At 39.3% G+C, this 288,358-nt stretch overlaps 4 protein-coding genes and 1 long non-coding RNA gene across 19 annotated transcripts in view; 3 read left to right on the top strand and 2 right to left on the bottom strand.

Moving 5' to 3' along the window:
* OTUD4 (OTU deubiquitinase 4) overlaps positions 1–23,111 on the bottom strand; it is a 34,569-nt gene extending 11,458 nt beyond the window's left edge. For 5 of the 7 annotated variants that reach the window (XM_062573904.1, XM_062573907.1, XM_062573908.1 and 2 more), the window contains exons 1-15: positions 22,924–23,111; positions 19,707–20,249; positions 18,036–18,119; positions 15,684–15,734; positions 13,763–13,809; positions 9,481–9,553; positions 8,861–8,942; positions 7,911–8,055; positions 5,971–6,028; positions 5,478–5,595; positions 5,174–5,238; positions 3,508–3,608; positions 1,894–2,018; positions 1,593–1,773; positions 1–14 (exon numbers count right to left, since the gene is read on the bottom strand). The exon at positions 1–14 is cut by the window's left edge and continues 152 nt beyond it. In XM_062573904.1, coding sequence (XP_062429888.1) covers positions 1–14; positions 1,593–1,773; positions 1,894–2,018; positions 3,508–3,608; positions 5,174–5,238; positions 5,478–5,595; positions 5,971–6,028; positions 7,911–8,055; positions 8,861–8,942; positions 9,481–9,553; positions 13,763–13,809; positions 15,684–15,734; positions 18,036–18,119; positions 19,707–19,871 — 1,309 coding nt within the window. In that variant the 5' untranslated portion in view covers positions 19,872–20,249; positions 22,924–23,111. Of the gene's footprint in view, positions 15–1,592; positions 1,774–1,893; positions 2,019–3,507; positions 3,609–5,173; positions 5,239–5,477; positions 5,596–5,970; positions 6,029–7,906; positions 8,056–8,860; positions 8,943–9,480; positions 9,554–13,762; positions 13,810–15,683; positions 15,735–18,035; positions 18,120–19,706; positions 20,365–22,923 lie in introns of those variants that run through there. The other 2 variants (XM_062573906.1, XM_062573913.1) reach the window with 2 other exon arrangements.
* Positions 23,112–88,323: 65,212 nt separating this feature from the next.
* On the top strand, positions 88,324–136,854 carry SMAD1 (SMAD family member 1). Of its 7 annotated transcripts, XM_062573898.1 has the most exons (10): positions 88,324–88,507; positions 89,298–89,377; positions 91,143–91,192; positions 106,302–106,363; positions 110,632–111,259; positions 123,744–124,001; positions 126,779–126,895; positions 130,714–130,935; positions 133,188–133,444; positions 135,416–136,854. In XM_062573898.1, the coding sequence occupies exons 5-10, from the start codon at positions 110,860–110,862 to the stop codon at positions 135,557–135,559; spliced, it is 1,398 nt and encodes a 465-aa protein (XP_062429882.1). In that variant the 5' UTR covers positions 88,324–88,507; positions 89,298–89,377; positions 91,143–91,192; positions 106,302–106,363; positions 110,632–110,859; the 3' UTR covers positions 135,560–136,854. The 7 variants fall into 7 exon arrangements, with proteins under 7 accessions (XP_062429882.1, XP_062429884.1, XP_062429885.1 ...); XM_062573900.1 differs by lacking the exon at positions 91,143–91,192; XM_062573901.1 differs by lacking the exon at positions 106,302–106,363.
* An 18,979-nt stretch (positions 136,855–155,833) lies between these two features.
* On the top strand, positions 155,834–162,925 carry MMAA (metabolism of cobalamin associated A). 2 transcript variants are annotated; one of them, XM_062573895.1, is made up of 7 exons: positions 155,834–155,898; positions 156,879–157,352; positions 158,429–158,551; positions 159,360–159,530; positions 159,851–159,936; positions 160,667–160,816; positions 162,561–162,925. In XM_062573895.1, the coding sequence occupies exons 2-7, from the start codon at positions 156,935–156,937 to the stop codon at positions 162,846–162,848; spliced, it is 1,236 nt and encodes a 411-aa protein (XP_062429879.1). In that variant the 5' UTR covers positions 155,834–155,898; positions 156,879–156,934; the 3' UTR covers positions 162,849–162,925. The 2 variants fall into 2 exon arrangements, with proteins under 2 accessions (XP_062429879.1, XP_062429880.1); XM_062573896.1 differs by lacking the exon at positions 155,834–155,898 and adding an exon at positions 156,176–156,257.
* A 4,886-nt stretch (positions 162,926–167,811) lies between these two features.
* LOC134139473 (uncharacterized) lies at positions 167,812–184,602 on the top strand. The gene is made up of 8 exons (XR_009958170.1): positions 167,812–167,886; positions 169,671–169,747; positions 170,872–170,894; positions 170,994–171,056; positions 178,273–178,382; positions 180,497–180,573; positions 183,036–183,202; positions 183,770–184,602. It is a non-coding gene; the product is annotated as an uncharacterized LOC134139473 (long non-coding RNA).
* On the bottom strand, positions 184,200–287,961 carry ZNF827 (zinc finger protein 827). 2 transcript variants are annotated; one of them, XM_062573893.1, is made up of 14 exons: positions 287,900–287,961; positions 262,039–263,049; positions 257,177–257,349; positions 246,938–247,421; positions 234,512–234,745; positions 220,734–220,982; positions 219,911–219,968; positions 215,046–215,149; positions 198,030–198,167; positions 196,325–196,496; positions 194,672–194,838; positions 191,494–191,685; positions 191,214–191,391; positions 184,200–188,421 (listed from the first exon to the last, which is right to left on the bottom strand). In XM_062573893.1, the coding sequence occupies exons 1-14, from the start codon at positions 287,940–287,942 to the stop codon at positions 187,614–187,616; spliced, it is 4,011 nt and encodes a 1,336-aa protein (XP_062429877.1). In that variant the 5' UTR covers positions 287,943–287,961; the 3' UTR covers positions 184,200–187,613. The 2 variants fall into 2 exon arrangements, with proteins under 2 accessions (XP_062429877.1, XP_062429878.1); XM_062573894.1 differs by having other exon boundaries at positions 188,373–188,421; positions 191,201–191,391.
* Positions 287,962–288,358: the final 397 nt, after the last annotated feature.

The raw sequence follows: 288,358 nt of genomic DNA, 5'->3' as shown, positions 1-288,358 counted from the left end.
CATGATCTGGTTTTCTGTAAAGAAAGAAATAAGACAGGATCACCTTGACAAATCCGATTACCATCTAGTATCAAATAAACTCAGGATCAAGAACAAGGAAGGAAAAGACAATTACATAGCATTGCTTATGTGATTCTCTATGCACCCAGATCAATTTCCCCCTACTGCAAGTTAAAAGGAAAGAAGGGAAGAGGGGGGAAGGGGAATTTAATCCTTGATTTATTCAATTTGATACTACTTGGAAACACTGTAAAGCAAACTGTAGGTATTAGATCACAGTTAAAAACCAAATTCCTACACTAAGTGATTTAATCATTTCTGTGCCAACTGTGAACTGACCATCCTCCTATCTGCTTTCCATGGTCACACAAGGGAAAGTTGGGAAAGAAGATTTCTGTAAATACAAGGAAATAAAGGACTTCTGCAAATACAGGGAAAATGCGTTAGAGTTTTCAAATGTCAGAAGCATTAAAAAACTTGCCAGAAACTAAAAAGTTTCTGAACTACTTAACTGAAGTTTTTAGGATACTTATGCATTCAGGGGGGTGGGGAGAACCTTACAGAAGTGACAGTCTCAAAAGATACTCCAGTATCCATTACTCCATCTGGAGTTACGGTGCAGAAAAGTGGTCAAATACATAAAGAGTTTGTATTCAAGTACAGAATAGCCTTTTAGATAGGACCGAAGGAGAGTGGCAATTTTACTTTACTGCAGGAACATAATGAAGAAAGAAGATCATTGCCACAAACTGAAGGCAAAACGATGTTCTCATATTCCTTCCAAAACAAAAAACCAAACCACTCTCCACAGTGCTTTATCTAACATACAACTAAAGTAGAATCCAAAGTGTTATTTATCAGTATATCATAGAAGTTACAATAGGAACTTTTTCCAGTATCCTGCAAAAATATTTCCCTCTGGTAAAGCCATGAAATCAACCTGTATTGAAGGGTTTACTTCAGAGTAATGTATCTTAAATTTATATACTCAATATTTTGATTTAGTTCAGTACTATAAGCTAACAAAGAACAGACATTCCGCATAGCGCAAATAAAACATAAAAGGGTTTCCTGTGAGAGTATTCCCCAGGTAATCCAGATGAAAATCCAAATGGCTCTTTCAAAAGCATCTCTTAATACAGCATCTGCAAAACTGACATGAGTATCATGTCTAACATTCTAGCTAGTTATCAGCTGTAACCTGTGTCAGTTCTCTGAAGCTGAGGGCAGATCCTAGCCATGCCCAAGAAGTGTTGAGTAGTGTCAGTCACTGCCCCAGCCCTAAGCTGGAAAACAACATCCACCTTCCAAGCAGCAGCATCAGCCTTGTGCACAGTGGAGGGACGCCAGGGGAGATGCTGCCAAACAAGAAAGTAAGTGGGAGCTCATGATAGCTGCAATTTTGAAGGAGATAAGAAAAAGTTTTTCTTCTTTTTCCTGTTCTTGTATGTATTCCTAAGGACTCATAACACTTAAGAATTCAGTAGCAACATATTTCAAAACAGCATGTGGGAAACATCTGAAACAGGCACCTGAGCTGCAAGAAGGCTGGCTAGAGTCCAAGATAAGGAAAATACTATTTGTTGTTTTACCTCACAGTTTGGGAAGGATTCCTGCCTGGAGCTTTTTGCTCAGTTGAGGTCTGATGAGATTGGGGTCCAGAACATAAGAACTGATGCTGCCTGGTTCCCACAGTATGCTGAAGTCGAGGAGGTAGTGATGACTGGGGTTTTATTGGCTTGCTATGATTCTTTGGCCCTCTGCAATCTGCATCTATGATACAGAGGTGAAAAAAGAATAGTTTTTTTTTGTTTGTTTTGTTTTTTTTAAACTCTACAGGACAAAACCTCTAACGATAAGGATTCCATCACTGAAAGACAGGTACAATCTTACCAGGCTGAGCATTCTGCCCCCATGTTGGGAAAAACTTCTTTATCTTCTTCCCTGGCACAGTGTTCCAGCCCTCCATAGGAGAGGTTTGTGGAAGAGGTTTAAGGCTCTTCAGTGAGACAGTATGCCTACAAAACAAGGAAAGGAGAAAGGGAAGGGAAGGGGAAGAAGGCAGAGGGGAGAAAAAAAAAAAAAGAAGAAAACTTTAATACAAGACTGAGGCTTGCATAAATTAATAGCACATGTTTATTAAAACAAATGGATCTTCTCTTATTTTTGAGAATTATATATTCAAACTCTTTTGTTCTTTATAATTATACTCAAGCAATGAGTAACATTTTTTTGATTAGTCTTTGATAAAATTATGCCAATTTAACCAGTATTCAACAGAGCATAGATGCTCTACAGTAATAAATACATATTAAAATGAAAGTTGGCCTTTTTTTTGATAGGCAGGAAGTAGAGTTCATCAATTATTATTTGTGAAGTGAATACTATGTCTTTAGGACAGACAGAAGAGAACAGCGACCATAAAAAAGCAATATACTCAACAGGCAAGTTGATCACAAATAGTGCAACAGATATCAGGATTGAAAACCACTGTATTTGTGTTTTATATCCTAGAACAATAATTGCATTTTTAATTGAGAATACTATTAGGAAGTCCAAGTAGATGGTTACATTATTTGAAAGGCTGGCATTTAGTTCTGTAACGGATGGTCCAGTCAAGTTCAACCCCAATTTAAAAAGGCAACAATGTGCAAGGTAACTCTATTCTTAAAAGTTTTCAGCTCTCTTACAGAATGCAATCGTGAGATTAACTGGCATCTCCCCCTTTCCTCATTTACCCTGCCTAGAACCATTTCTTCTTCCTGAACTACATGGTTAGATATTAAATTCAACTGCATTAACCACCTCCCCCCCCCCAAAAAAAAAGGCTTACAGCAGAGTTCAAGATCACTCAGACCCACATCTCTACACCCCCACACACTCCCCTTTAAACAGCTGGCTTGCCCTGAGGTAGCATAAAGCAATAGCAATGATATAAACAGCAACTTGGCAACTTCTGTATGAAATTAGACAGAGCTAGTCAACCAACAGAGAACACTAGGTGCTTTCACAGGCCTTTTAATATGAAAAGCTTGCCACAAATCTGGCATCTAATTATTAAACACAAAAAGGAACACTTAATTAGGATAGTGTCAATCTGTTTCAGTTTGGAGCTTGTGCAGAAAGTGCTAGCTTAAGGTTTTTGTTTGTTTAAAGAAAGGAAAAAAAGAAAAAAAAAACAATAATGTAGTTACCAGTCTACTCTGCAAGTAATATGCAAACTGTATGGCAGTAAAACAAATTAAAAAAAAAAAAGCAGACCTTCCTTATCCTTTTTTACTATATTATTTCTTAACAATTTTGTAGTAGTACTGCTTCAAGTAAGGAAGTCAATACACAGCAATGGCTGAAATTAACTATGAACTGAAGTAATGCTACAGTTACCAAGGTACTGGTACTTGGCAGTCATTTACCAAAAAAAAAAAAAAAAAAAAAAAAAACTCAAAACAACAATAAACAAAACAAAAAACACACACCAAAAAATACATTAATCAAAACTACACTTACTTTTCTCCAAGCTCTTCTACAAATACAACAACTGGACCATTTTCCGAGCAAACTTCTTGAATATGAGCATTATAAAATTTCCCATTATGGTCTAAGCGCACCTAAAAAAAAATAAAAGAAATAAAAGATGAGGTTCAAAGATGAAAATGAGAGAGCATAACTGTTTAAGCTATCAGCAACATTAAAAATAAATGTTTTCCTCTGGGCAACAGAGGAATCTGAAAAATAAACATCAAGGAATTCAGTGAATGTATCAAAAACAAACCTTCAATCCATATCACTTACTCAAGAGAGAGAGGTTTCCTGAACAGCATTACTTAATGAAACTGCAGCTTTCAAAACTATATGGAACAGTTTAAAAGATATGCTTTACCAAAAATACCTCTCTTGTTCTAAGTCCAAAAGTTTCTTTGTTAAAATCCAGGTAAAGTGGGGGGGGGGGGGGGGGGGGGGGGGAGAGAGAGAGAGAGAGTGTGTTTGTGTGTGTGTGTGTGTGTGTGTGTGTATACACACAAATATAAAAAATATATATTTATAAATTATAAATAAAAACATATAAAAACAATCTCCTCTATTGACTTTGTGTTCTTAACAAAACTCAAGCTCATCAGAGAACACCAATATTTCACAAGTTACTCTTCAGAAACCTTTCTTAAAAAAAGTTTTGTTCACACATGATCATGTTATTTGTCTATAAAAATTAAACATTCAGTGTTCTTACAAGTCTTCTGTTAAAGCCACAAACTGAAACAGTCCTCATTCTGCATGACACTGCATTTTCAATGCCCAAAATATAGATCATAGGCCTAATCTGACTATCTACCAACATTACTATTAATGTAAGAATATTCAGTGTCCTAAAAAGAACCATAATTAGCTAAGTGCAACAGTTTAGTTAACGCTAAGGAATTCGAAAGGAACATCTTAATGCTATTTAAGAAGAAATAAGCAATATGTACTACAATTTTTAATAAAGAGAAGTTGTGTCTGTACATATCAGATAAGACAGGCCATGGGTAAAAGTACACTTTTGCTGCTTCTTTTTGACACATTCTTTCAACATTTCAGAAGGAAGAAGCCCCCCAAAAAATCACAGGAGAAATTCAGAATCTGCAGCAGCTAAAACAAGCTGTAATTGCTTTAAAGAATTAATGACACCAGAACAAAGCCACTTTACAAATAATCATCTCCAGAGCTCAACATCAATACAATCAAACTATGATATTCATTTAGTTCAAAAGTATTTTTTTTTTTTTATCATAAAAACGTTTCTTCAGAGGGACTAAAATAAACTACCTCAAATGCACCTACTTCCCCATACAGTGGCTAGCACTCCACAGCGTTCACCAAGGACATACCACTCTGACAAGCCTGCACATACTTGCTTGCATACTTAAGTTTAATTCTACAGTCATCTTATTTAACCTAACTCTTGCAGTTAAGCACCTAACTTTCTAGACACCAAAATTGTAACGATCAAATTATGTTCTCCAACACCCCTTTTACATGTACGCTTCAAATCACGAACACTGACCATTATATAACGAGTGTACATTCAGTTGAAAACACAAGCAAAAACATTTAAGAAAAAATAAAATATCAGAACAGTTAACTAAAAGGGGTTTAAAGGGCATTTCTAACAAAACTAAAACACAGTATTACTTACTTTACATTTATCGCCAACTGAGTATTGCATGACAGCAGCAATAGAAAAATCTTGTTTTTGCTGATCTGTAAGTATATCGGCAGAAATATTACAGTTATTTTACATATAGTACAAGAATTACTTCAGTGATACAATAAAACTGAAAATCCCAGTTGTTTAGGCTCTAGATCTGCGCACTGACTCACCTGTGGAGTACCTGTGCCTAAATCCAAACTGCCATTTACATCAGCGTACTTTAAAAGGGTGCCACCTTAGTTATATATCAGCTTGCAAAAGATGTTATTTTAAGTATTCATTTACTTACCCCATTTGGATTGTAGCCAAACATCATATTCAACATTTCTGTAAACTGATGGGTTGAGTGATTTAAGGACTTTTTTAGGCAAGACCAAGAAGGTAGGATTCCCACTGCCCTTAAGGTGCTGTAGGGAATAGAACAACATACTAAAGCAGTTGACCACACAGGTATTTACAGTTTTCTACTTATGAATCACAGTACTGAAGCTTTAAATTGAAATACAAAGAAGCTGGAAGTATATATAAGCGTAAAAAGCTTTGAAAAAATATAATTCAATTTCTTTAAACATATCGGAACAAAATTAAGAACCAAACAGCAATAAAAAGGGCACTTCTGATATATCAAATACAAATGTTACTTTTCAAAGAACCAAGTAGTTTTTAAACATTGCATGTTAGGAAAATTAGAAACTCAAAATTATCTCAGAAAAACTGAACACTAAAGAAGTAGAGCAGAATACAAATTATTTGGGAGAAAATAAATCTTAACGTATGAATACCTTGTTGCCAGAAAGAGACTTTAATCCATTCATATCACTAACTGTTGTAGCTTTACTCCTGTAAAAGGACAGAAGAAGCTATAGTCGTATAGTATTACAAAGGATTCAAAATCAGGTAAGAAATATCTGGAAAGGGTAACTTTAATACTTTTATCCACTTCTCTTCATATTTTTCCACATTAAACACCTTATGAAACATTCATCTCCTTAGATCAAAAAGCTAAGCTTAAAACAACTACATTACTGTACTACGTATAACTAAAATTAAGTTATATATACCTAGCTAGCCATCAGTTAGAAGGAAAAAAAAAATCCTTCCTCTAAAAGTTTTGAAACTACATATAAAAGCACAGAAGCCAACAACAGAAGAAGCCGCCATCCTAAAAAGTAACAAAAACCAAACAAAAAAACCCCACTCATCACACCCACCACCCTCTCCTGATTAGTTGAGTCAGGCCATTCTCACTCTTATTTTCTACACCTGACATTCCACAAAGAAAAGTATTATCCCCTAAAACAGTACTTCCCTACAACAGCATTAACTTCTCCAAAACAAAACAGCTTAACTTTTCAATTATATTCTATCAAATGCAACTTTTTATGAAAGATTTTCTTTCAGAAAGTTAGCTGATAAAAAAGCTAAAGTCAACTTTAAGACTTAATAAAAGTAGCAAAATGTTTGTAATTTGGCTTAAATAGCTCAAGAGTCACACACACAAGCTCTTGCATCAGGAACACATACCGTTTAAATCAAAAATACTAAGTGTGATGCTCTCAAGTGACTAAATGACCTTCTTTACAAATGTGCCATGGAGCTTAGCAGCGCACTTTAAGAATCTCAATACTGACAGAAGGTAACGCTTCTGTATATGAACCCCAGGGAAGCTCCAAAAACAGAGAAGAAATGTTAGAGGGTGGAAACCATTGTTAACTACAATAATTGCTCCTGTAGGAGAAATATTTTATTTTAACTGGAAAGGTTCCCTGCTAATTCCCCCCTCCCCCCCCACCAAAAAAAAAAAAAAGAGAGAGAGAGAGAGAGAGAGAGAGAGAGAGAAAAGTTAATCCCTGTCCTGAAACTTGGGCTTTCTGACTTGTAACTTCCATCAGCTTTCCCTTCCATGTTTTTTCAGCATGAGGAAAAAATCAGTTCCTGAGGTCTCAATAAAATCTTTCTGCCACGTGCCACACTGCACTATAGCAAAGCCCTCAGAAGGGCTTTTAAAGCTTTTCAGCGGTAAAAGGAGGCATGCTGCCCTAGCATAGCATAGCTTCCATAGCTTCAATGGAATTTCACACAAAGTAGAGTTTTAAGAGTAGTATTAGACAACAGAAGAAAAATTGCTAATATGTAAATACAAAACTGACAAAAAGTTACCATGCAATAAATATAAAAGTAATTAGTAAGCCAAAAACTCAAGTAGCTGGAGTACCCAGGTCCAGCAAAAGAAATATAAACCCATGAACACACTCACTTCACAGAGATCAAAGAAGAAGAAAATGAAGCAAGTTACATAATCATTTCTCCACCAGCTACATCCAAGTGCTGTTCTCTATCCAACAGACATTTCAACCCCCAAGATGTGGAAATAACACAAACTGGATTAGATTCCTCTAACTCTGTTAAGTTTCACGAGCAAGTCAAGTAATTCTCATGCAGTTACCATGCCCAACTTGCATACTGGTAATTCTCCCAAGGGATTCTGGTGTTTTAAACAGAAAGAGGGACATGCTACAATGGCAGTATTCAGTTTACATAATTCCATTATGTAAAGAGGCTCAAAGCCAGACTGCAGAAAAAACAGAGGAACCAATCCTTCACTGTACCTATCCTTAGCTACAATGAAGATTAGGATTCTACCACCCACCATAAATTCAAAGATCATCTTTAATGCGCATTGTCCACAGGCAGCTTACTTTAAGATTTAAATTCCAGTTACCTGTAGTTGTCATCTTCTGAATCTGAAGCAGATACTTCACTGCTACCATTACTTTCCTCTGTCACATCAACAGCACTAAGCTCTGCTATGATTTGCTTTACATCTGTATCAAATACCTTTTCATACAGCAGTTCATACAGAAGAGCTGGGGAAGGGAAGGAGAAATACAGAGGGCAAAATCAATTACAAGGTAAATGGGATTTTACACCACTGTTACAGAGACATTTCAAACTATTTCAATTAGGAAAAGCAAGTTTTTGAAGTGTTAGCTGAAACAATGAAGGCATTAAGAGCCAAAACAGCTGCAGCTGCTACTGTTTAATGGTTTGCATGCAACTACTAGAAATCAGGTCTCAATTGGCTACAGCCCTGTAACTGAACTGGCATACGGGCAAAGTTTTCGGGAAGGTTCAGAACTCATGCTTGTAGAGGGTATCACAGTGGCTCAAACCTGCTTAGGGCTTTTGGGCATTGCTTTAATATAGTAAAGAAAATCTATGAAGATGGGTGGTTGGTGCAGTTTTTGCTTTTTTTTTTTTTTGCACATGCAACTCCTGTGACTTCTGTAAGAAGTTACATACAAGATGATTTGCTAACAGCCTAAAGTTTGCTAGTATGAAGTACAAAATTAAAACTAGAACACTGACCAGAGACAATGCGACAGATTAAATAAAAATTATGGTGAACTGATTTTATAAAGCACTCAAATCCAAAGAGACAAGTAAGACTTTTTCTTTTTGTGTAGATCTGCCTCAAAATCATGACATAGTAAAAATTCAAGACTTGAAAAAGTCAATGATTGCATGATCTTGCAATTGGAAAATAAAGCTACACTAAAATGGTAATAAACCTTCATATAGATCTTTTTCTCTCCAATTGAAAAACAACAGGGATCATTTTAACATTTTTGGTGAAAATATACACTTTTAACTAACCAACACAATACTCACACTGACAGAGAGCAGCTCTTTCTGAATACTCTATGGGATAAACAATATCATAGTGGTTTCCATTTGAGAAACACAGCAATACCTTTAAAAAAAAAGAAAAAAAGTTTTGTATCTCACTTGATTTTTAGTAGGAACATTACTTCCCAAATGGCATTTGATATGCCAACACACCCTTTTGAATTTCAGTATCTCAAAGTATCAATAAAACCCTATCAAAAGTTTTAGCAGGTGTCCTTAAAACCTAGTCAAAAATAAATTTAATATAAAGGTAACTATGTGAGTCGGTACCACTAGCAATTTTTTTTTAACATAATTTTACATTACTATGAAGGTATATTACACCCAATTATGGAACATTTATTTAAAAGAAACAGCATGCGCACTCCCTCTCATACATATATATACGTGTGTGTGTGTGTGCGCGCGCACACATTATATACATATATATACACACACATATATGTATATATCAACAGAACAGTTATCATAAATAGATACAAAAGAAATTAAATTGAATTTACAGAGCATTTCATTGTATTGATTAGTAAGTTTCACATTAAATTATTTGTTGTTAATTACAGCAAATTTGTCTTAACTCAAAATAGCCTCAAATTTTTTACCTTATCAGAAAAGCCATTTTCAGTTACATGTGAAGGAGAAACATTTGGTTCCCGGTAGATTATGAAGTCTTTCCTAAGAAAAAAAAGTACTAATTAAGAACTCACATAAAAATACATTTCAGTAAAAACTAGAATATTCCAGTCAAGTTTGAGGAACACACACCAACCACAGAATACACTTATTGGGAAAAAAATACTGAAGAATACACTTATTGGGAAAAAAAATACTGAAGAATATTAGTGCAGCTGTCTCTAGTCAGGAAAAGGTTTACTTTTGTGAAGTGTGGGTTCTCAACAGAACTTCAAACAGTCAAATATTTACATTTGACAATACCAGTGTTTAGTATTATGCTTCCACTTTTCTGCGTGTGAAGTTTCTGGGCAGCACCATGTCTTCTATGATGCACCTCACACAAAGGGGAGCCCATGGTGCACCACAGCAGTTCTCAGCCAACAACATCACAAAAGAGACTTAGCATAGACGCAGCTAATAATGATTAAAATACAGATTTTGTTTTTGTCCAAGCTACTTCTACCCCTCTCTCTCTGCCCAAGCATTAAAACTGCTTGCAAAGTTGCCGTTCCATATTTCTAGCCACATATTTAGTATCTTCTTTTTTCTTTATTATACAAATCTGATTTCTTGTCTCTTTCCGTTTCAGTGGAGAAACTTCCAAAAGCACTTGTGCAACAGTACAATCATTATTAGTCCCAACTCAGCAACATTTTCAGATACATACTTTTTGATATAATTATTTTTTTTGATAGTTATGTCAGCTTTTTAAGAACACTACAGAGGATCTGTTTTAAAACATTTGCATGTTATTCTATTTGCCTCAATTTGGAGCTGTCCCAAAAATGTTCCTGTAACCGTTCCCAGTACAAAAAAAGATTATGAAAGTTTGATTAGTACAAAGCAATAAAACACCTCAGAAAAGAGCAAGAAAGAAGTCAGTGAGGTTGAGCAGAGTTCAATATGGTTTTACTGTAACAGAACACATCAGCCTACCACACTAAAATATACCAGCACAACACACACTGAGCCAATGACAAGTAAAACACACTAATAAAATAAAAAAAAATAGAACAGCATTCACAACATTTTGCCATTTGGAATCCACTGGGACAAAGAGGAGGTTGATTTTATCAAGAGAACCAGGAAATGCTGGTATTCTTCTGACAGCTGAGCAAATCACCCAGGCAACATCTGTACTAGCAAATTCAGCGTGCCCAAGGACCCTTCTGGGCACTGAGGCCAAGTAACAGGGAACAGCCCATATCTATGCTAATAAACTCTTCTCACCTGCCAAAGCAAGTTCCCGCAATCAGAATGGTCCACGCAACTTTTGTGCTCCTGAACAGCACCCAGAATTGCCAGGGGAGCCCCGGTAACGTAGCTGCCAAAGCACGCGCAGGAGCGTGCGGACTGCCCAAATGGACAGTTCCTGGGTACAGCCCGAGGCTCTAACACTGTAACTGTGTCCCCAGCACCTCCAAAAATCATGCTTTCCCCGTGTCTCACTGTTTCCATCTATGTGGTGAAAAGAGCCTCTCCTGCATTTTAAAATTGATAATACACTACAAGAGACATGGAGATGGCTTAGTTTCTGTTCCTCTACAGATGAAACTCTACAGCAAGAGTGGGGTCCAATGTCACATAGTGTTTGCTGGACTTGAATTCCTGGACTTAAGCTGCCAAGAAAAAGATTGGTCTGTTGTCTTCAAATGAGAGAACCGAAGCATACTTTTTGATAAGTTGGACTGAATCCATACAGGGCATGAAGTTGGAGTGTTGGAAGAAAGCCATCATCAAGGGTATCAGTCCAGCATACTTCTTCAAAAAGAACTTAGAAAATTTTATTGCTGCAGACTAGGTTTTGGTCCCATGCAGTGACTGCTTTCCCAGGTAAACTAACTCCACCTTATTACATTTAAGATAATTAATACTACAGACAGTTGGACTGATAGAGTTTAGCAAGTTTAGAATGTACATTAAAACACTTTATTTCGTTGCATTAAAAGTCAAACGCCAGATGGGATTCAAAGGAACAAATACAGGAAAAGCCACAACTGATATTGACAGGACAGGTTATTTCTCTTTTATTTTCTAAAAAGGGAAAGACACTGCAAATCTTGGCTTTTCTTTTTTTTTTTTTTGGTGCCATAATCTGTCACAACCCTAACTCGATTTATTTTTTCCCTATTTATCTTTGCACATAATCCTTCCTTTGAATTCTTTGCGCAGCAATCCATCTATTCCTTCAACTTCTTCCTTGCTCACACTAGCAGAATTTTATAATTAGTCTTGCAAAATTATTAAATATACTCACAGGCACAGTTTTTGGAAGGGAAAAAACCTTCCTAATACAATTCAGAAAAGCAGTTGAGAGGAACAAAATTTCCTGACTTAGGAGGCCACATGCTTCAGAGAGGTACAAAAATTTACTAGATAAGAAAGATCACTAGATGTGTCACTAGACTTGCAACACATCTGAGCAGTAAACCTATTCACATTCCACTTCTGTCTTACACTTGAAGACTCTGAAATTCTCTCTCTCCTCTTCATTTGGAATAGGACAAGAAATTTATTTGTTCTGCTTTCCTTCAGTCTGTCAGCAAGCAGGAAGAGAGAAAAAAAAATCATCAAAAAAAAAAAAAAAAAAACCCAACACTTTCCTCTACTGCCATCACCATTCTTACTTTGCCAAGGCTACAATATTGCATTTTTAATAGAAACCAGTTCTCACATGTTTAACTCTGCAGTGAAGTACCTGCAGTTGTAGCTATGCTACAAGCCTCCCCACGCCTCTAATGGGAAACAGAAAATATTTTTTTTAATTAATACCAAGATAAATATAGGTTATTAGCTGTGGTCCTGGATGCCAACATGCCATGACTTCAAAGTAAACTTTGCTTCTATTTCATCAGAAGACTTCTCCCACGACCAAGAGATACAAGAAACAGATGGACAAAACCATCCAGTTTTGATGCAATGAAGCATGCAACTTTGTCGACTTAAATTGAGGCACATCTCTCTACACCCTGGCCTTGTCTAAATGTAAGACTCTATATACATTTGTCAAGTCAAATCTTACTCTCACTTTCAGTCCAGTTCTTTCACTCATCCAGCACATGCACAACTTCAGTCCCATTAGCCACATAAAATGCAATCAAGCATAGAACTTTGTGCAATTTCCTGCATTTTGCACTCACCTAAGTACCTGAAACTAGTATTTCATTTAACTAGTTTCTCTCCTTATGTCAGTTGTCTGATCAAGAGTTAAAGCACAACAGCAAAGTCATTAATTTACAGTAACCATACTGAAATACTAAATTTTCCAACTGATCTACAAACAGCAGAAAGAGAAGCTGTTATACATAGCTCTCTCTTGTACAGTAATTAGAAAGCTCAGTTATTATAAAAGCATATGTTACTTTGTAAAGTAAGATTAGCATATAGGATTGTATTTACTTAAAACATACCAGCAAAACTTTTCATCGCCAAGAGGAAAGTTTGTGCACGAATGCTGAAACATTTCTTAAGGTTATCTCAGGCTATGGACCTCAGCAAATTCATACTACTTATCTGCGCTGAATGAAACAGAATAAGCTACAGCAGTACACCAGGTAGCCTTATAGCAGTGCACGTACCTTCACACTAGGGGATGTACGAGAATGGCTTTCTAGCATACAGCCTACAGTAACTCATACCAGTAAACTACATCACAGAGTTGTATGGAGGAAATAAAGAAATAGGTAAACATCACATCTTAGTAGAAGGGCTATTATTAAAAACTTGGTGAGAACCAGGAAGAGGAGGAAAAAGAATCAACTGTAATACAAAAAATTATGATATGAAAATTAACAAGAAATACTAACAGTATGACTACCCACACGCAGCTGCAGGTGAGACATGTGACATTATTGCAAATTATTCAAATCTCAGATTAGATGTCACTTTCAAAGCTCACTTTCTATTTTTATTTAATACCTTGACAGCTGCAAGTATATTTTACATATATATATATATATGTACTTATAAATATATATTACATAAATTTGTATATATATATATTTATACATAAATATACACACTCTCTCAATATTTACAGATATAAAAATATGTATATATTAAGTGTATTACATTATTATTCTGCAGAAAGTTATATGTCATCATATCTTTTGTATTCCAACTGATTAATTAACAGAACAACTGAATTGATTGAAACAAGCTAGTTCATCGTAACAGAACTCAATAAAAAATAAATAAATTTTTCCTTACTTGTACATAAGAGAAAGGGCACTTATTTCTACTTGTCCAACCCATTCCTGTATTAAAAAAAAGGAAAAATTAAGTTCAATCAAATACACAATTATTATACTTCTTTATGTGCAGGTAAATAGAAACAAGGAATCATTATCAAAAAATTAATATGCTGACACTGAACCTGGATTTCTGCCAAATATTTTGACTATATTAAAAGGCATATTTTAAAATAACAATAATTATTCCTGTAAAGGTAACATGTAGAAGTTAGAGGTTTTTTCCCCATGTAGAAACTACTCTGTATAAAAACAGAGAGAACTAAGAGAGAGAACTAAGAACAGCTACTAAGTGCAGAGCTATGATTAAGAAGTATGACTTTGAAAGATGACATAGTATTTTTATCTTTCTTTTGTTAAACAGACAAGCGGAAGGCTAGTGTATCAGAAGTGATTTTCAAGAAAAAGTGTTGCATTTATCCAGTGCTTTTTAAAATGTTAATCTCTTCCTTCAAAAAATGTCTGGCTTTGTGGGCTTTAAACTAAAGAACAACTGGAACAAAAACCTTGTGGCTTAAGTCTTCTGCCTAAAACAGAGACAACTAGCGTACAAGTATCTTGACACAGACAGCTGAAGTGCTCCAAAACAAAGTGAACAGATCACTTTCAAACAGCTAAATTAATACTGTAGTAAAGTTGCACTTCTGATGCAAACAGCTATATATTAATACCTAAAGGACCAAAAGTCTGCCTTTTAAAGCTGTTAAACAGTGAAGTGAACACTGTAATTCAGACTCAAATCATTAGAAATTTCTTGCTTTCATTACCAGTCTAATTGCATGCTCCAACATGACATCACAGCTTTCTTACAATTTTTTTTTCCTAAATTAAAAGCAACTGAAATCAAACGTGGGCAAAAATTTGTAGCAGTCCAGTTTTTTTAAATATTTTTTTATATATAAATTGTGAATACAGCTTTAAAATATAAAATAACTTAATTTCTTTAATCATATAAGAAAGCTACCATATGTTTAATTTTTCAAAAAGATTTTTTTTTTTAACATTAGTAGGTATGTAGGGAAAAAGCATTTTCTATACACATGCTGCTCTGCTTTTACTTCAGTGCAGTTTAGCTGCAGAGTAAGTTCTACTGGAAAATAGCATGCCTTACTGTTTGGCATAGCATATGATCTCAGGATATGAACATCAAAACTTACAATGAAAAATTTTGGAATGAACAAAGCAAGACAGAACTCAAATAGGCTAATGGCCAAGTTTTCCCCCTTCCACCACTCATTTTGGAAACTGACTTCATCTGGTTGGCCATTCTAATTAGGGACTTTGCTGGCATAGCAGAAGAATCATGCTTCAATTTCTAGGATGGGAAAACGTAATAAAAATATATGTACAAACTCTCTCTTCAAAAAAAATAAAAATTTACTGTATTTTGCAATGCTGTACTAGTCTAACATAAATTGTTAACTCCCTAGTCTAACACAACTAAAAAAAAGTCAATCCTGTTTTTAATCAGTGTCTTTGCAACAGCCCATGATTATTGTTTCCAGTATTCTGTATATCAGTAACTTTTTATTTGTTACCTAATCTATCCTTCAAGGCTAGCTTAAAGAAAACACTAGTCAGGTTTTTTGTTCGTTCGTTCATTCGTTTTTTGCATTTGCAGAGGCCAAAAACATCTGGATGCACATTTCATGGAAAAAAAATTGTTTACATCAAGATAACAGAAAATTCCATAACCTTTTGCAAAAGGGAATGTGCACATATGTGTGTGTATATACATATATATACATATATATATGTATATACGTACACACACAATGCAAAAGCTCAGTCCACAACTTCTAGGGGAAAAAAAAAAAAAAAAGATTACCTATCAACATCAACAAAATACTGCTTTCTGTTGTTAGTCAGGTTTAACATACCTGTGGGTTTTCCAAACATTTTAAGTATTCTTCAAATGGCCCCTCTATGAACTGTATTAAAAAGTACAGATTGTTATTGTTATTAACATACAGGATTCATAGTCTACGACCCACTATATCAATGGTAAAGTACCTTTAGAAATTAAGACAACTCTATCCTCAAAGTGCTCACAATCTAAATATAAAGCAATGCAGAACAAGGCAATAAATAGTCAAGAAATATAGGTCTGAGTTTCAGACAGCAAGAATATCAACAGCTTTTGGAGTTGTCACAGCAAATATGAAGTTCAGTAGGCAACGGAAAATCCAAAAGAAAACAAACATACTGTGAAGCAGGTGTTATGGGGAATTTGTCCGAAGCACGCAAAGCATCCCAGAAGGGAGTGTATGCACGATTATTCAAGAATCTTGTTAATAAAAATTAGCAGCTATGGACAATCAGGAATGGGAGTCACTTTTTTTTAATAGAACTTCAGTGACACATATAACGTGAGCAGGTCATAAAGGACATTGGAAGTAAAGGTAGCTTATGTTTAAAGCAATGCAGAAAATGGAACCCAATGAAAGGATGCAAAGGGGCAACATTTTAAGAGTCAAGCTAAGAAAGCAATCTGTTCAGCTACCCTTAACATATATGAAAAGGGCAGACTGTTTCTAAATAACTTCTTTGATTTAGCTAAATACAAAGATCCACAGAAGTCCAAATAAAGAAGTAGTTCCAGTTATGAACTCACGTTATAGGCAGGATGGCCTCTTTATCCATAGTTATTCAAAAGAAAAAAAGGGGGGGTAAATAAGGAAAACTGAGTGGAGTAACGAGATTGAGAGTGCCACTTCAGCCATTCTGAACTTGGGTTGACACTGCTGTTCATGAGGAACATCAAAAACTCTGGTCAAAGTTTTTAATTTGGACAGAACAACTGGGTGCTAAATAAAAACAGGCAAAGGATATCAGCAGAGTAGAAGTGCAGTATCCGAAGTAGTAGGAACACTAGGAAGTGAGAACAGACATGAAAACGCTTCAGCCCTACACCTGAAACACCTATTCTGAAAAGCCTAAAAATTTTTATTTATTTATTTATTTATTTATAAGAGAAGTTTCTTCAGAAGGACAGGGAAGATGGGTAGAGGAGAGGTCACATCACACCTAGGTCAAGTTGGAGGAGGAGGTTAGATTTTATACATATGGAGACCAGAAATTTGAGCAAGACCATGTCAGCAAAAACAGCTAGGTTGGACATCACAGTTATTCAGCCAAGAAGATGGCAGAAAAGAAGGCAGGAGGGAAAAAAAAAAAAAAAAAAAAAAAAAAAAAAGGACCACATACACATGAAAACAAAACAAAACCCACACATTTAGTCAAAAAGCCAGGCAGGTCATTATATTTCAAAAAGCTACACAATGAAATAACAGGGCTAGACAAGCAGATATTGAAGTGAACGGGGTAATTCTTGAGTGAGAGAGAGGGATGAAAGAGTCAGCACTGGAGGGAGGAAAAAGGGGTGAGGGAAAAAGATCTTATTAGTTATCAAATGGACTGGAAGCAAAGGAATCAAACACTCATAATGGCAAATGAAAACACTAGAGTCAGGACTACATTATTTCAGAGAGGTTCACTATATTTCACCTTTTTCCTTCTTGAGAACTTCCATATTATTAGTCACCAGTCACATTTGAGCACAGGGCAGTTTGTCAGAAATTCTAAAAAACATACACATCTTTCTTTCTATTTACCTTCTCTATTTTATCCCAAAGTACATATAAGGCAGCCTTATTCTATTCTGGATCCAAATAAATTTAGAACAGAAAAAAGAACCTGAGCAATACTCCTTCAGTAACAAATACTTACATACACCTCTATTGTGGTTACCTTGGAAATTAATTAAACAGTACATATACTGGAACACATTTAAATACAAACAGGAGCACTATTATTTACTATCACTTCTTTAAAAGGAAAAGAAAAAAAAGATATATATTGTTAGCATTGATGACATCGGCCAAATACAGATGAAAATGATAGTGTGGCAAACTTTTCCTTCCACAGCCATGGACATAAACTTTTTTTTTTTGGGGGGGGGGGGGGAAGAGGGGGGAGGGTTGTTTTGTTTTTTTAAAATGAGCATTTGATTTCCTACTCTTCCCACACCCCTAGTCCAAGCAGTACAGGTCTTTCTCTAAGCTTATGAAAAAGTTACTACCAAACGAGTAAGTTAAGTTAAGGGCACAAGCTTCAAAAAGCATCAACCAGCACACAGGTACCACAAACTCTGTGGATTACACAAGTGGAAGAAATAAAATAAGATTTTTAAATACTCAGGAGAAAGGAGAAGAAAATACATATATACTTACTGCTTCAAATTTCTCCCTATTTTTCCGAAGATAATCAACACAAGCCATCCTAACATCAATATGCCGAGACTGACAGTTTAATACCTACAAAGGGAGAAATGGAAGAAAATGAAACAAGCCATCCTACATCAAGATGCTGAGACTGACAGTTTAATACCTACAAAGGGAGAAATGGAAGAAAATGACACTAGTTCTTATGATTTTTGATGTAAGCACATAAATAATCAATTTCTGTATGCCAAACACTGCTTGGAAATGGCCTATTTTTACTTCAAGAATATATAAAATATTTATTCGACAATGAAATATTTATGTACATAAAACTTCAATTACTTAGCCAAAATTAACAGCAGAATTCACAAATATACTAAATTTAAATATTCAATTCTAGGAAAATTTATTGAGAGAAATAAGTAGAACAGCATTTGTTGTTGTTCTCTGGCACCTTTGTAAATGACTGCAGTTAGTTGATGAAGTAAGTTTTTGTTACTGCAGGAAGGGATGAAGAGATCAGTTACTAGTATGTACTTGTCAAAATGAAATCCAACCAAATCTATAAGAGTACAGTGTTAATTTCCTTGATTTAAGAGGTGTAATTCTATTGTCCAAGCACTTACTTGGAAGCCACGAATTCAGAATCCAACGCCTGCATTCTACTCCTTGTTCAAATCTCCATCAGAAAATACTGCTTTAATCATGGGATCAGAGTTACCTCCAGCATGATTTTGTCTGCATCCCTACTACAATATAGGGAAGTTCCAGACAATTTAAATTACAGCATATCTTGCAAATCTTGCACGCTACCCTCATTTCAAAACACTTCCAAATTCAGATCAGAATGTTTTCCTGTATGAAGGGTACAGAGACAAGGCCAACCTCTGGATAAACACCTACTCCCTTTGAATTGAAGACCCTTTCTTTAACAAAATATGAATGAAATGCTCAAAATTTAAGGCGAATTAAAAAAAAAGTTCTCATTGGATTGAGAGGGAAGTCTCCTCTTAATATTTCAGGTAAAAACATCACAAGATCAATGCATTCGTTATTCCCTGAACATAAAAAAAGAGTTAATTTCAGAACAATAATGGACACTTGACTGAAACTATAAAATTTTGTAGAAAAAGTTATTAAAAAAAAGTGAACTGCGTACTAGCATAGGAATCTGGGCTCTCACAAACAGAAGCACCAGAGCTCCCACTGCTGTTTGTCTGTATTAAAGACAAGATGACACGGTCACTTTTTTCCTTTAAGTTACATTGAAATGGGGGAGGGGAGAATTCAACAGGAAGAATAACATAAATTGTTCACTTTCTCTGATTTTACAATAAACCACTTAAAAGCCTTGTTCTTAGTTAAGCTCCTCCTGCTAAGTCAGTTTAGGAAACAGTTTTATATGAAGCTATTGTTCCCAAATGCTGAAATCTTACATGAAAAATGTAGGGGGGATGAGGATGTCAAAATATAAAAGCTAAAATTTTCTTAACAGTACATGAATGTAGTACACATGGAATACCTCTCTCCTTGAGATACTGCTTTCTTTTCCTAATATATGATTAGGTCACCCTAACCTATACCTGTTTGCATTTTAACAATTAATTATCACCCACTAATGAGAACCCCCACTTCCCAATCTTTTGTGCAAAGCAGCTTTGCTTAAAAAAAAAAAGTTACCTGCTCAGCCACAGCTCTGAAGAGACAGGATCCATCCTTGGCAACTCTCTTTCTATATAAGCCCTGAGATCGCAAGTAGCGGTCCATAGAAGCGTCCCCAGGAGTGTCCGTGCTGCTGCCTTGATGACTCTGCTCCCCGCCATCTGGTTTACCCGCCGCCTCCATGTTTACTGCTAAGCGCTGCAGATGCTCACTGCACCTCCTAACCCCACATGGTGATGCAAACCCACAGCTCTAGGGCCAGGTGAAGGAAACCGCAGCAGGTGGGGGTGGAGACCACCAGCCTCTCTCAGCACTGGAGACAGCAGCAGCAACAGGAAAAGCCACCCGCTTCACGTTATCAAATTGCATGTGAGAATCACGGAGAGAAGGAGGAAACTTTCACTGCACAGCCTGGACTTCTAGCCCCGTAAAAACGTCGCTTGCAGGCTTCTCTAGAGGGCCTAGCAGCGGTTCCTGGAAGCTGCTACAGCAAGGTCCCGATCCGACCTCTTCCTCTGGGCAGAGATTCCCGGCGTTTCCGTAGATGTGCTCGCACTCGGGCTGCAAGGCGGAAAACAAAAGAGAAAGCACATGTGCTACCACCGAGGGGAGGGAAAAAAAAAAAAAGAAAGAAAGAAAGAAAGAAAGAAAGAAAGAAAAAGTGCAACCTGGAGTTTATTTTCGCTTTCAGCCGGAGCCCGGGCGCTTCTGGGAGCTGTAGTCCCGGGAGGGCAGGAAGCGGAGCTGCCCCGGCCCAGGCCCCGCCGGCCGCCCCGGCACCGCGCGCCAGCGAGCCGAGCCGGGCCCAGGGCAGGCTGCTGAGCCCCGTGCCGCGCCGCCCAGGGCTTCGTGTGCGTGTGACACTGCATTATGCTAGAGCTCGTTAGCTCTAGTGACACCGGGATGGCCACAGACTAAACCCCTCTCCTTATATTTATTTTTCTCCCCAACAGATTAAACTGTAAGATTATTTTTGCAGTTCAGTGACAGGAAAATGGAAGTAAAAGTGGGATGGTACAAACAGTTTAAAAAAAAGTAATCTCCAGTATTTCTTTTAGTAGCAAACAGCAACTAACATGCTTTTAATTATAATAAAATGAACTAAATTTTGCTTGGCATTTCAGGGACAGGCCTTAGAAGTTGGGGGAAGGAAAGATTTCAGTGAACAAAATCTGACAAGGCAGCCAGCTTTCCAGTAAGACTTTTCTACTGTAGATTTCTAACTTACCTAAGGGAAAAGCTAGAAAGCTCTCAGTGGTGAGATGGGATCACATGGGTGGTAAGTAAAATGTTACCAGTTACTCTCCAGTTTAACTTAACAGATTCTGAAGTCATAGAGTGGGGAAGTGGGAAGGAATGAATTTCTGGTCACTGATCTTAAGGCAGACACTGTAAGAAGCATCAAAAAAATGCCTTATCCTCTCTTTTGCTACCACCCTCAAAATTCTCCTTTCTGACAGTTATATGAAAATCCTAATTTTTACTTTCCGACAACAGAAACAAAGCCAGGGAAGGCTATGACTGAGGCTGTGATGTGACAGGCAAGAATTACAAGCCCGGCTGAGTACTGCAGAAGCTCTGTATAAGCAGTATCACACTTCCTTTTCCTAAAAGGCCCAGGTTTCACAGAATTTGCCAGTAAGGAGCTAGTCTAGTGGAAACAGATACAATTGCCCAGTGGTCTCTGTAAACAAGCACAGAAACTAAGAGAAGTAAAAGGAAAGTCCTGATGACACCTGAGGCTCTAATACACAGGGAGCTGATTAAGCAGTGAGGGGATATAAGGGCTTTAAGACAGGGAGTGTGAAGTATGAACGCTAGTGAGGGACTGAGAGAAGCCCAAACTTCTCCCCAAAAGGTGGAAAGAGCCCAATGCAATGCTGAACTGTAAACTATTGCTGGCACTGACTCAGCTACCACATTCACTTAAGAAATCAAAGATAACAGATACTCCATGTGACAGTTGCTTCTTCTGTAGATTTAGGTGGTAAGATTAGATGCTTTTGTGAATTATCCAACTAGTGTCCAGTTACAGAGCTTCTTAGGAACATTCCATTTTTCCTCATTCTATTAGTCACTTTCAGTGCCAGATGTATCCTCTAACATGTTCACAAATTTGTCTTCCCTCATATTTCAGCCTTTTGTCACTGTGATTCAGAAACTGGTTAGAGGAAAGGCAAATGCTTTTCATCATGTCTGTTAGACTCAAAAGTGCCTTTATGCATGAGATCACCCAAAATTAAGATTATATGTGACAGAATGCAAATATAGTTCTGGTAAGTGAATAAACTGATAATATTAGAGTCACATAGCTGTCAGTTCCCCCAAAGCCCTCTCTTTTTCTGTCCAGCTCCTGAAGTCAATCAGGCAATGATCATCCACACAGATTTTTGCTCATGTACTGCTATAGAAGAAGCCATTTATTTCTAAAAAGGTGAAGCTCCCCCTGAAAGAAATCTGATCAGTATATGCGCAATTTCAAAGCCATATGGAGAAACAAATCAATCAAAAGGCACCTGAAACCTTTCAACATTTAAATGAATACTCCTTCAAGGTAAAGATGACCAAATTGTACCCCAAGTGGCTTACCAGTACTGTCACAAAACCCAGGAGTTCCAGCCACTGGTAGCTCCTCTACACCAAGAGCTAGTGCCTACACAGTCAGCTCAGGAAACTGACTCAAGCTAATAACTTTTTTAAAAAAAATTATTGGTTTTATTTTTAAGTCAGGATCAGCTTTACGATTCAGTTCACTGCCTGGCTGTGCTAACACTTGGGCCAGCACCAGGCACGGGGGCACCCAAGGGTGGCGCATGACCACCTCCACCGCCTCACGCCTTCACGAAGCTGCAACCTTGAGGAGAGCAGCTCGCGGCCAGATTCACGTGCAGCCTTCCCCGCTCCAGAGAGCGCTGATTAAACGAATATAAAGCCATAAAATAAATCCTTCCAGCCGGCAAATCTCGTTGGGGAGACTCAGGGCGACCCGGGGTCCTGAGGAGGGTGGGGGAGCAGCCCGGGGCCTAGAGCCGCCAGCCCACTGCAAGGGCAGCGGCTTCCCCGGCCCGGCCCGGCCGCCTCTGCCCTGGGCACGGATCGGCGCGGGCCGGGCCCGCTCGGCGCCGCCGGAGGGGCCCAGCCCTCCGTGCGGGCACACGCACACGGGTTAACCGCCCCCCAACGGCCACCGCACGGGCCCTGGATCCCCCCCCCCCCCCCGCTGACTGGCACTTACCGGAGGGGCGGGCGCGCTCCCCCCTCCCTCCCCCGCACGGCGGCTCGCGGCAGCGGCGCCGCCTCCTTCTCGCCTCGCCAGGGCCCCGGCGGCGGCGCAGGCACTTCAATCTCCCGCGGCGGTCGCTCTGCGATGATGCAGCTGCGGCCAACCCCGTCCCGGTCTCGCCCTCCCGCCTCGCCACTTCTCATCGCTCTTCTACACGCACACGCACACACAAATGCGCGCGCGCGCCGGCGCGCACCCGCACCGCTCGCCTCCTCCCTACCCCCCCCCGGCCACAGTTGGTTTGTCCCACCGGCCACACCTGTGCGGGTGGCTGTGGCTCGTACCATTTGTCGCAGAGGGGAGGAAAGAGCCGGTGAGAAGCCTCAGGGGCTCTGGGAGGAAGCGGCACGTGGCGTGGGCTTCCTCTGAGCGTTTTTTTTCCTGCTGGGCGGCTTTAAGGAAGCGGGTGGTGCCGAGGCGAAAAGCAGTCGCCCGCGCGTCCCCCTCTCCCTCCCCCCGCAGTGGTACCGCCCAGGAATGTGTCCCTTCCCCCAGAGCGCTGGTGCCCGCGCTCGGCTGTGGCGGCGGGGGGAAGGGGGGCGCGTGTCCGCCCGCCGCGGCGCGCCGGGGGCTGGGCTCAGCGCGGCGGGCGCGCCGTGTCGGAGCTCGTGTGCGCCGGGCGGGCTCTGGTTGCCCAATTACAGCCTGAGGTTAACGCGCAGTTCAGTGTGCTGCTGTGCGATCCCTTCCCCGCCACTCGCAGACACCCGGCTCCGCGAGCGGGAGTGGGGCTGTTTTTTCCCCTCTGTGGCTTAAAGCGTCCCCGAAACAAGCGGCCTGAGGCACCGCGGCGGCTCCTCCACGCAGCCAGGCCGAGAAAGCGGCGTGCGCCGTCCCATCCCCCCGCCCCTAGGGTCCCTGTCACGGACGAAGGAGCGAGGCTGCAGCTGTAACTTAAGAGATGCCTTTCCGTGCTTTGAAGGGAGGGCGAGAAAGCCGCGGGCGCGGGATGGATCCCTTTTAACGGTGGTCGTGTCGCAAAAGCCGCGTGAATCCGGCCTAGCCGCACGCCCCCCGCGGAGGGCGCGCCCAGCGCCGCGCCGCGCCGGAGCTGCCGTTGGAGCCGCCCGCGGCGGGCGGCGCGCGCCGCGCCCTCCCTAACGGCTGCCCGCGGGGGGAGCGGGGCGCGGCTGCCGCCGGCCGCCCCTGTGGCCGGGGCTCCTCGCGGGGCGGGGCGGGGCGGAGCGTTAGTCACTGTCCGGCTTCAAAAAATTTTGGCTGTGATACTAGTTTAAGCAGTGCCTTTGCCTCCTTCAGGGCTCACTGGAACCCACAAATGATTGTGGGATGCAACAGGAAACATTTTAAAGAATTATGCGCGCGCTTTCTCGCTTTCTCGCTTTCTCGCTTTCTCGCTTTCTCGCTTTTTTGGACAAGTAATTTTTATCATGCGTTAAGACCCCTGAAAGAGAGTGTGTCACAGGAATCAGTACTGAGCGCGCAGGAGGAGGCGGGCAATCACATCAGCTGCCTTTTTGCCGAAGGAGAGAGTTGTTAAAACTATGCCCTGAGTATATGTATGTAACTACATGAATAGTAAGTGATAACTCTCATGTTGCATTACTCTTTCTCGGAAATACTATAACAGATGCGATGAAACGTGTAAAATTCCTGTAACTCAATAGTGGGAAAGCAGTGAGAAGTGTACACAAATTAACATTCGGTAGGTTTTTTAAACAAAAAACTTATTTGCTTATTTAGGCTAGGAACTCGTCACTAAAACATATTATCAAGCCAAAACCTTTAGTGGGAATTAATTAAAAAATAAATAAGCACTTAGATCTAGCTAGGGTAAATATTAATGATGATTATAAAATCTAGCGCTTAAGGACACAGTAAAAAAGATCACAGTGTGGTTAAAAAAATCTTAGATTGTCTATTTGCTTAATAGTTCATGATGAGATTTTTAACTTTGTCTGAAATGACCATTTTTGGTGGAAATGGGGTATCAAGTTATGCAAAACATTAGTTAATCAGCAGGTTATGTAAACCGATCTAGTGAGCTAGCCTAATTCAATATACTCTTTCTCTGTATGTTAAATAGGCTGTTAGCATGTGAACAGTACTTTTGAAGACAGGAGGCTTAAAAATAACCCAGTGAAATACCTGGTCTCATGTTTCCGATGCTGTAGTTCAGTATACATTTAAGCTGGTAGTGCCTTGGAAAGAAGCAGTGCTTTGCTGGGGCTAGCTGCTTGGTCCTGTCCCTGCACTGTGCCTGCCCCTGTGCGGGCACCCAGCCTCATACAGCCAGACACTGCAGTACACCAAGAAAACAGACCTGGCTGACAGCTAAGCTTCCTCTGCCCTGAGCCCCAGGATACTTTTCAGCAATATCAGCTCTCCAAGCCATTTTGTTGTGCTCTTGCTACACAACCACCAATGCAAGAGAGAGAGAAGTATGAGGGTGAGAATGAGCAGACAGGCAAAGATATGACAGGTTTTGGTTCTAGTGAGGTGCCAGGTTAAATCTGTGTCAGAGTTTAGACTAAGAGACTGACAGTGTTGTAGTTAAGCTAGAGTTATGCCAAACCCTTTCAACCAAATCTGAACAGCATATTCAAACTTCTAGTTTAACTCCTTTTTGGTAAGATTGTGCTCCATCAGACGAATAGATCCCAAGTATTTAAAATACTGTGTTTTATTCTGTCCACTCTTCTAAGCTGTATTCTGTTGTTTGTGAGAGTATTCACTGTAGTTCTGTGTGCTAGTTGATGTTTTTTAAAGTTCCTGCCCACTAAGTGAACTGACTCCTGGTAGTAACTTATTTTCATAAGCTTAGAGAGAGACTTGTACTTCTTGGATTAGAGGGGTAGGAAGAGTAGGAACTTGGTTTTAGACCCTTTGTGAATCTTTAAAATTTCTTACGCTTATCCTGATACCTGCAAAACAACAGTTGCTCTCCTCATGCAGAAGCTTTGTAAAAGATATACACAAAATACTGTAACAGTAAATAAAACAGTAAATAGTTACTAGGTAACCCTACACCAGGTAGTGTTACCTGGTGATTAGAAAATGATACTTTTCTAGTCATGAGTTCAGTCCAACATTTAATTGAGTCAATAGAAAGATTTCCATTGACTTTAGTAGGTGATGGATCAGGCTTAAAGAGGGATAACAAAATGACAAAAAACAACTTCAACAAAACCAGTTTTCTTTATGGATCTGTATGTGTTGACAAACCTATTTTTAATTCTGCTGATGAAGAGTAGGTCTGATTTCATGTTTGTCTTGCAGAATAGCACGATGTAATAACAGCAGAATATAGTAGTGGTTGCATTACTTCTAGATGCTATTTATAGCTGACTGAAAGTTTGTGCTGTATGCACAATTGAAAGATCACACACTCCCAGTATTACATACTTTCATTACATCTCAAGGGACTGCAGAAATGCAGTCTACTTAAGTTTGAAATTAGCATCCTTCAAAAAAAAAAAAAATCATGTAACATTTTGCTTTCTCCAGAGTTTTTGCCAGTGCTATAACTACTGGCCTATTACTTCAGCTGCTTTAGTTCCATGTATTAAATCCATGTATGTTTAATACAGTATCAGATTTAAGGTGCTTAACATTTGCAGCCAGCATTCCTTAAAAATACCATGAAACTTTCAACTAATGTTACAGTCAATAACTTAGTTTCTCAGCACAAGAGAGCAAGCAATAGAAGGGTTGGTTTGCATTTGTGGAATAGATTCCTGTGAGAGAAAGTAATTACAACCACTCTCCCATACAGTAAGAAAAACACAGAGTAAAAGAGCTGGACATGACCTTTTGGTCACCATTCACTACCAAAAGTATTTTTGACACTACAGAAATTTAGCATCACTGACACTTTCGTTCCTCTGTTGTATTTGTTAAAATTAACAAGTTAGTTCCAAAGTTGTATCAGCCAGAAGGGAAGAGACTGAAGACCGAGCTGCTTGTGTCCTTTTTTTTGGGGGGGGGGGGAGAGAGGGGAAGAGGAGGAGCCTAGTTAAGTGGTAGCCTTATGGTTAAGGTTGAATGAATGAAGCTTCATAAGTTGGTGATGCCTTTCACAGTCAGATATTCAGTCTGAGGTGGGAAGATATATCTGCAAGCCTTCAGAGGGGCTGTTCAGTAAATTCAAAGCAAAATTTATTACATGAGATACGAGGTGATCAGAAAAGAACAGAGAACGAAAGGGAGGAAATAGTGAGGTTGATAATACGTAGGTAGAGAAACATTAAATTCATTAATTCAGGACTCCAGTATAGCTATGGAGTTAGGTGAAAGATTTGGAGGGGTGCATGGTCTGAAAGTATGCTCTGAGGCCAAAAGAAATGAGATGAAGGATGGGAACAGATCTGTATCCATTAGAAAAGAATGCCCTTAGGCCTATAAAGATGAAATGTGAGTAATTGTGTTCAAGTCAGTCTAGGATATTGCTATAGGTAAAGAACATTTGCACTGTACTAAAAAAGTGTACTTTTTGTTTCCTTAGTCTCTTCATAATAATCTAAGTGCAGAGAGTTACAGAAAAAAGCAGTCCTGCCTTTTCTTGAGCTTGTTCCAGCTCCCTTCTCTCTGTCTACACTGTCCTTCATAAAAAAAATAATTTACTGATGTTTTTAACAAATTTGTGTTCATCTGGAGCAGGGAACTGATGCAGCTGATTACTTGGCTGCAAGTGCATTAATGTCAGCAAAAGATGGACATCAGGAATCCATGGTGTGGGTAAAGAAGTGCAGGGACATGACCCTGTTTATAGAAGTAAATGTTTGACTTCAGCTGTAAGTGAGGAGTTTGGTAGCAGTAGTTTGTTTCAAAAGCAGAAAAAAGTATTTTCTGTAACTCAAAGTGAATAAACCAGAATATATGTGATCAGAAAACTTTGATTTAAAGAATTGGTTTTAATATTGGATTAACGATTGTCTTTATTTCTTAAAGGTTGATTTTACTCATTGGTAACCATTAAAATGTGTTGATTACAGTCTTACGTATTATTTAGCTTTATTTTTGCTAACAAATAGGACACATTGTGTCTACATATCTGAGACATTTCAGAATTCAACAAACCATTTACATGGATTCCTAATTTTTACATAGGCTTTACATAGGTTTGAGATAATTGTTAAGCTTTTATTTGTGATTCCTATCAAGTTCCTAGTAGATGTATATGGGAATTGAAAGAAATTCATGAAAATGACTTTTTACAGTTGTTTTTATTTTTAAAAAAAAAGTTACTATAAATGTATTTGAACATTTTTCTTTAAAGGATTCTCTCTCTTGCATTGAAAACCATATTTTTAAATGAAAATATACTTTATTATAAGGGAATTTAATTGGTTTGATCACCCAATCTTCCGTACCTGTAGAACTGGTAGAGATCATTCTTTCCAACTTTTTTTTTTATTATTATTTATGGATAGAAAGAATATATTTAAAATAAATTCTTGATCTCCCTCTTAGTTTCTTAGCTGGGGCTAATTCATTTAAGTGAGTAAACATAAATGAAGAAAATATTGCCCATCTTACTAGCAGAAAAAGCTGTTTATCAAAAACTGGTTTAGCACTTTAGCAAACAGAGATTAATCTGTTCAGCAGCTTGACTTTCCTTACAGTTTAAACAAAAAGTTTGTACTGCTAAATAATACCACTTGTCTTCAACTTAAATTATTTGAGCAGAATAAAAATTTTATGCTTCAACATTAGTTAATTCAAAATTTAATTTTAAATAATTTTATTTTACAAATGCAAATATATTAAAATAAAAAGAAACTGACTGATTTTTTAAATTACTTTGTTTTAGAGACCTGAAGAAGTTCGCAGGAGAAGCACTGTTTTTTAGCCTCATAGTTAAATCAAGCACAAAGCCAGGATTTGCTAGAAACTAAGTACTTTTCTTCATGTTGAAGAAAGTTTTAGATGATTGGAGGACGCTGTCTTTTAGGTAAGCTGGAAAAAATATCTTTCAAATAAAATATCAAGTTCTAATGATGCTGCAGAATTCTTTGACTTATGTGTACTGGAATAACTGTTCATACTACTGACACAGCCTTGCTTAAATTAAGTGCAAATGCAGTAATATGAAATAATATTAATTATTAAAATCAAAATAAAGCATATTACTAGTAAATGTATGGTGCTAATTTAAAAAAAATTCACTGAGATGAACTGTCGATGAGACAATTTCACTAAGTAATAAGAACTTTTCTTCCTTTCTTTGCCATTGTAACTGAAGCTTTCTGTTGCCTGTTCTGTTTTCAGCAACAGAATTAAGTGAAAGTAGTAGTTAGATCACAGGTACAGTGGTCTTACTTATGGTTGTAAGAATAATGGCAGTAGATTGCAGTTCAGCATGTTAGCCTTTAGATGTCATTAGCACCTTGAACATTTTAGTATGGTATGTTCAAGTGTAAATTGAGGGAGAAAAAGAACACAGCAGTCACTTCTGAGTTGATACTTTAAGAGAACACAATCAGTACGCTCAGTGTATGATGACAGAAAGATAAAAAATAGAAGAGATTTTTTTGACTGAAAGCATGAAGGATGCAGCCCAGCTCCAGAGCAAAATGTTGAAAAATGTCCAATTCTGAGCCTGGTCTGTCTCCAAAGCATTGTACTACAACAACTCTGAGGTGTATAAAAGGCAGCAGGGTACTTGTTTTTTCTGCTTTCTGCCTCTGCTAGGCACAGAAATACGCTGCTTTGTTGGCTTGATCCCACGAGAGGACGACACTAAGTGATACATTAGTGCTTTGGTTAGATCAAGTTCTAGTTATACTCTTACTGTGTGAAGTAACATTATTGAAGCATGTAGTTGAGATTAAGATTATGAAAAGAAGTATAACAAATAGAGTGCACTTTGCTGAAAATACTGTTTTGTTTCTATCTTTTTGTGAACCACTGCAAGTAACATTAAGTTTGAAAGTATATATTTGCCACACACTGTGTGACATTTCAGTAGGATGCAGGGCTTATACATGTTTTTAAGTAAAGAATTAATATACATTCTTTTTAAAATGTAGTATGAATTCAGCTGAAGATGACACATAAGAGCATTTAAACTGTCTATCCCTCTACTCCAGAATGTTTTTAATGACATAACAAATTAATTGGATGTTGCATAAATTGAAATGGTAAAGAGTCAAGTAAGGCTGCCATAGTTAGCAATGTGCAGTTTCTCCAGAACTGCAGACCTTTTAAACCTGAAAGATATTTCTGAGAAATAATCTTTTACAATACTTTTCGTCTCACTCTCAAAGCACAATACCTTTTCAACAAGTGCTGCTAGATCCATTTTGTAGATGAGGAAGCTAGAACATCAAAATTTGATATGAACATGATCATCCAGGAAGTGTCTGACATCGGTAAAAGGAAGCTGGATGGGTTTCGGTTCTCTATTCTTGTATCTTTATTGCCAGATTAATTTTGTATTTACTGTGTATCTGCTATTTGCCATGAGATAGTCTAAGCTAATGCTCAAATTGGAATGAAGGCTATGACAACTGTTTTCTCTTTGATAGAGTACAGTAAAAATGCACAGTGCTTTAGAGTAAACACATATCAACCAAACACAGAAAGTATTGAATGCTGCTAGTGCTCATTTCCTTGACCTAGTGTCTCCTTTTGTGTGTATGAAACTTAGATTCCGCCTCATAGGATGCTACTCCATGGATTTCCACTGTTGCTTCCAAAATCAGAGAGGTATTCCAGGTTCAATGAGAGCCTTTAATAACCAAGTAGACATCAGAGTCTATCGCATGCTGGGTCTTAGCTCTATGATACGTAACACTGTAGTTGTGTAGGCTTTCAGTGCAGCTGGGTCTCAGTTTGATTTAGTAAGGTTGCTAAAGCAATGTCTTGTTCTCATGCCATATTTGTCTTGCTATTTTTTGTAATTTATTTGCTTTGGAGAACTGAACCAGACTTAAGCATCTGTTTCTCAGTGAGTTTTTTTGTTTGTGTTTTGACCCAGTATTGCAGCTGGTTTCGCTAAGGAACATAAGGATTAAGTGTTTAGCCCAAGGTCGTTTGGTCAATGGCTCAACCTTCCTGAAAATGTTGGACTCTTCTGGCTCCCTGTCTTTTGAGCTAGTCTAGCCACTAAATCATATTGGTTCCCAAATTAAATAAAATTTTAAGAACCGAAAGTCAATTTTCATACTATCTAATTGCCTATCTTATGTCGGAAAATGCCTGTGAAACTCCTGCCTGAGATTGCTACCAAAAAAACCAGAAATATTTGGTTAATAAAGTGAAACAAAGTTTTTGATATCAAATAGTTTATTTTCTGTTGAAATTAATTAATGGGGAGTATCCATATATAAAGTTGAGCATATGCTTTACTGAAACAAGGAAGTCAGCACCTGTAAAATGAAGTTCTGTAAGAGATCTCTCTGGCAGAAAACATATGCTATTTAAGAAACACAAGGCAGTTTCTCCTATAGCCAGTGTAAAAAGGAAGGAAAATATTAGTGCAGAAATACATCTTTTCTTTTCCACTGATTTTTTTTTTAAAGATAAGCATTTTCAGTTACTCGGATTTTCTTTCTAGTTATTCAAAATATATTCCATGGGTATCTTCTCTGTACCATTTTTATTTCCCCATTCTTTTTTTACAGCCTGGATAGTACTACTGTAACCATGACAGTTTAATGCAATAAGTGAGGAAATATTTTTAGAGAGAAGAAATATTAGACTAATATAGTTTAAAAAAATGAATATATGTTAAGACAGAGCTGTGATTTATGTGCCCAAAACCTTATCCATATTCTTAACTGTGGCATCTGGTTTAATTAAAAAATGTGTATGTCTTACCTTTAATACTCTATTTCCCCGTCTGTCCTTGTTTCTATTTTGCTCTTATGAAAAAAAAAGAGAATCAAAATGTGGAGAAAGGAAAGGATGAGAAAAAACATCTGTGTTTTATTCTAGCTGAATAAAAAAAGGCATGTGAAAAAGTTCTTTATAGTTACTTACAATTTTTTTGTTTGTTTGCCTTTGGGAAAGGAAGAAGACTTAATAGCAAAAAAATTACTTAAAAACAGATCAATAATAGCTACAGTTTAAATTAATTGTTCATATAAGTTTATGTCAGATGACATTTGTTAACTGAAGATATGAACCGTACATTAAAATTGAACTTGCGTCTTTGTAAATTTTTTTAAAAATACAATTTTTAGTTTGCATAACGACTTTTTCATATATTACCTTCTGATATAAAGGTATTTCACCCACATTTAATCCCAATTTCACATACCTGTTAGCATTCTTTTAACACAGAATACCTTATTGAAAGACATCTCTAAATATAAATCCTTCCTGATTTGTTAATAAGATAAACTTTATGATATATGTGCCTAGTTAAAGAGTAACTAAAAACAAATTCTGAAAATTAAAAGTACTCCTGAAACGGGGGATATCAGTATTTGAATATTAAGGTCTTACCCATCTACAGAAATGGATTAACGTAACTATTGCATGACAAACCATTCCATGATAACAGCTCTTGCTTGGGTCTTCTCTTCCAGAACAACAGCAAAAAAAGATTTTATTTCAGAATAATTAATCTTTTTATGAAGAGGAATTACTCTTTAGTGATTGAATTAACTGCATGCTGAAATACAATACTCAGCTATGCTGAGCTGATTCAACCAAATGACCGTTTCATAACAAATATTTGGGTTAATTTCTCGGAGGTAGCCAAGACCAGATGCCAACATCTTGAAATTTTCAGACAAGGGGAAATTAAGTAAGTTTGACTGTAACAAGGGCTTAGTTCCTTGTATCTTTCCTAATTCAAGAGATATAGTATAAACTTTAGGAAAGTAGTGTATTTAGGAGATCTTTCATTAAAATAAATCTTCATATTTCAGAGGGCAATTGTTTGATTTCCTGTTGTTTAAATGTCATTCACAATCAATTCTCTTTAACATTGTCATGCTTATTCTGCCAATAAACTCTACTGGTGGTTTGGCTGACATCATCCGCTTTTGCTCTGAGCTTAGGCCACTGGAGTTCTTAACATTTCCAAAGGAGTTTCCATCAGTTGTTGCTGAAGCAAAACTCTTCCTGCTGTGATAGCAGACCATCGTTTCATCCAAGTGATCAGGCAGTAGAGTGATGACTAAGACAGATAGCATCTTCTCCTACTACATTAATCATTTAATTGTCTGTCAAATTACTCAACTTTCCTCCATCAGCTCTGGAGCTGGGACTGCCTCTACTCTTGCCAGAGTATTGCTCTATCTTTGGCTCTATTTTAAGCTTTTCTAACTTGTGCAGGCTATCTCTGTCTATTATTTTTCTGACATCATACATTTTGCTGTCAGTAATTCAGCAACACACAAATAATTCGTTTTTTATGTCTGTAATTTATGCTTCAGAGTTGAGTAAATTGCTGCACTTCAAATCCAATCCAAAGTCTAATGAAATCACTGGAAACATTCCAGTTGACTTCACTGGGCTTTAGATCAGGCCCATAACTAGTACTTGCCTGCCACTGAATCAGAACATACAAAAGACAAACAAAGCGGAACGTTTGTTACCGTTCTTAGCAAGTCACAGTGATGAAAAATGCCAAGCAAAGTGTAGAATGCAGTTTGAATTATATCAACTGATAATCCTAAATAATGGTTCCTTCAAAGATATAGTTTGACAGTAAAAATAGAACACTTAAACATCATTGCATTTAAGGATTTGAAAGAGGCTTCTTTTATTTCTGATTTTTTAAAATATATTTTTATTGACTTCGATGTTAGCATGGGCACAGCTCTTGGAAGAACCACATGAATGCTAAATGTTACTTTTTGTTTTCAAGGATCCCATTCTCCATGTTACAGAAAGCAGACTGCTGCAGCTGACGCCAAATGTGTGAATCACATGGAGTTATAAGCATAGTATGCTAACTGAAAAAGGAAAAGTTAAAAAGAGAAAGAGAATTTAGTAGTTATTGTTTCTTTTATGGAATCTAGGTAGTACTGTGAGAAAAGGGGCCTTTTTCTTCTCCCAGGAATGCTAAAAATTGCATAAACTCTTAAACTTCTCTTGAAGGAGCTGGACTTGAAATGTTTAAAGCAAAAACCACCACAGTATGACTTTTCCCCAAGGGTATAGCAGCCTTTGGAAGGTAAACAAGCTGTAGCACTCTTTTGGTGCAGGTGGCTAATTAGTGTTCAGCACTGTCTTTAACCCCCAGGGAAGGGAGGAAACCTTTTAAATCTCTCTATCAAAAATGGAAGTAATCAAGCTGCAAAGGAAGACATGACAAGCTGACTGTCGAAGCTGTATGAACTGTTAATTCAATTAGATCTTTAGTGCAAATATACTCAGTGTACTGTTGCATTTATATATCTTTGATCTAGGACTTAAATAAAATTTTTTAGTACTTTTATTGATACTAAATTCTTGAAATATATACAAGTTTAGCATCTAGATGATGACAGATTGAACTATAGTTCATTAAATAAATGAAAAGAAGATTAACTGTATATTAGGGTGCCAGAGTAAAAAAGTGAAGACCCGGATGCTCACAGTTCGAAACAGGTCATGTAAGGTCAAATGCACAGAGGTAATTAGGTACCTAATTTCTTTTTGACTGTAATGTCATGGAGGATCTGACTTCCGGTTTTTCAGGTCGTGGTTCTATGTGTTTCTCTCAACAGCATATCCTCAAAGAGAGGAGGAAAAATAAAAGGAGGGGGAGTGTTTCTCGAGTTGGATTAGCTCTCTGATCTGGTTTATTATTCAGCTCCAGAGACAGCTGTATTGGAACAAGCAGGGCGTCAGTGCAGGCGTGGAAATGATCAGTCATGAGGAAAGGGGGCTGGAAGCACTTAGCTGGCATTGTCAGTACGAGATGTGTCCTTGGAACCAAAGAGATACGTTTCCTCTGGCCTCATCTGCAGTGCAGAGTTTTCTAAAAAAGTTGTCTTTTGTTTCCACACAAGTTTGTCAGCTGTCAAAAAAACATCCCTGCTTGAAAGAAACTGTCTTTCCATACCAGGTCAACCCTCAGCCACCAACCACACTGCCAGTGGCACAGCAGCACTGGCACCTAGAAGCTTCTGCCCTGACTTGCAGCTTTTTTTTTTTTTTTCCTACCAGTACAACTTGTTATAGGGATAGACACATAGCCTGAGGGGGCAAAGGCACGCCGGGCGGGTATGTGTTCCAGTGGCACAACCAGGTCAGCAGATAGGAGCCAGAATAAGCGCTAGCGGCAAGGCCTTCTGCTGCAGAAAAATGATGTCTTTGCTTCCCATGCCTGCAAGGGGATGAGAATAGTGCTTCCCTATTTCACAAGTGTCTTTTGAGAGGTGCAGATAGTAAAGCATTTGGCTGTGGGACTTCTTATGAGCACTTTGGTTATATGGAGGATATCTACTAAGAAAACTGCCCTTAATCAGTTTCTCAGAGTCTTGTTAATGATAGGTTTCATCTTGATATCTGTTGATTAAAGTAACATTATTACCACAAAGAAGAATTGAATTCAACGTTTATAAACCATGTGGTTTAGTCCAGATGTCACAGAAAATAACAGTTTGTTTTATAATTATTAGGGATAGTTACACTGTTGTATGGTCTTATAATACTTAGTGTTTTTCTTATTGGCCCACTTATAATCAAGTGATTATTTTAAAATACCACTTCTACAATGAAAAAGTCTTTGTGTCTTTTTTCTTTTTTTGAGAAGAAAAACTTGCAAATATGAACCCTCCAGAATTTAAACAACAGCACACAGGAAGTTAACTAAAAGAAAATCATGAAAATACTGATTAAAGGGAAAAAGAAATATTTTAGAAGATTATTTCAATTGTTTATTTGGAGCAGAGGAGAAAAGGAGGGAAATCATTTGATTAATATCAGTAACAGTAAAATCATTCATTACTCCCCACTCTAAGGAGATGAGGATTTTGAGACCCATTTCTGTTTCCAGCCCTTCAGCTTCTCCAGTATAGTTTTATTCCATTTTTTCTACGGAAGTGAGGTTTTTGCATTCAGACTGTTTACTTGTCCACTCTAATAATCTGTAAATCTTTTGGTCAGCCAAATCTACTAAAGAAGTGGAGATGTCAGAGACATTAAGAAACCGAAAACATTGCCTTCATGAAGGAAGAAAGTTTTTAAAACTCATCATCTCTTGCCTCCCAGGAGGCAGTAGCCAGTTGCCTAATCAGTGTACTTGTGAGGCAAACTGCTTACAAATAGCTCTACACCAGCCATACCCCATATTGCCACTTGCTAATCCAAAATAAACAGAACACCTACAAGGGGGCTGGAAAACTAGGACCAGGGAAGAAAGGAACAGAAAAGGAGAAGAGACAAGTGATACTAGTTTAACTAAGATGCCAACCTGTAGTAAACTATACTGTCTTTATTCTACCACTTAGAAAATTAGTTTGGTTCCTAACAACCATTTTCCAAGATCACCAGTCTACAAGTATATCTGCATTCATAAAATGTAGACTCTCTGAACATTAATACGCTTTAGATTAGGAAAATATTACAGTTAATGACAACTTATTAATCATAATTCTCACACATGATTGTACAGAAATGTCAGAATTTAAAAAAAGAAAAAACTCTTTATCCATTCATATCTGGAAATGATAGCAATAAAAGAAGAACAAAATTTTATATCTGCCAGCAGGTTTCCTGAATTTCTTTAATCTTGTATGGGAGACTATCTGTTGATATTGTAGCACAGAGACTGACACTACACTGCTTGGTAGCAGCTCAGTAAAAACAATGCAGTACTACAAGTAGAAACACATGGTAAAACAGCTTGGTGCGCAGGAAATCCTTATGAAGGTAATAGGTGCATCAAGTAGGTACTATAGCAAAGAAGACAAAAACAGGATAAATATTTTGTGATAATTTCCCTTTACAGAATATTTAGATCAGTTCACTTCCCAATGATTAAGCCAGTGATTAAAGACATTTTTTTTCCTGTTAATACTGGATGGTGACAAGTGATTATGCAAATACATATAAGACATATAAGACACATAATTGAATGAAAAGTCTGTTCCTGTTCCCCATTCCACCTCAATATTTAATCCATCAAATATACTGTATTGAGCTCCCTGGAGCTCAGGGAATGGGCTTATTGTAAAGGCTTTACTGTACTAATTGTATAAAGAATGCCTGCTGTACAAACAGGACTACTGTTTACACTTTGAAACTGGTATTTTTTTTCCTAAATTAATTTAGTTCTAAAAGAGATATACAGTATTTACATGTCTCAGCAAATGAACATTCCAGATCATCAAAATACTCTTATTTAGTGAAAACTTTAAAAACAAGGCCATGATAGACAAACATGTATGTCTGCATTAATGTATTCTAGGCTACAGGTTTTACAAACTCATAATTCTCATTTTTATGGCGGGTGCTGAGGACATTGGGGACCAGCAGTCTGATTTGGGAAAATAAGACTAAAAACTCCATAATAATATCAAAAAGATGAATGCTGTAGTCTCAAAATTAGGAAGGTATCTGCTGTTGGTTTACATTATCCTTCTTTCATGCAGTAGTATCAATAAACACAATGTTTATCATGATAAATTCCTTCTTATTCATCACATATGTGGTTTTCTCGTCATCTTTGCATATAGGGATGTAGTCTTCTTACCAAAAGCACAAGAGAAAGCCCAGAAGTCTTTCCATATGTTTTCATTGACTCCATCCTCATGGCCATATGTTATCTGAACTGTTGCTATAACCTGAACATAAATTTCCTTGAGTTTATAACTTATACCTGTTTTCTTTTGAGTTTAATATTAAGACCTCTTTTTTCTTACACTAATCAGATAACACTTGATACTGTCATTCAGCCACAAGCCTTCATTATGTAGATTCAAAATGCTATTTCTTCAGAACAGTTGCATAAAAATTAAGATAGCTAGTTGTGCTGAAAATGGTATTAATAGAAGTGGGATGTAATACTATGGAATATCTATTTTATCTGAAGAAAACAGATACACAACAAATGATCCAGCACTGCCAGGTTAGCTTTTCTTTTGTCTGTTATCAAATGAATTTTTAAAAATACATGTATTTTCAAACATCACTGTTATCTAGACTCTGCAAAATTTGAAAATAATGTAACTTAAAACTGAGAAATGTTTTCCCTGTCAGCTGTAGTGAGAATAATGTACAGGAAAAGGTGATGTAATGATCATATCACTTACATTATTCTCTCCCTAATGAATAATCTTCTACACTATGGATGAGCTCACTTACTATTATTGGAATCACATCTGTAGGCCACAGTACACTGCTGAGTATACTAGAGGTTTGGTGCTGTACAATCTGCTTGTTGCTAACACTTTAGAACTGCGAAAGTATTATATGTGCTGCATAAGGAGTAGATTTTCCTCGTGAAGAATACAACAGAAAAAAAGATACAAAGCTTTTATTTGCAGCAGTTGTACTCAGGATTCATACCCTCTCTAAGCACAGCTATATCTTTCTCTGAAAATCAGTCCCAGACTATTATTAGTTTGGAACATCTAAAACATGTGATGAATGTTTTCTGTTCTCCTTAGACAGAGCTCACATGATTGACAAGTAGGCTAAGTTTGATTTCAAACTAAGGGTGGAAAATCCTCTCTATTCCTATTTGTAGCTTCCAGGCAGACAGTTACTGTGCTCAATTGTGAAACTGTGTAACTTATGTAATGTGCTTTCTGTAAATGATGAATCATATTCTTATTTAAACCTGTTAAAATGAGTAAGGCTGGGAGTCAATGTGGAATTGAAGAAATAACATAATTAGAGCCACTAACTAATGTAATTCAGTATTATAGATGTCTTGAATACACAAGCTTTTATTAATATTAATGAAGCAAGGATGGACAGAGAAGAATGTATTGTGTGTTAAAAGTCTAAAAGAAGAAATCCCTTCTTTAGAATAGACAAATTTCCTGATGTTATTCACTTTCCATTCATCTAACCTAATAATTCTACTGGACCGGAAATAATACTAAGAACATTTTAGGCTATGATTCAGAAATGGGTTAAGCAAATGCCTAAAATTGCATGGGTTTTTATGTATTTTCCTGAGTGCAGTATTACAGGCTGTACACAGCATACAAGATTCCCTTTTCCTAGTGGTAGTGAGTATTTGTAGCAGTAGTGGTTCCACCGCTAATTGGACGCTTACCATTAAAGTAGGAATAAAGTTTTCTCACTTCAGTGATTTACTTAAAATACTTAAAAGTGATTACTTTTCAGAAGTCAATTTTTATGACAGTTTTTGTATTAAAAAGATAGGAAGTGTTGCAAAAAAAAACTATTAAAAATTATTTCTCCTCCAAATACAGTCCTAACGCTCTAACTTTCCTCCTTAGCTAAATAATCAGTCATCACAAATCCAAAACTGCATGTGTGTATATACTCCCACGTACACACACATACTCCTATATAAGCAGCAGTGAGACCATTTCAGACTCAAGAACTTTTCCAGATTTTACAGATCATTAGGAGAAAAATGATTTCCCTCTCATTTCTCAGCAGTTTCATGTAAGTTAAGAGAAGCTGTATGATCTCTGTTCTGTGACACTTTTTCCACCTTTTTTTTCCCTTTGATTCTTCTTCTTGTGAGCTCCACATACGCTAGCCTTGGATGAGACTGGCTAAGAAGGTGGGAATTCTGCTTCCCAAACTTTATGTATTCCAGCTACCTACTGCATCTCTGCTTCGTCTCAGCTGTATTTTAAGTTGCTTTCATTGATCAGTAAGTTAACCTGACTGCAGGCTTCTCCTGGATTCTCACAGAATTCTTGCTCTTGAATTTAGTTTTTTTATTAGTAGGTGGTTCATTGTCACTTCTTCCTATGAATGCTACTTTTTTCCTTGTTCAGAATACTGTTATTTGATTTGTAAAAGGACAAAATAAAATTTAAAAAAAGCAAGAGCAAATGAGTTATCATGTAAGTGATGTGCAAAATTAAACTATTGAAAACATAAGGTAAAATTTCCATACATCCTGCCTACTGTAACAAAAATATATATATATATATAAGAATGCTCAGTTGTAAATCTGAGTAATCGATAGCTTTACAGTGACCTATCCAGGCTCCCCCATGGTAATACTCTGCTGTCCCCTTTCTTGTAATAACTGGGCTCTAGCTCCTAGTCCCTCTGGTGATTTTATATCATCCTGGCAGCAGGCTGTAGCTCTCAGTGTCCTGCAGCAGGATTAGTCTGTTGTCTGTGTACATGAAAATGAAGTGGGTGATCTGTAGTCCAGGTGTGCTGGCTTGTGGGAAGTCCTTCTGAAGTGACTACTCTAAATTAGAGCAGCTGGTGAAAAATATGCTGAGATCTGCACTTACCTTGGGAGCTGCCCAGCAGGGTCATGATGACAGAAAAGTGTCCAGTTTAGATGGCAGTGCAGTGTAATTTTGTCTTCCTATCTTATTTTTGACCCAACGTCCTTTTTCCATCACTGTAAAAGTACACTTTAATTGTTGGAATATGTATGTTTCTTCTAGATTTACTAAGGAGGCCTGCAATACTTGTCTTGATGGATTTCATGAACATTTTTGATGTTCTGTTTCTGTGAATTCTCTTTGTTTTAGCCGTGTACTTTGAGAGACATCAACATAGTTCTACTGCCCCATTTCAGGAACTAATTAACTGCAGAAAATTAATGCATGATGTGATCTATGGGTAGGAATCACATCCCTCGTCACTATATTAGTCATTGAATTACTCAGCTATTTCCCAACCTTCATAAAAATATATATATTGTAAAATTCTGTCAGTTGATACTTTTTGTGGATAAACATCAACCAAATAAATCAACATTTCCCTTCCAGATTATGAGATAGAACCTAGGGAAGTATGTTTGATTCCTCATATTAGTTTCAGCGGTTCAAGTATTCTGAGTTTTGACCAGTCCTTGCCAGTGTAGCTATCTTTCTGTAAATCCTGGGTACAGAGTAGTTTTGTTTTGTGCCTTACAACACCAAGTGAAGTGTCAGCCCCTGAACTGACAAGCCAGTGAGTAACTTTTCTCTCTCTTGGATTGCAGAATATTCAGAAGTATAGTATATGTATATTTTCTGACTACAAAATACAAAGCATATTTCTTTAAGAAATATGAAATCTCTATTATCTCACCAATGGATAAAGGGTACATTAAAACAAGAATACAGATGATTACAGTTTACACAAAGCAAATGGAAGTTTGTTTTTCATAGTACAGCATGAAAAATGTTTTCCTGTAGTGGAGATTTGTCAAAATGAGACAATACTTGAATATAAACACATAGCTTTTATTTTTACAAAAAGCATTTCTTGTTTGGTGGATTTTCTCATTCTGCTTTGCTTAAAAAGATCAGGCACAAGAAGAGTAAATTGAATTGGAAATAGAAATGCATTTTCTGTGAAGAAAATAGTAAAAGATAAGAATCTGTTCAGAAATACTGATCAGAGCTATCTTATGCTGTTCACTCCTGTTTTAGCATTTACTGCCATGCTTCATTTCATATCTCAGAGCTGAACTCTGGTCTGCAGAAGTCCTTGGAGAGTTTTTTTTTTCTCCTTGACTTGAACATTTTTGAGTCAATGCCTCTTGAACTGGTGAATACCTTATAAGAGCCATGTGATGAGAATATACCTCCTTGACATTAGTGTATGAAAGTATCTAACATATAACCTAGATTCAATTGTCTATTTTGAAGATTGCTTACTGCTTTTTTTTTTTCCTCTTGCAGCATATAAGAAAGGACAGTTCAAACAAAAACTTAAATTGCTGGAAGTCTGGTATCACTGAAGAAGAGTAGCTGTTTTAAACATGAAGATTATGTGTTCAGTTTCTTACAATAAGGATCCGGAAGACAGAATTAGTTTCTGAAGTTAATCTGAATACTTTAGTGTGAAAATCAGACTGAGAACCTCAACCTCTTGTGAGTTTTAAGTGCTTTCTTGTTTCATCTGGGTTTGACCTACCACAAGAATCAGACACTTTTGTGTCCACATTTCAGTACAGATGATAGTCAAATCATACATCTATGTGAACTGTCTTTACAGTTAGTGTTAGAAGGCAGTTACTTCTGGGTTTAATAGTGGGGAGTGGTTAGCAGTGCAGAGCAAAACTATCTAATAATTATGATGGAAGTAGATCCAGCATATCAAATAGATTCAGCATATCAGCTGAATACAGTTACCAGATTGATACTTCTCTATTTGTATTTTGGGTAATCATATGTTCTGGACCCTAGTTTTGTATTTTGTTCAGGGAATGATACTTCTAGGAGCACAAAACTTCTGAGTTCATGTTTTATTCAGTGAAAAGAGTAGTGCCACTCACTATATAAGCAACCTTGTGGGAACTTCATTTTTAGAGCTTTTATTCTTGAAGTCTTGTAGTTACATCAAAATTAAAGGTTTCCTTTAACAAGTTAGTTTCTTTCCAACGATTGCTAATAAAGGCATGAAAACATGCCCCAGATATGCTTCCACGCATGATGTCTACTTTCAAGATAAATCCAAAGCTACTACAAGATAAATCCAGGGTGGCGGGTGCGGGGGTGGGGTAGTAACTCTGCAGTACCTTGTACATAAGGGAATGTGAATTTTACAACAGGCTCAGCCTAGAAAGTGTGCAGATACATACTGCAGCAATTTGCTAAGTAGTGAAAAAGTACGAAGTAGTAACCAGGGCTGCTCCCTCTGATGTCTAAGAAGGTCTGTGGTGTCGTGTCACTGCTACTCAATTCCATGCTGGTAGACAAATCCCTGAAAGCCTCATGTCCTGGTATGCCCAGGACTAGACAGATCCAGATCAGCTATGTGACTGTAATAACATTGTGCTGCAGGATGTCTCCTTTCCTAGTGTGCAACCAGTTGGATGCTGCTTACATATGTGAAATCCACTGGACAGAACACAAGGGATACAGTGTCCAGCTCAATATCGCAACATTATTCACCCCAAGAAAATCAAAGCCCATCAGTGAAGAAGACAACATTTTCTTAACTACCTTTCTAAGGCACTTAGGAATTAATACAAATCATACCATCTTCTTGTCTCTATGCAAGGTATATTTCTTGGCCTGATTTCACTAATGTAAATGTACCAGAAGGTACATATTAAGAAATAAAATAGCAAATAGCTGATGAAAAAATAACAGAAACAAACCAACTCAATACATACAGTGTTACAAGCTAAGAAATTATCACACTGTTTTAAAAATCAAAATGTTAAAACAATTTTTTGAGGTTAATAATAAACAAGTAGATTTTGTTCCTAAATGAAGTAGCTTATTAGAACAGTTGGCTTCACACCCAAAACCCTGTAAGAGAGCATTATTTTCAATTTTACTTTTCTTGAGTGTTTTGAGATACTTTGTCTCTAGTAAATGTCTAATATATGCAGTACAGAAAGTAAGCTTTATAGGTTTTATTTAACCGAATGTATACACTACCAATTAATTTAAATTTGTGTCTGATCTTTAAATATCACTATTTGTAAGTATTCACCTGCCAACTCTGAGATCACACTCTTCTAGTTTCATAAAATTAGCTGTAACATTGTCTGTATAAATAACCTGATATACCAAAAATAAAATATGCATTATAGTTACTGTAAAAAAAATTGAGATAACTGATCTGGTGTGCTTTTGCATTTGGATTATATATTCTGATTAGTGGAAGCTTAAATATTTAGGTTTTGGTCACCCTTTTCATTTTTGCTAACTTTCCTGAATTAGTCTCTTAAGTTTTTCTTTGTATTCGTATTCCCTTTGTCATAGCTTCTGATCTCTGTCTGGGACAAGATAGTTGTAGTCTTCCCAGCCTTGGCTGGTAGAACAGCACTAAAATCCATGCAGCTACTGAAAACATCCTTCTCTCTCCAGCTGCCGAACCTCACTGCCTAATCTCAAAGAATGAATAAATCATGTAAAGCAAACACTTAAGGAACTACTGAACAATTTAGGAAACATTGTCCACCTTCCCCTCTGCCCACAATTGATGTCTACTCCAGTAGCCTACCCCAAGATTTTCACCAGATGTCATCGGCTGGGTTTCACAGGCTGGGAGGTGATGGCACAGAGAGGCCATTCATGCAGCAGCAGTGGGCCTGGGGAACTGTAGCTCCCCAGGTGGACTCTCCAGGCTGTGTAAAGCCCCATCTGGTAGCCATTTGGATGATGTGAACCCAATGAGCATTTGAAATGACTTTCTTCTTCCTTCGCTATGCCCCATTGTTGTAATGATGTGAAGCTCAAAGCTTATTTGATGTCATAGCAGCAACAGCAAATAGTTTTATGAACTTTTTCCTGCTTTCTCAGAGGTTTGAAGGATGCTTGAATGTGAAAGCTGTCTGCTGGTTATAAACTACAACTATGATACAGGAAACTTGTAAAAAGAAACATATTTTTATGAACCAAAATTCATTCATCTTTTCAAACAAATTCTCTTTTAAAACAATTCAGATTTTAAAATTTCACAGTAAATTATAATCCACATTGGTTTCCACTGAAGGTTTAGGTAGATAGAAAAGTTTAAGCATCTGTAAGATAATTTATTTTAAAACATCTAGGACAGCAACTGGCAATTATTTACTGCTTTAGTTACCACCACTGAATGTAGCTAGTAGTAAAAGGCATCCAGATCATGCCTTGGATAGAAAGGCATCCAACTTCTGTCCAGGTATTTGATGTAACCAGTATATCAGAATATGAACAGAAGAAATGTTTTTATCAGCGGGCTGTAGCATCTTTTAAGAACATTATTTTTAGCTTTCATTTCTGAGTCAATACTGTGGTAGAGACTACAATAAATGGGAGGAATTCTGAAGATCTTCCAGATGCTTCTGTTATTGTCATTTCATCTAAGGTGTGTTACATTATATAGAATATATACATATGCAATATGCCAAGTTCCTCCAATTCTAATCAACTTGTAAGCCAGGCTGCTGTAGAAATAGATGTGAGTTGAGTAATAGGAAAAAATATGATATAATCAGAAGAGAAATAAATTAGGTTTGCTGCCAAAGATCAGGGCTGGCCTAGTGCATACCATTGTACACTCAAGGATTCTAGTTCCCTGAGCACTTATAAAATGCACCTCTTGGAACATCTGGAGACTTCCATCTGGGAGTAACAGTATTAGATGAGCCTAGGTTGGTAAACCAGAGAGTAAGATTTTTAACTAAAAATTTTGAAGGTTAATCAGAGTGACACTGGTAAAACTTGAGGCTTTCTAAATACAGAGAGTATTACAGTAGTCTTGTGTGAGGCTTGAAAAAACAAATGCCTTATTAAAAATGGCAGAGTAAGGACTAAAAATGAGGAATGTCAATTCAAATTATCTGCTTGAGATTTTGCGTCTAAATACAGGGAAATTTTCACAAATACAATTCTGTTATGAGTCCCATTGGTAATAATAGTCTCTCTATAGACAAAGAAAGCCTTAGTTTACCTGTATAAATGCCAAGAAAATGTTCTGAAATGCATAACTTTAAATCAGAGCTTTTGCCATCAGATTTCTTCAGGTAGGCATCTGACTTGAATTTCGTTCCTTGAATACAAGCCTCATAAGCATGCTTTTCACCCTGATGCAGATCAAGAACTAGAAGTAGCCTGTTATCAGATACATCTCCTGTATATTTCAATATGGTAGAAATCTACCTGAGGATAAACAGGGTTTGAGTCAAAATTCATGAAAAATTTCATAGGATGATGCTTCATTATAGTCAACCCTTACCCAAATTTTGATGTCGAATTCCATAATTCATCCTCATCCTCATCCTGTTCTTAAACTCTGTATACCTCCCCATGGTGCCTCATTATATTGTATAATCTTACATGAAACACTCTTGCAAATTTAAAGGGAGAAGAGTCAGGAATAGAACTGGTTGGCTCTGTAAAGAAAAGCAGTACTCTTCTAAACTGCAGTAAAACTTCAAGTACAGCTTCACCACTGCTTGTTCATTTGATATTAGACCACTAGACTCTTAGTGTGTGGTTCCAGGATCATTTACACTAACCTGAGCAGAGCTAAAAGGAAAGATCCTGCTCTGCTCCAAGCTGTGCAGTTCCACCATCTCCCTCATGCATGACACTGGCATTTTAGTAGCCGTGAGACATGTCAGCTAAGAAAACTGATCCGACTGAAAACACGTCTCCAGAGTAGAACAATCCATCTCAGAAAAATGGAGTGCAGTGGAACCCTTTCAAAATCTAGGTCATTGTAGCACAGTTCTACTCGCCTAGACTGGGCCTTTTATACTTAATGGATAATCACATCCTGCCTGCTTTCTAAAAAGAAGATCTACATGTTAAACAAATGTGCTGTCTAATTATCACAGGAACAAGACGGCAACTATAGTGCAGAACATACTATAGAATAAAATAGCTGTTTTCAAGCTGGTCATGTGCTGGAAATATGCAGGAGGAGGAAGATTCTCATGTGAGAGAGAATTTAAGATTTTAACTGGGATGGCCAAAGCTAATGATTTTTTTGCTCTGGCCTCTAGAGTCTCCTAACTGTTTGGAGCAAGAAACAATGCCACGTGAGTAGGTTTTTATTTAGAGAACGTTGTTGCTACATAAATTTGTTTTATATTAACGGTACTGCCTGGAGAGTTTTTTATTGTAAATAAAAGAGCGTTATGCAAGGAACTATGAAAGCATAATTCATGGGACAAATATTTCATTTGATCTAATGCAAAAAATAATCTGCTGTATTAGGTCATAAATGAAAATGAAAATATAGAGTCTCTTGTCTCCAGCTGTTCCCATCACCAGAACATGAGATACCTTGGCAGAAGCCTATGCAAAGAATGATCTCTCCTCAAAAAGCTCCAGATAGTGATAGTGGGACTCTTACAAGCCAACACTGGGATTAGATTCATCAGCATTTGTGTGGGCACGCACAGAGTCTGTCTGTGCTCATCTTGGCTGAAGCCACTGCTATGAGTCACTCACAGATTTAAACAAAAAGTGTTGTGGAAGATTAAACAGAGACTGAATAATGAGTTCACAGCCTTCGCTATTTGTATTTAAGATCTTTTCCATTTTACATCAGATTCACAAAGCAAACAAAACAACAGAGCATTTAACAAGTGTCTTCTGTGTTTCAGATGCTCCCTCCTAATCCCTGCAGCAATTTGAAGGCAGCTAAAATAATTTATTTAAAATGTACTTTAAATAAGTGTCTTCTCATCAGAAATGTTCTTCACAATTCCTTGCAGCTAGCTGGCCTACACTGATGTAATAGAGATCAGAATTCGAAAGGGGTTGTTTTTAGTGCTGACCAAATACCTTGAAAGTGCGTGCTTCTTGTCATATTCCTTTCTGATTGTGGAAAGCAAAATATTTTGAGGAGAAATCTTCAGATTTGTAGGCAGAAAGACAGGACGTGATATTATAATAATTGTGTTATTCTCTAACTGTTGATAGTTTCCAGTGAAGGTGTAGAAACAAAAAGGTTGATTCTTTCTCATACCTATGCTGGTTTTATCTGTCTCTGATGTTCAACACATGAATACTGATTTTTCAGAAACAGAAGCTTTCTAGATATCTTAAAAAATAAAAATAACAGATTAAAATTTCAGGAAAAGAATCCTATCTTCCTTGTCTTCTAGGTGACTGTCTTGTTAACTTTGTGTTATACACATGTAGACTTCGTGCAAGTACACTGTTAATATGTTTATCAGCTACCCTTCTGGAAATAATGAATGCAGGAGAATGTTCCATTATCTTGCAAATTATATTATATACTAGTTAGCTGAGATGTGACACTGCCAAGGTGCTGCAGCACATAATTCAACCCATTTTTGTTTTTTCTCATCTATGTGTGCCACTTGTAAAATCCAGATGTATTGCCAAACTCTTCAAACACATTTCCAGCAGCAGCTTGAGCTGAACAAGAACCTCTCATTGCTTGACAGACTCCTCAGGCAGCTGCGTGGGTGGCTTTGGAGTTTCTTCGTGGTCTTTCATGTGGTTGAGTTGCTGATGGGCTGTTTTGTCTGCTTTGCCCTCTTGGGTATTAGCTCCCTTTGATTTTGAGGAATATACACATCTTTATCCATCTGAGAATACAGCTCTGTGTAAAAATCTTCTGAATTATACAAAATGTAGTTCTTTATAAAAAAAAAATGTATCTTATAAATCCATGGCCTGGATTATAGTTAGATTGCAAAAAAACTCAAAATGTGACACTGAACATTTGATTTTGATTATTTTTTTATATAATTATGTATGTTCTTAAAAAGCACAACCTGATTATAGCTTATCGAATAGCAATAAAGAAACAAAAGCTGTTGAATGTTTTCCTGCAAAATTTCTCAATATTATCAAATAAATTTTGCAACTGTAACATCTGTGTAGAAGATGTGGTCATACAGAAACAATAGCTCTATACCTATTACCAGATATTTCAAAAAGTGACAACATTTTAAAAGTCATCTTGTTCTTCCTTCTCTTTGTTGCACCTTCTCTTTGTTGCATTCATCTGTTGCACCTTCCCTCTATGCTCATAACAGATTAGGAGCACTGTTTGTTTCTACCTGTTTGCAAAATAATACCGTATTTGTGATTACAATGTGATTACATTAGCATTTATGTTTGCTAGAAGGCAGCCTATACTATTTTCCACAACATAATGGGTAATACATGGTTAAACAGCATGAGTGAATATGCTAATGAAGATAAGAAAATATTTTAGTCTTAGGATCCTGAAAATCTTTGCTTTGGACTGCTGATATATGACAAACTGTTAAATGTAGAATCTTTGCAAGTTAGTTATCACCTAATAGCCTGTTGCTACCTGTAGCGAGCTGGGGCACTGTTCTTTCCCTTAGGGTAGATGTTATTTAAAGAGAAACTTCATTGTAGTAGGGTTCCTGACATAAGAATGTCAACCATATAGCAAGAACAAATAAATGTTCATGCCATCTGCAAATAAATATATAAAGAATATCAGCAGTGATGACACAAAGAAGAATATGATATTTAAGTTGCTTCAATTAATTAATATGATTAAATTAGAGACAGATGGGATAAATGTGCAGCGTACAGGTTAGTAATATTTTGACTCTGAGTTGTTTTTGTTCAAATAATCTTTTAAAGGAAATTGAAGCAGCCTTTAGAGTGAACGAGGTACACTGTTGTAATAAGTAGCATGACTTAATAAATCTTTATACTACTGTCTGATTCCTAGGCTATACTCATCTAGATCTTTATGGTCTAGAGATAAAGGTAACCACTGATAAGACCTATGGCTCTAGAAAAATGTATTTTTGAAAATAAAAATGGTAGTGGTGATATTGAGAGTATGTTCTTATCTTCCTGACAGACTTGCTCATGTCTACCTGCAAAGCTCTGTTATGGAGATCTGTTGACCTGATCCCGTGAAGTAGTCTATACTCCAGGTATAAATTTTTGACACACCATTAAAAAACAGACAAATTCACAAATAATTTAAAAAGTACTATAGAACCGAGTTTGTAAATGTTCAATTAACATAGCTCTCAATAATGACTCTCTCTCAAAGCTAGTGCATTGATTGTATCAGCTGGGGTTTCTTTGAAGAGTTGGAGCAAAGAGATAAGTTACAGGCATGCTTTGGTGTGTGAGAAAAAACCCAGGCTTATCCCTCTCCATCTCTCCTGATGCAACCCATACTGTTGAAAGATTTGTCTGCCTAAGATGAGTACAGGTGAGAGCTAGCTAGTAATAAGACTGAGGTAATGCTGGTAGGTTGGAAGGTGACTCGTAGTCAAGAATGTGTGAGTCATATCTTAACTATTATCAACTCATAGATAGGTTATTGGGATATACTGTATAGGAGTTTACTCCCTATATCAACCCAGCAGTGAAGACCTGCCTAACCAGTGCACTGCCACGGGTTAGGCTACCCAAGCCTTTAACTCAGGTCTGAATTAAAACTAATAGTCGCCGAGTGCTGTTTGTCCTCTGGCTCTCAGCAAGTAGACAAGCAGTGAGGGGAAATAAGATGAATTTTGACTCTACCTTCTGACCAAATGTGTCAGCCAGCTCTGCTGAGCTGAGCTGAGCTGAGTGTGGTTATTAAAATTTGCTGCTCGATAAACACAGAGTCTCTTCCCTTCATGCAGCAAGGGAAGAAAATTGTGCCCCAAAACTGATATCTCTGAGTGAAAGTATCTTCTCAGTGCTGCCTCTGAGGAACAAATCAGTTTGTGCTCTGCCCACCCACCTCGTGTAAGGGAGGTGCCTTCGGCCATATATTCAGCCTAAAATTGGCATGGTGTGGATGGTAATAACAGATGCGTTGGTTGCTCTGTCTGAAAATGAAAAGAGATTAGTAGAAATTTTATACTATAATAACTCTGTCTGTATTGATGATAGTTTTACCATTTAACAGACGTACTGCAAGGAAAATACTGTTTTTCAGTAGTGGTACATAAGCATTTGGGCTTGGATCTGTCAAATTAGTGGCTATATGAGATGTTCAGACACACGGTCTGTGTCTCCACTTTCCAGTTTGTTTTGGTTTTCCTAGGCAGATGTTTTAAATTAGCTATAAAAATATAAAAGGCAGGCAAAAATCCTTTCTGGTAGTTTCGGGTTTGATGTGGAATCCACACAGGCTTGCTCACGCAGACACTGAAACTGATATGACTCAGCAAAGATCCTGAAGTGACTTGAAATGATTTTCTGCTGCCATTTGCCCATTTCTTGGCATGCAGCATCAGCCACACATCTTATTAGCTTCCCAGAAATCTGTGAAATGTTGAGCTCTGATGCTTTCCCTCAGCCACAAAGAGACAAGAGTACTTTAACCATTAGTGGCCTTTGGCACAGCCAAATACAAGCAGCCTAGTGAATGTAACAGAAAATTTACCAGTATTAAGTTGAGCACCATGGCAGTTACAGTTTAGAAGTGAGATTTCTATGATTCTTGTAAAGTAACTTAAAGGTAGCCCGAATTTTGCTCCCTCTTCTAAATTTACTTGACTAATTCACATGATATGCCCTGTAAATGACCACAGTATTCAAGAACTGTATGACAATTCATGTGAGTTAGTGTGGCTTTCAGAATACATAAAAGATAAAAAGATTGTCTCCAGTTATGGTAAAACATGCACACTATTTTAAATCAATATTGAAAGTAATTACTGAGAGGATTTTAACTACATCTACTGACAGATAAATGTATATGAATAATGTACACAGATACACTTTTACTCCTCTGTCAACCTTCTGTTCTGTGAGCAGGTAAGCAGATATAGTAAGCAGTTTGTTGCTACCATCATCTTGAATTACATATTATATGCAGTCTAATAAGCACTGTCAAAACTATGATTTTCTGTTCATCAGCTATATCAGCGTGGCCATATTTAATAATAAAGCACACATTTTTTTTCCATCCTTACATTTGACTGCACATTAAGCATGTGATAGCAGATGGTAATCTACTATTAGCAATCAAATTTCCCCCTCTGTCCCCACAGAAAATTACTGACAGGTTTTCCTGATGGTCTCTTTCAGGTAGAAGAAATAGAAATATTTAAAAAATACTAAGTCTTAAGAGAAAATAGAGTCTGAAAAGAAGGGACTCCACCAGCCTAAAACTACTATATGTAAGTATTTTGACTCACTGTCTGTGACCATTTAGAATTGCCAGAGGACTGCTATGTGTAAACAGTTTCCTTCATCAAAAACAAAATGTTAGTGCCTATTTGCTTGGTGTCTCTTAAAGCTTACTTTAAGAAAGGGGAGACCTTTACTCATGAACACAAGGTAATTTAAGTTTTTTTTGAGAGTCTGAGAACAGACTAATTTATGATACAGATGCAAATAGAGTCTAGGAGAGTGCTAAGTGCTTTGTTCTGTAATTGAGAGGCACTGGTTGGGAAAAGGGAAAGTGGCAGTGCTACTTGCTAAATATGGCATTCTGAAGGACTCAGAATTTGCTATTTTATTTGTGATATTCCTTCCACATCTCCTTAACACAAAGGACAGTTTCCTCCTCTTTTCATGCTTGATGTATGATAATTGTAAAGATAGCTAGCAATGAAGTTTATTCATGTACATAGAGCAGGTTATCCTTTCAAAAAAAATGCAACATTTGAGCTAAATGGCAAGTGTATTATTTTTGTTTACAATTCATTTGGCTAACGGACCATTGTGGACTACTAAATTCCTTCTTGTATGATGCTGGTCTTAAAAATGACTGTAAAAATATGTCTTTAAGGAATTCCTTAGGAAAAATAACTATCTTGCAAGAAGTCAATCTCTTCTAACAGGAAGAAATTTAAAATTTCCTTGGCATTCTCTATACTTCACTTATGGGACGGGGATGACTTCCCAACCCCCTCCTTAACACTGTTGTTCCTGTGTCACATCCTAAAAAGACCACAAAAGCTCAAATTTTGGTTACCAATACTATCTTTTCCATATAGACTTTCACATTTAACTAAGTGGGATAGCTGTCATGGATATTACAGTCCATGATCATCTGATAAGCATCATACATTCTCCTGAAAAATTCTGGCTAAATCTGTAATAAAGGCTGAGTTTATTAAACACCTCATTTAACATCTTAAAAGGCTGCTACAGTCATGTATTCCTAGAATTCAAATGTGCTCTTTCAGTTGTCCACATTTTCTTTCTCTGTTTTTTTTTTTTTTTTGTAGTTAGTCCACATCTCTCGAACACTGATTTGCCACTGAGCTTCTTTATTTTGCAAACATTATGTTAGCACATTTTCGGTATATCATAGGTATGTTTTACACATCACATGTGTTTTACGTATGGTCGTGAAACTTGCTTTGCCAGCCTAGTTACTACCATTTTTTTTTCTTTTAAGTATTATAGTGCAAGTATATCTTTCTTCCTCTTGTCTGTTGTATCCTGCTGTATATGTAAATTCTCAGTTTTCTTCAAAGAAACACACTTTTCCAGTGATCTCCTAGTCAAGAGATAAAGGAAGAGGTTTAGGCTGATGACTTGTACAAGATGCAGCTTTTTCTTAAGCTCTCCTTTCAATGGCTTTTAACTCCCTCCAAATAATCTATGGTTAAAAAAACTTCTAAAATTACTGACACTGGTAGTATCACTTCAAATCAATGCTCTGCCTAGAATGTCTGCAGACAGTAGTATGCACCATTTTTTAGTTATTCTTCCCAGTTATCAGTCTCCTTTATTAATGATAATAATGATTTTTACATAATTGCTTAAAAACAGCAATATGCTTGCCATGAAATAAACATCTGAACTGTCAAGTCTGGAAATAATGGAAAATACAGGAGATTTTGTTTCATTTTATGAAGATTTTCTTTATAACAAAATATAGCTAGATGTTTTCTAGAAGCAGCATTTAAATTATGTAGTTAATGAAATACAACAAGCTGGTTGCAAATGAGATTTCAATATAATATATGATTAACAATTATTATTACATTTCTGTGGTTCCATGTGACTAGAAGCAAACCCTCGGGGCTTTTTAATTCTTTGGAAACAGATGTGCCAAGGTTCAAACAGAACTGTCTTTTCTTATCTCTGCCACAGACAAAGAATGTGTTTCAGTGTGATAATAGGTTATCTATGTAGGTATATATGAGTTCTGCATGACAGAGCTCAATGTCTTGACTGCTATTTCTATCTTTAAATGTGTGTCTCTGATACCACAGTACACTTAGAATAAATGTACAAATAAGGTTTGGGTTATTCTGCAGTTTATTCCACTCAGTCAAAGGCAAACTGCAGATAGAATTTGCATCTCTGAAGAGTGTATGAATTCTTTGTTTCTCTCTGTTTGTTTAAAAACGGTTATCAACCTTGCCAGCTCAGAAAACAGTATGAGTTGGAGTGTGAAGTTAAGCATACTGATCTCATTAACTATAGTAAATCTCTAACAGGCTTTGCTGAAACAGGGATGCAGTTCTCAGCTGCATTAGAATTTAACTGCCTAGAAGGGCTAAGAGTGAGAAGCAGCTTATCCTATGGAGAAAAAATCCACCTTTATGCCTCTGATTTCTCTTTTTTTCTTTTGCTTTTAGCATGGATTTTATTCAGATGCTTTTTAATACATTTGAGCATATAAAAATATTGGGATACCTGCTTGGCTATCAAAGGTTTAACCTGGCTGCCAAGGTCTGATTATGCACTGGGTAGTGGAGGAAACATAATATTCTGACATGTTGGAAGGATAAAGCTTGGTACTTTTGAATACGTACCCAGCTACAGAGGAGTTTGTACCTAGCTATTGCCTTTGTGCCTGCTGCTACTTTTTCTGTTTATCTCATTTTTCCAAAATAGGTAAGATAAACATATACCTGTTCATGAAAGTGATGAAATTCTTTAGTTAGTCCCAGAAATCCAGATATGAATACAGCTGTGGCCTCTAAGAAGAATATGAGTATAGAACAACATGAACATATCGATTGTGGTTATGACCGCTTTTTTCTATTAGTTTTATCTCTTTACCCTTGACTTAATCATGCGACTTTTAGAAATTGTTGCCTATATGATGTTGCAGTTTATAAATATGCAAGAACAAACAAACCCCCTAGGTTAAAGTCTAGGATGTTTATTTATCCTGGATAAGCAGTAACATAAAAAATTTCCATTACTTTGTTCCAGCAGTAAAGCTGGTAACTGCATTAATGACAAGCTCTTTAACAAAACTGCTATTTTAATTAATACTGCTAGAATTCAGGGCTAATACACAACAGTGACTTTGCAGACTTCTCTAGGTTTTTCTGTGCATGGACAGGCACTGACAACTCATCTTTAAAATACTGACAACAGTTTAGATCAGCCTTTTTCAATTTGCATATTCACAAAACATTTCTTATGGAAGTGCAGCTATCTGGCTAACAAGCTTTCAGTTGCTGGTCTTTCTTATCTTTCTCTGATCCACTGGAAGTAGTCCACAGACTCCTTGAATTCCACAAGTTCCTGCAGTTCTGTGGCTAACAGTTTGAAACCTGCTCTAGACTCTAGGCCTATTAACAAAAGAATTGTCAGAAAGATTAATTTAAGTATCTGGAAGCTCCCTACTGTTTCATACATACATAGGTATGCTCACTTTTATTTTCAATATAAAACTTTGACTGAGTTATATCAAAGTTCAGCTAATTAAAGCTAAATAAAGGTAAAGCTAAAAATTAAAGCAAAATTCAGCAAGTTAAAATGTGAAGAGGAAAATTTGTGAACATCTTCCAGTTTGTTTTCTCTTGTTTTTAATTAGTATTTAGAACTAATCAGTTTTAAGAATACTTTGGACACTTTTCCTTCAAGAATCACAGAGGCTGTGTGGTTACTCTGGCTTCTGCTCTGGATAATCTCTTAAGGCCTCACAGAGAGACAGAAAGAGAACATCATAGAGAACAAAATCAAGGTAATAGTTGAATTTGCATAGATCCCTGAAGATCTTTTTTCAGTCCTTCTCAGGCTCAAGGAGATTTCAGCCATTGGCTTACAGTTGTGCTACAGAGTTACAAATTACTGTGTGAATCTGGAGCAATTTAAATATGAAATCTAGACTGTTTCAATGACAGTTTATTAATATTGGGAAAATATGTAACAATTAGCATTTTATTTGAGCTTTGTTGAACAAACTATGCTACATTTTCAGTTTAAATGGTGTGTAATTTTAACATCTTCACTTCCATTACACAAAGCTAAACAATTAACATTTAGAGTAAGATCAAGTAAGTAATGAAAGGATTTTTTTCATGTTCTCAATAGTTCAATCATTAAAAATTACATTTTTACTTAAAATGAACCAAAAAGCTGCCAACATATAAATTAAAACATACTTTACATTGCTCTAGCTTCAGGCTTGAGATTTTGTGATGAGATTTGAGAAATTTAAGCACTGTCTTTCCACAGATTTTACTGTGAACCAGACAACTAAAAAACTACATATGGCTCTGAAAATCACACTCTAAGCTTGTCTGCCTAGCAGTGTTGGCCAGAATAGCTATTCAGAGTAATTGTGCATACGTGCACTGTCTTCCAAAATAAATCAATGATTTTCTGGAATAAAAATGTCACAGTGGGGAGTCATTCCAGACTTTTATACCATCAAAACTATTTCAGAATAGCTGTGCTATTCACTTTTCCCATGCAGTCATACAATGGTGTCCATGCATGTTTCATTGGCTTATCTGATTAAGACTCTTCCACCTGATCTTATAAACGAGATTTTAGAAAGAATATAAATATAAGTTAAAACCCTCAATCGCGTTACATTAACAACAAATATTAGCTCAAAGGCTAGATCATTTAAGAACAGCAATCATTCTGAAATGCTGCTTCTGTCTTAAGTGACCCTTCTTTCTTTTCGTAACATCTATCAGTTGTATATCTCAGACTGCATGTTCAGTAAGCAAAAAGTGACCTTGCACAAACTAGACTGACAATGTAGTTTGAACAGAAATATTTACTTAAAGCTATAAATATGATTTCACAACATAAAGATCTCCAGTACTTCCACACTGTATGATGTTAGCATATGAATTATGTTTTTTTTAAGTGTTAACAGAAAAGCAGGCAGTTATCCCAATATGGGAACTGTGGGAAGTGACAGGTATGACACAAACTCTGGCTGCTGATGCTAGAATTAGTGGCTGATGAAGATCTAGAAACTAAGCTGGAGCATAGTTAAAATACCTTAGCAGAAGAACCACTCACGTGAAGAGAAAAACTAATGTGTGTAGCCTAACATTTGTTTGGGAGCAACAGTGGCCAGTTGCGAGTACTTAGGTAAAGAATGTAAGAATAAGCAACCATACAGTGATATTCTTCTCTTAATACTCTCAGCTAGTCTGCAATCATATTCAAAACCAGCTGGAAATACAGGTGACCCTTGCAGCAGCGCACTAGTGCATTCTAAATAGTTCACGAATGTTACCCCATTGAAATGATAAGTCAGCATATGATGTGTCAGTACAAACAGAATCATCACATACTGACTTTTGAAATTAATTCAGAAAACTAATGTGCCAAGGCCAAAGAGAACCCAGTAAGATAAACCTGACATTCAAGGTCAAAACTGAGGAAAATAATGGCTATGTTATTCAGGCCAAATGCTGGAATGAGATGGGCTGATCTGTGACTGTATTTCAGTGAAGACTGAGATTAATTTTCCTGTCAGTTTGCATCTTACTGTTGTTTGACATAATGTCCAAGAATGTGCAAGATGTGACTGAGTTTCTTCTGACAGCTGAGGCTAAGTCTCTCCTTCCTCTGGTTTCTAAGATGTTTAATAAATTTGTGCTTTAGCCTTTCCCTGAGATGGGATACATACAGAAATATTTTCAGGGTCTCTGTCCTTAGTGCAGTCCCTTTCTACATGAAACTTACAGGAATGTAATTATCTTGAGACCGTTATCCTTTCTCAAATTTGTGGGCAATTGCCTTGTGAATGCAAAAGTTACTCAGATTGGAAAAAAAGACACACACAGAGACAGTTTGATCATTATGATTTTTTTCTATCAGGACAAAAAGAGAAATTTTTTAGTAATACTTAATAAGTTCACGAACTCCTCAGCCTTCTGAAACTCTTAATGGGAAAGAAAGTGTCTTAAGTATTACTGCAACATCCCCATCCTTTACTTTTGCCTATTGTGCCTTCAGCTTAGTAAATACAAGGAAGGGAGAAATATATTATTGTTGAAATGAGAGGTGCCAAAAGTCTAGCAAGTGGCTACTTATCTGGAGTATGCTCGCCCTGCATGTATTTAATTGGTTCCTCTACAGTTGTACTCAAATCCTAAGTCTCCTAGACTGGGGATCTACAGTTAACAAAGGGGACAAGTATACACTTTGAGTGGTATTTAAGAGTGCTGGCAGTACCTTTCAAAAAGGCAAGATGTCACCATCTGTGGCATCTTTAATGTATTTAAGGGAAATAGCTGCTTAGCATGCTCTTAAACTCTAATTTGGGAAAGAAAATTCATGTCTGGAACTTGTCTATACAAAGTTGCCAACCCTTGTCCTCTCTAAGCCATATAGGTATCTTTTTAAAATGTTATTGATTTTATTAGTCTGCATCTCTGGATGAGCTGCTTTGGAAGCTTTTTGGTCTGACAGCAAAATCATTAAAATTATCATCACAGTCATTACCTTTATTAGTGGTCAGAGTAGGAAGTTAAAATTATCATCTGGAAATAGAGGTTAGCATTTTGTAGCTTCCCGAAGCCCATGGTTGCCCATCCTTCTCTAATTTGTAAGGCCTGCAATACAGAAGAGGTTTTAGAATGCTGCTAGTCTTTTTCCTTATGAAGAGAACCTTGAAAATATGGTCACAGTTTATTTATTTATTTACTTATTTATTTATTTTGAGATCTCAGAGGGTATTTACAGTTTTCTACCAGAAACTTCAGCCTGGAAAGAAGAAGATAGCTACATATCGTGGGATTGTAAGGAAGACAGTCCATGAAGTTATCAATGAGAGATAGCATCAGGCTACTGCAAACTCCCTAACAAGTTGAGAGAAAGAGCATCTCAGTAACACAAGAGGCAGTGTAGCCAGGTACAGCAGATAGCTCTGATAGTAACTGCCTAGATGACCTATTCTAAGTAATACAGGCCAAAACATTAAAAGGACATAAAATTGCATGGAGTACAGTATTACTGAGAATATATAAAGACACCAGAAAAAAGCTCACAAGTTCCCTTCCATTTCAACAGCAATTTTGGAGTAAGTCTGGGACAAGTCTGCAAATTTTGACTAGCCTAGACAGGTCAGAATATGCTGAGCAGGGATTTGTAGAAAACATAGCCATACTGGAGAAAAAATCCATTGCTGATGCAGTTATACTAATGAAATTATTGATTTTGATATTATTTTGATTTTGGAAAACCAGAGTAGATGATATGGCTACAGGTGCAGTTCTGCAGGCATAAGCTATGACTTCACCAGGACCATTTTGCTAGTATTGTCTCCATTATAACAATAAAGTCTTCTACAGATAGGTCTGACGAACAGGCTGTTTTAAATACATGTGCTGTCAGTGAGTGTCCAGAAAATGGCAGAAACCAGTAGCCAAGAATGCCTAATTTCATATTTTCCTTTAAGAAATAAGCTAGAAACTAGTTTTCTTTCAGCAGCATGGTTTTTAAATCAATATTAACCATGTCCTCACTTTCACAGATTATCTTGTTCCAAATAACATTACAGGATAGAAGAGCTAGCTTTTCTCCTAAGCAGAAGGAGAATTAAGGTTGTAGAACCCATTTTGTACAGCCATGCTGGCAAGCTTTGAAGGCATCAGACCGCAGGAAGATTTAGGGGAAAAAAAAAAAAAGTGCTCATTTCTGGCAATAGGGAAAATATTTTCTATACTGAGCTTGTATTTTGAAACAAGGTATAAACAAATGCATTAAGGACTGCACATACTTCCCTGCTGTGTAGATTCCTTTTCCCAGATAGATACCTTTCTTCTGCGGCTATACAACTCTTCCTTGGAGGTACTCCAGCCAACTCCTCATTGGTGGTCATGCTGCTATAGGGTCAGCACAGCTGATAGTCAGCTGTAATTTTTCATCTAGCACAACTGCAGCTGCTAAATGTATATAGACTGGCTATTGTATCATTTGAGGTCCCGCTTGTCACCTGAGTCTTTTTGCTGTCACTGTATCTTGGCTTATCTGACTGCTTCTTCAGAACATGCTCTTTTTTGTGGTAACACCTAATCATTGGGAACTGGATAGCCAAACACTGAGATACTCAAACTAAATAGGCAAATTTGAAAATTTAGGCTCTTCAGCTTAATCCAGAGACATCAGTGAAGTACCTGGCATCAGTGGCTTACTAAAGGTTCGTGAAAGCACTAGAACTTTGTTACTGATCATACTTCATTGTCTCTTTGATTTTTCTAAAGTGATGTTCATCATTTTCTGCCAGTCATTTTTGATGAAGTCATTTTCCCATTAGCAGGGCAACTCCGTGTGTACTCTTATCTGCCTTAGAAGCCAAGATGTACAGCAGCATGGAGCTACAGCTACTGCTCTGATAACTGGGTGACATGATTCAGAGCAGCAACATTGTGAGCTGCATTATACTACCAATGTTAAATCAAACTATATGGGGAGGTAGCGTTAATGAAGTTTGGGGCCCAATTCAAAACAATTGTGGCCAGCTGGAGATGAAAGGGTATAGGGTTGGCTTCTCCCATCTAAAGCAACAACTGAAGGTAGGTATTACACGCTGCAGAACTGGAAGTATTAAAGGTAGAGGAAGATAATTGTGTGTTGTAGACAATATCAAACACTACAGACAGTTAAAATTTATAGTTGAATAACATAGAATTCAGCTGAATATGTAGGCAACCTCTCTTCACCTTTCATTGCTGTTAGTTCAGGCCCCAGCTTGTTTGGAGAATTGTCGTTTGAAAATATTATGTATGCCCAAAATTATGCCACATGTCAGCAGTGTGGATCAACTAGTGAAAATGAGGCATCATTTACAAAATGCTTAATTTCTCATTTGCTTATTACAGTATATGAATAAACATCAAACCATGGTCTACACTGAAGAAAAACCTTCCCAGAAATTCTGAACACTTCTAACCTGTATTTGTAAAAGAAATTTAAAAATCAGTGTTGGTTTGTAGTTTCAGCTCTGAAGACACATTACATTTGCAAAGTATTTATCAGTTTATGAGACATTTCTTCAGTTTGTTTCCATTGCAGGATGCTAATGTCTCTCAGGCTTTGTTAACACAAAGGTTTCCTTTCAATAGCACTGTGGAAAAAACACAGCTATGTTTGAATATTGTCTGTATGACAGCTTCCTCAGGCTCAACAGCTGAGAGTTATACTGATTAAGAGTTGCAGGTTCAAAAAGTCTTGCAGTAGGCAAGGCCTTGCTGACTTTAATAGAAGTTACTCACATGACGACTACAAACTTGGATTGTTTTCCCATATAAAGACTTGTTTAAGAAAACAAGTCGTCAGAAAGACTTGTTTAAATACAAAGTATTAGATTTTTTAAGAATAAGTTATCCAGTTCACACTCGTGCAAAGTCAGAATCAATTATTCAAGAATTTTTGTCACTAAAACATTAAGTAGATTAGCAAAACAAAACCATTCATAGCTCAAAGTCCTTTCTGCCTGTGGTAGCTTTTAAACAAACCCATTTCTGAGTTGCCTTTGCACCTTTTTCTCTAGACTGATTAACCAATGTTTGTTGTCTGTAGTTTTGCAATTTCCACTTCTTAGAAGAGATGTAAATTGAGGCAACATTATTATCTTGAGCTCTGTGTTTCCCTGAAAAAAGCACAAGGCTTACTGTTAAGGTTATGTGTGAAAAGTCACCTTCTTATATGTAAAGAGCTCAGCCTTCTGTCTTTGTTTTGATGTCGGGTGTAGATTAAGCATTTAACAAAAAGTGTTAGTAAAGGTCACACTACTTAATGCTTTTGTGAAGACTTGCTTAAATACAAACTTTCTAAAAAAAGATGTAATTCAAGTCTTGTCAATAATCAAACATATTTTAATTTCCTATGTAGTTCATTAACACTCATCTGGGAGCCTTTGCTTAGTTTTAATACTGCCTACATCAAAAAGGAGCCTCATCTTTTGTAATTGAAAGCTTGGATTTTTTTCCCATGTCTGTCAGTTGTTCTAATAAAATACATCGTCTCTCCCTACAAACCTTGCTTTATTATATGAAAGGGCATAGCATAAATAGAAGGAATTAAAATGATGATTATGGAGATATTTCTGAATGAGAGACCATAAATATCAGGACTGGTTTAGAGAGGGAGTCAAACACCCAACAGAGGCATAACAAGTCATAAATAAATAAATAAATTGAACACACTTGATTACCTCTGGCACTCTTAGAATGTCAGAAAAAAAAGGTTTTGCAACTGAACAGGAGAGCAAAAATGCAAATACTTGCTTTTTCTTTGGAAAAGAGATTTTTTTTTCTCCTCTTTACTTAAAATTCCTCTGTTCTTACTGCACATTAGCTTCTGGTCTCTTTGCAAGAACAGATGAATTGTAGTAGTTGTCTTTCACAAAAAACTTTGCAAAGTTCTACTTTGCAAAGATGTCAAATTTAATTTCATCACTGAATATAATCTTTCAATTGAGTGCTGGTTTTCTTCCAGCTACTCCCTAAGATTTGCAGAAAGCCTGAAAGAAGCAGCGGTTTACATTATTTGACCATGATCACATCAGAAGCTGATTAAGAAGGAGCATGGAGAGGGCCTTATCCAAACCCATCTGTTGAGACGAGATTTACAGTCTGGTGGAATTTAATATGACTATTTGGTTCTAACCATTAGCTGCCTCCTGAGATACAGTATATCAGGCTGCATGTGACAATGTGAAAAGAGAAAGTATTCATTGCCCTTCCTGGATGGTGTCAGTCTTACCCATATTTTCAGATATCTGCCTCTTGCCTCGTGCTCTGTTTTTTATTGTGTAGTCTGTAGGATTTGTACTTGATAATATACGGAAGGATAAAAGGATAGAAAAGCTAACGACAATTGGTTTCACCTTTTGGAAAGCACTTAAAGTAGCCAAAACCAAGTAGCCAAGATGCCCTATGCATCTAATTGCCCTGGAGATGCATGAAGAAGGGGCACTGCATGGGCAAGACTACATAGATCCTTAAGGATGAGCCTTTATCAGCTGCTGATGACCGAACCTGACAGTACAGTTACACTGCTCTGATCTGTTTCCTTGCAGCAGCTTAAAGCCTGGTGACCAGATTAAAGTTTGTCACTCTGTATTTGCGTTGCATTGGGAAGACTGTTTAAATTAATTTCATCTTGGACATGGTAGGAGAGCATAAAATATTTTCTTTGAAATGAGAGGGATTAAGTTTTACCAGGAAGCTTTTGTGATACGAAAACTATTTGCAAGCTTTTGTAATGTTTCTCCTTTCACAGTTAGATTACGCATCACTTTCTACATCTACATGGTTATATCATTCATATAGCAAAGATAAATAGGCAGGTCATCATGATTTGTAGCTAGGACATGGTTTTGGGACCCAGGAGCTCTGATTTTCCAAGACCAGCTCCACCACTGATTTCATGAATAAACTTGGGCGAATCATTTGGTCTTTCAAATTCAGTTGCTGCATTTATAAAAAGGATGTAACATCTGCAGAGGTTATGCATGAGTCTCGGTTTAGGAAGGCAGGCACAGAATTTTCCTTATGCTAAAGGGTGGTTGATGTTTATATCAGATAGGTGTTACAGGCAAAATTGTAACATACTGTGAACTCTTTCTAGTATCAGTGGACTTAGACTTGGGAGTACCTGCTGACCGGTAAAAGTAAGCAGTTCACAATTTTCAGCTTTTGTTTTCTTTTTTTTTCCTTTTCTTTCTCTCTCTCTCTCTCTTTTTTTTTTTTTTTTTTTTTCTGTAATAGGCTTGGCTTGGCTTATTCACCCATTTGATGTCAATGAGACTGGTGACTCAGAGCAGGAGTAGCAAAATGTTGCCTATAAGGATAACTTTAAGCAAGACTGAAAGGAATTTCACCATTTCTAACAGCGCTAATGGCCATCATGGTGAAAAAGACTGCACATAGGGCTGGAAAAATAAAGGCATCTATTATTAATTTTGATTTACAAAGATTTACTAAGTTGATTTTCATTATATCTAACAAGGATGATACCCATAATTCCCTGCATTAACATTAAACTGTTCCCATTTCCTCCTACAGATCTGTTCAGGTTTTTCATATTCACCAAGCTAAACCTATCTGGTTAATTACACATCACTGTATCCAAATTACAGAAATGATTGTTCCAAAAAAAAATCTCCTTTCAAGTAGGGTATTCTCTGTATTTAAAATGTGTCTTTGCAGAGCCTGGCAAAGCAAACACTTTAACCATTTAGTTGATACCATGAGTAATTACCTGTTAACAGTGTTCTCAGGAAAAGTGTGACATTCCGTTAATGTTCTACAGGAAGGTATAAATGTAACCAAAGGAAAAGTTTGTCTCGGGAATCACAGAGACAGCTAACACAGAAGAATAGAAGTAGATTGTAATGTGAGAGAGAAGGAAGTAAGATTAATTACTAATAAATTCCCTAACATTCACCTTTGTACTCTAAAATCTTGTGGTAGCATCTCCTCCAGCCTGTGAAGAAATACAGGGCTCTGACTTCCTTGACTTTGTGTTTGTACAAAATCGGTGTTCAATGGATAATGTTTGATGTTAAAATGAAGGAGTATTCCTCTTAGGAGTTTTCAGAAGTAATTTCCTTTTCTAGCTGGATGATTTCCGTTTGACCTATCCAACACAGAATTATTATTATTTGGTAACTTCTAAGTGAGAACTCAGTAGTAACTGAAAGTAGTAGCTCTGTTTTGGTATTCTTATCCCAAGCATGGGCCCTCTTAGAAGATATTCATCTGAGAGCAAAAAGAAAAGGATTATGACAAAGGGATACAAATCTCATACAGATAGCTTTTAAGTGCCAGGACAGTGTCTCACAAAGAAGAATTCTGCCTATTCCAAACAGGCTGCTGATCTTATGTGTATTTGAGTCTTGCACTTCTGTTGGGCCTGGGTGTCACCTCCCCAGGAAGGCCAGCCTAGTATTTGAAGAAGCTTTGAGGAGGAAGAGAAAATAATACACATATCCTGGGAGGAAAAAAAAGGGGGGAGTAGAGCAGAGGGAAAGACAACTAATTGGAGAGAGTCTGAGAAGACAGTAGACCAATAGCAAGCTGTGCGCGATGCTCCAGGCCTAGCAGTGCCCCCTCTTCTTCAGAGAGCCCAGGCTCACCAGTCCAGGCAAGGCAGCTGTGGGACTGAGCTATGAGGAGCAAGGTTGTAGGGCAAAAGGCAGTTGTCTCAGGAGGTGTCTTTGCAGGTAAAAGATGTGGATATTAGGGAAATGAGAGAAAGGCCCCTGGAGGGAGTGCTTTGATGAGGCTCTGAGGAATGCAGAAAACCTGCTAGAGGTGCAAGGGGCCCCTACTGGAACACAGCAAGTAGGATTTGAAGAGCTTTGCCTGGATGGAGCCTGCATATACTTTGCTGATACTTTTTTATGCAAAGACTTGGGGTAGGGAGAACAGAAAATGTATATTGTTTCACTCAAAGAACTGGGAGACTTAGGTTAAGGCAGGCATGAAGATGGAGGTACAAATACGTGTTTGGGGGTAAGTGAATAAGATAAATGAAAAGGGGAAAGAATTATAGGAACGGAGAAGAAGAGAGTACAGTCAAAAAAATTTGAAAACAGCTGTGTAACTGTGTGCAGCACCAGTCCTGTGTGTGTTGCTGGTATGCTGAAAGCAAAAACAGAACCAAGAATGATGACAAAAGCACAGAAAATGTGGACAATATCTTTAAAGAGCAGACAGCAGGAGGAGAACTTCACAACGCTGAGCTGATTGTCATCAGCAAGTTGTATCACTTGAACTTCTTGTCTCTCACTTTCAATAACTGGCAGAGACTCCATTTTGGGAAGCAAGGTTAGAGGTAAAGAAACCACCTAAATGGTAGCTAGCATCTTAACTGAAAGAGTGGAGCCCATTCCTTCTAGTTAAGAACGGAAGAAGGAATTCTCCCTGTCTTTGTTTGCCCAGAAATGATGTTTGGCCATCTTAAAATACTTGGAGATAAAACCTTTTATGTAAGCAATGCACCACTGTGACATGCTGTCCAACCACAGTGAGGACGCTGACTTGATTGCAAAGTTGTGTCTTTTTGTGATGCAAAGTATTTAGGAAGTACAATTCCCTTCCTTGTGAGACAGACCAGTGAACAAATGCAGCTTTTTAGAATACTCTGCAAGACCTGCACTTGCGTTATCAGACAGATCACATGGTTCACCCACCTTTGTGGGTGCTATGGTGTGGGAGCAGTGACCAGTGGCAGGAGTAGAGAAAAGCTTTATGCCACCATTTCTGCCAAATCCACGTAGTTCTGTGAAACTGAAATCTGCATGATTTAGGCTCAAGAATGGTTAGATTAGAACGTTTGAAAGTTCCTCAAAATCTTGCCTCCTTACTGACTCAGTTTCTTTTGAGTTTGAATTGCTTTTCCCACCATCACTGATCTGGCTGCTATTGGCTTTCCCATTGATTGTATCAGGTAGAAAAAGCAAAAGCAAGGATCAGTGAATGGTTTCCTGTCTATCGATAAAATTGGGATATCAGCTTGTGCCCCTCATGCTTTTTTTGGAGTGCTTGTCTAGACTCAGATAAAAGATGATTTTAAGATTCTGTTAGATAACTTCAACCTAATTATCTAATCCCATGAACTATGTGCATGCTAATATAGTATATGTTAAGTAAGTGTAGTTTGTCTCATCAATAACAGAAATTTAGACTGTGTTAAAATTCATTGGCTAATAGGTAATAAAGCAACCACTGTATTATCACAAAAAAAGGCAAAATTTGACTCATTTTGGGCAGATAATATAAAGGAGAGAATTTTGAATCTTCATGAGCCCCATGTAGTGGAGACCCAATTGTTGAAAATTTACCATTTGGTATCTTTATGACAAAAAGTGTGATTCATGGTATTGCTGTCCACTGAGCTCTGTCACTTTTTGTGTGAGCTCAGGATGGAAAGAGAGGATCAGCTGAGCTGCCCTAACAGTTCATTGCTTGTGAAATGTAGCAGTCTCATTCTCCTTCCTCTGCCCTTTCCATCGCTCTTAGCCATGACACTGTTTGTCCTTAGCATTGAAGCATTTCTAACATGTATTGCATGCTCTCTGTTCAGATCCATTGCCAGCAAAAAAATAGACACTTTTTTCATGGATCGGTTTTATCTTAGGTTAGTGATTTGAAGTGGCTCAGGGAACAGATCTGACAAACTCTGAAGACAGAAACATGTAAACAGTGTAATCACACTTCAGAGAGAAGGGCCAGCAGTGGTGAGCTGTTAGATCCTCTCACCGTTTTGTGTAACTTCATTTCCACAAAGATGATAAACATTTTTTGAAAGTCTAACATAGCAAAAGTGTACTGACAGTAGTGCACTTATCTAAATCAAAAAGATAATTTACTGAACAAGTCCCGCTCACAAAATGAGCCCCATTCACACAGGGCACGAGAAGGCAGAAGGTTGTGTTGCTACTTTTCTTACTAGGCTGTCTTGATTTGGTTTGAATGTGTTGAGTTCCACTGGGCTTCTTTCTTAGGAGGTGCAGAAAGCAGTGTATCTCCCAAGTATCATTTGACTCTGCCACCAAAATGAGACCTTGTTCAGAGTTAATTGAGCAGATCTGTGACTTTATTTCTTTCCTACTACTGAAATAGTGTTGATGTGTAAATTATCTTCACTATGTGCTTAGTAAAGAGCAGAAATCATCTCTCCTGAACAAATGAGTACAGTCCACCCAAGGAACCATTACACAAATACCCCAGCTCCCAGCTACTTGGTTGGCAAATTATATGTCCCACCTCTTTCTTATCAGACTAGGAGCAGTATTTCATCATCAGGAAAACTATCACAGACACAGCAAAGCCAGTAACATTTGTAAGATAGCTGCAGTCCTTTCACCTTAAATTCACTGTCAAAACACTGTTGGCTAACTCATTGTTACAGTACACCTGTTTTCATACTTGCTGTGTACAGAATCTGCCACTGTGCGGATGTCACGCTGAGTGTGCTGTTTGGATGTTGCAGATTTACAGTCCACAGCTTGGCAATCTTTCCAGGGTGCTTGTTAGCTCAGTGACCCTGGCAGTCGGAGGAGACAACAGCAATGGGAATCTCTGACACTATTTGCAACTTCTGTATCCTTCCCAATTGGATGAATAAGTACCTGCCTTTGGGCTCCTGCATTATGTCTGAAGCCAGTTTAACTGGTTCAGATATGGCATGGCCTGCTCTGCCAAAGCCAGTAATGCCTGAGGCACCCAGGACAGCCTGTTACGCCTGCTGGTAGGGTAGAAAGTACTTCGTTCTCTGAATGGCTTTTTATTTTTTTTTTCATGTGCTGGATGGTTCTTGTAAGATGGTCCCTTACTGATTCAGATGCCATAGATTTTTTAATGACCATTTAGCTGAGTTTGGGGCTGTTTTAAAACTTGTGTTGGTTAAAAATACAAAATGTATTTGCATAAATAATCGGATGGATGGAGAGTTTCTGTTTCTTAGAGCTATCTGCTATTACTGACTTCAACATAGAAGTCAAGTGCCCATTTTCTGGTGTGATGAAGGAGGAGGCTCAGGGAGGGGAGTACGCCATGGGGGAAGACAAAGGTATAGTAAGCAAAATGCCTCCAAATGTCTTTTTAATCATGGCCTCACTCAAACCAGCATAACACACTGTTTGTGTAGCCTTGTTATGAACCAGAAAAGGGAACTAATTGGCTTTAATTCTTTTCTTTCTCAGATGATCTTTTATCTAGATAAATCCTCTACTCCCATTCACAACACAGCCACACACTCTGGCACAGGGGAAGAGGTGCTATCAGTGAAATGTTGGCAGGTGTAAGTATGTTGGGGAGAGGGGGGTGATGGGGTATACAATAAGCTGGTGTTGCTGTTGAAACTATTGCCTGAGGCACTTCTTTGGAAAGAAGAAAAAGAGGGCAGATGGAATATTTTCAGTGCGTCTGTTTAGTTATCCACTTTGCAGTGTAGGCCCACAAACAAAACTTAGGGGACAGGATACTGCAGCATGAGGTCAGGGACAGCCTCAGACCTGACTCTGGCTAGCTGATGAAGTAATTTATATGAAAATTTGGACAGCAATTTAACACAAATGCAGTTGTAGCTGTTTTGAACCAAGTTACAGATGTTTTGAATCAAAACAATCTCAAAATTTAAATAAATAAGAAGTGTTTAAAGCTATCATTCAGGAGTGAATTATTACTGGTGTAATTGTCCACATTTTTTAAATGCAGATCTGTGAACCTCTCTGAAAGCTATTTGTTGGGTTTCCTGTGGAATTATGTGTGGCTCATGAGGTAGGGCTTTGATGCAGAATGTACAGCAGCATGTTCTTAACTTGTAGGTACATGAATTACTCATGGAAGTCTGTTGCTTATCTGCATGGCTGAAATAAGACTCAGGATGTTGTTTCGCAAGATTTTTAGCTGACATAAACCAGCACTCCTGCCAAAACAGCGTAAGAATGAAGCAATTCCAGCTAAGCCAAACTAAGAGGTCACTGCTGCTGAAAGGGGACAGTTCCTCTGTCACCCCCTGGCCTGCATCTGGCTATGCGCTCCTTACATGTCCCTTGCACTGCCTGTGCTATGTGTTTGGCCCTTCAGCAGGCCATTTAAGCTTCCATGCAGTCAAAACACAGGAACAGTTGCCTAGCGGTTTAATGCACTTACTTGGCTTGCTGAAAGGTCACTTGAGCTTTAGAATTGGCTGCACATCGAAGAAAGGGCATGGCTCCACAGCTACAGACAGGTGGAGAGAAGAGAGGGGAAGAAGGGTGTGCGACTGATGTTTTTGGCAGTAGCAGGCCATTAGATTTGCTCAGCTGCAGCTGTATCTTCTAGCTGCACCCAGAGCTAACCCTGCTGCAGTTCCACCTGGCTCCTGTCTTCTGCTTCCCCACCATCTCCCTCCTTGTGCCAGCACCAGCAGTTGCAGAGCCAGCTCATGGACTGTTCTGGAGGTCAAAATCGAACCAACAAAAACACTGTTCCATTTTAACCAGGACCAGCACTACAAATGAGTGCAATGGGGACAGGAGTGAGCAGGGAATGGAAGTGGAGGGAAAGGCATGAGGATTTTTCAGTGGTAGTGAATGCATAAGGTGTTAGTGAAACCTCCTTGGAGGCCTGGTACTGTGATTGAGCCCTAGACAATGAGCCGGAGTGAGTTTCCAGAGAATATTTGCATGAAGCTCCAAGGAGAAAGGCAGTGGATTTCTCTGCTTCACATTTTGTTTGCTCACTTCTTCCAAAGGGTAACTTGACCCACTTATAACCCAGTTATCCATTCAGGCAATCCCACATTTCTCTTCCTATTAAAAATCACCCTGTGATTTAGTAAGGAGTGTGTAAATGAATGACACTGTCGAACAAGTGAAAAAAATGCACTGGCTTTGGCTTTTTGAAATATATCTGAGCTATCTGGTTGCTAGCTATTTTTCTGAAACATAGTAACTATTATTACAACTGAGACAAACACAGTATGATGCCAAAAAATAAACTGGATTCACTGTAGATACTGCATTTTTAAGTTCCAGCTAGCCAGGCTGTCTGTTTTCAGTTCCAAATCATCACAAAACAAACAGATTTAACTTCTCAAGAAATGTTGGATTTACTTGAAAGAACTATGTAGATACTAAGAGGTTGTTGGATGTGTTTCAGTGTTGGTGTTAATGGCTGAAGTTTAAAAGCTTGAAGTTTAGATTACATGAGGCTAAGGAGAGTAGAGAAAAAATGGAGACGCTGCACTGATCTGTGAATGTAATCCATGCATTGACCACGGAGCTGCGTACACACGCTTGTTCTTAAAAGTGGTCCAGATAAGGTGCCTCACAGAGTTGTAATGACTGACTGAGGAGACAGCAAATGGTAGGAATAAGGTGGCCAGGTTGGGAAGAGGAACGCAGTAATAGTCATGACCTTGAAAGAAATGTTTGTATAAGCACAACCCAAGGGATTGGTGGGCTGCAGTCAGAAAGGAAGAATGAGTGGTGGTGTGGAGGGCAGGAGTAGAAGAGGCAATACATTAAGCCTGCCACTGACCACTGTGTTCGGTGAAACCACACCCCAGCTGCAGCCTTGTTTATAAGTATTTAGAATAACAGGTCTTCTACTTACTCATGGAAAATATCTTACTGTGCCTCTTAACTACAATTCAGAGAATAATTCACAATAAAAAATGGAACCCGCTAATGTAGCCTTTTCTGGTTCTGTATGTTGGTTTGTTTCCTTTGACACTTAAGATTATTCTTCAACATTTTATGGATATTTGTAATGTTCTTTGATAATTGTTTATACCTTTGTTGAGCTGGCTGTTATTGGCCAGGTAATATTGTTTTAAGGTGCTGATATTTCTTCTGTCACATCTATGCTTGGATGTGAAGATAAACTCAGCTTCTTCCAGTGTTCCTGTAGGACATTGAGATTTGCTTTCTATATGTATTTGTATGCAAGAGGAGCTTCAGTGTTCATGGGAAGTAAAAAGAAGGGTCAAGAAGAAGGATGAAGAAAATTCATTTTAAAATTTGATTTTACTTTAGATTTGTATAGGGTTTTCCTGAAATATTCATCTTTCTGCCTTCCTTTGCTCTGTATTTGCTCTACTATGTCAACTGAATTTCTATGTTTCAAAGCTAACACTTGAAATCACTGCCTGCATGAACTCAGGGTAATTCAAAGATGTATTTTATGAGGGTCAGAACTATAGATTGCACTGAGTGAGATGCAAGAAATTATTCTAAGTCAGTAAAAATATGGTTCAAGTGAGCCCAAATCCAGACTATTCGTTCTACCCCAAGACTTCAGCCTTCACACCAGCTTAAGCCAAGTTGGCCATATACATAGATTTCAGTGTGCTATAAAAAGCTTTTAGAAATGGTCCATCTTTGAGCAAGGTCCACTCTGTTATGAGAAGCAAGAGAAGAAGAACTTTTTCACAAAGGAAAGAAATACCAAATGGTAGGCTTATACCATCACATTACTAATAATAAGGATGAAAATAATACTACATGGTATTAGAACTATTTAGAAAATATATCCTCTGTCAAAACAGAAGTGAACATACTGATTTCCTTCAATAAGGCTGTTGCATTACCTCAGACCCTGTGTGCTCTAGAGAGTTTATCTCTGCCAGCGTTTGACACCAAGTACTTCCTCTCCCCATGCCCTGTGGAACTGAGGTCTGCAGCTCTATAGAGAAGCCCCCGGGTTCATTTCTGTGCAACGTCCAGCACTGCTTGCCAAGGAAGGGGCCAGTGTGCTGTGGCCTGGTGCTGCAGGCCAGTGTGTACCGGTTTGGCCTCCGATTGGGCCAGTGCCGTGCTGAGTGGCCCGATCCTGACCGAAGATTTCTGTGCTCTGAGCAGCAGGGTGCTTGCCTCTCTGTATTTTCCAGTGTCCTTACGCTGTCCATTTAGACACTACAGTGGAGGCCCAGCTGCTTCCTCCTCCCTTTTCTGGCATCGTTCTGGAGCTGAAAGTTCCTGAGACATTACACACTACCGTTGTTCCTGAGCAATGGCCTTCTACCTTATTCAAGGCAGTGGCTCCATGGCAGGCTAAGCATATCTTTCTTACACTGCAGTCCTACCTTTCTCTTTTGCACTAGTCCTTGCATTTGTCTGAGCGGTTTCATTATGCTAATCCAGCAGAAAACAAATTAAATTAAAAAAACAGGTAGTTTTCTACTATGTAAGGAGTATATTTATCACCTCTCATGTCTGTCACCACTGCTTTCATTTACTTTGTTTCTACAATTCCCTTCCCTGTTCTTCTTACTGTATGAAAACATTATTTGCTTGCTGTAAGCTACAAGTCATATTGGTGGCTATACCAAGGGAATCACATGGAATTTCATCACCTTCCCTGATGACTATAAATTGAGGTTGATTTTTTTGTTTGTTTTATGTCTGCACATGCATGCAATTTTTAAAAATTTGCTTATATATTTATAGTTTAGTGTCCTTATATCTTTTAATACATTAAAATTACATCATTTTGCATGACCCATTTGGAACATAACCTCTTTACCTAAAATATAGTTTGATATTATAAGGTATAAAAGAATATAAAATTTTTATGAATTGAAAGGGCAATTATTGTTCTAAATGAGAGCAAAAGATACTGAATTCTGGTTTGGCTGATTTTTTTATGCCACTTTAGAATATAGTTTAAGAGCAGCTCCCATCGTAGTATTTTTCAAGCATGAGGCAAAAACAAAAAATATCTCACTGGCACCTGAAGGTTTAGAACAGAATTGTTCAAGACAATGTTATACTTTAGGTATTTTAGTATTTGTGTCGTATGTGTTGCTGAAATAAAGGCATGTTATACCCCTGCATTTTCATCACCTTGTTATTTAGGCTGAACCATAACATAACTTGAAATGTTGCAGGCAGGGGAAATACAACATACCGCTGATTTCACTAACTTGCCGGCTACATGCTGAGAAATGTTGGCACTTCCTATTTCTATTAAGGCTTCCCAGTTTAGTCTTTACAAATCACTAGTGAAGTTGAAAATGAAGAATCACTAAATTGCTGTATGAGCTACATCTGTGAAAATCTCTCTGTCCTCTTACAGTCTGTTCCCACTGTTGCTTTTGCTCACACATGGTGTTGTAAGGCAATTAAAACAAGAGTTTATTCATTTTGCTCATCCCAGAAGTATGAAGTTTCATAGATATGTGCCAAACTTATTGTCTCATATACTGTAGTTCTGTTTACCCATGTTTGGAAGTTTCGGAGAGCTCATCAGAGAAAAATAGGTATAGATTTTCCATTACATAATGGGACAGGCACAGTATTGGACCAATACTGTATCTGTCACAAAGCGGGAGAAGTATACCTGTGTCCTAATGTAATATGTTTGCTATTTTAAAGACCTAGGTCCTTCAAGGAGGGTCACAAATCCATATAATGTCCCCTTATGCTGGATTTTAGTATTTTTATCTCTGATTTAGTTGACAGATGTGAAAAAGTATGCAAAGCCAGATAACTCCCTCATAACTACACAGCTGCCGATGTTGAAGAGAGCAAGTTATTCTGGCTTAGGTCAGTATTAATTTATGCTCATAACTTTCCTTCCAGACATGTCATTTTTTGATGGTATAATATATCTTACTGTTATTCTTTGCTAATCCCTCCCACATTGATCAAACTGCTTCCCCATCTGTGGCCTCTCCTAGCATAAAGATGTAAAGCATTCAGATCACAGTATTTGCTTTCTCTGAGACAGAGGAATAGATCTTAATTTGCAGACAAAAGCAACAGTAGGTTAAAAATGTCTTAAGACAACACAGTTTCAAGGCTTTACAATATCTTTCACATATGAGAGTTTGCAACAACAGTTTCTTCTCTACCTTCATCTTGTTCTTTCTGCTCAGAAAAGCAACTGTCTTTGGTGGTGGAGAACAGAAAATAATCTATTTTGCTTTTGTCACTGGCCAAATTCTGAATTACTTCTTTTTTTCTTCTCTTTGATCTATTTGAAACTCCTACCAAATTCCCACTCTATTGTGAACCTGGGTTTGGCAGAACCACAAGCTCAACTTGGTATAATATAAACAGATAGTGCAAAATGTCGTGCTGTTTTATAGTCAAATTGGAATTACCTACTGGTCATTCACTGTGGGGTATATGCGGTTACCTAATGCTGTAAGATTTGAGGTGGGTTTGCTAACTGGGAATTTCAAAAAGCTGTTTTTAAACTACAGACTGACCTCATTTAGCCTGGACAGCTGCCTTTCCCATAAAGGAGAATCTCTAGTTTTAATTTTTTAAGTATGTTTTAAAAGATTTTAGATTAGCAAAGGTCATTCGGAAGACTTAAAGCCTCTTCTACTATTCCTCAGAGCTTAATAGGAATATTTCCACTTTTTTCAAACATCAGTGGATGTTAAAAAAGAGCAAGTTAGAAAAGAACAAGGCCATCAATGGGAAGGCTTCAAATGCAACTCTTTGCTCTGAAAGGGAGTGTTTATTCAGGACTAAGCCCCTATTTGTAAATTTGAATGTGATACTGCAGGTTGAAAAAAAGCCAGTGTAGCTCTAAAATTGGGATATCTAACAATTCTAAAGGAGCTGATATCTGTAAAAGTCGCTGGAATCGCTCCCGCTGATTCCCAATGAATGAGAATCAGGTCTTAAGGAACACCAGCTTTAGTTGACTTTACTTTCAAATATTCCCATGATACTAAGCTTTCATATGGGAAAGAATATATACTTTGTATGCTTTCGTATTTGAGCAAATAACAAGTGGAAGCTGCTTAAGTAAAAGTGGTGTGAGTGGCAAGCACGCTCTCGCTCTGCCAGTCCTCTGGAGCACGGACCTGCCCAACAGGTGTCACAGTTCCCTGGCAGCTCCCAGGGTGTGTGTGTTTTTCGCCTGGTCATGAAAGACAAGGTGGGAGCCTCATGACTGCCCACATCTCACTCTGATGTGAGGCTGAAATGTAGTTGGGAGGCACACCCAGGAATTTGAGAGTATTATGGGAACTCCAGTTTAGTTATTATTGTTGTGATCTTAAGATACAGTAAACTAGCAAGCTAGCTGAGTGGTTTTAGTATGGCCTGTTGCATTCTTTGGATTTTGTTGTTTAAACTTATGTTATTACTAAAAAATACTTGTAATTTACTCCCTAGGTTGCCCTCAATTTTTATTAACGTGTTGCCACTCCTTATGCCAGCGATTGCTTTCTCTACCTACAGGTGCTACTCTGTCAATATACATGGCCCCTAAGGTCACGCTTGTTGCCTGCAGCGCACACTTCAAACTCATTTCTAGTGATTCATAGATGATTTCTTGGAAAAGCTGCCAAAATTCCAGGTGGGCCTCCCCACTCAAAACCCCCCTTACTTGCTGTACACAGTGTTTAATAGTGAATCCATTTGATAAATACTTGCCACATTTTTTCAGTTGTGCATCATCCACCTGCTTTGGAAAGAAACACGAAGTGGAGCCTGCTGTTTCCTTTGCGAAAAGAGTGTACTAGCCCCCTTGTTATCTCACAAGGCCAGCGAAGAGTCAGGAGCAATCATTCCAGTTACCATGTTTTGTAGGTGCCAAATCTTGAGCTTCAGTTGTCTAGCACTGAATGGCGGCATGCTGTGCAGCTCATACCAGAATTAGGGTTGCCTGTTCATAGTAGAGACATGTCTTCTGTGATTGAAATTTTGTCTAAGAAAGAACCAGAGATAAGACAGATATTGGCAAATGAGAGAAGGGAATTTATACATATATTAGTCATGTTATTGAAGAAAGAGGGAAGATTTTATCATGTCTGTCTTGCTGAAAGTGAGGCTTAGGCTTCACAAGATCTGCTGGTAGTAGTGCACAACTGACATTACTTTCCTATGTAATAACACTAGAAGGCAAGTGTCACCTCACTATGAGGAGGAAGAAAGGTCTGTCATCAAGGAGTTGGCTCTATGTATGACTGCTAGAGGAGAATTAAATTATCTTTTGTTCATAAAACTTGACTGGGGCAAACACAACATTAGTCTACATAGGGATGTGAGAAAAATAATGTAATGCACCCTCTGCTGGGCCAGCCCAATGAGAGGACTGAAGTCCTCTTAGACACCCTCTGCCCGCTAAATGTGTACCTGATAATTAAAATATTCATTGTGGTGGAAAGAGAACTACAGCATTCCTGCTTATGGCAAATCTTTAATGGAAAACAGTGGAATTATTAAATTACAGGTTATCTGTTTTTCTGGTAAGAGGTGCACAGTCTCTTTAAAAGTGCTGGACTCCTTTTCTAAATGTGGCTGCTGAGCTGTGCCCCACCCCAGCGCAAGCAGCACCTGCATACCTGCAGGGGACTTCCTTCTTGACAGCTTGTATACCTAGCCAGTATGTCAGTGCAGTGCTCTAGATTGTGAAGTCTAGTCATCCATTTTATTAGTGTAAGAATTCTGACCTATCATTTGCCAGTGATATAATAGCTTACTTTGTTTCTAATATTCTTTTTGCTGCATTTATATTCTTAGTAGCCACTGAGCTGATGAGTTTTTAAAAGGGTGGAAAAAAAAAAAGAAGAAGAAGACGAACACTCACACCGTGCAGCACATGCACAAACGGACTATCCTAGCAGGAGGAACACTGGACCATCAGGGATTATTCAGCAGTAGGAAAGCTGGATGCAACAGTCCTCTTAGTAAACTGGTAGTGTTTCAGAGTGGATTCTCAGTGTTGATAGACTGCTTATGACATATGCTAAGCTGAACTGGAGATCTGTTTAAGTGCCTGGATGTATAGAAATGTATAACACTTCCGAGAATCCTCAAAGGACAGATCCTTTGGGGGGTCTAAGGAAGTTTGGTGGATTTTAAGGAGGAATGAGGCATTTGGGAACGATACAGTATTTGAGACTTCTGGATCTCTTTCTTCACCAGGTTGCGTATGCTGGTATCCCTCTAAGGAGAAATAGTTAACTTACAGAAAAAAATGCAGAGAATAATGTTCTGTACCTCTTGACATGCATGTTACTGAAGTACCAAAAGAAGGGACCAGACCCATGACCTCAGGAGCAGTTGGTTTACTAACAGGCTTCAGGTTATTTTCAGCCCTTTCTGCTAGTAGTGTGGAAGGGGTGTCACACATCACTGCTCCACTCTGATGGTTTTCTACTTGTCAAGATCCACCAGAGTAGAACATACATCCTCTAATAGACATTTTGGGTCCTTTGGCACACTCAAAATACAGATAGCGTAGGTTAAGGTCACTTTTTTCTTGTTCATTGAATTGGAGGAATAGAGAACTCAAGGCTATTGAGTTTCGGTTTTGTTTTTACACATTTAAAAGTGTTATTGAATATATAAGGTACTCCCTTCTTATGATGAAGAAGATAATGTGGTCTCCATTAGGTGGGAAGGAGAGAAAGAGAATGAAACTTTAGGAGCTGTACAAGGGAGGTTAATATTCAAAGAAAAGTAATCACGAAGGGCAACAGGCACAATGTAGGCTGCAGAAGCAGGTGGGGGAGGAACCACCCTGTGGGCCTAACTGGTTGAGGATAGGAGGAGACAGAGAAGGTTGACTGAGAAAAAATGAAGGCATGTGCATGCCCAGCAGGAACTGCACAAATATCAGCCAGGGAAATGAATGTGAAGAGCTGCTCTTAAAAGATCAAAGAGCACGTGCAGAGTCTTGGTGCATGTTTGCATAGTGTGTAACAGCAGTTCCAGTCCTGATTACAATTAAAAGATAGTGGAGACACAACTAAAAAGCATCAAGTACAGGCCACAGTAGGAAAGACGAGACTTGGTAAACCACTGGCTGCCCTAATCTGTCACTCCTTATTTTGTTCCCATTTATACATCATAGAGCTAATTAGTGGCATATTATGGTACTGAGGTCATTAAAGCTTAGACTTCTTTGTGTCTTCTCCAGCTAATTTTAAAACCAACTAGAATGTTTTGGTGCATTTCCCTTTTGTAGACAATTCCACTGTATTCAAAACCCCTTTGTCCTTTATTTTGGCGTTTGCAGAATTGTTGCTGCCATTGGTAGGGCTTCCTGTTAGAATAGTGTGATGGCTGGAGAGTTCCCTGTGTCATATGCTGTTGTTCTTGGGTTTTGTACTGCAGACCTTGCCAGTAGTAGGTGGGAACAGTACACAGATTGTGCCTCACGCAGATCACTTCGAAAGGACCTCACACTCAGCATCTGCAGATTGAAAACTGAGCTGTGTGCTGGAGAAAACTCCAAGGATGACAGATAGCACTGGAAAATCAAATCAGCTTTAAGGAGAAGCACATAGTATGTAGCTGGCTCTGCACTGATAACAAGCATTTATAATCACTAGATCATGAGAACTGCACCATGCAAAGATAATTGTTGGTTATAAATGGCACTGTAGTACCTAAGAGAGCAGTGATCTGTCTTTAACGTGATTATACACCACAAATCAACGATAAGGCAGGCATTGCTCCTCCGGCTCACTTTTGTCAAAGACGAAGGAACATAAGGCAAAGTAAAATAAAAATCAAAACAAAGCAAGCACATAAAATTTGAAAGTTTTTTGACCTAAAAAATCTTGAAACTATTTTTGTTTCCAGATACACATCCAAACAGCATGGTCATACACAGAGTGCAAGGTTTGTAAATTCATTTTTGGCCTTGGCAATCACTCTACAGAAGGTGTGTTACGCTGTGAGTGAGATAGGAAAGCAGTGTCCTGACCTCCTGCAGTTACCGGAATTGTCATGAGCACTTTCCTCTTGGGCCACTGTGGGCGGTTTGGTGTCCTTACTAAGTTTCAACTTGTTAATCACACTATAACTCTAATTACTTAATTCCCCAAGAAGCATAGTTGTCACTGTCTTTAATGATTTGAGGATAAAACTTTATGGTTTTTTTGGAACGTGACAGTTAGACATACATATTGTGTCGTATATAATACATATATATTACATGCATATAATGTTTTATGGGCAAATAAAAGATACAGTATTTGAACTAAGGAGATTAAAATCAGTATAAGAATGAAACCACATTAAAATGACAACTGATGCTAGTCAACAGTATCTGGGGAAATGAATTGAGTGGAGGGTTGATAAATGGGAGTGTGAATAGATGGATGGTGTGAATGTAAGGGAAAAGGAGTATATCTGTAAAGGAACAGATTGTATAATTTATTTTGCGTATGTTTTGCTAGAAAGCATTTATGATGTTTGTAGTCTTAAAACAATTTTAAGTTTATCTCTTTTAGTGTTGAAAAGGTTTAACGAAGGATTTTTAAAAGACAAGGCAAGAAATTTGTATCATTAGGATTATAGGAGCCAAACAAGCTTCTTTTCTCCATTTATGTTGCTCTGAATGCCATGTCTGTAGCAAAAGGACGAATGATTTATTTATTTACTCACAAGGCATAACTGTAATTTTATTTCTTGTCTGAAAAGTGAGAAATATGGTCCCAGCAGTGCAGTGGCCCTCAGTTGTGACAGACTAGGGACCTGCCTGGGGTACTTGGGCAACAGAGAATGTGGCCTGGATTTGGAACAGTGCATCGGCAGTTCTGTCAGCTGGACCCTAACCCAGCGTTTCTTACAGTATCTGTGTTTTCCTTAGAGTGTATCTCATCTGAACACTGACCAAGCTTGACCTATTTTGTTCAAGATTTGATGAGATCACAGTGCAAGATTGCCTTACTGCAAGCCATAAATTGTTATACTGCTCCATCTGATTGCTCTCTGACAAGTGTATGTTTGCCTAATGAGGGTGATATATATGTCAGTGCCATCTTCTAGGCACACAAGCAACTCTGTGCAATAGGATTCATGTACAGAGAGGCTGGATGCTGCAGAAGCTTAACCAGTTGCACATTGGCTGTAAGGCCACTACGGGTTTTCTGCTAGAGTAAGGCAGTATTGCTGTCTCTTACTATCTGCAGTTGTCTGTGAGCTTTCTGTGGTGATCTCCATACGGAGAATTAGGATGTTTGTCTGTAAAGCTGGTACTTTTAGAAACCCAGATAAAATGCTTTACATTGAAAACTACTTCATACGTAACTGACTGAAGAGACGCACATAAGTACCTTCTTTCTGCATTGTACTTTTTTGCCATTTTAAGGAGTTATTGACTGAGGAATTTAGAAAATTATTTTTCCTAAGTGTTGATAAGTCATGAAATCTTTTTCTTTCTTCTCTCTGACACCTCTACTACAGCAGAATCTCTGGATATGCATAGCATGCTTTGGTTCTTTAAATTAGTAGACAGATCGCCACCTATAATTAAGGTTGCCCTGTACTTCCCATATTGAGAGCATATTGATTTTACATGTTTAGAACTTGGTCAAACATTAAGTGTCCTAGATGTGTGCCTCAGGTCTGAATAAGTATGGAAAATGTCAAACAGCTCAAGTATTCCTGAAAAAAAGATAGCAACATTTTTTTTAAGTATGGAAAATAGTAAAGAACTGGGTTTTGTTTGTTTGTTTGTTTTGTTTTGTTTTGTTTTGTTTTGTTTTGTTTGAGAAAGAGAGAGAGGCTCTGGTGCTTCTGTCCACTCAGGAAGAGAAATAAAATCTGGCAGGAAAGGAAAAGATGAATTTTGTATCAAGAGATGAGCTGCAAGCCATAAGCCACCCTCAGTTAAGTCTTAGTTTTGCAAATAAATATTGCAAAGACACTTTTCATATTGGCTAGAACCCGGCTTTGAGCGTGACTGAGACCACTTGAGTAATGAGGCGTGGGGAGATGGAACTAATTGCTTGGTGAAAGGATAAAGAAAAAACTCAGGGGAAAATTGAGACTACAAGGTAGTGAGTTTAGGATAAGAATTTAGAAAGTAAGCATTTGTGGGAATGAGAAGCTTTTAGGTAGGAAAAAAGAGATAACATGGGAGGCCAGAGAGCAAGATTGTGATCAGCTGATAGAATGAAGGAAAACTAGGGAGAAAGCAAAATAGATTTGATTATAAACTCAGGCTCCCAGGGATAACCAGGCCTAGCTGGGCCCTACAATGATGAGAACCATAAAGTTTATTATTAAATTAATTATTGGATCTTCAGAGTAGATTTGAACAGCATGCAATAAATAAGGCTGTGGTACATGCAATAAACAAAGGAGAAAACAAAATCACTATCCATTATCTGATCACTATTTGTTCTGTTCTTTGAATGAGACGGAAATCTTTTGGAAAAAACATAGGTGAGCACACAGTTAAAAACAAGTATTGAGATGCACCTGAACCGAATAGTTAATTAAGATTATATCAGCAACATTCATGTTGATCTTTCATAACTTTTAAGTGCTTGACTTTGCAATTTTTACTTATAATGAGGATTTACAGATGTGATTAGTGATTTGTGCAATAGTACATAAAGTTTAGTCAGAGTTGTTTTTAAAGATGCTCAACCTGTGTATCAAAAATTTGGCTATTTTTGTTCAAGAAAGAAAATAGCGGAGTTTGAAATAGGTCTTAATACTCTTGTCATACGGAAAACCTTTTTCAATACTGTGTGACTGCCAGGATGTTTGAAACCTACACAGTAATTTCATCCTGAAAGTGCAAACAGAAGCTAATACATGTACAGATATTCCCAGGACCATCTGTTATTGAGAACTCACTAAGAATCCACCCACTGCATTGAGAAGACTAATTAAATACTAATTTACCTACTGTTCAGTTCAGTTTCTTCAGCACGCTAAGCGAAGAGCAAAGGAAGACTCTGGAACTGGAAAGAACAGGACATAGTAATGCAGGCATACTCTGTGCCCCAGCATATGGGCTTCTTTATGCAATTCTGCCCTTTGAAGAGTCAAATACTAATTTTTTGATAATCATCCTTGCGATTCTTTGGCCTCTGTAAGCTCGTAAACAGTAGAACAACAACAGTGGGTTTTTTTTCACTACATAATGCAGTGTCCAGCAGCTGCCTTTTTTCATATGCAATAGCTCTACCAGCTCACTGAATCCCTTTCAGCACTCTTTCTCCTTGCCTTGTGTATTCATCAGTGAGCCCTATCCCTATACTCAATGTAGATCTCCTAAAACCACATTTGCAGTTGTGCTCAAAATGAAAAGATTCTTCCTTCCTTAAAAAGCTGGCTAAGTTTCCTTACACCACAGTTCCACAACCACTTTAAATTGGCAGAAGCCAACAACACTGTCAAAAAAGGTAAGTTTGGCCCTTTCTCCACCTCAGTCACTCATTCCTGCCCTGCACAGGATGAGCACAAGGATTTGGACAACCACACAGTGAACCAGATCAGGGAACTGATCCAAGTTAATTTTAACTTGGCCCCCAAAACATTTGTTTTTCCCAGCCAGATCAGTTCCCTGGGCCTGTTCATTTTGCAGCTGCGCAAACAGTTTTGCCAGCATGAAGGAGGTAAGTGACATGGGATGAGGATGAGCAGCCACAGTGGAGGAGGAGAGATGGGACTGTTTCACTGCTGACTTATGCAGCCAAAAGTGACACTGAACTCTGGCAATGTGATTTAGACTTGCACAGGTTTAGAAAAAATTAATAGAGGTTCTAAACTACGTAAAATTTGTTATAGGTGCCATTTATATGGGGAATAAAAATGAGATATGATGCTTCACTCTTTTATGATGCTTCTAATCATTATATAAAATGGGTTCTTTTTTTTCACAAAATATCAACAGAACATAGAAGTAAAGAGGTGTATTTGGATGGAATATGTGTATTTCTTTTGCTCTTCCAAAGGCGTAATATGCAACATTGTAGCCTCTTCTTTGGTATAGAGAAATAGAGAGAGCTCTGCATGCAGGCAGTTCACACAGCCTTCATTCATCACCACAACCTAGTCCATCCTGAAGGCCTATTTAACCCCCAGGCCCTAGCGCAGCTCCATGAGTGCGGACTCCCTAGCCCTGCCTGGAAAGCCCTGACAGACAAGACAGCCGCTCCACAGCACTGGCCAGTAGTGCACTGCTCATACTCACCATCAGCCACTGGGTGCAGCTCTGTGACCAAGTAGTAAGATTTCTGGATTGCCAGACCACTTTTGATTTCTTTTCTCATAGAGCTATTAGCTTTGATTTTTGTATCTGCCGCCTGCCTGAATAAATTTTAATATATCATTCACTGTTGGTTTTTGCAACAAGATTTAACCAGGACAAGAACTCTAAGAACTTGAAAATAGAAAATAAAATGGGAGATAAGATTAATCTTAGCAGTGTCTTCCAAGAAACCAGTAATAGAGTTAGGTTATTCCAGTTACATAAATCTTTTTAACCTGAGTGACTGAAGATAATTTTAATTTTAAAAGGACCAATAATTTTTGGTCACATAGAGTCCATTATGTGTGACAGATGTCATAGTGGGGAGAGAGTGGAACTCTTCAAAAGCTTCTAAATGGACCCAGGCAAGATCCAAGGTGAGAATTTAATTCTCCACAAAGTACAATATTTTTACAGTATAGTGGGCAGCAATACTACATTTAGTGGCAGTATGTGATTTGCTGTCAGAAGAGAGTGCAACCTAGTATCCTCCCTTCTTTAGGAGTAATATAACACTGCTGGAGCAAAGTCCTTGCATCAGAGTTCATAGAGAAAACAAGCAATAAAGGAGATAAGGGAGTGCCCTGCTTAGTACCTTGTTTCTGCCCAAAGCTTTTCAATTCGTAACTCTTAATAAGTATCTTGGCAGCTTTAGCTGAGTACATTAATCTTAGGCAAGTAATGAATTTTGGTCTGAATCCCATCATCTCAAGGGTGGAAAAGATGAATGACTACTCAAGCTGATCAAAGACTTTTTTGGCATCTACAGATGGATTTATTGTAGAAACCGTTTTTATTGTAACAGAGGGAAATACGTGCAATAATCTTACAATATTATCAGTTCCACATCTGTTCTGTCTAAAACCTAGTTAATGATGGTGGGCCAGTTTAGGAAGAGCTTCCAAGTTAAGGAGTGAAATGAGAGTTCTTTGTTCTTTTGCATACAATAGTGTATCAGGTGACAAAGGCAGGTCCAAAATGGACATTGGGTTCTGCAGAGACAAACTCATGAAGGGCTTGTTTTAGTAAATGGCTGGATATGCCAGAGCAGGAGCATAGAGAGTCCTCACGTTACAGCTGGCTTCAAGGCCTTTCACCACCGAGCTGCTGTGCATTTATGTGTAATCTACAGTGTCAGCTCAAAGCCTCTCTTCAGCATATGCAAAATTGAATCTTGATTTTGCTGCCCCCATCAGCCTGCCCCTACCTACCTTACCACCTCTGCTGTTATGCAGGACCGGGATATTGAGGCTAGCTCAAAGGCATACGCGTTTCTCAGCATGCAGTGGGAAATCTGCGCTGTTGTGGCGAGGCGGTTCCCTGTCTGCAGACAGGTCTGGGAAACCATAGGAAGTGGGGCAGTTATGATGACCTCTTAAAAATACTCCTTACCTTCTCTCACATGCTCTTTTCTGCCTGAGGCATCTTTCCCAAGGAGACCTGTGCAGTTGCTAAACAGTGCATATCCTATTTTAGTAAGGCTGAAGTGGCAGGCTTGTTTAATACCTCACTTATTCAAAGAAGAAGACAAGCCATGAAGGACGGGGTTTGATCGATACTGTTTTACTGGGCAGCCTGGGAAAGAAAGAAATTACGAAATCAGGTATCCTTAGAAAGCTCATCTTCTTCTTGACAGAACCACCTTTCCTCTCAGGAAATACCGTTTGCCTTCTCCTATGCTCGGGCAATGCTGGAGTGGCCAAAACTAAAACAGCTTCAGTGATTTAAATGTAAATAACAAGTTGTGTATTTGATACAATTTTATTGTCCCTGAAGCTCCATGAATTGTTTACTGTCCTTCCTTGCTACCAGAAATCAGGTGAATATAAAGGTGAAGCAGAGTCGGTGAGGCTGGCACTTCGCTGTCTCCAGGAGGCACTCTCTATACCTGCAACCTCCCAAATAAGCCAGATAAAACATACACTGCCTGGCTGATCTTAACGAGAAATACTAAATCCTAATCTACATATAAACTTGGATTTTAGAGGAAGATTAAAAGCTATTATTATTATTGTAAGTATTATTATTTCTTAGATATTTGACCTATACTATAATAGTATGAAAATATGCAGTATAGTGAGTATAATCTATCTCTTAGCACTGTGCCTTCTGATGAGCTGTCTCTGACAGATTTTAAAGGTGATTAGGCAAGTGCTTAGTGAGATTTTTAAAAGTGTCTAAGAAATTAAAGTCTCCTTTGAAAATCTTATTAGAAGTTTATCTGCTTAACTGCCCCAATTCCATTAAAAATCAAGCTTGCAGGCATTATGACTGGTGCCATTTGATTTTACATCTGATTTGATGAAATGTTAGGCTGTTTTCAAACTGGATGGTTCCGCTCTTTCTTCATTGCCCGCCAGCCCCATGTCCCGTTTTCCTTGTACCAGGTCTAACAGTCGTGCAGTTGTGGAGTAGGATATGACGGGCAAAAACCTGTTTTCTGGCACATCTCGAGCCTGCACAATTACTCAGTCCAACGCAGAGCTGAAGGAAGACCTCTGGTGTCAGTGGCAGCCTGCACCGCTGGAGAAGTAGCACGAAGAGCATCAGGCTGTATCCCCTGGGTGTTCCTGGCCCTATGCTCTCCTCTTTTTGGTCTCCTCATGGCATTCACAAAAGATAGAATTCTAGTGATGTTTAAATAGGTTATGATAAGAATAGCTGATGGACTTGGAGGTGGTGAACATGCAGAATCCAAGCAAGACACTGTTAATACTATTAGTGCATGGAGGAGTGGTTTTAGACAGTTTGCTACAAGTTGGACATCTTAAAGTGGGTGGCAGACATGAGGTTTTGACTTGGCTGTGTACCAAGGTAGTCCAGACAGGGAAATCTCTTGGCAGCCTCTAATCATGGCACATTTCTTCTGTGTTGCCATTTTTTGCTTGCCCTCTAGTTTTCTCATTCAGCTGAATTGGCTTAAGGCAGTCCTCTGCCCAGCACAACCATTCTGGTTGTTAAACATCAGGGAAAGGCAATACTAAGTAATTCTTGAGTCAGTGAGTCGCACATTTTTATAACCTTTTTAGGTAAGGGAACACATTAATGTGATCCTCCCCAAGCCTCAGCGTAAGTAGAAAATAATTGAATTCTCTTATGCCAAAGTGAACTAGCCAGTCAGCCCTAACAACAACAAAAGCAGTAGAAACGTGGTCCTAACAAGACACCTGACAAACTGCAGTGCTTCCCTAATTATCTTCTTGTCGTGTCTGCTTAGTGAGAATTACGTACTGAATAGATGCGCAAGCAAAGCGAAGCATACGGAGGGAGCCCGCTGCCCATCGCAGTCCTGCAAAGCCAGCCTGCACAGCAGACTTGGGATGCAGGTAAGGCCCTTTCCATGTACTTTTCTGTGGGAGACTGCTCTTAGGGCACAGTCTACTGCGGTACCTACCTCACTTGGCTCTGTTTTAGGCACTGCCACAGTACAAAAATAGCAACAATCTCATGTTTCTGCTGTGCTTTGTTTGGAAAAATTGTCATTACATTGACAAATTTAAAAAACATTTTAGTTTGTCTTGAGATAAACCTTTGCCAGTCATTCTTCAGGTAATTGCAAGACTCTCTCAGTGCATGAAAAGAAAGGTTTACTTGCTAACCGTAATTGCCCACAGTACAAATATAAAATACAAGTCAAAGCGAATTGCTAAAGTTCACTCATCGTGAGTCATTTAAAGTGAAACATGTAACTAGTAAAATACAAACTTTATCCCAAGCTGATCCTTTTAGTAGCTCTTGGCTTCCCCCATCAATACTGTGGTGATATTCTGTGTAGGAATTCCTCGTGCTTCTGTTGTAGTATGCTCTGTATGTCTACCTGGATACGTTTTAGTTTATGAAGTTAGAAGTGCAAATAACCTCATAGCCATAAAACTGATTTTTTTAATTTTTTTTAAACTATTGCCATTGTGCTGTCTGTGACCATCTCAGTCCTGTTTCTTCAGACTCTTACCCACCTGACTATACAGGTGAGTAATCAAGGATTACTGTTCAGCCATGTAAAAATATTATTGTAATTTGCAGGGCCTTAACTCTGAACCTCACTTCCCTGTATTTTAAAATGAGGTTAGTACAATACCTAGAGCTTCATATACACAGGAAAATTTACTGGCATAAGTAGAGTGGCATAATTATGCCAGTATAGATGTATCATAGTATTTTCTCATATAGACAAGTCCTTCATTTGTTACCTCTATCTCCTTTCTGGAATGATGATGGGGTGAAAGCCAGGGTATTTGCTGGATAATCAACACATTAATTTAATTCAATCACATTTGTGCTGCACACATCTAAGTACAGTAAAAATGCCTTTTACAGTATCTAGAAAAATTTGTCTTTCCTCAAGCGGACTCCAAACTTTGAAACCAGATCTGCTTTTCAGCAGACAACTGAAGATATAAATAGAGTTCAAATTTATTTCAGAGGGCCATAGATGGAGTTAGAATTTATTACTGTATACCTGATTGCACCAGAAGCCTCACGGTTTACTTGCATAAATTAGGAGTAACTGCAACAGTAAGTATGGCCAGAATGAGGCCCACAGGCAAAGTACCTTGGCATAAAGACCAACCTGCGATTGGAAGATATTATTACATTAATAACGACCTCTATACTAAGTACTAAGGTACTAAGAGTAGACACCGGTTGGGGGTAAGGGAGTGAATTGCCTACATGCAAGAGGCAGGATGAAATCCATTCCAATCCGAGTGTTACCAACTATTAATTTTAATTGCAAGACTCATGGTACCTGGAGCTTTTCTTAAAGCTCCGGTTTCTGGAGCCAAGGGCCGGCAGCAGAAGCTCGGTGGTGCTGTAGCGAGTGGAAAAGCCCGTGTTCAAACCCCACCAGCCCTCTGGATTGCGCGGCAGACTTGGCGGGCGCGGAGCGGGCGCGACCTGGCGGCCAAGAACCCGGCGGGGAAACACAGAAATGCCCAAGTGCGGCACCGCTATTGCAACGGCGAGTCCCGCTGGCCTTGCCGCCGCGGCCCCTTCCCTGGCTGCCGGGCGGCCCTCAGCACCGCGCCGGGGCCGGGGCCGGGGCCGGGGCGCAGCACGCTGGAGGGGATCCTTTGCCGTGGGGCTCGGGCGCGGGTGCGCGGCGCAGCGGCGGCGCAGCAAGTGGCGGCTGGGCGGCTCCGCCGCCCTGACGCCAGCGGGACCAGACCAGTGCGGGCGCGGAGGCAGCGCGGGGGCGGCGGCGCGGGGCGTCCCCGGCTCCTCGCTCGGCCCCTCTCCCCGCCCGGCAACCACTCCGCGGCCCCTCGCTCCCGCCCCCGCCGCCGGGCTGGCAGCAGCGCCGGCCGCCGGGCGGTGCGGCCCCCGCCGCCCTCCTCCTGCTGGTGCCCGTGCTGGTGCCGGTGGTGCCCGCGCGGGCGGGAGCGGCTGCGCGGCCGCGTGGGAGGCGGCTCCGCGTCTCGCAGGAGCGGGGCTTTGCTCGCCGGCATGATGGCGCCCCTCTGGAAGCCCGCGGAGAAGCCGGCGGCTCCTTCCCCTCCGGCCTGCCCGCCGTGAAGGGCCCGGGTAGGTCCCTTGTCGGCGCCGCAGGAAGGGCAGGTGGCACCGGCCCGGCACGGCCCGGCGCTGTGCGCCCGCTGCGCGCCCGCCCGCGCCGCGGCGCAGCCTCGGCGGGACCGGGCAAAGCCCCTCTTTGTTTTTACGGGGAAAAGCCTTCCCGGCCCGTGCCTGCCTCCCCGTGCTTGGCGGCTCCTTCCCTTTCTTTTCCTAACCTTCCCTTTCTTTTCCTAACCTTCCCTTTCTTTTCCTAACCTTCCCTTTCCTTCCTTTTCCTTCCCTTTTTCTTTCCTTCCTTTTCCTTCCCCTTTCCTTCCTTTCTTTTCCTTCCCTTTTCCTTTCCTTTCTTTTCCTTCTGCAGCCCCCCTCCTTTTCTTTCTTTCTTTCTTTTTCTTTTTAATGACAAATCTCTGCTTAGAGGTCAAGGAAAGTTCACTTCCCCCCCCCTTGCTATTAGGAGGTTGGTATGCATGTGATTTTTCTCTTCTTAGTGTAGTTTCTTCATATATTTGGGCTCTGCAGCCAAATAATCTTTTCCCCAATATAGATCTTTAAAGCTTTTTAAAATTTGCTCGTGTGGAAATACTCAGTGATGCATTCAAAAGGATCTGGGCCAAATCGTGACTTTTTTATAAACCGAAGCCGGTGGGAGCTGTGACTGAGGAAGGACTGCTGTGCTTGCTCTTTTGTTAGTGGATCAATCTGAAGAAGCTATGTGGTCTGACTTAACAGTTTGCTTTTACAGTATGTGAATAATTATAGCTTATTCTGACATGATCATGGTTTTGATGTATTTTAGGAAAGAAAAAAAAGGATGCTCAATGAATGTAAGAAAGCTAACATTTTCATCTGAGGAAGGAGAGGTACTGTTAGATCAAGGTGAGGAAAAATAAAAGTAGATGTGTATTTCAGATACAAGCAAATGGAAAATGTTATCGCCATGAAACATGTCATTGTTTAGCAGAGGTCAGTGTTTAAGGATATAGTGTCTTCAAACTAACATGTTTAGGAGAAAGCTGTATTTCAAACCTGTCATACCCGATAGCGCAGGTCTTGTTTGCAAACAGAGTAGTCAACAACAGAAAACTTGGAATGCTTGTTTGATTTTTTTTTTCAGTAGTTGTATGTGTTTTTAAATAGCTCACAAGAATAAGATTTAAAAACTAAAGCTAACCTTGCTCAGAGAGACCACTTTTCTTTACAGACCTGTGTCTGTAGTTCTGCTAGTCTTCCTGTGGCTAAGTGTCTGCACCTTGCTGTGTCAAACAATAGGAGCAAGTCATGCGAAGGAACTTGAGGTGTTAACGTTGACTTAATTTTTTTACTCGTTTATAATTACTGCACCAAATTGTGGGAGATTAGTTTGTAGTTCCAACTGATTAATATTAATTTTATTTTTCCAGTGAATCAAGGAGCTGTGAAGCTTATAAGAGGTTCTCATTGAATTTTTAGTTTGAGTGTTCACTCCTTTACTGTGACTGAAAGATTATCTGTGTCAAAAAAAATGAAAAATACCTAGTCCCTTTATTTGAAATTCCTGCTCTGGTCTTAGGGATCAAATCTGCAGTTCACCTCAGTCTGTAAGTGGGAGCTTGGGAGAGATTTCCTTTGAGTTGGGTGATCCAGAAGCCTTCCACAGCTATCAGAGAGGATCAGTTCAAGGCACGATCAGGTTACCCTAAGGGTAGGGATTTGTCCTTGCTTTAGTTTTGACCTCTTCAACCATGAGGTGTGTAATCAAATACATTTTTTCTCTACTTCTACTCTGTACTTTTCAACTTGCCTTTTTTATGTACCCTTGCATATGTGGTGATCCAATATATTTGAGAAAAGTTACTGAACAAGCAGACTGAGATCCTTCAGTTTGTGTATAAATATTAACTGTCAGATCAAGTGTTTAAAAGCTGGTGAATTTAGTGTTCACTCTCCCTCTGTACTCTGAAGGCAAAGTGAAGAGTTGAATGTAAAGAAAAGCAATATGAAGGTTGTTAAAGGTGCTTCTCATGTTTCCAAATACTGGGAAATTATTCAGATTAAATTATACATTGCTTTGATTGGTATAAAGAGTTAAATTTCAAAAATGAAGGGATGGTGACCTTTTTCTCAGTTGAGGCATGAATGCACTGTATATCACATATGGCCAGTGGTCTGCTCTATGAAGTCCAAGCTGTGTGTGTAAAATAAAAGCTCATTTGAGTAGTCTTACAAGCCTAATGGAGGCATCATCTCAGCTTTATAAATAATGTAAGTTGTGTATAATGTGGAGTCTCTAGAGACTGCAGAGAAAGCATCATTACCAGCCTTTTCAACCTGCTGGAGATCTTAAATTGATTTACAGCACTGAACTGGTGCAAAATGATACATCAGGATGACACGGGGTCAACCTGTAAAAGTCTATGATGTGAGCCCGTTAGTTCAGTCATCATAATTAAACTGTATTATGAGGGCAGCAAAGCAAGTGTCTGTGACATGTCCCATTGTGCTTCAGATATGGGTGGTTTAAGAATCAAATAAAGAGAACACAGTGCTTATTACTCAAGTTATGCAAAGAGTTGCCAAAATTAAGGCTTGTGGTCCTGTGAAGAATAAATGCTGAACTAATTTAGGTTGACTGTTAACCTCTTGCTTCTTGCTGTCTTTTCAGACCAAAATAGATGAAGACATGTGCAGCTTTTGAGGTGGGGGGAAGTGGCTGTAAGTGAACATCTCTTAACTGAATTGTTTATATCTTTTCTCAAGGCTCAAAATCAGCTAGGCTGTAATTGCTGACTGTGCTATCACATCAAGATAAACAGGCAAACAAGCTTTTTTTTTAGCTTTTCTTTTAGTTTTTTTTTTTTTTTTTTTTTTTTTTTTTTTTTTTTAGTATTTTTGTCCTACTAAGGGTTATAACTGTCTGTTGAAATGTTTCTGTAAATCTGATTTCTTGTATAGGACAGAGCATCTTAGTGATATCTTGAACTATACGACCAAACTTTTTTTTTTTTTTTTTTTTTTTTTTTTTTTTTTTTTTTAGAACAGAGACTGTAATTCTGAATATGAGTATATGAGTTGCATAGGTCACTCTACTTTTCTTAGTGAAGGCAACTGTGGTTTAAGATTCATGTTTCTGCTCTAAAGAGCTTAGAAGGTAGCTTGCCATAGCTAGTAAAATGTTCACTGTATTATATAGCAAGACCTAAGATATTTAATATTTGTGCTGACAAAATCACTGTGAAGTGTTTCAGAAAAATCCTGCTAAAACTCCTTCTTCTTTTTAGAGGACAGTGTGTTACTTAATGATTTGAGAGTTTTGCTGGAATTAGTGGTTTAACCAACCACTTCATACCTGGTTTGGTGTGAACTCAGCACTGCATCCTGCATCTCTTGAGTTTCTCCCTGCCAAAGAAGAAACATCACTTACATTTACATACTAATTTTTAGTCACAAGTGTAGCTTAAAAAAAAACAAAAAACAAAAAACAAAAAAAAAACCCACTAATTTCAAGGGATATGAGAGAAGAAAGTAAGTAGTCAGTATGTGTGAAAGATTCATTAGCCTTCAAGCTCAGTTACATCTCAACAGAAAGTGCTTTAGCTAAAGTGCTTTCTAAGTGGTGTAAAAGAACTAAGCTTGCTTTTGGGTACAGTACGCTATAAAACGTGGACATGGAGCTCTCTTGTACTTTGTTAACACAGATGAATGAAATGACCTTATTGAAGGGAGGGCCATAAAACCTGTGAAAATTAAAATTGGGTCTCACCGCCTGCTTGATGGTTAATGAAGTGATTCTTCTAATGCTGTTTGTTTGTTTGTTTGTGGTTTAGGTTTCTATGACAGACTCAACCCAGTGCCCTTTTGGAGTAGGGCATGGTCTGCTTTACCCACAAAAACTTAGTTTCCCTCTAGTATCTACAGAGTATCATTGTTCCAAAGGCCTCCTTCTAAATGTAGCAAAAAATTGAAAGCATACAAGTCTTAATAAAGATGTTTCAGTTTCTACAAGCTTACATTTGAAGCTTACTTAACAGAGAACTCTCGTTTAAAAAAACATGAACACCAAATTGGCAAGCATGGCTTGAAATGCTGGTGACTTAAAAGGCTTATTTACATAGGCATCTTGCACTTCTCTAGCTATTTTACTCCAGCTAAAATCATGTAACTTTAGAACAACATAGGGGAGTTTTATATTAGAATAGCTATTTTCATTTGAGATGGGAATTAAGTTATTTTAAATTGATATTTTTAAATTGATAGAACTGTATCTGTACAGACTGTTGTATAACTGTCTCCTTTAGAATGTGGTGATTCTTAAAGATTAAAAATAACAAGAGAAAATGTTGGATTAGGCCTTTTGTGAAGTGCCTTGCAAGGGTGGAATCCAGGAGTGAGGAGTGTCCTGGAGTGTCCCCTTGTAGCTGTTAATGGACACTCGGTAGCTGTTAATGGGTGCCACAAAGATCCCTATCCTCCTTGGAGAACAAATGTTAATTTGCATCAGAGAAGTTCTTTGGTTTTGTGTGTATTTGAGGGAGGTTTTTTTGTTTAGTTTTGTTTTTTGTTTTTTTTTTAAAACAGGATAGAGAAGCCAAATGTTTCATAAAATAAACAGAGTAATTTAAAGGAACATAAAAGCATTTTTAGGAAAGTACCCAGATCTTACAGAATCTCTTCCCATTTCTTTTTTCTTTCTTTTTTTTCTTTCTTTTTTTTTTTTTTTTTTTTTTTTTTTTTTTTTTTTTTTGCCTTTACGTGTTGGCAGTGAAAATGCCTCTTAGTTGAATAGGAGCAAAGATTGAGCATATACTTTTAATCAGATTTAGTGAGATCAAGTATTCAGTTCATGTAACACCAAAGTTTACTGAATTGTGTAGATGGGTCATTTTTGTTTTTATTTCAGGAAAGGGGGAATATGTGATACCAGGTACTGTGGCATCTGGATTGCTACCATAGAAGCGTTGCATAGCAAAGTGACCACAGTGCTGTCCCCTGAGAGCAGTGCTGTGTGTGCCATCATTAGTGCGTTAAGTTATAAAGAGTTCTGTGCAAGTTCAGATTCCTTTACTCAGTTGTGCTCTTCTTGGGAGTGCTGTCTCTTGGGAAACTGCATAAAAGCTGGGTTTAGATCAAGTGTTGAGGCTATTTTCTTTGACTTGCCAATACAGGGGATGTGATCAGTACAGCTACTCTGGATACTTGCACAATTTCATCATTCTAGCACAACTCTGTACAAATATAACTCTGTTCTGGACTAATGTCACTTTTATTTCAGTATCCACATGGGAGACTGATACTAGAATAGATGCAGCAGTCACCCATCTTTCTTATTTTGTTCTCTGTTACCCTTTCCATAGCATGCATGGGCAAAATCTGGAGTACAAAGAGGAAGACAAATAATTTTTAAACATGCCTTTTTGTAAGTCATTATATTTAGGCACTGTTCAAAGCAGTATCATCCAAAGACAACTATTATGTTGACTTGGCATGCAAGCAAATGATTAATGTGGTTCACCAGTGATTTCTGAAGTATTATTTCATATTTCCTTGCTTATAAAGGGAATGCTCTTTCCAACATGGCAGCAGATGAGACTGTCTGAATAAGTCAGTATAGACAGTCTAAATTATAGCACTTAATGGTCTTCAGAAGTATTTAACTTGCAAGTTTTTATCATTAAAATCATTAAAAAGCCAATCCACATCAAAGTGATCTGTGGACTGTAAATCTAGCATTGGATAACTTGGTAATCCAATATCCATTTACATTTTTTTTTATAATGTTAAAGTAATTATAGACAGTCTTGTGTGTTTTCACTGTTTTCACTGTTTTTCCCTTCCATGCTCGCTATGGATATAAGAATCATGTCAGCCTAACAGTTTTAACTGATGGAGCTTATTTCAGCACTCAGAACTGTTGTTAGAGAGGAAACTGCAAATGTATCGTTTTCGTATATATTTTGTGCAGGAGTAGAAGAGTAGAAAATGGATTTCAGGATTTACAGTGTGACAAAGTATGTCTGTTGCAGAAGTTTCAAGACTCTAATGTGTTAGAAACCTGTCTAGTAGACAAAAACAAAAAAAAATGCATGCACACAGATCTAACACTTGACATGCGGGTGTAGGAGGTCAGAAAGGTTTTTATGAATTCAAAGAAACATATTCAGATTGCTTGGTGATGCAGTGACCATAGTTTACAATGCTTTTACTTGCCTGAGCTTTTCTTCCTCAGTTTGTTCGACATTGGGGAATTAGTATCTCATTAGTATTGGGGAATTAGTATCTCATTATTCTGTGTTTATATAAAAAGACACTGAGGATGTTTCTCTGATATATCATTTCAGACTCGTGATTTCAAACCTTTTTAGGGCATTGCCAATAATAACAGTATTCTGTCTATGTAGTGTGATGAAAACAGAGCATGAGATGCTTAAAGATACCTTATTCTTACTGTGATGTGTATATATATATATATATATGGGATTATTCACACTTGACATGTATGCACAATATGGAATATGGATGTCTAAAATAGCATGCACTGTTGTTGCGGGTAGAATACCTGGATCAGATAAAGGTAGACTTACCCAGTATAAAGTTGAGAAGAACATGCAGATTCATCAAAGCATGTGTATATTACCTCTTTATATATAAATACTTAAATGCTACTTATATATATAGATTAATAATTAACAACAGGAAACTGCTGTAGATCAAAATCTTTTAGTAGTTCACAAGCAGTGAAAAAAGTGATTAGAAAGTGGCTTCTTAAATGGGCTGTATGAAACAAGGTGATAGAGAGAGGTACACATTTTAATGGAACAAAGCTATGTATGAAGCAAAGCTCAAGAATACAAACAAGGAAGAAGGAGCAAGGCAGCTCTCTGAGACTTCTGAATGGTTTAAATTATTCTAAAATTTATGTAAAATTTGGGGAGGGCTTATTTCTCCTTCTCTTTTTTCTTCTACTTTGCATTTTGCTCTCTCTGATTTGTATTTGAATTTAAAAGAATTTTAACTCTTATTTTTACTCTGCTTGAAAGAAGCAGAGTAAGGTCACAAGACATTTTTAATAAAATTCTTTCAAGTGGTCAAAATTAGGGAAACAAAGTGACCTGGCTGGGATTTTCATCATAATTTGTGAGAATCTATTCTTTGGAGAATTCAGAAAGACCTTCAGTGTTGTGTTGAAACTTGTACGTTTTTAGATTAACACCACTGAATCCATGAGTTTGACTTCCTGGTGAAAATGATATATTACTTTAAAGATCAGTTCTGTTGTTACTCTGATTATGCAAGGCAAATGAGGCTCTTGTTTGTAACTAGTATTTCCTGAGATCTTTATCCCTAACCAGTAGGTGTTTGATGTGATTTTGCATCTGTGCTGAAGCAAGTGGAGTTCTATCCAGTTTTCCTGAATAGGAAAACTCATCTCGAGTACTGTATCCAGTTCTGGGCTCCCCAGTCCAAGAGAGACATGTGGCTACTGGAGAGAGTCCAGGGGAGGGCTGCAAAGATGATCAGAGGGCTGGAGCACCTGCCCTAGGAGGAACGGCTGCGAGAGCTGGGCCTCTTCAGTCTGGGGAAGAGAAGGCTGAGGGGGGATCTTATCAATGTGTGCAAGTACCTGAAGGGAGGGTGTCAAGGGAACGGGGCCAAACTCTTTTCTGTTGTCCCGTGGGACAGGACAAGAGGCAACAGGCAGAAGTTGAACCACAGGAAGTTCCGCCTGAACGTGAGGGGAATTTCTTCCCTGTGAGAGTGACGGAGCACTGGCACAGGTTGCCCAGAGAGGTTGTGGAGTCTCCTTCTCTGGAGATCTTCAAGGCTCTCCTGGACGCAACCCTGTCTAACATGCTCTGGGTGACCCTGCTGAGCAGGGAGGTTGGACTAGATGCTCCCCAGAGGTCCCTTCCAACCTTACAGATTCTGTAATTCTATGATTCCTGGAATAGTTGTTATTTTAGTATAGAAAAAGTCCTTGTTGTTTTCAACTGTAGAGCAAGTATTTGTTTGGAGAACTTCTTTCTATTTGTATTAACAGAGCATTATTGTTCTGTCAGAACAGTGATAGAAAGTAGTTTTGAAATTTTCTACCCAGGACTTTCTTAGAGAGCTGCTAACATGTGCATGATGGTTTCTGGAATTGTCAACTGAACCGTTTTAATTTCAAACATGTAGTCTTTCAGGAATCTCAAACCCATCTAAAATGTGTGCTTCCTTGAGTTGGGGAGACAGAGACACTGATCATGTGGCTTTATTGGGGTATCACTGTGAATCCTCAGTGTTCAGGACCAGAGTTTGGTCTCATTCACTTATAATCTTTTGGTCTTTCCTCTTAATGCTGGACGTTTCCACCTTTATATTGTTGAGAATAGGAGCTGTGTAGCTATATAAAACAGAAATTGGTTATGTCTTTGTCTCTGTTGCATTCTTCTAATTGCCTGGTGAATGCGGTGAAGAACTGTACTATTTCAGAAGGTGAGAATTTTGACCTTGTTGAATGCCTCAGGAAACCTGGCTATGTATAGGTTGCCATCTTGGCTATTACAGTTTCCTGTTTTGCATTTCTGGCTGTTGCTGGCTTTGCAGTCTGGCCTACTTAATAATAGGCCCTTTATTATCCATGCTCCTATCAGTGTTAAGTGCTTCCACTTGGATGTAGTAGCCAAAGGAAAACTCTTTGTCTGTATTAACTTAAAAAGTTAAGGTAACTTAATCATAATTTTGGTAATGTGGAGTATTAGATTTCATCTGGGAAACACTGTAAATACATACAGCTTAAAAATCTGTAGTGTGGAATATTTTTGGACGGATGGGTATGAAATCACATTTTTTCCCCCTCAAGGTTTCCATCTAGTTACCTAGAGCAGAAAACAGTGGTATCAGAGCAGGGCTGAAGCGCTTGCTAGACTGTTTGGTTATTCAGAGCCAGCTAGGGCAGATATTTTTCCTCAGAGGAAGAGACAAGGATTGACAAGGATTGGAATGCCACAGAGACTGAAGTACTGATATCTGTGTGGACGAATGCTAAATCTTTGTCCTGGCTATCCTTTAAAATTAGAAGGGAGGCAGTTCTACAAGGTGGAGAGGGCTCTATCTGACAGCTCTGCTCTTCTGAACCCCAGCCACACATTTCTTCACCTTTTTTGGCTGGGTGAGTCTGGTACTCATCCTGCTCTGAACTGATTCAACCGCTCTGGAGAATGTTTTTTATAGTTTTTGCCAGGTTAGGAAGAGGAATGGGCTGGCAGACCTGAGCAGAGGGGAAATGATGCCGGAGTACCACAGCTGGCACAAGGGAACAGAGGAAGACCTTTTCTGTTTGGGTGGCCACAAGTGTTAGAGCTGCTCATCTGCTAGTGGACCCATGACCTTACTGGCTGAAGGCAGCTATTGGAGGTAGCTGGTTATAAATAAGTGCTACAGTATTCCCAACTGAAGATTTTCTTGAAATGCTTTCTTGAAAAGGTCTAATTTACAGGGTTTTTTTCCCCAGATACTTATGTTGATGATTAGCCTGATGAGGTGATATTGCCAACAGCTACGTCAGTCACAAAGCCCCAGTGTAGTTATGTTGGCAGCAAAACTACAAAGATTAATGATATAGCTTATTTTATGGGGGGTAAGAGAGGAAGGAGCAGGAGGATTACTTAAGCTTTTCTGGTGCTATCTTGCTGGTATGAACTGCAGCTGTATTAGAAGAGGTTTTTATAGCTTAATATAACTATGAGCAAAAGGCATCTAGTACAGATTCTGTATAAGATGGGGCAAATGTTTTTTTCTCATAGGTGGAAAGACTGTCCTTTAAATTTAGCTTTTTGGTAATAGAAACGTTCTTTTCCACTTTAAAGTATGAAATAATTTGAAATACCACCAGACCAGCTGTTGTTAGCTACATTATCAAGAAACTAGAGAACAGCTAATTCTTAAATCCATTAAAAATATTCTGTAAAAATAGGCTGGCATTACCAGAAACCATTGCCAATGAAGAGAATTAGCAAAGGTGAAGATGATGCATGCTATAAACCAATGAACTATTTATTAGTTTCCGGGATTCTGCAGTGCTTCACAAGTCACTTTGAAATTTTTAGCTTTGAGTCCCCTTTTCTCAGAAGAAGGTTAGAAAATATTTGTCTTAACTGTGTACAGTAAATGTATTTTAAAATCTTCTTGTTACTGCTAGCTTTTTAATCTCCTTAAATAAGTTTCTTGATTTCAATGAATAAATATCTACAAATCTAAACTCCTGTGGTATTTTCCCTAGTTGCAGTGCCTAAGGGAGGTTCTTGCTGAATTCCTTCATAACTTTTTAGTGTTATGCCAAGGAACTATCCAGATGCTTGGGAATCAGATTATAACTTTTTTTCCTCAGCCTTGGCTACAGCAAACTTCGAAATTTTGTACTGTGCAGAAAACACTACGTGAGTATAACTGGCATAAAGACTGAAAGGCTGTTTACTATGGTTTACTGGCTAAGTGTTCCCTTTGCCCTCGTGCCTACTAGTCTGTCAGACATGATTCTTGTTTATGGTCAGATCTGATGGATCTCTTGTAGTTTGGAAAGTGCAATCAGGCAAGTAGGTGAAGATGTATGTCAGAGCCCTCTTGCCTGATACCTCCACTTTATTCTCTTGTGTTGCTCTTTTCAGTCACCTAACCAATTGTTTGCTGAAGGAATTACTGACAAGAGTGGGGTAGTAAATGTATGTCTTTGTCTTCCTGATGTGATGACACCTACCTCTTTACCATCATGTGTCCTTCAGAGCTGGCTGAGGAGCTTCCTGCTTTAGCAGATTTTCTCTGCCTGTTGTCCCCTAAGGGTTGCCCTAAAATCTGCTGTCAGAACTGTTCCTGTGAAGGTCCTGAAATGGTTTCAGCTAATGTAACCTGAGTTTCCAAGAACCTACAATTTAAAATTAATTTGCTTTATGTCGGCTGGAGAGAATTGAGGTGTGCTTCTGTGTGTGCCTGTGCTCATAGATTGGAGAGTGGTCATTTGGGGGAAAGAAAGAAACAGGCAGATTGGAGGAAAGTGGGCAGCTTGATAACTTAGAATTTGTGTTCATTGCCTCAGATTGGAGAAGATACAGAAGGAGACTTCCAGGAAATTTGAGAGGGTGAGTGTCCTGTTAGAAGAAACAGCAATCCAGTATGCTCTGTGAAGAAAATGAGTAAAATTGATGTTGATCAGTATAATGTGATTAGTGCTTGGCTCCCGGTCTCAGTCCTGGCACTCAGATACTGGTGATAGATGTGGTATTGGTTTTTCAGCACAAACAACATCATCACTGAAGCCGATGTCCATGTTGCTTTGGGAAAGATGCTTAGTGTCCATGCAGCGCTCGTGCTGCCTTACCAGGAGGGAAGAGGGCACAGGGCTGCGTCCACCATATATAATATGTCTTCCTGAGTGTCTGTGTCCTTCTGGAGATTCAACAAGGTACCAGCAGGCACCTGCTTCTCCTCTACCCTGCACTCTCATGTGTACATCTGTGAGGGGAGCAGTTTGAGACCTACACTGCAGGAGCTGAGCTCTGCCAGCACTGGTGGCAGACTCCTGTGACTAATGTTGCATATTTCTGAATATAGGCAGGTTTCCCCCACACTTTGGCATAGTTTCTGGCCTTCCCCTGCTTAGGACACTAGGGCTGTCAGGCTTCCAGGCCAGCCAGCAGTCTGCATCGCTTGAGCCGAAAGGCTCGTTATCTTGAGAACCTGGCAGCCTGGGAGCCCTAGCTTCAGCCCCAGAATTAAAGTCATCTAAATTCTCAGCTTAAAGACAAGGAGTCTGAAGTCTTTGTGCGCTTTCTTTGTGTGCTGGCTTTTAGCCTAGAAGTAAGTAGTCTTGGAGAACTGCAAGTCCTGGAAATTCATCCTGGCAGGCTTGCTTTGCAACTTACGCAGGGTTCGGAGTCCTTCTGTCCACTGATCTGGGACAGCTATCACTGCTGTTCAGTAGAGATAGTGGAAAATTTGGGAAGCATTATGCCTGTTTTAGCCAGTCTGCTGCTGACCCTAGGGAATGTGTGTTGTTCAGGAAATACTGTGTTTTGGTGTCTCGGTGTAAGGTTACAGGATTTTGGGATGTTAGACTGGGCTTGGAAAACGATGGTGGAATGAATAGTGAGTTTCCTGAATTCCATATGTAGAATCATGTAAGGCTCTGTTAGTAAAAAAGCTCACAGATAAAGAAAGGATGCTTAGTGATTATGTGACTTGATTGCTCTTCCAAAAGCATAGACAAAGCTTACAGATAACCGGGGATCAGATAAACAGTCATTTTCTCTATCTATCAGTTCTTATCTGTTGATTGACACCTTTGTACAAAATCTTGCAAAGCCTTGATCTCAGAAATACGTGAAAGCAGTTCGACATGATATTCTGCAGATACTCTGACTGTGGGGTGATGACTGGTGTTTTTGCTTCATTCTGCAGTTTTCTGGATCTCTTCAAATCCTCAAATACAGGGACGCCCTCATTTTGTGCTTTTAAAAAGCGGGATGTGGGCTGGGGCCTCTGGATCTGTGCTCTATCATTCCTGGTTGGCAATAGTTAGGTGGCACTTTTATTTGCCTGAGATCAGTGCAATAGCACTGGCACATGCCCAGGTCTCAGCCCGAATGCCTCACCCTCAGGCTCCTTGCTGAGATAGCGATAGGGCTCTTGCTCAGGACAAGCTGCTTCTAGCTGAGTAGTTTGTCCTCTGTCTCTGTGTATTACTTGGGGTAATGGCACATGCTCTCATGTAGCTGTATTGAAGTGGTCCTACTAGCAAGCATTTTTGTGCTTGTGGTTGCTGCTGTGGCTTTCTTCATCTAATAATACTTGCCAATATTACAGAAAGCCAGTAGTTTTCAGAGTGGTGTTCTCTGCTTGAGCACAGGAGAAACTAAGGCTTCAAGTGTGAAAGCATCTTGCCCAAAGTTATGCAGAAGGAAATAGGAGTTGTGTTTGCTGAGCTGCACCTCAGCAGTCTCTGTGACCTCTTCCGCTGGCGAGCTTTTATGGGCTTAGTTATGTCAGGAAAAAATTTCAGTGATAACAAATTTAGTGACAGTCACTAGACTCATTTGGAGTGAATTGCTCCTAAGGTTGGAGCTGTTTGATTTCATCCGTGAACTGAGATTCCCGTGGAAGCTTATTGGCCTGCTGCTGATGGAGGTGATGCCTGATATTTTTCATCTCAGGCGTGCTTACCAGTTTAGGAGGAAAGCTAGTGCTGCTAAAGCTTGGTCTTCAGTTTAAGCACAATTGCTACTTTGGTTTAATTAATTAGTAATTATCTTGATCAAAACATTTGTAAAAAATAGAGACTTAATGTAAATGCCTTCATATTTCTGTGTCAGTAACTTTATTCACGTGTATAATGTTTTTCTTATATTAATGGAGCTGCAGCCGTACTAGGATTATATTGGTGTGTGGTTGAAGACAGTTCAAGTTTTTCAGGGAGACAGGCTCAGACTTGTAATTCATGTGTCACTAAAGGCTTCTAGTAATCTGGATCTGTATTTGTTGGTGTATTTTAAAGACAAACTGAAAGCTTCCTGGCTTGATTTCAGGTGGATCCCTGTAAAAACATATTTGCTTGTAAATCTCTATTCTTAAAGTTTCTCATCTTCTGTATAAGCTAAAGAGGCGTTTCTAACCTTGGTGATCTTGGTCTCTTCTGCTTATAAAGGGTCTGGCAAATTCAGGTGCCTTGAGAAGTACCAAGGAGCATTTGGTGCAATGTGATAGTGCAGCTGCTGCTCACTGACTGTCTGGGGGACCAGGAACAACCTGGGTTTTGTGTCATGTGGGACTCCAGTCCTGGTTTTCAGAAGACCACTAATGGCATCCAGTGATTAAACAGTGTTTCCTTGGAGGGTGGAAATCTGGCAGATCTTTATGTTTGTTTCTGGGTTGTATAAACTTGGCTTGTGAAGCGATATCATCTTTAAACACTTTCTCTGTTCGGAATGATAGGTTGTGATTTAGTTGTGAATTGCAGGACATTTCACAAAAGTTAGTGCAGATCTTCCTGCTGCATTTTGTCTTTTTAAAGATGTGATGACTATATGGTGTTTTGAAAGTCATTTAAAGACAAACCCTTCCCCCCATGATTTCACAAATTAGGCAAAAGGGAGGAAAAGTAGAGTAATCATTTTCAAAAAATAAAGTGTGCCTCTATCAGTATGCACCTAGTTATGTTTTTATAGTGGCAAGTTGAAGAAGCTATTTTTATTTCAAGTGTATAAATGGTAGATGGGGGACTAATCTGTGAAAAAAGAAATTAACAACCTTCCTTTTTGTTTTGCTTTTCATCAGTTTGTTCTGATTTACCAAGGTTTAACATAATGACACTTTTATTCATGAAAAAATAAATTTTTTCCCCCTCAATTTTTTTGTCTCTTGCTTTGGTGAAACATTCAGCTTTTAAGCTGAGGAGCTTGAGCTGTAATTTAACATCTTCACTTAGTCTCTGATAAATGAGGTCTGGGTCATAGTCCTTAGAAGTGGTTTAATGCAGCTGATGTAACTGTATCAGTGTAAGCTCTTAGTGAAATGAATCATTAGTAGGAACAGTGGCTTGTATCAACTGAGCTTCACTGTTTTGCATGTGGTGTGGTTCCCGCCTTAAAATACTGTGTTGTAAGAGTACCCTAGAACGGGCCAGCAAATGCGTTCCTAATTCCATGCAGTCTGTGCTAATATGTGTCGTTCTGTAATGAAAGATAAAGCACATCTTGCATTTTATGAGCTTAACTCAAAAATCTTGATACCTAAGTGATCATGGGCATTTTTCTTCCTTAAAACCTTAAAAGTTTTCTTTATGTTACAAATGCATGTTTTAATTTAATTACTTCAAAAAAAAATTATGAAAGTGACATGTTAACAAATTCCTCTTGCCTCACCTGTGAAGGAAGCTCCTCCCGTCCTACCCGGATGAATTAGAGGGAAATGATTTTTTCAGCTGATAAAAAGAAATAAAATTCCATGCCCTTCCCAAAGGAGGAATTCAACAATTGGACAAGTGGCGTGGGACCATGTGTTGGTTTGTAAAAGGATATAGTTTGTAAAGATGTTTCCTTTGATGCCTGTGATGAATATGGATGTATTTCCGTTGGAGAGGGTTTTGATTAAATTATGCAATTAGAGCTGACCAGACAGATCTAAATATAGGAAGAGGTTTCGGTTATCCTGCCTTTGTGCGTATTAACACACCCACACAGATGTGTGTTTGTCACTGTTGTAAACAACACCTGTTTTCTAAAGACAGTTCAAAAAGTCAGGAAAGGGAATGATCTTTGTGGAAAAAAAATTACACAGGACTGTTGTGATGAAAGGGGGAAAAACTGTTCTCTCAGCTTTTTGATGCTTTAGGAAAGGACTTGAACTTACCACAGCTGACCGAGCTATTGAAGTATCTTTGTGGCTATCCTAACTTTCCAAAGCTGATGGGCAATGTGACAGACTGGCCAGCCAGCTCTTCTGCTTTGCCTGGACTTGGCCTGCGTCAGCTGAGGATGCCGACTTCTTGCCTGCTGCTGTGCTCCTTCGGGAGTTAGGTACCCCTCAATATGAGTGGATGAATCTGCCCCAAAGATGCACAAAGATTACCCTCTGTGAGGGCTAGTAATTCATTCTGCCTGCTACCATCCATTTGCAATTTTTTTTTCTTTTGGATGTTTGGCTTTATTTCTCAGCTTTTTTTAAGTCATTCATCTTGGAGAGAGTGTGAAAAATGAAGAATCTCCTCTTCTATGGCATTTCAGACAAAACTTATGAACGTTGTCTTGGGATGAGAGAATATTGTAGTTCACAGCATTGTTTTCATCCTTAGATTATGTAAATGAATTTCATAATTTTGTAATCCCATTTATATAAAAAATTTTACACTTCCTTCATTACATAAGTTAAAATATTAAATTGTGGTTTTGGAGAATTTTTTTTTATCAAACATCGGGTTCAATCCAACTGCTTGCTGACATGAGAAGGGGATCTTAAGGGATTTGCTCACACTGAGGGTATTGTTTGGTGCATCTACTTGTACTAGCCTTGGCATGTGTCAGATTTAGTCAGCTTGCTCTCCAAAGAATAAACTTTAGTTAGTTTAGAGTTAGTTCTTTTTTTGTTGTCTTGGCAAGTTGAATCAGCTCAGGAGACCAATAGGCATTAAAGGAAGAAGATGAGGGTGTGTGACTTCATAGTCTTGTGTGCCTCTGAAAACAGCAATGAGTAAAACTGAGCGGTGCAAACTAGAAATTTACCATTGTTTTTAACCATGGTTAAAACTGCGTAGTTCAAGGATTTGATGACCATTTAGAGACCATATGTGTTAGTGTTGCTTGTAAGCAGGGAGGAATAGTGCTTTAAGTAGGTGCAGAAAAGCTTCTGGCAAGAGGTGCTATTCAAATTTGTGAATCAGATGTACAGTTTTTAGTATGTCAGAAGAACAGTTACACAGGGCAGTATCTGGCTTTGGGAGGTGAAGAAATGTTCTTAACTATGCAAAAAAGATTAGTTTAGTTGTTGAAAAACCTCTATTAAAATGGGAAGAGAGGCCTTTACTGAGTTCTTTAACATTTCACGCAATTGTGTTATTACTTACAAAGACTTTCATGCCAATTTAGCTGGATGATAACACAGCTAGCAGTTACTAATGTATATAGAAAGCAGGTATTATACAGTAACTTCATTTCCATTTCATGGAAAGCTGTGGTTCATCACAGAAACCAGACAGATGTTTTGTACTTGGTTTGAAGCATGGTGAGCTTTGGCAGAGAGCTGGCAGCTATTGGTAGTATAAGGTTATTTCTCTCTGTTTCTTAGTAACTGAGCAGTGGGGGATTTATTTTATTTTTTTATTTTTATTTTTTTTCCCTCCCATCAATCAAGCATACATTGGCCCTACCATTTCATTTTGAGTGAGCAGTGATTTTGCTTTTTGGGGCTCAGGTCACATTCAGAACTTAAAAAATTGACTTAGTTCATTTAACAAGTTCAAAGCTGTGCAAGTCCTCCTTCTGAAAGCAAATGTTTTTGTTAAGAACTACCATACTCTTCTGGGAACTGCTGGATAATACTTGCCAGAAATGTTAGGAACTTTTGCTGTAGTTAGTAGGGCTCCAATCAACAGCTGCTTTTACATGAGCCTTCCTTTTATGTTCTCTTAACTTCTGCTGAATTAAAGGGTATGTGTTGGTATCTAAAAGAGTTATCTCTATGGTTGAGCAATGATATAAGGGAGACTTTCTTTTTAGGACAATCCCTCATTCAAATACAGCAACCACTTGTCCTAGAGGAGGTTTCTCAGATGTGATGCTTTGGTTGGTGTCTGGCTCTCAGGAACCAAGCCAGAAGCTACTTCGTAGAACAGACTGGGAATAATGATTGTCATTTTCAGAAATAAAGAGGAAAGTCAAGTCAGAGTCTGTATAAAGAGCCTCTCTGATGAGTTTTACAGCAGTTTCAATTGAAAGTTGCTTCCTTCTTGTGTGTATATTGTAATGCTACTGAGGTATATACAAGGTTTCCATGCATTCTTCCAAGATGACCCAGATCTGATCTTCTAAAAAGGTGCAAAGAATGAACTCTGATAAAAACAGAGTAGCGCAGCAGTAGACTTCACACATCTGTCTTTACATGTCATGTTTTGAGAAGAAGAAAAAACAAAACTTCCTGCTACTTATGCCAAAAATAGGGAGATAGATACTAAGTTACTGCAAAATCTATTATAGCACATTCTAGCATTGCAAATGCTTGGACTACATGCTTTTTAGTAATAATGCATGGAAATAGCTCTTGCTATTGTTTTTAAGCCAAAAATATGATTTTTTTTTTTTAGGTCTAACTATTGTACTGAGGGAAAAGATTATTTGGTGAACAGATGAATGTCTTTCAGAGAAGGTAAATTTATAAAGTGTTTTTGAAGAAGCAAGGTAAAATCTCTCTGCTTGCTATCTCTTTATATGTCAATAACAAATGGGCACTGAGAAGGAGGTATATTGACTAGATTTTTTAAATCCATTCATTCTTATTTTATTCAAAGACCAAATTTCTCTGTTAAGAATTGTATAGATTCCCTTCGCTACCATTCTTGGCCATTTTTATGCCTGACTGTGCTGAGCATATATTAAGAATATTTAATGAAATGCTTTTTGCCTGCATCCTTTAGCCTGTAATACAAATAATAAAGTTGGTAGAATTGTCAGAGCTGCTTCTTGTTTGCCTGCATCTTGGGCTAGGAGATGTTTCACCTCCCCCAAGGGAGGCTGTCGTTTGCTTGTCCTAACCCTTTCTCCACCCACTAAAAACCATCACTTATGCAAAGTGGGAGAGTTTCCTATGGCATGTCTGGCGGGAATTAGAATACAGGCTCGTTGAATATTTTACTATCTGCTTAGACAGGACAACTCTCTCTTCTTTGAGGGCTGGAAACTTCACTTGTAGACATTTTGCCTAAGTAAGTTTCCTCAAATACAAGGCAAGCTAAGCGACTATTTATATAGTACTCCTTAAAAAAAAAAAAAAAAAAAAAAAAAAGGCAAGCTTGCAAACTACATGTATGTTTGTCTATCCATCCAAAGATTGCCCAACAGATAGCAGCCATGAAGGAGGACAAATAAAGGAGCAGTGGTATTTAAAAGAAGTTTGTTGATTCCAACTCATCCATCAGCAGACAGAATGCGTAATGAAAGGTGCATGGTTTTCTTGATGTGTAAAGAGTGGTTGATAAGTGGGTAGCAATTCAATTTCCTTTAACCTGATTCCAGGCTGCCTTTGGAGAGTGTCCCCTCGTTTGGCAGGGGTTTCTGTTTCACCCATAGCTCGTGAATAAAGATACCCTTGCAGGGCTAGTGGCCACTCAGCTGTTGGAAATGCTAACCCCTGTTTTCCCAGAAGGGCACGTGGATTTGAGGAAGAGAGACTGAGACGGTGTCATCTGCTGACTTGTGGCTTTATCTTTATTTTGCCCTTCCAACTGATAAGACCACTTTGTGCAAAAGTAATACAGGAAATGAAGCAGTGCAAAAACCAAAAGTGACAGAAAGGGAAAACCAAATGTCCTGGCAAAAGCTCAGGACTGTTGGACATACTTTCTCATTCTTGGAAACAAAAATGCCACCTATACTTTTTTCTATTATTATTTTCAGTTTAATACTGACATTAAAATTTGGTGTAAGAGTAGTATACAGCAGCCTGTGTTTGTTTTTGTTTTTTTTTTTGTTGTTGGTTTTTTTTTTTTTTTTTTTTTACTTTTTTTTCTTTTTTTCTTTTTGCTTTACCTCGTTTTACTTTGCCTTGTGGCTTGTTCAGGGCTTGGAGTATGATAAAATTTATTCAAACAGGCTATACTTCAGCGCAGTCCCTGAATTGTAGCTTAGTGGCAGGCTGGACAGTGCTGGTATTTGCAGCTGCTGAACTGCATTAAATTCAAGTGTATCTACAAGTACCTGATATACCCCCCCCACCATATATTTCTTGCTACAGTTGTTGCCAGAGAGATGCCAGCTGTTAAGATACTACTTTGGCTGGTGACCATAAAGCATACTTTGGAACACATGTTTATGGGTATGGAAAATGTATGTGTGCTACAGGGTTTGATCAATACTAAGAACTTCTGAAAAATCTGTTCCTATGGTTGGAGTATTGGTAGCTACATCTGAATATCATCTCAATCTTTGCCTAGCATGTGAGGATTATATCTCCAGGCACAGCTGTAAATGTACAGATTGAATACACAGGATTTTTTCTTTCCATGGCAAGTAGAATTTGACCTTTTTTTTTTTTTTTTTTTTAAAGCAGCTTGGTGGATTTGGTTCAAGCCTAGATAGAATCCTGTCTGTGTGTGTTACCAATGTTAAAATAAGTTCCTTGGATCTAGATTCAAACTTCTAACCTCTTTTATTAGAACTTCATCAAATATTCTAAATGTTTTGGTTTTAATTTTAATGGGTGTGAACTTGAAAGCAGATTTGATTACTTGTAAGTGTACCACGTGGGTGGAAACTTTCATCTTTTATCTGAAAGATAAATATGTATTCAGAATATTGAGTATATATTGATTATACATGAGTTGCAAATGTTACTTACAAGCACTTCTGAAGCACATGTACAGGGCATCTGATAATAGGGTTCTTAAATTAGGGCAGCATTTTAATAGAGCACTTTACAATGCATGTAAGGATAAAATATATCTATCTCGAGTGCAGTCAGTGACAGTAATGGAGTTTCAGTTCATTTAGTAGTACAGCACATGCCCAGGTAACAAAATAAATTCTTAAATTTGCCCCAGGGTCATGCAAATCTTCTATTGCATTGGCATTATTATTTCAAATAGAATTCTTAGCATAAAAAGAATGGAGAGTACCAGTACTAAGTGCAGATAGACATGATCTCTTTTTCAGTTTGTAATCATTATTCACGTAAATGTAGTTTATGCATCCAGCCTAATAAAACTGAGCCTTTGTAATTAGTTTTTAGTGATAGATTAATTTGAATCAAGTGGATTGTTTTCAGCTGAAAATACTCTGAGGATATTGGTACACTTTGTAAACGTTAAAATTGATGACAGTTTGTTGAAGTTCTCAAGAGGGTAAATATTCCATAGCATCTGCAATCTTGAGATTTGCAATTAGTGCATTTTTTGTGTAAATAATATAATTGAATTGAATTTTTTAGTACAAATATAAAATTCTATCTAGCACATTGGACATACTGACACTCTATTTTGTATGTGTATGGTGGTTTTGTTTTGTTTTGGTTTTGTCTCTCTGATGGTAACAAAAACGGTCTTATCCTTTTCCCCTTTTCCCTTCCTCTGCAACCTGTTGCTGTCTCCTCCAGGATATATTTCCTGTCTGTCTTCGCACTCTGTTTGAAAAGTGGTGGTTTAGTGCTCTTCATTTCTTTTTTTTTCCAGCCCTTCCAGTCCTGGATCCCACTTCCCCAGGCAGATGCAAGCTTTTTGCCTGGTCCCAGCATGGACAAATGTGAAGCTTGCTGCTCATGGGTCCTCTGCTCCACATTCCCAGTTTGAGGACCACTTACCAGAACTTCCTCCTCCTTCCTACTCCTTTCTGTGTTCTTGCATACCTCTGGCAGGCATTGCAAGCTGAAGGGTCAGGATGCAATGGCTGAAATGAATTCAAGACATCTTTTCTTCAGTCTGCTTATGAGTGGCAGTGGTGGCATCTGACAGAGTTTTGCTTTCTTTTGTGACCTGAGTGAGAGAAAAGATCTTTCTAGTTTACTTTTTTTCTTTTGCTTGGTGTTTGAAGCTCAGAGTAACTCAGAGGTGTAGCTGAACTGTTTTTGTTTCAGGTTGTGATGTGCACACTCCAGTGCAGTAATTTACTAGCTGTATCACTTGCAGTTTGCAAAGAGGAGGATAGCAGGATGCTGTTGGGGTGTATTGCTTCAAGCTGCTATATAAAACCAACAAAAGCCGCCAGTTTTGTGGTGGTTCCTTGGAACACTTTTCTGTGTAAGGTTCCTACATTTGATTGAGAATGAGGAGCACCCTTCACACTTACTAATGAGAGATGAATTCTGACTGGCTGGCTTGGGCCATTATTAATGTTATCTAAATTTCTAATAGAGAACTTTAACCCTTTTGTTGAGTATGTGCAGGAATACTGCCATGTCTTTTGTGTATTTGGGGTTTCCTTTTTATATTGAGCACCTCGTGGCTCTAACTGAGGCCATGCTGGGCACTGAGCAGAAGCCTCTGTTGAAGTTGACAGTTCTCCAGTTGCTGTCTCCCTTGCTGTGTGGCACAAAAATCACTGAGGGCACGCAGCAAACTGGAAGAAGGGAACTGAGCTGATGGGAAATTGTGCTTTTTAACTCAGTTCTCAACCCCTCCTACTTTTTTCTTTGTGTTTATGCTGGTCATTTTTTCTCCAAGGTGATCGTATCATTTATTCTGGACTGTTTTAGCGGTGGGAATATGCAAGCTTCATCAGGCCAGGTTAAATTAAAGTCTTTGTTAGGCTGTTCCTTGAGTCCAGTTCTGGAGGTTGTCAACACTGATGTTGTTGTTGTTTTCTCTGTCACTCCACCATTGCTGGAGGTTATGTTTAACTGTTGCCAGTTAATTTAAAAAGTAAAATCTCTTCAGTTAATTTAAAAAGTAAAATCTTTTTTCTTCTCATTCTGGTATTCTCCTGTAGGTTGTGACCAGGGACGGTAAAGAATGAGAAGGTCGCTTCTATCGAGGGGGAATGTCAGCATCGTCGTCTTGGGACATGAGGATTGAAAAGTTAAAAGAAACAGAATTATTTGAGACAAACTGCTTTTAACTACTGTTACAATCTACTGTATCCTGTTTGTGGTGTGGAACAACAGGACAGTCTATTCTGCCTGGTCTGTGGTCTCCAGTGTGACCAAGAGGGGTCACCATGAACGTGACAAGTTTATTTTCCTTTACCAGCCCAGCAGTGAAGAGGCTATTGGGATGGAAGCAGGGGGATGAAGAAGAAAAATGGGCAGAGAAAGCTGTTGATGCATTAGTGAAAAAACTAAAGAAGAAAAAGGGTGCTATGGAAGAGCTGGAAAAAGCATTAAGCTGTCCTGGTCAGCCCAGCAACTGTGTCACAATTCCTCGTTCTTTGGATGGCAGGCTACAGGTTTCACACCGGAAAGGGCTACCGCATGTAATTTACTGCAGAGTGTGGCGCTGGCCAGACCTGCAGAGCCATCATGAACTGAAACCACTGGAGTGCTGTGAGTTTCCCTTTGGTTCAAAACAGAAGGAGGTTTGCATCAATCCCTACCACTACAAGCGAGTAGAGAGTCCTGGTAGGTGCTTCCTTGTTTGTACCTTTATACCTTATCTAAACACTGCCAAGTATGGCAATTAATCATGTGACTCATCAGCTTAAATAAGCAAAAGTGGCTGTTTGCACATACCAGATACTTCCTCTTTGATTTATCTGGATGTAAGCATTAATTAGCAGTTGTACCTTTCACATGATGAATGTTTCACTTGTGTAGATACGTTTTATCGCAATTCAGAGGAATAATCTTAGCATGATCCTCACATTGCTGGGCATGGTATCACCTGGTTCTGTTGGTGATAGCTGTTTCTCAAATTTATTTATTTATTTACTGAAGTGTGTGGGTCAGCGAATCTGTATGGAATATTGCAAACTAATGTGAAAGACTACTGTAGTACATACATTAAAATAATTCTGACATAGTGTGTTTTTTTAATTATTATTATTATTTCCAAAGAGATTACTCTCACTTCTATCACTTTGGTTTCTTCATTCTCCAGAAGATAAATATTGTCTTTAAGATCTCGCACAGATTATGCTCTCAGAAGCAAATGTGATTTTAGACAGCAGAAGGTACCCCTCAACGTAAAACTTTGATAGTAATGTTTTGTTGTTTGTGAAGTTTTACTTTCAGATGTTCTGTAATTGTAGTTTGCTTATATACTTCCTCATTTTTAAGTTAAAATGATTATCTGTCTCCTCTTCAAAGGCTTGTTAATGACAAGCCCCTTTTTAACAGAGTATTTCCATGGACTAAGACAAAGTATACTTGAATATAGCTACATAAGTCTGCAGCTACTTGTGAGGCTGCTACCTGTGAGTCTGCATATTACAGGAGTGGGTGGACTTCCCTGATTTAATTTTGGGAGGTCCATCTGTGTTAGACATTTACAAACAGTGTGGTGGTAGATAGTTTGAGAACTGCTGTGGAAATAATGGATTAAATGATAAGATTGTTGTCCTGTAAAAGGGAATTGCATTTGTCTTAAATCTGTAACATGTAAGGCATATCCAGATGCCAAACATTTCCCTTTGGTATGTTAGTGTTAATTTGGAAGTCATTTGAATGGCAAAGTTGAGACTATAAAGTGTGTATTTGTGCAACAGAAGGTTAAAAAATTGAACCCTCTGCACTGGAAAAACAGCTTTAAAAAATTTTACTGATTTCATGATGAGCAGAAAGGAGATAGTAAAATAAATAGTCGTGTCTTTGTACTGCAAGCTTTCTGCATGTGCCTGTGCTGATTGCTTGCATTCAGTATTCCAATATACCGAAGATTAAGATTCCTGAAAAGCATCTAGTTCAGTGAGCTTGAGCAACAGACCTACTTTGCTGTTATTGTTAAGGCAAAATGACATGTTCTAACTCATTTTGCCTTTGTCTTGGAAACAAGTATTGAGTTTGAGAACATTCTCATTTAGACTTTATATCGTATTTAAAAATACATATTTAGAAATGTTATGTCACTTCAGTGAGATAAGCAAGATAAAAAATAGAATCAAACTTTCTAAGGTGTATAACTAAAATGTATGGTTTGGCTGAGTACTGTGAAGTAGTTGAAGTGGTTGCAAAGATGTTCGTTGGATGTTATGTCATCTCATAGGCTGTGTATTCAGGAAGCAAAGCTAAACATTATTAACTGTGAGCCTGAATTCTGGATTGCTCTTTAAAGTGCTTCTGGAGAAGATAAAAATCTCTAGAGCGGTGTAGCTACAGAATTTTTGCTGGGGGTGGGGAGAAAGGAACTTAACTGATTTGAAGATGGTAGAAATAAAAGACCTCCCTTTCACCTAAAGAGTACCCTTTCCTGGGGAACAAGCAGATATTTGTCATCTGTTTAATACACAACTTGGACAGTTTTCCTGCAAGTGTTAGGACAGTTCAATAGAGCTGAGAAAAGTGTTTAGTCATTCACAAGGTCAATGTGCTGCTCTAACCAGTTAAAACATCCTGGAGGGAACTGTGGAGCAGGAGGTAGCTTTTGCTGCTCTTCAGATGCTCTGTTAAATCGTGGTATGGAGGTATAAAGTTATGTGCATGTTGAAGTTATGTCTTAAGGATTTTAAAATCTCGAAGTGCGAGAACAGGGTTGAATCCCACTGTGTTTTTACTGAGGTCTCTGGCTAGGTACGTAAAGGACAGATTTGTACTTAATCAACCGTAGGTTTGCCGTTGTTTTGAGGGATATTGTGTGGAGATGAGTGGGAAAAGGTGACTTTTGGAAACGGGTGGTGACTGAACTTTTCTTTGGCTTGGAGGACAGTGCATTATGACTTTTTTTTCCTGTCCCTTCCCTATTCTCCCTATCCTCCAAGCATCATCTTTTCTTCATTTCCTGACTGTCACTCCCAAATTCTACTCACTGCATTTTCCTATTTTTGCCTAGACATTAAAACACCATCACTGCTGCGTAAGTGTTTATGCTTTGAGATTAATTGGTAGTGGGAATTCATGCATGAGTCACTGTTTCCAACTGTCCACAAACTCTAGCAGATATCAAGGTTTGTGTTTCCAAGGCTATCGTTGCAGCCCTGAGGGTTACAAATGTACTTTCTCTTGACAAAACAAAATTGAAAGCTTAGATAGTGTATGATGTGCAGTTTGTGCGGACTATGCAAGTACACTGTGAAATCCTGGCTCTGTTGCCAGCATGGTCAGTATTTACGTCCTTTGTATAGAGCCAGTTACTCCAAAGCTGAAGTAAATGGTGTGTGCATGGGCTGGAATCTGTATGTTTTATTCTGTTTTGTTGGAGGTGGTTATTGTGTGACATGTTTCGGTGTTGTGGAAGTTTTGAAGACCTGCTTAACAGCAAATCCTCAAATGCATAAAATCACATAGTGCTCTAAGTTGGGAAATTAGTCTTCTCAGTTTTAATTGTGTAAGAGTGATGCAAGATCTTCTACTGTGATACTTTATTCCATCCTAGCTATTTAGCTCAAGATAATTCTAGAATTGTCACACTATGGTGAGTCTACAAGCTGCATATTTACACCTTAATTCGAACAGAGATTTCTCTTTGTTAGCAAGGCCAGACAGGACCCCGTTGCAAACAGTAAGAGGAGGCTGAAAGAGGAGAATTGGCAATGGTTTCGGAAACGCAGAAGCGCTGGTGTTGCTGGACACGGACTGTGCTGCTCCGCCAGTGTAATGAGGGGAACGTGTCCTCCGGGAAACACTGAGGTGTGAGCTGGTGATGCTGCATTAAGACTCAGCCTGATTTGGCAGCTGGGAGCTCTGCACAGCATCTCGGTGGCAAGGTTAGCTCTGCACGCTTGGTGTCCTCAGCTCCCTCAGCATGGAGATGTGGGCACACGAGCGGGGAGAGCAGAGGCCGTTTGGCTGCTGGGGCAGGAGCAGAAGCTGCGTGAGCTGCCGGGGAGGAAGACCACCTCGAGATGCAGTACGTGCCCTGCTGCAGCTGTTGCGTAGGAGGTCCATAGTGTGCAGAGTTACTTCTGGTGCAGGGTAGTTGGTCAAACTTCTCTCTTGGCAAGGCAAAGACAAGCTTTTGATTAAGGAGGGGAAGCTCTGAACTTGATGCCTTTTGAAAACTGGCATAGTCAGCTAAACTGGTGCCCTCACTTAACTGAATCTGCTTGGTCTCCTCAGTTTCATTTTTTGGATTAGAGATACCTCAAAATCAAGTTTGTACCTGGTTTTGGGCTCTCCTCAAGTACACTCAAGACCTAAGAAATAATCAGGCATAGGTGTACATAGGGACTGGGAAGGAAAAGCAAATGAGTTGTTCCTCATTTCTCTCTGAAAATACCAGAAACGGCCTCTCTGGTTTTGCAGGAGAACTAAGTCTCTCCTGAGCTACTATTTACCTTTCTTTTTTTTTTACTCTTTTCTTTCTTTTTTTTTTCTTTTTTTTTTAATGTTTTATGTTGTTTACCTCTGTCCTTTGTATCAATGGACTCAGGTGAAAGATGTGATCTAGAATTTAAAAATATCCCCCCCCTTTTTTTTAAATCTGGATCCAGTTAACTCTATGCAGTTGTAGCATTAAAACAAGGCGGATGGGATAAGGAAGCAGGAGGATAAAGAGATGCTTAAATTGACACTGCTATTAAAAAAGAAAAGAAAAGAAAAGGTCACACCTCTAACAGCTTTAGGGAAAGAGATTCAGTTCCTGAAGTAAACCTCTTTCCCATGGATCTAAGCGAGCTGAGGCCTGGCTTGGGTAATATTTCTTGATATCCATTTCTGGAGGTGCTAGCTACTGCTCCGCTGTGCTCGAGCCGCGTAATGCCAGGGAGCACTAAAACTGAGCTCCGAAGCGGCTCACCCGCCCCTGGAAAAGCGTGGGCTGCGTTGACGGACCGATCAGCACGTCCACCGGAAGGCAGCAGGTAACCAGGCCCGGTCAGTGTTTTGTGCTTAGCAATAAAGTGTGGATGATTTTTTCCTCTCTGAAGCTTTTTTTCTTGTTTGGAGAGCCTGTGGCAGTCGGCTCTACCTCAAGGAGTTTTTTAGGAGGCTGACAGTGCCCCAGTCCCACTGGAACGGCGGTGCGAGCGACAGCTGCTCTCTGGCGATGTGGGTGAATAAACTGTCAGAACTGTTGGATTTTCGGTTCTGCCTAAAGGTCACGATGTTCCTTTCCATTCTGGGTACGAATTTGTGCAGTTCTCTGCTTCGGCAGCCTTGCCTTTGCTGACGAGAAACGTTTTCCCTAGACGGTTAGCTGCTTTTTGCCACAGCACCTGAGCAAGTCCCCAGGCTCCAAGAGCAACGGTAGGCGTCTTGCTGGTTTTGCTCCTGGCACGGACTCTTTGCCCCTGGCTTTCACCTGGTGGTTTTCATCTTTGTCTTTGATCCTTTCAGCTGTTTGCTGTGAGTCTCCATAAGGCCGCGCACCTATGGCAGTTACCGGAGGAGCAGAAGGAAACTCAAAAGGGTGGAAATCCTGGGCAAGGCAGGTTTAGATTGAGGTGGTCCTGCAAGTAAAGCACCTTGAATACTCTCTGTGGAGTGCTGCAGCTCTGCTCTTTAATAGAAGGGAAAAAAAAAGTTTAAAGGAAGTTTTAAATGCGTTTGAAATCTTATATGTGTTTGGTTGTGTGTATTTGTGTGGGTGTGCCTGTGCAGGCTCTCTCTCTCTGTATATATATGTACATATAGATACTTAACCAGAAATATAAATGGGTCTGTTAATCATCCCCATCTCCTTCCCTGTTCCCAACCAGCTAAGATTAATCCATGTAATACTAATATTCCCAAACTGCTTCTAGACAGGGTAAATTGAGAAGTGGGTTTTTAAAAATCTTTCGCTATGTTAATTGCCTTGCACTTCAAATCTGATACAGCTGGTTGCAATAAGTTACCTATCCAATCACTAAAATTAGTGCTTTATTTTTTGCTAAGCAGCAGGGTTCAAATGTAGTATGCAGCTTGTGCATTAGGCTGCTTTCAGAGAGATCATCAAACTGACAGGTGTCAAGATCAAATCTGGAAGCAGGAGAGAAAAATTAGAGTAATTGGAAATTTTCTTCAGCTTGTGCCTTGCCTAGCTGAGCTTTCAGGGAAGCCTGCCTCCCTCTGTTTGCAGCAGCACCTGGGAGAGCTGCAGCTGGCCCTGGCGCCTGTGGCGTGTTTCCGGCCAGCCGGGGAAGCTCTGCGGAGCAGGGCTCGAAGGAGCCCCGCGCGCCAGCTGCACCTGCTCCTCCCACACCTGCAACGGGCAAGAGCCTGGAAAAGTGAAGGCAAAAGAGAAGTTGTTGTTTCTCTGATCTGGGGAATGTAAGGGAGGGGAAAACTGGAGTGTCCTTTCAAAGAGGAAGAATATAAATGAAGTGGAAGGAAGACAGAAAGAGAAAAGGAAATTGGAGTGCTTTTCCTTTAATTGCTTTAGGGAAAAAAATAGAGAAATGGAGCTCACCAGTTGATTCAAAACTGGGAAAAAGGGCGGAGGAGTTAATGCATAGGAGTAGGTTAGTAAAATCCTTGTTCCCACTTTTGTATTCCTAGCAGAGGTTCTGCACCACTGCAGGCGCAGGATGAGGGAGCAGAGCATGTCATAGCTGAGAAGTTTTGCCTTATTGCTGTGTAATGTTAGTGTTGGGCATAACTTTAAAAATAGTGTGCTACAACAGGTGGGCACAATTATAGGATGGTTCCCCAAAATAGCAAACAACTGTCAGTTTGCTTGGCAAGTAGTATAAAGCTTTCTTCCTGTCAGTTTTGCAGAATTCAGTCCTAAAATTCATCATCAAAATCTGCTTGGGGGAAATGAGTTGTAATAGAGAGGGAGAAAGGAAGGAATAGTCTAAACTTCAGGGATTTCTTTGTCTAACCTCACCAGATGTCAGAAGAGAGGACTTTAGTAAATGGATATCAGTTGTCAAGAAGGATATGTTTGTATCTCTCTATATATTTTTAATTTAATTAACCAGAAAATTAACCAGATTAAAATACCAGACATCCAAGTTTTAACTTAAGTAAGACACAGTAAGATGCTGTGTTTTTATATAGGTGATTTGAACTCTGCTCTGTGTAAGCGTCTGAGGAGTATACACTGCCACACTCTAACTGTCTCCTGTATTAAAACTAATTCTTCTCCCACATTAGCTTACAAGAACTCCTTGCTCCTGGCCATACAGTTAGTACCAAACTCTGAAATTGGTCTTGACAAGTATCACTTTAATAGAAATGGTAGTTTATCAGAGGATCTGCAAATAAAATCTAATGTTAGCTGAATATTGTAATGAGGAAAATGTACCAATGTTATTTACAAATGCATCTAGACCAGATGTATGATATCAAAGTAAAGTAGGTGAAGCAATAACCATTTTTTTAAATACTGTGTTGAGTTGCAACTGTGTAAAATGAGAAATCAAGCTGTGAGGTCTAATGAAACTGCAAAACAAATTAAGAGTTAAGAAAATAAGACAGGTTTTGGCTTTCTCCTGGAATAGAAAGTCTGGAATGTTTGTGTGTCAGTCACTCAAAACAGACTGTTGAAGAGTGGTGACTGAGCCTTGCAGTTACTGGAACATAGATTTGGAGCAAAAGTCTAAAATGTTGTCATTTCTGCTTCTTAGAAAACAGTAGAGCAAAGTTGTGTTACCACAGCTTGTAGCAGAGTCTTGTTTAAGCCAGGAGGTGTTGGAACAACATAAAATAGCTAGCTAGCTAGCTCGTTGGAGAACTGCTTTGGCCACAACAATATTTATTATTTTTAACCAAGAGTAAACCTGATCCCAAGTATAGGCATGTAAGTGTCTTTGTACGTGAGAACTTGTCCTCTGGTCAAAGAATAATATTCAATTTTGCCATGTCTTGTTTTAGGCAACACAAACCTAATAACATGAGGTTTCTCTGCTTGGTGTTTTCTTGTTTACAAGCAAGATCTTAGCAAGACGTTTCAGGTAGCGTGCTTCAGTGCCTCTTTAATGCTGCAGACAGCAAGCAAAGCTACGCACGTTCATCTCTGCGCTCCAGTACCTGCTCCATTCCTACTGAGGGATTGGACTGCTCACCTGGATGCCACTGCGAGTTCAGCTGCTGTGGTGTCAAAGGAAGGAGATTAAGCTAGAAATTTTGAGAAGGATTGAACTTTGTTAGTTTAATACTATTACAGTTTTTTTTTTCCTAACTCTTCTTTTGCCATTTCATCTTTGCAGGATTTTTTATCTAGAAACTTGAGTACAAGTTTCAAGTTCCTCTCCTGCACTTCTTCCCCCCACCCTCATTTTTTTCATACCTATATCCGGGAGCCGTGAACTAGGATGTAAGGATTTCCCTCCTTCTTCCCAACTCGCAGTTCTATTTTTCCAGTAAAATGTAAGTGTCTTTGCATAAATTCATATGAAAATATGGCTATATGGTGCTTGGAAATTAAAATGCACTGTCTAATGATAGTACTCCAAGGCCTTCTTTAGGGTTGAGGCCCCTGTTGTGGTATAAGCCTGCACAAACAAGTGTTTGTGCATGTTTGGACATACATAACATATGTCCAGTGCATCATCATCATCATTTTTAAAAGCAGCATGGTTGAAAGTGCAGCAGCAATTGCTCTTTTCTTTTTCAAAGCTCATAGAAAAAGGAATGATCAAGGTCATCTTTCATGTGGCCCCTTGCTGCATTCCGTTATTTGGTCTGTTTATTTTTAGATGTGGAAAGAGAGATACCTACCAAAATCCTCATGAAAACCTTGAGGGAAACTACCTGTCACCTGGGCTGATGTGAGGTGAATAGAAATATACTGCCTTGAAAACACAGCAGGTCCTTTGGCTTGAACTAGTGGTTTCTTTGTTTGTTTGTTTGTTTTTAGTATATAGACTTTAAAAAGTTATAATCACAAAGTGGAAACTTTGTTTGCTAAGATCATTATCTCTGGAACATGATGAGAAAGAAACAAAAAAGAAAACTAAGTAAATCTTTATACTAACACAGCACACTTGTTTACAGGAGAATAGGCTGTTACACTGGAGAGAGGCAAAGCATAGAGATCGGTAGCTTTCTTCAAAGGCTACTATTACATTTTCATAAAAGTTCCTACTAGAAAGACTTTTTCTTATATACATAATATGAATAGCCAGACTGTCTTTGGTCTCTCTTGCATGTTTTTGGCATTCTTGGCTCTTAGATGAAATAGCCCTGTGGTAAAATTGCCCTGTAGCTGTAATTCTTTTACTACAGCTCCACTTGTTTGGTGCAGGCATAATCCCCATATGATTTGTATGTTAAAAATAAGCTGCCCAATTCCCAGACAGTTTTAGTCCATTGACTAATACAGGATATGCTTTTAACTACAGTTCTGCAAACATATGCAGCCTGACTTTCAGATGATTTATCTTCCTCCTCAGGCGTTATCAGTAATATAACTACTGCTAGTTATGCATTAACTGTCAACTACAGGTCTATATCTACACAAAATCTCAGAGCAAAATTTAGACACAGTTAAGGCCATAAAACTTTTTAATCTGTTGTTTGAGAAAGTAAAGAAATAAAACTGGCTCATGACTTGTGGTTCTACTCCATTAACTGGTTTTAACCATTTTAACGAGATTCCATTTACAAATCTGTTGAGATGTTGTTTGATATGATTGTCACAGTAGTTTTTCAGGACAACAGCACAATTATTAGTGCTTTTCCTTTGAACAGATACATCTCTATTAAATGGAAACATTTTTTTTTAAATAAATGTGAAACTTGGGCTTAATGTATCTTTGTTCTCTTCCACGAAGGAAGGTTAGAAAGTGCAAAATTGTGTCTGCAATCTGTTAGAGCAGTATCCTGCAGAGATCCCTACAACAAAAATGTGTACTGCTTCATTATTTTATAGCAACAGGTGTGCTGGCTTAGCACAGAATAACTCTCTCATACTTTCTCCCCTTCAATTAGACCTCTTCCTGGAGCTGGCAGCTGCAACAGAGATCAGCCTCTTCCCCTGCTGCACTGAGCCGTAGTAATTTGTTATCCCATATGGTTGGGGTCTGTAAGCTGACCAGAAGCCCACGGCCTTAGAGCGGGGGTGTGTGTCCCCCTTTGCATTTTGAACTCGCGGCATTTCTGTGTACTTCGGAGCAGCCCAGTCCCGGCCTGAGTCTTTGCTGCCAAGTGAACAATGTTCAGATTAGCTCCTCTGTGAGTCTGGTGGGAGCAGCTAGACTGCAAAAGCCCTTTAGTTGCAAAGAGGTCCAGTTATGGCCTTGGGTGACTGTCTCAGAGGTGGACTCATTGGGGGGCTGCGGCCTCCCTCCCACCAGACAGCCTTTGGGTGCCTTTTCTCTGCGTTTAAGGTTGTTTGTGTGCAGGGAGGGCTTGAAGTAGGAGAGTGCTCAAGTAAGTTCTGAAGTGATATTTTTGCGACCATTTGTGCTATATCAGTATTGGTTCTTTTCTTCCTCCTCCTTCCCTCTCTGTCCACATGTATTTTGAAGAAGATGGCATTTTAATTTTTTGTGGTCAAAGTTAGTTTCGTATGAGGGAGAGTGTGGAAGATGAGGTGTAGCTGGAGTCCTTCCAGACTTCAGTAGTGGTTCTGCCCAATTGGAGATAACGTGTGTGCACGCGCCTTGGGAAAATCTGATGCTGCTTTATTTTAATTACTGAAAATATACAGAAAATATCCTGTTCTGCAGCTATTTTAAAAACCTATAAATTGTATGGCTTCCTGTGATGTCATGTATGTTATTGTTTAACATGAGATAGGGGATGAGAAAGGTAGATGATGTACTTTCTGCAGAAATTAATTTTTCTGAAGTTAATGGTTTGACCTTCCTCTACAGGAAATGAAGAGATAGGAAAGCTATGTTTTAAAGCTCAGAAAAGTGAGGAAGACTCATAAAGACAGGAAAGGGAAAATACTTTTTAATGCATGATCTCATTGTTTTTTCACTTGTAATTTATTAGGCCAGCAAACGTTTGCTATGACAATTAACATATTGTTTGAATTAACTGTGAAAGAACTGTTAGGTTTCACAGAACACGTTTAATTCTGAGAGATCCTAATATTTAGAGTTTGGGTTTGACATTTGCTGTGTTGCAGATGATGGGATATGTGATGTCAACTTGAATGCTGACTATCTCTTTTGTATTGCTTTTTCCATAGTTGCATTAGAGGCAAGATGCAGTCAGTACAGCTGAGAGAGATGCAGCTTCTCCGACGGTGCTTTGCAATTGAGAATGAACTTCCATAGTATGGTAGATGGATGTAATTTTTTTCAGAAAATGCCATAGTTTGTATATTCCTTGTGAAGTAGATAGTTAACTGTTCCATACTTAAACAAATTACTTAGAAATGACATCTGCCTCAAATATTTAAGATCCATTGGAAACTTGGTGGAGCTGCTCTGAGAATCTGAGAAACCAGATTAAATCTTTAAAAACCTGATTCTGAATCCAACAGGCAGCTCTACTTTCAGTAGTGTGTGTTTTTTTTTTTTCTTCTTTTTTCAGTGTGTGTGTCCAGGGAAGATTTGTGGGATGAAACTTTCTGTACGTTAATACTACTGGTGAGCAAAAATCTGTTGGATTAATTTCTCTCTGTTATACATATGTATAAAAGAAAAAGATCTACTTTTTTAGCTAATGTGTGGCTTGCTTTCAGAACAGAGAGAGCATTTTGTGTGTGGCATCTTTTTGTATCCATTTAAAATTTGGACCTAGACTTGAGGCCTGGTCTATGCGCACAGCAATACATGGGTACCCTTAGACTCCCGGCTGCTCGGGTGTCTGAATGCTTCTGTATGAGCAGAGACGAGGGAGGGCGCCCCAGTGGACTGGAGCGGCGTGTAACGCCTTGGTTAGCGTAGGTGATGCAGTGATGTCTGCAGAGGCTCGTCAGGTGTCCGCGGTCCTGTTCCCCTTCCGTGTAGCCGCCCGGCTTGTACGACAGTGCAGGAGCCTCTGCAGGGAGAAGGGATAGATAGCCTGGGTACTTTATTTTCATTGCTTTTTGCTTTTCTGCACCTCCCCCTGAGGAGGGGCCGGCAGGATATTGCAGGATAGTTTGACTGGTTCTGCTCAAGGTGGAGGTGGGAAGAAGAGGCGGTGAAGGGGGCGCAGAAATGGAGGAGAGTAACTTTCTGTTTCACTCCCACTTCTCTGTGCATGGATCTTGCTCTCCCTGCCCTTCCCTCCCCACTGTCGCCCCATCACCCAAAAAATCTCAATCTATAACAAGACCAGTTTTTAATCTCTCGAGGAGCTCAGCTTTTGCTGTGAGGCGTTCAAAGATAGAAGCTGAAGCGCTGGAAAAAGCTGATTCTTTTATCTTAGTGTATCTGGTATCACGTTCATATTCTTGGTTAAAAAGAGACCTTTGTTGACCTGTGGTGAGGAGGCCTTGGCAGTGTGGTGAAACCAGTAGTTTCTAACATGTGTTTCTCTGATCCCGTAGTTGTGTATAGTTGGAACTTGTTTGCTGCACAGTTGCTATTTTTTTTAACTATGTAATTTTGTTTAAATTGCAGTTTTGTAAACTGACTTGAAGGGTTAATAACAGTCTCAACTTGTAAGAACATAACCTAGGTTAAAAATAAAATTACAGCTGTTGGGTCCAGGCTTAGTTCAAGGCCTAAATAGTATTAGTATTGTCTTCAGAAAAAAAACCTGTTGTTATTAGCAAGGTTTTGGGTTACAGGCCATTACATGATTAGTGAGATCACAAGTGCTGTAAAATGAACTGCGTGTCAGCATTGTAATATAACAGTACTTCACAGCATTTCTTCATGAGAATAAAACTAACATGTAGAATTGCAGTTTGTTTTTGACTCTTCTTCTCTGGCCCTCTGTGAAAATCAGCACCTATCTGGCAAAGCAGGCAGCTAGCACCATCACTGTGAATTCAAGCTCTGCAGTAGCTGGAGATAAGGAAACACTTCTTGCTTGGACATGTGTTCCTAGGTTCAGCTAACTCGTTTTTTTTTATGGTGCGTGTGAACATGCCTTAGGGGACAGGGAACGTTTTTTTTCCCCTGTGTAGGCTAGTTCTTAAGGACCGACTCTCTAATGCTGTGGCTTGTTCTTTTTTCTCCCTCCACCCCCTTTTCAGTGCTTCCCCCAGTGCTGGTGCCAAGACACAGCGAATACAACCCTCAGCACAGCCTCTTGGCTCAATTCCGCAACTTGGGACAAAATGAGCCCCACATGCCGCACAATGCTACTTTCCCGGACTCTTTTCAGCAACCCAACAGTATCCCATTTCCCCACTCGCCAAACAGCAGCTATCCAAACTCGCCGGGAAGCGGCAGCAGCACCTATCCGCATTCTCCCGCCAGCTCGGACCCGGGAAGTCCTTTCCAGATGCCAGGTATGTTCATCTTCTGTTATTTATTTGTGAAGTGAGAACGTGACTGGACATCACAGGTATCATAATTCTTTTGCTTGATTATACTGGATTATCAGCTAATGCTTGTGTTCAGCAGTGAGTTGAAAGTTGTTACGTAATTAGACTACGTAATTGGTTTGTCTGCTAGTAATACTAAGTGTTCTTAATATTCTTCCTCTTACAAACACAGGTAATTAGAGTAAAACTCTTTGGGTGGTGGGGGCAGGGATACAGAATCAGGTATGTTTTGGGGGAACTAGTATAACTGTTTAGCCCACAAAGCCTGGCGCTTAATGCACATCAGATGTTTTGACAGAAGGATAATGCCACAGATCATTCTTGCTTAGGAAAGAGATCATAAATTCAGCACAAGGTTATAGCTCTGCGGAAAAAGGATGTTTCTCAAGGGGATCTTGCTACTGTACTTGATAACACTTACTCAAATAATGATGTAATCTCAAGAAACAAATATCCTTCAACTGTAAAAGTCACTTAAGACCCTGCAAAGAAATTTTTAGACTATTTTTGCTTCCAAAAGTCAAAGAAATAACATTTTCTTTTTTGTTGACTGCTGTCTGTCTGCCTGTAGCAATTCCATGAACCAGTCTTTTCTTTATTTCTTTTTTCTTTTTGTTTTGGTCTTTACATGGAGATAGATTAAAAATACTGCAGATTTCTTTTGTGAGAGATCCCTGGATGTATATGCTAGGAGGAGGACTCTATACAAATATTTACTCATGTTCTATTGAGTGCTTTCTTCAGAGCTGAAAAAGGGTGAGCAGAAACAGAGTGGCAGACCTGTGAAAATGTGTTTTCTATTATCTAAAATTAACATTCAAAAATTCCTGCTGTTGTAGTTGTTTCTCTTATTTTTTTTCTCTTATGAGTGAAGGCTACTGAACTTGCAGAGGCAGGAGGGAAAGAAGAGTCTATGTATTGTTTTTTTCTTTTAAAAATAAATAAACAAACAAGGGGGAGGCTGAAAAGTTGCAACAAAGCCAGCTGTCTTTGCTATTATGTTTTAAGAAAGCATGGTGAGTATGGTTAAGGCTCTTTCAGGAGACAGATATACAGGCTTCTCTAATGAGAAGGTCTTCCTGAACACTCGTTTGTGAAAGTTTACTTGAATTTTGAGCAATCTGTTCTATGTTCATCGCTGTAAAGAAGGAGTCAGCAGCTGCAGGAAAGAAAATGAATTAAAGATACTAGTTTCCTTGATGCTTAGCTCTGGACAGCTTTCCATCTTTTACTCGTAGGGAAAGAGGAGGACAAATTTGGAAAATACAGAAAAAGGAGAAAGGCAGTTATCCAGAGATCTTGAAAATTTTCCAGATTCTGGCTAATTTGTTGCCTCTGGCCTTACAGTTTCATTTCCCTATCTGTGCATCACTAACATCGTGTTTGCACATACACAGTTGCCTAGGGCTTAGTAAAGCATGAGACTTTTAAACTCCAGTGCCGACTGTGAAGCCTATAATGCAGTCCTGCTGTCACCCATGTCTTTCCCTGCTTCCCTCCTATCCGAGGGAGGGTATCACCTGTATGATCAAGCAGGAAAAAGGGAAAAAGAACTGGTAATGTGCTCACCAGCATTAGACATAAAGCTCTTAACAGAGTATGTCCTAAATAATAAGCAGCTAACACATTTCATTAGCTTGTGTTTTCTTAAAAAAAAAAAAAAAATCAAAGCAGTGATACAGTTCTAGTTTTTTGTTGCTGTTCTGGTTTTCATGGTTTTGGAGGTCCCTTATTATTTACTGTGATGGTTTATATTTCATCCTCTCAGCAATGAAAATAAATATGGGATGAGCAGCAGCTGTGTTCACCAGAGACAGAACAGTGACAATCAAATCCCAGCTTTTAGCAGCAAAAGCTTGTAGGCATTAGGCAAGGGTTTTCTCTCTTCTGCATGTATCTTTGTGCAATTGATTTGGAGGAAAGTGTCTTCTGAAGTGTTGGGAAACAGTCACGTTGGCATTTTCCTCCAGCTTCTAGGAAGTTGTTTGGGAAGCTTTCCCAGAAGTGAACTGAACAACTGGAAGGCAACACAAGCACCCATGTAGTATGGTTCAAACAAAGCTCAAAGGCAATGGCAGTGCATTAGTGAGTATGATGATGGTGCACACAATAGTTTTATACTAGTGATTCAATTCTTAACTGCTCGGTGCAGCTATTAAGAGACATAAAGAGACGCTGGCAAATAAAATCCTGATCCAAAAGGTTACTTCTGTAGGATTTGGGTGCTTAAATACTTTCCACTGCTACTTACATACAGAAATAGAGCTAATACCTTGCAGTGGTATTATTAAAGTCATGGATATATCTGGGATGTTTGCATACTTTGCTGATGGAATCACATTGGAAACAATAAGCTGGAGCTGAAGACTTTGTTTCAAATTCTATTCACGTTTACCCTATTCAATATTTACTTCTCACCTGATCTGGAGAGATCTGTGTGCCTTAATATCTATGTGGCATTTTCAACTGGCAAAACCCATGGGCTGCAAATGTAGCTAAGCTTTTCTTTCTGGCTTGGTGGCGGGGGAAGTGACTTGTTTTTATTGCAGTTACACTTAATATGCACAGTAATTCTTTGCTTTCCTGAATCAAGGTCCATGATTGCTTTCGCAGATTTCTGGTGGGTGGAAGTTTATAGCTGAGTCAGGCTGGAAGCATTTCTAGGCTAAAACTGTTTATGTATGTATATGTACTTTAAAGTGAGGAAAGGACTTGTGTAGCTCTCCCTTTTCTATATTTAGCTGATACGCCGCCTCCTGCTTACCTGCCTCCGGAAGATCCGATGATACACGATACCTCCCAGCCAATGGATACCCACATGATGGTACCTGCAATGCCCCCTGACATACACAGAGGAGGTAAAAACATTCCCTTCTCATTTTCTGCTTTGCTTCTTTACAGGTAAAGAACTTTTGAAACTTCTGGGATGTTTTTAATAGTTGAGTATTAATATTGGGTACACATTTGTGGAAATTTTTAGCTGTAGCAAATAAAAAACAGCTATATAGTTATTTTGTGTCATTGTAAGTGATGAAATAAATCTGAAGATAAAAAGTATATAAAAGTAAATTTATATTTAGGACAAGAAGTTATCACATGACTCTTAAAATGTAAAATATGTGTATTTTGTCACTGTCTTATTCCCAACCAAGTCATGACCAAGGTCATTTTTGTGTGTTTTGTATCTGGAATGTCTGATAATTACTGAAATGAAAGAATTCCTATGATGCTGTGCATTTCTGCATGTGATGCAGAAGTTGAATATGTGCAGGGAAAAGAATCTCTTATGACTACATCGATTTATTGAGAAAGTGCAGTTAATGCTATATAGTGCATACTGAATTATGGATGACAGTATATGGTCAAGTATAGCTCTCCAAACGAAGACGTGATCATGAGATGGGTGCTAATACCTTCACTTATCTAAAGACCAGAGACGTTTCATATGAGCAGTTGGAGTACCTGTACTTTTTTTTCTTCTGAGACAATACATCTCATAAAATTGTCTTTTCTCACTGTGTTGCCATGCTTTAGACTTGAATTCTAAATTTCAATCCCTAAAGAGTATGCTCTGCTTTGAGTAGTTACCTGTTCGGCTATTTTTTTTTCTTTTTTTGTGGTGTTTTGTTGTTCCACCCTCTCTTCCCTTTCTCCTTCGTCTTTGGGTCATGCAATTATGGCACATGGTCCAGAACTGAGAGTTGTCTGTCTGAGGTGGCATTGCTACAGACTTTAAAGTCTGTATTAAGAAAAAATCTTTTTGTTTTATGTACACAGACATCTTTTTACATGCTGCTTTTGAAAGCCTTTGCTGCCAGCCATGACTGCTGAATAAAAGATTTAGTGCATTCATCACACTGTGAGAAATAGCCCCTTCAGAGAATACATAAGCTTACACAGCTATGGACCGTGCCAAGAAAGAGCAGCAAGCTGAATGCTGTGCCAGAATGATTATAAAGATTACAAGCATATGAACAATTTAACTATTGTTTGATTTTTCTTTTTTTTTCTTTGTACTCATTTTGTTGCTAAGCTTAATGTTTGTTTTCAGGAAGTATATTTGCCCTCTTAAAACAATTTGGATAGCTTCTGTGGTAACCTATTTACTCTCTGTATGGAGTGAGTTTTGCGTGTGATAAACTCCATCTGTAGCATTTCCACTTTTTGCTGATCCAGTACACTCTGTGTGTGTGTGTATATAGTCTTTGCTGCTGCTGGAGGCCCAAAGTACAATTATCAGTGTTTATGCTCGACTGCAGACTTATGTATGTTTTTGGTTTTCCCTTCTTATAAAATCTACTACTGCAGGATTTTTCTGTTACATGTGAGTTAATAACAAAAAAAAATGGTTTACATTTTTTTCTTGCTTTTTAACATGCAACCATTCCAAAATTGAAAATCATGTCTATTAGTATTTTTTCCTCCTAATAGTTCAGTACAATGGATTTTCACCTCTGTGTCTCTTCAGTAAAAAAAGATAAATTGCTTCTTTCTCTATACCATACCTCTACGTGTTCCTTATTCATACGTGTATGTGGTAACTGCACTCCTTAAAAAATCTGCTGCAGGTTGTTCGAGAACAGTTTTTACTGTAAGCTGACTGCAGCATTTGTGTTGCAAGCTTTTCAAAGCGTGTTCTTCATGGTGATTTGTTGGTCTTAAGAGATTTGACTTAACAAGCTGCATCCTGTCAATGAAGCTGGGTAATTTCCATTGTTGGCCCATGCTGGGAATGGAGAGACTAAACGCACCTGCTCTGCATGACTTAAAGCAAATGTAAGGAAGTTAGTATGAAATCTGTGTGAGAGAGATATGATTCATTCTGGAAGAATGGCCAGCTGGCAAGATTTCTGCCTGACTTTGAGAACTGGGGCAAAGTTGCAGCTTTGATAATTGCTGGTGTCTTCACGTAAATTGGAAGTATAATAACCTCCTACTAATAATTTATGGCTGATTTTTACAATGATCTGAAAGGATAGAAAATGTTATGGTATCAGCTCCTTTCTGCTGGTGTTTTAAGCAAGTTGTTAATCAGCTGTGGACATAATGCTTGCAAGTTTTGCACAGTGATCTAGGCTGTGTTATTCTGCTTTCTGTTTACCACCTTTTGTATCTGCTATGCAATTCTGGTGTGTGTGGGGGGGAGGGAATGTTTTTCGTTCTGCTCCTGTCAGAAAAATCATGACAATATGTCCTGTGAGCAAAGGAAAATATAAGCATTGGTCTTAGGTGACTGAGTCTTAGGGTTGGGAGAAGGAATCCTCTGGCCAGAGAAGCAAGTTTTCCCGTAATACTAATCTTGCTTGCATTTTAGCACTTTGGCCTATAGTTATAGCTTTAATCTGCAAAGCTGGTGTCTCAGCAGCAAGTCCAGCTGTGCTAGGCTGAGCAAGGAAATATGAAGTATTCTTCATTTTAAAGAAACCATGTAAAGCAACCACATCCCCTCACTAGCCTCCTTTTGTTTGGAGGCAGTTCAGTAATAAGCTTGGCACTTGAAAGAAGTGTGTACACTGGCTGAAGACATCTAAAGAGGCTTATGCTGCCGTTGGACACCCACTGTGAAACCCTTTGGTAAAGACCTTCTGAATCATCAGAAGAATTATTTCTCAGTGCAGAGTCACAAGTGTTACCTCAAGACTTCCATGTGTTTCCAGAGCTTGATAGACAGAAGTTATGAACGGTGAATTTCCTGCTGGCATTCTGTAGTATTCGGAGCTTCAGTAAGGACTTGTTGAGGAGGAGCTTGTTGTTAGCAGAATGTGGAAAACAAAGCTGTGAGAAATCCTTACTATTACTCAACAAGTAATTGTTTTGGTAATGAACAATTTAAGATTTTGTATTTGCTAGCACTTGACGAACAAAAGGTTCTCATAAAATAATACCGTTTTTGGCTTCATCCGCCCTTTATTCCAGTGTAATTGTTAGGATTCTGTATGCTATACCCTTGTTCAGCTTCAGCTCCCAAGTAGGATGTTCACATTTTAGCTCTGCCTCATGCATGTTCTGCAGACAAATGTCGATCTGTTTTTGTTTTGGAAGTCTTCTTGCCCTTCCCTCCCAAAAGCCTGGGAGAAAGATTTGTGTACGCCCTGAATGCTGAAAGATTGGTTACATATTTAAACCCTCTTGGTACCCGAAGTTACAGTGAGCTCTTGTGCAATTGTTTCCTGCTGGTTCTCCCTGGCAATGTAGAACTCTGCAGTAAGTGCAGTAATTGCTTTTAATTTGGTGGCTGAATAAAATGAACTGAAGTAATTTAACCTCAGTTAATTTACTAGATTGGAAAGAAAGTTGAGCTGTATGATTGCAGCAATTCTCTGCTGTCTATTTTACACCATGGTATGCTGTGGATAAAGGAGCAGGGATAGTGGGGCACTTCTTGCTATGTGTTTGGGAGCTTCATGTGCATTTTTGTGTGTACCTAGTGTCTGCTTTTTTTCCTCTTGAGAATCTTGTGCAAGTAGCATTGATGTAAAATTGCTCTCTTGTATATCCGTGGTTCTGAAAAAGTCAAAAATAACTGAAGACAGAAGAGCCTTCATTTAACTGCAATTGCTTATTCAGGTCATCTTTCAGTAATCGTAAGCAAAAATCTGTAAGTTTATGACTCTTTAAATGTGAGGCCTGTATTCCAGTGCTATTTGACCCTAACATTTCCTTGTTTGCTTTGCAGATGTTCAGGCGGTTGCTTATGAAGAACCAAAGCACTGGTGCTCCATCGTTTATTACGAGCTTAATAACCGTGTCGGGGAGGCTTTCCATGCTTCTTCCACAAGTGTGTTGGTTGATGGCTTCACTGATCCGTCCAACAACAAAAACAGATTTTGCCTTGGGCTGCTCTCTAACGTTAATCGGAATTCCACCATTGAGAATACAAGGCGGCATATTGGCAAAGGTGAGTTGTAGATCTGTATGTTTAAGTTTCACAGAATCAGTAAGGTTGGAAGGGACCTCTGGAGATCATCTAGTCCAACCTCTCAAAGATTTCCTGGTGCTGGTTCCACTGGGGCTTGAACCCCAGGACCTTCAGCATGCAAAGCAGATGCGATAACCACTACAAATTCTAGGGCTTTGGGATAGGGACAGGTAAGGTTGGCTGGCTTTGCTTTGTAAGTTGGCTGATTTTTATTTTGTTTATTTACTCACTTCCTCCCCTCAACATGACAGTCTTGGATGCCAGCCTCCAGGGCAGGCTGATCTTCCTAATGCATGTGATAAGTGCTTATTAGAACATTGCTAGATATATAATTTTCTGGCCAAGTGTTATAAGCAAACTATTGTTCTTACCTCTTGTATAATTATAGGAAGCTTTTATCTCTAATCAATTTTTATTTGCCTGAAGATTATTGTAATTTTAATTAGGGCTTAAGGCAGTTTGTTTAATAACATGTCTTGATTTATCTTGATTATTGGTACATATAATAGTTCTTGGCACAAAAAATTTTTAGCTATCCTTAAAACCAACATAAGTTAACTATTCTAACATCTATGTAGAGAGACAACCTGCTGAGACAGTTTTTGCAAATGCATCTTAGACTTCTTTTGCAGGCTGGTGATTCTTCCTGTTGGAATCTTGTGTTTATCTTCTCTCTGGCTATGACAAATGTCCTGCAAAAGAAAAAAGCTTCAGTTTCATATCTGACTTAATATTTTTTTTGAGGCCTCGCCTATCATGAAGATGACACGCAAATCTTATATTGCCCCTACACTGGGGCATTCCTGCCAGACTGTTTTTTTAAAAAGTGTTTACATTACTAATAAGCTCTGGATTTCCTGAAACAGTTAAAGGTCCAAGCAGTTGTAAGTACCAGTTAATGAAGTATCCTCCTCTTCTTTAAAGGAGGAGAGAATTGAAACTGAAGGGAAAAGTTAGATCTTCAAGTTTTAGTCTTTAGCCTGGAAAACTTTACTCTACATGAGCACTTGTGCAGCTCTCAGCAGTGTATCACAGCTGTGCTGAGCTACTCAATATTTGTTCCTTCTTCTCCTCTCCATCCATCATACCAAGTACTGAGAAATTTATTTAACACATCATTTATTTTCCCTTCAAAAACGCAAAAGTAATTGAGCTGCAAGCAAGGTTCTACTGAAGCACTTAACTGTATATGTACCAAGGTAGAGTAGAAAGGGCAAGGAGGCTGTTAAATAAGTAGATGTATACAGTTAATGATGACATAAAACTGTTAGTCTTTAGGAAAAAAGGTGTAAATCCTAAGCTTGCAGGCATAGCTAGAAATTTTTTTGCATAGGGTTATATGTATGTACCCACGCATGCACACACATGGTCAGCAGCAAAATTTTAAAAGACAGAGTGCAGTCAAAGCTATCTGACTTAATTCAGTTTAGTTTTCAAATTCTGTGTTCACTTTTGACTTCTGACATTGTGGGAGGTGAACGACTTAAATAACCCATTTTTAAACAAAACAGGCAAATTTTCATGCTTTTTCAAAGTCTTTAGAATTAGTCCCACTAACAGTGAATATCTACAGAGGTTTCCTGTATCTTTTGCCATTCTCTTGAGGCTTGCTGCCATCAATGGTACCTGAGAGAGCAGAAAGTAGAATGGGAGAGGGTTTTAAATTTGGGGTTTACCCTCATTTCAGGGATACATTTGAGGAATGTGAACACTTTTCTTTTGCCAGCTTCCTGATGTTAAAGTGTTACAATGAGTTTAAAAAATTTATGCTAGCCAGACTGATATCTAGGATTTTTCCAGGGAAGCCTTCTCAGAATCACAGAATTGTTCTAGCATTTGCAAAGCATGCAGTAGTTTTTTTGTGCTCTCCTCCTGCATTCTCATTCATTGTTTCATATAAATATAATGGGACCAAACTTCAGGTGGTCAAGTCATCCAAATACAGCATCAGAACTACTGCAGTACTTGCTGGTTTGTTGTTGCTGAATATGCAGCATGTTTATTTGCAGCAGTTACTGATTTTTCTTATGCACATACATACACACACACTCCTTTAAAATCACCTACTGATGAAACAGAAAAGTAAAAATCAAGACAGACCGATGATGGTCTGATATGTAATTAATATTTATCTCTTTAAGCAAAAAGGTATCTCTATGAAGTCAGAACATGAAAAATAGATATGCACTCTGAATTCATCTGGCCTCCTAGCATCAACTTTTTCCTTCCAGGTGTTCATCTCTATTATGTTGGTGGAGAAGTGTATGCTGAATGCCTTAGTGACAGCAGTATTTTTGTGCAAAGTCGAAACTGCAACTACCATCATGGTTTTCATCCAACCACTGTGTGCAAAATTCCCAGTGGCTGCAGTTTGAAGATTTTCAATAATCAAGAGTTTGCTCAGCTTTTGGCTCAGTCAGTGAACCATGGTTTTGAGACAGTGTATGAGCTTACTAAGATGTGCACTCTCCGTATGAGTTTTGTAAAGGTATGTGAAAATTTGCTTGAGCATATTTTGTAAGCAAAATAAATTATTCTTTCTTAATATGGTGATTTTGAATGGTCTGTTGCCTCTCTGCATCAACCTGTTAATGACTGCTAAATTTTAATATTTACAGAATAATGTTTTCTATGTGGAAGACAAATCCTACAGACATGTTGTCTTTGGGGGGAGAAAATATCTTCTGTTAACACACAGACATTTAAAACTGAGGTGACTTCCATAAGGTGTTTCTTCAGATACCTCACTAGTCCTTTTGTGAAGGGACTGGACTGTGATATCTGTTAACGATTTTAACTTCATTGTATTGCCTCTAGTTTTACCATATTGATTCAGTTGAATACTTGTATTTAAGCATGTGCATGTAAATATATATACATATAAAACTCTCTCTCTCTCTCTCTCTATATATATATATATAAATGTTTATTATATATAGTTATTTGCATAATTACTCTGGAATTGTGGGCTTGTCTTTTTAATTTTGGGGGCATATGGCTTAATATAGTACAACTATGTTTAGAAAAGAGTTGAGTGGTTAATAACTTGGCCTACAAGCAGAAAAGTCACCAACCAATTATGTAGCATCAGCTTTTGCCCTTTTTAAATGACATTGTTAGTCTGTGCCCATCTCCTGTTCTGTAAGAAGTTCTGCTGAATTTCACGCTTCTGTTCCTGGCTGGCATTTTTTGATAGGTGAGCTGGGACTGCACTATAGGTGATCACAGCATTTGCTGGAGCACAGATAGCATAATCCTCTAAACCTGTCGTGACCAGCAGCTCCCAAATTAGGAGTTGCAGCAATTACTGGGAATAATACACATACCTTTCTATTCTACAGGGCATGTGAGCATAATAGTCATGATTTGTTAGGGTAGCCATGAGCTTCAAAGTATGCACTGATATAAAAGGGCTGGTCATTTATCTGAAACCAGCCAAACAACACAGGGAACATGCTGAAGTGCTCATCTTGAGAGAAGAAGATAGAGAGATGGAAACTTTCAGTGTGTGTGGTAGGGCAAGGCTCCTACACTGGAGGAGGTTGTTTATAGGCTGTACGACCCGTAAAGTGGTATGGGTATGTTGTCTCAGAGTTGCACAGAGGACCTCCTCTTTGCTGGATATTGCATTGCACAATGGTTAGAGCTGCTGCCAGCTGTGCTAGGAGCTGAGTAACCCCTTCATTAGAGGTTAATGTGGAGCAAACTTTAACTGCAGTTATCTTCTTACTGTTGTCTCCTCCAGTTTCCCTGTCCCCATCATGGTTCACTTAAAGAACGATTTTGAATGTTTTATAAATGTCTACTTATATCCTTGATAATTATTGTAGTCGATTTGGTATGAGCTGAAAGAAAACCTATCAGTACTTGTCTCAACTTGGGAAATAGCCTACTGGGGAATGACCATGCCTTGTTTCTCCAAGAAGAAATGCCAACGTTTCTGGTTTATCCTGTCCATCATGCAAACCATGCTTTGCTCTTGTCAGACAGAAGCCTCTCCCTCCACTTCCGTGTCAGTCTGTGACTGTTGGTTTTTAATTTATTGATCTCTTTGGTAGCACTTTTTCCCAGTCTGCTCTGGTTTGGGTTTTGACAGAGACTACTTCTTCATTATCTCCCTCTTCAGAGTCTTTCTGGGACATCATGCACCTTGGCAGTGAGGCACAGGGAAGTTTTGCACTGCTACCAGTTATTTCTTTGAGAATTTAAAAACTTTAGTTCCAAGAGATCTCAATGTCACTTCCTCCAAGTTTTAAATTATGTTTTTTTACTTAAGACTGGTTGTTGAAATGTGATAATAGTTGGTACATCAAGGGTCTTTTGTGGCCCCAGTGGTAATCGCTGTTGGAAACTAAGTAATTTCAGTAAGAAAGAAGATGACTGAAATAAGCTTCATGTATTTGATATTATAAAATAAGGTGTTTTTTTTTTCTTTCCTTGCTTATGATTCTGTTTCCAGGGTTGGGGAGCTGAATATCATCGCCAAGATGTAACGAGCACTCCATGCTGGATAGAGATACACCTTCACGGTCCCCTTCAGTGGCTGGATAAAGTACTTACTCAGATGGGCTCTCCTCATAATCCTATTTCTTCAGTGTCTTAAAAGGTCCCAAGCTCCTGCATTTTGGAAACAATTGAGCCTTGCATGTACTTGAAGGACATATGAGTCAGACACGCTTCTCTCCTCCTCCCCCCAACTCCCCTCCAAAAAAAAAAAAAAAAAAAAAGGCAACAGCTGAATAAGAGCCATGAAAATACTTGACTTCTGTGACCAACTGTTGGATTCAGGATAAATAAATAAATAAATCCATTTGACATACTGTTGGTATCAAGAATTTTAGTTTACATTGTAATGTTCTATTGCAAAGTTGATTTTTTCAGGGCTTAGTGTAACAGGGACAACCAAGCCAAAACCACAATCTGTCAGACTGAGTTCCCAAAGGATTTTCCTGTAGTTGGCACTCTGAGATTCTCTTTCTTCCTTATGTTCAGCGTTCACTGGGTTTTTTTTTTTCCCCTGTGTCCTCTGGGGCTACAAGCCCATGTTGGTGAAGTCTGTTTTCTCCAGGCTTTCTACAGTACATTTTAAAACCATTTGTCTAGCTGATGGTTGCTGTTCTCTATAAAAGAAAAAAAATACAGTTTAATCTCAATAACTGTGTAATAATCTTTTGAAATTGTGTCCTGACCATACTGCTGTAAGAATGTTAGGTATGTTTCTTGCTAAATGTGTGTATGGTGTATCTGAAAGTTTAGAAATTAATTAGACCGTAAAGGAGTTAGAAATATTTGAGTGGGGGGAGGTGGGAATGGGAAGGGAAAATGACAACTGAAATGTGGAATATATTGTAAACATGGCTTGTTGGTTTAAATTGAGGTCTGAGTTTTGCTGTGCATTTCATCTTTTATAGTGGCTTCAACTTGTTAATTTTGATTATTTTTGCCTCTTCCTTTTCCTTCAAAACAATTGCGCAGCTGGCTAATTCTTTTACCTGTGAAGAGGACAAAATGATTAATTCCTGCAGTTCAAAGGCTGCTGCTCTATGTATTTCAAGACAAAATTGTACAGTATGCTCTTTAGCTATTGAGCAGTTTTATACAGTTTATGTAACAGAAGTAGGCTTTTAATTTTGTAAGAGAATCTTGTTTTGCCAAACCTAGTAACTGTTGTTTGGAGGGCTTCAAAATCCCTGTATGGGTCTATTTTAGACTTTTTATAAAAATATATATATTTTTAACTTTTTTTTTTTTTTTTTTTTTTTAATACTGCTTGGTTTATTTTCTTCTCTCTGCTCTTTTATATTTACATAAGCTGTAATACCTTTAAGTACCTTTTTTCCAAAACTAGTAGGTCCTCTTTACTGGAAGTTTTGAATAAAACCTGTTGTTACTGCTTACATTTGATTAAAACATTGTCTTGTCCACTTCTTAGTAGCTTTTAACAAAGGTGGAGGGGCAAGTAGAAATGAGGAGATGCTGAACTTAGACACGTAGAGTTGGCACAGCTCTCTAGAGAGCGCGAGTTCTCTAGGCGAGAGCAGAATGGGTGCAGTAACACTGAACTCAAATGAGATCTGGCCTTCCTATATAGGCATTTCATCTCTTTGCTTCTGTCTTCTCTAAAAATTTTTCTCTGTAAAATAGAACTAGTGAGTCTGATCTTGCTTCATGGAAGATTTAGAGGTCTCCCTCAAAAAACCACCTCCCTCCCATATAGTATTTTTCACTGGGGGAATTGTTCCTTGACTGCCGGTGCTCCATTAGGAAAGTATTTGGACACCATTTTGTGCATCAGCTTTTTCGTAGTTTCTGGGCCGTTTGCCTGAGGCCGGTTTGCCTTCTGGGCAGCGTTGCCTCCTTCCGGGCCCTGCAGCGGTTTTGCTGGAGCAAGGGCTTTCCTTCAGCATCATCTCCCTGCCGTAGCCATGGGAGCCTCGCGCTCCCTTCCCCACACCTCTGCCTGGGCCCTGGGCCCTGTCCGCTGGCGGCTGCGGAGCCCAGCAAGCAGGGGAAGGGGTCTGAGATTTGGGGCAGCCCGGGAAGCCAGCCCCGGGGCCCAGCCACGAGCCCGGGCAGAAGCACGAGGGGAAGCTGAGCAGTGGGGATGAGCGTCTCAGCCAGATGTGTGTGTGGCACTGTGATGAGCGATAGCCATTTTTGGGGGGAGTGTTTTGTTTTTTAATCAATGCTGTAACCAGCAATCAGGCATGTCTTAAGGAATAAGAGTAAGACTCTTTCTGCCCTTCCCTACCTGGACGAACCTGTGAAAGCTTTGGTTAAACACTGAAATAGCTTTGGAGTAAAAAAGGATGATTTTGTGAATGATTTTGAGTATCAGTGTCTTATGTGTTTTGAGGCAGCCAAGTGGGAGAACAGAACAACAAAAATTCATTCAGATGGCATAGTTTGACCTTTTCAATCATCAAAGAGAAACTAGTCGACTTAGGTAGGTTTTTACAATTTTGTATTTTCTTATATTGTTTGAAGGCGCCTTTGGAATAGAGGAAGGAGTTGTAAGGTTGTGGGGTTTTTTGATTGGTTGGTTTTTGTTTTTTACTTTTTAAACAAAGCTTTTTTTTCAGTATCCCAGAGGTCATTTTCCACTTAAAAAATCTTACTGAGATTCAGAGTTTGATGTAATCAAAAAATATGCACTTAAATTTTAAGAGCTTGCCTCTAAATATATTACTGTAATTCCTCTCTGTTTTTCTTGAACTGGGATTAAAATAAGAGAATACTAGCTCTTCAATGCATCAAAAACTTTTACTGGTAGTAATTCTGTGGGATCCCAGTCTTTGTAAGTTCTCTTTTATTGTGTTTTTTTCTATGTTGTTGATCCTGTTGCAATGCAGTGTACATAATATTCTCTTCATCTGTTATCCAGCTTTTTGTTAGTGGCCAAGGAACATTAAAGGTACGTAAAAAGTGTACCTTCCTGTGATGGCACAGAGTATCCCAGCTGGACTTTATTAGATGAGCAGAGTGGACTGGAGTAGCACCTGGGACTAATAGCCAGAAAAAGAGGAGGTAGGACAGAAGTTACCCTGGAAGAGGAAGTTCCTAGCTGGGGCTCTTCTGAAGATTTCTGGAGTGGCTTGGAGAAATTTGCTTGCTGATTTGTCCTGTTCTGGATAGTTGGAGTCAGAAAACTGGAAAAGGCATAAGACAAGACAGAAACAGAAGAGTTTCTTTCTGGCCTCTCATAAAATGCAGGAAGATGAGAGCTTAAAACCTGGAGGGGGCATGAACTGTCAGCTCTGTACCAGGTGAGTCCCTGTGGGTCCTTTGGTTTTATTTTCCCATGGTTTCCTGGGTCTAATCTAAACAGCACAGTCAAATACAGAAGAGACTACTGCAGGGTGAAAAGCTGAGAGGGGTCCCCACTGAGAAAAAAAAAATAAGGCGTGGATAACTTTTGAAACAGAACTGAGGAAGAGCAGTGAACAGCATGGGATGCTGACATAAATATTTCTTTGGAGTTGAATTTTGTAATTTGTACTTCAGCTTTTAAGTGCTGGAAAGAAAATAATTCTCCCAAGGTGGAGATGACTTTTTAACCATGTAAAAGCCTCTGATGAAGCCTTTAAAAGACTTGAAAGCCAAGAGTGGTAGCCATGGTTGCTTGTGTGGTTTTAGGAAGGGATGGAGAGAAATAACTCATGTTTAAACATATCCTGTATTAGAGAATCATGGTTCTGACCTTCTAGCACTCACAGCCTAGTATTGGTAGCTACTTGGACAAAGCCATTCTCTTACTAAATCACTTTTCTTGCTCCTGTTTTCACAACTGCATTTGTCTTTGTAGTCTCAAAGATTACAGCTCTATGGTTATTGTTTTTAAAACCATAAATAAGTGCAGAGATGTCCGAAACTTATGTGGCCCCTTCTTGGTGCACCTCTCTCCTTGTTTTTTTTTTTTTTTTTGCCTTTGTCTTGCCACACTTCAAACTGTTGATCAGCACTTTAGAAGTTAGCTGTGCTTTGACGAGACTAAACTGCATTTAGTGACAGCTTTGGGTTCCTTCATTCAGTACACTGTAGCTTCTTACTCTGCTCATGAGATTCATGATTCATAACTGTGTGTGAACTGGCAGTCACCTTTTTCTGGATTTGTGCCTAAACATACAACATAACCATCGCCAGTCATGGTAGGGCATATATTATTCATATGCATCATTTCACAGTTCATTTTCTCCAAATATATTTATAATTTTATGAGGGAGAGGAGTGAAAATGGCCCTTATTTTCTCTCTCCCTTTCTGCCCTTAAACAGCTCAACCAAGAGAAACACTCTTGGCATGTTGTCCTTTTAGCGGCCGTTATGTTTTCTTTATTTCTCTAAGACCCACCTACCTCTGAATCTTTTTTGTGATGACTTTCCTTATTTTTCCTAGCTCTTTCCAAAAAGCTTTTTGACAGACTCTTTTCTCATACCTGCTGTAGGGTGTTTGTTTCAGTCAGATAACAAAACTCTAAAGTAGGCTTGCCAAAGACAGGTGAAGAACTATAGATTGCTGTAGGCACTGGAAGCCACCCATAAAGACATGCACGTTTCACAGGCACCAGTTTCCCCCACTCTGCTTTCTGAAATGCAGTGGCTTTTGGAGGAGGAAGATGAAGTGAGACAGATCCATACTACTGGATTTCACTTTTGCTTAGGATTGCTATTTTAAAGACTTTCTAAGATTCCCCCTTCCCCCTCTTTATGGTGGTGCATCACTTGGGATGCAAGGTTTGTCAGCCAGGGTGCTCGGGCTGTGTTTGTATTTAGTGGTTGTGTTCCCTGACTACTGCCTTCAGCTGTGCAAAGCAGCTTTGCTCTTGTTCTTTACTGTCTTTCTGTCTAAATGGATTCTGGAATAAATGAGTTGTTCAGTCTTTTTTGAATGAAACTACTGTACTCTCCACTGATACTCTGAGAGGAAACTTGTGCAGGGCAGATGAAGGTGTGTAGCTGGACCTGGCTGTCAAGAGCACAGCCTGGGCCAGCGTGGCTGGTGGGCTCTAGCTCATGGGGCTGCTGATACGTGCTGCCCGGCTGAAGCAGCTGCTGTTCCCAGGGACCGCTGTCCTTGCCAGGCACCGTGCCTGTTTCTGAGGCGTTGCAGCTCGCGTGTTGGCGCGTCACTGCAAAGTGCCACTGGTTTGTTCGTGTACATTAACGTGCTGTGAGCTGCTGAGGCAGAGGCCTCCAGTTTCCTACCTCTGCTGAATTTAATGGAGGGGGCTGACAAGGTGGCTCCCATTTCATTCATCCCAGCTGTGGGAGATGATGCTCTCTGCAGCTGCAGCAGCTAAGTCTAACGGGGTATATGGTGAACTGGTTTTCAAGAAGCAACTGTAACAAGGAGACAGCTTCTTGATCCATGCAAATTCACTATAACAACTCTTACTGGAGTTGTTACTGTGTTTACAATATAAGCATACCCTGAGCTTAATGTGGCTGTAGCGGTTCTGTTGCAGTGAATGGAAAAGATGGGCATAGTTTTTACTTGGGTCTGATAACTGCTTTAGGGAAAAGAACAGCATAGCAGTCTCAGCACAGGCAACTTGTCCCGTGCAGCCGGTGCCATCAAAAGTAATGTCAGACACAACCCAGAACTTCAGAACCAGTCCAAAAGTCTAGAAGATGATTCAATCGTGTTTCTGAAAAGTAAGAAATTCCTAATTTTCTCTTAAGAACTGGTTCTTATGCCTCCTTTTCATACTGCTGCTGAGGTTGGAGTTTAAAAAGCTGGTATTTTCTCTTCATAATCATGTCAGCTCATCTGAGGCTTTAAATCCAGAAAGCTCAGAGGAGGCAGCTATGTAGCCAGCAAGGTAAAGTATGGAAGGAGAAACAAGCTCCTTCATGTGCTGCAGACAGGCCTTAGGATCTCACATAGCACTGCTAAAAACCTAACACTGTTTTCTGTTTTTCCTCTTGTAGTAAATGTTAAGGTGTGTAATTGTATTACAACAGGCAGCTGCCAGACTGTCTTTCCTTGCTCAAAGAGTTTGATTTAGTGGACGTATTACCTGCTTAAAATTGGTGGGAACAGCTTGGTCTGCTTTTGTGAAGGATATTCTAGTTTTCCTAGTACAGCATCTTTCTTTACCAGTATTCTGTAAAATGTAGTGGCATTCTTTTATGCAAAGAAAAATGGTACCTTTAATTTCTACTTTTATTGCTTTTGTACGATTACTTTGGAATTCTTTGTTGTTGTTTAGGGTTTTTTTCCACCTCTATTTTCTTTAGTCTGATTTAGTACAAGCAGAAGAATGAGACTTGATCTGTGTGATGCTGCAATAAGACTTCCTATTTTCCTGGAGCACTTGGTTCTTGGCAAGAAAGCAGTTTCTGTCTCATCTCTGAGAGCCCCTTGCTTCTGCCTACTGTTGATATTTTTGAGATCTGAAAGTGTTGTGCACTGGCTTATTGTATTGGTGTTGGACTTTCAGGAATCAGGTGTTACTGCAATCAATGCTCCAGCGATTTCCACAAGAACCAACTTGAGCAGACACAGCAATAAGGCTTAGCTTGAATTTGATGAGCTCACATTTTTAAAAAAGCATGTATGTACAATTTTATTCAAAATATTAAAATATGCTATTGGTGTAATGACCAGTAAAATTCTTAGAAATCGGTCATCATCAGAATGTTTTCTAGAAGAACACCTAAGTGCTGACCCAAATGTTGATGGAGGCACATGTGGGAATTTAAACAATTATGAGGCTCCAACCTCAGAGTACGTGAAGCCTTATCCCGTAGAGAGCTCTAGTACCCAAGGGCCACATGCGCTCCCTCACAGGATTTATTAGCACTTTACAAGCCTCAGATTGACTTGTATCATGAGTAATCAACAGAAGCAAAAAAAAATGGTGTGTGCATAATGACAAGGGAGGAGTCTTCCAACTTGGTGATTTTTTTTTATAGCCCAAGCTATAAAAAATATGTCAATGTGTGTGTGTCTTTCTGCAGAGATACATATACAAACAAAGACATCTTTTTCCCTTCTCCCCCTTTCTTCTCCAATATTCAACGTATATTTTCTTCACTGTCAGAAATTGTAAAAGTCTGCCAGGTTAGAGCTACACTTGGTTTCCTGGCCTTTTGTTGGAAGTGGATTTAGTCCAGTGGCCTCTGACTACCACCCTCTCAAACTGGACACAGGTGTGATGTTGCTCTTACAATGTGTAAAGCTTGTCAGGGAGACTAAGAGAACTGAAGGTTGTTCTTACTCCTGTCTCTCTCCCTTTTCTTCCTCTCCTTTGTAGGAGAGGAGCAAGATGAGCTGCAGCTGTGCAACTGGGCTATTCTGGGGGCTTGGCTGGTGACATGCAAGTCCTGGAAGAGCATCTGGCTGCAGAAGTGCTAGGGAATGCGTTTGCAGCCGCCTTTACCTCCAGCCACTCGAGAAAGCACGGGGAGTGCTCCTTTTTGCACCAGCGGCCGCGGGAGGGTGACTGGGATGTGACTATGTGGCTGTATGAAGCAGTCCTAATCTAGGGACCTGAGCTGGTTCCCAGCCCAAAGCAGCCTAGTTTAGCACTGGGCTGTGTTAGACTGGGGAGAGGAGAAGGGGTTGCCTGAAGGTGGTAGGAGTGACCTTGTTGCATCCTCTGTTATTTATTCAGTGTGGTTTCAGAGTTGTTGGGTGCTTTTGCTCTGATCTTTTTCAATAGTTAAGTGGATGAAAGCATATGCAGTTCGTGGCCTTTCCCTTGTTTTTCTCTGTGCTTTTGTGAACTTTTGTGTTTTGTGTAATATTACTGCAAGTTCTTGCACTGGAAGTCCCTATGGCCTTACCCAGTGGCATATACAAGAAGCCCAGACAAAATTATTTCTATAATTGTGTCTAGCATGCCTGAAAAATGTGGCACGCCTGTCACATAAACAGGAAATGATCCTTGCAGGCGATCAAGTGTAGCTGAAAACCTAATCTAAATAACCCGTTAGTCATCTCCATATGGTAACCTTTTAATGCCATGCAAGTTCAGAAAACATGGTTGTAACTGGCTTCCACATGCTGGATGAAAGCGTAGATACCAGACGTTGCCTTATACACTTAAGTCTTTTTTTTAAATTGATCTGAGACACAAATACTTTACATGCAAACAATTGTGGGTGAAAGCCTGCACAGTTGAAGGTTAGTATTTACCCATGAACCAGGCTGCACCTGCAGCACTAGAAGCACAGCTGAGGTTTCTCTGATCATTTGAAATTTTTGCTGACAAGGCTTAAGTAGTAAAAAAAAAAATGAAGAGATAGCATACTTGGGCTATATTTGACCATATGTTCTCATTATAAAGACACAGCTGTCATAGAGTACAATATATTTTTAAGTACTAGTTAGTATGTCTGTAAAAGCTAGCTGCTTTTCCACAAGAAGGCCTTAAAATAGATGGACAATAACCTCTTTAGGTGTATACAATAATTATGCACTCTTAATTACCATATTTTCACGCATATAATCTATGAGTTATGTTCTGTGCTTTTATTCAAATGCAGAACCAGAACACACTCTGTGATGTTCCTACCTCATTCTTCGTAGACTGTTCTCTCTTTCCAAAAGACTTTCCAAAGACTTTTTACCTCTGACTTCTGAGGGAGTTTTTGAGAGCATAGAAGAAGTCTGGTTAATAAAAGCAGCGTACAAGTTACATGAGGTGCTGTAAGAAGGCATTCAGAATATATCTGAATACAGGAAAAACAGTTACCAAGCAAACAGACAAAAGTATTCTGTTTATTGGTTTTAGAGGGATTTTTTTTTTCTCACAGAGTATAGCTTCCAGGCTGCAAGTCTAACATGCTTAACCTGGAATTGCCAGTTCATTATTAAAACCAAAATTCTGCAATTGGAGTTTAATTTTAAATTACTTCACTTATGGAAGGCAAAATCTTTTAAGACTCTATTTTAAAGGGGGTTTAATTAGTTTAAATCTTTTTTCTTATTTTTCTCTAACATCCTCTGTCGTGAGATGTGTGTATGTTTTCCCTGAATATCAAAATGGTAGCATACCTGGTATCTGAAAATGGAACTCAGTCCTATCATTGTAATATCAGTAAATTAACTGTGTATTGGCCTAGTCATAGCACAGAGGCCAGCTCTTCATGCAGTGCTGGAGTTCCTTTGTAGTAGAGCTCCTTGTGCTCCTTAGATATGCTGCAGTGCCTCTCAAAGTGACAGACTGAGCATTAAGAAACTAAAGTTGAGAGACTGCTGTCTGACAATATGAAACATGCATGGTGTGCGCTATCAAGCTAAGGCTAGGTTGGAAGTAATATTTTTATGTGGTGTAATGATTTGGAAATATGCAGTGTTGATGACAGAAATGAGCTTGGGATACTTCCCCCCTCCTCTAGTCAGAAAAGAGGGGAGAGATTTTAGTCCTGATAAAAATGTACAGGTATCTGCCTCCTTTCCCTTCCACCCACAATTCCCCACCTGCTACACAAATTCAGCATCAGTGGGGTTTACAGGAGGAAAGGAGAAACTCTTGTACGGACCTGCCTCATGTGGTTTCTTCCTGATTTAAAGCTGACCCAGCAACAAGGGGAGATCTCACAGCAGAACAGGTGCTGTGCTCTCCAGAGAAAGTATGAGCTTCAGCCTCTGTAAAGGTGGGTCTAAAAGTGTGAGGGTTATGAGAGAAGGGAGACTGAAATGAACTTTGGAAGTGCAATGCAGGAAAGGAGCTCACAAACTCTCTAGGTCATTTGCTTCACCTCCAAGCAAAAGGCTGCTCAGACTTTGGCTTTGCAGCACGCCTCGGTGGGCTGCCTCTGCTTGCTTCCCGGAGAGGCTCTTCGAGAGCTGCGGGAGGTAGGTGGTTTTGTGGGGACTGCCTATCTGTCTCTGTTGCATTGGAGGTGGCGTGCTGCAGGCTGTGTACAGCCCTTTGCCGTTCAGCTTTCCCATCCAGGTCTGAGGAATGCTAAAGCAGGAGGAGGAAGAGCAGCGAGGGGGAAGCTGGCGAATTGTAAGGAGCAGCGGCAGCCCTCCCCAGTTGCTCTGTTCTTGCAAGCGTACTTTTCAGATTCGGTAAAGGAAGAGCTTGCAGATGGAAAACGGGACTATTTGGTGCCTAAGAGCAATTCTTCCAGGAATGCTACACATGAAGTGTATTTGAGCCTCATTCATGTAATGTATATGCAGAACTGTAGTAAATCCCAGTCAGGTGATGGGCTGGCCACATCAGGCAGTCTCTTCCATGTCGTGTATGGTCAAGACAGAAGAACAGAGTATAGCAGGACCAGGACAGATAAAATGTAAGATATTTTGCAGTCACCCTGCGTACCCTGTTCCAGTTCTTAATCGTCTTTACAGTGAGAAAGTTACTTCTATTACTACTACTTTACCTTTCTCCAAAAGAAATTGATTCCTCGTTAGCTTATTTCTGACTGGTGGTACAGCAGATTAACTGTCCCCTTTATAATCTTAAGCTTATGAAGAAAGATATGTTCCCACCCCTTCCCCTACACTTTTTGTTCTCTTGCCCAAAGCCTCATTACTTTAATTCTTTGTTTTTCTTTACTTCCAAACATACTTAATTAAGTTTTTCTCTGGGCTTCAGTTTGTTCACATCCCTCTTGGTAAGCTGCTCAAAACTGAACACTGTAGTCTGATAGAGGCCTCACCAGTACTGCAAAGCTGCTGAGTGGAAGGCTGAGTAAAGGAGAATAATTGCTTCATTTCTTATAACGCTTTTCTTAATATGTCTCAGAATCACATTTTGCAACAGGATTTCCAATCTGTGGTTTCCAAACTATTTTAGTAGGATGACTGACTAGCCAAATGGTTTTGTTGTATAGTCGTGAGTTATTATTATTGTATAGGGTTTTTTTAATTCAATGTTATACCTTGCACTTGCCTTTTGTGAATGTCACTTTACTAGAAATAGAGCTGGGTTCCACCTTAGTTTTGCTGGGACTCTTGATGAATCTTGAGTGATGTTGAGAGATTGGGTTCTTTCCTGCTCTAGTCTGCGGTTGAATGCTTAGGGCCTGCTGTGAACATTCAAGAATTGAATGCTGTCAGAGGTGGTGATGTTGAGGAAGTGATTCGTTGTCCCTGATGTATATTTTAGCACTTGTTGGGACATACTGATTTGATATAAAACAGGCAAGGATTTTTTTTCTCCCTCTCCTCCTTGTTCCTTGTGTAACTGAAGTGAAACTCTGTTAAAAGTTTTTGTGATTTGCACCGCTATCCTAGTGAAAAAAATCCACTTTCTACAGGGGTATGTGTTCTGCTAACAGCATTTAACCTTCCTTTGGAAGGAGTAGAGTAGGAATGCCTCATACGAGGCCATGAGAAGAGCTCTTCCTGGGGTTTATCAATATTCCAAACAGGAATCTGCTGAGATTCTTCACTTTCCCAGCAGCAAGAAGGGAGGAGGGATGACAGCTCTAATGGCAGGGCACTAATGATTTTGGAGAAATATTACTTTTCTAATTGAAAATGATAAAAACGGTGTCATTAAAGCAGCTTGTTGATGTAATTTTTATTCTTGTCATAGGCTTAGTTATAAGAATGGATCCACTCTAAGGAGATGACATCAGAATTTTTATGCTTTGCACAATTGGATGGATAGATCATAAGCATTTAACTCATGAAATGCTGTTTTCCAGAACACAAGCTAAAATAAAGTGAAGGTTTGACAAAAAGTTAACATTTTAATTTGAATAACTGCTTACTTTTCCTCCACTTGGGTAGTAGCATAGAAGAAGTGGAATGTCATTACGAAAGATGTGGGTTAAGACTTGAAAGCTCTGATTTGAAGGGCTTTAAAGATGTTTTAGCAAAATCATCTTTATAGTCCAGTGTTTGGTGGAAAATATAAAAGCTTATTTAAAGACAAAACCAAGATCCCTTCCCTTACCCTTCAGGAAACTTCTTCTCATTCCCTAAGTACACCTGCTGTTCTAATCCTTTTAGTCTCCACTTTTTAGAAAAAGTAGGTGCAAAAGGTCAGCAGAAAGGGTAGGGAAGAAACACTCCAAAAAAGGAGACCTGGAATATTTTTGCTACAATACTATCAGTTCTTGCTTCTTTTGTCATTTTGACCTTCAAATGCCCTTCTCTTAGGTCATTTATAATCATAGAATGGTAAGGTTGGAAGGGACCTCTGGAGATCATCTAGTCCAACCTTTAGCATAGTCCCCTGTACGGGGACTGAACCCACAACTGTGACATTAGCAGCACCATGCTTTAACCGACTGAGCTAAACCTGCCCCCAAAGATCTATTTTGCACGGAAGGCCTCTTTTGGACCTCTGCTATTGCTGACTGTAATCCTGATTGAAGTACTCAACATCTATTTATCATATTCTAGTATCAGTCTTATTGCATGATAAGAAAACAGCACTAGGAATCTGTTCTGGAACAAGCAGAGAACAGGGAATGGTATGTATATATGCAACATGGCCTCCTCTGTGGGTATTCTTGCATTCATCCTTGAATGTGAGATGCCCATTTACAGATTTGAATGTGAGAGTCTGCCTCCGGCTGGGCAGAGGATTGAAGGATGGAGCACTCCTGGAAGTCTGAATAGCTGCTGGCCTCTTTCAAAGTGGGCAAAAAGCCTGAGGGACTAGGCCAAACTAGGGGCATGCAGATACAGAACTAGAAAATTTGGAAAGAAATGGATACAGCTTTTGATGTTGGACTGCTGATGTTTCTTTTCACAGCCCAGAGAGAAATTCTATCTAACATGGCTAATAGATTAGCTATAATCAAATAAACAGCTGTTTCTGTTTAATGCTAAGCTGAATTAGGCGATTTAATCAAAAAAGAATCTCAGTGGGTCACTCTGTCTCCTCCTTTACTAAAATTGCAAAACATTAAATAAATGCAGTTGAATTTGGTTGAAAAAGGATGAAGAATATTATCACGAGTGATCTGTACTGCATGCTGCAGTTTTCTTTTTCAGTCTCGAGAATAAAACATAATGCTTTTGAATTTCGATTTATACTGTAAGGCAACTCTTCCTATTTTTCATATGAGGTTTTCAATTTCTGCCCTACAATGATGTTCTGAATAAGTGTCCTGACACAGAAACAGAATTACTGGTTAAAATTGTTTAGTGTTTTGTTTCTGCTTTTATGGGAAATAGATGATATTCTCAGAGAATACTGCGTATTGTACGGAGATCTCTGACTTACTGCAGACTTAGAGAGGGCCAACAGCAAAATCCTGCTACAAAGCCAGAAACTCACTGTAAAGGATCCCTGAATAGGGATACAGCCCCTTGCTGCTGGCCTTATGTGAGTAGCTCTCTAAAATAAAACTGAGATGGAAATGCTGGCAGAGGTGCGATTTTAATGTTCTATATTTTAAATCCTACTGAATGCACTCTGCATAAACCTTGAATGTGTTTAAGTTCCTTAAGCTGTTAAAACTCTGCTGTGCCTCAACAGGTTGGATTTATGATTGTGATGATGATGTAATCAGAAATTCCACTAAATTCAGAATACTTCTAAGCTGCATGACAAAAATACATAGCTCTAGCTTCCCCTCCTGGCCAAAGGGAGTAGTAGTTTTGAAGGCAAGATGCACACAAATTATTCCTCAATTTTATTTCTATATGCTAAAGATGTACATTAGAATCACTGCTTTTCAGAGAACAAACTAATCCTTGCTGCCGCTGAGGAAAAAAGGTGCTAGTGAAACATCACTTCTGGTAACAAAATATAATGAAATATCAGAATGGGATTACTAATGGAAAATACAGTTTTCTAAACATGGACCTAACTTGGCAAGTGATTAGGTAAAAATGCCATCTTCCAGCAGAAAGATTTCTGATGTCCTTTTAGAGTGTATTAGCTAGTGCTACAAACAAGTATTTTGCTGCTTTTTTATATTCTATATGCTGATTTTCCCCATGCAGTATCATCATTTATAGTTATAACTTTTTTTTTTTGCTTTGTAGGTTCTTTTTTTTCCCTTGGATGTCTTATTTTAAATGTTTTCTGTCACTTTAATTCTCTGGCATAATATTTTCATAGTATTAGTATGTGCTTTTTAAATGCAGATGTTCTAGCATAAAAACATCTATTTTGTAGTATAGAGAGACAATGCACAATATGATCGTAAATGCTTTTTTAAAACTCTTCTCAGCTCTTTCTCAGTTAGTTTAGCCTTACTAAGTTAGTTGGCCTTAGCTGTATAACAACTCTTTTAGATGAGTTGATCTTAAAGATTAAATCTTTCCTTTGTCATTTTCCCTTTTCTCTGCTACAACTGCTTGGAAACTGGGACATTTAAGTCACTAAATATTTGGCCATATAGGTAGACCAAAGACTTGCTTCTGTGAGTGTGTGCAAGAGTAAGCCTGTAAATACAACACATATACAGAGAGATGCGTATGAGAGAGACAGAAAATTCCTGCATGATTAAATGATAGTCACATGTTTAAGATGCTTAGATGGGCTGCGGGAAACACTCATGTCTCAGTTCTTACCAGAGGTTTGGTCTGAATTGAAAATATTTAGGTTTTCCTATATTTCAGCCTTGAATCCTGATTATCAGATTTATCATGGGCTTGGTCTTCCTCTCCAGCTTGGCCTTTAATGACATCCTGCACCTGAAAATGTTTCTTGATATGTTTTGTTGCAATTGTTATGTTCCTATGGATGCTTCTAGCCACTATCTCATTTCCACCAATTGTCTTTTTCACCTGCTTGTGAACTCTTCTGCATTGGGGTGTTGAAACAAAGACCTCTGGGCATCGATGCTGTTGCAGACACAGGGGAAGTCACTTGAATAGATTAAACAGTGCATCTTTATTCCTAATGTTCAAATTGTCTGCAACTGTAAACTGAGCTACACATTTGAAGTAATTCATCACTAATCCTTTGCCCAATCTGCTCTGCAGTTTGTGACTTAAGGTATTAACTTCTTGATGTGTAAGACTGTGCTGGTTTCCTAACAGTCTAATAGATTTTTAGTACACCTGGCAGGGAGGGGGGATTGTATTTAGTCATTTGGAAGAGTCATTCCTTTGCTCCCATCTTTGTCAGCTCCTAAGAAACTTAGAAATCGTACCCAATCCCTTCCGTAGGCAAAATGTAGCTGGGAATGAGGCTAAGCTGTCAAAGTTTAAATTGTCAGATTGTATTATACTTCTTATGATTACCAATACACTTGTTATAGTTTCATTGCTGTTTTGAAAATAATTGAGGAGGCAATTGATGGTTTCCTTTTCAGCTCTGCAAAAATGAATAATGTAAGAAATATTTCGATAGTCTGAGTCAGCAGTGGTCATGGAGAAAAACATATCCATTAAGCCAGGTTTTTTAAGCACTTTCTTAATTGAAAGATAAGTTAATATTTTACTGGAAATGAAGATTTTGCCCTCCTAGGCTTACAATTTTAACAACAGTTTAGTCTTGGAGAACATTTAATTTGCTTTCACAAGTAATCTCTATGAATGCTTTTTTTTTTCTTTTGCCTTGTATAGTCATGTTTTTATTTTACTAAAATGTGAACTTTTTGTGGAAAATACAGCTGCTTTTAGAAGATCACTTTTTTTTTTTTTTTCCCCAATTGGTTTCATTTGTATGCCACTTTATATCAGGCAGTTCATTACAAACAATTGAAAGACTTCTACACAAACAGTGGAAAATTTCCTAGGAGTTGTCAGTACTGTTGCCTACTACTGTGCAATGATATCTCAGCTGATACCAAAAAGTACATGTTGAAGTTGTTTCCATAAAGTTTTGTAAAGAAACATCAGCACTTTTTTTTATGTTATACAAATATAAACCATAGTTGTTTAAGATAAGGATGTTTTTTCTTATCTTTCCTCAGATGCTTTCTCGTAGGTATCGGCCAATATTCAGAAAGCAAATTTTCTTCCAGGTTCACCAGGTAGCTCTAGCAGCTTGGACAACCTTACAGCTCCTCACTAGCATGGATGCAGTGAATCTGCTGAAGTGTTGAAGTCATCTTCTGTTTGTAGGTTGCTGAATCTGGAAAACCTTGGTAAGACTTTTATCTCCAGACCTAGCTGGAAGAGCTGATTTCCCACTATGTCTAGGTCTTTGCAGTAAAAGAACCAAATGCCTCTACATAGAAAATATGTTTATATTTGCTGTTACTGAATTGTGGAGAGATTTTTTTTTCGCTATGCTGTTTCCTTGCCTGAGTCATGAATGTAAAACCTGAAGCCTGGGTTCATGTAGGTTTAAACAGGCAAGCTTCCTTATGTGAATATACTTCCTGTTTTTTTTTTATTTCAGTTGTCCAATTAATCTTTAAGATGATGCAGAAGGAATTTTTTGTTCAAAGTCCTAAAACTGTTCTTAGTAAAAGGCTGGTATGCTTTACTGGAAATAAGGCTTTCATCATCAGTTACATTGCTCAGTGTTGCTCTGCAAAGGTTATCACTTCAGTCTTCTCCATGCTTGTGTGACAAGTGAATTGAAATAAAGAAGTGGTGGTTGTTCAGTTGCCACTGCAGTGTCAGTTTGTACTGTAGCAAGGACTGTAGTACTCTGTAACTTGACTAAACCTCACATTCAGGTAGGATTTAACCTGCACCACATACTGACACTTATTTATTGCTCTGGTCAGTTGTTGTAGGTAGCAACTGAAGACACTCATTTCCCCTGTGTTTTGGGAGGGAATGGATAGACACAGAAAAGGAAGTGCTGTGATGCTGATTCCTAGGAGCTGGGGCATAGGCACGTGGTGTTCACAAGATGTAGCTAGATAGTCCGGATATTGAGTGTGGATCTATGTTGTGTCAGCCAAAACCTCTAACGTTGTTTAAGGATTTTTTTCCCCCTTGAACTGTTTACAATAGCAATAGAACCACAAGTCCCACTACTACTGCCACTAGGTTTTGGCAGTTACACTAGACAAAAACATGCATTTGCCATTAAACAGGGTGGACTTCTAGGGGCAGAATGGAGAAATATCAGAAATGGAGAGAATGAAAATGAGAGTGAAGAAGGCCAGATGCTGTGGTGCAAGTGCAATGTGACTAGTTAGCATAGGAATTGTCACTAAATTGGTATTCCTGAATGAGAAGTTTGTTTAGAAGTAAGGCACAGGGGAGGAATGAATTTGGGAGCCTAGCACAGAGCCTACTCTTCCCATCCTCACAGGTGAAGAGGGCAGCGGGGGGAGAATAAAGTGATGAAATAAAACCTCTAATCCATTCATGTAAGTGAAAGTGTAAAATTCACTTCATCTAAGTGATGTGAATTTTATAATTCTGTTTCTATAAGCAATAGTTACTGCAGCCATGCCAGACCTTTTAACATACAGAGGGAGGGACCAACAGGTAGTTCTAAGCTATGATAAAACTACATCTATGTATTTTCAGGAAAAAAGGGTGAGAGCTTCAAGCTGAAGCTGTTTGTTTAATTTTACCATTTACTTGTGCTCTGTTGTAACTTCCTTTTAATACTTTCATTGAGGTCACAGACATTTTGTGCTCAAGATTTTTAGTTTCATACTTGCCTTTACAATACATTGCTTATTGCTATGTCTATGAACATAATAAATATTATAATGATAATAATACGCACACAGATCACTTCAGGACTTCTTAAAGAGGAGGTGAAAATCCTCAGTGGAAATCAAAATGCTGCCAGAGAAAGTAAGAGCTCATATATCCAACTAAAACTGCAAGGGGAAGCTAGTTAGACGGAATGTAAATTTGCACGGTAGAATCTGGCAAAGGTGCTGATGGTAATACTGCTTCTGTTGTATGAAGTTACAGCAGTCTCTTTTTCTATTATTTTATAATAATCAGGATTCAGTTGCACAATTTGTCCAGAGATTTGTGCCTCCCCATAACCTTATCCTATGGCACACTGCTTTATACCACTTTGTAAGATGTCTGATTTAGTTTTGTTTCTGAAGGGAGTTTGAAACTTATGAGTAGCAGTGGTACACTTTTCTGTAAAATTTGGGGTGCATTTGCAACAAGTAGGTTGAGTTTAAATGAGTTTTCCTTAAATCCTGGACAAGTTCAGACACTAATGGATTAGATATAGCATATTCAATGAGCATTTTTATTTTTCTGACACTACTGGAGAAAATAAGTAGAGAGAACAGAAAAAGATGACGACTTAAATGTGAATTCCAAATAAAAGAGGAGAGAGAAACAAGCATGAGGCTGAAGTGGTATGGACGGCTACTGAAATATGTCCTGAATACCTCATCTGCAATATTAAGTGAATTAATAGTGACTCAATATTGTAATTAATAGCCAGGAGAACTCCATGTGTTGGAGATCAGAAGGCAAAAAAAAAAAAAAAATAGTGAGAATAGCTGAAAATTATTGAGTTTTGCCTAATAAAGACCAAGAAATATGTGTTTTGATCACCTATATTAAAAGACCGTAGGGGAGAAATGTGTGCAGCGTATACACAGAAAGGAATGTAGATTCTGGACAATCTAGATATGGTCCAAGCTTGAAGGGAATGTGTTGTCTGTTTTGAATAAGGTAAGAGTAATAAAAAAATCAGAGATGATTTAAAAACACACACACACACACACACACACACACACACACACACACACACACACAACTGTAGGGGACCTCCATAATCTCTATTCCAGAATGTTGAAAAAAAATGATACATATAATTGACATTGCAGCAGTGTTTTTTCTCAAACCGACATGCAGGGATTATAGCCTTTGACTGGAGAAAAGCAAACTTGCTCATCATAAAAATGGAGGAGAGGGGAAGGGGGGGGGGGAAGAGGGGACTTCTTGAATAAATAGGATTTCCTAGCTTAACCTCAGCAACGTGCAAGGTCTTGGAGTAATTTCTGTAGGAGGAGTACCCTAAAACACAGACACGCTTGTTCATGGTAATATCAGATTGGCAGTGCAACTGGTGCACCATATTAAAAATAAATTGTGTTCTTAACTGCTGAACACGTGCTTTTATATCATTCTTATGATCCTGCCTCCCAAGATTATCCTTTAGAAAGACCTGAGCAATCCACTTTCCTCTTCAGACCTGACAGGACCCTACAATTTTGCATCTCCGTTCACCTTGTCCTTGCAACAGGGTCAACAACAAAATTATTCAAGATGAATGCACACAAAAAGTGGAATAAAATGCAGGATGAGTGATCTGTGATGGAAACATAGCAGAATGACTTCTTTTTTGTTGTTTTAAAATAATAGCGAAGATGTGCTCTCTAGATTTAGTCATAGCACTTGAAATAGAGATCCTTAGGAAACGTGTTTGAGGTGATAGTTTCTGGTTAAAAGGACTGACTACACAAGGTTATTTTGAAATGGGAAATCTTGTCTCTGCTATGGTTTCTTTGCACAGTGATGGGGAAACAGAACTGCAGGTCTTGTCAACTCTGACGAGAAGAGTGGATTATCCAGTCCTTTCTCTATGATACTTGCAGGCCAGACTCAAAAGCATGATAATAAAGCATGACTTTTGCAGTTAAGAAAACAACTTTTGCTATTCTATATGGTTCATCTATTGCATTGCCACTCTGATATATAAGATTGTTTAATCAAAGTCCTTGAAAAGCGTTAATATCATTGTAAGGCACTGGTAACAGCTCAGATGCATATTTAAAATAAGTGCACAAAATATGCTATATATTTTAAGTAGAACAGGTGCAGAGAAAGGCTGGTAAGATGACTAGAGAAATTAAAAAAAAAAACTTAGGCTCGCAAAATGAAGACTGAAAAGGAATGCGATTTAATAAATGCCTTTGGATGTTTAAGCATTTTTTTTTTTCTTCTGGAGCCTTGCACAAAATCAGTATTAAAAGATCATGCTTAAATTCAGTTTGGAAATTCTAAAAAATTTGAAGTAGGAGCAAAGTAGTTTTGCAACACCCTTCCAGCAAGGGACAGGACGAAGAAACTATTATTTCAAGATCTAAGTTGGTATACTTATGTAAAAGGAGCAGCCATTAAACTTGAGGGGATTTTCAAAGGACGAACTTGAAAAGTGATTTGGTTGCTACTGTGGATTTTGTATTCCCTTTAACAATCTTGTATTTAACCTTCCATCAGAGAGTTTATTTCTGCTTTGACCAGGTTCACGACTTCAGCCTCTGGGAGCTTATCACCAAGCTGCTGGATCAAATTTTTGGGACCAAGAAAGCACTTCGATCACAGCTGATTTGGAAGGACCTGCTCAGAGAGCGCTGGGGAGTCCTTTCCACCCTGACCCTGGGGCTGCCGCCCGCAACGGCAACGCTTTCCGTTATGGGCAGGGCGCGCAGCAACGGCGACGCCACGCAACGGCCGTAACGGTCTGGCGCGCTTTGCCCCCCCCCCCTCCCCCCCGCCCGACTCTGCCATGGGGACTCGCGCACCCTGCCCGCGCGCGACGACGCTCCCGCTCCGTGGCGCGTGCGCAGGCGCATCTCTAGGGGCGTCGGCCCGCGCCGGGGAGGACGCGGCCCTCAACGTGACAACGTCACTTCCCCGCGCCGGGAGGAGGCGGGGCCAGGACGGGGTAGGTGTTGAGGCAGCCGGGTTGCTGGGGCGCGGGGCGGCGGGGGCACCATGGCGCGGGGTGGGGTGGGGTGGGGTGGGGTGGGGGGGGGGGGCGACGCGCCCCCGTGGGGCCGGCGCAGCGCCCGCGGCCGGGGGCGGGGCGGGGCGTGGCCCGCGCCCCCTCCCCGCTCGCTGATTGGCTGGGCAGCGCGCGCGCCCCCCAGGACCGTTGCATTGGGGGGGGGGGGGCCGGGGACAAAACGGAATTTAAAAATTGGGGCGTCGCCTGTACCCGCAAGTGTCTGTAACTGCTGCTTTTGTGAGGAAACTGCCTCGTGGTTTTAGTCGTGGGGAAGCTCTGTCCGTGAGGGCGTTTGTGTACGTGACGCTTAAGCTGGCCTTGGCCTTTAGCTGGTGCGGAGGTTGTGGTCAGGGCAAGCCCAGGGAGCGCGGTGATGATGAGGGGCGCTCGTCCTCCCATAGGTCTCAGCTTGCTGTGCTGCTCCATAAACGTGCATGTGTCTTGACTACTTTTTTTTTTTTCCTGGAAGTGAGGCGTAAAAGAATAACAATTTCCGAACGACAGTGTTCTGAATAACAAGTAAAAAAAAAGAAAAAAAATCCCTGTAGGCGTAAAAGTAGAAGAATACATGACAAATGTAGTGAATGCAAGGGTTGGCTTTTGTTCGTCCCCAGACGTTAGGGTTGTATATATGCTCTTGATGGCTGTCTCCTGTAAAAGTATTCTTATCTGTTTATTCTCTTAAAAATAATTAAAATAAGCTTTAGTTCTTTACTATGATAACAAAACGATGAAAATTCTCTAGATTCTCTCTCTTTTTTTTTCCTCCCCTATGGAAAGCAAGAACTATATTTTGTATTTAAAACAGTAGATATGGATGAAATAAAAAGCAGTGATTGTACATGTTTTTCACTAGAATGCTTACAACTGTTTTGAGTAATTTAGGAGAGGTAATGTCTTTTTTTCTTTCTCCTTAGGGTGTCTGCAAACAGAAGTGAACTGATAACCTCTGCTACTTTTAATTGCAAACAAAATGAAGATCCCCTCTTTATTGCTGAGATTCCCTTACTGTTATTTTTCTGGGACTTACTTCAAGAGCTTCCACTTCAGTTCCAGATCAGATATTTTGTGCACTGAATCTCTTAGGCCAGTGCACCTGTACTATTCGAAACGGATGCTTTCGTTAAAAGGCTTGAAGAGGGAGCTGTGTCATCAAACGGCCTTTGACCACCAGATAGAGGGACTTTCTGACAGAGAACAAGGACTTGTAGACAAACTTTACAGTGGATTAATACAAGGTCATAGAGCCTGTTTAGCAGAAGCCATTACCCTTGTAGAATCAGCTCACCACAGGAAAAAGAAAATAGCCCAGGTGCTTCTTCAGAAGGTATTATCCTACCACAGGGAACAGGAAAAGATAAATCAAGGAAAGCCACTTGCCTTTAGAGTGGGTTAGTCTCTTTATATCTGTCCAGTAGTTAATTTGATACAATTGTAATGATCACTTATCACTATTGCTCTTTAAGCATTATGATCTGCAGTTTTGCATCATTGATTTCTTGTGGTTTGTAGCAAATCCAGATCAGTTCTGTTGTCCAGCAGAATGACGTCTTGAGATGGAAAATGCTCTTGAAAAACTCCTAAAAATAATTGTTGTTTGTTGAATGTTTGGGGAGGTTTTTGCTTTTTGTGTAGCTGTTATGAGCTGAAACATTAGGCAGTTTGTTTGCGTGATTGTTCCAGTCTATTACCTGCACTCAGATAAGGAAGGATGTGACCAAGCAGACCATTCTTGTTTTTCTGAAGTATATATTCTTCTGAGTGCTTCCTCAATCCCTTCATGAATCCACAAAATGAATTTCCTGTTTTGTGGCCTTACTTTGAAGCAGCGTGCTATTCAGCTGAGGAGAGTTGAACCTGGTTCTCTTGGAAATAATAAAATATTTTTCGCTGGCAAAGAAATGGACTATGAAGGCATGTCATGCCCTCATATAAATGTACAAAGGTAGCAAGAAGAAAACTTAGGTATGGGAATGAGAAATATTTGGTGCAGGTTGACAGGCTAATCTTTGTTTGGATGCTTTGAATCATATGTAAAGTGTCTGATTTTTGAAATAACAGCTCTTCAAGGTAAGAGTTTTTGCTTTTAAAGCATGTCTTGTAGAATTAGCAAATCTAAAAAGTACAGGTTTAGGATATTATACTTTAAAAGGTTTTTTTAAGCTATTATAGATTAATTTGTTCTGAGAGGAGGGAATAAAATTGGGTAAACAATGTATGTTGGAATGGGTGGGGTTAGTGGTGGTGAAGTGAGCAGCCTTGTCTGGAGAGCACTAGTGTATTGTATTGTATTTCAAGTCAGTTACAACTGCTCAGTTAAAAGTATCAGTTCTGGTATGCTCTTTTATTTGCCAAAGTATGAAGTACAAATTGTTGGGAACTTCTTAATGTTGACTGTGTTTGTGTGATATATTATTTATTTGACCAAGAAGATGTTTCTTCCTGTTTTCCTAATGTGTTTGTTTAGGGTTGTCTGGTCCTCCCGGTGCTGGGAAATCAACTTTTATAGAATGCTTTGGGAAAATGCTTACAGAAAGAGGACATAAAGTGTCAGTGTTGGCTGTAGACCCTTCCTCTAGTACAAGTGGTGGTGAGTATGACTCAAAGTTTGAGCCATGTTGCTAATACCTGGTCAATGAATATATAATGAATATATTGACATAAATAATGGAACTTTAATCATTTTCTAATGGATTGGTGCCAGCAAACATCATTCTTTTTTCAGGACTTCGAAACCATTAGAGAAGATACTACAATACAGCTATTTAGAAGAAACATTCTTCAGCACTGCAATGACTTAGAGCTAGACTCTGTAGAAAGACTATATTGTCATATGTATATATTTGAGACACATCAGTAGAGTAACAAAATATGATACTAAGACTATAGCAGTTATATGAATTGAGCAGTTCTTATCTTTTGGAATGTGCATTGTGCCTGTAAATCTCAGTGAATTTGATTTAAATTTTGTATGAATGGGAGGAAGGCAGGGATGCATGTCAGTTTTTTTTTTTTTTTTTTTTTTTTAAGAAAAAAGACATAATAGGAATTGTAAGATATCTTTTTCTTGAGATTCGTCTATTTGGAAAGAAACAGCAAAGATTAATTATATAGCCTGCTGTGTGTAGGCCACAAAAAGCTATCAGGAATTGTAGAATCCTTTCTGACCTAGAGCAAATTCTCTAGATTTGGAAGCAGTAAGGTCTGCTTATGCTTAGGTATTTCCAGCTTCTGATAGGCAGAAGAGCTAGTCCTAAGCAAAGTCATCAGCAACTGTTATTACAATATTTTTATATGACATTTTCTTCCAAGAGATCCAACTTTTCTCGCACTCATTTTTTGGAAAAGAAATCTGTCCAATTTGGCCTTTTGAAATATTTTAGTATTTAATGTTTAAGGTTCTCTGTTGGGAGATAAAACACGAATGACTGAGTTGTCAAGAGATATGAATGCATACATCAGACCATCTCCAACCAGAGGGACATTAGGAGGTGTGACGAGGACCACAAATGAAGCTATCCTGCTGTGTGAAGGAGGAGGCTATGATGTTGTTCTTGTGGAAACAGTAGGTAAGTGTTTCGGATTTTCTTCTAATTATTCTACTCTGATACCTGTATAAGGCGTACCACCAATTACATATTTTCTGCCTTCTTTTGTTTTTGTTTTTGCTTGGTTTCTTTTGTATGTGATCTTTGGTTGGAATAAGTCTTTTAGTCCTATACAGTTTGTAAATATACTGTGTTTCATATTGGCTTTGTTTATGTTTATAATGTTTTTTAGGTTTGTTTTTTTTTTTTTCACCTCAGAAACCTGGTGCTATACTGGGATGTCTCATAACTAATGTTATTAAAATGAAAGTCTGCCATGAATTCTGAACTTAATTTTTCAGGTGTGGGACAATCAGAATTTGCTGTGGCTGATATGGTTGATATGTTTGTATTACTGCTACCACCTGCAGGTGGAGATGAATTACAGGTACTTTACAGTTTCTGTTATTAAACTACTAACTACAATCAAAAAGAGCAATTTAAATCGAAGATGGAATATCTGTCTGTGTGGTAAATCTGTATCAATAGCATTTTATAAATTGCTGTCCTACTATTGAAGTCTTTTCAGAGCCTTACCAATTTATTGCACACTTGGGATCTGAATTTTTCCAGATTTTGGAAATATTAAGATAAAAGGTTTTGATTCTTTCTGGCTTTTTGTGATGTATTTTCTAGTTATCCCTTTTTCTCTTTGATTTCTGGGAAAAAAATATGTTAGTTTGGCAACCTTGATCATAGAATCATAGAATGATAAGGTTGGAAGGGACCTCTGGAGATCATCTAGTCCAGCCCTCAGCATAGCCCTGTATTGGGATTGAACCCATGACCTTGGCATTAGCAGCACCATGCTCTAACCATCTGAGCTAAACCTGCATGTTTCAGTTAAATCTCTATACGTAAAATAGATTCTTTGGTAAACTGCGATAATCACGTTCAATGTCCCTGTTCCAAAGCAGAGTAGTAACTATTGATTAAAGAGGCTCCTGATACCACTCTTGTATCACTCTCTCACGCTCTCCCACACACTCTCACTCACTTGCTCACACTCGGCAGGTGCCACCAAAAACTAATGAGGCTTTCCTGGACTGCTTTCTGTGATAAATCAGTGTGTTGCAGTCATTCTGGGTATTCATGATTTATCTCCATGTTCCATTTAGGGTATCAAGCGGGGTATAATTGAGATGGCAGATCTAGTTGCTGTAAATAAAGCTGATGGTGATTTAATTGTGCCTGCACGGAGAATACAAGCTGAATATGTTAGTGCTATGAAGCTACTTCGCAAGCGATCAAAGGTTTGGAGACCAAAGGTTTGTGTACTTTCTTCTTTAAGAAGTGCTGAACAAGTCAGGGTGGTTATTGTTTCATCTATCCACGTTAATCTCCCTGGGCTGTTCTTTTTTTTTTTTTTTTTTTTTTTTTTTTTTTTTTTTTTTTAATGTTGTTTTGCTTATTTTAGACTGTGCTAGAGATTGCTGCTATTTCTGTTTCACCTCTGGTCTCAAAGTGTGCACATGAAACACTGAAAAACCCATTACTTCTGTCCTGAGATACAATCTCAGCCCTGGTGGAGCTGTTACTAACATGAGTAGTCGTACTAACTTGTCTTTCTCTTTGTAACTTCTGCATATCTTAAAAAGTCTGATAATCTGTAGTCTAACTCTTAAAAGTATGGTATTATCATTATTTCACTTGTTTCCTTTATTCCTTTGCTTTCTTTTTAATTTCTCACATAAGAAAAGATGTTCTTGAGGGCAAGAAATTTATCTACTTGTATATGCAGTGTCTAGCCTTTTGGGATTCCCATCTTGAGGGCTATTGGTACTAATGCAGTATTTCATTTACTAAAAGAGATAGTAAATTATTAAGGAACATATTCAGTACTAGTGTTATTTTATGTACGTATATGTACGTTGCAGTTACATACACACACGTTCGCTATTCGTATATACGTATATATAAAGGAGGTTGCTGAGCACTTGTTGCAATGGACCATTGAATTAAGCTTAAATCAGCTGGCATGCTGGTGGCTCAGCCATGATTTTGTAATTTCTGTTTCTAGATGTAATGAGTGTCATAGTCATAATAGCTGAAAATCAATGACTGAAGAGATAATGCAGGAGAGAGAGTGGCTAATACTGAAATCACTCTCATTTCAGGCAAGATATTTAACCTTGTAGCTTGTCATCTTTTATGAGTTATGTAAACAGCTACATCTCCAACAAAATTCTGTTTGACTTTATTGATTCCTCTTGTTGCTGGAGCATATTGTTTTTAACATATTCATATATGTGGTGCATGGGTGTTTTGCTTTTCATCAGTTTATGTTTAGTTTGTCACTGTTTAATAGGAACTTGATTTGTTCAACTTGATAAATGAGACCCAGAAGAACTGTTTGGGATTAATGATTTAAGTAGGTTATCAGAAATCTGTCTCTGTTTCAGTGATGGCAGTGTCTGACAATTGAAAGAAAGAAAACATTAATGTCGAAGAGCTGTATTTATATACTTATCTCTTTGTATACAGTCTAATAAATACATAAATACGTATATACATATGTTTTACCAATTTCATTTAAAAGGTCACGCTAGGTGCCTTGTATGTTTTGGCAAAATGAATTTATAGTCTGGAAAGCAAATGCAAAAAGAAGTAGAAATATCTCCTTTCTGGAATGTTTAAACTGCAAAAGAGTAGCCACCTGTGTTTATCTACCAGAATATTTAATTAGCATTGAAGTAAATTAGCAACGCTGTACTTCTTATGTAAAGGGCTTATTTAAAATGGTTCCCAATTGTTATTCAAACAGTTGGACATGCCCTATTTATCCCAAACACCATGGGATCTGAAGGGCTGTTTACAGTTGGTAGAATCTCATTTTTCAGACTTTTTTGAAAAAGTGAACAGGATGAAACTGCTCAGAGCTTCATTAGATAAGTGTATTGAAGCAAATTTGCCTTTCACATGCCCCGATTTCCCTGAAATCTAACTGATGCAGTGATTAAGCCCTCAAGCCCAGTAATTACATTCCTTTAAAATTTCTTCTGAATCCAACAGGTAATGCGTATCTCTGCCAAAACTGGAGAAGGCATCTCAGATATGTGGGATAAAATGACAGAATTTCGTGACCTCATGCTCATGAGCGGTGAGTTGATTGCCAAACGACGGAAACAGCAGAAAGTGTGGATGTGGAATCTCATCCAAGAAAATATGTTGGAACATTTCCGGAGTCACTTGGCAGTCAAGGATAAGATTCCACTTCTAGAAGAAAAAGTTCTTAGTGGTGTCTTATCTCCTGGGCTGGCAGCCGACCTACTACTGAAAGCATTCAAAGATGGTCTCTAAGCATATATATTCTGTTGTGTTCTCATTAAGTGCTTTATGTAAATTTTAACATTAAATCCAGTTTTTCTATGTGTGAATTCAAATGTTTTACTACAACAGACACTAGTGGAATATCCGCCTAATACTCTGTGAATATAAAGAAATTGACTTGGAAAAAATACACTGTAGGATTCTGTGTATGAGAAGAGCATGAGAAATCTGATATGAATACAAGCACTGCTTTTCAAAAAATACTACAGCTTGTATTTGGACAGAAGTACATTTCTAAATCCCCTATTTGTACACAGCATAGATTTGTTGGTGGACTTTTTGTTTTTTTGCACAAGTCTGAGGGGGACACTTCCCTGCCACATGCCCCCGAGTGACCATGCTATAGAGTTAAAACTGCTATGTTTTTATTGCAAATAGAAGTCAACACTTGCCCTGTTCTGCTTATCAGGCAAAACCAGGAATATCTGTATTTCTGCTCTACATACATAAAACCCCCTGCATCCTGTTATCTCAGGAAGCACTGTTGATATTTCTGTTAAATTTTGCAGAGTGATCAAGATTATATATTCAATATACCAAAACTTTTTTTTCTAATGGCCAAAAATGTGTGTATATTATAATGTGACTGTCTTCAGGTGGGTGGGAGAGAAAATATGAGTGTTGCAGATTTTCATGCTAATGATGGGGCCATCTTAGAGCCTGTTGACACTACAGGTTTCCACCCTAATACAGCATCAGCTGTTGCTGGTATGCATTGCCTTTTCCTTCCTCACTTTGAGTGACAGCAAGAATGGTGGACTCCATGGAAGCACCCTGACTGCAGTCTTCATTTTAAATAAATAGCGTGCATATAAATAGAATGAAGTGTTGACAGAGCCCTGTTTAGAAGGTATGTTTTTTCATTATGTACTACAAGAAGGGACTTTTTTTTATGATTCTACTTGCTAAATAGATATTTTAATACAAAAACAAAGTTTAATTAGATTACATTTTAAATGTAAATTTCATGTAGAACCTATCACCATGTTTTAAGAGCAAATGCCTTTATACTGGAATAATTGATCTCTAGCTATAATGGATAGAGGTTTTTTAATTTGACTGATTTTAATATATCTTTTATTTTCTTGACACACACTGAACGGGAAAGACTAGTGTCTTTTTATTTAAGCTTAATTTTAACCCTTGGGGTCCCTAAGAAGTCTGTGTTTGGCAACCTGAGTCTGAATTTTTGAGACAATTCCAGGGTAGCAACAATTGCTTAGATTCTCTTTCTTTTTTCCTTCATTTTCTTCCAGAGTTGTTATTTCTTTTTTCCTCCTTCTCCCATCCCGATTTTTATGTATGCAGTTAAATATTGTCTTCTTTTTAGATCTTCCTGCTTCAGAGTTTTATTTCCTGCCTCGGTGTAGTTTATCAACTATCAGAAAAGATGAATGAGTGTTGAAAATGCCAAGGATTTTTTTCTCCTTTGATTGGACAAAGTGACACAAACTAAACATTGCAGAAGAAGCCTTCGTTGGCAATGCTAGGATTTTGGTTACTTTTCCCATTATATAATAGTTTCTATCTTACTACCCATATATTTTTATTCTAAAAATACAAAGAAAAAAAAGTGAAAAGCAAAAATGTAAAGCAAAATATAAATACTTTGTAATTAAAAACAAGGATCCTCGTGTATTTTTGCAGTGAGATGCTAACAAAGAGCTTTGTGGTGATTTGTGGGGCTTGGAGCTGAGGTATTTCTTTATGAAGAAAATTCGCAGCAGTGTAGTTTGTGTGAGTGGTTTCTACCACGTACATTGTCAGAGCTGTAGTGCTCTATTCCCCTTATCCCTATTTCTTAAACTCTTCATCCCAAAATTTGAGATTGCAACATTCAGTTTATAGATGTAGGGGAAGGCACATATGGGGTGGCAGAAACACAGGGACTTCATTATGACCTTGCTGAATTGTCATCATGAAAAAATGTAGTGTTTACAATTTCTCTTCTATTTAAAAAACAGCTCAGGTTTCTACTAAACGTGAAAGAAAATACTTCAAACCAAAAGGTGCATCTTACAACCTCTGAGCTCTAAAAATCAACTGTATATTGATGGTATCTAGTAGAACAGATGGAAAATGAATTCATGAAATAGCAGCATTTCACTGGTAGGTTCTCAACTTTTAGTAGTCCGTTTGTTTCAGGCGACAATCTCTAAGATGAGATCATCTGTGTTCAACTTTTAGATCAAACCCTTGTCATTACTTTTTCTATTGTAAGGGACTGCTATTTTCCTTATCTGTTACACTTGAACTCTCAAGCCAGTAAAATAGAACCTACAACTTTGTTTAAATAAAGGCTGCTCTGGCAGAATACATTTTATCATTTCTTCAGATTTATTTTCTGTACCCAAATCCTTTGATCTACTCTAACCGTGGGTCACTGTTGTTTTTACATCTTGTTGCTCCCTTTAAAATATAATTATTTTACTAACAAACTCATAGGAGAAGATAACACAGTGGCTTAAGGAAGTTTTACTTTCCATTCAACTGCATTTTTCTCTTACTTGAACATTGAATAAAAATTGAAGGAAAATCAGATTTGCCTTATTCATGTGTTCATTTGTGCTGCAGAATTTAAATATACAGAAAAAAGCCTTATACCAAACTGGATCTCCAGAAATGACATGGTAGATGAGGTTCCTTGTTTTGTTTATCAGTGATTCTCCAACCAAATTGAAAAACTGAAGTTTTGTGTTGGGTGAACTGAGACTGAGATATGAGAATCAAGTTCGTTCTTTTATAGCTTGTAAACTGTTGCTATGAAATGATTTGGGGTCAACTGTTATTGAATTAGTTATGCAGTTTTGTTTATGTTCTAGCCTTTTGGGAAAACAGATTGTTTTCAGAAGGCCTATATCATTACAACTGGTGGGCAAGAATTTAATCAGCAATTTAGCGTTTCCTAAGTTGGGGAATAGCATTTGTAGCTCATCACTTCTAGCTCTATGGGATTATATGAGGTAAAATGCAGTAAAACATTGTCATTCAAATAAACAGGCTTCCTGAAAAAACATAGTAAGCAAATCTGTTGAGTAGGAGGGTGACATATTCCTTAGCTTCTTGAGTTAAGTTGTTCTCATGTTAACATTGTAAACCATAGCTACCACAGGACAGGATGGGAAAATATTGTAACTGTATGAGGAAATGATAGCAAGATTAATGTTGTAGGTAGAGGTATGGTAAACTACTAAATTAATATGGAAGGTATGGAGCAAACTTTTCAAGTATGCAACCTCTTCTGTTCTTCCAGGTCTTGTATGTAAGCATGAAATTCTTCCCCAAGTCCCTGTATAATAGATGTTGCTGATGTTTCACAGCTGGAAAAACAAGTGTGGTAGGATTGAGTGATTTATGCAATACTCTGAAAGAGGTCGGAAGAGTGTAAGGGTTACAATTCAGCAGCCTTTACTCTGGGCCGTGTATTTACGTGTATAAACGTGTATTTACAGCCACGTTACTTAAGGTTGAAAAAATGCTCTTAGCAAGTTCATGCTCTTAGTGTGACTTATTCCTTTCATATCTAATCTCTGTGTTTTCAGTGACTGGACCCAGTGACCCTTTCTTGACTACTGTTCTATTGTAATGTCCTGCTTTAAGTAGTAGAAAATATTTCCTTGGTATCTGACTGCCCTCACCTTTTATAAATTCATTACTTCCTATTATACCTGCCTGTATATTGTATCTTTATTTGTGAAATCTGCAGTGTGTGATAGTGATCTTTTGTGGGTTTTGAGGGGTTTTTTTGAGTTAAAGAATGTAAATTATTATTTTTATTTTTAACTTAGACAGATCCCTACCTGAAGCTTGCTTTTTTGTAGTAACACAGCAAGACTGAATTATTGACTTACTCCACATTGGTGTAAACATAATGATTTCCATTATATTTTTCTCTTGCTTAATGTGTCCTGTTTTTTCCTTCTTGGGTGCACAGTCAAGAAGTAACATCATTGGCATTTTTTTCAAGAGTTGAAACGAGAAACTGTTCTTTACAGAGCTTAATACTTCTGTTAATATTCCTTCTGACTGTTCTAAAAGAGATGTCATGTGAGGCATGATAGAACATAGATAGACAAAATGAATATTTAAAGAAAAATTGGTATGTGCCCCCAAAACTTACAATTTGAACAGTCTGCAGTGCTCAGTCTACTAACAAAGTTTCTCTTTTAAAAAGTAGCTCAAATATTCTGTGATTCTACTCATTACCATTTCTTTTAAAAAGTTATCCCCCTCCCCGACAATTGGAACATAAAATCTATGGATTGAGAATAAAAATTCCAAATGGAAAAGTTCATAAGCAATTATAATGACTTTTTAGAATGGAAGCATTGTAAACATACATTGTTCCCTGCTGCCATAAATGCGTACAGTATGTTGACAAATGAGGAAAAGAGGAGCTGACATCCATGGTAGTCTACAGAGACGGTATATTATGAGGCAGAAAGAATAATATCTACTTTTCTATTTTCTCTAATGGGAACATAAGCATTATGTTAGATAAAGATAATGCCAATTCCTTTTTTAAACTTTTTGGATCTGTCTAGTGAGAGGGGCTTGTCCTTTGGAACTAGACAATTTTGTTTGGGAATATAAGTAGGGAAAAAGAAGCTAATATATTCAGAAGTCTTTGTAGTTTGAGTAAATGGTTGTTCACTTGTAACAAAAAGGAAAAACTCTACATTTCAGAATGCACTTCTTTTTTTGCAGTATTACTTGATGATGGGATTCCTGTATTTCTCCTTAAAAATACTATGGCAATACTCGCTTCCCTTCTATAAGTTATTTACTTCCTATATCTTTATTTTATCTTTCATTTAGATCTCTTTCATTGGTAAAGTAATGTGAAAAAAACTTTATTGTACTCTTTCTTTTAATTATTTGACTATTCAATGTTAATCCCTAATTAACATTATTTTTACTTTATTTCTACTACTGAAAGTGACTGTTAAAACTTGAGCACTGAGCTGACCTGCACTTTGGCTGATGGCAGTAGCTGATGATATGCGAGGTACATCTAATAAGAAGATACTCTCTTTGCTTGTGTGGCTTGTAGCATTATAATGTCACACTGCTAAAAGTTTCTCTCAGTCCCAAATCTATAACGCAAAGATCCTGTTTGCAGTTTTCTAATCGCAACCAGCAGAAGACAAGAGTAATGTTAGTTTTTATAGCTTGTTGCTTAGCAGCATTGATCAACAAAAGTACGGCGTTTTCTTTTCCTGTAACCTTGGCGAACCTTGGCTTGGCCAGAGCTCACCAGCAGAAGACAGTGACTTCTGAAGTCATGCAAAACAGTTGTTCAGTATCTGTTCACAGTATCTATAGCAAACTGTCTCTTTGCCTCCTTTATTACCTTTGCCCTTTAGTCATCTTCCCAAACCTTTGAAGAAATTCTTGGGAGGATATGGAGGATGGGAAGCTTAGAGACAAGCCAACTGTGCAAAGACATGTTCTGCTGTGGATGGGGAGAAGGATCTGAGCTGCTCCCCCGGCTGTGACGTGAGACCTTCCTCTCATGGCAAGATAAACAGATTTCAACCTCTGGCCTGAGGCTTATTTCTATTTAGAGGAACTTTCTTGGTATTTTGAAGTAGGCAAAATGTTCCACCAAGGAAAGGGAAATTAGGGTAGAAAGCGTTTCCTGTCCTATACTTCTTAGGAGGGAACTGAACTAGAATGGAGATTGAATGCCTGTGAAAATGAATAGGGATTTGCAGTGAGGCTAGGAATCAAGACAGTGTTCCTTTTTCCCCTTCTGATCAAGTCTGACAGAACCTGTTTAAAGAGTAAGTTGCATGTTTCATCTTCGTTTCAGCTTCATTTCAAGAATGCAAATTGTTAGCAGGTAACTGGTCGAAGTACTTTCAGTGACACCATAAGCCGCAAGAATTAGCCTGTCTTGAAATGTCAAGGGCTTAGACTGAGAGCTGTTTTACTGCTACTCGGGTGCTTGTCTTTTAATTCTAGTTCTAAGCGAAACATAACTAATATTGGTATGCTTTTTCTGCCAAAAGTGTTTTGATCCAGATACGATTGTGAGATTGTAGGCATTGTGGGGAAAATAATGCCTGGACAGCCAGGCTATAGGCTTCCTCCTTCCCTCTCCCTTACCTCCAGGACTGACTTCCTCACTCTACCAAAGCTTCTGGATTTGTTAATAGCTGTTAATAGCAGTATGGGTATTAAAAGATCAACATATGTTATGCTGTGGTGTTCTAACTGTTCTGAACTTCAAAGAAAAACTCTCCTCTTCAACTATTGCAGTCTCATAAAATTCATGAAGAGGACGTTCGTATTGTTCTAATTGTGCAAATGAGATCAGATCCTCATCCCAGAAAAGACAGCCATACAAGAAACTGGTTTCTATCTTATGTGTCATGTCAAAAGCATGGCAAGTATGGTATCTAACAGAACTCAAAAGTGTAATTGAACCTCGTCTGGATATTTCTCATCTAACATTTTGAACATGTACCGTTACTGAGCATCTGAAGTGCAAATACATTCCTGTGGGACAGTTTGGATAGTGTTTGGTTTCATAATTTTTTTTTCTTTATTGGATCCTACTTTTGAGACTAAGACTGGACTAAGTGGCTCCTCAGATTAGTGCGGTGTTTCCTCTATAGATTGCATCATAAAATCACCCAAAATTTATGAAGAAAAATAAGATTGCAGTGAAAAGCTGAAATGCAGTTTTAAAATCTTGCACAAGCTGCATAGAATTAAAGCTTCTAGTTTTTTAGTTTTATAAACCTAAAAGCCATAACATGTTCTGTTCTCTTGTGTTTAATCTAGAGTGTTTATGGTAAACCGCCTTCTTTGCATACCAAGAAGTTGCAACAGAGATAAACAAATTGCTACAAATGACAAAGGTAAATGTTTTTATTCTGAAGATTATTTCTCAGGCAACTTTGCAGTTTGTTTTCTAGCTGCTTGCTAATGAAACAATGACAGTGATTTACAGAGAAAACAAAACTGCTTAGTTTTCTTATTATGAGACTGCAGAAAGGGCACATAAATGTGACATGATATTTGAAAGCTAGCTGGAAACAACTACAGCTTTTATGTCTCAGTTGCAATATTTATAGAGAGCCCTTAGATGGTGCTGTATAGCAAAGCTCAGCCCCTCATGACTGTTCAGCATGTGAGGTGGTAGCCGCTCTACAGAGTCTGACTATGTTAGAGATATGTTTGCCCCATCCAAAAGTATGCTTCAGTAAAAGGCTTTCTTAGCGGCTGTCTGATTTCTTGATCCACTGAGCTTGGACTGCTGCTGCTGAAATTTAAACTTTTTTCATGAAGTTGAAAGGTGAAAGAAAATTAATTCCCAAACGCTGTGTGAATAAGACATACAAGCGAAAGTAATCATCAGAACCTATATAAGGGTGTCCCTCAGAGGTCAAAGCTTTCTGCCAAGTAGTGGAATTGTCCTGTTTTCTTTTCTAAGTATTGTATCTAGCTGCATGCTAGGTAATGCCTATTCCTGTCCCTTGTTTTCTATATATCTGTGGATCCATAGCCCAAGTCTAATATTTCATCTTAGTTCAGTCTTGAGAACATAGATAAACTATCTCTGGGCACTGTTAATTAAGACTGGTAAATGTAATCTGTCAGTAGAGATATTTTAAATATTAAATAACAAATTCAAACCTATATTTCAGTATATATGCTAATTATATCTTATAATTTAATGTCTTCAAAACTTGAACTTTGTCATGCTTAAGCTTTATATCTAATATATTGTCTATTTATCAGTAAATTATAATATTTTTAAATAGCAGCTGAAGAGTTTATTAAGGGCATGTAGGGGTCATTGTGACAGAAACATTAGTATTCACCCTGATAACTTCTTCACATAATTATGGGTGTGCTATTGTGACTTTCAGGTTAATCTTCCACACTGCAGAACTCACTTTAAAGAACTACTGGATTGGGGGTGCAGATTTGGGGATTTGGGTTGTGCTGTTAATTATAAATAAATTGATTTTTTTTTCAGTGGGATGGATCTCAAGCCATCAGGTAGGTTTTGTTTGGAAGCTCTTTGTGAATTTGTGAAAGGAAGTTACTAGATAAATCTCCAATACAGTGTCAGTATCTGGCTTTTTCTTTTATAATGAGGCAAGAGAGAAGTGAGATGTTGAAGATAACTTTATCCCTGCAGATTGGAAAAGAGTTGAGTGGGTAAGTGCGTGGTTGTGTTGTTGGTGGTTGTGTTGGTGGTGGTGGTTGTGGTGGTGGTGGTGGTTGTGGTGGTGGTTGTGGTGGTGGTGGTGGTGGTGGTGGTGGTGGTGGTGGTGGTGGTGGTGGTTGTGGTTGTGGTGTTGTTGTTGGTGGTTGGTGGTGGTTGTGGTGTTGGTGGTGGTGGTGGTTGTGGTTGTGGTGTTGTGCTGTTGTTGTTGGTGGTGGTTGGTGGTGGTGGTGGTGGTTGGTGGTGGTGGTGGTGGTTGGTGGTGGTGTTGGTGGTGGTGGTGTTGGTGGTGGTGGTGTTGGTGGTTGTGTTGTTTTTGTTGTTGTTGGTGGTGGTGGTGGTTGTGTTGTTGTTTTTGTTGGTGGTGGTGGTGGTGGTTGTGTTGTTGTTTTTGTTGGTGGTGGCGGTGGTGGTTGTGTTGTTGTTGGTGGTGGTGGTGGCGGTGGTTGTGTTGTTGTTGTTGGTGGTGGTGGTGGCAGTGGTGGTGGTTTTAAGTTAGATGTATAGCCTTCATATAGCTTTATTGTGTGCTTATGGAGATTTCTGTAGTTTGGGAATAGATGAGATTATTTCCCATCTTTTCCGCAGTATGAGAGGGTTAAGCCTAGGAGTATTCCACCAAAGAAAATTAAATAATTTCATGTTTTCAGAGTGACTTCATTTAGTCATGACTTATTTTGAGAAAGACAGAAAAAGAGCTAGTGTTTTTACAATCTCTGCTGTATTTTTTTAATCTTTGTAACTTTCTATAACCCATTTTTTTTCTTTCTTTTTTTTTGTTAATACTTTTGAAATATACTAGGCTGCATAAACTGAGTATCCTCTGGGTGTTCTGCTTGTCCCAGTAACTTTCATCCTATAGTCTCTGCCTACTGTTATTTTAGGTGTATCCTTTACCATTATGTTACTTGAGTTAACGTGACCCCAGATTTTGCTGGCATATAGCTGGGAGCAAGTATTGAGTCTTTGTGTGTTGAGCAACTCTGTAGCTAAAATTACTGACAAGCTAAATGTTACTAGGTATGACTTTTAGCCTAAACATAGTGGCTATAAATTCTCACCTGTGCAAAGGGAATCCTGTAGAGCTCTGCTCAATATGTTCTTCCAGCTGCAGCTGAATTTCCGCTGGGTTGAAACCCTTAAGCAGCTGTGGCAATGTGTCTCATTGATTTAACACTTTTCGCACTCAAAGCTTGTTCAAATATTTGAACTTAGTAAAGCGCTTCACAGTGTTGAGAGTAGGCAAGTATCACTACAACTTTACAGAAAAAGGAACACCCACTGAAAGGTTAAAGTGACTTTTCCCTCACCACACAGCAAGTCAATGGTGGAGCTGGAATTACAGCTGGGGATGTTCCTGGCTCTTGCCACACTACAATGCTATGTAAAAAGGTCATTTCCCAAAATAGTACAAAAAGTTCCCAGTCATTATTGATAACAGTGCAACAAAGGACTCTAGCTACATTAATAGGTCACTGTATAATGTCCTTAATAATCCATAATTAGCAACCCTGCAAAAATGGCAACACTGCATTGTTCTGGGGTAGTATCACTTCCACAGTTAGTTTTGTCTACTCTTGATATGTATTTTTGTTTCGGCTCTTCTAAAACAGCCTTATTTAAAGTGAATAGGTGCATTTGAAAATTATGTATAAATACCTTCCCCATTAATATCATGCTGGACTGCATATTAGACTCATCTTTCAGATCAGTATAACTCCTCTACCATGGGAAGTACTTGCCTGTGGGCCCAGGAACAGCAGTGCAGGCACTTTTCTGAGTCACTTTGAAGCCACTGAGCAGAGGTTTGTCGAGTCGAGAAGAAACAGGAGGGAGCCGAGGCCCTTTGGAGAAGGATATAGCCTCCTTTCAGGCTAAGTGGCTGGCAGTAGAGGATTTTGGTGGCAACATTTTCTCTGTGTTGTGTGAGAGGGAGCCAGGGCAAGCATTAACTACACAGCCTGGGAGCTGAGGTACAGGCATGTATTGGGGTGCCTAAGGAGGTGCCAAATTTAGTAATGCTCTTTTGGCTGCCAAGGGAGGAAAGGCAAATTTTTCATGGAGGTTTGTTCCCTGCTGGACTCCATTCTTCAGATGTCCCTAGGGCTGGGGCATCTTATCTGGTAGGTGCTGCTTGATCCTGTAGACATTTTTACTCCGGCATTTATAAAATTCTTTGAATATCCTTTGAACTTAGAAGTAGTAATCAGCATTTTTACTTACTGGCTTCAACAGCGTGCTTACTGAAGGTTTCTGTTTCGTGTTTTCTCTCTAAATGAATTATTTGAATTGCCAGGTAATTTAGCAAATTCAAAATAGGCACTGAATAGTAAGTATGAGGCTTGCGTTTATTTATTTTACTGAATCTTTTTTTCCCACTAAATCTAAGCATCTGCTATTGACAGAAGAATAAAATGGTATTTTTCCTTAGCCAAGTCTGAAATACGGTAGTGAGAATGATGGTGGGAGGAAAGATGTTCACAAAGCATCAAATCAATTTACTCAGCCTGTTTTGGCCTGAGATAGAGTGAAGTGTTTCAAAACAGGCAAATACAGAAAAAAAAGACTGAGAGAAGAACGAAGATAGAATATTATGTAAACAAAATGTGTAAGGAAAGTTAAGAAACTAGAGCACAAAGAGCATGGGCAAGTGGCAAGTAAAGGGGATGGGATGCTGTGCTCTCATCTATACAGTAATATCTGCAGATATATGTATTTGAATTAATAAAGCAAAGGGGCTTTTTGTGCTGCATTTGCATTTTAATGCTCGGTTAAAATAATTGGATCTATTGTTGTGGGCACTGGGAATGCCAGCTTGGCTCTTACGGTCACTGGCTTGTGCACAGAGTCTCCTGGAGGTCAAAACACTGGAGAGCCTGCTCCGTACCACTCCCAGGGAGCAGTCATAATAGTTATTGCTTTGGAAAAACAATGCAGAAGGTCCCTGCCTTTATCTGGTTTATTGAATTTTATATATTTTAAGTATTTTTGCACCTGCTTAGTTATTTTTATATGGATTCAGAATTTTTGAGGGTGCTTATTTTCAAACCACAGTTCAGTTTACACCACTGACACTGGTCAAATAACTTGCCAAAGACTGAACCACAAATGTGGGTCAGTATTTTTGAGTGATATTTTGGTACTTGGTCAGTCACCCTGCTTTTGTTCCTCATGGTGATCAAGTCAGACCGAAATGGTCAGCCAGTCCCACTTAGGAAAAACAGTGCACTTTCAGCTAGAGAAAAAGAAAATCTCTTGTGATAGATGTCAGATGATTCATAGCAAATGCTGATGGTTACATAATTTGAGCGTTGAGAACATCTGCCTTCCCCATGGTGGAACTCCAGAGAGACCTGAGTAAAAACACCCTGCAAAAAGAGGCAAATGATCTCTTTATTGAATGTCATAGTTTGTGCTTCCTGGTTTCACAGTTTGGGCAGTGCTAAGCTTGAGTCTCCTTGACAGCACGAGAGATTTCCAGGTCTGTACGGTTTGTGTTTTCTGGTATCAAATGGCTTAGTGGTTCTCTTGGTGTGAATCCTTTCTAAGAAATAAGGGGGCTGCTGTCAGTCCTCAACTTTCCTCCTGGAAACCTGTCATAACACATAGTATTTTAATACAAAATATGACATGAAACAGCCCATAGATTTTGTGATGCATTACCAGGTATGCTGAGGCTATAGCAAAGCAGTCAGAGCATCAGTGAGTAGATCGCCTCCTGTAAGGTTTACAGTCCTACGTTTTTTGGGTGGCGGAGTTGTACTTTCTCAGAATTTCTCTCTTCCTAAAAATGACCATGAAGGTAGTGCACTTAAAGACTCGATTTGAACTGATTTGAAAATTGTTTATTAATCGCAGTGAATAGCCTTCTTGTACCATGCTGCTCCTTAAAAACGCTCACATTACTAGTTGCAGTATGCATCTGCTATAGTGGAGTTTAGGACCTGTGGCATAGACTTACTTTGTCAAGATAATAGTGGACTTTTCCTGGAATTAGGAGAATTCAGACCTCCTTAAAATTAGGCTCCTATTTCCAGCTAAAAAGAACAGCCCCGTGTTACCATCTTTCCCCCCGGCACACACTAGGTATGTCAAACTGCTCTGTGTTCCTTTGGAAGCACATTGGGCTACTCAGATGCAATGGAAATGTGCTAAAGAAAAAAGGGGCAGGAAATCTGGGGCCCTAAAAGATTCAAATCCATTGGGATACCTTTGGGGTTTTTTTAGTTATCTTCTGTTTACATGGTGTGGACTTACTGAAACCATCCCTCAAGCTTTTCTCCTTGTCCTATCTTTAGATTCTTGTAAAGATATATTTCTGCCATCTTCCTGGCAGTGTATTGCACTGCCTATTGTTCCTGTTCTCCTAACTTCCGTCCTTAGACGGAAAGTTGCTTTGAGCAAGTGTGTAATTCATGCTGCTTTTAATAATTAAGAGCAAAATTCCACTTTTGCAAAGCTCCTCTCTTCCATTTCCTTCCTGACAGTACCTTTGCGTCACTGTCTTCTGATTCACTTGGCAAATGCTGATAGAGATCTTTAGCCTGAGAAGGCAAGAAGTAATCCTGGCACTAAGAGTCATCTGACAGATGTGGTCCTCTTCACCAGTGTTAGATGTGATAAAGGAAAATGCATTTTTCAACTGGAGCTAGAAAAAGATCCTCACTAGTCCCTTGCCCAAACCACTGACTATTTCCCTTCAGTAGATGTAGAGCTTCTCTCAGGCATCTGAGTGACTGGTGTCACTTTATGAAGTCTTTATTTATAGATGTGTATAAAATCTAAAAATCAAACTTCCTCTGTAAATTGTCAATCTGCCTCTCCCAAAAGCTGGAAACTACAGCTCTGGACTACAGCTCTGGAATACACTAGATGATCTACCCCAACCATTCTGTGAGTCTGTGATACATAAGGAAGTCTGTGGAAAGAGCACCTTTTGCTCAGAAAGACTTGTTTGTTTTAGTTTGGCTTCTGATTTGTGTTGTCTGCAATTTCTTCCTGGAAAGAAGAAAATATTGCTATTGAAGTGTTTAAAAAAATAAAAGGATCACTGCAGTGTAGTTTTTAATATGTTTGTATTATTTCATATTCCGAGTAAAGGAAATCCTGTATAGTTGAAGGGACATATGATATAGTTACAGCACAGACAAAATAAGATGTTTCCTCAGGGGATGAGGAGGGATAATTACTTAAATAAGGTGTTCATCTTCTGACATAATTTGTACAAGGAGGAGGGCAGACCACTGTAACCGGGTGCCCTGAGCAGCTGGCATGGCTCGCTGCTGTTCACCTTCCCAGGACATGGTTTTAAGTTTTGCTGTACTGTTTGATCATAAGCAGGAAGCAGGGGATGATATACAAAGAACCATCTTTTAGACTGGGAGTACCTCAGGGTTGACTTCTGTGCCTTATAAATTGAGAAAAACTAGTCCTTTTGCTTCAGGGCCAAGCTGTGATCCATGTTAGATGCTTTCTCCTTTTCCTAGCTAGGCTTGCATTAGTCTCCTGTCTTCTGACTCTTCTCTCGTCCAGGATAACCTGCAGGATACGTCAGGGCACAGCCATATTGAGCTCTTTCGTCAGAGCCTTGAACTCCTGCCTCTCTGTCCTTGGAGAGTTTTGCTGCCACTCTTAGGCCTTATCACCTGAGCCTTGACATGTCTCTTTAACGACCTGAAGCCCACATGGGGTCTAGTGCAGGCTTGACTGTTCACAGCAAGATAAACCTTGATTATCAACAAGAGAAGCTCCGTGCGATATACCAGTGTGGCCAGGCAGAGGGCAAGTGCTGTCTGGTGTGCAGAGGCTGCCGTCCTCTCCGGGGTTGTCTCTGCCCAGTGTCCCAGATTGCCCCCTGCTTCCCTCCCCAGAGCTCTGGAGCCCTTGGCAGCTGCCCCAGCCCTGTGCGCACCAGGGGGCTTCTGTGTTCATGCACTTTCTGACAACCTGGAATGGGCAGGAGCAACAGGTCTGTCCTTGAGGGAGCTTTCTCTGTTAGCTGTCCTGGTTACTGTGTGGGAGACAAGGTCACCATCAGAATTCAGGTTGAATGCTTCCTTGTGATGGGGTAAGTTTCATGTTTCACTTGATTAACAGCATTAACTGGTGTATTTTCCCATACAATATCAGGCATTGCAGGTGTTCTCTTTATTAACAGTGGCATGAAGATCTCTGCACTGAGAAGATTTATGGGACTTGGCAATCAAACTGTGGAAGCAGGATAACTGGTTAGAGTTTGTTATGACTCTGCAAGTTGTTGTGGTATTTTGGCCACCCTCTGCCAGAATGGAGCAAAAAGAGGCAGAATATGTGCGCTTTCTTGTGAGTACTGCTGGGGGAGAAGTCTGCTGGCTTTCAGTTTTCGCACAGTAAATTCAATGTCAATATATGTGCAGCAGATCTCCAGGGAGTCTGAGGTAAATAGCCTTTCTTTTTGAGGTTTCTCAAGTGAGCTGCAGAGCTAAGGGAGTTAACTTTGAGGTTTTGCCCAGTGATGACTTGGCGGATGACTTGGGCAGGAGGAAGTCCCTAGTGGCTGGGCAGTGCCAAGGGTGAGCTTTGAAACCTGCAAGGTTTTTGGCAGCTAGGGAACATTCACACTAGAGACTGCAGAGTCCCAAAGTCTGTGAGGCTGCCAGTGAAGGACTTTGGTGATCTACTGTATTCTCATTTGGTAATTAAGAGCAGAAGCCAGATCTCTCAATTCCTTTGTCAGTCTAGCCCAGGATGCCATAAAAGTCCCACAGAAAATACATTTTCTGAATTATAAAAAAAAGTACCACCCATTTTGTTTTGCCTCTCTGAAGGTGGAGGGTTCTTGAACTCTCTGCTACCAAATAGGAGTCTGGATCTTCAGAAACTAGTGAGTTGATGACAAAAAGTTAAGACAGGACAGCATGTGACTTGAGCTGCCCACAGCAAATATAAGAATTTGAAGAACTGGCTGTTACGGTGTCAAAATTGAGAATTCTTATGCCCATTGTAAGGCTCTGATGGAAAAGGTCTGGTTTCTGAGAAAACCTCTCTGTGTGAAGGGTTTGGGGAACTGGATTCCAACACTGTTGGTCAGAAGGTGGCTGTAGCACTCATCAGGGACCACAGAGTCTGCTCAACAGGAAATTCCTGTCTTTGTTTTTAAAACAGCAGTTCACTGGAAAAACCTTCAAGCAATTCTAATTGCTGGATTTTTTTCCCTGCTTTCTTCTGAAGTGTTAGTGGCGAGAGCAGGATACCGGAACTGAAGAATGAATGGGCTGATGCAGCAGGGTGGACCCTTTGCCTCGTGTGGAAGAAAACCGTGTGCAGAGTGAAGTTTTCGTGTAAGTGCAGAAGGTCCAGAGGCGGGTGGCAGGGATGATCACAAGTATGAAATGGGCTCTGCTGGTGGTGACAGCAAACAGGCTGGGGCTGTCCAGCTTGAGGGCCTTTGGCAGGCAGCTGTAAAATAGTTTGGGGAAGGCAAATTAGCAACTATTTGTGTAACGCAAGCAGTAAGGGGACAGCTTAGGAAAGGATCGAGTTGCAGGCTTGCAGCAAACAAAGCACTTTTTCACAGAGTGGGTTTACATGCGAATTCTGGAATTCATTGCTGAAGCTAAAAATGGGTTTAACAAAAAAAAAAAAAAAAAAAAAAAAAAGGCTGGGGCTGCGGTTTCCCGGGGCCTGGCGCGAGGGGCGAGGACTGTGCCGAGACCGTCCAGCCCGGGCTGCCGTGGGCCGGCTCCTGCTGGCCGCGCAGGCTCGCTGTGACAGCGCAGAGCTGCTGCAGGCATGTTTCAAAGAAGGTGCTTGAGCCAGCTTGTGGGTACACACGTTGTACGTGTGTAATAACCTCTTACAATGTACTTGACACTGTTTTCCTGTACTAATTGGATGTGATTTAAATTTTATTATGAAATTATTAGCTTTAGTAGACTGGCTACAGGAAAGTAACAATGCATTTATCACAAAATGCATTTATCCATAAAATATGATATCCCAAAATGTCTAAATTTGGGGAAGCAATGGGCTTGTGCACCTTTAATTATATTTTCCTAGTTTGAGTGGCTGGAATACTGCTCTTTCTGGTTCTGTCTATCTTAGAGAAATCTGTCACTTTGAATAAGAGCAAACCTTGACTGGTGGCAATGAAATCCTGACACTGTATCACCATATAACTGGATTTTATTTATTTATAATAGAAATGTCAACTTAAAAGATACAGTGCATATTTTGAAATCACATTAACACTATATTTAGATTTTTTTCCATTAAGTTTTAGGTGTGCAGCCTAATTAAATATAGGTAGTTAGGTATAAAAACATAAAGTCTTAACGCTTGCTTACTAAATATTCAGAGTGCAAACAGACATCACTGGCAGCACAAGAGAATGGGGCTATTTGGTTACATTTAAAAAGTGTCACTGGCATGAGTGATAGGCATCAGTATATGCATAGTATTATTTCAGTATCGTGCTGATGGAGTGAGCACTCCTGCAACTACTTATCTTTACTTACGTGCCCATGCCATTTAAATGTTTTATTCGCAATTTCAGGAAAAATCATGGTGTGATTTTTTAAAAATTTTTTTTTAGTCTGAAACACTTACTGCTTCTGCCTGTAATGTAGTGCAATGTATGCTGTGTACTAGAGCATCTAAATGTCAGGAAAATGTTAAGCCCTGCAGTACAAGATATTCATGACATGTATAGACAAGATATGCTTGACATGTATAGTTTCTAATAATTTATTTGCTGGTCTTAGCAAGAAATTCTGCATTAAAGTACTCGCACAGTTTTAGAGCATTTATTCCTACGAAGGAACCAAATGACTTTTTGCTGCCTCCTCCGGTGGCGCTTGCCCCCCACGTCCCGTCGCGGGCCGTGTGTGTATGGCCACGCCGCGCCGTGCGGGGGCCGGGGCGGTGCAGCGGTGCGGCGCGGCGCTCGGCTCCGGCCCGGAGCTCAGCCCTCGGCAGCGGCAGCTCCTCAGCGCTCGGCACCGCCGCGGCCTGGAAGCGTGTGCGCCACGGGGTGGGCGGTGGCGGTGGCAGGCTGCCCTGAGCAGCGTCTGGGCCAGGCTCGTGCGGTTACTTGCGGTAACCGTAATGTGAGCGAGACGGTCAGAGCAAGCAGGGGAAAAGGTGCTCGTGCAGTGCAGGCTCCTGTATGCGTTCATGACTAGGTGCTAAAGCGCTAAAGCCCTAGGAGTGATCGTTGGCTGCATCTTTGATTCTCCCACTCGCTTCCTGTTAAATCTGTTACAAAGCCAGTTCCTCAGTCTAGCCTGTGGGTGACAATTTCTGTCTTAATAGGTAAAGAATCAGGAAAGACTTTGATGTTCGTTGAGCAGCCAGCAAGTGAGGCCTGTTCTTGGTTTGGGTCACATTAGAGCATCCAGAAAGTGTTTTTAGGAGCTCATGATAGAAAGGATGTTTCTATTCTTTGTTTAAACAGCCACCTTCCCAGAAGAGTAACAGTCTGAAATTTGCTGTTCCAATGAAACACGGACTAAGAAGAACTGGAAAAGAAAGGTATGCGATAGAAATCAGAGATTTAAAAAATAAAGTAGAGCAGAGCAGAAATACATGCATACAACAGAGCATAATACAGGAAATCAAAATCTTTTTCAGTAACATTATCTTAAATTTGAAAACTGTTTTCTTTTTAGAGTTGTGCCATGTGTTTTATTTTAAATGCAACTGAGGGGGAGGGAAACCAAGCAATTACAAAATCTCCTAGCATGGAAGGTCCCATCCCTCCTCCCCTTAATGTCTCAAAGCAGGCTGCAAAGTGTTCACACAGAGGCACAAGGCTGCAAAGAAATGCTTGTGCCAAGCCAGATTATCGCTTCCTGCTCTTCCATTGCACAGGTTTTTTAAATTTAATAAAACATTTCCAATTGGTTTCTCTCCCTTGCTACCTCCCTCTTTCTGCTGTATATTATCAGGCAGCCTTTTTTCTGAGTGCTGGCTACTCATGAGAGTCATACGTGTAAATATATCCACATCCAGGATCTTAGAAGACAGCTGTTGTGCACATGTGGAAGCACAACAGCTGCGCTTCTGATGTGTTGCCTGGTATCCAACAGATGGACGGCGGCCTGAGTGCGCATAGCGTCACTCTCCCAAGAGCTGCACAGCAAGGCCACGAGCCAAGTGAATTCTGGTCTTTGTTTCAAACGAAACCTATCAACTCGGCCTAAATTTGTCAAAACACTGGTGATTTCTGAGCTGTCCCGACTGGCTTGATGCCCCAAGTGCTGTACTCCGACTGACGTGCTCCCTGCGAGCCTGGCGGCTGCCTGCTCCCTCAACCTTCCCAGCGGGGTGGTGACTGAGGATGAGTGGTTTAAAAGCGAGTGATGAATTTAGTTACTGAAGGTGAGCTGCCCCGTCTTTCTTCAGGGGCGTGAACGGAAGGCTCGAAAGCCATGCCAGTGCCTTGTCCAGGGGCTTACGCTGGGCACCTGGGCCGTGGCCTCCCCGCGTCCAAGATCAGCCGTTGCTTCTGGCAGTCTTTGCTTATCTGACAGTTTCTAAAACTTCAGAGGAAAAGATCAGGCAGCTGCCGCCCTTGCAGGCTGCTTGAGTGCAGCTGTGACTAGAGGGTGACGTGCCACTTACTTGCTGCGATGCCACAGACCGCTGTAGTGGTCGGCAGCCCTCTGGTTAGGAGCTTTATTAGCTCTTAAAGATGCACAGCCCAGAGGAGGCTGCGCAGGCTGCTGCGTGGTCTGCCTGAGCTCTGACCCCTCGGGCAAGAGGCTGCAGTGCTTTTACAGACGGTACTTAACCTCGCTGCTGGGACTTGTCAGCAAGGAAGCCAATTAGCAGCAGATACGATGGTGGTTGACATCATGCAGCTGGCTGTTTGTTAGGCGCACAACTGGTATTTGTAACACAACGTGTATTTTAAAACGTGGCTCTGGATAACTGATGGCATCTACTGCAAAAAAAAATCTCTCCACTGTTAAGTGTTATAGAAAATTCTGGTTGACTTTTGGAGGCTTTCAGAGTCTCCCCTTTAAGCCTGGTTCTGCTGGGCTCATGATGACCATGGCAAGTGCAGGAGAAATGAGTCAACTTTTAAAAACTTTATAAAACTGACATTCAATTCAAAGTATTATGGAGACACAGAATGTCAACAGTGCAGTTCTTGCGCCTGTGAAATTTGGGGGGGGAAAGGGGGGGGACGGTAATAAACAAACTGAGACCACCACACAAATATACATTGGTATATATGTCAGAAAGAAATCATTAAGCGAAATGTAAGTTCCTTGATTAAAAGTGCACAAGTCTACCAGCACGCTATAGGCACCTGCTGTAAAGGACAGTATCTCTTTATCATGTATATGTGACACTGAGCTTCTGTTTGGGTACTTGCTTGCAGTCTTCTGTTGTTGGCCCTATGGCTTTTGGGGAAGAGAGGCCAAAAGTTAAAGGCCCGTTGATGTTTTAGTTGAGATGTGGCCTGATTTTCTTTTAAGCAAAAGTTAAATTACGGCTCAAAGGCTGGAGCTACCAAAGGACTTGCACTTAACTGCTAGCTGACAACCACTGTGGGCAGGAAAATGCAAATCCTCTGCTCAGCTCCTTCCTAGAGAAATTGTTTTCCTCTCTGGACGATACCATGTACCTGCTTTCAGGAGCAGCCATGTCCCCTTGCCTCTGGCAGCCAAGGTGCTCTCTGACTTGCTCACTACCCATTCTCTGCTTGTTTTGACTGGATTAGTTTAACAATTTAAACGATTTTCTCAGTTAATTTAAATGAAGGGTTATAATCGATCATTTACAATAGAACTTCTACAGGTTACACAAGTGGAGGATGTCTTAAAGCAGTCAAGATACGATCAGGACTTGGTATCAATCTCTGAAGTACCTTTCAAATTTATAGCAGGGACTTTGCGTGATCATCTTCTAATGGCCAGGCTAAATGTTTATGTATAGCTCAAAAGAGTGTAAAATAGAGCATCACTGTACATTTCCTGTTACAGATACAGCTCAAGTGGACAGAAAGACCAGCAAGACCAGCTCTTCGTGAACATGACTTAGCAGCCTCGTGTCAAAGCCAGAGCTGCCTTCCCTTCATGGAACTACTCACTAAAGGAGGAGCAGAGGATTCAGCACACGACTGCATGAGCAGCACAGCGCACCCTACAAGGTACTAACAGAAGACCTGAAAACTAGTCTCCCCAAACTACCCCCAGTAGAAATAAAAATAATTTTTCAGTTGATCGGACTTCAACACTGCCCTGACTGGGGGGGCAATGAGCAAACCAAATGCATTAGGTTAACGTCAACTATTTCAATTATTAACAACATTAATTATTAATATAGTATAAATATTATAAACACAAATATGAAAATTAATGTTAATTAGTACTTAATAAAGAATTATTTAATATTTAACCTGAGGATAATTTTTATTTAATGAATACTCCATTTTTCCCCCTTGGTTAGTGTTTAAATAATCCTACTTTCTTTAAAGATGTTAATTATCTCTTCTTGTTCAATGGGGCAACAATATCTTTGCATCTTAGAAACTGTCTCCCCTTAAGGGTCCCCACCTCAATGTCTTATCTGCATTTTGATTACTTCATTAGTCTTTGGTGAAAAAAATAACTTTATCCAAGAAGTTGACAAAATGCATACATGATATTTTTGTAATGAAAATTCAAACGTCTACTAAAGTCTTTTAATACGTGTTGTACTTCTATTAATTGTGTAGCTCCTTTTTATGGGACAAGTTTTCCCACTTCCGCTGGAGGGCTGTCTCTGTGCACGGCCAGGCTCAGCCAACAACTGCTTCAGGATCCCTGTTTGAACCACAGGGCTGAGACCTCCATCTCGCTCAGGACTGAGCAGACGCCTCAGAAAAGGCACCTTCCTCCCCACAGAACTGCCCTGGCAGCCAGGTACGAGCGCAGGGCCCGCACAGGGAAGTACTGCGGCGATACAAGGCGTATTCGCTGAATGCCTTAACCAGCAGTACTAGCCAGAGCTTTTCTTTTCAGTTTAAACTGTTGATAACATCTTACCTTTCTTCTGTATGCCGGCTGGTCCTGCAGGGGAACGCTTCCTCTCCCCCACCCCCCAGCCCCTCTAAATCTATTTAAGGTGAAACAAAAAGGGGGGAAGGGGACAAAAAGAAACGAGAGTGTAGCCAACCTTTTTAATTAGAGTATATTGTACTTCCAAACTGGATACACTAGAAATTGGCAATGCAACATAAGATGCAAAGGAATATACCAGTTACTGTCAAAATGACCCTGTACAGCCTTATAATGCAAAAAGCTTTATACAATACAAATTTTTATTAATGTACACAAACCTTGACAGATTGATATTTGAACATAATACAACAAGTAAAAAATAAAAAGACAGAAGAAAGAAAAAAAAAGTGCTGAGAACTTTAACTGAATTACTGAATGGAGAAACATGCTAGCTTTCATTAAAGAATGCATAGTGAAAACCAGTATGAAATTTGCTTTATGGTGGGGGGAATTTATCAGAACTGTTGGTCTTTAGGTAGGAGAAGATTCCTTTCTTTAGCCTTGAACTTCAAACCAATTATTTTAATATACATGAGCTCTGATAAATACTGTGTTTTTCTTAAAAAAATAAAAACCTCCTAACACACATTTTTCCTTACAGAGAAAACTTTTATAACTTACCATAAAGAATTAATTGATTCTTTCCAAAGTGCTAAACAAAGTTGCCAGGTACATTAAACATTACAATTTCAGATACTGGTAGAGTGGAACATTGTTAAACACATGGCGTTAGTATGCTGACAGCTTGTTCTTAGAAGTTCCAGCCCTATTTATATTGCAGTTTGGTTTACATAAAGTATCCCATTAATATTACTACTTCCTCCTTCTGCACAGCTGTATTTTACTTGTTCATTTAAAAAATAAGCCTTTTGATTTGGAAGTGTTTGCTCTACTATGGTGGGTTTGGAACTATGCATTGGAGTGTGTTTTATAGAATGGTATTTCATGCTGCTGAGAATACTTATTTTTAACAGTTTTTATTCTTTTGAGTATTTACTAAACCAGCATTTTCTATTTTGTCTGTACTCCTAGAGGGGTTACCAGGAGTTCTGATGGAGTAAAGCGTGGCGGACAGGGCCCTGAGTTATACACATTGTTTACTACGGTTTATGCACAACTTGGAACAGATGGCTTAGACAGAACTGCCACATGCTCAGTAGAACCAAAACGTCTGCTGGAATGTAAACAAGATGGTGCAGTTGCAGTTCTCTGTCTTTTTAATTAATAATTCCAGACAATAACTTGCTACTCCTTTTAGATAGTTCCCCCTTGTAAATAGCTTCCAGTATGTAAGGAGCAGTGCACGGATAAGGATGCCCTCCCCAAAGCTCTACAGGAAGAGTTTGGTCATGACAGTAGAGAATGTTTCTCTGTCTCAGTGCAAAACAAAGGTAGGAGTCTTGCCACTAGGTTAAATGATGCAAGTTTTGAGTCAAGAAAGTATCTCTTCACAAGCTTCAGTTAAGAAATAGCAGAGACTGAGATTATGTTTCTAATCATGCATACAGCTAAGAGCCCTTACGGACCAGAAATGCCTCTCTGAACTGAGGCACTGCTTTAGTGCTGTCACAGACAAGGGGCTGGCTCCAGCGGCCCCCGAAGCCTGTTGCATCCCTCCATCCCACAGCCTGCAGGAGAAGTTGCTGCGAGATAGCGCGAGGATGGGCGGGTAACACGTTAAATGCGAGTTAGGGCTTGGCTGAGAGGGAAGAGGGGACTGCAGAAGCGAGCCGAGACAGATCTCATACCTGGTGAAAGACAGCAAGATCGAATTCCAAGATGCACCATGGAAAACAATAGCCCAGTAAGAAGAAAGCATTTCTGTAAGTAAGTCACATGATAATTTTGAAATGTTTTACATTTTATACTTCCAACTTTAATGCAGAGTATTTTTAAGCCTGATCTTTCTTCCTGGATATCAAGTTCTCTAAGAAATACAGATCAATTGACAGCCAGTCAATTTTGCCTCTTTAAGATCACTGTTGGCATTTTGAGATTAACAAAGGTTATAAAACCAATGCACATTTGCTTCTTCCTGCAGTAAAGTGCTACATATAACAAGTCATTTTAATGACCACAAAGTAAGAGCATTAAATAAGTATAAAGTTAGCTTCCTAGCAGTGTATTCTACCAGCCATTAACAAAAAGGAGTAAAGTGTTACAAATAGCATGAAGGGTATTGATAGGCCTGTAGAATCTGCAAGTACAATTGGAATAGTAAGGGTATAAAAGAGAACTGTCTGGTTAAAACAGCATCCTTTTATAGCTTTATATTTGAAAGAAGTTACTGGTACCTTTTCAAATATATAGTCTCATTACCTTCATCCCACATGATGCTTTTTCTTTTTTTTTCTTTTCCTTTTTTTTTTCTTTTTGCAAGTGAGGAACAAACTAGTGCAAGACTAAAGCACTGTGCAAAACTGCCTTTTTTTTTTTTTTTTTTTTAGTCTGAGTATTTATACCCAGAATTTATCCATACCCTTTTAAAATCCCCTCTGTTGGATTTTTCCACCATAAAATTCTAGCTATACAGGTTGTTCCTGCAAACTAAAAGGTAACCACTGCATTAATACAGTGTGTGTGTGTGTGTGTGTGTGCGCGCTCGCATGTGCACGCATGTGTGTGTATCTATATAAACATATATATATGCATATATATTATATAGATACACACACACATATACATATATAGAATATTTATATGCCCTTTCAAAAAAAAATGATGTATGCTGTGGCCCGACCTCAGGTGTTTGTTTTACTGGTGTAACAGCTGAGACTTGGGCCTGTTCTGTGGTGTGTGAATTCTCGCACTGCCTCTGCACATGTAGGTACATACACACGCTTTTCATTGTCATACGAGAGCATGACATCCTGCAGTGCTGAAAGCAACTTCTTCCTCATCAGTTCTACGCCAAATCCTCAAACCTTGACAAATGAGTACAAGGCATCAAACTCCTACAGGAAGCTGCAAAACAGCACTCGAATAATACACCAATCCACACTGAACCAAGCGTTACTACGGTTCAGGGGGAGATAGGGGCAGGGGCTGAAGGAAGAGTGTGAAAAGGGAGAAAAAATAATAATAATTAAATAAGCCAATACAAGAGATGTGCAAAAGCAATGTCATGGCATGCTGCAGGTAGATAGCCTCTCTTTCACACACCCATGTGTGCACGTGCGTACATGCACGCACACACACACACCAAAATCAATATGAAATCTTACAAGTGCTGATTGCCATTAAGGACACTCTTGTTCAGCTTAACAAGACAAAATAGTTTCTTAGATAAGAGTACTGGGAACATGCCTCTGAAGGTAGAAGTATGCAGTAGGTCACCTCTTGAAGATTTAATAAAGCAGCTTTCATGTCAATGCAATAAGTATACACACAGAGCCATTTTCTAAACCTTACTAATGATATATATAGTACAAGTGTTCGTTACCTCTTCGGTCTATGTTTTGCAGCAACGTATACCTGCTGGGTTTGTTGGGGTATTTTTGGTACAGAATGTAACTGCCCTCAGACAGTTTCTGCCCTTTCTGTTAGTCCAAGGTAGGCAAGGAAGGAGTGTTTAGGTGAAGAGGCACCTCCTGGTGCAGTCTGAGGTCTGGGTGGATGGAATGTGAGATCATAGTGGTTTTTGGGGAAAAACATTGTTAAGGGAATAAGGTGGGCGAACTCGGAGTTCCAGTATTTATCAAAGCACAAGGAAGTGCCGTTGATGGCCAAGGCCTTCATTGCCAAGTTTGGCTCTGCCCCACTGCTGTGTGCAGCTGACATAGCCACTGTTTGCAGAGCCTGGGAGGCAGACATAACTGAGAGGGGTGAGAGGAGGTTTCTGCAGCTGTTTACTGATAGGAGTGGACTGGCTTCCTTGGAGGTTGAATACTGGCCCTTCTTCTCCTCTTCGGAGCAGTCCCCATTCTGGTGCTTCTTCACGTGGCGGCTGAAGACAAAGGGGTGGGTAGTCTTGAACAGGCACTCGTCGCAGCTGAAAGTCTGGCGTGGAGCATGCTTCAGTTTCTTGTGCAAGTTGAGATTGTCTTTGCGTTTGCAGCTGTAGCTGCACTGGTCACAGTGAAAAGGGCGCTCACCAGTGTGGACACGCACATGCTCAATCAGCTTGTTGGCAGTCTTGGACAGGTAGCCACACTGGTCGCACTTGTAATGGTTGCCAAGGCGGTGTTCTCGGATGTGCATCTCCAGCTCCAGCTGATTTGCTTTCACTGTCTGGCAGATCCGACACTTGTACTCCATCTTGTAGTGAGTCTTGAGGTGGCACTCCATCGCTGCGGGGCGGTTCGTAGAGTAGATGCAGAATGGGCACCTGGCAATACAGCAATAGAGGGCAGTGATAGAGAAGAAAAGAAGTCAGCTTGGAAACCTGCTTTCCTGGTTTAACCCGTCATTCAGCCCCTTTCCAACTCACTCACTAACAAGGGGGGAGGAGGTGGAAAAAAAAAAGGCAGCTTCTCCCTTGTAGGGCCTCTTAAGCATATTTAGTTCATCTTGATGTGTGTTTCTACTTGGAATAGGATTGCCCATTTGGTGGCAGTAGGGCTCACTCATTCCTAGGAAACCAGCGAGTCACTCTGAAGGAGCATCCCACTAATCTTCTGGCTTACCTTAACGGGGAAGATGCTGCAAAACAGGCTGGGATGTGCAGAATGGGTGACTGAGTCACAGGTGCATTGTGTAATGGCATTTCTAGTGTTTGCATGAAGTCATTTTTTTTGCCATTTTTACCACCAAGAACTGGTTTAAAGTGAGTTTTTACAGATGATTATAAAAGCAACAGTTTTAAGTAAAAAATGGAATAAACTTGTTATGCCATTTCTATAGCAAGAGCTTACAAAATTCCTTTTATATGACCTTAAACAATAAGCTTGCTGGGTATCCCGCTAGACACGCCTGAAAGGCAGTGTGTTGGGCTGATCTGTAGGGAGTCCCTTGTCTGGGAGATGAGCTAGTCATGCTCAAAGAGGACATGTGTTTGGCAGTGCTGGTCTACAGCCTGCCTGCACCAGGGAGAGGGTGGGGGGAAGTGTTGCTTTGTGGGAACAGGATGTGGGTTCATCATTTAAGATCATTTCTAAGCAGAGGTCCTCTCTCTCCCAGCTTATTTTCATTTGCTAGAACTGGTAGAGCAGTTGCACCTACAGATTTAACTTTTATCTAACTGAGGAACAAGAGACTCTTGAGCACAATGAACAGTACAGGAGGACAAATGGACAGTAAAACATCCAGACAGTTTTCCTGCTGTACATGAAGTACTGTGATCCAGAGAGGCAGCCTGGTGTTGAGGCTAACTTGATTAAAACAGAGGACTCACTCAGCTGTCTATGTCTATGCACACATACCTCTCCTGGGCTGGGAGCTTTTTGGATCAGAGTCTCAGATTTTGATCTGGAGCTGGAGGAATCATGTTTTTTTCTCTTCCCCCAAAGCAAACAGGAGACAGAAAAATACAATTTACTTAGATCTCTTCAGGCTCTTCTGGATGCCTTAAAAAAAAAATCAGAACTTTTTCTTAGGTGCAGCCTTTAAGGTACTTAATAGTTATTTGAGTGAAGCAGGAATAACTTATGTAGACCGAGAAGCCCATTCTGTCAAGAAGGTCTGAGTCATAGGTCATGGTTTTTCCTTGATAAATAGAGCAGATTCTGTGCAGCTTAAACCAAAGTGCAATAGACAACTGGTCTGCACATCCAGAACAGACATCACGTCCTTCTGGCACGCTATGTTTCTCAGTCTGGTCTTCTTCCCAGATTCAGTCATCACATCACAAGCGATCATGGATCCCAATTCATGGAACTACTGAGCTGGAGACCAGACTCTGCCTGGCAAACAGAACCAGTTTTCCTAAACTGCGCTGCAAACTGATAGAGCTACTCAGGATAATGCTGAACGCGGTGCATTAGTCATGTGACAGATAAAGCGCACTGAAACGTTAGTTTACTTAGCAAGAGCAATGCGAGCAGGGAGGTCTGCTGGGCTTGACGCGGTTCCAGCTGCTCTTCCTGCAGCAGCTGGAACAAGTGGAGACCAGGAACAGGCACCCTTGCGTAACGTCACATTGTCTGTGCACAGAGAGCAAGCACATGGCCCCAGCAGTCACGCTGTCCCTCACGGGTCCAACTCTGACATAAGGACATGCTCACTTTCTAGAAACATTGCTCTGTACCAACAGACCTTAAAGTGCAGCACCTCAGGTCTTAAAACAAATAAAGCCCTTTTAAAAAAGGAATGGTGATGCCAACTCAGACTCTGGTGTGGGAACAGCAACGTGGACTTGTACTTCCCCTAGATGGTGAAGAAAGATTTGCACTGAGCCCACAACTACAGCACAAAACATGTATTGCCTACACTGGAACAGCAAATGAACTGCAAGTAGTTCTATCACAGAGAAGGAATTCCAGCAGACAGTCTGTTATTTGTTAAGGTGCCCCCTCTAATCAGGCATCTGTTACAGCTCAGCCAAAAATCAAGGGCTTTTTTTTTTTTCTTAGAGTGAGTAGTGTATTTCTCATTACATGATAATTTACAGAACAGTACAGGTGTGCAAACCAAAGCGGTAAGCATCAAAATTAATATTTCCTGGAGACTTCCTGACTTTGCATTAGAATCTACAAAGGCCATAAGTAGTTGAGAGAGAGAGCTGATTTTTTTCAGAAGCTGACTTTGTTCCACAGATTGTGTAGGGTTTAGTTTCTCTGAGCCAGGTGTAGAACAGAGAATGTGATGCACGCTCTCCTTTGCTCTAATGCCTTCAGAAAACCTCTTAAGTTTGCCAACACCTCTGTGTAGTACTGCCTCATTACCCATAGGACCCATCACATACTGTCTCCTACTTGACTTGAAAAGGGAAAAGATGACACTTCGTTAGAGCTCAGAGACCAGTGGACACTAGGTCTACAGCTAGGATACCTAGCTGTTACGATGCAAGCCTGACTTAAGGGAGCCTTAAGGGGGACTGCACTTGTGTTAAACTAGTTAGAAGTCCCAAATCTGGATTATCAGACATTTAACTAATCTTTTCTAATTGACTTCTTTTTGTCCTGTACCCGCAGCATTAGAGGTGCTTAACACAGTAAAAGTTTGTGTACTTGCTTTCCTTACTTGAGCCCACCAGTGGGGACAGTGTGGCATTTCTTGTGCTCCAATAATTGTTCAGGTGTCTTCATGAACTTGTGGCACACGTCACACTCAAACATCCGTGTGATCAGGTGGATTTGCAGATGGCGCTCAAACATGTTTTTTGTTTTGCAGACAAAGTTACAGAAAACACATTCAAACCCTGAAAAATAAATAAATAAAAAAAGGAACACTTACTGCTGACATTTTGGCCAGATCCACTGCATAGAAAGTGATGGTTTGTATTTGTTTAAAAAGCTCTTACCTTTCTCTGACTTCTCTTCAGTGTTCAATGAAGTCTGACTACCAGGCACTACTGAAATGACTAGCAGGTTGTTTGAACCCTTGTTTTTTGGGGTTATTTCTGCGTCTTCTTTGCTGTTGGCAGAATCGCTCAGTGCTGACAAAGAAGATGAAGATGGGCTGTTAGATTCACTGGATGTCTTCCTGTCTTCAACTGAAAAAACCAGAATAAAGAGCACTAATTAGTACAGCATATTAGATGGAAACCCAGTGACCCTGTTTTTAATTTCAGGAAAAATGTTAATGTATTTAAAGTTAATTCCAACTTACTTATGAACAAGTCTGAAATTAATTGATCTATTTTGGAAGCATCAGAGTTGCACCTCCCTCCTTTTTATATGCGTTCATACGCGCTCATATGTGTACAGCACTACAACTGTCCATTTATCCCAGGTTACATTCTGTCTGCAATGGTAGTAAGGAAGGGAGCCTGTAACTCCATTACCAGACTGAGGAAACCCCTCAGAAGCACTTTGATTAGCACAGAGTTCAAAATCAATACAGAACCTGTCACTTAGAAAAGAAATAGACTTTCTGATTTCCACAGCCTAAACCTACAGAAGTGCCGTTCATGGCACACTGTTACTGGTCTCCCCACCTTCCTGTTTATGTGGGTCCATTGGGTAAACTTGGGAGGAAGGGCAAAGGAGACTAATCTCACTCATTGTACTGGGGGTACATCCTCAATAATGACTGTAAGAGCTAACAGCCTGGTCTCGGACCTCTTAATGAAGAAAAATTAATTAAAAAGAAAAACTTATTTAACTGGATCTAAAGTTGAAGCCCATCAGAGTTTCCTCATGCGTGCAATAAATGTATGAAGTTCTAATCCCAAACTGCATCATACAACACAAATAAACTAGAGTGAGAGTTCTCATACTAAGAGAACTCTCATACTAGAGAGTTCTCTAATCCATTTTAATCTGCCATGAGCCAAAGAGATAGAATGGGCAAATTATTTGCTCCCACCTGTGTCTTGGTTTAATCAGAGCTGTACTTAAAAGCAATTTTATCAAAGCTTCATATTATATATGTGATAAAGTCTTCTAACCCAAGTACCCTGCAAACAACAATATTTATGTGCCTAGTCCTAAACCAATGAGCAGCACCTTTAAGTCTAAGATAAAACTTTAGGAATGCACTAATGAAATCTGATGACCTAAACTGTCAACAGGGAGGATGGCTGAGATATCACACAGAAAGACTCACTGACCTTGGGACCAGAAAAATAGAAATGGAATGAAATTTAATAGTACAGAATACAAGGTTATGACCTGAAGGGCCAGTAACAAGAATTTTTGCTACAAACGAGGAGTTGTAAGTAGGAAACAGTCAAAGAAAACAGAAGAAGAATTTGAGCAGAACATGGGATGAATATGTGCAATCAGTGTGATGGGGCCTCCAAAGAAGTTAAATATGATCACAGAATATATTGTGTGAGCTATTCCCAGTAGCTGCTGCAGAGCGTTTCATATGAGAAAAGGCTCAGTGAACATTTAGGGGGAGAGGGTTGCTTTCCATAAATGTATTAAGGGAATAAATACTGGGGAAGGGGAGAAGAAATGCAAAGGAAGCAAGAGTGGGGAATACGCTTTCAGATAAAGAACAGTGCTGGCACAAGAGCAAAGTATGTGGGCACTGATTATCAGTAAGACACAGGCTGAAATTTTTAGAAAGGTCCTTAATCTTTAAAGCAGGAAATCCTGCACCTGCCTCTCCATAAAAATATCTGGTTCAAAACAATTCTACTTTTTTGAAGACATCTACTAATATGTGTACAAATAGGCCTTTTATAACCTGGTAACCTTACAGAGTAATGGACTGGAGTCAAGTGACCCAGAAAATATCTCCCCCCCCCCCCCCATATTAACCACATCTGCAGGCATTTCACAGAATCACCAGCTAAATGGCTGAATTTGAAAGGATGAATAGGGAACAAATATTTAAAAGAGATGCTTTAAAAGACCAACAGCAGCTCCAAACTCTGAGCCACAACAGCAAGAAACAGTAGACTACAGCTCAGTTTGATCTCTGATGCAAACTTTACATGTGGCTATAGATGGCTGTTTCCATTTGCCTTGGTTTCCTATATGTATTTTACATATATGTAAAGTGGGGCTAGATACAACGTTAGTATGTAGCCAGAGTCATAAGTGAATGCAAACACCTTAGAGGGTTGGGAGATGGGAGCTCGTACAGTAATGCTGAGAGTTGTGCTGGCACAGAATCCCACGAAGGCTTCCCAATACTTTGCATCTCTATAGTTACATTTAATTCATGTATTTGTAAGCACAAACAACTGCATTCTCCTTTCCTTTGTCCTTCTCCATCCCTCCTATTTTCCCAGTTTAATTCCTGGTAGGACAGGAAAAGCAATTTAGCAATGGAAAAATTGAGCTAGACACAATTCACCTTTAACATTGTCAACACAATTGTCAGTAGCTTGTGACAGTAAAACCCTTCTGCTCGTGTTATGAGAGAAATTAAAAGGATTTCCATTTTCCTCTTCTTAAATTATGCCAGATTTCATTACCTGGACTAAGCATATGGAGCTTGTTTGAAAACTGCTGTTGCTCTTATCTTTGGCTATTGAGTGAACAGGACCAGAAAGGAATATATGACTTGTTCTCTTATTTAATATAAAGCCACATTTGTGGTATTGCTGAATCACAGTGTCAACTAAACATTAACATGAAATTTCAAACTGATAGACTGTGTGGGAAAACAGACCAACAGCGAAGTTCAACATATTGTGTACTCTATACCTACAACCAGGTATGCACAATTAACACCCAAAGTGATGTTGTCACCATAAAGACAATCATGATTTTGATGAAATAGTAAAGCAGCCAGAAAAACAAAACACGTATGCAATGCCGTCTTCAACAGCAGAGGAGATTTTGGAGGGGGGGGGAGGGAGCTAAGCAGTCCTTCATTTATTTCCCTAAGCTTGAAAATTGATCTGCACTACCAGACCATCTGCCTGGCTGAAGTCCAACTCACTTCAACTTTGCAAGATCAGGCCTTAATTAGCAAGCATTTCAGTGAAAGTAAAGAGAGTGCTGATGAGAAGTGTGAAGGTTGCACCTACAAAGAAAGGGAGAGAGAGATCACTGCAGCTGGGAGAGGGGGATCATCACCTGTGTGCTTGTTGTTGATGTGAGCCTTCATATCTGCCTCTTCCATGGTGACAAAATCGCACGCTGTGCAGCAAATTGAGAACATCCACTGCTCTTTATCCACATGGAGGGACATATGACTGACAAACTGCACATTCATCTCTGTCTCAAATCCACATACATGACAGCTGCAGGCAGAAGGGAATTCAAGAGTATATATATAAAAAACCAAAATACAAACATAAGCATATTGCCCTTCCCTTCATTCTGTAAGTAGAAACTCACTGTGCTGATTTCTTCCTCACCATTGAACGTTCACTGGAAAATTCTTTTATCTGCTGAACTGCCTTTGAACTGATGGCCAGGCCAACATGATTAAGGGCAGGCACAATGCAACAATCCTGTACATGCTATAATGATGCTAAATAATCATAAAGTTAATTAAAAACTACAGATTCCAGATGCTGCGCATCACCTAGCTGATTCCTTTGGGCAATAAGATGCACCGCAGCCTTGCCAAGATGTTTAGTAGGGCTGATGCACTGACAAACAGAGAGCTTGCTGCACACTCCAGGAGTTATTTTCAAGCTCTGGAATGGTTCCCATGCCAAACTGGGATCTTGTGCAAAATGCCTGGCAGATTCAGTGTAAGCAAGTAAAAATGGGTTCAAACATTCCTTATGCTTGACTGAAAAACAGCAGTCATCAGCTATGCAAATAATTAGCAAGGATACAGATTTCACAGCCAGTGCATAAACAGTGGTATTTAGAGGCAATGGAAGGGACCCTTTAATTTAACTTTCTATGCAGAGCCCTCCTCTTGTTTTGATTAGGCCATTAACATTTAAAACAAGCCAAAAACGTTTGAAAAGGCATATACTCTGGGGCACTATTTTGCCTTCCCAAAGGGATGGACTAGATAATCTAATACAGCATGTCTCATTTATTTCTTACTTCTATGATTCTGTAATTAAATCTGTTCTTGGCACTTTGACTGAGAATAGGAGTGATTTTGTAATCTGTCTGGCCACTAGGGTGCCTATCACAGTTTGCAGAGCACACAACAGTTCATACAAAAATGAGCGTGTTCAAACAACAGTTTTATCTGGGCAATTCCTCTTATTTTTTCAGGCATATTTTCCTAATGGTCTTCTCTCTCTCATTATGTTGGTCACTGAATCTTAGAACATACATACTTCTAGAAAGCAGAGGAAATACGTGTGTGGAGATTGTAATTCTTATACTTTACCATTTGATTTCATGGATTTGACTGAAAATAATGGTACCAACAGAGGCAATTGGATGCACTGTGCTTTAGATTTGCCATGAATCTGTGTACACAATAGGACTTTCCCATACACAAAACTTAAACGAAGACTGCATAAAAAGTTTAAGAGGCTTCTAAGAGTACACCTGCCTCACAAAGCCATTAATACTAATAAAATTAAAAAATCCGAAAACACAGTCTTTCCCAGTAGCTAGCCAAGTCAAACACCATGAGGCAGCCGGCTGGGTTTTGCTGCTGGGCCCAAAGTCAGGTATGGGCAAGCCAAATACTTTTGGGGCAGTTCCACCCTGGAAGGCCAGAAGGGCAGCCCTGTAACACGTCCTTCGCAGGCAGGTAAGACATTCAGATGCCCGTGTCTTGTGCACAGCCCTCTGCTGGGTCCTCACCTGTAATAATAAGGGTGCTTCTTTCCATCACTGCCTTCAGAAGTGACAGCGCTGACAATGTCCTCAGTGTCTGTACTCACCAGCTTCACAGAATGGACGGTCAGGTGCTGGTTCAGATTAGCACGGCACTTAGCAGCGTAGGGGCACAAGTGGCATTTGTATTTTCTCTCTTCTGAAAAAGAAGCAGAAAGCTTTAAATGCACATTTCATTTTGAAGCAAGCTGTTTTTAAAGACCCAGTAACCAAGTGTGCATTCCTTTGTGTTTCCCCAAGCAGCTTTCAGAATGAGGTACCTGGGAAGCTAGAGACTTTGCAAAGTTACAGTAGTTCACAGCAATTGCTCAGAAAAATACTCATTTGGAGGTAGTTTAGGGGTATTTTTTTAATTTGGTCTAATATTTGTAGTCAGATAATATAAAACTTTATAAATGCTGGAAAATTTGGGTAACTGCAGCTCTGAGAGCTGCAGCAGAGCCAGTACAGGATCAGCTCAATAATCTACAACTACATCCTTTACCTAGCATCTATTTCATTTTTTGGGTCCAATGAAGTATTCCGGAGGTTGCCCATGTGATAACTTGCAGAGAGTTGATGTCTGATTTTGTATTAAAATCTGAGGGTGGGGAGGAGAGAGAAGGCTGCATCATCAGGCCAGTTCTGAACACAAGCCAACCAAAACTAGTCAAAGAACAATTAAACAACCCAAACAAATTCATCATCTCTTTCTGATGCTTCACAACTTTAAAAATAGAGATGATTTTTTTTTAATTAAATGTTTCTGAATCCTGGCAGCAAAGTTCTTGTACATGCCAGACTTCATTTTGTAAGGAGTTGATTAATCTAAAAAAAAAACCCCACAAACATTACATTACCAAAGCTTCTGCAAGCTTTCCCTTTCAAGATCTGATGCTCTAAATTTGAAATATGCTACTACAAGTGTGTTAGGTTGAAGAAATTCAGTAGAGCAGTTTAAGAAAACCCCACAAAGTCATGGAACAGAGTGTCTGAACCTTTTCAATGTGGCTCTACTAAATGGTACAACATTTTCTGGCATTATACCAATAAGATTTTACAGCACCGGATCAGAAATTCTTGCTTTCAAGTCTTATTTTGTGCAGTGTGCCTCAGCAGGCTAACAGGGTGCATCTTCCATACAAAAACTGTTAGTCTCAGCTGATCTGAAACCAATTGACTTTAGAGAAGCTGGGATGGGGTAAAACAGACCGTTTCTTCCAGGGGAAGAGCAAAGGTAAATTATAGACATTAAATCCTTTCAGTTTCATCATATCTGAAACACCAAGGCCAGATCTTTTGTTGTTCAGTAGGGTTTAAAAAGCTCATTAGGTGAATGTAAGAAAGGACAGACAAAAGCTGTGTCTTCTCTTTAGAGCTCTGTTAAGAGATGTGCTTAACCAATTGATACCTACAGACAGGCGTATTGGAACTTGGACAAATGTACGTTTTGTAAAGATAAATGTATTTTTCTGTAAAGAAAAACAAAACATTAGTTAACTCCCTGAATGCTGCTCCTACGACATTCTGGCCCGCTGTTGCACTTGGCTGTGCTCTGAGTGTATGGAGCTGAGGATGGCTCCTTCCATATGCACTCTTGTGCTTACCTTCATCCTCCTCCACCTAAACAAACCATGATGAACAAGCAGATTTGCTCAACGCTGCAAAGACAGACACAAAAGCATCGGATTACCTGTGTGCAGTGAGAGGTGTCGGGACAAAGTCTGCTGTCGGCCAAACACTTTTCCGCACACGTCACAGGGAAAGAGCTGGTCATTAAATTTCCAAGATGGCAATCCATTTCCTGCCTCCAGCCCTAGTTTTTCTGTTTCTACACCAAAAAATGCATAAACAGAAAGCTGTATTTTAACAACTCTCAAACTTTCAGATTTCGCTCAGTAGAGTCCTGTAGGTGTTGTGCACCGACACCTCAACTGCATGCTGTCTGATGCGGCACAGGAGTTTATGTAAAAAGAAAACTCCAGTGATGGAAATACTTCATATAGCATTTTTCATATGTACTCTAAAGCAGAACACTTTATTAGAGTTAAACAAAGTTAAAGAGTTGAAGCAGATTACGTGAAGAGAGAAATTAAGAGCAAGCCTTGCAAAGCATTAACCTCTGATTCTGCTTTTGTGGACAGACCATTCCTTTGGCTCTCTCAATTACCCACCTTCCCTTCCCTTGGTGTATGAAGTAGATCTAGTCCAAGATGGTAGTTTGCTTTATCCTGGATTATTATTCAGGGCTGAAGGAGGATTTTCAAACTTTTTCTCTTCTATTGACAGAGTAACTTTTGCTACCTGAGCAGTCTTCCATTGAAGGAGAATAAAAATTTCTCAGGCAAAAGTTAAACCAAGAGGACACAGGCTGCCAGTGAGGGGGTGGTATCTGGGGCAGGTGCTCCTCAGTACCTGCTGTCCTTAAGCATCACAATTCCCAGTAGCTTGGAGAGCCCTTTCATTAAAAGGCTGAGACCTGGAGATAGCCATTATCTTTAAAGAAGTGTTTTTAATTGTTTCAAAACAGAGAGTCTCCTGTACAAAAAGGCAATTCCACACAGCATAAAAACAGAGATGAAGGCACTCTGTAAGACAGTAGAGAGAAGAGGACAGGGAACAAGGAAGAGAAAAAAGATATATAGTATTTATAAAGTAAGTTAAAAGAATGTCCAATTTTGATCTGATTTGAAGGGAACAGAGAGCCAATGGAGACTGAGGATAGCAGTGACACTACTTAAATCACATGGGAAACAGTATCAGCAAGCCCTGTGGAAAGAAGTATCCTCTGCGAGTGTCCTGTTGTGCCTGAGGCGAAGGGACTACCATAGTAAGAAGCACACAAAACCACAAGGACATTCAGCAGCTTTCTGAATACAACAGTCAGTGGGCATAGTTTGGTTTTGCAACTTTCTTTTGCTTAAAGACCTCCTATTTTCACTTGAATGAAAGATCCAACATTCAGAGTACCTTCCTGTCATCGCACACCCCCTGTGCAGCTGCTGCCCACAACTACCTCCGCTGCTGCATGTTTGCATGGCACGATAGAGGAAAACTATTTGGCTGGGATTCTCTGGTAAACAGGAGAGGAACAGATGACAGTACAAAAATATCATGCTGAACTTAAGTTACTGTATCAGAGTCTGGAACAAAACAGTAAAACCCTCATCCTACAAAGCACCGAGGAATACTCACCTTCTTCATGCTTCATTCCCCCCTGACCACCACCACCACCTTTGCACAGGCAACACCTCACTCACACAGTCACCTACCACTGCAAGTTTGGCTACCATGTCTGGAAGAGTCCCTTCTTCACAGTTAGGTGCCCTGCCAGCTCTGTTGTGGTTTAGGTAAAGAGTTGTCAACTATTGTAATTAATTTGAGCAATAATAAAACCAGTGCAGAGATTAGGGCAGAGATTCCACACAGCAATCTCAGGAAGTTTAGGGATGATCATGCTTGCCAGCAACCTTTCAGCTGCTCTTACTTTCTTTTGTCCTCCTCTATTTAACACAATGGAGGAAAGATGAGGCCTCTCTGAGTGCTACCACCCAACAACACATTTTTCTTAAAGAATTTTTAGTGAGAAAACAGGTTCTGCATCTTCAAAAGTAGTAATTTTGTAAAACTTAGAAAGAAAGAAATAGCCCCCAGAGCCCTAAGGGCTGGTAAGCAACCCTTAACCTTCAGTAACAAATGACACTTTTTGTTAAGATCCTTCAGTTCAAAACAACGGAAAATTTGACTCTGTACTAATACTACAGATGCTTTAGCAGAGCTTTTTGAGTACACAACCAAAACAGTGCTTCAAAAGAGGAATATGGTAATAATTATAGGAGAAGGTCACAAGGGTGCAAGTTGCTTCAATATGGTCACAACAAAAATGAATTAACTGGGACATGTACCAACCAAGCAGGCTCAATTAAAAGTAAATAAGTCTCTTAACAATTCATTTCAACATTAGTCATCAGCAATCTTTTATCTCTTAAGAAGGTGAAATATAATATATCCTCTTCCCTATGGTGGATTTACAGCTATGAGTTCTGGGAAGCTCATAGGAAGCTGCAAGAATATTAATTTTTTGATTATCTTCAGCTGGTGAAAGCAAGTCCCTTACAATCACCCTTGCATATTTTTTCATTGATACAAAAGGGGATACTGTGGATGATTTTCAAGTGCTTCTATTTACTCTGAAGATATATTCCTAGGGTCCTAAGTACAGTGCTTCTTTCTTCTGATTTTCCTGAATCTTCTCTCTAAGGCAAAGTGCCTTTTCTATTTAGCAAACCTCTTAGCTTGTGGCAACCAGGCTGGTCTCTGGTGCAGCCTGACTGCTCTGTGGGAGACTCCCCAGCTCCAGGGAAACCACCTCCTTCCACCTGCCTCACCTCTGAGCAGCATCAGTGGCAGCCTGAAGCCCTCCGTCCACTCTGTAGTGCTCCAGAAATCTTCCCAAAACTGACCTCACCAGTGACTTGAAGAATCAGGTGAGTCAACACTTATATTCAATCCTTGGCCCTTGTCTCTAGTTAATGCCAGGGGATGGTGTTTCCTGAGATGTGAGTACATGTCCACTGACATGAAGACCATAATATCAGCTTGCACAAAGCATTTGCTGTGTATCCCAAAGCACTTTACGAGACAGTCAGCATCGTTATCCCTTAAGAATACCTTAAATAGAGGTTATTCAGTGTCCACGAAGAAGGTGGGCTAAGACCAACTAATGTTAAATGATATATCATCATTATGAGAGATATCCTCACCAAAACACATCTTTCACCAAGGCGTCCCTATACTTAAAAAAAAATAAAAAATAAAAAATAGAGGACTTGGTATAGGATTTCTGCTTTAAATTAATATTCAAAGGCAAATTCTGAAGCTTTAATGTTAAAAAAGCATGAATGAGAAAATAATACTTAAATTGTTTAATAAGTAATAGACTGCATTCCTGTGTGGGCTTTGGAGTTTGAAAAAAAATATGCTTAGTAAAATTCTAATTCTAATGGCCTCTAATTCTCCAGCACATCATTAAAAAGTAATAAAAATTTTAAACTCAGTATATTACAGGTTATTAATAAAACTATCTTGAAATAGTTCTACATAAAATCTTTAAGAATTAAGAAGTTTTTAATGTTTTCAGGCTCAACAAATTTTGTGATATAAAACAAATACATTTTAATGGTCACTATCCCTTTCCTTCTGCATCACTGCATATTGTTTCCCTACTAACCCCAAGTCAACCTCAGAGTGAATAGCTGTGTAAAGCTGATCATCGAGGACAGGGCTAGAAACTGGCAGTACTGTCACCATCTCGTGTTTCCATGAGGTGAAGATAAAGCAGACTGACTACAGAAACGTTGTTCTGTCCCTCCCTCCCTCCTGCCCTACCAGATTCATTTCTGGCAAATGAAGCCCAGCAGCTTGAGAGATAGTTAATATTTACCCCGCTCTTAAGCTGTTAGGCACAATTCTGAACACCTACATATCTTCAGTTTTCCTATTTAGTGGTGAACTTTTTTAACTTTTTTTTTTTAATCCTCAAGCCAGTAGTATCCATATGGAGAGCATATTCCTCATCCCTTCTGAAAAACCTTTAACCTGACTTTTGTCAAGAAATGCTGTGAGAGGATACCACATCTGGCTGAAGTTGTAAATGAAGAAGAGAATGAAGTGTGACCTGAATACATAAATAACTCCAGAGTCACTAAATCAGCATTTTGTCTGCCAGAAGTGTTGTTCTCTGCCTCCCCCCCCCCCCCAAAAAAAAAAACGGTCCCAAGAGACCAGATTTGAAGTCTGTGTGGTACTTAGATTACTTATTTTCTTGTACTTAACTTACTTATTTTTTGATTATTGCTTTACAGTGTTTTATACTACATTGTATTTTAATCTGTTGTTTAATGCCATACCTAGCTTTATATCTTTATATAAATAACTGGAAGAATGAAACCACTATTTAACAGAAAAGAAAAGCCAAAAAGCAAACAGAACAAGTTGATGAAGGTGTCATTCAAAAAAGATAAATTAATATTTATAACTTTGGTTGGTTTACTGTCTGCTCTCATATCCTGTAACTCACATAAACAGCTGCTTCTCTGGTTCATCTTCACATCTCCACAGATCTCAGAAGCAACAAAATCCACAAGAGCAGATTGTTATGTTCATAAGGAATCCTACAGATATCAATTAAATAGATTGTCCTTTGCAACAGGTATTCCTTAAAGAGGTAGAAATGAGAGTGCTGAGGAAACCTAACAAGAAAGGTCAACATATATTATCTCTCTGTTTTTTTGAAAGTACATGACATGTTTATATTTGGGGTTATTCAGACAGTCTATACTTGTAAGTGTTGTGGAAGCTGGCTGGAGGTATAGATTTTTCAAAAACCCTAATGCTGCAATAACTTTGCCATCATTCTTTGAAATCAATTATTTTTTATCACATGTACACTATGACATTAAGTTGAGGCTAATACTGGACAACTCTATCCCTTTCAACTTCTCTTACACTCTTTATTGCTCCAGCATAAAGCGTAAGTAGGATTGTCTTGGTGGTTACTTCATTCCTTGTGCAACAAGAAAATAAAATGTCTGACATGCCAATATAAGGTGGGTACCAGCCTGAGCTGTAATGTTAGTGTCCATGTTAGTCATGGAAGAGTTCCTTTAGCTCCTTGCACTGACTCCAGAAGTTTCTCCATCACTTACAATTGTCAGAGTGCAGAAGGTCAGTTTGGTTTCAAAGCTATAACTGAAGCAATGCAACATGGTCCAGATGGAACCTGAATTATTTTTTCACTGAGGGAGTTAAGATGGTGCAGGTGAGGAATCAGAACCACCAAAATATCTCCCCAAATTATGTTCTTAAAAGCTTAACTGATCACTGTTGGCCAAGGGAGCAATCAATCACTTAAGTAGCAAAACATTCCAGTATTACAAGTTGACTTTTTTTCTGTTTTAGAAGGAACACCTATTGTAAATAAATACTAACTTCTGTATCTATTGCCTGATAGATAACCTGATAACCTCTCTGTTGACTTTGCATGGTCTACTTCATTTCAACATAAGAATAGAATACCTCCTGAATATACCTTCATGACAGCCGTAAGATGCGCCCTAATGAATTTCTCTTTCAAACACACCTCCTAAGAAACTCTTTTTTAAAAACAATCAGAGACCCTGATTACACATTTAGGACCATTATGCTATATATACAAATTTTACATCCTTTTCCTTTTGTTTTTATCAATATGCCAATTTCTACTCACAACTCCACCTGAAATGGTAGCTTTCCTTTCACAGAGTGAAGGCAGTAATACATTTAAGGCACTGTGCAGAGGCTAAAACTTAGTAATCATCATCCAGAATTCAGATACAAATAAAAACAAATCGTCCTTTAGATTTCAGCCTTCTGCATCATTTCCAGCAGAAGCAAAGCTGTCACACTAGGGAAACTGTAAGCTAGTGGCTAGAAACATCAGTAGGCGAACGCAAAATAAAGCCCCAAATGCAGACTGGGTCCCTCACCCTGAGCTATCTGAATTAACATAGAAGATTCAAAACAAGATGAAAGTAACTGCGAAAATTCAGCAAGAGCCACCTTCCAGATTTCAGCAAGCTGCTCGGGGAGAGGTACCACCCTTCCTAGGAAGCAGTTGCTGCTGCACAAGAAAATGTTCCTTTTGCTTTTACTCTGGATTCCCCAAGCGACAAGCTTGAGAATCTGCAGTCTCTGTGAAACTCAAAACTCACTCTTGGAAGAGACACTTACCTCCCCTCCCCTGCGCTCGCTCACTCTCAAACACAGGCATCTGTCTGCAGAGTAGCCTCTTCTTCCTCCTGCCCCACTGCCCCATCTGCCTTCCGCCCAGGCCACATCTGCAGGACACCAGGGTAATCACCTTGATGATGGCCCAAAAGGGAGTTGATAAAACCCCCAGGAATAACAAAGGCACATTTTAACACTGATTGAACTCACACACTCTAGAAGAAAGATGACTTCTCCTCCACTTTGCTTAGATTATGTTTAAATAATTGTCTTTTTGCTTTCAGTTGTCCCAGCAGCGTGATGAATTCTGTATTTAATTTACTCTTAGGAAGGCAAATACTGTAGCAGACAACCTTGTACAAGATAGGTGATGACTGAAGAGTCCCAAGGTAACTCTAAAAAGAGATGTCAGAAATGATGTGCTCCAATTCCTTTTGCAATGCCAGAAAAGTAATTTGAATTTTTTTCTATTTCATGTTGAGCCCGTATTTGGAAAAGTTTCATATTCAGGAAACAGTATGACTCAATGCTGATGTTCACTTTTACAAAATATTCTGATACTAACAAAGATAAAAGAGGATATGAGACTATATATGGGTTTGAATAAAATGCACAGTCTAAAACATAGCATACTGAGGATTTATAAACCAAAAGCCTTGTCTATCAAACCTCTTTAAAAAGGTTATTAAATCATCATTTCAGCTTTGCTGCTGAATTTATATCACAGAATTAGAGCTGGAAGGGACCTCAGGAGGCCACCTTGTCTTTTCTTTGCCCACAGGCACACCACCACACACCAAACATACCTGTCAGTCCCGACAGGTGCCTGTCCAACACATTTTTTAAAAACCTTTCAGTGTTAAGAGATTCCACAGCCTTCTCTGACAGTTGTCCCAGTGCATAACTACCCCGCTGCTGGGAAGTTTTACTTGATGTTGAAAGTAAATCTCCTCTGCTGTCATTTAAACCCACTATTCCTTGCTCTGCTCACACAAATATAGATTTTTTTTCTCATAGCTGTCATTTTTACATATTTGAATACCATTATCATGTTTCCCATCTTTTCATTTCCAGACTAAATAAACACAATTCCTTCAACCTTTACTCACAGCTCATGTTTTCTAAACCTCTGACCACTGCTGTCCTCCACATTGTTCTTGGATTACAGAGCCCCAAACTGGATTCAGGCTCCAGCTGCAGAGCAGACAAATTACCATATGTGCCTCACAGACCAGTCCTGGCATCTCTGATGGATGTTTGCCCTTTTTGCAACGCAAACATTGTCAGCTCCACAAATGGTCTCTGACTCAGACTAATGCAAATCCTTCCCTTAAGTTGCACTGCCTCGGCACTCATCACGCCCCCAAGTACTGAATTTTGTCCTCACTGAATTGAATACTGTTTTCCAGACTGTTTCTTCAATTCACAAAGACAAGACTGAAATCTAATTCTGTCCTCTGAAGTGCTTGTGGCACCTACGAGCATGGTGTCACCAGGGCCTTTAATAAGCATGCTTTCTTTTCCATCACTCGCAACATTAAAGAAAAGGCTGAATAATATAAGAGTGAGCATAGACCCTTGCAGAGCCCAACCTGGTCCCTGCAGTTTGACAGCTACTCTCCCACCTAATCGTAGTTTCACCTCCTCAAGGTTTCTCTGCTTACTATGAGCATGTTGTGAGAGGCAGTACCAAAAGCTTCACTGAACTTAAGTGGTTGAGTTTCTTTAAGGACCTGCCAACAACTATCTGTATGCTTCTTTCCACACAAATCTCCAAGTTTGTTAAAGTTGTCCTTCCTGAAGCGCAATGTCTCTATTTAGTATTTTCTCTTCTTCCCTTCCTAAATATCACGTTCTGTCGTTCAATGGCATTCTTAGCCAAGTTGCCTTCTATTTCCTGCATCAAAACACAGATGTGAACAACTTGCTGGACAGCCTTGTGTCATGCTGGATTCTCTTCCCAGCACAGGACAAGGTAGGTAAACTCCCACATAAACTCATTCTGCACCTTGGATTAGTTTAGCTGCTCAGAAAGCACTTCACAAATTTGACATCCACATGTGTTATGTATTTAAAGTATTTTACTTTTTATAAAAAATCGTCTGCTGTTAGAGATTCAGAAACAACACGCAAAAATAGTAAGAGGTGCCAAAATTTGAAAGAATCAAAAAATAATTTCTAAGTTTTATTTTTCCATGTGGGATGAAATAGTTACCTTTGGCTGTGTTGCCTTGGAGCTGATGTTGGTGATATTTCTTAACAGCCTCTGGTTTGCTGGGCTTAACGACTGAGGTGTAGTAAAGGTTTATTCTGAATGAAACCAGAAGGTGTTTGTTCTTGTTTATTCTGAGTGGAATGACTTTGTTCTTGTGTTCTTTACCATGAGAATGACCTCGCTTTAGCAGGAGTAAACATAAAAGGGAAATGAAACGAAAATAAGTATTTTTGCCTGTATGAAAAGACTGTGCAGTACAAGAGGGAAAAAGTTGCCCTATGTAAAGACAGCCCATACTAAAACAAGCATCACAAGTTTCAGATAAAAGTCAGGTACCTTTCAAGACAGCCATTGGACATGGACCTGAATGCAATTCTTTCTGTTTTTCTATTTTAATTTACATCTTTCATCTTACAGGTCCTGTAAACTATTTCCAAAACAGTTAGTGCCATGACCTCACAAGAAAAAGTAGCTGCCAAATGCACAGTCCTGCTCTTTAGCGTGTGCTTTATTGAGAAGGGACTGGCCAGTTCACCAGGAGCTTCCTGTATCCCTCAGAAGGATACAGGATCCGATCCTCAGAAGGATCTGATCACACCCCCCTTATTTTCTGCTGGAATGGCCAATAAAAATGATGATTGAGAAAAACTAACGCATGCACACAAATTGTGCATGCTACACACTTCAGTTGTCCCATTTTAGCCAAAGAAGGCACCATGCATGTCTGAGAAAGTGATGATTTGATTATCTGAAATGGTCCATCCTGCATAGCAATACTTTCTGGTTTGAAAGGTTTAGTTTCCCAAGACCTTGATAGCTATGAATACTGCGGTGACTGCTCAGGACATAGTTGCTATTACCATATCACAGACTGGCAAGACACATGGACTAAAACATCAGCAGGCCCAGAAAAAGTTGCAAGGGAAATGAAGTACTCTAATCATCTGTAGCCAGGTTGGTTATGACCCCATTAAATGCACCGGGAATCTGCAACCCTCTGCTCAGTGACTGTAGCAGAAGCTGGTTGTCAAGGCAGCTGGGTGCACTGCACAAGAAGGCTGCGCTCAGACAGATGATCAAGGCAATTTGGAGACAGGATGCAATAGATAAAGCGTGCTAGAGTCAGAACCACTGTAACATAGTTTAGTGCTGAATCATATTGAACCGTTCCTGTCAAATCTGTCTCTCTCCCGAAACTATGCCAAGCACAGCCCACTTTAACAGCAGTCCAACTACCTTGCTTTCCTAGAGCCACCTTCTATAAGCTGTAATGAGTTACCTGTCTCTCGTTATCAGACTTCAGAGAGCAACCATGATGGCTGATAATCCTTTGCCTCCTTAAGGAGGCAAAGGCAAAGGGCACTACCAGATAACAAGAAACCCCAAACAAGTCCCTTATGTGTGAAGGATCAAAGTAAAATGCATGTTGGAGATCAGGAACTAAAATCAGTTATTCAAATTGATCTGCTACTCTGTCACAGGTAATTTTCCATCACTTATGAAGCTGTCATATAAGCTGGATATGTCAAGAATTTTTCCTCATGTACCTGCATAGATTTGTAAACAAATTAAAAAAAAATGGCTGAATGTCTAGTTATACCCAAGAGCACTACAGGAAGAGGAACAAAATTAGGAGGTTGTTTTTGAGGACCCACAGAACAAGACTTTATAATGTTTAGTGAGTACCTAACATCATGTTCTGTGGGCAGCGATGAAAGCAGTGTAGCACCTACTTCCAACTAGCATATCTCACATAAAAAAAAAAAAAAAAAAAAGAAGAAGAAATGAGCAACAGGACCAAATGTCTAGTGGACCATGCCCAGCATGGTAAATTAAGTGGCACTCTACACTTTCGCACCTGCCCGGAGAAGTCAAGAGGGCTCAGGCACTGTTATCATCAAGAAACTGAAGGGGTTATCTAATACAGATAAAGTGGGCAGAGCTCATAACTCAGACTAAAACTGAAAACCAATGAATAGATGGTAAGCACTCATAATGGGACAAAGTACAGGAAAATGCACTATCTATCTCAATACTGGCAATAAAAATTGCTGTTCCAACACAGGGACAGAAACTGCTGCCAGCATTTTGAAATACTTCTTTTAGACTTTCAAAAGTCTGCGGTTCAGTGAAGGGCCATGAAGATGACGAAGGGACTGGAGCACCTGCCATACGAGACGCTAAGAGAGCTGGGATTGTTCCGCCTGGAGAAGAGAATGCTCATCTTTACAACATGCACAAATACCTGCTGGGACGGGGGTAAAGTTAGGGGGAGTAAAGCAGCAGCCAGTCTCTTCTTCACTGGTACTCACTCACAGGACAAGAGGCAACAGGCACAAACTGCAGTACATCTCCATCCTTGGAGACATTCAAAACCCAACTGGACATGGATCAGTGCAGCCTGCTCTCACAGCCTCTGCTCTGAGCAGGGAGGTTGGACCACCTAATCTTCAGAAGTCTCTGTCAGCCTCAGCAAGTCTGTGATTCTGCGTAGAAATACTAGCAACTTGGGTTCTCATCTTCTGCTGTTATAAAAGCATTAGAAAACTAATTGCTTATAATTGTGCTCTTAATCTCCAGTTTTTCTTTAAAAATTCTAGTATTTAGGACTGTGAAAAAAGTCTTCATAAAGTGAACAGAGGATTCCCCACAATGCAAAGTTTTAGGCTTTTTGGCAGATGCAAGCAAACAACAACTGTAGGAAGGTGTGAACTGTTCTAATTAACTCCATGGGTAGGTAACAGGGAAGCTATACAATGGCAATTTAAATGTCAACATTTCACTGTTGATCGCTTTAGCAGAAATCCTTAGGGCTTGCACATTTTACAATTCCCTAAGGACCAGCACACTTTCCAGAGTTACAGAAGTGCCAACAGCCCTCTACAGAGCAATCAAAATCTCAGGGTTTCCCTTCATTTCTACAGTGTAGTTACAGTTAGTCTCAGGGACAATATAAGTAAGTTAGAAAGTCTGGCAGCAGGCTAAAAGAGACTAAAGAGGAAAACAGTTGCTGCAAATATGTGGAGAAATGGAAACTATAACCAGACTTAGCCTAACTTCATACCGAATTTATTAAAATCCTTATTTTCTTAACTAACCTAATGATGACCCAGAATTCAGAGCTAGCCATGGTGGATCGTTGCAAGAGTTCAGTTTGCTGGAAAGCACAGGAGGTCAGAACCACAGTGTGGATACTGTCAGAAATACTATATATAAATAAGAATGTCTGAGGATCAGACCTAAAGAGCTCTTGCTAGCTACTTTCTAGTTGCTTTACAACACATGTGCAAACTACAGCATCAACAGATGTATTATCCTTAAGGTGTCTTTAAAAAGGGAATAGAAAGGAAGAAACATGCAAAGTGAAGAACTTAATTTTAAAGAACATGGTACTGATGCAACATGAACAGCTTCATTATTCATGACATTCAGGCTGAAACACTAAACCATAGGATTTTTTTAATGACAGTCACAGAAGAATGTAACAAGATAAGTGTGCTCACAGCCACACCAATCTCACATAAATGCTGAAATTTCACATGGCTGAAAGATATGCCCTTGCCTTCACCCTGCTCCCATCTCAACATTCCCACCAACTTTTAGAAAAGAGATCAGTTCGTTCATTCCCTGATCTGGCCTACAGTGTGGCCACACAAATGCTAGTACATGTTTAAATAAACACCATGGGTAAATATTGTTGTGGCACCAATGGACAGAATTTAGAGTCAGGGATATTCATGGATTACTACTCCCAACAGACTACACCTTCCAATTCCAATTAGCCATGTGAAATTCATTTACTCCAATCAACATTACAGTCTTGCAGTAAGCACTAAATTTTCCACAAAGATTTTTTTTAATTGCCATTATTTTCCTCTGTAGATGAGTCAAAATTACTGAGATTGTTTCAGAATGTGACACTGTCAATGTCAATGAAGGAAAATGCAAGGTACTTGTTTAACAGGGGAGAAAGTTATGAAATAGTCTTGTACTACAGACAAATATGTGTGGAGAAAATATACACCCAAAAACTGTGGTTGGAGTCTTCACCATCTGACCCGAATAGAAATATTGAAAATCACTCATCTGGATTTCTTGAAGGTGGGTATGATTTACAGAATGAGTCAGTGAGATAGTGGAGAACTATTAAACACATTAAAGATTGGCTAAGGGTCAGAAAAGCCAGCAGAAGATCAAGTTTTTAGTTTATCTAGAGATCTGGACTAAACTATGTGGTCTGGCATACAGCTAAACTCTATTCTGTCAAAAGAAAACAGTCTTTTAAAACAGGAGACAAAAATGCCCTTTTTCAGCAACTGTTGGAACTAAAAAATTTCATTTCTTCTCCCTTTGTGCCCTTCACTAGACAAAAAAGAAAAAGGTCATTCTTCTATTCTTAAAGGCAAAAGCTGAACTACAGAATTGTTTCATGGTCAATTTAAAAAACAAGATACATCACAGAATAATGTAAGAATGAAGTTTCACCTCTGATTTTACTCTTCTCATTTCCAATTAAGAGTGGTTGACTTACTATGAATATGAAATAAAAATTAGATTCTAAGAGAAGTCCCAATGAATTGCCACACATGAAATGAAAACTATTCTAATGAATCAGTGCAATAGAAAAAAAATTGTTTTCTTAAAATGTGTAGATATGACTTTGATACTGTGGTAATTTCTGTGAAAACTGTGTTTCACTGACATGATCAATAATTCCTATGAGCAAAGTCTTTTTCATTCTCAAAACACGTGGACATCAATACTATCTTATTTTATGAGCAAAACCGAGCTTATTTAGAAAGCAACTGCAATCCAGAAGTCTATATAACTACAATTAACTTTGCATGTTTTAATGTACAAAATATTTTTTAAAAAAAAGGTAGAAGAAGCAGAGTAGTTTCCCAAATCTAGACAATATTTTTTGAACTACCTACTATAGAAAATTACTATTTCCCCTGCTCAAAATATTAAGAATTCACCATAGATTATCAGGGAGTTACTGTCCCTTTTACCGGCTTGCTGAGTCCTGGTCTGACAGCTGTTGGAGATTCCAATTTCATTTCCTAGGTTACCAGACTTAAAAGCTGCTGCATGGTAAGTGCTTCTCCCACCTGTGATACTACTGCCAATTACTGAGTAGTACTGATGTATTACTCTACCTTAATTTCCAGCCAGGTTCATTGCTATGTCATAATTTATTTCATTTTTTCTCCTGTAAATGCCCGTATCAGTACATTGCTCTCTTGTATCTTTTAACAGGTCTCTCCTAATTGTTTCATATTCCTTGGGGACCTTACACACTTAGTGCCCTACAAAAAGGGCTCTTCCTCTTTAACTCCTAATCTTGTAAGTTATAAATTGGCTAGGAAGAGAAAACAAGTGTTTGGTACTAAGAAGAGAACTCTAAGGGCTGTTAGTAACCGAAGTCTCAAAGACCGAACTTTGGAGCAACCATACTTAGAAGTCCTCTTTAACAGTTTCAATACAAAAAGACATCACTGCATCAATGAATAAGGTATCATTGATAAGCAGGAAGTTCAAAGTATCAAAGAAATAATCTTGAGAACTAAAGTAACAAGCGAAATAATACAAATTACAAGACTGAATGTCTAGGAAATAGTAACAAGAATTTTTGTTGTGTACTGCAGAATCATCAGCTGAAATTGAAAAGGAGAAGAAAAAAAGGTGTTACTAGTTGACTAGTGGATGAATTGTGAGTCAGTAGTGTGCTGTGCTTTCAAAGCCTATGATGAGCCAGGAGAGGCATTGCCATTACACATATGGGAGATCTCTGAACAAAATCATTGGTATACGCTCTCTAGATAGCATATACTGTTCTGAGTAGTCACAGAAATTAAATTCCCTAAACAAAGGCAGAGAAAGGCTATGGTGTTGATCAGGAAATGGAAAGCCTATGATAACATACTAAAAGAGACTAAAAGAGTTTGGCTGGCTTACCTTGCCAAAATGAAGACAGAGTTAAGGGGATATAAGACAGAACATCAGATTGTGAATATCAGAAAGGAGAAGAATCATGAAAGCTGAAGGACACCATTGGTAAAAGAACAAAAGTAAACCTTGCTATAAATAAATTCAGGCTTAAAATAAGAGAGTGGTCTCAGCCCTTCAGAAGGGTGAGCTTCTGAAACAGAGTCCTCAGGCAAGTAGTAAGGACAGGTTTAAGACGGACCTTAATAAATTAATGAATAAGATTACATAACATAGTTATCTATTATAGAAAAGGATTGAATTTGACATGAGACATTTTGCCATCCAATGGTCCTGTCACTTTTCCCAATTCCTCTCCAGCTAGGTGCCAAGAAGTCTGCAGACAGAAAGTTGGCAGAAGTCTCGGAAGACAACTGTCCATATTGGCGCTTCCTTGGAAAGAAGCGGTACATACATGGAGTTCCACCACGGCCACCCAGAGGAAGTGGCAGTGAAAACCTCCTCGCACCACTCTGCCCAACTGAGTTATGTCTGGTCCCCGAGGGCCAGCGCAGAGCAGCACGCTTGTTCAGCGGCCACCACTGGTTGCAGTGCCAGTGACACAGAAAGGCTTTTTCAGATATGGGTTGGGCACTGCTAACTGAACACTCCTGGCCATTAGCAGTTAATCTCATGACCTGAAGATGACACTGGACCGTGAAATTTCCCATCACTTTGCAAAGCTGTTGATTTCTACTTCTTACTATCCTGTTTCAGGGACGGAATAAACCAAAATAAATCTCAAGTGACGGCATCCCATTTACCTATGGGAAACCATATACACATTTCTGGAACATATTTATTTTACTTCCTGTTGGCCTGTACAGTCCCTTGTCACCATTCCTTTACTCTGCTCCCTGCAGTGATAAAACTTTATCTGACCTATCCATACCACTACCTAGACTACTACTTCTTGCAAGGCTGAAACTAGTAGGAAAAATACCTGTGAGTATTCTGTTCTATTCTACTGCTCTTTTAAATAAATATAACATGCGTAATCGATTAAAAATTTAAATCATATCCTTGATGCTACTGTGAAGTTGCATGTCAGGTCCAAGAACGTATTATGAAGCTGAGAAAAAATAAAGATCTTTTGAATGATGTGAATTATATGGTTGTTCGAAAAATAAAGATGAAGCAGAAACTATCAGCTTTGATTTTCACCATACATATTGTTCTTATGCATGGTAGTCTTAAAATCACAGAACAATATGCATTATAATACATAGATCTATCCAGGTAATCCCACCTTCCATAAGGTAGAATATTGGACAGCATGAACATGCAAACTCCAGTTCCTAAGTAGCCCTTCTAACACTCTAGGATATCCTAACCCATTAAATATTTTACATCTTCTAAAGAAAAGATTAAACATGTTACCAGAAAAAGTCTGCAGTTTCACTGGCCTTGTTTAAAACAAAGTCTCATAGAGAATTAGAAATCTTAAAACATTCACCTTGGTAGGATGCATGAGAACTGCTGCCAGAGGCCACGTCTTCTGAAGTATCAAGCACTGTCTGAGGAATCATGAGTTCTTGTCTTTCATCCAGGCATATGAATATTCCATGTCATGCCAAGGTCAAAAGCCAGGATTGAAGTGATAACCTGGCTTATGTTTTAATTCTTAAATGTACCACACATTCTGGTTCTCTTAGTCCTAGGTTACAAAACCTGCTACTTCCCTGAGAAAGCGTGGTAGAGGCTAGCTTGAAGACTTCTGTCATTATGCTACGAATTTTCTTCTTTCCTGCCATGCATATTTACCCTTAGACAACATCTAGCTCTTAACCTCATCTGCCACTTCACAAGCTGTCAAATGACTATTCAAGCATTAAAAAAAATGAAGTGTCTGTTAAGTCGTAAATTAAATGACAGTCTGTAGCTGAAAATTAGCAGTAACATGCCTAAAACTTTATTGATTGCTAAGAAAAGGTGAATAACCCCCACTACTGCTGGCAGTGTAATTATTGACCTTTAGCACTCAAGAGCTATTAATTTAAGAACAGATAGCAATGAATTAGCAAACAACAGTTACTTTGCAACAGGCAGTAAAGGCACGTATGAAGTTTTTGCATGTGTTCACTATCACCTCAAGAGGTATTTTTGTATGTCTGTATTTTCTGTTTTATTGCAGAATATAATCTGAGCTACATCTGGAAATATAATGCCTGCGAACTAGTTCAGAAGACCAGTGTGAATGTCCCTACAGATACTGAAGCCTTTCAGTATGTTTTAAGAAGATCCTTCCAAAAAGGTTCCTAAACTACTACTGCTAAGGGCAGGAGAATTGTATTGCACAGCTCAGCCATTCTGATCATCTGTATTGCAGGAGATGGAAAGATGGAAATGACCAATAGCAGAACAGCAGACAGTAATTAGACCTCAGTAGAGTTCCTCTAAATACGTGATACACACAAAAAAACTCTGTTAGTATTGCTAAACTTCGTGTGTTACAGACTCTTCGTTTCAGTGTACGTTTCAGAGAAATAGTAATACAAAGCTATTAAAACAAATAATTATGTTATCAGAAAAAGTCTGCAGTTTTACTGGCCTCATTTAAAATGCTTCAGCAATTATAATTTTTTTTTGTTCTTAGCAGTAAGTACTGATTGTGATGGAGAGACTGTTTCCTTTTGACAAAGCAGACTGCAGTTTAAGAACATTGGTAAGGCAGTGCAGTTTACAGCAAGGAAAAAAAGCTATGCTAACTGGAAGTAATGAAAGAAAGAGGTGTCTGACCTGGTGCAGATGTCCTTCCATGAAGAGCTGTTTCATTAGGCAGCAGATCTTTTGAGTTGGAAGTGAATGGTGATTGTCTAAATGTGTCCTCAGAAAACAAAGGGCTATGGGGGGGAAAAAAGATGTCTTTTTGTAAACAAAATAGCAATCAGCATAAAAAATAAGTACGACTTCTGACCCTAATATCTTAATATTATAACAAATATCATAATGTTAAAAGCCTGTGTAGTTTACAGAATTCATGCTGAAAGATATGCAGACCTTGAGGGAAAATGTCGTGAAGTGGCATGCTTTGGTACAGCAACATTTCAGAATGAAGACTGAAGTCTTCCCAAAACATTTTTAGTTACAGCATTTCAGCATCTCAAATTGGCACATTACAACATGGATTGTGAAAATCAATGTTTCAAGAATTTGTATTCTACTTTCATATCTGGGGAGGGCAATGTGGACAGGTGGGAAACATTTTATTACATATTTTAGGCTATTTAAAAATCTGATGATACAGGAACTATGTTCAAAACAAAACTTTGCAAATTTTAGGTTAAGATGCTGAATGGTTCTCCTTTTACATGGCATTCCATGTATGAAATTAACTCCATTAATTCTCTTTTCAAAGCAGGAAACGATTCATATAAGCTGAATGGTGCCTTCTCAAAGAGTATTAAGTGCAAAAATCATTTTGAAATCATCTCTACTTCAATCTGAAAAGTATAAGGTATTTTGGTTTTAATTAACGGGCAATAAAAAGTCAGTTTTAATACTGAACAGCATTTTTGTTCTGTTTTGTGCTCAACTGAAAATCGTAACAGAAACAAGGCTCCTTTTTCTATAGTACAGAAAACAGAAAGAGGTACATCAGAAAAAAAAATAGGAAAATTTTTTCTTGGAAAGCTGCTTTTCAAGGTAGTGTATTTCACCTACATACAAAGTATGAATTTCTTCTGAGTAAAATGAAGGCTACATTTAAATCTGCTCTCTACTATATTGAGAATCCATAACAAGCTGGTGTATAATACATGTTTCAAAGGTGTAGGACAGGAGGCCAGCTCATTTCTGCAGCCTGCACTTACTCAGTAATAAAATCCAGGAACCTCTACGGGGGTAGGAGCATAGTATCAAGTTTTATGAAGTGTTGCACAGTGGGGAGTCCAGACCCAGCCTGCACGTGCCAAGAGCACTAACCAAAGTAACCTTACCTGTCCAGATACACCAGGTGTCAGTCTAAACAATGGCGCGCACATAACTTTCCCCTCCTAAAGTCTTTTTGCAGAGAGAGCGAGCAATGCATTCTCCACTGATCTACTTGTGTTCACAGTCAGCTCTCTTCTGTCATTGTGAAGCTTGTCAATAATTACAGTTAACCTGATCTAACAACATTTTGGTAATCACATTACTTACTATCCCATGAGTTTTGGGGTGTTATTCATTTTGTGCTGTTTCATATGGGACACTTAATACAATATTTTAATATTTCTACAAGAGTGTGAACACAACCACAAACACGCAGTCAACATTAAATTGTGTTGGAGGTAAGGCGTGAAGCTGCCTGAAACTTGCAGCTTAACAATGTGCAATACTCGGAAAAACAAATGATTGATCAGGCTAATGCAAACAGCTTCAGCCCACATGTACAAAACTTAACTTTTCCCAAGACTCCCACTCCCACTCAGGGCTAACATAATATAAAACAGATTAATGCTGTATAAAAATATGGCATCACTTATTGCAACATTCCTCTCACTAGTTTAATAATGATCTGAAAGAAAAACACACCAACAAAAATTTATTACGATTGTAACTCTTCAGAATCTTGTAATCTGCTCGGCTTTCCATGTTTGCCTGTCTGTTTTTGTCTTAGATTCAGTCACTGGGACAGTGCTCATTGCTGATTTTAAGCAAAATGGATGATATAAGACTCATCTATTTCATGCTAGGCCATATATCATGAGCAGGCTGCTGCTGAAGACTGCACTGTGTTGAGGTCTCACGGATTTCCCTTCCCGCCACCAGCCTCTGCTGAATTACAGAGCCATGCTTGCATACCTCTCTTCTGCCCTCCTCTAGAATGGAGTCTCTTCAGTGTCAACCCTATTACTGCTTTTGATTTTAATGGATATGCACTCCAATTCCCAATGCAAAACATGGAGGGAGGAGCTCCTTCTTCATATTAAAAAACTAGTAACATTCTCAATCACTGTGTAAAGTGCCTTCTGAAGAATTAAGTTTTAGTATTTTTCTTTCTAGTTGTACCTTTCCAGTTTTATGATTACACAATTTTCTACTTCCAAGATGAAAGAAATCAAACACTGGAACAGGTTGCCCAGAGGGACTGTGGAGTCTCCTCTGGAGATTCTCAAAACCCTCCTGGATCCTATGCAATGTGCTCTAGGTGACCCTGCTTGAGCAGGGAGGTTGGTTTAGACGATCTCCCGAGGTCCCTTCCAATCTCAGCTATTCTGTGATTCTGTGTGAAATTCATCCTGACATCCTATGTTGGCAGGCTCACTTCCAGATCATACGCTTCTCCAGTTTCTATCTTCAAATCAGAGATGGCAGGCTCTGCCATCTCACTCAGCCATTGAACTGCAAGGAATTCTTGCCAGTTTTGGCTCCTTGAACAAAGTCATATGTATGTATATATCAAAGTATGTATCTACAAAGTCCAGAAATACTCACAGGAGGAACAGCAACAGATAATGAGAGTTACAACTGTTAATACGGAAAAGGCAGCAAAAAGTACTTCTATACTCCTGTCTTACTGGGTTTTGCTGATTTAAGAGTCTCACTGATGATAGCTAAAGCCCTCCACCCTCTCCCCCCCCAACTATTCACAGGTGGACAAGTGACCTCACCTGGCTCTCTGCATCTTTTAGCAAGCTTCACATAACAATCATGATTCAAATGATTCAAATGTCTTCCTGCCATTACTCCAGATGTAGGTTGGTTAGCCAAATTAACTACACATTTTCTGCTCCATCTCATTCTATTTTTGAGAAGGTGTCATACACTCACCATCAAGTAAAGATTTCTAGGTGTTTCTTTCTTTCTGCCCCCCCTTTTCTTTTTGTTCTTTTTTTTTCCTGATTTTTATTTTTTTGGCCAGGTCATTTGAGTCAATCTGTTTGAACTTGAAGGATTTAGTAGACTGACTTCTCATTAGGGAGCTCTGGCTCTTCTCATTTATGTCTTTCTCTGTTGACAGGTAAGACAAGAAAAGCACCCGGAAGAACTGAATCAGGCACTCAGCTTTTCATACCCTGGTGGGCAGCTGCCATTATCAGGACTTCTCAGTAAAATTCAGTGTAAGCTTGACAACAACCAGCTTTTCTACCCTGGTACAAGTTGGCAGCCAGAAGGCGGCACAGTTATCTTTGGACTGTCCTCAGCCTTTCTAGTCTGAATTATCTTTGGTAGATAGTCTCTGGGGGTTCTCATACTAGTCCTGCTAGTGACATCATGAGACACAGAAATCTTTTTCACCTGACTGACAGTATTTATCACCCCCTTCCCACAATGCACATTTGATGGTGAATGCACACATAGTTGGATAAGACATGCATTTATCTCTGCACGTAACTCTCAGGTTTATGCTTTTTGAGGAGTCACAAGAAGGCTATACAGTCTGTACATCCCAAGAAATCCCAAACTAGCAAGAAGTTAAAAGCTTAATTTAATTCTCTTTCAATTTGTAAAATCAAAAGGTCTCTATTTACTGAGCATTTACTGAGCTGGTCAGTTTATTAAAAACAAATTTATCACGGTTACCATGAACAAAAAGGATGGATCTAGGAATTTTAGAGCAACATATTTTGGAGTTATTTTCTTCTGCAAATGAAGTGTTTTTGAAGTTCTGTCTGGACAAAGTTGTCTTAATTAGCAGGCACTGTACACTCTGAGAGCTTCTGTGGAAGGGGCTGCAGAGGTACACAAGGTCTTAGTCCATCTCTGAAGGAACTCTTCACCACTTCAGTATGTTCAGTCTCCAGCCCATCTACACTGACCAGGGAACTTTCAGGTAGGAAATAAACATGCCCTTGCCCTGAGGGCTAGGTGAAAACTGAAGAGAATATCAAAGATTTAAGTTTTGGATTTAGTACCCAATTCCTGCTTACTCCTCACCATGTACCCTAAGTCTTTACTGACTCTAACACTCGTAATATAAGATCATCTTTGAATTTTCTCACAGAGACACTTCACTTTGCTGCTCACTTATATTTAAGCAACTTGTGGCCTTGTTCCCAGCCAAAATACTGAAAAGTGCACTTTTTTTTTTAACAGTATGTGCTCTAACTGAACCATGTTTTAAATTCCTGTATAACTTATTTTGTTAATGTGACTGTAATCTTGATCAAATGTTTCACTAGTATTGTCTCTTATAGTCTGAGTTTTTAAAATTCATCTCTGGAAGACATTGAGATGATAAAAATACTCAACTGAAATTTTATTCAAGAAATCCAAGTTTGACAGAAGATTGAACCATAATACCTCTTCTTACATTGGTCCATGTCTTAAAATCCAGTTGTCAGCCTGTTCTTCCCTTAAGCACTGCATGTGCTATGCAGTTTCTTTCAAGGTTCATTTTTTGCAGAAAAAACAGAAAAAAAGAATTCTTAACATGATGCATGCATACTTGATCAGAGGAGAACAGTAATTTCAGCACAAAGGCCTTCTGTCTCATGGACTCCAAACAATCAGATCTATAGGTGTAATTTTTCAGGCATAGATTACACTACTGCATGAAAATATCTGACACTTGTAATATCAGGTCACATTTGCAAGAAATACACACCTGAGTTCACAAGGCAGCATCAACCAATGCCATCTGCACTACAGTTCTACAAATAACAACAGACTGTACTTACCTGGTTGTACTTCTGATGGTGTTGTCTTTATTGTGATTGTGCTCTTTGCTCACCTTTTCTGCAGAGGAACATATATTTTTTGTGATTAGTTTGTGTACATATACATAGATATAGATATGTATATACGTACACACAGACACACAAATAAATAAATCATATTTTCTGTATAGGGTTTTATTCAGTAGAACTAGTTTAATGCTCTTTCATTACAGAGTATAATCCAGAATAATTTAGAGCAAATGGTTGCAATATGATTAGAATGGGAGCATGATTTTATTTAAACTGCAACTCCCAATAAAATTATCCTGCTTCGTATTTCAGCGTTAGTGCTCCATGCAGAGTTTGCAATACAAGCATTTGTTAAACACAGCGGTGAAATCATTGCCCAAATGTAACAGCTGAGGTTTACCTTCTTTGTAGAGAAAAGTGGACAAAACAGCCACAGAAACTCTTGTGTGCTGCAGCCACTGGCCACTTATCCCAGTAACTGCCATCTACAGACCCCCTATACTCTGAGGCCTCGATCAACCAGCTGTCACAAATTATTTAATTAGCGTTCAAAAATACAAGAGTTGAACTTCGGCTTTTCCAATTTAGTTCAAACACTATGAACCTGACCTGACTGTCACAGTGCGCTAAAGCATATGTTAAGTGTGGGGAATATTTGGCAAGACTTTTACATTTCAAGTGTAAGGGTAGAAGGGCTCTAACTCCTATTAATTTTCAGCCTCAGCAGTCTCACACCTTCATAGCTCTTTAATGGTTATACACAACCTCCTTCTGTTCTTTAAATTCTGTTATCAACTATTTCCACTGCTTTTACCTGATAACTGGAAGAGCAGCTCAGATGCCATCTTCACTGATATATCCTGGCTGAACAGATTTCTTTCCGGGAGCACACGACCTTCTGGTGCCTTCTGTATGTGTTCACTGATTTCTCGCCCTAATAAAGTGCTATAGCCAACATTTTGGCTGGGTTGGCTAGGTGACACTGAAGCCTGTGAATCATGAATGTCAACTTCCATTGGTTCTTCTTTTATCTTTACCATCTGGGTTTCTTTGTAACTCTCAGCTGCAAATATGTATTCAAAAACCACAATTATTTAATTGGGTTACAAATTTTCAGAGCACTCAAAGCAGGAATCACAATTATGAAGTTATAATTTGTATACAGTATTAAAGCAAATGCAAGGGAAAGCAAGCAGCTGACTGCTACAGTACTCTTCTGGAGGTTATAAATAGAAGGAATATCTTGAAAATAATTTTTCAAACTAGAGAACAGAAAACAGTCACATATTTGTAAATATGAGCGTTGTATCATTTTCTGTGAACACTGGGTAATTATATCCCAGTTACTGAAGCTTTGTTTTGTTTATTAAATGAAGATACAACTACACACCAGCTCTCAACAGATGAGCTCTTCATCAGCTGTTGAGATAGGAATTCAGCAGTACCAGCACAGAGGGTGAGAAGTACTATTATGAGGGTAAGAGTGGAAAAAGAAACCCGTCCAGCTCCCTTTCGTTCTCTTTGTCTTTTCTAGAACATTTCCAAACAACTATTTGAAGGACCAGTTTGCGATACCAGCATATGTTTTCAAGATGAGAGCAGTATTTTGAGGCCTCTGCTTTTCTAAAGTTCAGTTTCCTAACTGGCACGGATGTTCTCTCATATATTGCAAGACCCAATAGCCTTAACGAACATTTTCTACAAGCCCATCATCCTTCCCTCTCTACCTTCCTCTCCAGGGCTCTATATCCAGAAAATAAACTGATAGTCTAGAAACCAATTTCTAGTTCACTGTCCACACTTGAGATTTCTCAGGTGCTGCTGAACAATCTGGCTTGGCTGCGCAAAAGCAACCATTTTTTCCTTCAAAGTAAAAGTCTGACACCTCAAAAACAAGGCTCCAGGGTAATTTGCCAGCCCTTTTTGACTCAGACTTTCTGCTGTAAATATAGAAGTTCAAAACCTACATGATTTGTCCTCAGTTTAGTTTCAGAGACAGTTGATGATTTTTTTTTAATGATCTGCTTTCAGCATGCTCCTGAAAGGACACACTGATGCCACAGCAGAATGGCCCAGCTGGGTTCTGCTGCTGCTGGCTGTGGACTGACCAGACACTTAGGAAGCAGGCCTCCTGAGAAGACAGCAATATGCCTGGGTTTTTATTTATTTCATATATTTACTTATGCACCAGAAGGAACATCCACATAAGAAATCATTCTGATATAAAACATACACGAGATTTATTGTTTTTGCCTAAACCTGGATACTAACCTGCTACTAACCGAGGTATTCAAAATCTTAAGAAAAATTGGCCTCTGTTTACATATGTTTGATGCATGCCCTGCAGAGTCCACCCGTAGCCTTGATAACCTCCACAGCTGGAGTCAAAAGAAAGCAGAAGTTTAAATTGTTTAGACTTAATGAACCTAAGAAGGAAAAGATCAACCTAGCACCCAGGAAAAGAGGCCGTGGTAGGGCATAGGGACATGCGGCAGCCCACACAGAGCCAGGGAAGTACAGAGCTTAAGAGCTGAGTGGATTAGGACCCAAGAGAGCAGTCTTGTCTAGCCTGGGGAGACATGATCAGATCTGAGACCTTGGGCCAGCATGTTGTAATTGCTGCAGGCAGAGACTGGCCATTCTGGTAGCATCATGTCACTGATCAGATCCACTCTGCACAGTGAGTTTCCTCACACAGAAGTTACTCCATCATCTGCCTAATCTACTACTTAGAAGGATCAGATATTAAAAATAAATAAACGAATACATGTTTGTAAGAAAAAGCCGAAACTCAAACAGTATTTTCTATCAACTTTGGGTCAGATAGAAGAGGTAAAAATCCACTAATTTTACTTGATAATTGAACTAAGACTGTCCCTCCTGTTCTTCCCCCTACCTCTAACTCACACATGAATGCGTCACCCTCACAGATTTTATTCCAAGTATGAATGTTTCAAACCCCATCAGGCCTTCTGTATTTGGTTACTCAATATTGGTATGACACACAGAGGCACCGTAACATGGTTAAACCATCCCTGACAACATCCTCAAGCTAGTCAGCTGGTTGGTTTCATCTGGTAGCCTTGGCTGGAGCCAAGACAAACAGGATCCCTTTAGGATGATGGAACATATGTTCCACACAAAACAAAACTGATACATTCACCAAGTCCTTTTTCATTCCCTTGATTTCTCCCTATCCCCATATTCTTGTTCTTCTTAAGTGGAGAAAAAGTGGCTTTGCTGCTTGTAGCTCTTAAAAAAAAGAAAAACAAAACAAAACAAACAAAGAAAAAAAACCCCACAAAGCTAGGAGATAAGGAGATAAAAGCCACTTGGATACATTCCAGGAACAATTTATATGAAGTGCTTTCAGTCTTTTCTTATGGCATTTCTTGACCTTTAAGAGAAATGTATAAACATTGATAAGAACCTATACCACCTACAATCCACCAGATGCATTTCAGACTTTGGAAATTTTCGTACTGAATTCTCAATTGAAAATGAGCTGGAAAGATTATCATACAATGCCATTTTTTTGTCCTGTTAAGCAAATTTGTTCTTTTTCTTTAAAGCTTCCATTAGCTTATTATAAAGCCACAGAACATTGCCTCTCCATTGAAAAGCACAAAAATAGTATGCGATGCATTGAAAGTGAACACAGAATGGCAAAGGAACGCATCAGGTAACACTATCAGTCAAAGCTCAGGTAACCCCACAAACAAATGTGTTCTTCAGATGTCTGACAGCCAGAGCTCTGCACTCAGCTGCCAAATTTAGGTGCAGAGTGAAGCTGACCTTTGCTGCTCTCTCTCCTTTTAAAATACTATTTCTATTTCTGTTCCTGCTCCACAGTTTAATTCCCTGTCCTGCAAATGGACAAACATACAACCCTGACCGAGACAAGAGTTCAACAGTACCAATGACTTTCTCTCCTTCACAATTAGCTAGCAATCGAATTATCCTAACTAAATTTATATATTTGATCATTCCTGTTGTCCTTTCTCTTCCCAATTGCATCCTTTTCATCTGACAGAATTCCCTTGCCAGATACGAATCCCATCATAGTCTCATTCCCAAAACAAACATGCGCAGAAGACTGAAGGAAGGGCGCTGTGACAATTTTACAAGAGCTAAATAACAAGAAACACAGTCAGGCAGCGCCATGAGCAACAGCCACACAGTAAGTCACAGGCATACAACTCAGCTGTGCTTGATCCTGTGCTGCAGGAAGGACTGAAATTAAGGTTATGCCTATATCTATCTCACTGTACATACAGTCAAATGATAACATCTTGAAGATTATTTTACCTTCTCTGCTATAGACAATTCATTTGTGCAGCAAGGAGATACCCCTATTTCTTTAGTTAGCTATCTCCCATGCTCACAGTGCAGCTAAAGCTTTTAAAAATCAAGGACTGGTATACTGAAAGGTATCTAGGTTCAAATATTTAAAATCTTGATAGCTTTGATTTTTTTCCATTTTTGCATTTCTCCTTGAGTAAATGGGTTAGGTTAAATAAACTGCAGTGTATCAAAATTCAAAGTTAGTATATGAGAGTCATTTGCTTCAGTCTAGACTTTTATAAAAGTACATAGACACCTAATACCTTACAAAATCAGTGGAAGTTAAAGATTCAAGTAACTTTAAAATATCTAGACCTTGGTCTGCAAAACATGGTCTACTCTTCATTTAAAACTAGCCTAGGTAAAGCTTCAGAATTACAGTGCAGCAGCAGACACTGCTTCTCTAGCAGATGATTAATTAAATGCCCAATAGGCTTTTTTTTCTGCTGTTAACTTTATAACAAGGAAGCAGTTTAACAAAACACAAGAAAATTATTGCATCCACAGATGTACTACCACTGTTACTTAACAGAGCAGTATTCCTTTTAACTCGATCATCCACAGAATCCTCATGGACTTGATCATATTCACACCAAGGGAGAAAATTTTCCATACCAGACCTGACAAATGGAGTATTGGGTAGGTTCATTCCAAGAGGAAGCAATGTTTTCCACAGGTTTTAGGATCTCTGGCATTCACAAGTATGAGGAATTGCAAAACAGTGACACTTGATTAAAAAACAAAGCAAAATAGAACAGAGCAATACTGATGCTAGGTAGAAGCTCAGGCACCAGCACTTAGCCCTAAAGGCCTGACAATGCAACCTAACATAAGCACGGCATTAGAGTGGCTTTGAAATTTACCCTTAGACAACACATTTATCCATCCTAGGACAGCCACTGCCAAGTTTTAGGACAAGATTATTCATGCTACTTCCATCAAAAGTTGGAACCACCCCAATGTAACACCTTTAACAGACAAATGAAAATGGAATAGGTGAAAAAAAGGAAAAATTGTCTTTCCAAAACAAACAAACCTCTACAACCACTATGACTTCATTGCTCCCACAACATCTTAAAATAGAGTCTAATTTATACATTCTCAGCTCATGGAAAACAATCCAGAAACTGGCATGTTGAGATAGAGAGAATGAAAACACACAATACCTTGCTAAGATTTTCAGAACATGCATAAGAAGTTACCAATGCCAAGACAAATACAGCTCTTTTTGCAAAAGAAAAAGAGAATGAAATAGAACATAACAAACTAGTAGACTTCACACATGTATTACAAATAAAGATACAGGGAAATTTTTCACTTTTCACTAGAACTACAATTCAAGTTATCTTAAAACCAAGAAGATCTATTACAATAATAACAACAACAACTATTGGCACTTGTTTAACATTTCTTAATTCTAGACTTCCAAAGCACTTTACAAGATATGTAAAAATAGTACTTATTTTACAAACCAAGATAATCAAACTCTCAGAAATGCACCCGCCCAAGTTGCTGTCGATTCACAAACCTGCCATATATGCACACCAGTATTTATGATGAAATCTAGTAATAATAATACATCACTGCTGAAAATACATCTGACAAAGCAGGCTTTCAAATTCTAGTCCTAAATGTTTTCCTAAGACTTCACCTGCCTCTCAGTTTCAGAACCAAGTCTAGAACTCAAAAGGGACAAGAAGGGACCCTGCAACTGCTGCCAGGTCCCCACTGCAAGGCAGATGTTGTCAAGGTACCACAAGCTGTCCTGATCACTCAGTGCACTCTCTGACCTGACAAGCATGAAGAGACTTTACCATACACCATCCCTTCATGCCCAGGAACTGGATCAGGGAGGAGCTGCAGTGCATTTCAATAATTTCCCTGATTTCAGCAAGGAGGGCTAGGACTACCAGGCACGCTGCAGAGTGTACCTCCATACCTGCAACAATAGAGTCTCTATTACTACTGTCTGATTGAGTAGAATTACATTAGATGAATGCTGGAGGTACCTTCCAAACTGAATTACTCCATGAACCATCAGCACTACATCAAGGCTGTTGCAGTTTTATTTAGCAGAATGTTGACAACTTCCAAGCAAGCAAGTGCTACAGCCTCTTAGGGCATCTTGGGTACCACTTGCTCTAGTGCCACACAACTGCCCAGTGAGGAAATTTTTCTTGATATCTAATTTGAACCTTCCAAAGCCACAAGTTGTAGCTGTTATCCTTTGTTTTACCACCTGCCAATAAGGAGGAGAGTTAGACTTGGTTGTTTTTGTAAGGTCCCTTCAACTAGTTGCAGGCTGTGATTAAATCAGCCTTTAGTTTCCCCTTCACCAGACAATGCAAGTCCAGCTCTTTCAATGCCTCCTTGCAAGCCTTAAGTCCTTCAACTGTGAGGCCCTTAACAATATTGGCAGTTCTCCTCTAGACTCTCTGCACTTTCTCCACACCCCTTTGGAACTGGAGAACCCCCAAACTGGCACAATATTCTACACGCAGCCTCACTGGCTCAAAGGAGAGGGGGATAATAACTTATCTTGCTCTCCCGAGCGTGTTCCTCTAACGCAGCACAGTATGCTTTTTGCCTCATTTGAGATGAAAGTCAAAATCAAGTGCACAACATCAATAAAAAAATACAACTTACGTTGTCAATATTGCTTTTGCTGATACAATACCTGTCCAATGACTTTCCACTGTTGAAATCAAATGAATCATTTTTGAGCCATTTATTCTTCTCTCTACCATTTGATTTAAAAATACATCCTATAGCTAAAATTCAAAGTTGCTCATATTTGCTGAAATGCCCATTAGCTTTGCAAATCAACTTTGTGAATTAGCTTGGAAAAGAGTCTTCCCTGTACGTCTCAAAAATTGGACTTGTGTACTAGTTTTCACAATCAAGTAGACAGGGGTAACTGGTGGGTCAACTTGTACTGACTTAAAAGCCTTCAGTACGGAGAATCAGGCATTTTGTTACGCTAATTGCTCTGATTTGCTAGAAATAAACATGCCCTAAAAGAGCTTAAATAAAAGCTTACAGGTAGGGAACAGCTGGCAAGCCCTGAAGGTTCTGCTACAGAGACACGACAAGTAACATCTGATGTTCCCTAGGCTGCTGTGCTTGTTATTTTGCCAGTATTTTTTCAAACTGCTGTTTTATATAAGACAATGTTGATGAAACCTGAATCAATGCAACAGGATTCTTCATTAAAAAGAAAAAAACACTATTAAACAGTGGATATTGTTTTTAAAACGGAAACTCTAAATTCCCATGCCATAGAATTTTGCAGCTGAAGGTTCAGTTTGACAGGAATGCAAACCAACAAGATAAAGGAACAAATTAAAGCAACAGACTAGTTCAAACTTGCCATAAGCATCTGCTGCTCCTTCTGTTTAAATGATAGCAGTATAGTGCTTATTTGAAAGATACTATTTGCAGAACAGCCCTCTCCTTAAATATTCACAAAATAGAAATCAAAACAAATTTGATAAAAAGGCTACACGTGCAGTGAATTGTTACTTGTGCAACATATTCCAATCTGTGCAAGTCTCCCAATTCAAGAAATAGCTAGTCCAGCACTTTCACAGCAAGCTGTACCTTCACAAAGAGCCTGGCTCCAGCTCACCTGTCTTATCAAGCTGACTCTCCAAAGGCAAGGGGGGTTGCAAGAGATCCTTCTGCACATACTGCATGTCCACAATCCCTGATGGTTTGAAAAGTCTACCTGCTCACTTTCCATAGCTTTGTGGCCTCTCCCAGATGGCTGAACAACATCAAGGAATAGCAGTAAAGCTAAAGATCATGGGGGGTTGTTCAAACTCTTCACTGAAAATTTACTAACACTCTTCCACCACCAAACACCAAAGGAAACACATTTGAACCACAAAGATTATAACTTCTTATTATTCCAAACGATCTTTCAAATTAATATGTTTTTCATTAGATGTCAAGATTAGCCTGACAAGGAAAAAAGGAAGAAAAACAATTACAACATCTGAACTAACTTACAGGTATAGTATATTACCTATTAAACTTGAAGCTAGGTTTTGTTAGAAAGTGCCTGCTTTTCTGTGATTTTTTAAATATCTGTATTAAAAAAAAAAAAAATCAGACCTTGCAGACCTTGATACTTCCCAATGCGAATTTCTCCTAGTATTTTTTCAAACTTTTCCTGCTCTTCCTTTGAGACATTAATGATATCATGAAACACGACAAGTCCAATCAACAAAAAGGAGTCAATTACTAGTGAAATTCTTTTGGGGTTATACTTATATACAGTTATCATGGAAAAGCTTATCAAATTGAATGCATATACCATGGCCTGATATAAATATCATGTAGTATAACATTGCTAGGATAAAGTCTCAAAATCTAGGAAAAGAAATCTGGAACCTGACACATTGCAAGAATAAATCTAGGTAGCCAAGAGATTTTTCAATACTGTAATTAAAACAAAGCTTCACTCTAATCATTCACTTTTTTTTGGTTGGAAAAAAAATCGACTAGTCATGAATTTTAATCTGTAGATGGGACTTGCCAAGCATCTCTTTGGCTCCCACCAAGAGTAAATCTTACTTCTGGCCAGATGCTTTCTCACTTACTTTTCTGGGCTCCCACAGAAGCACCTGCTGCTGCTGAGAGCTCTTCCAATGCTTTATTTAGAGATCAACAGAATAAATAAATAAACTCCCTAAATTTTCACTTCTCCCTCTGTTATGAAGGCTCTCTATGCAGGGAAGAAAGCACTCAACTGCTCCCCTACAATCTAGGTATGGAGACTGTTATGAGGGCCTGACAACAGGTATCTCCAAAGCCAGCAGTCTATCTCCTATGAGCATGTCAGTCCCACGGAGCTACTGGAAAGACATACACAGGAAGACTAGTTTTGCCCCTTCCCTCCTTCCCCCTAGGACCACCTAAGAATGCAGTAACAAACTTTTTCCTCACAAAGCAACAATAAACTGAAATAGCCCCAACATAATCCGTTAAAGCTGGAAAGACTCCATGACTGTTAAGAATAATAGCTTACCAGCCATGGACTCCTGATTGTTGTTTTTATTTCTGTTAATTCACACTGCTGATGACAACCAAGTACACAGCTACCAAAGGCTTACGTGAGGTAACTCTGATACCAGCTGTCCAGCCACGCAAGTACAGCGCTTCTTGTTAGCAACCTTTTAAAACTGGCATTGTCATTTAGTTCCTCTGGAAATCTGTGCTTTTGTGAGCAGGCTGGTTTTGGTACGAGCTCATTTAAAGTCTTCTCGGATAGTTCTTCACCATGTTGTGCCCGAACACATAATGTGCAGTTATTGGAACGGGAATAGCATTGAGAAGTTCTGGCCCTTATCTGATGTTAGAATCATACAATTTTTTTTATTTTTTATTTTGTTATAAAGGGAGGCTACAGTAGATCTTGTCCATCTGGCTTTAGCTAAACATCAGATACAGTGTCGAACAAAATAAATTAAGAGGCACAAAACAGGAAATTAGCATAAATATTTTGAAGTGGATAAATACTAACACTCTTCCACCACCAAACACCAAAGGAAACACATTTGAACCACAAAGATTATAACTTCTTATTATTCCAAACGATCTTTCAAATTAATATGTTTTTCATTAGATGTCAAGATTAGCCTGACAAGGAAAAAAGGAAGAAAAACAATTACAACATCTGAACTAACTTACAGGCATAGTATATTACCTATTAAGCTTGAAGCTAGGTTTTGTTAGAAAGTGCTTGCTTTTCTGTGATTTTTTAAATATCTGTATTAAAAAAAAAAAAAATCAGACCTTGCAGACCTTGATACTTCCCAATGCGAAAAAAACCACAAAAAACAGTTGTGCTGAAAGAAAAACTGTCATATCAGTAGGTAGTTATAAGCGAACTTGGTCAAGAATGGGCTTGGAACCAATTTTATAGATTTTACTTCATGACCTTGGCACAAGGGTTGATGATAACCTAAAACCAGGAGGCATTGCTGGGGAATTGGAATATTACAACAAGACATGTGTGACCTGAGGATAGGAAATACAAGAAAACCAAAAGAATTAAATAGTACAAAGGTCATGCATTTGCTACTGATAACAAGTATATCTGCAATACTTAGGGAATTGATCCACGGAAAAAAAAAAGAAAGGAGGAAAAGACATGTGTCACTATCAAAATGCAAAATGACTACATCTCACAAATACGATATAGCTGAAATAAAGGCAAATGCGAGTCAGACAAGATTTCTAGGAAACATTAGGACATACTAATGTCATAGTTTATGGCACCAGGGTAAGATCTTATGTAAAAAAACTCAGTATCCAGAACAGATTTTACATACCTCTGGCTACGCATTCATTTTTGCACAAGAACAGAAAGCACTATATGCTTCTGAAAGATAATACATGCCAAAATGTATTAGTAGCAAGAATATTCCAACACAAAATGAATGTTTAGACTCTAGTATTAGCATCTAAATGGAAATATTTATTTTAAAATTCAGTCTTCACTGAAATCTATCCTTCATCTTACAAGACTGAGTTTATAAAATTGACCACAGTTCACTTGGTGCATCATGCAGTTAAAAAGTTTGAGAATTAGCTTTATCTTTTCCATAAAAAAGAACTGGTAAGAATATAGAAAACTGGTTTAGGTGTATTTAAAATATGTTATTTCAATTTCTTTTAAGTAACTTTGTGGAACATTTAATAGGAATTTAAAATCCTGTAGGGATGGCCCTGTCGAGATGAGAGTAAATTGCCTGGCTTCACTGTCTAAATTTGTGCGGTTACATTATGCCTAGTTTCAGCTAAGACAGTAATAGACAGCTTGCTTGTATATTTGTATAAACCATGGTGGCTGCTTTAGATGCTTCCATAAAATACAGGTGTAAGAACTTCACCTGCTAATCTGCAAAGACTATTTCTCTTAAATGGGTGTTTTGTTTACTGCTAAATACCAGACCAGTTGTTAGCAAGTTTTGTTGACTACCTGGATTAAAAAAGGGTTCTACTTAGACAAGCCCAAGAGACATTAGCCTTCCTAGTTTGATATAATAATTAATAATGCTTCAGAGGGAGTCTTCAAAACTTGATGTCTTGATTAGGTATCAAGTTTGTGAATTGTGAGGGAGATCTGAATCCAAGTGGAATATAGTGGAGAAAATTGTTATAAAAAGACATTATTGTTTCCAGATAAGGTCCCATGCCACTAAAGTAGCACCCAGGCTAAAGGTCTTACCTTAAGCACTTGTCTGCTGCTACTAGAAGCACGCCTGGTAATTTTTCAGCTTAATGAAAAAAAGAGAGAATCTTGCGCAGTTAAGCTAAAATATAAGTAGCCCTATGTGCGATCCTCCATTATTTCTGTACTCCTGCCTCTAGAATGACAACTAGCAACTGTTCTGTTAATATTCCATTATAGTAAAATATGTTCATTCTTCTAACTTTTGCTAGCTTTTAGAGGGATCTCTGAGTGTCTGACAAGTCTCTGGCATTCTCAAGGGATTGGTGATTCACAAGTGAATCTCTCTTACAGTATCTACCAGCCCAAAATAAGATCCCTGAGCTGAAAAGGCCTTTCACTAAATGACATAAGCTCAGTTAAGAGCTAATAACCAAGCATATCTATTTGGGAAAAGAGATTTCTCCGTAAAAAGTATAAGCTAGTGTAACCTTCACATGAATGAAGACAGTAAGGTATATGCCTAAATCTTAAGAGGCTCCCATGAGGCTGCAAAAATTGGCAATGTATATTGCTTAGAAGACAATAAAGTATATATGTTTTTGTTATTATCCAGGTCAGAAATGCACAAAGCAAAATGCTATTATGTCAGAAATCTGTATGCAGTGCAGGTTTTTCATAATTAGTAGTACATAGAAGAAAGCATACATAACAAGGCAAGGATGTAATCCATTCAGTCTTTACCAGGCGTATAGAGAGTCTGGAAGGACTTGACTTAAACCCAACTATAAAATATACCAACTCTAATGAGTGCACTTGACTGAAGATTTCCCACAGACATTAGAACATCCAGGCATACTCGTTCCTTTCTATTTTTTTGCTCCTTCAAGTATCAGAAAAAAGGAGAAGGTTTGTTCTTATTTTTCTTTGTTCTGAAGGAACAACTTAGTAGTTTAAATTCTAAATCACTAAAAATAAAGTGTAGAATTATTTAATTTGGGGAGTCAAGAGCAATCTCAGAAGATTCTACCAGATAAACTAAACATCTAACGAACAAAGATTCTTGACCTCAGATTTTACTCTTGCATTTGTCCTACATTTAACGGTATCAATGTTTTCTCCCTTTACGCTGTCTCAGATGGTAATTCAGAAAAGCATGAGTTGAGAACAGTATATAAAGTAAGGTTAGTATAACCCCACCCACTGGCCAGTTCAGGAATACCAGCTGCAACAATATTGAATTTGTGAGCAAATCCTAAATAATTCTTTACCTTTAATCTTCTGATTAACCAAAAAGACCCCTATCAGTAAAAACTGCTCAATCACTACGAGATCAGAAGAAAAATGTTTTACTAATGCATTTTTTACTACAACCTTTAAACACAGAGAGTTTCCAACCAAAGTGACTGCAGACTTTACTAAGATTTTATATATGCCAGATTTCACCCATATGAACAGACATACAAGGCACTAATATTCTAACATAATAAATCCAGTAATAAAACTAAACTCAGCCAGCTCATGGTGAACTTAAGACACAGTCAGGAACCCTAGCATCTCTCAAGCACTTGAGAAATCACTAAGTTACAAAGCTCTTTCTTTATGGAAATATTTATATAAATTTATGCGCACTAAGGAAAACAGAGTCACTAGGTTAACTTTCATTAGACCATTAAGTTCTGTTTCTAGAACACCCAACCTGAAACATCTATCAGTAGCAATAGTGCACTATGTCAACAACAAAATGTTTAGTATTTGGGATTCTGTGAAAAATTGGGAAACTTCTGCTCTGATCAGTTTTTGTACATGGGATGCACTTTTTGGACCATCAACATGGGTGCCTACAAATCAAAGATTCAAAATTAAAATGAGGAGGCATGCTAGAATTTATGGGGTGGGTGGAATCTATTCAGTTGAAGTCTAGTAGGTAAAATATTGAGTTCAAATTCAATTTTTGACGTTATCCAATCAAGCCAAATAATTCCAGACAGATTTGGCAGGGGTCTGAAAAGTTGCTGAACTTTTAAGCACTTCCACTGGCACCTTTTGTGTGACTTTGGCATATTTCAAACCAAAAAATAAGTGTGATATAGTTTTAGAGAAGACTTCAAAGCTAGCTGATCCACCTGGGGTGGGGAAGTACCACTCCTAGTCTCTCAGATTAACTTTCTCTTCTTCTTACTAAAAACTGAAGTGCATTAGAGGTTCAAAGCTTTCCCATCATTCACTTAAACCTGTTCCCAGCACAGAGAATTCAACCCCTTCACTTTTCCTCTAGTTAAACCTTCCTTCCTCAATTCTGACAGTTAGACAAAGTGTAAATAGCAGAACATACATTTTCCTTTGACTCCCTCCAACTTTAACAGTACATATGTATCTGCACATGCATGCATAGAGTCCAACTGTCTGACAGAAGGATGTATTACTAAGATAACATAGGCAAGTTCAAGTGGTCTCCCTATCCGCAGAAAGCTGGCTCGGTTTATATTATTGTCTTAACAGTGTATCTTGCAATTCTGAGTATAAGACATTATGAGAAAAAAACAGAAAGCTTTAAGAGCCTGTAATTTATAAAGCTGTATCTGTATAGTTCAATACAGGCACATATTTTTATGACGTTAATGAAGTAACACATATGTGGATAAAGTTTAGCTCAGCTGGTTAGAGCGTGGTGCTAATAATGCCCAGGTCACTGGTTCGATCCCTGTATGGGCCACTTGCTTGAGGGTTGGACAAGATGATCTCCAGAGGTCCCTTCCAACCTTACTGATTCTATGTTTTGCTATATTTTAGAACTGGCAATGTCTAAAAGCTTTAAGCCATCAGTCCTTTTGACTTATCCAATAGTCATTAATTTGAAGACCACTGAAATCTGTGCACAGCACAGACAATTAGATGCTAAGGTAACACACCAAATTGAGATGTCTGACATATACGAAACTGGGGAGATGGATATTTTCATTTGTTCCTTCACTTGCCAATAAAGCCAAACATTTATCCTATAAAGTAATTCTAGCAGACAAGAAAAAAATATTAAGTTGTTGAATATTTTTAAATTAATTAAGTACCTGATAGCTTCATGAGGAGCTCAGACGCTGCCTTGACTGACATGTCCTGCCTCATCACATTTGCCTGCACTTCTTGTGGCTTGACTTTCTCCTCGGGGATGCTTGGGGCTGAGGCTTCGGATCCTTGGCTGAACATATAGGTGGACTGAGACAAGGTTGAACTCGCAGCTTCTTCATCCTTAGGCTCATCTTTCACTTTAAATTTAGGAGTCAATGGCTCTTTTTGATTTGCAGCTGTCAAAGGAAAGAAAAAAAAAAGCTAGATTTAATGAGGTGTGTAATGTAGAATCATAGAGCAGCTAGTAGCAGGAAGACACTACAACCTGAGAAATACTAAGCAGGTGTTGGAAGCAAGACAATTAGACAGTATTCAAAAATGCCTCACAAGGTATACAAACACCAGTATCTTTTGTACAAAGAGACAGTTTTGAAACACAAGAACTGCATGTACCAGAGCTTGAGGAAATATCCTTCTTTTCTTTCTTCTTTTGCCCCTACTCCTACTACAGACATTCACCACTCATTCGTTTGTACATCTTCTGTAGGCATGATGCAAGTTTAAAATACCTTTTTACATAAAGGCCAATTTGGAAAAGCCCATGGGTATTACCTATTGAATTCTTAAAAAGAACAAGGAAAAGAGACGAGAGATGAAGAATGAAAGATAGGGGACCTAAGAGGGGAGAAAGGAGAAATAAAGAGATCAGCAAATTCCTAGATCCTAAAAGCTGGTATTGGTTATCTGAAGGAAGCAATTAAGAGGATTTTCAGAAGACAACTCTGCACTGAAAGATTGTATTAAAGCATTGTTTCAGGTTTTATATCACTAAAAAAGAAAGATAGCCTTTCAAATACTTTCAAATAAGCAGCTGCACAGCCTCAGTGAACTATACAGAGACCTTGGGACTGCTTAAAAGCTACACACTGAATTCTACTGTTGTTGAATAGTCTTTCAAATACCACTGGACAGTGCTAGATCCCTTGCACTAGCTTTGGTAAAAGGGATAAAACCAAGAATACATGTTAAGCAATACTTTCAAACTGAAGCAATATAGATTGACAAGCATCTGCCTGCATGCATGCCTAATAGGAGGGTATAGGAGTTGTACTATTTTTCATCAGTTTTTATTTTAATTCTTTATTTTTGACTATTGAGAGATATTTACTCCCATCACCTGTTAGCGGCTTTTTCTTGTTCAGACATTCAGTTTAAATTCACACACACAGCAATGACTCCCCCAGTGCCCCAAACTTTGATGAGGCTCTATCATTCTCACCCTTTTAAACCTTTCCCTCCACAAGTATGAAAGGGAAAGCATTGTCCCTATTTTCTTCTCTTTACAAGCTCTCCCATCATTTACTTCACTGCCCTTCTCTTCTCTCATCCCACATATTTTCCACCTTCCGCATCACATTCCTCTGTCTACCCTCATGACTCTTGTAGATGAGCTGTACAGTTCTCATTCAGAGACCTACTAGGTCTCATGCGAGAGAGATGCACCCCACAACTCCATTTTCTGACTCTAGTAGGGCATTAGGGGCCAATACGCATTGCCTGCTGCAGAGTGTCAGCTGTTCTACAACACGGTCACGTGAACAGTGGAAGCTGAGGAGCTGGCATAGACCTTTGTCTTTGGCACCTCTGCTACAGGGGCAGTAAAATCCAGCTGAAGGGGCAGGGCACTAGCATTTCACCCTAGTGAAATCTAGCAAAGCTCACCTGCTTAAGGCTCTGGTCTACTTCTTCCTCCACTTAACGGTTGCTTCAGCATCACTATGTTTGCTCCCTGACTCTCTAGTCAGCCCAATTTACACCTTCCTATCTACTCTCTGATTCCTCATGTTCCTGGCTTATTTCAACCTCCGACTCCTAGAGTCTTTGGTAGAGAGAAAGAGATTTCTCTCTTATGCAGGTGTTCATATGCACTAATAGCACTATTAAGAATTCTTTTTTTCCTTTTAAAAAAGAAAAAGCAGCAGCAGTGGCATTAAGCTTCAGAACATGCTTTACTTCACCAAAATACTGGTCAAGGCTCACAAAGTAACCTTAACTCTACCAAGGTACTTAAAAGAAAAATCTGTCCATCAGCTTTAGCTTGGTCTACATCTTCTGCTTAGTTTACTCTGTTCTGTGGTCTGACGTACGGCAATGAATGGTCACCACAAAAAAGAAAGAAAAAAAACCTATCCACAACTTTTGCCACATTGCCTTCTGCATTCTTTTCGTTTTAAAATAAGCCACTCTAGCTACTGCAGATACGAAAAATACCCCAAAACCAGGAGCACAGCTCAACCAGTAGGGAGCATTCTGTATGAATTTCCAGAGAACCTGGAGAAAAAAAGATTGAGTGCATTCAAGTCAAGAAAGCATTAAAGCGCTATTATCCGATGAAATAAAGGGAACCAGAGTCTGAGTGAAGAACGAAGGAAGACAGTCATTAACCTGGGAAGGCAGCTATGTTTCTGCCCATGAAATCAGCTAGGTAGAAGAAGCACTATCGACCAGGTCAGCAGACAATTTTACCATTTAGGAATACAGAGATGATATTAAACTGTCTTAGATCATTGTAACTTTGCATCCCTTCGCCATGCTTCATCAAAAGCCAGGTTAAAACCAATGTCAAAACATCTACACAAAAGTAGAATCACTGTAACTGAATTCATGTAATATCACAGCCTTAAAGTGGGAACGTTTTGCAGAGTCATGCTTTGTAGCGAGAGATGCCTTTTTCTGCTGCTACAAAAATGAGGAGTGGCATAAGGATCAAAAACGGTTCTTCTGGAAAAGATTAGCACTTATTACCCCCTTTTATCAGAGAACCAAAACATAGAGGCCAGTATGACCCTAAGAAAGAGAAGCTGTCAAACAGCCCCTCTATGCTCTTCCTTAGGCAGAACCCACGGGTGTACTTAAACTCTGTGACAGGAAACAAAGTTCTAACAGCCCAGAGCACCAACAAATCAAGGCAGGTCATCCTGATGTTCAGAGTTTAAGAAGTTTCATCTCAGTGATGCACACAGAACGACTTTGGAAGGGCACCAGATTTCTCTCCCTGCCCATCTCTCACTGCTACCCCACAGGTTAGCTCTCCCACTAACTTATAGCACCATATGCTGCTATAAGCCGTCACTCCTCCACTATTCTGAACTACCGCCCAGTTTAACAAGCTGAAACCACCGTAACATTTCTAGGAGCACAATGTTAGCAATAGTCTAAAAGAGCTCTTACTGAGATCTACAGTCTCAGTTTATCCCCATGTAGCCATAGGACATCACCTGTAAGAAATGGAGAATGTAGTCAGGGCCTCACAATCCAAAGAAAGTCTTGAAGATGTGCATTTGACTAAGTCATGTGAGGGAAAAAGCAAGTCAAACTAATGTTCTTATCTGTATTGCCAGTGCTGCTTGCTCTACCTGCATTGTTTTGGACAACATACAGAATTAATAAACTTGGAAAGATGACTCTTGTTGTCTAATTAACTGACAGTACATTCCTTGAATGGACCACACTTCTCAGAATCAAATACTTTAATCATAGACGAATCACAAAAACTAGAACAGTTATTTATCTCTTGGAAAACAGAAACAAATAAAACCAGGCAGCCATTAGCTGGTTTCAAAACTATTGCTACAGCTAATGGGTCTTTTACTCTTTCTTTAAAGATGTTAAAGCAAATTCCAAATTAAATGAAGCCTATATAGAAGGACAGACAAGGAAAAGGGGAGGTTGCCCAACTTATCAGGTCCATACATTAAAACTAGAGGCAAAAACTCCTTTGGCTCTACCTTGTCTTGGATCCACAGTTACTGGCAGTTGTATCAGGGAGAACAACAAACAGAGGTGAGAAACATCGCTGCAAATAAAGGAAATTAAAGTTGACTGAAACCAATTCAGAAAGAAAACCTGCAATTGAAAAATATTTAAAGAAATTAAAACTAGACAAGGATTAAAGAGATGGCACTAAAGTTTAGTTAAGTGTCTTTGAACTATAAAAGTATTACTTCCCAGAAGGAATAACATCTCCTGTCTACATAAATAGATGCACATGCATATACTTAGTTTGTATTTAACTTATATTCATCCTGAATTGCAATGAGAACAGACTGACAGATGAGTTGCCTGCAGACTGAATCCAAAACAGACGGCAATATAATTTTGAAATAAGGGAATAAGTAAGGGGAAAAAAAGAGAAAAAACAACCAATAGACAGCAGTCTCTCAAGCAGGGTTGATTAATTCTTCCCATTCTATATATCCAACAAAAATTAGATCAAAGAAGATTCCAGATTGGTGATTTTTATCTTCCTGGAAAATGGGATCATTTGATCCATTTGGCAAAAGCGGAACATGAAAGTTGTAACACTTTCCTCAAACTGCCAAATGCCACAAGAAAAGCCTTGGGCATCTGCCACTAATCTGAAATGTTTTGATAGAAGCTGCTGACTGCATCAGTCCGCTTACTGAGTATTTCTAAATGCTCAAAATGTTTATAATTGAAAGAGGGGAAAATGGGCTGATTGCATCAAGTCAAACTCAGTGTTATAAGTTACAAGTATCAAAGAGCTGGTCACTGTTCCATCTGTTTGAGCTAAGCAAAAGAACACATAAAATAAAAAGAAACCATGACAAAAACGTTGCTGCAAAAGAGGAGGCCATGAGAAAAAGCATCTATGGAGTCTGGGTTGAAACTAGCTGTGATAAAGATCTCTAATGCCACATCACACTGCAACAACGTCAGGTTATTTTGTAAGTGATGTCCAAGCACAGCTACAAAGGGCAGGGAGAGCAGGCCACCCCTGGCTGAGGAAGAAGGGAGAAGTGAGGATACCTTCGAAAACACACTGCAGATTGAACTGACCTCCTTGAGACCTTGCAGGAAAACCTCCCTTTCTGATTCTCCTCAGACCCACCATGGAAAGAGAACGATAGCATGACTTCTTCCTGAGGAAGAAAGGACAGTGTTTTATCCAGGATCCCATTGGAGTCAGAGCAACTGAATGATGCTGTTAGCTTTAAGGTCCAAGGAGGAAGTTGTGAACTGTGAAAGTCAGAAGGTGCCAAAGACCTCTCATAGACCAGTTCCACAGCACTTGGAAGACATTCATCTGATGTTAGGCATCATTCTCCTGAAAGCAGCTGTGGTCAATAAAGGGTAAGACTTGAGTCTTCTACTATTTTTGCTCTAAAAATTTAAAAGTGCAGGTGAATGTTGCCATTCTGCAAGGAAACAACAGCTTACACTTGAGGACATTCAAGAACTGAGTAAGAGGTACAAACACTGCATAAGAAGCCACTGGTGAGCAAACTGCTTTGCAAGAAAGATTTACTCAACTGGAATCTCATGGAGAACCTCCAGACCAAAATCCAATGATGCTGATAACTTATGTTCCACTTACTATACATAGAGGCTGCCTACATTTTAAGTGGCCCAAAAGGAGAAATAATATCCTTCTGGTAGGGCAGCCTAGCTGGATTCTGATTTGTTTTTAGTGCTTTCTTCCCAGAAGTACTGATCTGTCCCAGAGCACCTCATGTTACTTCTCCTGGGAGTGCTAACTCAATTACCTTTTACTTTCAACACCCTCTACACAAATCCTCTGTTGTACGCCAAATAAACTAACCTACAGGTCTTCAAGGAAGAGGATGGGAACTAATGCCTAGTACTTAGGCATTAGGGCTCTAAGCATTAAAACGTTTCTTTTTATAAAAGCAGTGGCCTGGCAGAATAGACAAATGTGAGAAGGATAAAGATGCCAAGACTTGCCACCTCTGGGCTTCCAAAGACCACTTAAAATGTGAGGTCTTTCAAATTATCTTGCCTAGGTATTGTTGAAAGTGTATAAACAGAGGTCCAGAAAAGGTCAGCTAATTATCCTAATCTTCTCTAAAGCTGCTTTGCATTTAAGGAGCTGTAGTCAAGGCAGAAGACACAGCACAGGAGAATGACCAGTCACAAGAAGAGACGCTGCACAGTCAGGACTATTTGCCTAAGGGCAGACCTACTGGGTCTTGCTTACTAGCCTTATAGGCGATATAGATACCAACAGACTGAAGCTTACCAACTTTCAGCTCAGAAATTTGAGTCTTGCCACTTGCCCGTCACCATTTTACCAAGCTCTAGTCCAGTGGAAGGGAGGAATTAGGCAAGTTACTAAAGCACCCGACAGATCACATGCCTCACACTCCCCAGTATGTGCTAAAACCATCTCCTCCTTTCCAAGTAAAAATCAAAGTAACAGTAGAACAGGTAAGCTTCTCGGGGAGCAGGAGTAAAGAGGGGGAGGAAAGTGAAAGTGAAAAACACAAAGGAAAATTTGTTTCCGACAGGAAAGAACTGTTTGCAATGTGGAAATTTCTTCTCTCTACAAAGGAACACAAACAGAGGAGAGAAATGTATTTGTTTAAGAAAACAAGCTAAAAACAAAACAAAACAAAACAAAACAAAAAAACCCAACAGCCAGAGATGACTGAACTAACAATGCCTTCAGTTCCCACTTTGGATAGATCTGGGCTCATGAGCTAGGACTTCTGCCCGCAGTAATGGTGCAACCAGGGAAGCAAAAGAGCCATCATTCTAGCTGTTCCTGAAAATGAGTTTGTGAAGCTATTAAACTAAATTGTAGGTACAGAATTGGTACAGAATCTTATCTGTAGATTCTTTTATGCTGTATTGGGTTGAATATACAAAAAAGCAGTTCGTTATACTGCATTCTAGATGACTAAAGTAGAGCAGAATCCACACTGCTTTATTTGCTAAGTTCTGTGTATTTCTGTAAGGTGTAAAATATGATGGATATGATTTTTCAAAAAGCCAGGAATTTCTTGGATGTAAGACTACCAATTTCTGAAAAGGGAAGATAAGGGGTGTGATACATCAGCAACAAAGATTAGTAAAAGCTTTTATTTGGCCAAGTTTTAATTAGCTGTGCTGTTGCCCTTTTTTGGTTTTACTTTAAATTAAAGGTCCATATGAAAATAATGAAAATGTGACTCTGGAGAGACACTTCAAAGAGAGATCCTGATGACATCAGGGGTATTTACACTGACAGCAACATTATGAAATTCACAGTATTTTTAAATTAAGGATATGACTGAATAATTGCCAGTCCTATGCGCTTACATATTCTAATTGAAATTTTACATTCTGGCATAAACTATGAATCCTAAATATAGGCAGCACGGTCTTTTCTTTGGAACTTGCTACACAAATACATCAGTTATGACATTTTAATTGGACATGCTTTTATTATTTTAAAAATAGCTGTCTGAAGAGTCTTCAAGCCAGCCAGTTCACTACTGTCAATGGCAAACACTGTAATATTCAAAATACTTGCTTCACCTTTAAGGAGTGCAGTAATTTTCAAGAGCCAAACAAAACAGATAATCTAACTGATTACTTAGCTAATCTACTAATATTTTGTATATAGCTGTCCGATGGTTTACTATTTTGTTATTCCACTAATGGAATTGGCTAAGAAAACATGAACATAAAGTCCAAGTTCTTTGGACAGTCACCGAAATCCTATGGTAGCCTTATTTTCCAAAACACAATAGTTTGGCTCCTAGCCTGATGGTGACATCAGACATGACTTAAACCTACAGAAACCACAGTTTCTCGTGTATCTAACACAGCCAGCCCCAAACACTCAGCTGGCCTCCTGTCTCCCCTCCCCCATTTCTGTATTAAAGTTTTTCCAATGCGAACTTGGGGAATATAAAGAGCTGCAGAAGCAGGGCACAACTGATAATGCATGACATCCCAAGATGAAGAGCCATGCTTTCCAGAGCAATGCACTTGGTGAACAGAGAGAGGTGAGGGAGAGAGGCCGGGAATGAAGGATGCTTTACAATTACTGTTTGCACACAGAATTCCTCTGAGATCAATAGTGCAGGAATCACATTCATTTCAATGGGATTCATTTATTTTAGAATGTTAGAAAAGCAACTGCTGCACATAACACAGGCAGAGTAATAATTTCACTGTATTACACTGGCCATGGTAATTTGGATCACTGTGAAAGATATTATTTACTACAAAAGAAATGAAGCCTTAGAAGTGGCTAGAAGGGCCTCAAAATTTTTAATGAGATGTGTTATACTATGTCTAGCACTGACACCTTTAAAACAGGAAAAGCAAATACTCTGCAAATTAAGATATGAATGCAGTTAAAGATTCAATATCAAATGAATGCATTGGGAGAAGAAAACACCCTGGCAAAGCACTGATCCAGCAAAGCATTTGGACAGCTTCAGGTATATGAGCAGTCTCACTGAAATAAGAGGGGGGAAGGTTGAAGGTAAAAACATGCCCATGCTAAAACATTCTTCTAGTTTAAGATTATATGTTCAGATTCATCAGCTAATTGTCTTTATAAACCATAACTCTTTCCAAATTTAAATAACATTCCAAATAATTGCTTGTGAATTTAAAAGCATCCCCTAACCTTAAACTATTATGGACATACAGAATGGAGTCTGGAAAGGATTTCAGGGTTTGTTCTCCTTTTTAGACTTACATTTGTGATTTGTCCTATGCCTTATTTCAGAAAGCATGCAACTAAAAACAATCATTTTGGTAAGCAATGGCACAGAATCACAAAAAAAAAAAAAAAAAAAAAAAAGGCGGGGGGTAAGGGATCTCAGAAGGTCACTTACAGCAATATTTCTCAACCTCTTTAAATCCAAAGATCCCTCAAACATTTCTGAAAAAAGTTCAGGGGCCACCTTAGCAGCAAAGCCACAGTTTGTTTATGACAAACTCAAAATCAGGCCTAACCGAACAGCTGTAATTCTTTTTTCCGTCTGCTTTGCTTCTCTTCAGGATGCTTTTTGTTGTTGTCCAGTTGAAACTTCTGGCAACTTTTTGTGATGTCCAATGGTTCACTGATTGAGACACACAGATCCAGACCACCTTCCTGCCTAACATGGGTCCAACCATATCTGACAGATAATTATCTAACCTATTTTTAAAATCCTCCAGGGATGGTGATGCTACAAATTTCTCCAATCAATCAACTCTAGATGTTTAACTACCTCAACTTTTGGAAAGATTTTTCTAATGCCAACCTAAACCTTACAGCAATATAAAGCTGTTATTGTTTGTCCTAATCACTATGAATCACCAACAGACTCTCCTTCAAAAAACTTTTTTAATTCACTGGAAGACTTACTAATGACTCTCCTTAGCCTTCTCCTTCCAAAGGCCCCACAACCACACCCCCTTCTCACCCACCCTCAATGGACACATCTTTTCTAAACTTCCAGGCATTCCTGCTGCTCTCCTTTGAAGTCTCTCCAATTGTCCATGCTCTTTATGAAGTACAGTATCAAAACCTGGGACTTGAGCAGGACTGAGATCATTCCCCCTTCCTGTGGGCTGTTCTCTTCTTTACAAATCCTAGTACAGTGACTGTCTTTAGCAACAGTATGACACTGTTAATCCCTGTTCCTTTTCTACAGAACCGTTACCAAGACAGTTCTTCCTGATTTTGTATTTTGCATAGATGTCTGTTGAATAGTTGAACTCTTTTTTCCAGATCATTTCTCCAAATAGTCAATATTTTGAATCTTGATCTTGCCATTTGAGATATTTGCAGGCTCTACTAAGTTTGATGTTATTATTCCAGTAACAGCATGATACATGAAAATACCAAACAACAGTAGGCCAAGTACAAGTCCCTGAGAAACCTGATTTAATATGCTCTTCCCTTCTGACTATGAACTTCCCTCAAAGTACTATTTTCCAAACGTCTGACATCCACTTCATTTAGACAAGTACTGCATTACACAATAAACATCATTTGATTTTTAAACTGATGATCATCAATAAACACTAATTTTAGACTGCCTTCCTCCTCAAATCCACCAGTTACATTTCTGCTCTGAGGTGGTACTGGCAGTTGTTAACTCTTAGAAATGAAGGGAGAAAAGCCTTTGAGTCAGAGATTCGGAAAAAGAAGAGGCTGAAACTGCACAGAAATGAAAACCAGTGGGCCCCAAGGTTTCCCATGGAACTAGAGACACATGAGCTGAAACTAATGAAGAGGAAGAGGGGTAATAAACGTTGGCAAGCAAAAATAGCTGTTCATTTTAGCTATCAATATTCAATAAGAATAAATGTCAAATTTTAAAAGTCTAGATATCTATTTGCTGCTTCTTTCTTAGCCACAAGGCCTGTCACAACAGGAAATTAGATTGTTTTGACATAATTTGGTCTCGACAAATCTGTGTTGGCTGTTACAATTGGCATATACAATTTGAGATGTCAAAAGATTTATATCATTGAGAAGGTAAAGCCAATAGTGGAAGTTCTGATGGGCCTAACAAGAGAGTGTCATAATAAAGAAATCACTCAGAGGAACTTGGTTCAGTACAGTAAGCAATCAGAAAAACACACTGCTGTTATTTAGCCAACTTGCTAAAAGAGAAATACTTTTACTTCTGCTCTAAATTTATGCACATTTTATGGAGAAAACCATGAGCTAAATGTATGTAACACAACATAAATCTCATGAGAAAAGAAATTCCTTTCCTTTTAACATTGCTTTCCCTTTGTAGTAAACTTCATGACTGGCAGTACATTTTCATCCAAATATGCGCACATACAAAATTACAGATACATCTCACTCCCCCAGTGACTTTATAACATGTTGCTAGGTAACAGTGCATACAAGTCAGGTTTCCAGACCTTTAGTAAGTCACCATAAAATAACTGCATAGGCCTTTTGCATGAATAATGTACATTTGTATCCTTTTTCCGATGCCAATAGATCAGACATTGAAAACATGACCGTCTGCCAAACTGTAAACAGCTCCCCATCAACTGCTACAAGAAAAACAACAGATCAAAATGTTGCGTGTTTTTTCAGCTTTCAGGCTTTTCTCTCCCCTCTTACTTTCTGCTCCCATTCTTGCTACATGCAGCCATCATGAGCACTATCATCTACAGTTCAGTACAGCTGATGCGGAGTCACTTAGCGCACAACACGTACTTAAGGAATACTAATTTAAAACAGACATCAGAACAGCACATATGAGACAGGTGTCAGACAGTATCAAAAATGGGTTTCATATAGAGTTCAAATGTGAAAATCAATTTTAAAAAAGTGCAGGCAAACCAAAACACACTCTCTCATGCTCCATTTTTCAGTCATAATAACACATTATATCAACTTACTTTTTTTTTTTTTTTTTTTTTTAAGGGAAGGTTTTGTGGCTTCTTCTAACCCTCAGAGGAAACTGTTAGTCCCAAATCATTTTACTTCCTGCTTGTCTTCTGTTCTTATTATTTCTCCCGGCTGGCTCCATGAAGCCTCAGGTTTGATTTCTTATTTTTCCCCATTCTATTCTGTCTCCACAGAACTGTGCTCCCAGAGGTATAAAGGTCTGGGCCGATGAGGACAGACAGCCTTTCCAAAATATCTGGCTGCAGTATCACCAAGGTGATTAGAACAGAGCTAATCTAGTTCACCTGACACTAACATTTACTGAAATGCAATTTACATTTCACTTACGGAAAAAAGTTGACCAATCATCTTTTATTTAAAAGGATAACTTCCATCTCCAAAGTCTAAAAATTACCAGAGGGACTTTCATCTCCTTGCGAAACAGAAGTTTCTTCAGTGACTTTTTTCCTGCCTTCTTCCTCTTTAAAGGTCAATTTTGAAAACATTCAGTACAGAACATCTCCCCAGCATGTCCCCAGTGCTGAAATGTTCAGTCAAATCAGTAAGAGAACACGTAACATATAATGCATTCTCTCTAAATACTTCTTCAGATTTTCACATACTCATATGATTCTCACAGCAATAATCTGACAACAAAAAAACAGAATAAACCCACGGTTTGCATTAGATAGGGATGGTAATTAAGAACAGTAATCATCTTCAAAAGTTGTCCATAAACAACTAAGACTACCAATTTTTTGAATGAAAATAACCAAGAAATCCAGCAACACAGATCCATACTTCACAAGCATTGAATAGTTTGACCTCATACACTCCTCTGAAAGGAAAGACAGCAATACTTCACTGGTCCTATTTAACAGATGGGCAAAGGCAGAGAAGATAAAGGCTGAATTTTCCAAGATGCTGGGCATTTGTGACCCTCAGTGATTTTAAACTGGAACTACAGGTATTCAAAAACATACCAAACAAGACTTGCCAAGCTAATTGTCACTGAACATCACTGGCCTAGAAAAACAGTTCTTATTCCCAATCCCAGTTTTTAACAATTAACAATATTCCCATTTTCTCTCGCCATCTGCCCTCTTCCCTGCATCATGCACCTCACTCATCAAAAGAAACAAGCAGTGACAAGTAAAGAAGCTGCAACTGTTTTCTCCCTGCAATTCCGTGACATGGCAGACCTAGGGTTTCTTAGCCCATACAAGGAGTAGCTGATGCTGCCACTCTGATGTTCAATTACCTGACAGCTTCATGAGAAAATCTGATGCCATCTTGACAGAGATGTCTTGGCTGAATAGCGCCGATGCTGTGTTGGCCACAAAGTCAGAGGAGTCCTTCAGCTTCACGTTGTTGGGGGCTCTGTCAATAGTGCTAAGAGCAAAAGGTGAAGTTGCGATGCCACTGTCATCTTTGGGCTCCTCTTTTACTAGCAAAGGTGGAATGCCTCCACTAGCCTGCCCAGCCACATCGGGCGTTTTAGACACAACTGCTGATCCCGTGAGGTCAGGTCCACCTCCTTCCCTCTGCAGTCCAGGACAGGAGTCACTATTTAGCTGTGGTGACCCCTTGACCTCAGTTTCTGGTATTTCCTCCTTCACTTTGGATTCTGTCCTGAGGAAATGCTGATGGCAACGCATGTGGAGTTTCAGGCTGAAGTGGCGGGAGGAGGTAAAAGGGCATAGCTGGCATTGAAAGGTCTCACCCCTGTCTTGGTGCTGATGGACCTGGTTCAAAAGGTGAAAGATAAAAGCATGTATTAAGCAAAACAGTTCACAAATATTACAGAAATCTCAACTCTATGCTTCACATCATTTTTTTTTTTAAAAAGTCAACTAATGACTGAATTCTTCATTCTGAACACTTGGAAAAGAGTCAGATACTAAGAACAGTAGGATTCTTTCACCTAGACACCTAGAAGTCAAAGAACATAAACATCAGACCTGACTAACAAATAAAAAAAAAAAAAGAAAAGAAAAAAGAAAACCCCAAGCAGATACATCTTGTTTCTGCAGTATAGAAATGAAGAAGTCTGCTGTGGGTTAAACAGCCCTTATAAACTGGTCTTGATGACCTGTCACTGCATAAAAAGACCTCCAAGCTGTAACTAGCTGCTTCCTTGAGTGAAAAAAACGCCAGAAACCCCTTATCTATTATTATACGTTCTGCTAAGCATAATCATTCTGTGCAACCTCATATACAAAAAATGTTCAGAGCAACCCAGCAAAACCCCAACCTGAGTAGTAATGTCCATCATCAATTTAAGTATCATTAGGGCAAAAACACAGCAGCTGGCAATACCAAGGAGATATTGAAACATTTTGTTGCAAATTAATTCTACCAGAAAGTCAATAGTTCTGTTATGATAAAATACAAATATGAGAGATGGTTTTCATCATCTATTCTACTTTATCAGTCAATTAATGACCTAAATTAATTTTACTGTTCTCATATTTTAACTGCAAGCTCTTCCTCAGACTATGTGCTCCAATATAACTACAGAGTGCCCGGTAACCTCAGGTCTGATCCTGATTACCTTTTAAAGGGAACTCTGTCCATCCATCCATCCATTTACATGCTAGCTATTTCAACAGACATGCGCATTAATATAAGCTATATACATAAACAACTATAATATAATTATACAATATCTTGGTTAACACAGTACTGGCAGGTACACTGAAAAGTTTTTTTTCTCTGTAGCTTCATCAATACCTTTTAAAACCTGACAATAGCCCTCAGGACTATTCCCCGTAGAAAGACTGCCAAATATATACATTTGTTCCTTACTAATTGATGAATATGCGATCGGGACAAACTGGCACCAACTGAGCCCCACACATTCATTTTCACTTGTGACAGATTTTTGTTGGAAAATGGCAATTTGTTGAACCCAAAATATTTCATCTGAAACACTGGGCAGGAGGGGAGAAGGGAGGAGGTTCAATGAACTCTTGGCAAATCGGGCATGATTCCTCTACCCTGCTGAGTGGCACTCTACCTCTCTCCCTGGGCTGGCTCAGAAGCAGCCAGCTGTGCCAGGGTTTCAAGGCTTGCTGCCATAGCCTGGAAGTCCAAAAGCCCTAACAGCTCTAATCAACGCTCTGCTTTACAGCAGGGTGCCTGGAAGGCCTGGCTCTAGCTAAGGCTTTCAGTACTGTCAGGTTTCCTGCAGAGCTGAGACCTAGATCCTGCGAGTCCTGGTGCAGATCCTGCTGGCCCTGGCGGTAGGTGTAGCGTTTCCCAAACACAACCTTGTCAAATTTCAGGTTGGAGGAAGTTTCACATTTAGCCTCATTCATTCTGTATACAAGAGGAATTCAGTCACAAGCTCATATCCAGCATTCTCAGATCTACTTGCAACATACGCAGGACCTGAACTCAGGCCTGCTAGGAGATAGAGCTGAGAGATCTTCTAGCCCCTTTTGCATTCAGTGAAAACAGATTTCAGCAGTGCTATGTAACCTCTCTTTCAGTAGTTCTTCAAGGGTCCAGATATTAGGTGCTAAATAAATAGCAAGAGAGAGTTTCTGCTGGCCAGCAGCTTTATAGAATGACATTCTTTGTATGTATAAACATGACATTACAGATCAAGTAATTCCGTAATCTTAAAATTGCAACCGACAACAACAGCAAAAAATTAAAAGCTAATGCTAACCTAAAGACAGTTTTAAAGTAACAGCCTTGCAGATGAATAGCAGCACCCTAAATTCTAAATATTAACACATTACAATGAAAATACCAACAAGACTATCTACCTACACTACTGGAAACAGCATGGTCTGTAAGCATGGCAGTATATAAGCAATTTTCTTCATGAAGAGCACTGAGATATACCAATGGTAGCAAGCACCCTCACCATGGCAACTTTCTCTCTAACACCCACTGAGGCTCTGTGTGCCAGGGTTTCTCTCCAGGATCTCCACCCATCATTTCCCTGTACATATTTAACTACTTCTAGAGGTCCAATATTACAATCATCAACAAGCTTCCAAAGGCTGTCACTGCTTCAGTCAAGTGGCAGAGTCTGTGGGAGAACACTTTCTCTTCCCAGAAGCGTGGCATGCCACCTTTGCATATCTTTTGCGAAAGGATGAGAATTGGGAGGACTGATCCATCTGATCTCAATTTCTCTCCTGTCCAAAGACAACAGCAATGTCACTAATGGATTTCTCATTAGAAAAATATGTTTATAACTTGCAGCCAAGAAATGACAGAATTCAAAAAGAAAGATTTAGAGTTTTAAAAGGCACAGTTTTAGATCTCCATAAATAATATATGAAATAACATCAAGTCCAATCTTTAACCTCCAACATCCTGGATCCAGTCCCATTATAAGAACTTTTTTTAATTGTCAAGAATAAATAATAATACTTACTTAAAAATATAAACGTTATTAGAAATATAAACTACGAATTAAAGTCCCTTTAAAGAAAAAATATCCTCTGTTCTAAAACCATCTCTACAGCATCTAAAAGAGTCAGACCTCTTCAATGTATGGTATTTAGAGGGAATAGTCATGGCAGAGGCTACTTAGTGCAGAAAAGAAGCAAGAAGCCCTGTTGAGCTAAGCAGAGGGCCACAGGGGAGATCTAAGCCACATAACGTTACACTTCAAAAAGCTACCTCCTCCCTCTGTGAGGCAAGGAACAGCTTTCATGCTGTGCTAATGCTGCCCAAACCAATAGATGTCCTCTTTAAAGTCAGCTAGGCTTCTGCTACTGGTAGCAGGGCTACTGCAAGGAAGGAAGGACAGCCTCTTGCAGGGACAGCCATAGCATGCTGACCCAACTCCTATTCCCCCATGACAAGAGCCACAGGCAGGAGGAGACAAGAGGGCAGCTGACAGGATTTCTCCAAAGTCCCAGTCAGAGCCCTGCTGCTGCTAAATCTGGCTCTTTCCAAATTATGCTGCAATAAACTGGAGTGCATAACCTGTTCATAGAGAATGGTTCTTACAAAATCCCATAAAACTACAGTTGACTCACACCAAAAAGCATGAAGGACTTTTAGCTTCTGAGTCCATTTTATGTGGCTGTGAATATTCTCCTTGACTGTGTAAAGTACTTGCTTCATCTTTATTTTATTCTACAGTTTTCCCAGCCTCAAAAGACATTTTGTGGTTTCTATGTTTTTTTCTGCACATGCTTGTTATGAACTACACAAGTGAGTTTCAATGGATCTACACAGCTTACAAACTTCAGCACCAGTTTAAAGATTTGGGGACAAATTATATACTGGTTAAAAAAAATGGGGGGGGGCTTCTTTCAGTTTCACTTGCTGCCTCCTCATTATCATATTATTGTCTATCACACATCATTTTGATCACATCTCCTTTCTAGACCTGGTAGTCCTATTCTTTTCAATTTCTTTCTTCAAAGAGAGTTCTTGTGGTACCACTAATCATTTTCAGTATCAGTTTTTTTAAATCTCTATTTCTGATATATCTTTTTGATGCACAATGACCAGAACTGAGTATCACATCTTAAGTGAAATCACATCATCTATTTCTATAATAGTACTATTTTCAGTGTTATTTCTGTTCTATTCTACAGATATTCAAATGTCTAATGTACTTTTTAACCACTGTTGCACATGTCAAGAAAACATTTTCACTGATTTTTCTACAACAACACCTAGATATATTCCCTGAGTAGTTCCAGTTCATTACATTAAATACAGCTAGGTGCATCAGTTTAGATTTTTCTTTCCAAGGTGCCCTACCTTGTGTTTGTCAACAGTAACTTTATTTGCCATCAGGTTGATCTATCAGCCAATCTCTTTACATTCCTTCTCAAGCTTTTTTTTTTTTTTTTTTTTTCCTAATTTTGATTCGTGTAAATCAGGTTTTGTAGTTTGCAATTCTGTTTATTACCCCGGAGTCATCATTTTGTGAAGATTAGGTTTCTTAAAATACACTCAATTCCATTCTTAGCAAGGGAACACCCCTCTGTTAGCCTTCTGTGATGCTTAAAATTGCCAATTCCTTCCCACCATTTGTTTTGCTGTCTTTTGGTGAATTTCTAATTTGCCAGTGTACTCTGCATTGCTTAATTTATTTGGCAGCTCTTCTTAGTAAGAAGTTTTGCCAAAGGCTTTTTTTTAAAGGCCAGTTAAATTTCAACTGATTCTTAAGTACATAACTTTCTTGACATGCTCAAAATGTCTTAGCAGATGGACACACGATTTTCTTTTACAGAAGCCACGTGTCCCTATCATATCACATCATTCACATCCTCACATTTTTTCCTGTTAGATTTTTTCATTAAGTCACCAACATTTCTGGTATCATATGCGATTTGTCAAATCACCTTTTCATACTTAAAAGCAACATCCTTGCTGAGCTACCAGCCAGATCTAGTGATAAGCTGTACACTGGCTTCTACAGCTGTACCAGTTACAAACGGATGTGATCCCACTTAGCAGTGAATAACGAGGAGGGTGTAGGGGAGGGAAACAGTGGCACAGGCCAGTCCTTCTGCAGTTCGGTAGTACTGGTGAGGTAAATCTTCTCTTGTCCCCTTCCTTAAAGTTGGGGTAATGCTACTTGCACAGGCTTCTGCATTCCACGTATGAGGCCCAGGAAGAGAAAGGATGATGTTCATCCTTCTTTGTGGGATTCAATAGTATTTTGTGCTGTTTTTTTAAACCCCCAGAATAAGAGATGTTCTTTAACCCCCATCTTTAAGCAACATTAGAACATAAGGTGGTGAGGGGTGAACACATTCTTATATTTGCTTCTAGTTACTCAAGCTGCTTACTTTCTGTGACCTAATAGCTACTTTTTACTTTACCTACTATATGTTTTTCTTTTTGTTTGAAATGGATTACAATTTTCATGAGGGATATCTAATTTGTTTAAGCAACTACTATAGCCTGGCAATTTAGCCACACTTCCCTCCATACTTAGCTTTTTCTGATTTTTTTTTTGATCTGCTTCAGTAAAATGCCCTCTTCTGAGACCACATTTGGATATACTTGAGAGTTCTCCATCTTGCGTCTATCGTATGCTCTCTGCCTTTTCATTTAGAGCTCTTTTCTGACAAGCTCCCTCATTTCAAAAATACTGCCCTTTCAGAAGTTTAGTGCTACAGTGCTAGTTTTGATATGATCCTTCCCCTAAGGACACATGCATTATTTATACAGTATTTTCTGTTTGAAACTGTTTCTTTGCTTTGCTTAGAAGTGAAGGGAGAAAAAGCTTCTCTGCATGCCTGGACTAGCCATTCAAAAAATGGTTCTTTTAGAGGCTTTAAGGCATCAGTGTATTTTCTGTCTTAAGCTTGTCTCATATGTAGAAAGTGATTAGTTTAAAAAGCAGATAGTTGAAATCACTTGTATGCATCTGAGACACAGATACAGATATTAACTTGCTGCAAAGCTGTATAAGTTTGTATTACCTCCCCTCAACTGAGGTGAGGTAATGGAGTCACAGGAGCCTTCCATAATTTTTCAAGCTTTGTTTAAGCAAAACAAAACAAAAAACTTCCCATGAAATACAACCAACCTCCTTCCCTCAATATGGTAAAGATGTTTTAAAAGTAACTTGCTCTATGCTTCACCAAAAGGGATTCTGAATGATCATTCAGTTTTCTGACAGACTTCAGGGAAGCAAGAAAGAGGCAAAAACAAATCACTAAGGGGTACTGAGCACCTGGCTACATTCTTCAGGGCCTCTTCTTATTTCCACTATCATGTAATTAGTAGCCTCTCTAGATGGAAGGCTGATTATAACCCTCTTAATACTACACAGGAGTATTAATCTAAGATCTCCCTACAGAGTTCCTCTCCTCAAGGAATAGAAGCATAAAGATTCTGTGGTTGAGCATCACCTTACTTTTGTGCCCCTACATCTACCTTCTCTGTTAAGCTTCATCTTGCATTTCTTCATTTTCTGTCATACCATTCTGCTTCAGTAAGTGTTGACTATGCCAAGCTTCTCTTCCACTGCTGGAAGAGCTAGTTCACCCATTTCTGCATTATGTCTATATAGCAGTACAAGAAACATTTAATGATATTATTTTTGGCCATATGCTCTTCCCCGTTCCCCTTTCCAAGTGCTCAGACTAATATCCTGTTGCTTTCTTGGAACATATCTCTATGATCTCACAGCCTATTCTTCCACCAATTGCTCAGGAAGATATGTGCATGATCCAAAAATACCAACTGGCCAAAATCTGACTGATGCTTGTGGTGCTGCTCTGAGGTAAATTTAATCCCTACCTGTCTACCAGGAAAAACAGAAAAGTCTGAAAATGTCTTGCTGAATTACACTACCCCTTTCTGTTGCTTTCTGCTGCTTCAGAACAAGTCCATAAAATATTCCTTCTCTCAAGGAGAAAATAACATACTCCAACGGAGTATGTGTTTAGATGAACAGAGAGAAGGACTTGAGAACAACCTTGCTGCCTGCCCAGACACAACACTTGTCAGTTACCCATTCATTTTGTTCAGTTTCATTTTCAATATTCTCAGAGCCCTTGGAAACCATGCTATGGTACCAGAATTAAGTGCCAAGATGCTAGACAGATTTCTGTGGAAAAGGGCCAAAACCTGTGGTTATGCAAGTGTTATAATTTGTCTCCAGAACAGACTAATAGAATCTGTACCATGTCTATTTTAGGGTTTTTCTAAGGTGCCTATCACTGTGGAATCTAAATGCCATATAACAATTACAGATAACACTGTATGCCTTAAAAGGCAGGATTCTTGATCTGCCTTGCTCATTGTGTGTCTGCGCGGGTATTTTCCTTCCGCTTCCCTTCTTGCCTTTCACTTCCTCGTCTCCAGTTGAGGGCTGGTCCTGGCAAAGTGCCCTTAATGGAGGAAAGCTTCATCAACATGGGGCACAGTGCATGTAGATCTGAACAGGCACAGGGTTGGACTGATTCCAGCTCTCTCTCAAGTAAGATTTCCTCTAGCAGCAAACAAGACACCAAAAATGTTGGCAACATTGTGTTCTGGGCCAGTAAGTTTGACACACTATAATTAACATAAAATTACACATTAATTATAAAGTAGTTATTATTTATTAACCTAAAAATGTACACAATAAGAAAGTCCCATATGGACACACAAATCACCAATGGAAATCAAACCTATGAACTCCCACTTTCAATGGAAAATGCCTACAAGAACCTAGAAGAAAAACAAGAGGTATTCCAGCTTAGGGCTATGCTGCCTGGATGGAAACAGAGACAACACTTCCAGATTTTGGAGACTGCAGCTAGAAAAAATACTTCAGCAGGTTTTGTCTGTCATCCTCATCAATGGAAAATGAAACCTGAAAACTGAAGAGGCACATATAGGAATAAATTTGGTTTGCAATAGGGTCCTGGATTAAAAATTGGCTTATAATGATGAACAATACCAACCTAACACTATAAATTTGAATAGCATTTTGGTTTAGGGAAAAAAAAAAAAAAAAAGAACACGTCTTCATCTGCAGCCACTGTAGATTCACGTGGAGGGAGAGAGGGGTGGAGAGCTAGAAACAGCTCTGCCTTTGTGGATTGCCTGCCAGGAAGCAGCTAAGGTAGTTCCCAGAGGAACCAGGTAGTGCCCAAAGGATCCCGGGACAACAAAGAGCTCTGAAACCTCCAACTGGCATAACCTGGGTGCTGCATCCCAAGAAAATCTCAGCTTTACTGTACTGTTTCTGATGGGTATTTATTCCATCTTGAACACTGGTGTTTTATATAGGTTTCAAAGTTTTTTTCTTTTTTTTTTTTTTTAACATACAGATTTAAAAGCTTTTTTATACAGTTATAATTCTGGTTTTTTGGTTTTAATTCTGATATTCATTTATACTATCACCGAAGGAAACTCAAGTCATATCTGACATTGTCACAGTGACTAACATAGCCCCCACCTCACTCACCTGCTACTATGTATGCACTTCTACTTCACCTCGATTTTGACCTGATACAAAATGCTTTTATGACATGCCTAATCAAATGAGAAAATGTACCAAAGCAGTACTTGGTAATAATTAAAAAACACCACGTTACATATTTGTACAATGGGTCTGTTTGAAGATGACATGGAGTCAGTTAAAGAAGGTGCTGATGGTGGGTGGGCAGAAGAGAGTACGAGGGTTTCAGATAGCTAACAATCTGATAGAGGCTCTTTCAATTTCTCTGTGCTAATTTTCTCCAACATCCTACCTCTGATCTCCTATAGAAATCATCTTGCCAAAAACGAAGGGACAGGCTCTCAATTTGTAAACATAATAATCCCCAAAAGGCACAAAAAGCAGTGACCAAGAATTCATGCTGGAAATAACAGCAATATCCTTCAGAAAGCAAAAGACAACATCAGGCTTCTGTCAAGGAATACCAGGTTTGTAGGCGATGCATGCTTCTGCACAGATTGTCAACAACTGGAACAAAAACCTTTCTTATTACACTTTGTTCCCATCCTTTTAGGTCAGCAGTTCTGCTCGGGAAGCCCATCTAAGCCCTGCAGTCAGGGCAAAACACCAAATGCTAAAAGAGCGAGCTGCAAATACCAAACCTAATTGTACCTGATAAGGACTAGCATGATACACCAAGGGACTAGCGCATTGACCCACACTAGTTAAGGGACAGGCCTTCAGATTTGAGGGGGCTGATTTCAGATCCAGCAGGACCTGAAGTGAAGCAAGATCTGCTGTTGTGATCAGTAGAATCATCTGAATTTATACTTAAGTGAACAGTTACTCTGGTATAAGCAAGATTAGACTTCTGTCTAGTGATCTCAGGGAAAAAAAATAAAGCTGATCCTCTGCATTTGCATTAACAAAGAAAAATTCTAACATTTCAGCTTCTTCACATGTCGATTAACAGGCTAGGTACCATTTTTTAAATTCACTAAGTATGCTATACAGCATGCAAGACCGGGCACTTCGCATCTTGCTATCGTTCTAGTTATTTCAGCTAAGTAGAGAGTGAGTTTCTTTCTATTGAATTTTCCTATTTTTGCCAGGTGTTAGATTACCTTAAGACGACCATCTTCTTATAGTCTGAGCCTGAAACCTGAAGTTACACTGCAGGCCTGTCTATAGCAAGCAATCAAGCAAGGGAGACCCCCTGCTAGTGCTGGCTGAGTGGGTGCCCATTTAGTATAGAGCAAAGCCACGCAGAGACCCTAGTCTACGGCCTGAAAGCAGCAATGTGACACAATTCAGCTAACAGTGCCTGCATCTTGTAGTTCCAGGCCCAGGACGAAACCCACCACAGACAGCTCATGCTGCATTAAATTGCAAGAAGTTGACATAACACAAGGCAGTTTCCACACTGCATAAAATGGAAAGGCAAAGGAAATCAAGTTATTTCTTCATCTCCTTACAGTCTCTTTATTTAAACAAAGACATCATAGTAATACAGATAGGGAAAAAATTGTTCTTCCAAATGCGCCCAAAATAACTTTGCTACATTATCATCTTTTGATTGATGATTCAAGTGATAGACGATTCAAAATTGTCAGTAAATGCTTTCCTTACCTTCATGTGTGATTTGAGATTGTCCTTGCGTGCACAGCGAAATGGACAGAGTGGACACTGATGACTTTTTAAACCTGTATGAATCACCATGTGCCGTTTCCAATAACTCTTCCTCTTGATAACCAAACCACAGATCGGACATTGGAAAGGTTTTCCTCCTTCTTCTTCTGAGGCTTAGCAGAAGGGGGAAGAAAAAGAGAGGATCCTTTACAGCCACTTGTCAAATACTTTCCCCTTGTAAACATACTCAAGATACCATTTTTCAATGCTAGCATTTCATCTGCAAAGAGACACATTAGTTAAACAACAACACACACCAGAAATTTCAGTTCTGTCGCTTGCATATCCCCTTCCTCTTAATCTAGTTATTCTCCCTCTGAGAAAGGTCAGATTAATTTATAAAGGTTAATGTCTCAAATATCCTTTGGCTAATCAGTAGGGGAGGCTACTCTATCTCACCTGGTCCTAATGTTCCTTATAATTTAACTGAACTGAGATGGATATCTCTCATAATCGTCACTTTGTAGCCTCATTTCCTATCCAATGTCAGTTGTAGCAGGCTATGAAAAATACACTTAACCATGTTCAAAAATGATCCATTTCCATATCTGATGGTTAGCAGGGGGAGAGGAAGGAATATTAAGCATAGAACAATTCACAGCTTAACTGGAAATCATGCTGGTATTGCTAAACAGATATGTTTAGCTCCAGAAGTGAAAGATTTCAGAACCCCTGCTGTTGAACTTGTTTAGTTACAGCTCTAGCAGATGCTGCCACCACTTCACCCACCAGGGAGTCTCAGGGTCATTGGGTTTCCTTCTATTCCTGTAGTTTCCAGGGCATTCAGTCTATTGCCTTCCTAAATGTTTGCACTCTTTTACTGCCCAATTCATCTAAAATAAGAAAAGGAGTTGGGTATTTGTCAAGCAAATATGGTTAATCTACTAAGTGTGGAATGAACACAAGGTTGGAAAAAACATTCTTTGCTGCTGACTTGACACAACTAACCATCCATCCATCTATCCTCTCACTGTGATTTCTTATTATTATTCTGAAGATAGGCTTTGCATTATCACTGGGTAGGAAGTGTTTTTCCTCAATATAAAAGACAAACCATTTTCAAATATCCATTTTCAAATATCCAGAGCTCAGTAATGTGTATCCTGCTATCTGGAATTTTTCTCAGAATATTTCTTCCCATTATTATCAGTTATTTTCTACTGATAAGAACACAGCAAACATCAAGATCCTGTGACTGAGTGCTAAGTGATAAAAACTTCCAGAAAGACTTGCCACATCCTAAAACATTATTCTTGCTATAATGTAGGAAATAAAAACAATGTAACAGAGTTGATTTGGTAGTCATTATGTAAGTCCAAGAAAAGACATATTTTCAAAGTGTGCACTTTGCAGGTTCAGAAATGCTACTTGTGAAATTTTCTATCAAACTCAACATATTATCAAGTTGTTTCTCTCTCTCTGCACTGCTGAAGAATAAGCCAAAATCAATGCTAGAATTGCTTCACTTTTTTAATATCTTTACTTAGTTCTTCATAAAACATCTGCATCAAAAAATAGGAGAAAGATAAACCACAGGAATATATATTGGTAACATTTTTATTCAACATTTCTTTACTCAACATTTCTATCATATCTTTTCTCAGGCTGCTGTTATCCTCAAAAAGGGTTCAGAAAAGAAACATGTAACCTATCAATCACCTGTTTTCTATCCTATTAAAAATAAATCTGCAGACAAGGTGAACCAATAGCAATTTAGCACATTACAAAATATGTGAAGAACTGGACTGCACATGACTTCACTGATAACAACGACAATTCATGGTACACAGGAATTGTATCAATCCCCTCAAAGGCACAACCTCTTCACTGTACTACATAAACCTTAGCATAGGAAAAATTAGTGAATTTTGAGCTTCAGCTTTCCTTTATTCATATAGATGTTTATTTTAAGTCACACAATGTCAATTCTTTGGATGGAGTTACTCCAGAGAGGAAAGAATCTGCCAGTGCATCCCAAAGAAACTTCAAAAAGAAAACTGCAAGCATTGCAGGCAAAAAAGTTACTACCAAGCTAGCATTCAGTTGGGAATGAGAGAATAGTCTGTTACCACAAACTTTCAAAAATGACATCAGAGCTTAAACAGAGTTCCCAAACTTCTTTTAAAGTTTCTTCCAAAAGACATGAGCTTTTTTTAAAGTTGGCACTATTACCAGATTGATGGAAGAGTCAGTCATCTCTGTATGATTTGTTAATATACTCCATCCAAGTAACAATTAGATTGGTCAAACCTGATATGAAGTATCAGAGATGACTATATTCTGATATGCCACAGCTCCTTGCCTGAAACAACTCTGAGCAAATAGCTCAACATGGTAGATAATGCAGCAGCAGGTCTACTTTATCTTTTTTTATTGTTTTTTAACATATTCCTGTTTAAACAGTCACCATCTTTGATACTCCTTACTGATCAACATCTACTTAATCTCACTGAGTACTGAACCTGTGACCATTCACACAAAGCCAGATGGTGGTGGTGGGAAAGTGAAGCTGATAGGTAACAATCAAGCAAACTAAAGCCTTAACTATTCAATGTATGAGGGGGGGAGAAAGATCTCTCTCAATCTATGGCTACTGGGAAAATACGTTTACCTGTCTGGCAACAAGACAACTCCCCCTGCCCCATGACTCAAAAGGCAAACAGACAATAACAGGTAAAACATTATAAAATGAAGTATTATTTTTTTGCCACTACTGCCATAAGGCCATGGGTGCAAAAGGAACCAGGAATGTACAATGCTTATTTTCACAGCAAATACACATGCTTGGATACTCTGCTCAAGTGTTTCAGCAAAGTCTCCAGTCAGAGGTCACAAAACAGTGACCTCTTCCCACAAGCTACATTTCTCCATGGCAGAAAGAATCAGGGAGTTTGGCCTTCCACAGTCAACATCCAGATACGCTAAGCAACAGCTCCTTTTTTTTTTTTTTTTTAATCTTCACAGTTGGACAGTTGGTTAATTTAGAACGGAAAAGATTAATAGCATATCAGAAAGGGGGCTTACACTCAAAGAACTTTTGTTATGAACATTACATGACAAAGCTTGCTTGAATGCCAACTGGCATTGGCCCAGTGCGTATAAACTGAGAAGAAACACCCTTCCTCTTGGGATACTAGTCCCATATATTACAAAAGGCAAGTGGTTGTTCCGTGGTTACCAGGGCCCTGAGGCAGCCTGTAGCAGCACAGGACGCTGGGGCCTTCAGCAGAGAGGACAGCTGCTATGAATCTGCCGTATCAGAGCTAGCTTGTAAACTGATGGTACTACCACTGCACACACAGAGCACTCTTCTTCTACTCGCTGCACAGACAAATCCTGCAGTTTTTTAATCAAGCACAAAATCTGGATTTTACTACAATCACTTTGACTAACAAAGTTAGACTTGTCAAAGTATATTAACTAAAATCAATGCCTACAATCATACTACTCTAACTCCCCTATGTGGGTACCCCTATTCCAACATGAAAGGGCATCTTTTTTTTTTTTTTAATTTAGCTTAGTTCTTCTGAAAAGGGCTTAAGCTAAAATAATGAAAACCTTAGGGCAGATGCATGCCAAATACAGTTTGCCACTTTAACTTCCTTGGCAAAACACACCAGCGAAACACTTGCAGAACAGATGAGGCTAACAGTAAAAACTGGTATCAGCTGCACCTTGATGTATCTCTCCCCCTCCTCCTTCAAGGGACGAATGAGCACTGCTGTTCATGCAATAGCTTCTTCGTTACGAGTTTTTAGCGAGAGCGGCACAGGCACAGATCAGACCTCATACTCTTCCTAAATGAAAAAGCTAGATCGAAAGACTGCAGGTGCAACTATACAATGCCCGTGCCAGGCCTCACGCCTGTACACTGACTACCTATACCTGTACAGTTAGGCTAATATTCCTGATAAAACTCATACTGGTAAATTACTTTGTCTACCTTGCAAAGATATTTGATAAGCTTCCTTATCCTCTACAGCAGAATGTCACTACCAGAAATATGAACCAGGGATATGAACTTTCTATTAAAAAAGAGGTAAAAAATCTTTTTCCTTATTTTGAAAATGGATCATTTAAATTTCCCTGCATAGCTTGCCAATTCTTGAAAGCTTTTGTTACCAAGACTGTTTCTTCTTATTCCCTATATGCCTGGATCCTTGAATGCCAACAGCTGGAACTGGTGGAGGGAAGGCAGAAGTGTAAAATGGTTCTAGTTGAGCCAAATTAGAAAAATGCTTTCTTTTCTTTTTCTTTATTATGACAAAGGACTGTAAAAGACCAAACATGTTAGACTTTTTCATGCTGCTGCAAAAATTTTAATGGAAAGTGGCAACATAATAATATACTCTGGTAAATTAGGACAGGGTAGTAAGTGATTATACAAAAGTCCATTTGTAACAGAGACAGCAGGAGGGAGAATTCTCCTTGTCCTGTATTTCAAAAGCACTAGTTTTGTACATGCTTACTTGATACCATGAGCTCCCTGAAAGGGATTTTTTTTGATCTTTCACATTAAATACTTTTTGTGGCCCTATTCTGAACTTGGTGAGGGAGGGAAAAACACAATTGTATGGAATAAAAAAAATACTGAACTGTACACTGATATCTTTCAAATATGAAAACATTTGTGAGAGTTTGGTCTTTACGTGATACTTTAAGAAGCTTTTCTATTATTTACCTAGAGTAGCTAGCTCCTATAACACATGGAACCAAAGCAAATCTAGACCGCTGAAGAAATGTTATATAAGTCTACAGTGAAACAAACATGTTCTGCTATGTGGCTCAAACCAAATCCATACCTGTACTAGTGGGTTTGGATGCTCTTCCCTTAGGGACTGGCAGCAACAATAATTCCAAAGACTGTGGTGGAGTTGCTTTCTCTTGATTCATCTCTGAAAGTTGCAAGGGATCCTCGGCAACCAGCGATTTCTTCTTCTCAGCCAACAGGGTGCCTGCAGCCCTTGCAGCAACCTCCTTGAGCAGGGCAGCTGAAGAGGTCATGGAAGCCAGAGAAAGGAAAGAACTTGCTGGAGGCGGGTGCTCCTGGCCAGGAGTCATGCTTCTTTCACTCACTTTCTTTGATAAAGCTGCTAAGGTGGAGCTGGCAGACTGAGAACTAAAAGGTGAAGAAAAGGATTCAAATCTTACAGTGTCTTCAGTCCTTGAAAGAGATTTGTCCTGCAGAACAGCATTGGCTGCGGCTTTCAGTTTCAGGATAGCTGAATCAGGTGACAAACCACAGGTGGTGGTGGAGTTTGGCAACCACTTACCTTGATTCCATAAAAAGTGATTACTTGCATTGTATTGGTCACCTGTCTCCTGTTTCTCAGCAAGCTTTCTGGCAAGAACACTTAGTTGCTGAGCATGATGAGCAGGTGGAGAGAAGGAGAGATTTGAGCCAAGATTTACAGGAGACTCAACTCTGCCATTGACTGTGACAGTAGCATCCAACTTGAGGGAGCCAGCCTCCAGTAGCCGTCTCAGGTTGCTACTCAGTGGCTTATTTGGAACAGGAGATTCTTCTTCACGTAGAGATGGCACATCAGGAGAAAGGTGCTCTTTGCTCTGTAATGTGTCTCTTAGAGCTTCATTTTCAATGGTTCCCACCTCCACTGTGTTGCTGCTCGGAGTTGCACTTCCCAAAGAAGTATCTGGGGAAGTGGACTGCTCTTGGATTCTGTCCTCAAGAGACAGCTTGAAGTTCTCCTGGACTTCTCCATATGATGCTTCTGAAGGAGTCTCTGAAGAATTTCCAAACCAGCGTTCTTCTTCACTGAGTTCACCTTCCACTTCTTCCTGCCTAGTACCATCTGCATGGAACCAAGAACAACGGTTTTACTTCCAAATCAGTGCAATTCTTAGCATGAAGGATGTTAAGGTCCAAAATACCTTAAGGGCTCTACCCTTCCCCAACAGGCTAATGAAGGACAGTCCTCTATATGAGCCTCCTGTTTTAACATCTCCCTAAAGCTCATGAACTTAACATTAGCCTGGGTTGAATGATTAAGATTTTTTTTTTTTTTTTTTGAAAAAGAATGAAGTTTTCTTTAAAGAAGAAATCCTGGCAAGTCTGTCATCCTCCAGGGCTTTAGTAGATATCAAAGGTTTGTCTAAAACAGTATGATTAAAACATGTAAAATTGCAACAATACAAATATACCACAAATACAAACATATCACCAGGGCACCATTCATATACTGCAGTTATTTTATTATCAATGTAGTCTTTGCACAATCTGAAAAATATTATGAACTCTATGATGTAAAGCAGGGATTTAATAGCCTCAGAAACCTAGATAATTGAGTGTCTATACAGCTAACACAGAGATGCTTTCAAAAGCAGACCAGGTGTGCAGCTATTCAAAGTATCTTCTTCCAGTGACTTTAAATCTCAGCCCAATCCTGCAGTGACCCCTATCTAAAACAAACTAAAATTTGTACTGATGATAATACACACTTCATTTCAGAATAGCTGAGATGAGTAATGCATGAATGTTAAAGCATTCACCTTCCCAGCAATTTGGAAGAGAAATAGCATACACACAAAATTAATAGTGTTTGGGTTTCTTTTTTCCCTTATACAGACATTACTTGCTTTTCATTTGTTTGTCACTCTTCAATAATGTTAAAGACCATCCTAAACTGAACTCAGTTTGGGGGAAGAGGGAGAGTGCTGAGGGGATATGTTCATCCTTATGCATTTTCACTTCTCAGGTAACTGCAACAGAGTCTCTCCTGAGACCTGAGTGGTAGTGTTTGAAGTGCTGTGATCCTGGATTGCTTTTCTTCCCAGTAGGTATTCAGAATAATATAGACATGACCAAGTGTTTTGGGTTTGTTTGTTTGTTTTTTTAAATATCTTACTGGCCAATCAGAAAGTAGTCAAGAACAACAGCAATGCTAGAATTAAATTCATGTTACCTTCCCTTGCCAAACACCTCTCACACTGCTCACTTTTTAGACTGAACGTCCTACACTACAGAAGAATATAGTAATCATATTATAACAAAACAAAAGGATTTAATAACCCTCTGGCCACTCTGAAAACAAGCCTGCATGGTATGTTCTGCATCTATGATCATCTATTATTCTCAGATTCCCTATTTAAAAAACAGAAAATGAATAGAAATCGATAAATGAAAACTTAGATTTATATTATTGCTTTTACACAATGAATTTAAGAAGGAAAGACCCCGCCAGCTGTATCGCAAATGCAGAGATGCCAACATATACTCTGGAGGCAAAGATATAATTTAAATCATGTCATACTGAACATGAGGAATAGTGCCTCACAAAACCCTTTGAAAAATTTTAATCAACATTTTGTTAGCCCACAATAAAACCATTCTTTTACCTTAGGTTACTGTTTTAAATAGAAGGAAGGCTCCATCTTTCCTATTCAAAACAAACAAAAAGCCAAGCAAAACCTAAAGCACTTCTGTAAAATTTTTTTATTATCCAAGATAACATCACAGATGAAGCAAGATTGACAATAATGCACACAAAGGCCAACACCATGCACATTCAAATAAAGAGGACAGACGCTAACCAGTTGATCCAGCACTTATGCAGGTTACAGGAAAACAGAGTGTATTCCTGTCTCATCCCATAAGCACTAAGCAAGCACCTTGAGGCACCCCTACACAGGTGGGTGCAGACAGATGCAAGATCCCTCTGCTCATCCAAATCCAAGCAAGTTTTGGCTTGGAAGCTATGAGGCTGTTTTCCTGGCACATTGCCTAAAATGGTATCCCAAGAGCAGGGCACCTCCCCTGGGACACAGCCCGGAGCTGACACCACTCCGCAGCTTCTGAGCCAGAGCCAGCTTGCATCCCACAACTAGCCTCTGTGCGTCTGTTTGTACCTGTCTGCGTTAAAACAACCCTACCACCACCACCACTCACTCTCTACTGTTCTGCTCCCCATCCATATAGAGAGAGGGACAGTTGCATTTCTCCTCATTCAGAGAGTTAACAAAAAATTAAAGATTAAGAGATATTTGAATATAAATGGTTGCAGAAGGAAGTGGGCTTATGTTTTAGAGAACTCTCCAACTTGCTAAATTCCAAGCTTCTCTGTTCCATGCCATGTACCTCTATTTCTTATTTTTGACATTCTTTCCTACTTGCAACCAGTCCTTTAAAATACAAATTAAATAGCATAGCTTTATAAAACCTCTCAATCCTTTCTGTCCTGCCTGCATCAGAAGTAAAATCTTCTTTCCCACCTGCACCCGTTTTTTTTGTTCTAAACATACGAAGTAATGTCCCACATATCTTCACTGTCTTTCCTCTCTAGCGCTGACCCCTCACTGAACACTCACAGTACATTAGGAAATAGTATTTGAAGTTGATTGCAAGGATGGGAGAAAAGGAACTCCATCTGCTACAGCAGAGCTGCCATACAGCCTTCACACAACTACACTATGCCTGGCACCAAAAAGTAGTGAAGGCAGAAGAGCTGAAAACAGGACATGGATCATCTTCCTTCTATAAATATGCACATTCTTCACTGGTCTTGCCCATAGGGAGGGCAGCCAGCAATCTTTAGAAGCCGGGGAGCAGCAGGAGTGAAGTACCCTTCCTTTAGCTGCTTACAAGCTTGCTTCACAGCCCAAACTTCCCTCCTCTTTGGGTAATGCAGTGAGAGCTCCCCCTCCTGTTGCTATCTACCTGTAACCACTACAGCTGTCTCCAGATCTTTAAGAGGCCTCTAATATTAAGTGCAAATTTCCTCTGGGGCACCTATATTCCAAAGGCCAAAGACAGATTTTTTTTTTATTTTTATTTTGCCCACTGCAGTTTCTTTCAGTATCCAGAAACCAGACCCCTGACTGCTGACACTGTTCTAACTTTCCACTTCTGAGTGATTTTCTCTGTTGCTGCAGTATCAGATCCACTGTATTTTAAGGCTATAAGGTTAATGCTGAAAAAGCTGGCATTACTGTCTTATCACAAACACAGTCAAACCGCCTTTTAACACTAGCGAGTTCGTTTAGAAGCACAACTGCGAAGCACAGCAATTTCATTCCCAAGCAAACGTGTCATTCAAGGCCTTCAGGGCAAGATCTTAATTTGCATAGGCTTGCAAATATGTGAGTTTGAACAAACTTTGAACAAACTCCAGGAGAAATCAGCCCAACCCACCAACTTTCCTATGATTTCAAACCAAATAAAATCTTCCCTCAGAACTCCGAGGACTGATAGGACCCCCAGGCCAGGTTTGTCTGAAACAGAAGCCAAACTCAATCTACCTGTCAACAAACTTCAGCTGAAGTTCAGGTTTGTAAAAGATCTGATGACACTTCCCTCCTGCTTTTGCAACATTACTGAGGAACCCTAGCGAGAAGTCTTTGAAATCCTGGAATAGAAATATGTTTAAATTTCCTCTCTCTACTATAAACATATTACAGTTTATTATCTTATAAGCAATTCTGTATTTTCAGCTACTAACATTTCATTTTTCTTTAAGCCTGAAACATTAAGCAGGGGTGAGAAACCACACAGAACTTGCAAAGCACATAAAGGCAACTTAAGTGTTAGGAGCAAATTCTCACCAGCTTCATTTGGAATAAAACCTGGTTGGAATCTCACTGGCTTTTACCAGGTAACTACTCATCAGATTGCCCCTTCTCACTACCATTCAAGAGTTAGGACCAGTCAATGCTTCTCTATCCTGATTTCCCAGCAGTTCTGGAGGGGGAACTGCTTCCTAAATCATTTGTCACTGGTAGTAACTTGTGGAATTCACTGGTGTCCTAGGTGCTTCAGGACTACCCCATTGCAGAGTATGCAGGAACCACACAAAAGTCCTTCCCACTCCTGCCAGCAACAATAAAAGGCACCAAAATGCTGATGGGCAACTGCTGCCACTGATGTAGCTCAATATCAAATGATCTTTGTCAAAGTCACAAATGTGCGCAAAAGCACTCCTTGAAGAAGTGGCAGTTCCTTGGCTTGCCCATTCGTCTGTTTGTTTTCAAATATGGACAAGTTCTGCTCCTCTTCAAGTGATCAGTTTGAAAGGCAAATTTGTTGATCCCAAACTACCTTATTTAACTTTGTGGGCACCTGCCCTCATACTTAAAGTGTTGAATAGAATTTGACCCTAGTATCAGTAAGAACGTGAATATTAACCTGCCCAAACTACTTATAGCTGAAAACCGAAAAAGTCAGACAAACATGTTTTTTGAAGATTCAGCCATCTAATTCAAATACTAGAAACAGTTTAACTACAGCTAATATTATTTACATATGCCATTCATGAAAGCAGTAGGCATGAGGAGATGACCCACAGTTCCACTCTGTATGGACTAGGAGTGGAGAAACATGGGTGCAGCAGCCTGGGAGCTAGAAACAGTCAGTAAAACACAAGAGAAGGGAAGAGTCTCAAAGTTACAGGATTGAACAACAGATCTGGCCAGTAAAAACATCAGCTATGATTGAAAGAACATGATCTTGACCACCAGATATAATAGAGAGAACTGGTTAAAGTTAAGGAACCCACCCCAAAAGACACTGATTTTTCATAGTGAGGGGGACAAAATTTCACGTGTATCATTTGGGATAATGAGTAAATTAAACAGTAATACAGAAATAACATCCAAATCCAGCAAATCCATATACTACAGTGATATGAAATTTATGCAAAGAATAATTATGGGATTACAGAATGAAAATTAAGCCAAATACAAAAGCAGCTAGAGAAGTCAAATCATTTCAAATAAATGCTCACACAAAAATTACTGATCAGGTAAATTAGGGAGGATTTCCCCAACTTCAGCAATTACATTTCAAGAAAAGTCTGGGAATCTGCAGATGCAGAATTTAAAGTGGTAGGGGAACCATATGCCATTTTTACCATCTTGATATCAAGTATCTTCATCCAGTATCTTCATCTATATAAGGTATTTAGATATGATCACTGAAGTTTTTGTCAATTTAAATAAGGTAATAATCACCTTTTTTTGGCTAATTGGTATCCAGATTGTCTTCCTAATTTGTTGACACAACTTACTTCTGTCTGGTGCCTTTGGTATCTTCCTGATCCTGTAACATCTATTTAGCCTAACTAAAGCTACATTGATCAAGGAGTATAAATTGCAGTGTAAGAGTTTACCTTATTCCATCTCTACTGCCTATCACAAACCATGTACTTTATTATCTTATACTAAATATTATACATAGGCCTACTGAAAGAGCTAGGATTAAGTGACAGGTCTACATTGGCAATTTGGGGAGCTCTGCAGAGGGTGCCTAAGGACTTTAAAAGATCACAAAACACTAAGACATCCATAGAGAGTTCTGGGGAAAGACAGACTGACTCATGTGAACAACAGTTTAAGGTCAAGTAAATAAGTAGTCACATCAGAATATGGCAGAGACAACAGCTGAGCCATCAGAGCTCAGCCTCATGCAACTTCTCTGGAGAACAGCAAGAAACAGGAGGTAAATGAGGAGAAGAAGCAGTTGAGAACTGGTAAGGCATGGTCAACTGCTATAGTCAAACAGAAGAAAGAGGCAAGACAGAGTTAGCTGGTGTGCTCATATTTGGCCTCCAGGATGGCTTCAAGTCACCAGCATAAAGCATCAAAATCCCAGGTCCTACTCCCTCCTGCCTTCTTTCTTAGATCTCTCAAACAGCGGGTAGGGAGTGAGCTATGGGATAAACTACACTGTTCTGGCAGGCTGTTTCTTGAAAGTGCTGTAACCCACATTGCATCGTAACTGTAACCATCAGCCTCATACCCAAATAACATGAGATCCCCATTGCACAATGGCCGTTTGTCCAGCAAGAGAACACCTGCCCATCATGCCTGCAGTTTAGCTCTGTGCCAGCCTGCCACTTTAAGCCCTTTAGAATTGGATATATATGGATGCTTACATCCTCCAGCCAAACTAGGTAAGTACCACTGGCACAGAAGCCTTGAAATTTGCCAGTGACCAGTTGCTAGCCACCCTGGGCAGAACAGTTTCAATGGAATATGGAGAGTAGATGCCATACTGGAGAAGCTCCAGGACAAAATTAGAGGAGAGGATCATGAAGTCCTAATTGTAAACCACACATCCGATGAGAGCTATCAGCCATGAAAGTATCATGTCAAAATTTAGTGCAGATCAGATAATGCAAAGAAGAATAAAGGAGCTAATGGCTGAATACAGTAAAGACCTTTAGGTAAACTACATATATTGTGCAAGTGCATCATTTTGGTATTGGAAAAATTATTACAAGAGATTACTTACTAATAACATATCACTTTCTAATTCACATTGCTTCTGGGCATCAGCTTCATGTAAATCCTTGCTAATTTCACATCCAGGTACTATAGAAAGTAGCATGTATGAGCCTGAAAAATGGCAGTCATACCTGGGAAGTCTGTTCTGCGATATCCTATATAAATTGTTCAGACCAGCCACCTATAAACAGGTGGCCACCTATAAACAGTCTTTTTGTGTTCAGGCTGCCTTTTTAAGGCATATTTTTTTAAAAAAGGCATATTTTAAAAAATATATCATTTCTTTGGGCTGGACAACCTTTGTGGGTTCCCACACCCACGAGACTGTGCAGATGTGCACGCTGCAGGACTGCCTCAGAAAAGCTGGGCACACTATGAACCAACATCCCAAAGGTTTCACATCTAAAAACCATTTACAGCCACATACGAATAGGCTGTACATCCAGAGCAGTGGCAATGTTGATTTTCCAACAGGGATGCTTGCAAGAAAATCATGATTTTAATAAAGACACAAAGGCCTGCCTTAACTCCTTTTATTAAATCAACAGCTGCAAATAAAACTTAGAAGTCACAGTTCTATAAACAGCCATGTGCTAGAGTGCACTCTGTACGCCATTTTCCCTTCATGATTTCTGTGACCTATAATAGGTAAGCAGCATAGAAAGTCACTGTCCTCTTTCAGTGAAATTTCTGCCTCACTCACTTATCAACGGGATGATTATTCAACTCTTGACCTCATCACAAAATAGTTTAGCAGTGCTGGTGCTTGAACCAAATTTCGCTACTGCAGGCTGACCTAGAGAGAGCAGCACAGCTGCAAGAAGGAACTGCCAGAAAGCCGTAGCTCTTCTGTTCTGTCCTTCTCCCCTGTGTTTAAGATCTGTGAAAATGTTCACACAATTAGACAGGAAGAGAAGCCCTAGGTAGGGCTCCATATTTCATCTCCACATCTTCTAAAATAATGATTTTCCTAACTGGAGGGAAGGAAGAAAGGGGGGAGGGAGGAAAAAAAAGGCACAGCTTTTAAAGACAAGGCATATATCCTCTATTTCATCCTTAACTTGAAGAGGCTTTAAAAATCCACTTCCAAGAAAGACCCAGAATATTCACCTAGCAATTTCTCTGGTACTGCTTTAAAAACAAAACAAACAAACAAACAAACAAACAAACAAACAACGAAAAACTCACACAGGGCTCCAACACCAACAAGATGACACACAAAAAATTTAATTACTTCACAGTAACTGAACTCTTCTGGATGCTTTGTCCATATGCACCTTCTAACTGTGCCACTATACATGTGTCACTAACTGTGAACATGCAGAACTCCCACACATTCAGGTTTGCCGACTGCTAGCCAATTATAAATGGACAAAACGCACATACAGTGCCTCTCAGAGGCAGAATCCAGGGGTGATGGACTCCAAGGAAGGAGGAAGGCAGGAAGGACTACTGAAAAAGCATTTCACAGACAACTCTAAACTGCCGCTACTTCCTTTCCCTCAAAGGAGGAAAATTCTGTGGTAGAAGGGAAACAGAAGCAAAGGCCTTTCATTTTTAGTCACTAGTCCCAGAATAAATGTTTCAAATAGGATTCATTACCATTCCATTACAATGCCATACCAAAAGATCCTTCTTTTACTGGCAAGCATGCGAGAGGACAGAGATTCATCATTTCTCTTGAACTGAGCTGTTACTACATGAGGAAGGTTCTCAGCGGCTGTTAACAGACCAGGAGATGCGACCCCATATTGATAGTGAGTTTGATCATCAAGATTTTCCAGAAGGTAACTTCTATTATGATGGATATTTGACACCTTGCCTCCAAGAAGATCAATTATTCTTCTGTTCCAGGAAAGAGGTTATAGTTAGTAACCCTATACTGAACGTCTACTTTTTGCTGAATTAACTCAAGTTTTCTTAGGGTAAACATGGGTTGCCAGCCTCCCAGATTAGAAGAAGCTACCTGCTTTCTCTCCTTCAATGACAGGAGCAAGATAGTAGTGTAACTCTATGAAATGGCCTACCTTAACCTCAGCTAGCTTTAACTGATCCAGCTGTTGAGGAAAGATAGAACAGTAGTATAGAAATACATCAAAATGAACTGTATTATGTTACTGAAACTGTGCTCAAGGCTTAATGTAAGCATTGCCATGCATGCCTGAAGCAGAATAAGCAGTTATTCAGAACACCACCTTATATTCCCAATGTCAAGAAAGATCATTTGAACACTATGGCCAACGTGCCTTTGTCCGTTAAAGTAGTCTCCCTTTTATGGAGACTGAGCAAAATACCACAGCCAGTCTTATTGCAGGTTTCTTCCACAGGCCCTTGTTAACATCCTATAGTAATCTAAAGCCGAGTTTAGAATCACCTTTTATAAAGCCCCAGACAGTGATCCCAATGATTTATATGCTATAGGAATATGGCCATTCAAAAAAGCTGAAGTCTGTACACGAATAGATCAAACAAATTCACCTTTTTTAGCCTGATGAAAAAAGAGAATATGATAAACTGCTTGCTACAAAACCAAACACTTTTTCAGACACCAACTCAACTCTTCTGAACCAGACTCAAAAAGCCCTCATCAGGAACTGCAGATTTCCCTGGGCCTTTTAAAAATAGTTAAATTAAGACTCTGATAGTGCATTATAAGTTTGAGGACAAACTAAATATGTAGGAGATCAGCTCTATTTGAAATGGGAATCAGCATTAATGATTTCAGATGGTTCAAGTGATCCATTTGCAAGTCTGCCCAGAGAGATACGTAGTGCGTCATTTACTTCAGCATGCATTTAAAATGCGGGGCCCTCTTACGTGTTTAGCTCATTATAATGAGAAATTTTATGTTTTCTTAGTTACAAAGAAGTTTTTAAAATTCCTAAAACTATTCAAGTTAGCCGAAGTTCATTCTGCTTATTCATTTGTTTTGCTTTAGACAGATGTTTATGACAATGGGTAGTTGCAGTGAGAAAAGTATCAAACACTGAAAAGTAGTTGAGAACCTGGCATCTCCAAAATATGAAGAGCTAAACATTATTCTCAACATTTCTACTATCCTTGGCACAGAAAGAACCTAAGCCTGTCATCTCAGACTACTTCAGAAAGGAGGAGAAATACTTTATTAGAAATGATCCCTCAAGCAATTCTAGAAAGCAGTTTGGAAAAGCTGGCTAAGGCTGGAAAATCTCTAAATGACGAAACTTATTTTCCACTCCAGATCATATCATTGCAGGAGACAATCACATGAATGTCAAATGGTGACTACAGGAATCCATAATATTTAAAGTCACCCTTGAATGAAACTCCATGAGTAAGAAAAGATATTCCATTCCTTTGGCAGCTCATTGATGAAGTCTTTGAACACAGAACGAGTGTCTAGATTAGTAAATTTTGAGCAGAAGCATAAAACTGCCTTATCTTAAGCACAGCCTACCTGCAAACTAGAGGCTCAGTTATTGGAAGGTCTTTCCAAATGACTATGGTATTACAGTGGGTTGATCGTAGGGCAGAGTCTTTCACGGTATATTTGAGGTAGAAGACATCTTGTTCAAGAGGTTTTTTTTTTTTTTTTTTTTTTTTAAACAAGATCTCAGGCTGCAATCATCCCTGACTTACAAAAAGAAAGAGAGAGAGAGAGAGAGAGAGAGAGAGAGAGAGAGAGAAAACTATGGTCAAGCTAAACAATCATTATGAGCTCAGTTAGTGAAGTATCCCAACACTCTCAATCTATCAGCACATAGTTCTGATTAGGTGTTATGGAACACAAGATCCACTTGCTTGGACAGGTCTGTTTGAGAAAAATTAAGGATCACATCACATTATTAGGATATCTGAAAGAAAAAATCTGAGCAAGAACCTCAATTCTTGGTACCTTTGCTCCCTTGAAAGGCAACAGAGTTCAAGAAAGGGAGTGGACATACACGAATCATCATAGATTTAAAAAAAAAAAAAAAAAAAAAAAAAAAAAAAAAAAAAAAAACCAAAAACACCACACACACAACAACCTGGAATGAGAAAAATTAAGGTATCCAATACATTTCCAGAGAGGTTAGCTTCTGCCTGGAACAACTCAAGACCACCAGAATTTCTTTCTGCACACCTTAAAATGCTGTTCTGGTGCTGTGATGATCAATCTCCCAGACTAAGACTAAGCCTAACACATAGTTTAGAGGATTTATCTGCTGACTGGATGGCTCAAGGCATCTTGAAGTGATTCTGTCCTTCTTGATTGTCAGTGTGACACACAAGACTTTGGCTAACACCAGAAGAAAATGGGGAGAAGCACCCTTATTTATAGGTGTCACTTTTATGTAGTGAGCAGTTCACAAGAAAAAAAGCACCTATAGCAAATCTGAAGTAGGACATTAAGCCTGAATAATACAATTTCTTGTATCATATGATGTACGATTTAAATGTCAAAAAAGGCAGGAAAGCTTTTCTTTCTATTCTTCATTTAACATGGCAACAGATCAAATTAGTGGTTCAGTCTATTTTGCACGATATCTACATTCTCTGTTGTTGAGATACATGTATAAACTGCTTGCTCTTGTTCACTCAGTGCCTTCACCAGTCACCAATTCATCTTAATTAAGGCCTGCACCTGACCCTCCACTGCCCCAGAACCAGCTGCAGCGATAGCTGTCTTGACTCTTTATTGCGTCTTCATTGCTTGAAATGTATTGCAAGCCTCAGCACAATCGCAACCCCAACAGTAAAAAGCAGGCACAACATCCTTACATTCACCTAACAATTTATAGCAGCCAAGAATAAAACAATCTGTTTAGGCTATACATTATCATAACATTGATGTACCTTGCTATATGTCACTGATCTTAATGCAGCTAGTCATTTAAAACTGCCGAGGTCACCACAGCAACATGATTTTAGATACACTTCCAGTTGGAAAGGAAGTGAACAAGAAGCTGCAAGTGTCAATTCAACTGTCAAAAGGGGCTACTAAAGTAAGGAAAGTATCCAAATGTACCACTTTGTTGGATACAAACAATTTGCAATGGAAAGAAATAACTCCCTGATCACAACTGCAATTTATCATTATGGCCTAGGAATGGCACTCAGTTTGCAAAATAGTTCTGCCATCACCTGAGAGACTGGAATTGATCTAGAAGTTCTAGGGAAGAGCAGTAAAGAACCCACACTATCAGCTGTGCTGTGCAAGGTCATTCCAAACTTTCCTGTGGGACACACCATTAACCAAAAGGCTAATCTAGGCACCAAAACCATGCTGGTTGATTACCTGCTCCTTCACCCATTCATTTCAAGGAGCTGCTCTCATGTGTTGTACCCACCATATAGGATCTGTGCCCTTAAGCAATCAATATTAAATTTACCATAGCTACCACAATGTTATCAGAAAAAAAATGTTAAGGTTGATAAATCGGTCAATTATCTGCTTCCTTGACTTTTATTCCTGTGTAAATGTTTTTATCCTTATATTATGAGTACCAGCACTTATGAGAAGATGATCTATACGTTGCCAAAAACAACCATTTAAATTACTAGGAAATCCTTAATTACTATAAACAAGATTACAACAAGCTTATTTAAAAAGAAAGGATTCTAAACACCACAGTCGTAGCTCCAGAAAACCAAGCTCCCTCGCCATCAGTGTGAGGCCACTTTTTCCACATCTACTCTTGGTGCATGACCCTCCTTCTCTCTGCCCACCTGAATGCCCCAGCGAGAGCACCTGCTGCTGCTCCATCACTACCTTCCTGCAGAGCTGAGTATATGCACAGACTATGAAGTTCCCAGTCTCCTTTCAGCTCCTCATATTAAATCCAAACTCCCCTCCTCTCCTCTCCTTCTCCAAACAAAATCCCCCACCCCACAAAATGGGAAGGAATCATTATCAGAGAAAGGAAGGTGAACACAAGGAAACAACATACCTTATGATGCGCCATAGTTATTGATTTCATCTTCATGCTTTAGTGTCCCTTCTGGGACTCTAAAGGACAGCCCAATCCTCAAAGGTGCAATGAAAGTATGTGAAAAACAGAGAAGGCTGTTATCCTTGCCTAGAAGCAGTGAACTGGTTTAGGCTCAAAATGGGACTATCAAATCTATTGCAAGATAGATGCACATGATCTCAGGCAAAACTTCCTTTTCCATACCTCCCCTCTAACTGGTAATAGCAAGAGATTTCTTGAAAAGGGTGATAGAAGGCTGAAACCAAAAGAAAAGTGAAATATGCTTCTTCCTGTAGACAGAGGAGATATTAAATCCAAAGGACCGTGTAGAAGATCTGGTTTCTGCCCTCTTTTGAAAGGCAAAGTCAAATTTTGGAATTGAAAGGGGGAGAAATCTCACCAGGGTTTGTACAGGGACAGAGTAAAACAAGCTCTGGATAGTTTCAAACTCCAAGAAAACTCTTTAGAAGATTTCAAAAGCACTGTAAAAACATATAGCAACATCCAGGACGTAAATAGTTATTTCACGGAATATGCTTCCTGTCTTTTTTCTGCTTCTCTCTGTTCCTCAAAGAACTGCTATCCAGATACAAAACTTCAACCCTTGTTGCCTGGGTTTCCCCAAGAAACTGCCAAGTGCATCTTTTCTGCAGTATATCTAATCAAAATACAGGCTCTCTTTTTGGCTGAAAATGTATTTTTGTTCTGTGACATACATGCCTAGGACAGCAGGCTGGCTCCCTGACTGAAAGTCCTTTGCACTAATCAGATACAAAGGAGATAACAAAGGAGAAGTTGTATTTCCTGGTCTTTCTCACACAAGAGGTAATTCTTGAAAGTACTTGCAGATGTCTAATCGCTATTGTAGAAAATCGAGATCCAGAAGACACAGCTGAAAGAAACTTCCGAAGTCCTATAGAAGAACGTGGTATTTCTGATCTGCGTTCGCAACTGGTTCTAATACCACAAGCCAAACCAACAACACCTAGAATAATAAAGAAAGGCAACCTTCACTTTTTGTCTTGTCTCCAAGAGATTGAAAGCGTACTGTGTCTTCTCTTGAACCAGTTCCAAATAAATTCTCATTCTATTAACTTCTGAAACCACTAGTAGTCTTCAGACAGTGACACTGATAGAGTAGTGATATTACCAAAATGAAAAACAGGTAATTCTCTACTTCCCTCTCTATAGAAAAAGGCTGACTAATCTTCTCCAGCTAGTCTAGAAAACTTATTGTGAATAATGACTGGTAAAGAGTGAAAAAAATAATGACAGTGATAGAAGTAGTGATTATATCACAAGTGGTTCTGGTTTTCGAGAAGGAGAAAAAGGAGGAAAACTGATCCTTATCAGTGCAGTAGCATCACAGAGGGATTAAAGCTGAAAAGAAAGCTGTCTGTGAAACAGACAGTAAGCATCAAGAACACCTGAAGAGAACTTCCTGTTGCACTGAGGAAAAAAAGAAAAACCAAGAACTCCAAAAAGCTGGAGCTTTCTTATCTGTAAACTGTCCTCCTGTGCCTCCAAATACCCCTCAAACATCAATATAACCCAACAAGCTCTGTCATTGGAGACTGGAATTTGTTTATACTGGGTTTAGGACTCTTGTTTGCAAAAAACATTCTAAACAACACAGTTAAAATACATTGCTCTAGAAAAATAGCAAGAGAAAAATTCTTGCTTGCTAAAGACAGGTTTTCATGTCATGAGCACAGTTAACCCAGCCAGTTTCTAAGGGCTAGCTTTTGAGGAAGAAAGAAGAGCATAGTGTCGCTCTCCCCTATCGCAAATGTCTCTCTGCTGCTTCAGAAGAATGCCTGGCCGCTCTTCACGTAAACGTAGACTAAGGAACATACTGGAGTTTGAAAAACTGTCCAAGAAGTGTTTGCATTTGCCTGCCTCACTGATACCATGTACTATTGTGCATTCTAAACTGTGCCTATTTTGCCCTTTTTTAGTTGGCTCAGTATTTCCTTTTCTCCTCTCTGAACACAAATAAGACATCTCAAATTCCTAACAGTCCCAGTGGCATTCTGTCAAAAGCAATCCCTTCCATGCACTCCTGAAGAATCACTACCCCTATATATTCAATAATCCAGATGCTCTTATTCAGTTTATTCATGGGGCCAGATTCTCTCATGTGTGACATCTGAGTATCTGGCAAAAGAGAAACATAGCACGAGCCTTTACAGCCCTCCAATTCTCCCCTGTGCATCTTAATCTAGACTCAGCCTAGGTCAGAGCAGCCTGGGGAATGGTTCATCTACAGCAGCTGGAAATGGCTGCTAACTAGGAATAAGTGGATTGAAGTATGTTCCAGTTGTGGCTCCATCTCCAACCCTTTCCGACTCTGATTCATAGACTAGTCTAGATTTCTGTAATATGCAGATGTAAAAAAAAAAACAACAATATTATTTCCTCCCTAGGAACTCCCCCACGCAGTGAGAATCTCCATCTGGGAAGGCAAAGGCAACTTCTACAATATTTGCATCATCCAAGAAGCACAAGGGGGAATGAGAGGAAGGCTGTGAAGCTGGCCTATTGCTGATAATGGATACCAAATCCTAGTTTTAAAATGAAGTTAAATGGAACTCAGTGAAGTCATCTTAAATTATTCTAAATATTGAAGTTTGGAAGGTAGTGACAGCAAATATTGTGAACTTTCTTTCCCTGTTATTAAAATATAGAAGCAAAATCCCACACTAATTACTCAAAACATTTTATTCTTTAAAAAGTACAGTTAAAATGTTATCTTTAATTTGTATTTTAAAATAATGGGTTATTGCCTCAGAACACTTTTATGAAGGTTGAGTGATTAGTAAAGTAAAAGAAACAACAAAATTGAGTAGAAAACCCTGTGTTACTATAGTAGGTAGATTGCAATAACCAAAACAAGGGAAGCCTCAGATCAAGCTGCTACATCTTTCATTATCCCCATTGCATTTACAACCTCTACCAAGGGTCACAAAGTAAAGGGGGGAATTCACAAACCATATGTAAGGCAATACTCAAGCATAGCAGGTGACATCAGGCCAGCATGTCAGCTCTTACAAAGATCTCCTTTGTTTTTAACTAGTTTCTGTTTATTTTTCCTATATGCAGCTTCTCTTGCTCTGTTTTTGGTAAATAATGTGCTCCTGATTAGCCATTTTACTCTGCCCCTTTACTCACTTGCTATGCACACTACCCTTTTGACTGGTTCCGAAACAAAAGGTTTAGGTTTTAGATACTGAAATTATTCCTTCCTATAAATGTCACAGGAATATAGTTCCCTATAATTTATTTTTCCTCTCTCTTCAAGTCAGATTAAAACATGGTAAATTATATTCTCTGTGCCTCTAATTCCTCCTACGAAGATGATGTTATGGTAACACATCTAAGGGAAGCCTCAAGAAGTGTTTGTTTTGTCGTGCTGTGTTTGCTACCAAAGACAGCTGCTTTCTGTGCCCCTGAGAGGATTGGTTGGGGTTAACAAGTAAAGCCAGATACGAGAGGATTAGGAAGCTACTCGTAGGCATGGGCTAATACAGTGAAGCAGTCCTTTCCAGGTGGAATAGGCACTTCTCAGTCCTAGACACATTGTTTAAGGCACTGCCTCAACTTTCAACTTTAAGAAAAGTCAGAAGTCACATAACTAATGAGCAAGTACTGAATAAAAAGTATTAATTCCTCAAACCTCGCATTATTTTGAAGACATTTAGGATTCTGAACTAAGTGGATGGCACAAGAAACTAACGCTATGGCTACTTAAGGCACCCAGAGCATAAATAGCAACAGTGTATTTCTACCCTCCATCTAATGATCCATCTAAAATACTGATGCAGAGGACAAGCTAGAAGCAAAGGGGGAGTTTCATGTCCATGTCCATTCCATCACTGGCTTTTCTGCTGAACCAACAAACAAGTGTGCCAATGGCAGTGGGATTTGATTTTATTTTTTTAAAGTACATTTCTTGGCTGAAAACTCTGCGGGCTTTACCAACACATTTTATGCAGGCTAGTAAATGCCTTCAAAGACAACTCTGATTCTCATGAGAGTATGTCTATACTAAATAACACAGTGCTATGTAGTGATATCTGAGCTAGCTTGAGTATATCCAGAAGTATTATAGCTGAATTAACCTGGGTAGACTGCTGTGATAACTGCCTCCCGTACACAAGGTAGTTTAGTTAGAGCTTGCTTTGTTTTCTCAATGCAGCATAGCAATGTGCACGAAGACTTATAAATAATTATGGTGAAGTCTATTTAGGCCTTACAGGCAATGTAAAAGTACCTCAAAGTGGGCAGAAGAGCCCCCTTCAGAGTTATTCACTGTGCAAAGGACTCCCTCTGGCAATGCCGAATTGACAAAAGGATTATGTCAACCCTTTCTTTCCAGGGTGAGGAGCAGGATGAGAGCCTGTGGGCAGCAGAAATTAGAGCAGCTCTAGGCTGTTATGCTTACACTGGTGACTGAGAAGGGCTCTTCATGGCCTCAAAGTACTAGAAATACAGAGGAGAAAATCTGCTCCAGTTACAGATAGAGAAATGAATCCCAGTAACTAGTGGCCAGGTCTAGTGGTCTGTAAGGGGAGAGCCAGCCTGTGTTTCAGGAAAGCAAGCAACCACCAACAGCCACAACATCTGCTGCTATCTAAGCCCACTTACCCTCTCTGTTTCCTACCTACTTCTTACTGCATGACCACCTAGCTGTGGGAGATTTCTTCCCATTTTAATTCATCTCAGATAAACCATTTATTTTCTCAATACAATCATTGGTCAGTACTACTACTGCATGAGTCAAAAGGTGACTTGCAAAGAATTCCGGTTCATGAATGAAGTTACACATAGTGATCATTCATTAAGCTAAAATCCTCACCTCTTAAAGCCATCAAAATTTTTAATACATTTTTCTAAGAGTACCTAGCCATTTATTTTGAGGAATTCACCAGAACTCTCATTTTTACCCTGAGAGTGCACAGCTCTTACAAATTCTAATGGGGCACCAAGATCCAGCACATATCCAAAACATTAATTTAAAATAGGAAGCCGTAATTTTAAAGCAAACTTGCGCCCAATTTTCTCTCTTTCAGAAACTTGCAGGTGGAGCTTCTACCTTACTAGTGAAAAACCACACAGGGAAGACTCTTTATATCTGTACAGAAAGCACTGGTAAAGTGGCAAAATACATTAAAGCAGCAAATATCAGATGAGGGCCAATTTCAGACAGAGTGCTATAAACCCTCTCGAGGATTTTGTAAGGACAGTAAAACTCCAGAGGTAGGGATGAGGCAAAATTCAATGTAATAACAGTGGACTGCTTTGAGTTGTTTCAAAATTTTTATCTCCACCCTATTAAAAGACAGTCTCAAATAAAAGAAATGAAGCGGTGCAATTGTTTGAAACCTGATTTCACTTTCTGAAACTGGTGACTAAATAGTACATTGCAAGACTTCTCTCACTCAGTATACCTTTCGTTCCTAACACAACTTGTTCTAAATAGCAGCTAAATCATCTTGAACAAAAACCTTTGCTCTTTTGGTTTACTATACCATCAGCACTAGTCACACTTTTCCCCCCACTTCCGTGCCTACTGCCTAAGTGCTGAAAAGAAAGAGGGAAAGGACTTCTTATGAAGTCCATGTTCTTCCAGTTTTTCTTTCCTTTCTGTATGTTTCTCCAAAACAAACAAACAAACAAAACAACAACAAAAAAAACTCTTTTGGTGATTTCATATTAAGTGAATTTTGACCGTCTGTGTGGATACTTAAAATTCCACTTGTCCTACAAAATGAAACACGTTATTTCGTTAGTCTTAACTTGGAATTTGGCTATTCAGTTGCCACAAACAGGCAACTTCTTGCAAGGTGGGAGAAACTTTAAAGAATAAAACTAACAACAAAGCTTACAGGTTGGGACCGAGCATCCAAGATGTTTGGAGTCTAGATCAAAGAGGATACCCGCCCATAAACACTAATAAAGGTAGAGCAGGAAAAGAGAAACTGTCTTTGGGAGCATAATACTTCCCAAATTACAACCCTGAGTTAGTCTGTAAAAAAGAAAAACTTAAAAACAAGCTTTTGTGTGAGCTTATGGATACATATTGCTGATGCTTCATAAAATTAGCCACAATACAGTGCACATGTGCAGATCCATTGCTGACTGTACCCCGCAGCATACATCCTCTCAACTGAAGTCTGGGTCAAGCCTCTGTTTTATTATTTAAATTTTTTAAAGGCAGAAAAAATAGCAGAAATATCCTCAAAACCCACAAAAACCGTTGGAGAAAGTGATAATATCCACCTTGCTGAGCTTTTTCTTTCTTCGGCCCAATATCATCTGTTATTCTATACGTCATAAAAACGCAATTTGTAAAAGTAGAACACAAAGCCAAGTCTTGCTTTGGGGGGCAGAAAGAAAGAGGAACCGAATCTCCTTTCCTCCTTGAAAACTAGAGTCTATGACATACTGCTAGCTTCTTTTAAGTCCAGGCTTATTACATATCATTTTTATATAAAACATGACAGTAGATACTTCAGTCTCCATACACCACGAAGGATTTTGCACACTTAAACCTAAACGACGCAAATTACAGTACCATGCATGGCAAACTAGCAGAATATACTATATCAGAAACAGGATAAAACATTATTTACAAGATACACTCTTAGAATAGTTTAACTAAGCTATAATAGTAAAAGGGTTCCCAGCATAAGCAAAATTAGCTCTCCATAACCATCTGAACTAATGTCTATATTATGATTTCTCTGCAATAGGAAAGAAAAAAAGTCCTCTATACGGTTCTTCATGACAAATCACATGCCTTCTGAAGCTTCATGTTAGAAACCCTTTTAACTCCCCAAAAGTCCTCTTTTGTAGGTCATGCTCTCATTATCTTGCTCTGGGATCTGGTCTGATTAAATTATAGGAAATTACTAATATTTCACTTTGAACAGCCAGCTCCTCCTGGCTGTTCTTCTTTTTTAAACTAAATTCCTCCTACTCCTGCCTTCTTACATATGAAAAAGACAACAATCATGCTATTACAAAGATGAAGTTGCATTCTTTCTTCATGTATTTAAAAATATAAAAATAAAATTGCATTCTGTCTGCACATTCTTACATTTCCCATGCTTTTTTCAGAGTAGGTTTTCTTGTTTGGCCAATTAAAAAGTTTGTCCTTATGTTTTAAGACCTTTTATACCCACACCCTCTCCAAAATCTCATTCAAAAGATCCTAAAAACTTAAACAGTTCAGTGAGCACACCACTGGCTCTCTGAAAGTCCAACTTATACTTGAACAGCATGATTTATTAAAGCTTTATACTATCAGACAACACTAAGTCATAGTCTACCATTGTATGACTTTAGACAAGTGACGGTCTAATGCAAAAGAGTACTTGTTAGCATGCAAAGATAGTGAGACTTTGACGAGACCAAGGCTTTAAGCCTCAGAAAAAAAAAAACTCCCTAAAGGGAGAAGTTATTTCTAAACAGTCTATAATGACTTCACTGTAATGTAAGAGATAAAATATGATCAATATTTTCAGGTAGAGAAGTACAGATACTACTCCACCCACCAAAAGGCTGCTGTTCATTTGAAAGGTGCATTACAGTACCATCAGGACAATCATGATGATAGCAATGAAATTATTAACCTAACCATACTAAGAATAATAATTTTCCCTACATGGATCCTCTTGTCGACAATGAGCTGTATCATGATCCCTGCAGTGATGAGAGGTTAAAAATAGTAAATAGAAACTGTTAAAAGCTTTGCCTTGTAAAAGTAATGTCTGCTAGTAAGGTAATAAATACTATTAAAAGAGAAAGACTCCTGTTGCTGGTAAAAGCCTTTGGCTTTAGAACCAACTTTCAAATGCAAAATGATGGCAAAGAATTTTCTATCACTGGAGCATCTTTTGAAAAACCTGTCTAAAACACCCTCCCCTGCTATCAGAGTCTCTAATGAAGCAAGCTGGAGAAGTAAAAAAGGAAGAAAGCTTTAAATCATTCCTAATTTACTTTTCTATCTGTATTTTCTTTACACTCTGATGATATAATCCAGCAATAAAAACCCCTATAATAAAAAGCTTCACAAGGCTTGAATTTTTTTAGTCTATAGAAATGGTGGAAAACTACAGGCAGTATCAGAAATAGCTAATACTACACTCGACCATGAAGGCAAGAAGACTTATGCCCCCCCACTCCCACAAATCTAGCTTTTGAAATTGAAACTAGTATCTTATCACTGCTTTATCTTCTTCTTTAACAAAAGAAATCCAACAGAAAATACTTTTGTAATTTGTATTAAATTAGATGCATTCTTCAGAAAGTAGTAGTAGTTCAAATGTCCTATCCCATTTGATCTGATACTCTGTAACAAACACAAACTATGTATAAAAGATATGGTGGCATTCATTCACAAAGTGCATTGCTTTTAAGACTTTGGGACTGAATTGAACCGCAAAGAGCACTGATAGCTACACATAAGGCTATGATAGTCTACACAATGAACAGCTGCTTGAGTCCCTCAAAACTTTCAAAAACTTTAATTTTTCAGGCTGATTGCCTCTAAGTCAGATTTGTGCAGTTCAAAGGAAATATACTTTCATGAATTCTCAGAAAAAAAATAACAGTGTGAGGTATGATGGGAAGAAAGGCAACAGAGACAAAAACATATACATATATATATATAAACATATATAAATACTATTTAAAGGTCATGATGATAATTGAAACATTGAGAAAAAAATCTTAAGTGCTAGTGCTAAGAGCTGAGAGAACAAAACTAACACACATTAAGGAAAGAGCAAAATGCCTTTAAATGTTCTGGTGAAAATGAACTGACTCGTCTGAGTTAGGTGCATCCAAATGTAATCATAAGAAACGTGCACTGGGCAAATTTTAACTTATGAATCTAACACCGTCATGGTAAAGGGAGGATATGCTGCCCTAGTATTTAGCTAGGGTATGAATAAGCCACTGTCCGTCAAGGAATTCCTAAAAGCCTTTCCTCATTCACTTGTACCTGAAAGTAAAGTTTTACTTTCTCTTGTATTTTACAGTCTGTCAGTGAAGATATTCACTTAACTTGCCAAAAACTTAACTTCTTTACATATAGAAACTCCACTTACAGTACCTGTTAATACAGCATTTCAAATGATCCACCCTCCTGATCTAACTCCGAGGTCCACCCTGGTTTGAGTAGGGGGTTAGACCAGATGACCTCCAGAGGACCTTCTTAACATTAATTATATTGCAAAGAACGCCTATGACTGAAAGCCAAGCCTTAACTCTGCCCTTTTTAAGCAGATGCCACCAAAACACAGTATTACTGCATTTAATATCGACCCCCTTTTTCCCCTGCAACCACTTAAGTGTCAGTATCTCTCAACTCATTTGAAGCTATTTAAGTAGTTTCAATAGTCCGATACAATGCTAGTAAACCCTTTTACAAAAACCTTCTTCGCCACAGCACATATTTCAGTAGCACAGGCTTCCCTTGTGAAATTACCTCTAAATTTATACAATTTATACAATAAAGTTGTCCAATGAGGTCAATCTACAGAACAATAAAATTAGGGTCCTAATCAGCTGTCCCTGTATAATGTTACTTCAAATAGTGTTACAGCATCTTCAGGTACAATTCAGAGTACACAATATGTTATAAGAAAATAATTAAGGCCTAGAGATCTTGAAAATACAACTACCTACCTAAGCTATATTAAAATCCACAGGACCTGTCATACGAAGCCACATCTGTTAAGTTACATGTTACTCTGTAACAAAGTCTTACTATTTATTTCCCAAACAACTGCAACAGAGTTCAAAATATTAGAGTGGTACACTGTTCAGTAAGGTGCTACATATGGCAAAACTGGCTACACAGTCATTTGAGTACACTGGAGAACATTCATGAACTTGCAACCTGTAACATAATTTAAGATCAAATCACAGTGTAAAATCCACAATGGGGCAGAGTTAAGGTTGAGTACAATATTAGCCATCTTCTTTCTAGATGTGCGTGGTGCACTTTATGTTTTTCTGCTATTGTTAATACTTTAAAATGAAAAACATACATGCTGTTCCTGTAAGAACTGTATTGCTAAAAACAGCTGGAATTGTAGAATAAAAGCTTATTTTACACAGAGTACCCATTAAAGCAACATGTTGGAAAAAAAAAGCACACACTATTTATAGCATTTGCACACTGACTGAAATGAATTTGAAGGCATTTTCTGAATCTGCAGGATGTATCAGAATTCCTGCAACTCTTCCCTCTTCCTGAATTATCAAATACATTATTATTTTTGCCAAAGAATAGCTCCTAATCCCAATATAATCTGGTTGTAAATAAATTAAATAAATCCCATTTAAAAAGTAGCATTAGCATGGAACATGCAGTGTGTGATTCACACATCAGGAAAAAAAACATACGTAAATTTAATTTTAAAATTAATCCAAAAGAACTGCAAATTAGGCCGTGCATTTAAAAAAGAAAAAAAAATAATCGACGTGCACAAGCAGGCGATTGTTCCTGGGCTCAGAAGCAGCCATGACTTTTTCCTGGCGCAGGCGGTCAGGAGGTCGAGGCGAGGGGCGCCCAGCGCCAGCCCGCAGGCGGGGGCAGGCAAGCGCCGGGGCCGGGACCGAGCCCCCGGCAGCCTGCGCACGGGAGCGGCACACCCGAGCGAGCTAAAATGGAGCCTGCGTTTCATGTCAGCCCAGGAGGCAGGCAGAGGGCAGCCGCGCCGGGGCCAGGGCCGGGGCAAGGGCAAGGTCAGTCGCCGGGCCGGCGGCAAGCGCCCGCTCCCGCCGCCGCCCCCCGGCCCGAGCCCCCGCTCGCGCCCGCCCCCCGAAACGCCCCTCCGAGGCCACGCGAGGCCCTGCGCGCCCGGGCTTGGCCCCTGCCCCCGCCGCCGCGCCGGGGCCGCGGCGCTGCGGAGCCGCCGCCGCCACGCTCCTGCCGCCGGCCGCCGCTCTGCGGGGGGATTAGCTGCCCGCAGTGCCGGCGCGCCTCCTCCAGCGGGCACGCAGCGGAGGGGCTGCGCGGGGGCAGGCGGCGGCGGGGGCAGGGCGCAGCCCCGGCGGAAAGAAGGCGGCGAAGGAAATATTTGCGGGGCTGCAAGTGCCAGCCCCCTTCCCCCATTCTCCCGCCTCCCCGCACGGACACCCGCAGCGGTGGCTCGGGTGACAGCGGTGCCCCAGCCCCTTCCCCCCGCATCACCCCTGCCCACGCCGTGGGGCGGGCGATGTGCTGCGCTCCGGCCGCGGCGGCGCCCCCCTGGCCGGGGCCAGGGCCGCCCTGGTGAACTCGCGGTGACCGAGCCCAGCGGCTCAGGCACCGGCGGCTCAGCCCTCCCCCGGCCCGGGCCCGGCGCCGAGGGGCTGCAGGCGTGCTCGCAGCAGATGTGCCGGAGGCAGGCTAATGACCCCTCCGTCCACCCCTGCTCTCCTTAAACCCACCCCGGGGCCAAGCAGGGGCATGGTATTTTTAGGTCCCTTCCCCTCCCTCTGCCTCTCGGTAGCTGCGGAGCGCTTATTGGGGGGGAGGGGGGAGGAAGAGAGAGAAAGAGAGAAGGAGAAAAGTTAACTGTCTTCCGAAGAGGGGAGAAAATAGCAAAGCGGGGGGAGGGAGCACGAAGGAAGAGGGCAGGGTGAGCTGTGTCAGGGGATGTGTGCGTGTGCACGCATGTGTGTGCGTGCGCACGGGGTGCCCGCAGGCGGGGAGGATCGGGATGCACTTTAGCCCTGTGCTCTGCTGCTCTCGTCTGGGGCAGCGCCGCTGAAGCCCGAGTCGCGCTGGCTCGCCTGACCCTTCATTTCACTGCGGCCAGGAGGAGCCCCGATCCCGCCGCCGCCTCTCCCTGCGCCGCAGGGACCTCGCCTGCCACGGTCTGCCTCCCCGCTGCCCCCTCCTCCGGCGGCGGCCCCGGCCCCCCGGGAGGGGAGGGGGGGGGGTCGGCGGGGTCTGTGCGCGGTGCCCCCGCCGCCGCCGGCCCCCGCCGGAGCTGCTGCCGCCTTCCCCCCGCTCCCGGTCCGCCCGGCCCCGCCGCAACCTTTAGCCGGGGACGGACCTCTCGGCTGGTTCCGCACAAGACGCCAGCAGCCGTTTCCCCTCTCGCCGCCCTCCCCTCCGGTGCTAGCCCCCCTCCCCACCCCAATAAAACAGACCCCCCTCCCTCCGGCCCCAAAGAGAAACCCACACCGCCCCCCCCCCCCAACACAAATGCACAATCACGGGCGAGGGGAGGGAGAGGGAGGAAAGGGCGAGAGACGCGAAGAAAGAAGGGGGGAAAGGAGAGAGAGAGGAAAAATTAAAAGGGCACAAGGCTGTTCATCACCAACATGGCTGCCTTAGCTCAGACCTAAAAGAGGAATAACCCAGGCTGTGTCTTTGTCAGTTTCACCTCTGTAACCCTAAACTAATGCACAAAACGACGGAGGCGGCTGCAAAGGGGAAGGAGACGGGGAAAGGAGGAAGGAGAAAATGGCAAAAAGAGGGGGCACTTACGTGAAGAGAGGCGCTTGGGCTGCTCCTGCTTCCTCCTGGGCATTTTCCCCCTTTTTTCACATTCTCCTCCTCGGTTTAACGGGAGATCAAAAAAGACCGGGAGGGGTGGGCACAGGCAGGCACAAAGCCGGGGCCCCCGGGGGAGCTGCTACCCGGGGCGGGCTTTCCCTCGCCGCCGGGGGAAAGGGGGCTGAAGCCGGTTTTCCAGGAGCCAGCACGAAGGGCTCGCTCTCCCCCTCTCTCTTTCTTTTTCCTCCCCCCCTCCCCCCCGGTCGTGCACCTGGCTTGTCCCCGGTCGCAGTATCCCTCAGCGGCCGGGGATGTGATCCCGGCGGGCGGGCGGGCGCCGGGCGCCGTGGCGGGGCGCGGGCAGCGCGGCGGTGCCGAGGGCTGCGCCCCGCGCGCCTCCCGGCCCCTAACTAACACTAACGCCGGGATCAAAGGGCAGCGGCGGCGGCG

Source organism: Rhea pennata, chromosome 4, assembly GCF_028389875.1.
Source record: "Rhea pennata isolate bPtePen1 chromosome 4, bPtePen1.pri, whole genome shotgun sequence".
NCBI classification, from domain to species: domain Eukaryota; kingdom Metazoa; phylum Chordata; class Aves; order Rheiformes; family Rheidae; genus Rhea; species Rhea pennata.
Note: the sequence above shows the minus strand (reverse complement) of the source record. Positions and strands in the feature narration are given on the sequence as shown.

Bases quoted from the DNA above. Each gene is read 5' to 3' on its own strand.
- SMAD1 (XM_062573897.1), top strand. From the start codon at position 110,860: ATGAACGTGACAAGTTTATTTTCCTTTACCAGCCCAGCAGTGAAGAGG. The intron at 111,260-123,743 runs GTAGGTGCTTCC...CCCCCTTTTCAG, and splicing joins CAAGCGAGTAGAGAGTCCTG to TGCTTCCCCCAGTGCTGGTG. The intron at 124,002-126,778 runs GTATGTTCATCT...TTCTATATTTAG, and splicing joins AAGTCCTTTCCAGATGCCAG to CTGATACGCCGCCTCCTGCT.
- MMAA (XM_062573895.1), top strand. From the start codon at position 156,935: ATGAAGATCCCCTCTTTATTGCTGAGATTCCCTTACTGTTATTTTTCT. The intron at 157,353-158,428 runs GTTAGTCTCTTT...GTGTTTGTTTAG, and splicing joins GCCACTTGCCTTTAGAGTGG to GGTTGTCTGGTCCTCCCGGT. The intron at 159,937-160,666 runs GTACTTTACAGT...TGTTCCATTTAG, and splicing joins CAGGTGGAGATGAATTACAG to GGTATCAAGCGGGGTATAAT.
- ZNF827 (XM_062573893.1), bottom strand. From the start codon at position 287,942: ATGCCCAGGAGGAAGCAGGAGCAGCCCAAGCGCCTCTCTTCAC. The intron at 219,969-220,733 runs GTAAAAGCAGTG...GTTCCTCTGCAG, and splicing joins GCTGCTCTTCCAGTTATCAG to AAAAGGTGAGCAAAGAGCAC. The intron at 191,392-191,493 runs GTAAGAGCTTTT...TTTATTTTTCAG, and splicing joins TGAAGAGAAGTCAGAGAAAG to GGTTTGAATGTGTTTTCTGT.